The sequence below is a fragment of the Gymnodraco acuticeps genome, unplaced genomic scaffold (genome assembly GCF_902827175.1).
Source record: "Gymnodraco acuticeps unplaced genomic scaffold, fGymAcu1.1, whole genome shotgun sequence".
In the NCBI taxonomy this organism is placed as follows: Eukaryota; Metazoa; Chordata; class Actinopteri; order Perciformes; family Bathydraconidae; genus Gymnodraco; species Gymnodraco acuticeps.
Window position 1 is genome coordinate 145,515 of NW_022989872.1, and position 245,275 is coordinate 390,789.

General features: G+C 40.4%; 14 protein-coding genes across 24 annotated transcripts; 7 read left to right on the forward strand and 7 right to left on the reverse strand.

The window, feature by feature from the left end:
• Nucleotides 1-5,477: 5,477 nt before the first annotated feature.
• LOC117533511 (NADPH oxidase organizer 1-like) lies at nt 5,478-9,787 on the reverse strand. Its single transcript, XM_034197283.1, has 8 exons — nt 9,658-9,787; nt 9,468-9,548; nt 9,304-9,376; nt 8,750-8,930; nt 8,460-8,659; nt 8,242-8,349; nt 7,034-7,151; nt 5,478-6,760 (listed from the first exon to the last, which is right to left on the reverse strand). Exons 1-8 carry the CDS (start codon nt 9,730-9,732, stop codon nt 6,157-6,159), a joined length of 1,440 nt encoding a protein of 479 aa, XP_034053174.1. The 5' UTR covers nt 9,733-9,787; the 3' UTR covers nt 5,478-6,156.
• A 9,035-nt stretch (nt 9,788-18,822) lies between these two features.
• Nucleotides 18,823-23,010, reverse strand: LOC117533517 (NADPH oxidase organizer 1-like). Its single transcript, XM_034197296.1, has 8 exons — nt 22,881-23,010; nt 22,691-22,771; nt 22,527-22,599; nt 21,954-22,134; nt 21,670-21,863; nt 21,452-21,559; nt 20,243-20,360; nt 18,823-19,968 (listed from the first exon to the last, which is right to left on the reverse strand). The coding sequence occupies exons 1-8, from the start codon at nt 22,953-22,955 to the stop codon at nt 19,365-19,367; spliced, it is 1,434 nt and encodes a 477-aa protein (XP_034053187.1). The 5' UTR covers nt 22,956-23,010; the 3' UTR covers nt 18,823-19,364.
• An 8,347-nt stretch (nt 23,011-31,357) lies between these two features.
• On the forward strand, nt 31,358-35,132 carry LOC117533686 (NADPH oxidase organizer 1-like). The gene is made up of 9 exons (XM_034197586.1): nt 31,358-31,477; nt 31,587-31,667; nt 31,759-31,831; nt 32,224-32,404; nt 32,493-32,546; nt 32,635-32,789; nt 32,900-33,007; nt 34,096-34,213; nt 34,488-35,132. The coding sequence occupies exons 1-9, from the start codon at nt 31,403-31,405 to the stop codon at nt 35,083-35,085; spliced, it is 1,443 nt and encodes a 480-aa protein (XP_034053477.1). The 5' UTR covers nt 31,358-31,402; the 3' UTR covers nt 35,086-35,132.
• An 8,073-nt stretch (nt 35,133-43,205) lies between these two features.
• On the reverse strand, nt 43,206-63,840 carry tex2l (testis expressed 2, like). Of its 2 annotated transcripts, none has more exons than XM_034197487.1 (12): nt 63,558-63,840; nt 58,448-59,846; nt 56,012-56,212; nt 54,067-54,349; nt 52,889-53,163; nt 52,545-52,694; nt 51,998-52,097; nt 51,317-51,449; nt 50,656-50,793; nt 49,649-49,858; nt 45,272-45,392; nt 43,206-44,270 (listed from the first exon to the last, which is right to left on the reverse strand). In XM_034197487.1, exons 2-12 carry the CDS (start codon nt 59,813-59,815, stop codon nt 44,124-44,126), a joined length of 3,126 nt encoding a protein of 1,041 aa, XP_034053378.1. In that variant the 5' UTR covers nt 59,816-59,846; nt 63,558-63,840; the 3' UTR covers nt 43,206-44,123. The 2 variants fall into 2 exon arrangements, with proteins under 2 accessions (XP_034053378.1, XP_034053370.1); XM_034197479.1 differs by having other exon boundaries at nt 54,052-54,349.
• A 1,715-nt stretch (nt 63,841-65,555) lies between these two features.
• Nucleotides 65,556-68,621, reverse strand: LOC117533678 (60S ribosomal protein L35-like). Its single transcript, XM_034197577.1, has 4 exons — nt 68,482-68,621; nt 67,129-67,265; nt 66,611-66,692; nt 65,556-66,324 (listed from the first exon to the last, which is right to left on the reverse strand). The coding sequence occupies exons 1-4, from the start codon at nt 68,482-68,484 to the stop codon at nt 66,175-66,177; spliced, it is 372 nt and encodes a 123-aa protein (XP_034053468.1). The 5' UTR covers nt 68,485-68,621; the 3' UTR covers nt 65,556-66,174.
• Nucleotides 68,622-72,796: 4,175 nt separating this feature from the next.
• neurl2 (neuralized E3 ubiquitin protein ligase 2) lies at nt 72,797-74,648 on the forward strand. Its single transcript, XM_034197543.1, has 2 exons — nt 72,797-73,649; nt 74,390-74,648. The coding sequence occupies exons 1-2, from the start codon at nt 72,914-72,916 to the stop codon at nt 74,503-74,505; spliced, it is 852 nt and encodes a 283-aa protein (XP_034053434.1). The 5' UTR covers nt 72,797-72,913; the 3' UTR covers nt 74,506-74,648.
• A 3,559-nt stretch (nt 74,649-78,207) lies between these two features.
• Nucleotides 78,208-80,834, forward strand: msrb1b (methionine sulfoxide reductase B1b). Of its 2 annotated transcripts, none has more exons than XM_034197531.1 (4): nt 78,208-78,372; nt 79,095-79,237; nt 79,651-79,768; nt 80,250-80,834. In XM_034197531.1, exons 1-4 carry the CDS (start codon nt 78,279-78,281, stop codon nt 80,264-80,266), a joined length of 372 nt encoding a protein of 123 aa, XP_034053422.1. In that variant the 5' UTR covers nt 78,208-78,278; the 3' UTR covers nt 80,267-80,834. The 2 variants fall into 2 exon arrangements, with proteins under 2 accessions (XP_034053422.1, XP_034053414.1); XM_034197523.1 differs by lacking the exon at nt 80,250-80,834 and adding an exon at nt 79,854-80,161.
• A 21,978-nt stretch (nt 80,835-102,812) lies between these two features.
• On the forward strand, nt 102,813-125,888 carry LOC117533529 (heparan sulfate glucosamine 3-O-sulfotransferase 6-like). Its single transcript, XM_034197316.1, has 2 exons — nt 102,813-103,563; nt 124,444-125,888. The coding sequence occupies exons 1-2, from the start codon at nt 103,055-103,057 to the stop codon at nt 125,060-125,062; spliced, it is 1,128 nt and encodes a 375-aa protein (XP_034053207.1). The 5' UTR covers nt 102,813-103,054; the 3' UTR covers nt 125,063-125,888.
• Nucleotides 125,889-150,787: 24,899 nt separating this feature from the next.
• meiob (meiosis specific with OB-fold) lies at nt 150,788-169,782 on the forward strand. The gene is made up of 14 exons (XM_034197566.1): nt 150,788-150,817; nt 151,159-151,267; nt 151,473-151,530; nt 151,687-151,818; nt 152,121-152,193; nt 152,364-152,559; nt 155,527-155,627; nt 155,835-155,887; nt 156,075-156,170; nt 156,319-156,411; nt 158,246-158,390; nt 166,278-166,464; nt 169,079-169,165; nt 169,623-169,782. Exons 2-14 carry the CDS (start codon nt 151,211-151,213, stop codon nt 169,734-169,736), a joined length of 1,392 nt encoding a protein of 463 aa, XP_034053457.1. The 5' UTR covers nt 150,788-150,817; nt 151,159-151,210; the 3' UTR covers nt 169,737-169,782.
• A 715-nt stretch (nt 169,783-170,497) lies between these two features.
• Nucleotides 170,498-177,775, forward strand: mlst8 (MTOR associated protein, LST8 homolog (S. cerevisiae)). 2 transcript variants are annotated; one of them, XM_034197412.1, is made up of 9 exons: nt 170,498-170,607; nt 171,744-171,896; nt 172,501-172,552; nt 174,130-174,292; nt 174,378-174,453; nt 174,557-174,709; nt 176,138-176,262; nt 176,367-176,530; nt 177,108-177,775. In XM_034197412.1, the coding sequence occupies exons 2-9, from the start codon at nt 171,768-171,770 to the stop codon at nt 177,224-177,226; spliced, it is 981 nt and encodes a 326-aa protein (XP_034053303.1). In that variant the 5' UTR covers nt 170,498-170,607; nt 171,744-171,767; the 3' UTR covers nt 177,227-177,775. The 2 variants fall into 2 exon arrangements, with proteins under 2 accessions (XP_034053303.1, XP_034053298.1); XM_034197407.1 differs by having other exon boundaries at nt 170,547-170,607; nt 171,747-171,896.
• A 356-nt stretch (nt 177,776-178,131) lies between these two features.
• On the reverse strand, nt 178,132-185,340 carry bricd5 (BRICHOS domain containing 5). Of its 4 annotated transcripts, none has more exons than XM_034197441.1 (6): nt 185,184-185,340; nt 183,954-184,091; nt 183,575-183,724; nt 183,363-183,470; nt 180,077-180,227; nt 178,132-178,294 (listed from the first exon to the last, which is right to left on the reverse strand). In XM_034197441.1, exons 1-6 carry the CDS (start codon nt 185,289-185,291, stop codon nt 178,200-178,202), a joined length of 750 nt encoding a protein of 249 aa, XP_034053332.1. In that variant the 5' UTR covers nt 185,292-185,340; the 3' UTR covers nt 178,132-178,199. The 4 variants fall into 4 exon arrangements, with proteins under 4 accessions (XP_034053332.1, XP_034053322.1, XP_034053340.1 ...); XM_034197431.1 differs by having other exon boundaries at nt 180,077-180,230; XM_034197449.1 differs by lacking the exon at nt 185,184-185,340 and adding an exon at nt 184,851-184,991 and having other exon boundaries at nt 180,077-180,230.
• Nucleotides 185,341-185,372: 32 nt separating this feature from the next.
• Nucleotides 185,373-187,966, reverse strand: pgp (phosphoglycolate phosphatase). Its single transcript, XM_034197417.1, has 2 exons — nt 187,042-187,966; nt 185,373-186,242 (listed from the first exon to the last, which is right to left on the reverse strand). Exons 1-2 carry the CDS (start codon nt 187,640-187,642, stop codon nt 185,917-185,919), a joined length of 927 nt encoding a protein of 308 aa, XP_034053308.1. The 5' UTR covers nt 187,643-187,966; the 3' UTR covers nt 185,373-185,916.
• Nucleotides 187,967-188,252: 286 nt separating this feature from the next.
• Nucleotides 188,253-191,957, reverse strand: zdhhc4 (zinc finger DHHC-type palmitoyltransferase 4). The gene is made up of 7 exons (XM_034197396.1): nt 191,784-191,957; nt 191,404-191,538; nt 191,203-191,276; nt 190,666-190,844; nt 189,989-190,114; nt 189,645-189,889; nt 188,253-188,891 (listed from the first exon to the last, which is right to left on the reverse strand). Exons 2-7 carry the CDS (start codon nt 191,524-191,526, stop codon nt 188,592-188,594), a joined length of 1,047 nt encoding a protein of 348 aa, XP_034053287.1. The 5' UTR covers nt 191,527-191,538; nt 191,784-191,957; the 3' UTR covers nt 188,253-188,591.
• grid2ipb (glutamate receptor, ionotropic, delta 2 (Grid2) interacting protein, b) lies at nt 190,984-243,191 on the forward strand. Of its 5 annotated transcripts, XM_034197374.1 has the most exons (20): nt 190,984-191,590; nt 192,706-192,848; nt 195,668-195,921; nt 196,590-196,919; nt 197,808-197,962; nt 214,945-215,229; nt 219,545-219,630; nt 222,384-222,453; nt 224,791-224,943; nt 225,466-225,621; nt 226,960-227,111; nt 227,586-227,723; nt 228,624-228,709; nt 228,881-229,028; nt 231,752-232,050; nt 233,237-233,281; nt 234,134-234,898; nt 237,705-237,854; nt 238,220-238,307; nt 239,797-243,191. In XM_034197374.1, the coding sequence occupies exons 3-20, from the start codon at nt 195,676-195,678 to the stop codon at nt 239,964-239,966; spliced, it is 3,522 nt and encodes a 1,173-aa protein (XP_034053265.1). In that variant the 5' UTR covers nt 190,984-191,590; nt 192,706-192,848; nt 195,668-195,675; the 3' UTR covers nt 239,967-243,191. The 5 variants fall into 5 exon arrangements, with proteins under 5 accessions (XP_034053265.1, XP_034053242.1, XP_034053246.1 ...); XM_034197351.1 differs by lacking the exons at nt 190,984-191,590; nt 192,706-192,848 and adding an exon at nt 194,816-194,906; XM_034197355.1 differs by lacking the exons at nt 190,984-191,590; nt 192,706-192,848 and adding an exon at nt 194,816-194,906 and having other exon boundaries at nt 239,809-243,191.
• The last annotated feature ends 2,084 nt before the right edge of the window (nt 243,192-245,275 follow it).

Genomic DNA, 245,275 nt, shown 5'->3' on the forward strand with positions numbered 1-245,275 from the left:
TTGGCCAGGGGCGGCCCTGGAGCACATCAACCAACTTCTTGAGTCACAGATCATAAGAGAGAGTTGCAGCCCCTACGCATCCCCCATCGTGCTAGTAAAAAAGAAAGATGGCAGCCTGCGCATGTGCGTAGACTACAGGCAGCTGAACAGCAAAACCAGGAAATATGCTTTTCCTCTCCCTCGAATCGAAGAGTCCCTTGATGCGCTGACCGGTGCCCGCTGGTTTTCCACTATGGATTTAGCCAGTGGGTATAACCAGGTACCAGTTGCAGAAGCAGACCGGCCAAAAACGGCACCCCGTTTGGCCTCTTTGAGTGGAATCGGATGCCCTTTGGACTCTGCAATGCTCCTGGCACCTTCCAAAGATTGATGCAGCGGATCTTTGGGGACCAACAATGCCAATCTTTGCTTTTATACCTTGATGACATCGTGGTATTCTCTTCCACCGTGGATCAACATCTTGAGAGGTTGGAGGTCGTGCTGAGAAGGCTACAGCATGAGGGCTTAAAGCAGTGGTGGGGAACCTTTTTCCTCTCAAGGGCCATTTCAATTTTTCCAACATCCTCCGAGGGCCGTACAAATGATTGACCTCTACTTAAAAATACTAAAATCACAGCCCATTCATTCGGCCTTTCTTTCATGCTGTGCAAAGAAAAAGCAACCTCTTAATCCAGATATTTTACCATGACTCATGCATGCACGTGCACGGTTGTGGCATGACCACCCAAACAGAAATATATGGACACAAGATGTGTGCAAATGTATTTAGTTTCCTATCCATGTGATGTGAACATGATTTAAGTGGGGACCTAACCTCCAGTTCAGTTCAGGTTCAATCGTGTAAATATTTCCTGACTGGAGAACATTTCTGTGAAAGCTGGTCAATATCCTGGTCTCAGACACAGTATAATGACTTCACTAGCAAACATTAATTGAAAATAATTGTTTTAAAGCAGAAATCATTTGCATTTCCATTGTTTAAAATAATAGCGTTCCAAAATGCATATTATGGGGCGTTTCCAAAAACGGGCCCCGCACGGCTCAGCACGCTTAAAGCGTGCAGAGCCGTGCGGGGCCCGTTTTTGGTTGCGTTTCCACTTGGCCTAGTTTTGGCCCGGGGCTACTTTTTCACCTTTTTTCTGGCCCGACTAAATCGTGATTCTTGGGCCAGGAACAACCAGGCTGAGTCGGGCTGAGTATACCGTGAATGTACTTATTGTAAGTCGCTTTGGATAAAAGCGTCAGCTAAATGCAATGTAATATGCTAAACTAGAGAGAGAATCGCTGGCAAGGGGGCTACAACTACAACAAGATGAACATATTTGACCGTGATTTAATTGTAATACACGTTTCAAAATAATGCCGAAGTAACAACATACTGATACCGGTTAGTAAAAACCATGAATTAATGCTTTGACAAGTCTGCAGACAGACGGCAGGCGAAAAACCATTTTAAAATGCGTGTTTTCTAAATGTAGCTTGGCTAAGCTAACGTTATATGCTCCGACCGTCCACACTCACAACAACGGCCTATACAGACATAAATAAACCAGCGACTGTATTCGCCATGATACAGACAGTCTGTGGTTTGTACTTGTTTAACTTTTGTCTAGTTTCTGAACAGATATGAAGAGCTGTGAGCTCTGAGTGCTAAGAGCTAACGGCTGTGTTGTTTTTCTGGGGCTCTCATTGAAGATGACGTCACGGCTCCGCCTACACTGCGTTACTATAGTTACTGCCCCAGTTCCTAAACTGTAATGGAAGCGCAGCATTAAAATGAGCCGGGCCTAATAAGGCCTAACCAAACCGAGCGAGGCCTGCAGTGGAAACGCGCCATTAGATTCTATCTGCTCTCTAAAGTGTATTAAACTCTACATACTGTGTTTGATCTTGGTGACAGCCCTACACAGGGCCGCCCCTGGCCAATTTGGGGCCCCAAGCGACATTGTGAGATGAGGCCCCCCCCCCCCAACCGACAGGAGTGAAAAAAAAGTTTTGGAAACAAAGTAGGCTACTTTGCAAATATAATTCCTGTTTATTATTATTATCAACACAATTACTTTTGTATACAGTGAGGTAAATGGTAAATGTGCATGTATGTCGTTCAGTATGCGTTTACAGGTGAATACGTCTGCATTTCCTGCCAAATACTAGCCTCAAAAAGATTAAAATATAATGAATGCAAATAAACTACTTCTACTAATAATAATAATCATAATCAATTCAATAATATAAATACTATATTCTTTTATTATAATATAGTTGTAATACAAAACATGCTTATGACATGCTCAAAAACTGATATTTCTTAAATCTGTATTCAAATGTAGTTCCCTCTGTCAGCAATGTGTCAACAACTACACACACATTTCTATCAGTATTTCTCTGTGTTGTGGTTGACATGATGATGACTGTTAGGAGTTAAGGGGAGAGGCTGAGCATCACCATGAAATGTGCAAATTGACATAAAAATGAATAAAAGGGGAAAAAATGCTCCATGTTTTTTAGGCTGTAAACTTTAACTGTTACATAAGCCAACTAGACAGTTTATCACTCTTCCTCCTGTACATTAGCAGATAAAAGGCATCAAATACTTGAATGAATGGTAAATAAAGAATGCTGGAAATAACTGCATCTCCATTAGCCTATATGCTATGCAGAGACTGCCTTCTTCATGTCCTGAATTGCAGCTGATGTTTTAATATGGCAATTGGCAATTTGACTTATACAACATTCTCAAGTTGTACATTTGACTCATACAATAACCCACCTTCGAGTGATGCTCTAGTTTCTTCATGTTTTATTTTGTTCCCCTCTTGCTTGCGCCGGACTGAAACTGTCTTTTCACCGACATCTCTTCACCTGCACTAGTGGCCGTATCAAAGCCGTGATTGGTCAGATGTCGATTCATTGCAACGGTGTCGGGTTACAGACGTGCTCCCCTTGTCACCGCAATGACGGAGAACTGAGCGGAGAACTGCGCACAGCAGCTGAGGCCCTCTGGGCGGGGCCCCCTGCGCAAGGTGGGGCCCCATGCAGCCTGCGTGATTGGCCTGTAGGGAGGGGCGGCCCTGGCCCTACACATTTGCGTGACTATAAACTGTTATATTGTTTTAACAACAATGCAGTTTCGATCTTAGCAGCAAGTCATGTTTAAGCTTGGTTTTCTTTACCTAAACGTTAGTGCTGTAGCGACGCGTCGACGACTTCAAAATATCGTCGACGACATATTTCCGCGTCGACGCGTCGCTACACACACGTGGGTCACCCAAAGCAACAAGCAGTTCGCAATCGCACTTCAAACACAATGGAGACTGAAACGGCTACAACCTCCTCCTCACAGGATTGCGCACGAAGCCCCCAAACGAAAACATCTCGCCCTAGGTCTTCAAAAGCATGGGAATATTTTAAAGTTAGTCCAAAACGCAAAGATATTTATATATTTATATCTCACTGAGACTGCTGCATAGCCTAGCAGAAGCAGCAGCTAGCTGTGGTGGCTACCATTAGCAGCTAGCATTTGCTCTCCGATTTTTACATAAAATGGAATTATGGATTATAAATTCAATCATTTTTTTATACATAGACGTTAAAAACCTATGGATTAACCGATTCAGCCTCGTTTTTTCTCATTTTATTGCCATTGAACACGTCTTTTGATCAGATTACGGTGGTGAGACGATCTCCCGAGAAGCTCTGTGAAGGTACGTGTTGTGATGACTGTATTTGCTTCGCCTGTCGCGAGTCCGGATCACTCAGTGATGATACTATATACCTACATAATCTGTGGAGTCTCAGCTTTAATCGGATATATTGTATGTGCAGCTACGATAAGTAATAAGGGTACTTTTATCTTGAGTTCTGTGCCAATGTCCGTTAGCATTTTTCGCTCAGGGGTCATTTAGATGCTTCTTATGAGACTTGTGTTTTGTTTTGGTAAACATGGTTTGTATCGTCAGTTAGCTGAGATTATTTCCGTTAATCTGGTATAACACATTAATAGGTTCTTAAATATTAAGATCCCCTGAGACACAGTATCGTGAAAAAAAAAATTTTTACATTACGTTTTTTATGAATTGAACAACAGAAAAATAATCGTTAGATTAGTCGACTAATCGATCAAATAATCGCCCGATTAATCGTTTTCAAAATAATCGTTTCCCCCCAGCACACAAAACAACATGTCAATCATGTACGTTTAGTAAACGTACATGATTGACATGTTGTTTTGTGTCTCTGTATTAGTGAAGCTGTGATTCTATGTAACTGGACATATAATACCCTTTACAATGTATGCATAGCTCCTAAAAGAGACACTGTCAGTATTAAGAGAAGAACAGAAGTGCTGTGTATGATGGGAATTTACAGTGATTCAATATGCATGTATTTTTCCTGGCTACAAAATGTTCTCAGACAGAAGGGTGTCGCCCTGACCATTGTCAGGAAATTATCATATGGATGTAAGGGTTTGTAATTAACATTACATGTCACTTGTTAGACGATTTTATCCAAAGCGACTTACATACGCAATACTGTGGATAATCCCCACAGGAGCAATTTGGGGTGAAGTGTCTCAGGGACACAACGACATGCTGACTGCAGTGGGGTTTGAACCTGTGCCCCCCTGATCCGAACACCAACGCACAACACACTGCACCACAGGCCTCCTCCTATAACATGCGGCGCTTCCCCTTCTGTCTGCCCCCCCACCCAATTTAGGACTGTAATGTGGATTACCTTCCTTCCTGTGTCTCATCTCTATAAATGACATTGCTTTTCAGTGTAACAGGGTTAGATCCTGGTACTATCTGCTCGTGCAGGACCTCTGTCCTTTCCAGCTGGAAATATCATTGATTCTGTTAAATGCTATAACTCTTTATTAAATAACACGACTTTGGTTTAAGCTTGTGTGGAATTTCCATCACACTGTGTTTCATGGGAACTGCTCTTATTCCCCCACCCAATTCACCTGTGGTCTGCATCACAACTAGTCTTTCCAGTTGCTCTTCCGTTCATCATCATCATCATCAACACCATCATCATCATCATCACCATCATCATCACTCCAAATCTTTCTTGTGCACATTAAGCATCTTCTCATCTGCATTATTGTATAACACTCTTTACATGTCGCTGAGCCAGAAAGGCATGCACCTTAAACTGGTAAAACATTTAATTTACATACAATTTAGATAAATATAGAGATATTAGTATTTTTCTTTATATAAACCGTATTTCCTCACACATACTTTTACATTTTCCTATTTACTTATAATATCTCAGGGAGGTGTATACCTGCTTTAAAATGCCTTATTTCATTTTTGAAAGCTTTTATTAGGTGCTTTTTTTATGTGTTGAGAATAGTTATCTCCAATGTTTTGTATTTTTATTGTTGCTTGTGTTATCTGGAGTTTACTCAAACATTGGTGAAGCACCTTTAAAAAAAACATCAGATCAATAAAGCTATTTTTCGTTGTTTTAATGATAACTTATGGCTATTAATCCTGATGAATTAGGAGGAAAAAGCACACTCTTCTGTTTGTATTCATTAAACAAGGACATCTTGTAACTTTAGAGTATATTTGATTTAATTGACATGTTACATACAGTACAAGCACATCAGTATACATATAAATAACACTTTCCTGTCATGTTCTTAATTAACATCATGACAGGAAACTTAAAATTCAGTATAAGATAGTAAAATATAACAAAGTAAACATTATTAAATTAATTATGTAGGTTTTGCCGTGAATTAAACCGTAAATAGTGGTAAAAGTGCTTAATAGTTTAATGATTGACTTATCTTTTCTATCATGAATAGTTCCAAACTGTACACAAACTTAAAGAATGATACTTAAAACAGTTAAATGAAAATATTTAACTTACATTTCCTGGAAAAGTGGTTTCAAAGCTAAAGAAAATAATAAAAGTTCAATACATTTTCTTCACCTCCTTTAAAATGCTTCCCTGAAGCTACCCGAGTGATATTTCCAAACCTCACGTGAAATTTCTTGGCATCCTCTTATTCTATTACGCACGTTTTAAATCTTTGGTATGGCAAACAGGTTGAACAATATTGCACAACCGACTGACAGAATCTGTTATGGTTAAAATGTTACATGCACACTGAATAAATCTAAGGAATGTGACTCCCTAGCGGCTGTGGATGTTCTCCGGCAGACTGTGGAGCCGGGTCTTGTTGGTCAGAGCTGCCTTTCGGGTCATGGTGGAGCAGCGGGTCAGGATCTCCTCTGTTTTGGGTCGAGCAGGCACCTGGGGACCGACTGATGATGTCCTAGAAACATTGGAGCTTGCAGATTCAGACCTCTCGTCACTGGTATCGGAGCCACACCGGTCTAAGAGGCTGAGATCAATCTTGCTGTCGCTTTGCCGAGGCGATGCCAAAGGACTTCCTCTGTCTGCCAAGTTGGATTTGAAGACTGAGATGGTGGTATCGGTGCACGTGTTGCTCATGCTTCGTGCTCGGGCTTCTTCTGCATCCCTCTCCATCTGCGTCCGGGTCTCAGAGAGGACGTCCAGGGATCGGGCCTTGTGGAGATGCCCTCTGAACTGAATTGCAGAATCACTTCGCAGACCGGTGCTATCGCTGGATCGACGTGAATCCGGAGCCTCCCTGCTGGAGGCAGGGTTCAGGGTGGAGCTGTGCCGCTTCCTCTGCAGGCTGTAGAGGCCAGCCCGAGTGTTGTTATAGGGCTGAAGGTTCATGGAGGGGATGTAACCTGCCTTGCCATTGAATCTGGAGAGGATTGCAAAAGAAAGATAATTCATTACAACTTTTGCAAACTATAATAACATCCCGATCAAGTTGAGAGAACTTATTTAGCATTTATTTATCAAATTGCACAAAACCCAATTTCTAACTCTTTGTATAGACAATAATAGGTTTGTGATGTGTTTGCTTGAAAAGACAATAAAAGAGCATTCATAAGTGCTTCAACCAGCCTTTTTTAAATGTGCTCCGTGTTCCTATTCTCTATTGTTTGTAGTGCAGACAGATAAGATTCCATACCTGACGAGCCACCAGCCGTCGTCAGACTTCCTCAGCACCTCAACCGCGGAGCCGAGGGGCACAGACACCTCGTCGTGCTGCTTCGTTGTGTAACTCCTCACGGCACAGTACAGGTCACCTAGTGGTCACAAAGAACTTAACAAGATCAGAAATGTTGCAGTACAGTTAAAGACTAGAAGAGAATAGATGTATGTTAGCTTCCATTGGTCAAAGAGCACTCCCCAGTGGTGATTCTTTATTAAAACTTGGCATCATATTATAAAATATGTGCACCTGGCATGAATTTATTGGCACAGCAATGCCAGATTATATCAAAGCAATGTCAGGCTTGGATGGAATTTAAAGAAGCACTGTAGATACAATGTGTTCATTGTATCTATAAAATGCAAGGCGCTTTACAAAAATGAAAGATATTCAGACAAAGGCATTTAAAAACAGTCGTTAAAAAGAAAAGTTAATAAAATAAACATTAAAGGAAAAAAATACATGAATACAAAGTTACAGTGCAGTTTAAGATATGAATAGTTCACACAGAAGTTCCATTTTACTGATGCCTTTCTTTAAGGTTTCTCCGAACATGAGCTGTGTACGCTTGTATGGCACATACGTCCCGAGCAGCATACACAGAGAAAACCAGCCAGGACAAAGTCCCCAGACACTGATTCCCTGGGGTTACTAGCCCCAAATGTTCATTAACCAAAAACGAAACACAACCGCTCAGTTTCAATTAAAAGCAGCGACAAAAAGATAAAAGCATGGACAAGTTTTTCCAAATCCTGCTGTGACATTAGTCTTTTAATCCTAGATATGTTCTTTAGGTGATAGTAGACTGATTTGGTAACTGTTTTAAAGTGACTGTAAGATACATAAATGTAAAATAGCTTAAGTTACCCGAATTGTTAAACTTTGTAATGCTCAAATAAGTGATTAAACTGTCAAATTGGATGAAGAAATAATTAAACAAGAATAATGTACACTTTTTGTTCTTAGAATATGATTTCATGAAGTTTATTTTAAGCATTTTAGTGTTCTAATTTTATTGCAATTTGCATTTAGTTGCATTGTTGAGTACAACTATAACATGTACTGTATGTACATTTCAATGTTTTTCCATAAAGAATAAAGGAGTTATGTGTACTTGTTCAATGAGGTCATTTCTTGCTACATGCATTCCTGTACATTATAATTTGACTGAAAATAACACACACCTGCATTCTGGAATACAGAGTCTTCCTCATCCTCTCCGTCCAATAACTGCAGGTAGGGAGCAGGAAACCAAGCCAAACCCTTTGAGTCGTTCTCAACCAGCCACCAACCTGGAGAGGAAATACAACAACCTTTAAGCATCACAGAAATACAGAAAGAGTAGCTCAAGTTTGTTTTGCTGATTTCCAGTAGCCATCTACATGAAAGCTGAGGCACTGACCTGCAGGATCTTTGATCAGCACGTCCAGCTTCTCGCCCATAGCGACCTTAAACGGACGATTCTTGGTATCTTTTGTCTCGTAGGCGGCCACGCAGGAGTAAGTCTGGGTGACAAACGGGTGAGTGACGCTGCCTGTAGGCTGGTGAGAAACTTCTCCTCCTCCTCCATCAGGCAGATCATCAGACATCAGGATCATGATGCTGTGTGAGAGAGAAATCAGTCATTTAATAATCAAGAACTCATTTAAACTCTCTTGTAATTTGATCTGAAACTCTGGTGTGAGAACTGACCTGTTCTTGGTGAAGTCTGGCTGCAGGTCGTGATTTTTGGGCATGAAGAACTGAGTCACCTCTGGGGTCCGTGTCACACTTTGATCGCACTTCAGAAGTTTTTCGCAGTAGCTCTCCAGGAACTTCATGCGTTGGATGGAGCGCTTGGATCCTTCCTTCTGGCTGCTCTTCCTGGCCTGTCCTGCAGAGAGGAGAGGAACATTTTTCAAGATTACCAGACTGTAAAGAGAGCAGCGTCTAGTCCAAACTGTAAATGTGTTCATGAAGGAAACAGTCATAGGGAAGGAAAACGCCCAAAGATTATTACCAGACAGGCTGAGAAATAAGGTGAATTACTATATTTATATAGCATTTTTCTAAGAAAGTACAAAATGAAATATCCATCTAATTGCTTCAATCTAAGTTAAAACAGAAGACATTAGACAATACTTCAGCTAAATGTTTGCAGTGTTCTAGTTGGATTTTCCTCTAATTATCAGCTGCAAATGCACCATTTCTGTGTAAGGAGACCATTAAAATAGACCTTTTCTAACATACATTTGAACTATTCTTACCTCTAAATTTGGGGATCACTCTGAAATTTTTCTTGAAAATGTTCATGTTAGAGAATCTCTTCTTCAGCTGCCTCTGTTTGAAAGAAAAATAAACGTTTATTATTTCTACAAAATAAACACCAATCTAAGAACATGTGTGATTTATTTTGTTTTTGGGGACTTACATGGCATTTCCTGAACTCCTGGAAGGACCTGTAAATGATCACTTCAGTGTTGTCCGACCACAACACAGAAATCATGAACATCTGTGGAGAAATACAAATAATGAAGGATGAGGGATGACATTTTTTACACAAATACAGAAAATCACACAGTTAAATCTTCAGTTAAATCGCGCCTGTTGTGTTAACTCACCTTGAGTTTAGGAGTGTCCCTGTGCACGGCTCCAATAATGCGAGCACTGATTACAACGCGTTGATCCCCAGCCATTGTGTGAAGTGTGTGTCTCAGCTCTGTGGATGAATAGCAGCTTTATGGTCTGCAGGTGAGCTGTTGCTACTGGATCACAGAGTCTGCAGCAGTACATATACCCTCCAAATAATGGAGGCAGAGTCAGAGGAAGACACACCTGAGGCACCTGTGTTTTCCTCCCTGTCGTTAGTTTCCCTGGTGTGTCTAATTGTCTGATTGTGTTCACCTGTTTCCCTTGTGTGTCTCCTGTGATCATCAGCCCCAGCACCGCCCCTGATTGTTTTCACCTGTGTCTTGTTGTAGTGTGTTTAAATTCCCCAGTCTCCCAGTGTTCATTGTCAGTTCGTCTTGTCTCATGCCATCGTCAGGTCTATGCTCTCTTTGTGCTCTAGAAAAGTTTGTTCCTCACTACGTGAGCGATTTCCTTTTGTTCTCATTTTTTGTCATCTCATCCTGAGATTCGATAGTGAGCTTTTTTGTTCATCTTGCTTTGTTGGAAAAATAAAGTATCTTACCAATACTTTACCTCCGTCTCCCGGGTTGTACAATTGGGTCCTTTATCCTGAGTGTCTGAGTTCATAGCAAAAACTTCCAGGTGATGAAATTCATTGATAGCTCATGTGTAGATTAACATACGAGAATTTAAACAAAGGACTCACTTTGACTGGATTTCAATGAATGATTGATAATGTTGCCAAGACATACGTTTATATTGTGGTGAATGTGTTATAATACTGTAATTGTGCATAGACTATGAATACATAATGAAGTGTTCTGCCTCATAGTCAAAATGTATGATCAAATTATCCTTCTTTGTTAAATTATACATTGTTCTGCGCCCGGAATGTGCATGTGTTCACTTGGTTCAAAGGGATGTTCGTTAACATAAGTCATCATGTCGCACAAGCCACAGCAATCTATTGACTGATTGGCTGCTTGCTGCAAACATTCCCCAATTCTGGACCCACTTTGCTCCTCCAGGGTGAGTATAAGGTCAAAAGGGCTTTACACCCTAGGGAAGCAGAACAATCAAAAGTAAAACTGGAACATTCATTCAACAGACAGAAATAATGTTGTAGTGGTATCATTAACCCTTTATGGGATTGTTTTACAAAATACTTTTAACAATTTCATGTCATTTCCGACCAGAATAATGTCTATACATAGCATAATATCAGCTGATGTACAAGGAAACAAATTGATTTCTATATTATCTTGACACTAATATTTTGACCCCTATTTTACTAACCAGAAGGAGCCATTTCACCTGCTTTACTTGCCCATATGTACTCTTCATGATAGTGTCTCTGTAATAATATCTTGTTTATGTTAAAGGACTCTATTTTGCAATACCAAATGGATCAAAACCCACATGATTGTGTGACACAAATAGATTCCTATCATGAGCAAAAATCATACATTTTTAGGATGGCTTGTAGGTGGAATGAATATAAACCTACAAAAAACGTTAAGTCCGTGTGGATGGGCTCAAATAGGTAGATGAGTCTGAGCTGTAGACAGAAAACCAAGTGAATGTTTTACTTGCATAACTCACTGTTGTTAGCTGTCACAATAGGCTAGCCCACATGTGTCAAACTCAAGGCCAGAGGGCCAAATCAGGCTCTCAATCATTGCTAACCTTTTAGCAGAAATAGTTTTCTTTCACCTCACTTTCTACTTTCTTGTTTCACTTATTTCAAGTGTTTCATGCTAAACGAACCTCCCTTTAGAAAAGTCTAATCTGACCCCATAGTACCTTTTAGTATTCACCGAAAATATATATATTTTTAAATATACATAGTTAAGTTTACCTTGTCTTTCTAGGACTTTGTTGGTATCCTCCGTGAACCAGGGTCTTGAAACCAAACCTATTCCTCTTTTTTAAATGCACATTAGTTAAGTTTAAGTTGTCTTTTCTAGGACTTTTTTTGGTGTCCTGCGCGAACCAGGGTCGATAGAGATAATAATAATAATATATTTTATTTCTATAGCGCTTTTCTTGAACCCAAAGATTTACATTTGGGAGGGAGGGTAGACAAACAAAACAAAGACAATGCCAAAAAGAAACAAAACAAAACAGAAAAGCAGTCAGGAGGAAGTTGATTGAGAGGGGGGGGGGCTTATGGATACAGAGTTGAAGAGGTGGGTTTTGAGGCGGGACTGGAACAGGGTGAGGGACTCAGACTCACGGAGGTATTGGGGGAGGGAGTTCCAGAGCTTCGGGGCTGCCACAGAGAAGGCTCTGTCCCCGAAGCTCCGGAGTTTGGCCTTGGGGATGGAAAGCAAACCAGCTGAGGTGGATCTGAGGGACCGGGGTGGTTGGTAGAGGATGAGGAGGTCAGTGAGGTAGGGGGGGGGGGGGGGGGGCAGATGGTGGAGGGCTTTGAAAGTGAGGACCAGGAGTTTGTAGTGGATGCGGTGTGAAACGGGGAGCCAGTGGAGTTCTTTGAGGACCGGGGTGATGTGATGCCATGATTTGGTGTGGGTGAGGAGTCTGGCGGCTGCGTTCTGGACACGCTGGAGTCTATTGAGGGATGTAGTGCTGATGCCGTAGAGGAGTGAGTTGTAGTCAATGCGGGAGGAGATGAAGGCGTGAATGAGTCGCTCAGCTGCAGGGCGGGTGAGAGAGGGACGGAGTTTGGCAATATTGTGGAGGTGGAAAAATGAGGTTTTTACAACTTGACGGATGTGGGGCTCGAGGGAGAGGGTGAGGTCAAATATAACGCCAAGGTTGCGTGCCTAGGTGGAGGGGGAAACAGGGGTGCCATCAATGGTGACTGTCAGGTTGGGGGTTTTGCTGAGGGTGGATTTGGAGCCGATGAGGAGGAGTTCAGTTTTATTGCTGTTGAGTTTGAGGAAGTTGTGTTGCATCCAGGATTTTATTGCAGTCACACAGGATTCCATGTGGGTGAGGGGGGGGTTGTTGGGGGATTTGGTGCTGAGGTAAATCTGGGTGTCGTCGGCGTAACAGTGAAAGTCCAGGTTGTATTGGCGGAGAATCTGACCAAGGGGGAGGATGTAGATGATGAAGAGGAGGGGGCCGAGTACTGAACCTTGGGGAACACCTTGGGTGACTGAAGCTGTGGCAGAGGAGTGGTTGTTGAGGGAGATGAAGTGGGATCTGTCGGAGAGGTAGGACTGGAGCCACCTGAGTGCAGTACCTTCGATACCGATGATAGAGACAATAGAGATATTTCGAAGCCAACACCCTAAAAACTAATCTAACACTAACTACTTAGGAGTACCGACAACATTAGTCTAAACATTGGTTTTAAATAGGTTAGACTATAGACATGACTAGACATGTCTATACACACACATGTCTATACACATACACAAATTACAGTAAATTAGTATGGACGAAGCTGAGAGCAGCTGCAGCAGCACTCGCTCACCCCCAAAACACACCAGGAGCGTCTGCGCCGCGTTACGTTGCGGCTGCGCTACGCTGCGACCTCCTCCTGCGACAACACACACCAGACGCGTTTCAAAATGTTGCGGAAGCGGAGCGTCGTGTGTGCAGCCTCGCAGTTGTTGTTGATTTTGGAATATTTCCTGGACATTTGTACTTCTACAAGTAAGTAGGCTATACGTAGTTAAATGGTTTATGTTTGTGTCTGTTTAAATCGTGTTTATTGTTGTTATTTCCTATTTTGTTGTGTTGTAGACTACAGACACAGTTAATAATAATTGTAATATTCCAGTTATAAACGACATGAATCAAAGATGTGTTGCTGTATTTTAGTGGTAAAAAAATATGCATTCATCATCATCCATTATGAACACCTCGTCGTCCATGGTGCGTTTCGTAGTGGAGGTGTTGTGGGGTCTGCTAAATTAGTATATGTGGGGGATGGGCCTGGCCCGGATGCTCACCTTTCCACTTCCTGCGAGGGGGGGGCTGCCTGCCCGACTTTACCTTACGGCTGCGCCGCGGCAAAAGTAGGATTCATCCTAATTTTAGAGAAGCGCTGCGCCGAGCCGCTTCTGGGACGCGTCTGAGCCGTAACGCGGCGCGTGTGGTGTAATAGCACCCATTGACTAGAGTGGCCGCGATCCTTACGACCGCCGCGGCGCGGCCGTAACGCGACGCAGACGCTCCTGGTGTGTTTTGGGGGTTAGACGGAAAAAATCTAACGTTTGCCTGTAACCTTAGTTTCATACCTCAGCCTGGTTCCTAGCTCGTGTTGTGTTAGTACAGAGTTATGTCGGCACATGTTTATATGTTATATGTTTGCACAATGACTACTTTCACTTTTGGTACTTTAAGTATATTTAGATTATTATACTTAATAAAGACCATTCAAGCAGCACGTTTTTTCTCATATTTTTGAAAATATACTGTAGAGATGAAAGCTGCAGCTGCTACTAGTGTGGACTGAATGGGCGGCAGCAAAGCGTTATGGAAATGCCAGTATTCTGATTGCTGTCTGTGGTTCTATATGGGTTGTGGCAATCATTTTGACAAATAATAGCTCGTAGCAACGTATTGAAAAAATAACTATAAACTATAAATTAGTTCATTTTTGAAACCATGAACTTTAGTTCAAAATGTTGAATTATGAACTGAACTAGTTCATTTTAAAATGTGTGAACTGAACTAGTTCATGTAGAAAGTGAACTTTCCCAACACTGCGTGAATGTACTTATTGTAAGTCGCTTTGGATAAAAGCGTCAGCTAAATGCAATGTAATATGCTAAACTAGAGAGAGAATCGCTGGCAAGGGGGTTACAACTACAACAAGATGAACATATTTGACCGTGATTTAATTGTAATACACGTTTCAAAATGATGCCGAAGTAACAACATACTGATACCGGTTAGTAAAAACCATGAATTAATGCTTTGACAAGTCTGCAAAAAAGTCAATCAAAGAACTAGATTCCTATACCGGATCTCCTCTCTGGTAAACAAAAACACCCTGAAAACTCAGGAGCACTCATTCAAGGGTACTATGACTATGCTTGCACGTCATGGTACCATAGCACCTCCAAGGCGCTAAAAATAAAACTTCAAACATCGCAAAATAAACTGGTCAGACTACTGCTTGACCTTTCATCTAGAACCCACCTCACCTCTGCCCACTTTGACAACCTAGGATGGCTTAGAGTAGACGACAGAGTACAGCTACTTGCAATGGGCCTGGTCTACAAGATCCACTACACCTCTATGGTACCCATGTACATGTCAAAATTATTCCCAAAGGTCAAGGAATACCATGATCATAACACCAGAGGGAGCTCCACAAATCATGTGAAACCCAGATTTGGCACAAAAAAGGGGGAATACACGTTTCGCAATTATGCCACATCAAGGTGGAACGCTCTTCCCACAACTGTAAAGGAAAGTAAAACTATACTTACCTTCAAAACCTCTCTTAAAGAGCACCTTCGGGGGAGAGCATTGCAAAACTGGCCCCGGTAATGGTACAAATCTCAACCTGTCGTTCAATGGACAGCTTCCCCCCCCCCCCCCCCCATCTATGTATATACTCGCATTTTAGACTCTGTTACTAACTGTATATCTGTAGACTTGGTATGTCTTAAATGTCCGGTTAGGATGTATTAGAACGAAATCTAAAATGAAAATTGTAAATAAGCAATCTGTATGTAAAAAACCACCTGTATGTAAATTGTAAATAAGCCATCTGTATGTCAAATATGTCTTATATGTCTTAAATGACATGATGAATTGGAAATGGGGGACCCTGATGTAAACAAGACGAAAGTCTTTCTCTGGTCTGCATCCCCTTAACAATTGTATGTTTTGAGCTGTACTGTACTGTACCCAATATACAAGCTGTTAATAAACTATTCAATCAATCAATCAATCAATCAATCAATCAATCAATCAATCAATGCAGACAGACGGCAGGCGAAAAACCATTTTAAAATGCGTGTTTTCTAAATGTAGCTTGGCTAAGCTAACGTTATATATGCTCCGACCGTCCACACTCACAACAACGGCCTACAGACATAAATAAACCAGCGACTGTATTCGCCATGATACAGACAGTCTGTGGTTTGTACTTGTTTAACTTTTGTCTAGTTTCTGAACAGATATGAAGAGCTGTGAGCTCTGAGTGCTAAGAGCTAACGGCTGTGTTGTTTTTCTGGGGCTCTCATTGAAGATGACGTCACGGCTCCGCCTACACTGCGTTACTATAGTTACTACCCCAGTTCCTAAACTGTAATGGCAGCGCAGCATTAAAGTGAACCGGGCCCGGGCCTAATAAGGCCTAACCAAACCGAGCGAGGCCGAGTGAGGCCGAGCGAGGCCTGCAGTGGAAACGCGCCATTAGATTCTATCTGCTCTCTAAAGTGTATTAAACTCTACATACTGTGTTTGATCTTAGTGACAGCCCTACAAATTTGCGTGACTATAAACTGTTATATTGTTTTAACAACAATGCAGTTTTGATCTTAGCAGCAAGTCATGTTTAAGCTTGGTTTTCTTTACCTAAACGTACATGATTGACATGTTGTTTTGTGTCTCTGTTGTTTTGAAATTATCATATGGATGTAAGGGTTTGTAATTAACATTACATGTCACTTGTTAGACGCTTTTATCCAAAGCGACTTACATACGCAATACTGTGGATAATCCACAGGAGCAATTTGGGGTGAAGTGTCTCAGGGACACAACGACATGCTGACTGCAGGGGGGTTTGAACCTGTACCCCCCGATCCGAACACCAACGCACAACCCACTGCACCACAGGCCTCCTCCTATAACATGCGGCGCTTCCCCTTCTGTCTTCCCCCCCACCCAATTTAGGACTGTAATGTGGATTACCTTCCTTCCTGTGTCTCATCTCTGTAAATGACATTGCTTTTCAGTGTAACAGGATCAGATCCTGGTACTATCTGCTCGTGCAGGACCTCTGTCCTTTCCAGCTGGAAATATCATTGATTCTGTTAAATGCTATAACTCTTTATTAAATAACACGACTTTGGTTTACGTTTGTATATTTGTTCTTTTCTTACCAGAAGATGATTAAGTGTGGAATTTCCATCACACTGTGTTTCATGGGAACTGCTCTTACTCCCCCACCCAATTCACCTGTGGTCTGCATCACAACTAGTCTTTCCAGTTGCTCTTCCGTTCATCATCATCATCATCATCATCATCATCATCATCATCATCATCATCATCATCATCATCATCATCATCATCATCATCATCATCATCATCATCATCATCATCATCATCATCATCATCATCATCATCATCATCATCATCATCATCATATCATCATTCATTCATTCATCACTCCAAATCTTTCTTGTGCACATTAAGCATCTTTTCAGTAACGTCTCTCCTGATTACTTACATTTGGATGTTTGACTCTCTTCAGACCTGACGTTCAAGTACAAGTGGATGCAGGGCCGCCCCTCCCTACAGGCCAATCGTGCAGGCTGCAGGGGGCCCCGCCCAGAGGGCCTCAGCTGCTGTGCGCAGTTCTCCACTCAGCTCTCCGTGAGAGTGAGGTGTCAAGGGGAGCACGTCTGTAACCCGACACCGTTGCAATGAATCGACATCTGACCAATCACGGCTTTGATACGGCCACTAGTGCAGGTGAAGAGATGTCGGTGAAAAGACAGTTTCAGTCAGGCGCAAGCAAGAGGGAAAAAAACAAAACATCAAGAAACTAGAGCATCACTCGAAGGTGGGTTATTGTATGAGTCAAATGTACGACTTGCGAATGTTGTATAAGTTAAATTGCCAATTGCCATATTAAAACATCAGCTGCAATTCACGACATGAAGAAGGCAGTCTCTGCATAGCATATAGGCTAATGGAGATGCAGTTATTTCCAGCATTCTTTATTTACCATTCATTCAAGTATGTTATGCCTTTGATCTGCTGATGTACAGGAGGAAGAGTGATAAACTGTCTAGTTGGCTTACATAACAGTTAAAGTTTACAGCCTAAAAAACATGGAGCATTTTTTCCCCTTGTATTCAATTTTATGTCAATTTGCACATTTCATGGTGATGCTCAGCCTCTCCCCTTAACTCCTAACAGTCATCATCATGTCAACCACAACACAGAGAAATACTGATAGAAATGTGTGTGTAGTTGTTGATACATTGCTGACAGAGGGAACTACATTTGAATACAGATTTAAGAAAAATCAGTTTTTGAGCATGTCATAAGCATGTTTTGTCTCGACTATATTACAACTATATTATAATAAAATATAGTATTTATATTATTGAATTGATTATTATTATTAGTAGAAGTAGTTTATTTGCATTAATTATATTTTAATCTTTTTGAGGCTAGTATTTGGCAGGAAATGCAGACGTATTCACCTGTAAACGCATACTGAACGACGTACATGCACATTTACCTCACTGTATACAAAAGTAACTGTGTTGATAATAATAATAAACAGGAATTATATTTGCAAAGTAGCCTACTTTGTTTCCAAAACATTTTTTTTCACTCCTGTCGGTTGGGGGGGGGGTGCCTCATCTCACAAAGTCGCTTGGGGCCCCAAGTTGGCCAGGGACGGCCCTGAGTGGTAAGATCATTCCCTCTTCAAGGTTAATTGAGATGTTTAAATTCCCTATTTCCTTCTCATCTGCATTATCGTATAACACTCTTTACATGTCGCTGAGCCAGAAAGGCATGCACCTTAAACTGGTAAAACATTTAATTTACATACAATTTAGATAAATATAGAGATGTTAGTATTTTTCTTTATATAAACCGTATTTCCTCACATACTTTTACATTTTCCTATTTACTTATAATATCTCAGGGAGGTGTATACCTGCTTTTAAATGCTTCATTTCATTTTTGAAAGCTTTTATTAGGTGCTTTTTTTATGTGTTGAGAATAGTTATCTCCAATGTTTCGTATTTTTATTGTTGCTTGTGTTATCTGGAGTTGACTCAAACATTGGTGAAGCACCTTTAAAAAAAACATCAGATCAATAAAGCTAATTTTCGTTGTTTTAATGATAACTTATGGCTATTAATCCTGATGAATTAGGAGGAAAAAGCACACTCTTCTGTTTGTATTCATTAAACAAGGACATCTTGTAACTTTAGAGTACATTTGATTTAATTGACATGTTACAGTTACATACAGTACAAGCACATCAGTATACATATAAATAACACTTTCCTGTCATGTTCTTAATTAACATCATGACAGGAAACTTAAAATTCAGTATAAGATAGTAAAATATAACAAAGTAAACATTATTAAATTAATTATGTAGGTTTTGCCGTGAATTAAACCGTAAATAGTGGTAAAAGTGCTTAATAGTTTAATGATTGACTTATCTTTTCTATCATGAATAGTTCCAAACCGTACACAAACTTAAAGAATGATACTTAAAACAGTTGAATGTAAATATTTAACTTACATTTCCTGGAAAAGTGGTTTCAAAGCTAAAGAAAATAATAAAAGTTCAATACATTTTCTTCACCTCCTTTAAAATGCTTCCCTGAAGCTACCCGAGTGATATTTCCAAACCTCACGTGACATTTCTTGGCATCCTCTTATGCTATTACGTACGTTTTAAATCTTTGGTATGGCAAACAGGTTGAACAATATTGCACAACCGACTGACAGAATCTGTTATGGTTAAAATGTTACATGCACACTGAATAAATCTAAGGAATGTGACTCCCTAGCGGCTGTGGATGTTCTCCGGCAGACTGTGGAGCCGGGTCTTGTTGGTCAGAGCTGCCTTTCGGGTCATGGTGGAGCAGCGGGTCAGGATCTCCTCTGTTTTGGGTCGAGCAGGCACCTGGGGACCGACTGATGATGTCCTAGAAACATTGGAGCTTGCAGATTCAGACCTCTCGTCACTGGTATCGGAGCCACACCGGTCTAAGAGGCTGAGATCAATCTTGCTGTCGCTTTGCCGAGGCGATGCCAAAGGACTTCCTCTGTCTGCCAAGTTGGATTTGAAGACTGAGATGCTGGTATCGGTGCTTGTGTTGCTCATGCTTCGTGCTCGGGCTTCTTCTGCATCCCTCTCCATCTGCGTCCGGGTCTCAGAGAGGACGTCCAGGGATCGGGCCTTGTGGAGATGCCCTCTGAACTGAATTGCAGAATCACTTCGCAGACCGGTGCTATCGCTGGATCGACGTGAAGCCGGAGCCTCCCTGCTGGAGGCCAGTTTCAGGGTGGAGCTGTGCAGCTTCCTCTGCAGGCTGTAGAGGCCGGCCCGAGTGTTGTTATAGGGCTGAAGGTTCATGGAGGGGATGTAACCTGCCTTGCCATTGAATCTGGAGAGGATTGCAAAAGAAAGATAATTCATTACAACTTTTGCAAACTATAACAACATCCCGATCAAGTTGAGAGAACTTATTTAGCATTTATTTATCAAATTGCACAAAACCCAATTTCTAACTCTTTGTATAGACAATAATAGGTTTGTGATGTGTTTGCTTGAAAAGACAATAAAAGAGCATTCATAAGTGCTTCAACCAGCCTTTTTTTAAATGTGCTCCGTGTTCCTATTCTCTATTGTTTGCAGTGCAGACAGATAAGATTCCATACCTGACGAGCCACCAGCCGTCGTGAGACTTCCTCAGCACCTCCACCGCGGAGCCGAGGGGCACAGACACCTCGTCGTGCTGCTTCGTTGTGTAACTCCTCACGGCACAGTACAGGTCACCTAGTGGTCACAAAGAAGTTAACAAGATCAGAAATGTTGCAGTACAGTTAAAGACTAGAAGAGAATAGATGTATGTTAGCTTCCATTGGTCAAAGAGCACTCCCCAGTGGTGATTCTTTATTAAAACTTGGCATCATATTATAAAATATGTGCACCTGGCATGAATTTATTGGCACAGCAATGCCAGATTATATCAGAGCAATGTCAGGCTTGGATGGAATTTAAAGAAGCACTGTAGATACAATGTGTTCATTGTATCTATAAAATGCAAGGCAAAGCGCTTTACAAAAATGAAAGACATTCAGACAAAGGCATTTAAAAACAGTCGTTAAAAAATAAATAAAAGAAACATTAAAAGGAAAAAAATACATGAATACAAAGTTACAGTGCAGTTTAAGATATGAATAGTTCACACAGAAGTTCCATTTTACTGATGCCTTCCTTTAAGGTTTCTCCGAACATGAGCTGTGTACGCTTGTATGGCACATACGTCCCGAGCAGCATACACAGAGAAAACCAGCCAGGACAAAGTCCCCAGACACTGATTCCCTGGGGTTACTAGCCCCAAATGTTCATTAACCAAAAACGAAACACAACCGCTCAGTTTCAATTAAAAGCAGCGACAAAAAGATAAAAGCATGGACACGTTTTTCCAAATCCTGCTGTGACATTAGTCTTTTAATCCTAGATATGTTCTTTAGGTGATAGTAGACTGATTTGGTAACTGTTTTAAAGTGACTGTAAGATACATAAATGTAAAATAGCTTAAGTTACCCGAATTGTTAAACTTTGTAATGCTCAAATAAGTGATTAAACTGTCAAATTGGATGAAGAAATCATTAAACAAGAATAATGTACACTTTTTGTTCTTAGAATATGATTTCATGAAGTTTATTTTAAGCATTTTAGTGTTCTAATTTTATTTCAATTTGCATTTAGTTGCATTGTTGAGTACAACTATAACATGTACTGTATGTACATTTCAATGTTTTTCCATAAAGAATAAAGGAGTTATGTGTACTTGTCCAATGAGGTCATTTCTTGCTACATGCATTCCTGTACATTATAATTTGACTGAAAATAACACACACCTGCATTCTGGAATACAGAGTCTTCCTCATCCTCTCCGTCCAATAACTGCAGGTAGGGAGCAGGAAACCAAGCCAAACTCTTTGAGTCGTTCTCAACCAGCCACCAACCTGGAGAGGAAATACAACAACCTTTAAGCATCACAGAAATACAGAAAGAGTAGCTCAAGTTTGTTTTGCTGATTTCCAGTAGCCATCTACATGAAAGCTGAGGCACTGACCTGCAGGATCTTTGATCAGCACGTCCAGCTTCTCGCCCATAGCGACCTTAAACGGACGATTCTTGGTATCTTTTGTCTCGTAGGCGGCCACGCAGGAGTAAGTCTGGGTGACAAACGGGTGAGTGACGCTGCCTGTAGGCTGGTGAGAAACTTCTCCTCCAACATCAGGCAGATCAGACATCAGGATCAGGATGCTGTGTGAGAGAGAAATCAGTCATTTAATAATCAAGTCCTAATTTAAACTCTCTTGTAATTTGATCTGAAACTCTGGTGTGAGAACTGACCTGTTCTTGGTGAAGTCTGGCTGCAGGTCGTGATTTTTGGGCATGAAGAACTGAGTCACCTCTGGGGTCCGTGTCACACTTTGATCGCACTTCAGAAGTTTTTCGCAGTAGCTCTCCAGGAACTTCATGCGTTGGATGGAGCACTTGGATCCTTCCTTCTGGCTGCTCTTCCTGGCCTGTCCTGCAGAGAGGAGAGGAACATTTTTCAAGATTATTACCAGACTGTAAAGAGAGCAGCGTCTAGTCCAAACTGTAAATGTGTTCACCGATTCATGAAGGAAACAGTCATAGGGAAGGAAAACGCCCAAAGATTATTACCAGACAGGCTGAGAAATAAGGTGAATTACTATATTTATATAGCATTTTTCTTGGAAAGTACAAAATGTAATATCCATCTAATTGCTTCAAACTAAGTTAAAACTGAAAAACAGAAGACATTAGACAATACTTCAGCTAAATGTTTGCAGTGTTCTAGTTGGCTTTTCCTCTAATTATCGGCTGCAAATGCACCATTTCTGTGTAAGGAGACCATTAAAATAGACCTTTTCTAACATACATTTGAACTATTCTTACCTCTAAATTTGGGGATCACTCGGTTATTTTTCTTGAAAATGTTCATGTTAGAGAATCTCTTCTTCAGCTGCCTCTGTTTGAAAGAAAAATAAACGTTTATTATTTCTACAAAATAAACACCAATCTAAGAACATGTGTGATTTATTTTGTTTTTGGGGACTTACATGGCATTTCCTGAACTCCTGGAAGGACCTGTAAATGATCACTTCAGTGTTGTCCGACCACAACACAGAAATCATGAACATCTGTGGAGAAATACAAATAATGAAGGATGAGGGATGACATTTTTTACACAAATACAGAAAATCACACAGTTAAATCTTCAGTTAAATCGCGCCTGTTGTGTTAACTCACCTTGAGTTTAGGAGTGTCCCTGTGCACGGCTCCAATAATGCGAGCACTGATTACAACGCGTTGATCCCCAGCCATTGTGTGAAGTGTGTGTCTCAGCTCTGTGGATGAATAGCAGCTTTATGGTCTGCAGGTGAGCTGTTGCTACTGGATCGCAGAGTCTGCAGCAGTACATATACCCCCCAAATAATAGAGTCAGAGGAAGACACACCTGAGGCACCTGTGTTTTCCTCCCTGTCGTTAGTTTCCCTGGTGTGTCTAATTGTCTGATTGTGTTCACCTGTTTCCCTTGTGTGTCTCCTGTGATCATCAGCACCAGCCCCGCCCCTGATTGTTTTCACCTGTGTCTTGTTGTAGTGTGTTTAAATTCCCCAGTCTCCCAGTGTTCATTGTCAGTTCGTCTTGTCTCATGCCATCGTCAGGTCTATGCTCTATTTGTGCTCTAGAAAAGTTTTTGTTCCTCACTACGTGAGCGATTTCCTTTTGTTCTCATTTTTTGTCATCTCATCCTGAGATTCGATAGTGACCTTTTTTGTTCATCTTGCTTTGTTGGAAAAATAAAGTATCTTACCAATACTTTACCTCTGTCTCCCGGGTTGTGCAATTGGGTCCTATATCCTGAGTGTCTGAGTTCATAACAAAAACTCCCAGGTGATAAAATTCATTGATAGCTCATGTGTAGATTAACATACGAGATTTTAAACAAAGTGCTCACTTTGACTGGATTTCAATGAATGATTGATAATGTTGCCAAGACATACGTTTATATTGTGGTGAATGTGTTATAATACTGTAATTATGTATAGACTATGAATACATAATGAAGTGTTCTGCCTGAGTCGAAATGTATGATCAAATTAGCCTTCTTCTTTGTTAAATTATACATTGTTCTGCGCCCGGAAGGTGCATGTGTTCACTTGGTTCAAAGGGATGTTCGTTAACATAAGTCATCATGTCGCACAAGCCACAGCAATCTATTGACTGATTGGCTGCTTGCTGCAAACATTCTGCAATTCTGGACCCACTTTGCTCCTCCAGGGTGAGTATAAGGTCAAAAGGACTTTACACCCTAGGGAAGCAGAACAATCAAAAGTAAAACTGGAACATTCATTCAACAGACAGAAATAATGTTGTAGTGGTATCATTAACCCTTTATGGGATTGTTTTACAAAATACTTTTAACAATTTCATGTCATTTCCGACCAGAATAATGTCTATACATAGCATAATATCAGCTGATGCACAAGGAAACAAATTGATCTCTATATTATCTTGACACTAATATTTTGACCCCTATTTTACTAACCAGAAGGAGCCATTTTAACTGCTTTACTTGCCCAGATGTACTCTTCATGATCAGTGGTGTTTTTATATGTACAAAAGTGGTAGGACACAAAAAACATAGATGTCTATAAGCTTCTGCAGTGAGGTTCATGGCTGGTGAGGCACTGGCTCTGACTCTTCAGGTTTACAAATATTATATTTTGACCTAAATCAAAATATTATATTATTTTCAAAAGCTTTTTTTGTCTGATGCTTCAATTAATTGTAAACAGACAGTTCAACAAAAGGATACCCAAAAAATGTAATTTTATCATTTAAATATTGAATTGTTCTCTAAGTAAGATCCCATTTTCAATAAAATTGCAGTCTTACCTTGACTTGAAGATGAATTCCATTTGCCTATCCCTCTGGACAAAAATCTCTATCACTTTTTTGTAAAAGTCCTCCTTATGTTCTTGTAGTTTCAAAAGTCTATCATAAATCTAATCTAATCAATAGATTTATGATTCGAAAATTATAAAAGTAGGGTAGACATGTGGATATTATCCGGCTGAACAAAACGTGCATTTATCTAACACGTTTGTTTCCCACAGATCTTATTTGGAGCTATTTTCTAAAATCCTATGGAGAAATCTCATTGCTTTTTTGTCGAGGGAAGCCATGCACAGTTTATTTCCGGGTTTTAGGAGGCGTCACTGCAACTCTCTCGTCTCCTCTTCACACACCACACTTTTCGCGGCACACGTACTTACAGCCAATCAGCTCTGAATTATGTGAGATGACGTATGGTGGGGATGGCAGCACTATGCCCCTATGGTCATTATTTTTTTGCTACACACATTAAATAGGAAAATATTCTGAGCATGCGCAGTGTAGTTTTTACAGTCACCATTGACTTAGACAGGGAGAGGGAGGGGCAGGATCGGGTTTTGTCCCACATGGCTCTAAACAGCTCAATAGGCACACACTGTAGACACTAATTAGAAGAACACCGACTAAAACAGCAATGTACAGATGATTAAACATGATCTTAAAATATATTTAATATATTTTAACATTTATTTTTTGCATTTTTTTGTAATCATTATTTTTAATACTTTCTGCTGACACTAGGTGGGGCTGTGCCCCACCTGCCCCTAATGACCAGTCGCCACTGTTCATGATAGTGTCTCTGTAATAATATCTTGTTTATGTTAAAGGACTCTATTTTGCAATACCAAATGGATCAAAACCCACATGATTGTGTGATAGTATGAACAGAAATTTGACACTGACGTCCAACACAAATAGATTCCTTTCATGAGCAAAAATCATACATTTTTAGGTTGGCTTGTTTTTTATAAGCATCCAAACTTCGCATAAATATAAACCTACAAAAAACTTTAAGTCCGTGTGGATGGGCTCAAATAGGTAGATGAGTCTGAGCTGTAGACAGAAAACCAAGTGAATGTTTTACTTGCATAACTCACTGTTGTTAGCTGTCACAATAGGCTAGCCCACATGTGTCAAACTCAAGGCCCGAGGGCCAAATCAGGCTCTCAATCATTGCTAACCTTTTAGCAGAAATTGTTTTCTATCACCTCACATTCTACTTTCTTGTTTAACTTATTTTAAGTGTTTCATGCTAAACGAACCCCCCTTTAGGAAATTCTAATCTGACCCCATGGTACCTTTTTACGGTGGCCCTGAAGTGCAAGACACCACAGCATTTTAGAAAACAATACAGCATTTGACAAAACGCCGCAGCATTTCACAAAACACAACAGCATTTCACAAAACACAACAGCATTTCACAAAACGCCACAGCCTTTCACAAAACACAACAGCATTTCACAAAACGCCACAGCATTTCACAAAACGCCACAGCCTTTCACAAAACACAACAGCATTTCACAAAACACAACAGCATTTCACAAAACGCCACAGCATTTCACAAAACGCCACAGCATTTCACAAAACACAACAGCATTTCACAAAACACAACAGCATTTCACAAAACGCCACAGCATTTCACAAAACGCCACAGCATTTCACAAAACGCCACAGCATTTCACAAAACACAACAGCATTTCACAAAACACAACAGCATTTCAGAAAACACCACAGCATTTCACATTGGACGGAAAGGGTATTCCTTAGGGAGAACACTTCTTGTTTGTGATTGGACAGAGCCCACACTCAGAGCTCACAGCTCCTCATATCTGTTCAGAAACTGGACAAAAGTTAAACATATACAAAACACAGACTGTCTATGTCATTTCGAATACAGTCGCTGCTTTATTTATGTCTGTATGACGTTGTTGTGAGTGTGGACGGAGCAGCTACAGGTTAGTTTAGCCTGATCGATCCGATTCCGATAGGATTTACATGGAGATACGGCCCGCCCCCTCTCCAGCGTCTTGTTTGAATGACAGGAGTAAACACAAAATTAATGCTTTATTAATTCATGGTTTTTAAGGGGCTTATCTCCATGTGAATACAATGGTAGACCTCCCAATATTCGCATCGCTCTAATCGCTCGAGTTTCACCGCGGCTGTCAGCTGTGTTTGCTCCTGTCATTCAAACAAGAGGCGCTGGAGAGGGGGCGGGGCGTATCTCCATGTAAATACTATGGGAGATACCAACTACAACAAAATGAACATATTTGACCGTGATTTAATTGTAATACACGTTTCAAAGTGATGCCGAAGTAACTACATACTGATAACGGTTAGTAAAAACCATGAATTAACGCTTTGACAAGTCTGCAGATAAGACGGCAGGCGAAAAGCTTTTAAAATGCGTGTTTTCTGAATGGAATCGGACCCATCAGGCTAAACTAACCTGTTGCTGCTCCGTCCACACTCACAACAACGTCATACAGACATAAATAAAAGCAGTGACTGTATTTGCCATGACATAGACAGTCTGTGGTTTGTACATGTTTAACTTGTGTCCAGTTTCTGAACAGATATGAGGAGCTGTGAGCTCTGAGTGTGTGCTAACGGCTGATGTGTTGGGACATATTTCGCTGTCGGGTGTTGACCAATCACGAAGCGTCATTTCTTGACTGGCAGCAAAAACAACCAATCACAGCAGTGCTTCTCTGGCTGGCTCTGTCCAATCACAAACAAGAAGTGTTCTCCCTAAAGGAATACCCTTTCCGTCCAATGTGAAATGCTGTGGTGTTTTCTGAAATGCTGTGGTGTTTTGCACTTCAGGGCCACCGTACATTTAGTATTCACCAAAAATATTCCTCTTTTTTTTTTTTTTAAATGCACATAGTTAAGTTTACCATAGAGGCTTCTCAATACTCAAATTTCCCCTCCTCGACTCCTCGACTCCTCGGTCCTCCAGTAGTGACCCGGAAATGAATTTCAGCGCGCCATTTTGAAGGACATCTAATTTCTCTAAATGCACACCGAGGACCGAGGATCGAGCGTCGAGGAGGCTCTCTGGAGGAGCTCTAACCGAGGATACACTGATGGTTCCTCCACCGCTCCTCCACGGATGCATTTCCGGGAACGGTGGAGGCGTGACGCACGGCCGGACTTATCTCAGCCAATGACAGCTCTGCATGCATCCCCATGATATTATTTTAGAAACTGCTTTCATCGCGTCGTGATGTTTCCAGAGAGAACAGCTGTAAGGTCCGTGCAGAAAGCAGAGCAGTGTGTATAACAGAGGTGTGGACTCGAGTCACATGACTTGGACTCGAGTCAGACTCGAGTCACACATTTTATGACTTGAGACTCGACTTGACAACATCACAAAAGACTTGCGACTCGACTTGGACTTGAACACCAATGACTCGGGACTTGACTTGGACTTGAGCCTTCTGACTTGAGGTGACTTGCTACTTTAATTCAGAGGTCTCCAACACGCCGATCGGGAGCTGCCGTTAGAAGAGCAGACTCCCGTCGGGGAAAGCAGAATCTTCAGCCGCTCCTACTCTTGCTGAGAATCCTTGCAGGCAGGGGCGGGTCTTTATTTAGCTGGGCCACCATGCGGCCAATCATATGCGAGGACACACTAGGATCATACCATTATGTGAAAGAAGGGTGGGGGGCACAGCATGTGTAGTGGTACAGGCCAGCTGTACAGAGCGACAGGGAGACGGGGAGCCGGATTTAAATGCAAGCGCGTCGGAAAAAGTCAAGAAATGAGCGAAAACCGAAAAAAGAAGCAGCATCTGGCTGCTTTTCAATGATATTGGAGAAAGCAAAGCTGAGTGCAGGATTTGTAAAATGAAAATAACCTTCAGAGCAGGGTAAACACTCAGGATTTATTGTCAGAGGTGGGAGAAGTTCAGACAATTAAAAAAAAGTTACAATCAAGTCTTAAAAAGTCTTAAATTTGATAATCAGAATTTAAGGCCTTAAAAAGGTCTTAAATATGATTCAGAAGGTCTTAAAAATGATCGGATTTGAAAGGTACTTCTATGTTGCGATAGCGTCTAAATGTGTTTTGGGGAAAATGTCCGGGCTGCAAAGTAACCAGTACGGTAATAGCCTTTCAGTTCCCCCCAACAATTTGTATTGAATTAAATCAACATGGAACCAGTAATCACTAACTTTGTTTCCCCCGGCCCCTTATTGGAGAACACCCAGCTAGTAACCTAGCAACCAAGCTTCAGCTCATGTAGCCTATCTTCGAATCTACTTACAAATAAATATGGGGAAGTGTAAGTTCAACCGTATTTGGTTGGAAAACATCTAATTTAGTGCTTGGTTGAAACCAGTGGAGGGAACGTGTTTGAAGCCCGCTGCATCTTTTACAAAATAAATTAGTGTTTGTTTTGCTAATGTAGCGTTAGCTAGTGCAGCGTTAGCTAGTGGAGCGTTAGCTAGTGCAGCAGCAGCAGCTAGTGGAGCGTTAGCTAGTGCAGCAGCAGCTAATGTAGCGTTAGCTAGTGCAGCAGCAGCTAGTGCAGCGTTAGCTAGTGCAGCAGCAACTAGTGCAGCGTTAGCTAGTGCAGCGTTAGCTAGTGGAGTGTTAGCTAGTGCAGCAGCTCCCGCAACAACACCGGGGGACCTCCGGGCGAAGTTTGGGTCTACGTCAACCCTAAAAGCGGAGGTGCTGTAGACGCTAAATACCGTAGCTAAACACCAATCATACAACAGCAACGATGAAATAGTGTAGCCAAGGCAGCAGAGCTCAGTCTGAATATAGCTCTTGTCACTCTCTCTCAGAGACACACACACACGCACACACACACACACACACACACACACACACACTAGGGCTGCTCGATTATGGCAATAATCAAGATTATGTTGGTCAATAATTAATATCACGATTATTCATTGACTTTGAAAACATCAATTTATTGAACTTTAAAACAAATAATAATTTGAACAGTATCTTTTTAACTGTTGAATACCCTGAACGTATAATTCAACTGAAAAACCAATACAAAAATTTATTAAATAAATGATACATTACTAAAAAATTCATTAGATCAAATATGTTGTGGTGCACTGTCACAACCTAGCAAAGCAAAATAATCGTTTTTTACGATTATGTTGTTTTCGTAATTGTGGCAGGCCAAAATCGTAATTGCGATTAAAATATGATTAATTGCACAGCCCTAACACACACACACACACAGACGCACACACATACACACACTTTTTGTCTAACACGCTAACACAGTTCTGTACTGTTGCGCTGTTGTGTTCAGTCATTGTTCTTATGTTGAACATGAATACATTTACTTTGTAAGTGATTATGGGACGTATTTCTTCTTTATATACATTTTCCTTCATACTTTATTGCCGTGAAATAGGTCTTAAATTCTATTCAAAGTGGTCTTAAAAAGGTGTTAAAAAGTCTTACATTTGAGTTGCCGAAACCTGCAGGAACCCTGTACAATAAAAAGTCCTGCATTCAAAATGTTACAAGTAAAAGTACAAAAGTATTAGCATCAAAATATACTTAAAGTACCACCTGCAGAGGGATCTAGATTCAGGTGTTCTTTATAGAGACCGCCTCGCTGCACATTATCCCTTACATAAAGATAGATTGTGGGTCCCTTACAACATGTTGTACACAGTGGAAATAAACATTCTGGTTACCTCAACATCAGGGATCTTATACATTAAACTCCTTCTGAATCAAACCGTCACGGTAGCCTTACCTTACTGATCCCTCTTAAATTAGAAAAACACACGTTACTTTACCAGCAGAGAGAAAATGGATTATTAAATTATTAATGTGACTAATAAAGAGCAATTTGATTATTAAGTATTATTCTGTTGATCGATGTCATTACATTTGGTGAAAAACACATAATGACTTGTTTATGACTCGTTTTGTCAAAGTTTAGGACTTGGACTTGACTTGAACTTGCCCAACCTGACTTGAGACTTGACTCGGACTTGAGCGCAAAGACTTGAGACTTGACTCGGACTTGCAAAACAATGACTTGAGACTTGACTCGGACTTGAGCGCAAAGACTTGAGACTTGACTCGGACTTGCAAACCAATGACTTGGTCCCACCTCTGGTGTATAATATATAATATCACTCAGTATAACAGGCCTACTCTCTTTATTTGCTTTAGTTTAGTAGATATCTACAAACAAAGAGTCGATATTTTTCTAAGACCATTTAGTGCTTCACATAATAAAATACACAACGGCTTATGCTTTAGGAGCTGTAGGTGTGTGTGGTACAGTGTGTAGGTGTGTAGGTGTGTGTGTGTGTGGTACAGTGTGTAGGTGTGTGTGTTGTACAGTGCGTAAATGCGGCGGACAGACGGGTCTAAGTTGGTTTGGTGTCCTCTGCTTACTTTTAATAGGCTTACTTGTAAATACAACTTTTGGCCCGTAATTTCAATTCCCCATTTCAGCGACCAGAGAGAGGGGGGGATATATCCAGTCTCTGATTGTGTTACGTTATTATGAGAGTGCTCTCATACTTTAAATTGTATATATTTATATAAATATATTTGTGTGTGTGTGTGTCCGCATCTGTAGCCTGTTATTGTCTCATTATACCGCACTCTCAATGAATTCAAAGTAAATATGTGGGGGAACAATGTTCAGCTGATCTAACAGAGATACAGCGCTATGACAAAACACTCGACAGCTGATGCAGCTGTTGCCACGTAATAATGAACGGACGTCTCTTTAATATGACCGCTCAGAGGAGATGAGTTCTCATTTCTTTAAACGTCTGCTGCTTCCCCTCCTCTCTCCTCGGTTCCCCTCCTCGGTCCTCCGCTCGCATCTCCTGTGGGCGGGTCTTCACTTCACACAATGGCTGGGGATCAACGCGTTGTAATCAGTGCTCGCATTATTGGAGCCGTGCACAGGGACACTCCTAAACTCAAGGTGAGTTAACACAACAGGCGCGATTTAACTGAAGATTTAACTGTGTGATTTTCTGTATTTGTGTAAAAAATGTCATCCCTCATCCTTCATTATTTGTATTTCTCCACAGATGTTCATGATTTCTGTGTTGTGGTCGGACAACACTGAAGTGATCATTTACAGGTCCTTCCAGGAGTTCAGGAAATGCCATGTAAGTCCCCAAAAACAAAATAAATCACACATGTTCTTAGATTGGTGTTTATTTTGTAGAAATAATAAACGTTTATTTTTCTTTCAAACAGAGGCAGCTGAAGAAGAGATTCTCTATCATGAACATTTTCAAGAAAAATAACAGAGTGATCCCCAAATTTAGAGGTAAGAATAGTTCAAATGTATGTTAGAAAAGGTCTATTTTAATAGTCTCCTTACACAGAAATGGTGCATTTGCAGCCGATAATTAGAGGAAAAGCCAACTAGAACACTGCAAACATTTAGCTGAAGTATTGTCTAATGTCTTCTGTTTTTCAGTTTTAACTTAGATTGAAGCAATTAGATGGATATTACATTTTGTACTTTCTTAGAAAAATGCTATATAAATATAGTAATTCACCTTATTTCTCAGCCTGTCTGGTAATAATCTTTGGGCGTTTTCCTTCCCTATGACTGTTTCCTTCATGAATCGGTGAACACATTTACAGTTTGGACTAGACGCTGCTCTCTTTACAGTCTGGTAATAATCTTGAAAAATGTTCCTCTCCTCTCTGCAGGACAGGCCAGGAAGAGCAGCCAGAAGAAAGGATCCAAGCGCTCCATCCAACGCATGAAGTTCCTGGAGAGCTACTGCGAGAAAGTTCTGAAGTGCGATCAAAGTGTGACACGGACCCCAGAGGTGACTCAGTTCTTCATGCCCAAAGATCACGACCTGCAGCCAGACTTCACCAAGAACAGGTCAGTTCTCACACCAGAGTTTCAGATCAAATTACAAGAGTTTAAATGAGTTATTTATTATTAAATGACTGATTTCTCTCTCACACAGCATCATGATCCTGATGTCTGATGATCTGCCTGATGGAGGAGGAGGAGGAGGAGGAGGAGGAGGAGGAGGAGGAGGAGGAGGAGGAGGAGGAGGAGGAGGAGGAGGAGGAGGAGGAGGAGGAGGAGGAGGAGGAGGAGGAGGAGGAGGAGGAGGAGGAGGAGGAGGAGGAGGAGGAGGAGGCATTTGTCACCCAGACTTACTCCTGCGTGGCCGCCTACGAGACAAAAGATACCAAGAATCGTCCGTTTAAGGTCGCTATGGGCGAGAAGCTGGACGTGCTGATCAAAGATCCTGCAGGTCAGTGCCTCAGCTTTCATGTAGATGGCTACTGGAAATCAGCAAAACAAACTTGAGCTACTCTTTCTGTATTTCTGTGATGCTTAAAGGTTGTTGTATTTCCTCTCCAGGTTGGTGGCTGGTTGAGAACGACTCAAAGAGTTTGGCTTGGTTTCCTGCTCCCTACCTGCAGTTATTGGACGGAGAGGATGAGGAAGACTCTGTATTCCAGAATGCAGGTGTGTGTTATTTTCAGTCAAATTATAATGTACAGGAATGCATGTAGCAAGAAATGACCTCATTGGACAAGTACACATAACTCTTTTATTCTTTATGGAAAAACATTGAAATGTACATACAGTACATGTTATAGTTGTACTCAATAATGCAACTAAATGCAAATTGCAATAAAATTAGAACACTAAAATGCTTAAAATAAACTTCATGAAATCATATTCTAAGAACAAAAAGTGTACATTATTCTTGTTTAATGATTTCTTCATCCAATTTGACAGTTTAATCACTTATTTGAGCATTACAAAGTTTAACAATTCGGGTAACTTAAGCTATTTTACATTTATGTATCTTACAGTCACATTAAAACAGTTACCAAATCAGTCTACTATCACCTAAAGAACATATCTAGGATTAAAAGACTAATGTCACAGCAGGATTTGGAAAAACGTGTCCATGCTTTTATCTTTTTGTCGCTGCTTTTAATTGAAACTGAGCGGTTGTTTCGTTTTTGGTTAATGAACATTTGGGGCTAGTAACCCCAGGGAATCAGTGTCTGGGGACTTTGTCCTGGCTGGTTTTCTCTGTGTATGCTGCTCGGGACGTATGTGCCATACAAGCATACACAGCTCATGTTCGGAGAAACCTTAAAGAAAGGCATCAGTAAAATGGAACTTCTGTGTGAACTATTCATATCTTAAACTGCACTGTAACTTTTTATTCATGTATTTTTTTCCTTTAATGTTTCTTTTATTATCTTTTCTTTTTAACGACTGTTTTTAAATGCCTTTGTCTGAATGTCTTTCATTTTTGTAAAGCGCCTTGCATTTTATAGATACAATGAACACATTGTATCTACAGTGCTTCTTAAAATTCCATCCAAGCCTGACATTGCTTTGACATAATCTGGCATTGCTGTGCCAATAAATTCATGCCAGGTGCACATATTTTATAATATGATGCCAAGGTTTAATAAAGAATCACCACTGGGGAGTGCTCTTTGACCAATGGAAGCTAACATACATCTATTCTCTTCTAGTCTTTAACTGTACTGCAACATTTCTGATCTTGTTAACTTCTTTGTGACCACTAGGTGACCTGTACTGTGCCGTGAGGAGTTACACAACGAAGCAGCACGACGAGGTGTCTGTGCCCATCGGCTCCGCGGTGGAGGTGCTGAGGAAGTCTCACGACGGCTGGTGGCTCGTAAGGTATGGAATCTTATCTGTCTGCACTGCAAACAATAGAGAATAGGAACACGGAGCACATTTTAAAAAAGGCTGGTTGAAGCACTTATGAATGCTCTTTTATTGTCTTTTCAAGCAAACACATCACAAACCTATTATTGTCTATACAAAGAGTTAGAAATTGGGTTTTGTGCAATTTGATAAATAAATGCTAAATAAGTTCTCTCAACTTGATCGGGATGTTATTATAGTTTGCAAAAGTTGTAATCAATTGTCTTTCTTTTGCAATCCTCTCCAGATTCAATGGCAAGGCAGGTTACATCCCCTCCATGAACCTTCAGCCCTATAACAACACTCGGGCTGGCCTCTACAGCCTGCAGAGGAAGCTGCACAGCTCCACCCTGAACCTGGCCTCCAGCAGGGAGGCTCCGGCTTCACGTCGATCCAGCGATAACACCGGTCTGCGAAGTGATTCTGCAATTCAGTTCAGAGGGCATCTCCACAAGGCCCGATCCCTGGACGTCCTCTCTGAGACCCGGACGCAGATGGAGAGGGATGCAGAAGGAGCACGAAGCATGAGCAACACGTGCACCGATACCAGCGTCTCAGTCTTCAAATCCAACTTGGCAGACAGAGGAAGTCCTTTGGCATCGCCTCAGCAAAGCGACAGCAACATTGATCTCAGCCTCTTAGACCGGTGTGGCTCCTATACCAGCGACGAGAGGTCTGAATATGCAAGCTCCAATGTTTCTAGGAGATCATCAGTCGTTCCCCAGGTGCCTGCTCGACCCAAAACAGAGGAGATCCTGACCCGCTGCTCCACCATGACCCGAAAGGCAGCTCTGGCCAACAAGACCCGGCGCCACAGTCTGCCAGAGACCATTCACCGCTGCTAGGGAGTCACATTCCTTAGATTTATTCAGTGTGCATGTAACATGTTCACCATAACAGATTCTGTCAGTCGGTTGTGCAATATTGTTCAACCTGTTTGCCATACCAAAGATTTAAAACGTGCGTAATAGAATAAGAGGATGCCAAGAAATGTCACGTGAGGTTTGGAAATATCACTCGGGTAGCTTCAGGGAAGCATTTTAAAGGAGGTGAAGAAAATGTATTGAACTTTTATTTTTATTTATTTTTAGCTTTGAAACCACTTTTCCAGGAAATGTAAGTTAAATATTTACATTCAACTGTTTTAAGTATCATTCTTTAAGTTTGTGTACGGTTTGGAACTATTCATGATAGAAAAGATAAGTCAATCATTAAACTATTAAGCACTTTTATCACTATTTACGGTTTAATTCACGGCAACACCTACATAATTAATTTAATAATGTTTACTTTGTTATATTTTACTATCTTATACTGAATTTTAAGTTTCCTGTCATGATGTTAATTAAGAACATGACAGGAAAGTGTTATTTATATGTATACTGATGTGCTTGTACTGTATGTAACTGTAACATGTCAATTAAATCAAATATACTCTAAAGTTACAAGATGTCCTTGTTTAATGAATACAAACAGAAGAGTGTGCTTTTTCCTCCTAATTCATCAGGATTAATAGCCATAAGTTATCATTAAAAAACGAAAATTAGCTTTATTGATCTGATGTTTTTTTTAAAGGTGCTTCACCAATGTTTGAGTCAACTCCAGATAACACAAGCAACAATAAAAATACGAAACATTGGAGATAACTATTCTCAACACATAAAAAAAGCACCTAATAAAAGCTTTAAAAAATAAGGCATTTAAAAGCAGGTATACACCTCCCTGAGATATTATAAGTAAAATATAAAAGTATGTGAGGAAATACGGTTTGTATAAAAAAAATACTAATATCTCTATATTTATCTAAATTGTATGTAAATTAAATGTTTTACCAGTTTAAGGGGCATGCCTTTCTGGCTCAGCGACATGTAAAGAGTGTTATACAATAATGCAGATGAGAAAGAAATAGGGAATTTAAACATCTCACTTAACCTTGAAGAGGGAATGATCTTACTTTTTAAATATTCACAAATTGCAGAGAGCATGCTTTACAATCGCGTCCACTTGTATGCTGAATGTCAGGTCTGAAGAGAGTCAGAAATCCAAATGTAACTAATCAGGAGAGACGTTATTCAAAAGATGCTTACACGATTGAACTTCACTGAACTGGAGACAGTCTGCTAGAGAGAGATCAGAGGTCAATAATCACTTCACTCACGTTCCTCCTGAGAAACTCGCTTATGGGGCATGCAAAACCAGTGTGGTGTAATTATCAAAGAGGCTTCTTGCTGCTAGGCAACTGTTTATGTTCTGGAGCCTGATCTTTCAAAAAAGATGCACATCAATCAGTGCCGTGCTTTCATTATGTTGTTACATCAATGTTAATTATCATCAGACACATTTTGGAGTGGCAGAGTGACCTTGTGGCAATAGATGACACACAATAAGATCTCTTTCATTCAGCCGTGATAAGAGACAGTGAAAGTGAAACTTGGTGTAACTCACATGCTTGTTCAGCATGTCTGCAGGGGTTCACTGTGTTGCTGATTTATTTCCATGTACATGCTGCACAAAACCAAATAGGCCTACCAAAAGTTAAACATGAGAAAATGCGAGTGTTTTCATATGCTAAGCAACAGATAGCACAAATATAAATGTCCCTTTGCCACCAAGTATTTTTGCTTTAATGTGAGTTTTCTTTTAATAGTAATAATAATCCATTAACCTTCATGTGTGCGCCCCATCATCAGGATAACATTCGAGTTCATCAAATATCAATCAATCAATCAATGTTTATTTATACAGCCCAATATCACAAATATTACATTTGTCTCAGTGGACTTCACAGTTTGTACAGAATGTCAGTATGACAATACGACACCCTCTGTCCTTAGACCCTCACATCGTACAAGGAAACACTTCCGAAGAAAACCCACAGTTTAAAGGGAAAAATGGGAGAAACCTCAGGGAGAGCAACAGAGGAGGGATCCCTCTCCCAGGACGGACAGACGTGCAATAGATGCCGTGTGTAAATTGAAAAGATAATACATTTGCAACATAGGTAGTCCAAATGTTTGGAAATGCATGTGTGTATAATAGGAAGATGAATCCTCGAGGATATCCATCCAGGACCTATGATCCAGGACCACAGCCACGATTCAAGATCCAGGGCTCGCGATGCAGGACACAGGACCGCAGGATCATCCATGACTCCGGATCCCGGCGTATATAGACACCAAAAAGAAAGACATTTGGGGAAGCTGGGTTAATCGGAAATACTTTTCTTTATGACTAAATACGAGCAAAACTTTTATTTTATTAAGCACTCATTTGGTTATTCTGGCAGGCAGAACTAAAGAACACCGTACAAGTTTTATCTGACTCAGCTTGTTAACATTGTGAGCATATTTGTATAATGCATAATGCATGTTAGCATACGACTATATACATTGTGATTGTTAGCATATTAGTATACTAATGTCAGCATTGTGAGAACATTAGGATAATGATGTTAGCATTCTGAGCATGTTAGCATATTACTGTTAACATTGTGAGCATATTAGTATATTTAGATCTGCTTGCATGTTAAGTTATGCATCAGTGGAGAAATAAATATGTCAATCATTATTTGGATGTCTTCTCTTTGTTGATATTACAGTAACACGTGACTAAACGCATATAGCATCAAATCCTTTCGTGTCTCAGGATTTAGTCATTGTCACGGAAGCTTGTTAGCGAGTTTGCATGCATTCCTCAGATGCAAAATCTTAAAATACACAGCGATATCTGGGACATTTTTGAAATTTCGAAAGTCAAACAATGAATATCAGTAAGGTGAGCCGGATGTACAGAGTGTGCAAGGATGGAAGATTATGACACAGTAGATCAGGGGTCGGCAACAGGCGGTCCGGATCCGGACCCAGACGCCGACCTATACGGACCCGGACCTATAATCAATACATTAATAGGGTATTTCAATGTTGACGGGCGATTCTATTTTAACCGCTGCCGACAGGGGGCGAAAGAGACGAGTGAGCGATACAGGGAGAGAAACACAGAAGAAGAGATGAGAGCGCGGCAGAGAGAAGCGGAGAGGAAAGTGAGTGAAGGGAATAATTAGCGATACAGGGAGAGAAGCAGAGAGGAGAGTGAACAGGCGTGTTAGTGGCAGACAGCAGGGTCCAAATAATTACACATGGCGCTCTCCAAGAAGAGGAAAGTGGACAGTGAGAACAGAGCTTTTAACCCCGAGTGGACGGACTCATTCATGAACCAGTGTGTCTCATTTGTTCAGAGACCGTGGCGCTCATTAAAAGTGCCAAAACGCCACTATGAGACAAAACACTAAGTGTTTGACCAAACATTCCCTCTCAAGTCAGAACTAAGGTCACAAAAAATAAGCAGTCTCAGAGCCCAATATGGATCAAAATTAAAACTAAATATCGTTCCAGGCTAACCAACGAGCACCTGCATGTGTGTATGAGAATGGCCCTTACACCATTTCAGCCCAGATCTAAACTCCTGGCAGGACAAGCTCGAGCTCAATTCTCGCACTGAATAAAACAAAGTGAGTGAGGGACTGCAATATAAGAGGGAGAGAAAGAGAAACTTTAAAACTGTTCAATTGTCATGATGTGTAAAGACTGATATTGTTCTATAATCGTCTGGAACTGTTAAGTCATGATGTGAAACGGTTAACAAAGAAAAAGGAAACTCAAGCTGCTGCTGCACTTTATTTTATTTATCTAAAATGAAGCACTTTTAAGATGCACATATTTTCAGCCCGAGAGGAACATTACACATATCCACAGTATTTTATTATCTGTATAGTTCAATGCTAATTGACAATACATATTGTTGTTTATGAATTGTACTTTCTTTATTTGATTGGCAGTCAGTTGTTGATTACATGCAGCTGTTAATAAAGCTACAGCTACTTCAATGTATATCACACTAATTCATAAAGCAACTTAGACATTTTGATGTTCCGGACCTTTGCATGGGGAGATTTTCTCTAACTGGACCTCGTTGAATTTTAGTTGAACCCTTGGTTGTGATGAATCATTCAACTCAATGTATGTAAACGGCAATGGGTTACATTTGACACAAACTATTTTTTGGACATTCCTTGCTTGCGTGACTGAACACAATACATACAAAATATATATATATTTTGTCGTGGTATGTCAAATCTGATAGAACCTGCTATGCTTCGCTACGTCTTAAAAATATTTAACAAATTGTACTTTTCTAATATTTTGTATTGTCTGTTTTTGTAGAGATATTGTAAGAAAGCGGTACAGAGATAAGTCCATTATTGAAAACTGATACAAAATATCTAATACTCCAAATTGTTCCATCCAATCCACGCATTACCAAAGATTTTGTTTTTAACTGAAAATCTGAATAGAACGTCCTATAAATATTGTACATAATCAGTGCAAAAGACAAATGTGTGGAGACAATAGGACAGACACACACTAACCTGTTGCCATTCAAAGTGTGTGTGTGTGTGCTTACATGTTATATTTACTGTGTGTCTGTACACTTGACAGCCTTCTATGGTCAATTGACTCATTGGAACATTTTGAAAGGCAAGTCTAGTCAAGTTCATTTGAATCTATGCAGTGCAGAATAACAACAAAAGTCAAGAGATAAGACCTGATAAAGAGCTGGACGGGATCCTAGTCTTTACTGTAAATGAGCCTGAAAAAAGGCAAACATTAGTGAAATTGCGAGATCATGTTAGATTTGTGTTTCAAATGTAGAGAAATGTGTGTTGTGTTTTGCAAATAGTTTAAGGCGGTGTAAAGTTTGAGTGTCAATAATTGTGCTTTATGTGTCATTTTTATATTTGAGGACAAGTGTAATATTTCACCGATAATATTTATTTGAGATGTAATCAAAGTTATTTATGCTACTAGATCCATTAATTATATTGTTTGCTCGCTCAATAAAATGGGCTGAGAATCAAATAAATATTACTTTTATCATCACTCATTTGGCACGCAGTAAAAGTAAATAAATCCTTCAGTACTGTAACTAAGTCCTCCGTTTGCTTTAGGCGGAACAGTCATCGTCCCAAAGAATGGATGTATTGTGTCACAGGTAGGCATAAGGAAGCCTGAGGTGAAAACCAAGTCATACACGTGCTGTTGACGGGAAAAGAGGCTCTGAGAGACTCTGGGAGATCCCCAAACCAGTTTTGTGTGTGTGTGTGTGTGTGTGTGTGTGTGTGTGTGTGTGTGTGGTGTGTGTGTGTGTGTGTGTGTGTGTGTGTGTGTGTGTGTGTGTGTGTGTGTGTGTGTGTGTGTGTGTGTGTGTGTGTGTGTGTGAGTGTGTGTGTGTGTGTGTGTGTGTGTGTGTGTGTGTGTGTGCGTGCGTGTGTGTGTGTGTGTGTGGGGGGGGGGGGGGTTGCAGTTCCCAGCAACCTTCAGGAAGAAGCATGAGATTGTTGTAATCTTGCAGGAATGTAGGCAGTTTATTATATCACACTGCCGTCACTATCAGAAGTGACCAGAATTATTCCCACTTTTTTAAAGAAGAATAACAAGACATTCTTTTATTATTTTACAAGGGGAAATTAAATATATTACATTTAAATATATGTATGTTTGGTGCAAAGAAACAATATCTGAGGTCCATAATCACAGGAAATAAAATATATACAGTCATTGCCTTATTTGGAAAGCAAAACAAGTACCTCAATAATGCATCAAGTACAATACTTGAGTAAATTAATTTAGATATAATCTGACATTGTTTTTATGGAAATAAAGTTATGTGAATGCTGGATTAAGATGTACTCTGCTGCCCTCTTATGTTTGCTTGATAAAAATCCCATGTATTATTATTATTACTATTAAACTACTTAAGATGTCCTTTATATGGGATTATAAGAATTAATAGAGCAGAAAAACAAAATTTTGAGATGTAGGAGTGAGTAATATCTTCCTAAACTGAAAATGACACACACACTCGGCCAGTGGCGTTTTTACATGTACAAAAGTGGTGGGGCACAAAAAACTTAGATGTCTATATATAAGCTTCTGCAGTGACGTGCAGTGAGGTTCATGGCTGGTGAGGCACTGACTCTTCAGGTTTACAAATATTATATTTTGACCTAAATCAAAATATAATATTATTTTCAAAAGCTTTTTTAGTCTGATCCTTCAATTAATTTTAAACAGACGGTTCAACAAAAGGATACCCAAAAAATGTAATTGTATCATTTCAATATTGAATTGTTCTCTCTTAGTAAGATCCCATTTTCAATAAAATGGTGGTCTTACCTTGACTTGAAGATAAAGTCCATTTGCCTATCCCTCTGGACAAAAATCTCTATTACTTTTTTGTAAAAATCCTCCTTATCTTCTTGTAGTTTCAAAAGTCTATCATAAATCTAATCAATAGATTTATGATTCGAAAATGATAAAAGTAGGGTATACATGTGTATACTATCCGGCTGAACAAAACGTGCATTTATCTAACAGGTACGTTTCCCACAGATCTTATTTGGAGCTATTTTCTAAAATCCTATGGAGAAATCTCATTGCTTTTTTGTCGAGGGAAGACATGCGCAGCTTACTTCCGGGTTTTAGGACGAGTGACTGCAACTCTCTCGTCTCCTCTTCACACACTACACTTTTCGCGGCACACATACTTACAGCCAATCAGCTCTGAATGATGTGAGATGACGTATGGTGGGGATGGCAGCACTATGCTCCTATGGTCATTATGTTTTTGCCACACATTAAATTGAAAAATACTCTGAGCATCCGCAGTGTAGATTTAAAAGTCACCATTGATTTAGACAGTGAGAGGGAGGGGCATGATCGGGTTTTGTCCCACATGGCTCAAAACGTCTCAATAGGCACACACTGCAGACACTAATTAGAAGAACACAGACTAAAACAGCAATGTACAGACGAATCAGATGATTAAAACTGATCTTAAAATATATTTTATATACATATATTTTTTTTTTTTGGTAATCATTATTTTTAATACTTTCTGCTGACACTAGATGGGGCTGTGCCCCATCTGCCCCTAATGACCAGTCACCACTGCACGCGGCTTGTTTTTGTGCCTGCAAATAACTCCACAGAGTCTTTAAGAGTGACATGTGCACAGTGCACACACACTCCCACACATTATCACACTTCTTCCTCATGTGATTTTGTTTTATGCATCCGGATTTTGCATTCGGTACATGTTCTTTTCTGACCATGTTCTATTGGGATTAGGGATGGGTATCGTTAGGATTTTATCGATACCGATACTGCTTATCGATACCGGTATTTTTCTATACTGTTATCGATACTTTTCAATAAGGTATGAGTGTGTTTGACAGTGTGTCTCTGGAAGGGGGGCGATAATTAGGGGCAGTTCATAAATCCATGTAAACATGACCATTATTCAGTTAAAACAAGACGCTGCGTGTGCACCTCCTAAACTGGAAGCCCCGTTCGACTAACCATTATAATCCATTTATTGTGTTTATTATTTATAATTGTAATGATGGATTATCAGTAATCATTTTAAAGTTACACAGAGACATTGGATTAACCGTTTAAAATGACGTAGAAAAGATCACTTTTGCCAGTTATGTGCTAAAGTAGCCGTTAGTCCCGTTAGCCCGTTTTGCTAAGTGTTGATTTAGACTCTTGGTGTTGGACTTCTGTTCCGTGTAGGTCAAATGGTTAATATTGTCTGTTAAATGAGTTTCTTCCCGTTAAGTGGGTATGCATCATTGATAGATTGTTAAATGTTAAGAAGCCTTGAGACGCTGTTTCTAGCAAGATGTTGCGTCTGCCCCCGCTATGGTCTGCCCCCGGGAGTCTCACAATAATAAGAGCGCTGTTAGGAGAGATGAGGAGCGGCATTCACAGTCGCCAATCAGAGTGGTAATCAAACCGGATACGTCACACGGGATGAGGGTTCCCAACCAACCAGAATTGTTTAAACTAAGAATAGCAGCACCGTTTGTCCAGCGGCTTAATGGTATACCAATACCGTCCAATCAGGTACCGGTACTGACTTAGTACCGGTTCTCGATACCCATCCCTAGTTGGGATCATTCCTTTCCTGCTTTACTTCTTCATCATTGATTTTTTTTTTCTTTATTTCATGAGCGTTTCTTACCATAATCATCTAATGAGGAAATGTCATGTGTTTCTTGTCTCATAAACATTTCTCATTAGCTGTGTCATGGAGGAGATACAAAATGGCAAATGTTTTACTTAGGTTTTATTTAATAAAGTCCATCATTTATATCCAAAATTACATTAAGCTGTAAACATCAAAGCAGCAAAAAAAAATACAGATATTTACATAATCTCATAGGGATCATTTCCATGTAAACGTTTGTAAAAGGTAACACTTGTAGTTCTTTGTTTGCACACTATGCACAGGAATCTGAACAAACAAACCCCAGATTCTCCATTAGCCACCCAAACACCTGCAGCGCTAAACATCAGACCTTAAAAAACTCAAAGTATAAATCGGTTTGAGAGCTTTTGAAACCTTTAGAGCAAAATGTTACTTGATGTTCTCATTTTCTCTGCTTCTCCCCTGTTCCCACTTATAATATAGGGATCCAATTTGCAGGGTAAAGACCGCAAGGGGGGTAATATTGAAGAAATACATTTAAAAGTCTGAAAATTAGGGTCATAAATGTATAAAGTAAAATATTGGTCATATTATCTGACTATCTCTCTTCTTCTTGTATATTTAACACTTGTCCAACTTTCTTCTGGCAAATGTATGACTTTAAAAGGAACATGACTTGTTCAAAGAATATCTGTCATGATTAAGTGACAGTCTCAGCAAATGTAACCATATTTTTACTAACTGCAGGTTTAATCTCTAAAATTCAGAGTTTTTTTCCTCTGAATATTACCCACAACGCTCCTTATATGTGATCATCAACACGAGGCACTAGTCAGACTGAGATCTCGGGGGGCATCCTCTCGATGGACTCTGTGGAGGAGCAGTGGGAGCGCTGGGACTGAGAGGCTCCAGGGCTGACCGTCCCAGAATGCATCAGGGGTATGTATATGTCGTCCATATTTGGCATCACAAACACTTTCTGGAGGAATAAAAATACATAGTTGTGAGACAAAGCATTAAAGGTCCCTATTATACAGTTTTTCATCAATATGTTATAGGTCTCAGATATATATAAAACATGTCTCTGAAGTGTTTGGCTCCCAACACCAAACAGATCATTGCAGCATTACCCATAATCCCCTCTGTGTCAGGGTTGGGGAAAAATAGGACCCAAATGCAGATTGAGGAGGGAAGCGGGTTTCAAAATGAAACAAAAGGCGAGCTTTATTTACAAAAGCTGAAAAAACAAGAATCCATAAACAGGTACTGTAGGTAGCATCCAAACAAAAGGTGACTGTGACCAACATGAAGGGAGACATGAACGACAAACAATGAACCAACACTGAACACAGGAAGAGACAAGACTAAATACAAGGAGGGGTAATCATGAGACGAGAAACAGCCGGGCAGGGAAGGAGAAACACAAGGGCAACATGTGAACACAATCAGACACACCAGGGAAACTAATGACAGGGAGGAAGACAAGACACAGGGAGTACAGAATTGCAAAATAAAACCATGACAAGACAGACCAAACAAAACCGTGACATAAAACTAAGATCGTGACACTCTGTTTCAGCCCTGTTTCAAAAGTGCTGATTCTCTGTCTGTTACTTTAGATGAAAAATAAGGAGCCCCTCCCCACTTCCCTCTCAGAGATATTTGGTTAAAAAGAACACAATGGTGCTCTAGGAGGAGATTCAGGTGATAAGGTGGGGGGGTTAACTTGGTTGCTGATTGGCTAATGGTTACACAAGCCAAAACATCGTTATGACATCATAAAGTGGCCAAAATCTGATCAGCTCATTTTCAGACAGGTTTTTATACAAACGGATCAGGACAAAAAGAGAGAGAATCTTTTTTCATGAAACTTTTAGAATCTCTTTCCACAGAGGGGACACATGTTGATGTAGAAGAGACATGAAGAAGTGGATATTGCATAGTAGGTGAGCTTTAATATGTACTGTAGAATTTTGTTACCTGGAACTCATCCTGCAGTTTCTTTTCAATCCACTCGGTCACATGACAGAAAGTCACCTCCCTCTCCCCGAGTTTGGGACGGACACGCAGGTCCAGTTTGGGGGGAACGCAGAAGCTGTACCTACAGAGGAAAAAATAACAGTATTGATAAAATAATTGATGTTTTTTAGCTCATTAGAATCAGATATTGGTTTTTAACATAGTAGGTTTCACATGGAATTTGCTTTGTTGGATAAAGGTGCATACATAAAGACAGTAGGAGAAAAGCATATGAAAAATAAAAGTAAATATAGAAAACGATAAATAAGGAAATACAATAAGTACATGACAAATGTCTATTAAGCAATATTAAGAGTAAATCTGAATCCAAAAGTGAAAGAGCTGTGCAGTTTCAAAGTGATAGTTGTGTGCAGAATTGTAATAGGTAGGTCAACAGAGTGGAGTATGAGGAAGGACACACAGATATAAAAAATATTTACTTTCATGTAACGCACACGTCAATATAACGCAGAGTGTTTCTTGGAGGATGAGAGTCATTCTGTTGCAGCGCTTAAAACAGGCTTAGTAGAATAAATAAATGTTCTTTTGGCAGGAGATGAGGTGTGAAAAGTGAGTCACACATCCAGCAGGCACGAAGGAAACGTGTTGCTGAACATTAACCGATTTGTTCTTGAATTAGCAGTTGTAGAGTGTTCATCACAAGCAGTACTTGGTACATTGGAGTACAATTGATGTAAGGAAAATAAGACATAGTAAAGTAGTGCCTAACACTTTCCAGTTGTCCTCAGCTCAAATGTTCCCAGTTTTTAAAAATGGTTTTGTCATAATAAGGGGTTATTAAATCGTATTGCCACAAAAGTAACATGGATGGATCGTACGAAACAAAAAGCATAGATCATGTGGTGGCATTATGTGCAGCCAGTTCTTAAATATAGTCAAAATAATTCTACATTTGTGCCTTTTTACCTGAAAAATTTGGTTAAGATGTGTGGAAATGAGGTCTATTGAACATAAAGGCCCAAAACATAAGGGTAAAATGTCTAGTTAGTTGGAATAAAGTTGGTTTAAAAGGTGTAGCTAAGATTTGGGTGATGATTTACCTCTATACTGCTTTATAAGGTGTCAAGCCAGGATAAAAGTTGCACTGTTGATTGTGTAGGAGCCAAAATGCTGTGCCTCAGGGACACGGGAAGGGGGGGTGCTGAGGGGGCTGCAGCACCCCCATCTGTTGGCGGAGAGTTGTAACTGCAACGCGAAAAAGTTCACTAAACAAATCAATAAAAAAGTTTTATTTTGAGTTAGCATTTTAGTGTAAGCAGTCTATTAAACATGGTTGTTTTTTAAATGGTTGATATATAGAAAACATCATTAATAAGTAGCAGACTACTATTACTGCTGGTCAATTCAACCTCCTCAACTGTGATTTTTTTGCGCCCAACGTTTTTTGTTATGATATTTTCTGTGACAAAAAATATCATAACAAATATCGTTGGGCGCAAAAAATCATTGTTGAGGAGGTTGAATTGACAAGTAATAGTCTGCTACTAGTATTGCTACTACTATGTCTCAAAAACAGATATTAGATTTCTTTAATGGCCCCAAAGCCAAACAACCAAAAAACCCTATCGACTCGGAGTCCCTGCAGGTGGACACAGACAACTGTCACTCCAGCAACCCGGAGGAGAGAACACCCGTCCAGCAGCTAACAACAACTCAGTTGCCCTCGTCAGTGCAGACAAGATCAGGGATGGGAGTTTTGTTAAAGGAGGGTTTAACAACTGTGAAAGGCAAGGGAACAATTTAGGGAGCATGAGAAGTCCCATCAACACACGGAGGCCGTCAACAAACTGGCAGCATTCAAACGAACACCAATGAATGCGCTTCTCTCACAAGCTGTTGCTAAGGAACAAATGACTGCACAGACTGTGACTTATTTCCACCACCCCTGAGCGCAAGACCACCTTCGGTGCCTATGCTGTGTGTGCGCGAAGAGAGAGAAGTTCAGAGTTACTCGTTATTAATATTTTCGGATGGTTGCTCTGTGTTCACTTAAATAAAATAAATAAATACGTTCATTTAGCACTTTTCTATATCGCACAGCCGAATTCACAAAAATGTGCAATTGTGTAAAATGTGTAAATGGTCACTGTTAGAAATGCCTATTCTGTTTTAATCTGTTTAATCTCTGTTAACTCTGCATCTGTTATTGTTATACAATCCGGTGCGCAGTGCGCGCTATAAAGTTCAAGTGCGTTGTTATTGCTACCCGGCTGCGTCTCAATCAACAATAAATCGTCTTCTGATTAGAAAATAACCTGCTGCATTTCGTGTGTGAAATCCCCCCGCACCCCCAGCTCTGACTGACTTCCCGCGTCCCTGGGTAGCCTGTGTTTATAGTTATATTATCTTCATTATTTATTAACACCACACACACTTGTAATGGGTTGTTTCCGGTAATTGTCACATGGGTGTGGTTAATGGTATTTAGGACAGAGATCAAATCCTGGCTGAGCAAACATTTCCTCAACCTCAACGAGAACAAGATCGAGGTCATCTTTTTTGGACCCCAACCTCCAGCCTCTCCGGTTGATATTCTGGGCTCCCTCAATAAAAATATCCTCCCCTCTGCCATGAACCTTGGAGTGACCTTCAATAGCGCTTTTAAATTTGATAAGCAGGTCAGCAGCGTAGTCAAAACCTGCTTTTTTTAAATATGACTATTGGCCAAGACCAAGTCGTTTTTATCTTTTAAAGACCTGGAAAGGGTTATTAACGCCTTTGTTACCACAAGGTTGGATTATTGCAATGCCCTATACGTGGGTATGGACCAGGCGTCAATTAGACACCAGCAGCTAGTGCAGAACGCAGCTGCATGTCTTCTCACTGGCCACAAAAAGCGTCACCACATCACCCCAATTCTGGCCTCATTGCACTGGCTTCCAGTTCGGTTCAGAATAGATTTTAAACTCCTTTTATTTGTTTTTAAAGCACTAAATGGGCTGGCTCCGGCCTATATAGCCGAACTCCTCCATCGCAACACCCCAGCCAGAGCATTAAGGTCTGCTGACCAGCTGCTGCTGGTAGTGCCCAAGACCAGGCTCAAAACCCGAGGGCACCGAGCCTTCGCAGCAGCTGGCGCTAGGCTCTGGAACACTCTGCCCCTCCTTGTGAGGTCGGCCCAGACCCTGTTTTTTTTTTTTAAATCAACACTAAAAACTCACTTCTTCTCTCTGGCCTTCTAGTCAGAGCGGAGCACGACTCATGACATTTCCCTGTGTTTGATTTTTATATTTGCTGTTGTAATTTATTGTCTTCTGTTTGCGATTGTAGTAATGCGTTATTTATTATTTGCATGCACAGCACTTTGGCTCGACCAAAAATCGTTTTTAAAATGTGCTATATAAATATAACCTGATTTGATTTAGGGCACCTGGTGTATGTGGAAGTTTGGTAGCGTAGCTCTGATATCTTTTGTTGACCGTATGATTCTGTTTGTTTATTGTTTTGATTTACAATATTAAATATCCTTCAAACGTCGAGTTCAGTACAGACTTTATTATTTATACGCGACACAACAATGAGCGAAGTTTAGCCTCAGAGCGGCCGTATTCAATGGGAATATAGTCGCCACAGATTGGAAGACAATACAAATGTAAAACCTTCAGAATATACTGTACAGAGAGCCGAAGTCCCTCCCTTTCCGGTGGAGCTCCATGGGACCTTATTTCGGAAAAGGTATATATTGAAGTCAATGGGGAGAGAAAGATTATCTTTCGATTCCGTTTGAATTGTGCCACGAATTACACATATGATGTTTGTCAATTTAAAAGATAATTTTGCAAGTCAAGAAATTAAAAATGTGTCGTAAAACTGTGAAGCAACACTTTTTTTTGTGTGAAACCGCTTAATGAACTACATCTCCCGTCTCGCACCACACACCAAGATGGCCGTTACGTTGGAACATTTCACTTCTTTCTTTCAGAATGAGGCGGAAAATATTAAAAGAGGTGAAAATCACTACAAGTCTGGGCACGTTGAGAGCTGTACATACACACAAGGGGAGTTAGTCGGTTCCGTGAGAGCCAGCATGCGGGACCGGGACTCTGGGATTTGTAGTCATTCTAGTTGCATATTTTTCATAGTCTTATATTTCAACAGTTTTACGACAAACTGTGACTTTTTTGACATGGAAATTATTTGTTAAGATTGACAAACATCATATGTGTAATTCGTGGCACAATTCAAATATGGTCGAAAGATAATCTTTTTCTCTCCATTGACTTCAATACATAATTTTTCCGAAATAAGGTCCCATGGGTCGGAAGTAGATGGGCGGGACTTCGCCACTCTATAATGCTCTAAAACCTCAGTTTTTACCATATCCTGTCCGTAGGGGGCGGTGGGATGTTGACGACCAGAGTGCCCGACAGCTCCTGAACCTCCACAGTGAGCAGCAGGGGCGTGTTGGACATCTCCTCAAACTTCTTCTTTATGAACTCGTTCTCCGTCGCCTTCTGGAAATACTTGGATTTAGCGATTTTGTCCACAAACCTCAAAATCTTCCTCCCAGTCTTTCCGCCCCCTGTCCTGTGAAGATAGGATTAAAAGAGAGGAGAGAAGAGGAGATTTAGTGTGAGTCAAAATATGAGGAGAAATGAGAGTCTGAAATGTAACTGTAATAGAAAGCAGCCATCTGGAGTGTGATGTCAGCGCAGTTTATTTTCTGCTTTAGAACAATTAGCATTCAAAACACAGAAGGGTAGAAGTAACACTTAGAGGTGTTGCCATCTGAAAGGGCTCCATTTTTAATAAGCTGTTTATGTAAAATGTCTTATAATTATGTATCACACAGAAATAGCAGTTCATGGTACATGTCAAATGTTCTTTTAATTAACGTAAACATATGTTTAGAGTCATATTAGCACTTATCATTGTAGTATACAACCTTCTGTACCGAGGAAACATATAAACAAACACATGGTGTCACGATCTGTCACACGAGTTTCCTGTTTTATTTAGAAAAGTCTTCAAAATGTCTGTTTTTACTTCCTGTCTCTGTGTTTTACCTCCCGTTTGATTCTGTTCACCTGGTGCCCTTCTGTTTTTCCTTCCCTCCCCAGCTGTGTCTTGTCCTTGTGATTAGTCTTGCATGTATTTAAGTTCTGGTTTTCTGTCAGTTGTTGTCAGATCCTTGTTTGTCTTTTGTGGAAGTGGACAGTTTTCTGTGTGTTGGAGAGTTTTCTTATTTTAGTTTTGACTGGCCTGCTGTTAACCTGGAATTAAAGGTATTTGTCCTGCATTTGGGTCCATCTTGCTCTGCTCTCAGCCATGACACATTGGCAGTATTTCTTTCATAATTCACTACTTTATATTTGAGCAGTTACCCATCAGTAGCTGGTGTGGATCCCTTGTCTCCCACCGGGCCCTGAGGCTCTGATAGGAGCAGCTCTTCCTCATCAGAGGACCCAGCGCTGGAGGACTCCTCGTCGCTGTCCGCCAACACGCTGAAGATTGGCCTGCAGCTGGGAGGATGCACGGGAAGACAGAAAAGTTAGTAACGGGTGGATGGAGGACAAAATTGTGGTATACATTGAAGCATCAACTTCTTTTTTACATTAAAAAGTGACATTGACACAATGGAAGCCAAGAGCCAACATTCTTTTCATAAAAATTGATTTACAATAATTAGGAAACACACAGAAAACACTACAAATCTGTTTCTAAAGTATTTAGAAAAGCATATAAAAGAGGAAAGTTCGAACAGCCATCATGTGGTTGGGCTTGTTTAACAAATGTTGTGGGGACATTACACTGTTTACATACTCACCTTATGAGGACTCTCCCCAACCTAAATTATAAAATGTATGGTAAAGACTTAGTTTTATATAAAGGTAAGTTGAGGTTTAAGTTAGATTTCATTTGGCGAAGGCAGGTAGAAGTACAGGGTACGTCCCCAGAAAATTGAATGTAAGTCAATATATTGTCCTCTAATGTAATGAAAACAAGAATGTATGTTTCTGTGTTTGTAGTGTTTATAATGCTGACCATGGGCTACGAGTTTCTGTCGTACAATCTGCATCATGACCGCCCTCTTTCCCCAGCTTGGACAGGTTGAACTTGGTCTGCAGGGTCATCTGCAAGGCGCCGGTGTAAACCAGCTGCAGTTCCACCCACAGGCCTGCGGGGGCAACAGTGAGAAGAGTTCATCACCAGACCACCAAAATCAAGGCAAAACACACACACACACACAGCTGGATCTGGACACACACACAGCTGGGCAGATTAAACGGCTTGTACAGTGATTATCGGGCACTGAAATTAAATTTACAACAAATTACAACAGATCTAAAATCCCCTTTGGGAGCGGATAATTTGTTGGAGGGCGATTGTGTAACAGTGAATTGGAGCAGAGAGACACAAATCAAGAGGTCGCACAGTCACATGCTGACACACTTTCCACTCATCATTGGGAATGTTGACTGCCAGTATCCCTGATTTGACACACACAAACATAAACAAACACGCATGCATCCACAAGCCAATATGCTCTAAATGCTGAAGGTCATGGCGTAATGGCTCTCCTGCTCCGTGAGATTACAACAGGATAAGAGCGTCTGATCTGATGCTCTGCTCAGCTGTAATCACACGAGCAACAGGTCACATCCTCACTCATCTCCTGCATTTGTGTGTTTGCATATTAAGTATTTGTATGCTGTTTGCACTCACCTCTGTGGTTGACTTCTGGTCTGGAGGTAGCGGTGATTTGCGGCACAGAGCTGCCCATATCCAGCTCAGTCAGAGTCAACTCATTCATAAAGTAAGGCAGCTGTAAAGGATGAAAAATATCATAATATTAAAATTCACCATATTATTAACTCGGGGTATAGTGTAACAATTTAACCTATACTTTTAGAATAAAGTGTGGTATTGATAATGTTCTCTACTTTATCTAATTGTATATAGTAAAACAAGAAATGAGTTATATTTTACAAGTATTTATATCTCTCTTTAATTTTCATTTTCATTATTTATCTTTTTATAAAAAATATTTTTGCATGCCATTTTTCTTTTGTTTTCTATTGTTATTATTGTTTGCCATTTTAGAAAAGTGAATTATCAGTCAGGCTATCTCTTTCATCTAAAGAGGTATTTAACTATGTGTACTTATTTACCTGTCCAAACATAGGTAATTGAAATTTTAAAACTTAAATACTGATCCTAGTGTGCCCTTAAATGTAATTGCCACATTAGCTTTAAATAAAACTGCTCTCACTCTGATTTTGCTCAGCTTCTTCTGGATCTTGCAGGAAACCACATCGGCCCAGTGCTTCTCTCGCAGGAAGTCCCAGAAGAGTCGACCAATTAGAGCGTTGGCCCACGCAGTCTGGCTCGTCCCAGGATGCTCTGCTAAATCGCAGGTACACTGCAAGAAAAGACACCTGAGTGAGAGCTTAGCAAAGACAAGAAAAGCATTTGCATACTAGTCATTTCTATTTTTCTGTGTCACTTTACTCTCTGCAGATGTAATATAACATGTTCACTGTCCAGCTCAAGAATGTCCCCACAGCTTCACTCCATTTGCTTCACTTAATTGTATCTGCTAGTATGACTGCTTACATTCCCTTTGATGGTGGTGGGGCTCGGTTCTGCACTGCTGCTGGCTCCAGGACTGGAAAGGGGGGTGAGCTCCTCCTTGGCCAGGAGACGGGACATGTATCCCTGGTAGTCTAGCAGGGAAAGGCCCCTGGTGCTGCTGGAGGTCTGACTGACAGGGAGGCTGGGTGCTGGAGGGATGAAGGTGGCGTCTTCATCACTGCTGCCTATTCTGCTTGGGCCTCTGTTGCTCGGGACGTTAGCTTGGGCAGAAACGCTGTGTGCCAACGCTGGGTCACCTGGGAGAGTACAGTCAAAGTCAAAAGTCAACTTTATTGTCAATTGTTCAGTTTGTGTGTACAGACAGAGAGATTGAAATACCGTTTCCCACAATCTCGAATATAAATGTATATACAAATATATAAATCAACAGACACATGTATACATATGGACACATTAAGACATAAATAAAAGCACAACAATCAATATATACAAAATAACAGTCACTTCAATATCTTTTGGCAGCATTTAGAAGTAATTACCTTTTGGTTATCATTCACAAAGAACATATAATTGTATCGGTACGACACAAGTCAAGTGAGGCGTTCCAGTTTCCCTTTTTCACTAAATAATTCAAAGCTACATTTCACATCAGTCTTAACGTTTTTCTTTCATAGGCTTTTAATTTGACAGTTTAAGATTTTATCAAAACAATATTTCCGATGTAATGAAAAATGTGTGCTTTGGAAATTATACAAAATGTTCCGACCCAGGCTAGCTGTCTCCCCGTATTTCCAGTATTAATGCTAAGCTAATGTAAACTAATCCTGCTTCTACTCAAAACCAGAAAAATGACAGACATTAGATTTGTATAGATCATCTCATCTGACGCTTTGCACAATAATATTTCCCAGAATTTAAAACTATTCTTTGAAATCACTAAATTATATATATTCCCCTTTAGTCATTTTTCATCAAAATACAATAAAACTAAAGTTGTTGTTCTTGATACCTTTGCCCAGTCATGTCAACAACAACAACTCACAGATATGTATGTTCCCTCAAAAGGGATTTGGTTTAAAATGCAAAGAATTGGAGCATGTAATCCATAATCCACACATATAAAGCATTTGTATAGATGCCTTATCTGGAAGCCCTCTCTTATCTAATGCATTATTTTCTCATACCCAATCTGGACTCACATCTGCCTGGCTCTCTCTCCTTTTCCCTCTCTGGATCCGTGGACGCTAGCAGGAAGTGACGAAACCACTCTTCTTTCTCTCTTCCTGTGCGTCCGAAGAGGTAAAGGGTCCTGGGAATGGATCTTTGTTGAGGACTTCCAGGTTCCGGTCCCTCTTCCCGACTCTCCTCCCACTTTCCTCCCTCGTCCTCCTGAGAGTTCGCTCCGGCGGCCAGTTGGATGCAGATGGGATACTTTGGGTTCCACATCCTCTTCCGAGCCAGAACAGGTGGCAGCAGGAATACCTTTGAGGATCAGTGGCAGAGATTTGTTGTGTCAAAGCAAAGACATACTGTATGTAGGAGACAACAAGCTTTTGAGCCTGAGTTTAATATTTGTTTATATTTGTATTAGTTGAGCACTACCTGCAATTGTCACATGGTTGTTTTGGTATTTAGGTCACCTGTTGCATGCTGGGGGTGGGATGATGGAGGGTGAGCTTACCTTAGTTTTCGTGTGTTTCATTTAGTTTATTTAACATCCTTAACCTTTCAACTTCAGTATGGACTATCTTGTTGTAAACACGTCACAGTCTAAAGCCAAGTTTAACGTCTTGGCGACTCAATTTAATCGGAAGTTGAGCCACCACAGCATCTGTTAAACGGGCAATGCACTCCGATATCCCATGTTGTTGTCATTAATACATTCTAGTTAATCAACGAATCAGAAGTACATTTGACTGTTTCTTGCCTAACCTTATGACCTCTGCAAAAGAGTCTGTTTGTTGGTCTTTCAGCAGGTTTACGGAGAAACTACTGGCCTGATTTTCGTGAAACTTGGTTGGAGGGTGAAGCATCGGCCAAAGACGAACCCATTACATTTAGGAGGGGGATGCAAATCGCAGGGGCAGATACATGCATTCTTTTTTACTTATTTTCTCTCAGGCCTTACAAGCTATTTCAGACAGTTAAAATAGACATTACTCCAACATCCCAGCATTAATTAGTCAAAATCTTATGCATGCATTAATTGGGTGAATGTTACATAAAGTTAGACTGACTTTACTTTAGTCCTGACCTACATAACAGAACATCCTCATAATACCAAACAATACAAGGTTTTCACTGCACTTTTTATATCTCATTTGGGGGGGGAAACCAACGTCGGATACAAAACCAATGTTCCTATAACGCAGTAACTTTGTCACTTTACCTACCTTTTACATTGTTTTCTTTATTTTATAGGTCTTAATCTTTTTATTTCTGTTGTACCTATATGTTCACTTTGTTTCATGGGATTTTATATTGTTGCATCGACTCAGTTGTCTTGTGTCTTATCTGTCAGAGAGAAACCATTATTTATTTTATTTTTATTATCATACATTTGACCTCCTTGTGTCAGGGCTGAGTGAGGCAAGCAGGACCCAAATGCAGATGAACAGAAAAAATACCTTTATTTCAAGGCTACTGAAACAAACTTGGACAAACCAGTACTCTCACCCCGTGAACAACGTCCAAATACGACAAGGAACTCACAAAGACTAACAGAAAACACAGAACCTAAGGACCCAGGACTAATCAAACAAACAAGAGACAGGTGAGGAGGGAGGAGAAAACACAGGGGCACCAGGTGAACACAATCGGTAATCAGGGAGGGAAAACAGACAGAAACCAACAGGCAGGAACGGGGGGTGAACACTTTACAAAATAAAACAGGAAACCAAAGACAGAAAAAGACAAGACAAAACACAACATGGACAGATCGTGACACCTTGTGTCTATTAACCTGATCAAATGTTATATTTTGCTGCATGTACCTTTTAAAGTTCTTAAACAATCTGAGGGCAATTTCTTGTTGTTTGTTTTTAACTTGTGATGTGTCATTTTGTAAAGCACTTTAAGCTGCATGAGTTGTATGAAAAGTGCTATATAAATAACGCTGTATTGTTATTATTATTATTATCATACTTTGCTTTTTGCGAGCTGGAAGGAGCGTGACTTGACGAAGGCGGCCTCCTGGACCCTCTCATCGTATGCGGCCCTGCGGCTGATGTTGTTTCGCGGAGAGTCCAGACGGAGAGAGGAGCCCTCCAGGGAGGAAAACACCGAATGAGTCAGAGCTGGATGGAAGGTTTCTGGGTCGTAATCATGTATTTCATTCATCCAGCCCTACAAAGGCAGGAAATAGGTGTTATAATCAACACCATGCAGAGGTTTCAAGTGAGTCATAAACAAACACTTTGGAATTGAACCAATCTTGAAGAAGCCATGTTGTGATGATTGTAGTCAGCCTAAAAATGAAGTATACAGCAAATCTGACTGTAAACCTATATTTTTTATGTCCAAATATTCAAATATCATCCCTGGGGATTTCAACATTGCTATTTTTAAAGTAAACAAATTAGAAGAGAGGCATTAGAGGATTATTCATCCATAGAGCTAGAGAGAATTTGTGATGAAAATATGTTTTTGTTTCAGCCTTCCAGGCAATATGTCTTCTCTTGCTTTTATGCAGCAATCGTGCAGACAAGACTCTTTATATTTTTGTGCAAATAAACATTAGGATTTGTTGGTAATGAGCGGAAGAAATGCTGGTAGGTGTATTTTGGATCTTCAGACTCTGTTTTCAGTCTTCAGGCAAAGCTAACTGTCTCCTGGTTTAAGCTAAATAATATGAGTAGCGTACAAACCTAGGGTACAAATATGAGCTTTCATCAAACAAATTGACTTCAATTCCAATCCTTTACACAAAACTCCATACATTTTATAGACATAAAAGCATAGTTAGTTGGGCTTAACAATTGTTCATTAATATGACGCTTCAAGATAAAACCTTTTTCAGTCTGAAATACGGTGTATAGGATCGCTGCATGTGTGGTGAATTCTACCATCTCTTTATGAGCTTCCTTTTAATGCTCTAATTAACTAATAAACCATGTATTGTTTATAGCTAGTTCCTTTATAAATAGCCTCTACCCTTGTCTCAAATTGTGCCAATCAAACACGGTGACAGTTCTCAGTCTGTCGCCTGATTAGCAGACACCTCACAAACCTTAGGGCTCGGACTTTCACATGCCAACAACAGCCGTCAGACTCAACAAGCTGCTAATGACCAAACAAGGGAAATATCTCATCACGGAGACATTTAACTTCCCATTTCCAACCATCACCACGACTCTTCACCCCCAATCTACCTCACGCCCTGACAAATTACAGCTTCCTCTCGCCTGGATCGCACACTAATTGCCTCTGGATCTGACAGTGTCTGGTTGTTAACTGTCCCCTTCAGTGTCAAGCTCAGCCAGGGGGAGAACAGCAATTACCACTGCAGCTCAGCCGGTTTTTAAAGTAAAGGTTTTAATTGCATTATGGGCATCTTTTCTGGTTGCCTGCCACTTTCAACAGCTTTACTCTGTGTTTGTAGAAGGTGTTGAAGTGTGACGCCATCTTAACACTTTCCTTTTGAACAAATTGGTAGGAAATAAAACAAGTTATTTAGTAAGTGTATTTGAAGTAAACAAGCTATTTAAATCCCTTCACTTTCAAAAAAGACTCTTTCACACATAGTTCTCAGTAAATTATTAGAATTACTGGTAGTGATTTTCACTATTAACACATACACTGCATGTAGGAACATTTCCATCTTGTGCCTTTTCACATATGCCATTGCAATGCTGGATAGGAGGGCGAAAAGACAGTCCAGTAATGGCCGTAATGCAACACCTACGGAGGCCAGTCACTGTAAAACTCAACAAACGAAGGCAAGATGTACCTGAATTAATATTTTCAGAAACATTACCGGTGAGGATATATTTTTGTCTGATGCCAAAGTTGATGTAATGTCAATAATATTCAACAAATTTGAAAAGAAATGGGAAAACATTGCTGTGAACAAGTCATAGATTCAAATATATAAATTCAGCGCCGTCTCATGATTCGTTCAGTTGCTCAATGTGAAAGCGTCTTCCGTCAGATAGACTTAACCCTGAAGTGCTTGTGTTTTGAAATAAAATGGCAGCTCAGATTTCCCTTAATATCAATCTCTGCTGCCATTCACTCATGAATCCATGTAGGAAATATTCCCAAACAGAAAATGGACTGCTTGGATATGGAAACAGACGTTCCTAGTCTTTGTAAACTAAGCTAACTGGCTGTAGCTTCATACTAAAACGACAGACATGAGTGATATCAATCTCCTTGGCAAGAAAGTAAAATAATAATCATTCCCGAAATGCCTACTATTTTTTTAAGAGACAAGGGCCAGGTGGGAGAAAGATGAGAAATGCAATGAATGCTGATTGTCTGTTATCTATAGAAGACATGCTGAGGAATGTGTCAGTTTTAGATTGAGACTCAGGTGCCTGAGAATAAAAAATGTAACACTCATCAATGCCTCAGATTTACCTTCAGAGTGTCAGGTTCAGAGCTGATGGTGGCACCTGTCAGGATCTCCTCTCCCAGCAGAGTCTGTGTTGGTCTGTACGAAGGATCCGAGCAGCGGGACCTGGGGGTACCCATCCTAATGAGCAACAGTCCCAGCAAGAAGCCCAAAGCTAATCCCAGAGCCAGGCCAGAGACGTACGGACTGAGAGGCAGGATGAAGTATCCATAGGAGAGCAATGCAACGCTGAACAAAGTCATGCGTGGAAGAGGATGGGGCTGAGAAAGAGAAGAAGTCCTAACCATGGGTGGTTCATCGGTAGGTGATCTCCTCGCCTGCCTATGAGACTCCACGGCTAACACTTGCATCACGTCTCCATCTGTACATATTTCCAGCTCCTCATCCCTTTGATGTTGTCTGTTGTGATGCAAAGGACAGGAAATATGGTGGATTCTCCCAGGAGATTTAACAGAAGGCCAGTCAAACACTGGCAATACGTCAGCGTCTGTTCTCTTAGTGTTCCTCACAGGAGATTCGGAGAGATTTGTGTCAGTGCTACCTTCACGCCCTAAACTTCTGGAGCTGACCTGCTGAGCCCCCTGGCTTTTAGTCTGGTGTTTGGGACTCATTGCGCTATCTTCTCTCATGATCTTACTGAACATGCTGCTCAGAGGCTCGTGCACGGCCTCCGAGAGTTTCCTCTTGGTGTCCTCCAACTCCATTTTGAAGAAACCCACTCGCCCCTCTCCACTTGGGGAGTGGGCGCATGGAGACGGCGGCGCAGTGCGAGAGTCGCCATTGCTTCGGGTTTTTGGTTTTTGGGTGAGCTGCTTCCACAGATGGAGGTTCAAGCGGGAGTCTGATTTTGACTGCGACACCGCCGGCTCTGAGCGGGAGATCTCGGTGGATATCGACTTCACGAGGCTGAGAAAGGGTTTAGGTCTGAGAGTGGCACCTTCTTTGATATCCAGCTCCGTCGAGAGAGACTTTGAGAGGGGTCTATGGCTGGGAGAGGAAACGGTTGGGGAAAGGAAGCTGGAACCGGTGGTGGAGAGGTTTCCCAGAGAGCCAGGAGAAGAGGGGGAAAGTGGAACGTGGAAAGCTTGGGAATGCAACTTTCTGTCATCCTCGACAGAAAGCTGCCTTACTTTGGATAGAGATATGGAGGGGTAGTCGTCTTCGTGGTCGAGGGAGAAGATGAGCTCACTGTCGTCCAGACTGTCCCATTCTCCCTCTGTCCCGGTAAGCTGGATCACAATCCCTCGAGGAAGATGCCTCTTGGTCCCTGGGGATTGTCCACGACTGGGGTTTGAGGACGATTTAGTTAGTCCGCCTCTTCCTCTTCCTTCATCCTCACTTCTTCTGTCCCCATTAGTTTTATTCTCAGCCATCTCTTGACTTTACATCGCACCGCCAAGGCACCTTCAGTGAAATAGAACAAACAAAAAAACGCAGTCAGCTACATTATTAAACCTCAAAGGCAGAACAAATAAAAGCAGAAAGGGATGGGGGGAGACATGGGGAGAGAGGAAGAGCTTCTTTTCTAGGCTTGTGCATCATTATCACAGAAACTGCTTGCCAGTGCCAACTCCGCATTAATGGGTGAATGTTGTGTAGTTTAGCTCTGAAGAGCTACATTAATCTGATTACTAGTCTGGGAATCAGATCCAAGTAAGCATATCTCCCATAGCTGTTGCTCCACATATTGAATGGGCTTTAGAGGCAAGCAAAAATAGACAAGGCAGTCTGTCTCCCCCAAATGTTGCGCAAACTAGGGCAGCTCAGGCTCGGATTTAGAGTCTTTCGGGGCTGATTGGATGTAGAATTCATTCAATTTATGTGCTTTCTGTGCAAATGAACATGAAATGAAAAAGCATAGTTTGAGTAAAGGCCCAGCCTTCCGGTGTGAAACAAAGAGATTTCATTCAGGCTTTGTCAAAATGCTAACTCCACATGGAAATGTAATGTTTTCATGATAAAAAAAGGCATTACCAGACTCTCTCTGAAGCACGCCAACTCCCAAAAGTAGCAACTACAATGTCTTCAAGTCTCCCTCACTACAAAGCTGTCAGCCGAGTCACAAGCCTCTGGTTTAATCTCAAGCTGTTTGAAGAGTTACTTATGTAAGCCTGAAATGTTTCCTATGACTAAATAAAGAACCTTGAACCCTTGAACCTTGAAATGAAAAGGGAGGGGTGTTAAAATATGCCTTCTCATCCCCCATGTGTGCTTGTTGTGTGTCTGCAGTAGCAGCACATTATCCAGCCACCAACAACTGACTTGTCAGAAATTATGCTAGCAAAACCAGCAGAACAAAGAGGTAATGTATGCTATTATATATCATTTTGTTGGAGAAATTAGAAGCTCTGCATCACTGGACACAGGCTGGGAAACGGCACAAAGGCCCACTGGGGACCCTTTTTTTATTTGCTGTCTCTCTGGGTCAAGTGCCTTGCTCTTTGTGCAAGTTAAACCCTACCTCTGACTGGTTGCATTTATGTAACTGTATTACAGCGCTGTGTGGCACTATTTCAACCAATCCACAGCAGCTGTTGGATTTCTGACTAATCTGCTCCCACCAAAGATGGACGGTGGGGGAGATAAACCTCACGGACACTCATTCAGCCAGGAGGCATTAGACCTTCCGAGCAATTGGACCTGCAATTTGTTGAACACATGTGCATGAACTCACACCCACCTCTAGGCTAAACCACTGTTAAGCTAACATTGTTTTGTCCAGGCTAATTGTTGAATACTAAGAGGACTGGACAATGTCGCCCTTTTGTCAAGCTACTTTTGAAGATGCTCTTTTGTATATGGATGTATTTTTTTATTTTCTAAATGTTCATATATCAATTCAATACAACTACAAGTCACCTGTTATGAATAACCTAATTGTATATGAACGTAATCTTCTCTCATAGTGAAAGGGCCAAATCAACAAGTTACATTTTTTATTTTGGCATTAGGCTACGTGTTTAAATATCCATGAAAAGTGCTTTAAAATAAAATAAGTGGGTTTCTCTGTGAGGTTCTACTAAATGCTAACGTCAGTATGCAAGCATGCTCAGAAGTACAATGTAAACAGTCTGGTGTTCGTCTAATATACTGTTCACGTTAGCATGTTTGTGAGCTAGCTTGCTAACGTATGCTAATTAGCACTTGGCACCAAGTAAAACTGAGGCTGATGATATTGTCATTAGTTTTTGCTAATATTCAAGAGTAAGAGGACAATGTTTTTCAATGGGATCACTATTGCAACTCATCAGTGGAAGAACTCATCTCTTTTTATCAAAATTATAGAGCTTGGATCTCAGGAAATATATGTTTAAGTAATAATAATAATATGTTTTTGTTCTCGTGAATGTAGGAACATTCTCCCTCACCCAGCTGCATGTTATTTCATTTCTTTGTTTACCCACAATGTGCTTCACACACCTTCAAATGTGTTGTAAGAATTCAGCTGTGACAACCCCAGAGGCCACAGACAGCTGAGTGAAGCCAAAAGGTATGAACAGAATGAAGAGTGGGGGAATGTGCTTCTGGAAATATTCTACATGCACTTGTCTGTAACCTTTTTGAGCTTTAACTTGTGGGAGGTCATTTCAGGCGTGTGATGTTTGATGATAAACTCTAATGTAAGAGCTGTGAACTTCTCCATTAGGGTGCGTGTAAAAGACAAAGTGATCATGTGACTGTAGCACGACACACATCACACATCTGCTCTGAGTGAGTGTGTTCGATCAATCCTTCACATTGACAGCACCAGCCTGTGTGTGTGTGTGTGTGTGTGTGTGTGTGTGTGGTGTGTGTGTGTGTGTGTGTGTGTGTGTGTGTGTGTGTGTGTGTGTGTGTGTGTGTGTGTGTGTGTGTGTGTGTGTGTGTGTGTGTGTGTGTGTGTGTGTGTGTGTGTGTGTGTGTGTGTGTGTGTGTGTGTGTGTGCCACCCTCTGATCAGACACGAAGAGTAACAATCTCAGATTAACTTTAATGCAGGGTTTAACTGTGAAATCTGACAAATCACACAGCCGGATTATGGGCTAAACCCACCCTTCATTTGGCGGGGTGTGTTTCCAGGCAAGCTCATCTCCATGGCCCAGTGTTGATTGTAGTTATTAGTAACATCAAAATCCCTCAGAGCCCCTTGCTATCAGTGCTCGTATTCACACACTTAAAGTCAGATGCAGATGTTTCTTTTGAGGGTAGAGGAGGACACTGCATGCATTGATAATAGATTTGCACAAATGGGAACACTTGTGGGAGGTTTTGAACTGAAATGAAACACAAATCAGTTATTATATATCGTAGTCACTGGTCGGTCTTTCTTTCCCCCATAAAAGGTACTTTTAGAAAACCAAATATGCCGAACAAATGTATGATTTGTTATTGAAGGGTAATGATGAGCATAGTAGTTTTTGATCAGATTGTAGATATTGTTTTCACCTATAGTTTTTCATCCAAGTGAAAGTGCAACACATGGCTTGGCATTTTTTTTTCTGACATACTCAACCTATTGTGAAAGGAAATATAAGCCATGCCTGTTTTACTCTTTTATTATTTGTTCTGGGTAATTTGTAATGAATCTACAGTATCATGTATGGTCTCAACCTAGATTGAAATCAAAGAACACTAGATTGAGCTGCTAAAACAGAATATAGTATATATATATCATAAGTATTTTCATGACTTTCAGTTAAGATCTCTATGATTTACATTTAAACTCTGGGTTTAAATCAGTTAAACAGATACAGAACAGAATAATTAGATTCATTTGGTAAATAATCGACTGATTTGTGAAATAATAGTTAGGTGCAGCCCATGTGACACCATGTGAAAGCATTAGCAACTGAAAACAAATGTAAACTGTCACAGAAAAGGCAGTAGAACTTACTAACAGAGACATAATATAAATGCACACAAAACGGCACATGAATCCCAATTTATGCAGTGGATATTAACATATATTAAACTCAAATTCTGTATTATCCCATGCACATCACAACAAGTGCACATGCAAGACAATTGTGGCATGCAGACATGGCATCAGAAGTGAAAGTGACTGAAAAAATGTGTGATGATGTCTTGCAAAAAGAAAGAATAAAGCAACATAAATGGAGATAAGGATTATACTTACAGGAAAAATAATTCGGTGCATGGAGAAATAATGCCTTCTGCTGGTTCCCTCTCCATTTGTGTGCGCGAGGTTCCGCGGACTGAGTATGTGCTGCCTCTCTCTCTCTCTCTCTCTGTCTCTCTCTCCCTCTCTCTGTCTCCCTCTCTCTCTCTCTCTCTCTCTCTCTCTCTCTCTCTCTCTCTCTCTCTCTCTCTCTCTCTCACACACACACACCTCCCCTTCACCGACTGCCTCCATCCAGATGTGTCATGCGCTGCCGAGAATCACAGCTCACCAAACTGATACGCATGGCCGCGCTGCATGGTAATCCAGATTAAGAGTCCTGCAGCCCCAACAGTATCTCTCTCACTCACACACACACCACACACACACACACACACACACACACACACACACACACACACACACACACACACACACACAACTGCAGTAAATGCTGTCTAATTGTACACAGCAGCTAAAGTTCAGCCTGAAGGTTGAATAGTGTTATTTGTTCTAATCTAGTAAACACACGTGGGATGAATGTGTCCAATTGCAACAATATGGAAGTAGTTTCATGACAATAAAGGAGATAATAGAATAATCAATTGAACTCTTTTTACTCTCTTCTTCCTCCCTCCATGTTGGCCTACATAAAACACACTGAAAGCCCTAGAAATGACAACATGAAGAACGGCAGGGTAATAACCTCCATCCATCCAAATCCATCCCTGACCGCAGGGGGGCTCCTGAACTGACCGACTGTACCACCCATTAACACACATTATAATACACTATAATCAGAACGTTCCATTCCTCTGACACTCGAGCACTGTGGAATGCACACTTTCTTCCATAGTCTAAACGGATCATAGATGCATTTTGGAAAATGTTTTCGAATAATATTTTAAACTGACTGGCACTTAAAATCATTCAGCTTACAAGCCATTTAGTTCTAAGGCAATTGTAAATGTTACACAAAACACCTGTAGAAACATAACAGACAATTTGCATGGCCAATAAGGCTGCTCATTAAAATATACACGCACATGCACGCGTCAGTGAAATAGAACTTGACGAGCCTATAAGGTCTGCAGACTTTTACTCAATTCAATAGCTTTATTAGCATGACCATATCTACATACAGTATTGCCAAAGCTATGTATAGTTGTAACATCTATACAAAAATACATTCATTACTCTCACTTTGTACCTGGATTTGACACGTGTTAACCCTCTTAAAAAAATTAAATCCTATTAGCTGGAAAACTGAACTATAGAAAAATCTGAAAACACTGACACTGTTGGAGGATTGGATCAAACAGCACAGATGAGATAAAGCTAGAGCACGTGTCAAACTCAAGGCCAGGGAGCCAAATCAGGCCCTTGGTGGATTTAATTTCAGCACAGGTTAATTTTTAATTCCTATTAGATGCCCGGCAACAGGGCATGTTTGATATGTGCAATAAGTTCATTTCAATACATTTTGCAATAAACATTGAACCAGTCCGGAACTCGACTAGTACCGATTTTTTAATTTTGGCCCAATGTGTATTTGAGTTTGACACCCCTGAACTAGAGGGATGGCATTCATCAAGGCTTACCATCATGCAGGTAGGACCACTAAATAATCAATTGCTCATTACATGACCTCTAAAGGTGGGGTATGTAATTTATTTCATAAACGCTTTGTTACACATACTATAGATACTGTATGAGAAACCAATGCGATTTTGGAGAATTGCATAAATATAAATCTATTTTAGTAGACCTCAACAATGGAATTATGATCAGTAGAAACGGCCATGACATGGGACCTTTAATAATGCAGGATTAAGGCTCCGAAATTAAGCACATGTTCAAATCCTCATTAGCACTGCTCTCCAAGATTATAAATTAATTAGATATCACGCAACACCACAATTTACGGAGTCAATTAAAAAATAAAATGTTTTATACCAACATGGTTTACATTTCTTCCACCCCCTCAATATTCCATTAATGAGCAGGCAAACAGGATTTCAGACTCTTTACAAATTTATTATGTGGAAAATATCACATTGACATGAATAGTTCACTCAGTACTACATGCTGGCAGCACAGCCTCGAGTCTTGCTGGGCACTTTGCAAGCCTGCATTTGATTTGATTTCTCTGTGCAGAGCCTCAGTCAGGTGGGATGGGCTAATGGTGGTCAGTGGACGACCATTCTCACATCTTCGACTTGGTTTAAGTCCAGGTCCTGGCTGGGCAACTCAGGATGTTTAGAATGTTAAAGGGGGCGTATTTGGCTCAATATCAGGTTCATATGTGTGTCTGAGATCCATAGCACTCTTAACCAGGTTTCCAGGAGCTCTGCACTTTATGTGCACCATTCAGTTTCCCCCCCCCCCCCCTTAAAATAAGTCTCTGCCCCAGGCTTTAACCTCCAGCATGGTACAGGTGATGAATAGTCAGGTTTCCTCCAGGCATCTCTCTTAAAACTGAGGCTTTACAGTTCATCCATCTCATCAGACCAGGAATCATGCGTCGGCTCCAAGTGGGCTGCTATGGCTCTCCACAGAGGTGGTGGCACACAGGATCTCTAAGGCTCAGCCAGCTTGTTATTGGTCATTGTTATTGGACAAAGTCAAAACCCATCTAAGCTTTGACTGCAAATTTGCGGATGGAGTAGAGGAGCTCTTTCCTCTGCTGTTTCTTGGTCCGCAGACCCTCCTCATGCTTGTTGAGCCGACGGCGCAGAGCTCTGGTCTTCTTGGGTCTCAGATCCAGGGGCTTGTACTTCTTACCCTGAAAGAAAGGACATTAACTTTCAGTGGAGCTGAAAACATATTTGGTCCAAATGCAAAGACACAATAGTGAAGGACAGGAAAGTAAAATGTCGAAAAGTTTGACACTTTAAAGTAATGTCTTCATAAGAATTATTTAGGAACACTCGGGTCATCTCAAGTCTCAGTCTTTTGGTAAGCAGTTGAGAATGCATCAGTAGAACATCAGCTCAACATGTATCATCTTTGACTTGAGATCCACACAATGAAGGGGGGGTTACTGCCAACAGGAAGCTTCTTGCTCTTACCCTGTAGAACTTCCTCAGGTTCTCCTTCTGCGTCTGGTTTATTACAGTCAGGACTCTGGCGACGGCCTTGCGGACAACACGGCTGCAGAGAAGACAAAGTGGATTAGCACAGCAGATTTCAGATTACTGTTAGCAAAACATAAAACATGTTGGATCCCCATGAGAGAACACGTTCTAAGAGGATTGCACATGTATAACTCCATTCAATCAATCAAAGGACTTCACTTTTTAAAATGCTGCCAATTCAGATAATACAAACAAAACAATGGTTTGTTAAATGTGACTAATGTCAAAGCAGTACGCTGGGTAGATTCTTCTTACCCTGAAAGAATAAAAGTTACCTCCGTCATCTCAAGTCTCAGTCTTTTGGTAAGCAGTTGTGAATGCATCAGCAGATCATCAGCTCAACATATATCATCTTTGACTAGAGATCCACGCAGGACTTTTTTTTGAAATTCTACCATTTATAAAGTATCTTCATTCACTGCCTGCCTAAACCATTTCATAACGTTACTTACATCTTGGAGATCTTGGACGCGGCTCCTCCGGTAACCTTCGCCACACGGAGCTGGGAGAGCTCGTTCTTCAGGTCGTCCAGCTGCTTGAGCAGCTCTTCCTTCTTCTTGCCCCGCAGATCTCTTGCCTTGATCTTAGCCTGGAAAATGACATTTATATGAGACAGTGGCACATCGGACTCGCACCACCTCAGGAGGGAAATGTCTCCACTAGTTTGGTTAACAGCAGTGTACCGTTTGTTACCTAATCTGTTAATCACATTTTATTTTCCACCCTTTTAAGGCGAGACGCAGGCAAAAACATGGTTTTTCAAGTACTGGTCAATTTTGATTCCATAACATGTTTTCTTTCAGGCTTTTGGAAGGAAAACGTACAAAATACACATTTAAGTGTTTATTTTACTATAATTTGTTTATTTGCGTCTGTAGATTTCTCCTAAATTCACCAAAAGTTAGCATTCTAACTGTGACCGCTGTGTGCACCATGTCAACAGAGGTATCGCTGGAAAGCTGTGTCTCTCCTGCACAATCTCATCGGATCCAAATATGGTCATTTCCTTTGTATCAGCAACCAATCGTGGCAGCACTTTGGCTCGACCAAAAATCGTTTATAAATGTGCTATATAAATAAAACTTGATTTGATTTAAAATATGTGCATATTTAATAAGATAATTTGCATATTTAAACATGCTATTTCAGAAAACTTGTAATACAAAAAACAATTGCTTTATTGTAAGTAATTAACTGGAGAAATTTCTAGCTGATACCTTCAAGTTAAAAAAAAAGTACCCTATTCACCTGGGGTGTCTCGCCTTAAGCTGAAAACAATATCTCAAACGACTCGTTAACAGGAATAACTGCAGTGAATGAACAATGAAAATGTATTCCAAAATTAACATGGTTCTCGGTTTGTTCTGATGGGTGAACATAATCTAGGGTTACTCTTTCAATTTCTATGGCGGCCATTTCAGACCGGGAACTACATAGGCGTTACAAAGTTGGCAATTCATTGAAAGTGGGGATCAGCAATGTTATGTTCAAATGCATACCGTGGAGGATATGTAAAACACAATATTTAGTCAACACGACAGAAGGGCTAAATAGGTTACCAGCATTAACGAATGAGCAAATCCTATTCAGCAATGCTTCCACGTGTTAACTGCTAGTAGCTTAGCATGTTGGTAGCATAAAGTCTATGGTTGGTAGTAGCAAGGCTTCACAAAATAACATTAGGTTTCAGCAGGGTGCTAATCAACACACGCAAGAACGGCTACCCGAGAAGCGTGTGTGTACGTGTAGCATTCATGTTATAAATTAAAAAAGTGGATGTGAATGAACGAGTGAAGGCTGCTCACCATGTTCTCCTCGCGGTACTGTACTAGAAAGACCAGACACTGCGCGTGCTCAGAATATGTAGTACTTCTTCTTCGTGGATTTTAAGTCTCACTTTGATTCTACACAAACAGCGCCACTGGCGGCAGGGCGGGGTAAAGCTTTATACCTGAGCTAACCTTGCAGCGAAATGAAAAGGGAAAAACCACAGTGGTCTTTGAGAACCAAATACTGTCTTCTTCAAGAACTCAGCACATGAAAAGTTGTCTATGTTATTTAAAACCTTTACAATAATTGAACAACTAACAACTATGAACAAATGCAGTAAAGCACTGTGGTCTCACAACAAGGTTCTGAGTGAAAACCTGCCAGCGGGCTTTTGTGTGTCGAGTTTGAATGTTCCTGGTGTCAGCTGTGCACCTGTCCTGTTCCCCCCACAAGGCGTGGTTTTATGATTTAAAATGTGTTATTAACAAATGGGGGAAAGAAACCTTTGCAGTGGCAGCAGTGAAATCACGAACAGCTAAATACATAACATCTTTAGTGACTGTTGGGTTTAAGGGTTTAAAACAGAATCAGATTAAAAAGTGCATTAGTCTTCTCCTTTGTTTCTCAAGCAGAGAGAGTATATTACCCAGCAGAGTTTGGGTGACTACATAAGACTGCTACACGTCACAGAATGAAATTGGATTGCTGCAGTCAAAGATGCACTTCTGTGTCCAAATAAACAGAAATATTCAGCAGATACAACTTCATACACCAGGAGAACAACACTTAAAGTATTGTTACTGATAATCCTACAGCACTTCAATCTAATTCTGCTTCATATTGCATGCAACATTATAAAAACAAATGCTGTTACCTTAACACATGTAGGGCTAATTTAGAGATTCAAGGTCAGCAGCAAACATGCAGATTCCCTGGGCTCTCCACAGATATGAAAATAAAGCTCATCATGTTGGAACTGATATCAGCCTGAGGAAGCATTATGTTGGGCAGAGTGACACACTGAGGCAGAAAACGCTCCAACCCATTGAACGTGATAGGCTAAGGGCATAGGCGGAGTTTGACATTTGCGCTTGGGGGGGCAAACATTTTTTATTGACGTCAGTACACAGTCCCAACTATTGCGTGGGGTGCTACGGATACAGTAGCAATAAAGCCAGCGTTCACCGCACTGAGTATGACTTTTCCACATACGAACACAACTCGTCCCGTCATGCACGCCTTATGCCCGTCGTACACACACACTCATATGGAAGGGGCGGTCTCTCCCCCCAACAACAGTGCATTACATCTGTAAAACTTATAACTGTGCACATCTTGTACTTATTTGATAACTACTATATCCCTTGGTTACTTGAACACGCTACAATATTATGAACCAGTGTCCTACTTAGTGCAGAAGTAGACGCCTTAAACGTTTTAAAAATGGCCGCATAGCCATTACTGCTAATTATTGTAATACAATAGCTGAATCACTTGTATGCAAAAAAAAGCGAGAGAACTTGTGTCCTTAACCTCATACGTCACACACACACGTCACAACATGCGACTGCTCAAAAATGAAATTATTTCAAACAAAACCTGATATTATTCAGATTTGTATTGTAACAATCATTATATTACATCTATTAAAATATTGACATACGAAATATTTGTATTGGAACAGCTTTAGACGTAGTAATGCTGTAACATATTTCAGCCATGAACAGAGCCGGCCAGCTAACCAATCAGTTCGGGAGGCTGTGGCTCAGTGGATAGTGTGCTGGACTTGGAATCAGGGGGTAGCAAGTTCAAGTCCCACTGCAGTCAGCATGTCGTTGTGTCCCTGGGCAAGACACTTCACCCCAAATTATTCCTGTGGGGATTGTCCACAGTATTGAATTGTAAGTTGAGTTGGATAAAAGCGTTTTACAAATGACATGTAATGTAATGACTGGGCTCTGGTTTCAGACAGAGGGTGAAAAGAGGTGCTGCAGCACAGGCAGTATGAGAAAAATAAAGCACAATGTAAGCAGCAAAACCACTGAATGCACAAAGTGAGTAGGAAGTATTTTATTTACAATTTTTCATTTGTAAGGGAAAGGATGGTTTTTTTTTGTATCACTGTTGTCTCACCAAATCTTGATCTCTGTGACATCCTGCAACAAAACCATGCATTCATTATCTTCACAAAGCAAATGATTTCATCTTCACATTTTTATATTACTAATGAGGGCTATAACAAGCATGGGGTAGCTTCCCATTAGCATACTGTATAGTTAATATGACGTGATAAAAGTAATTAACACATTTAGACTGAAAGAATATGAACTACAGTAACAATGAGTGTCAATGTGCAGAAGCCTTTACTCCCACTCATATATAATGAGTATAAAAATATCTGCTCAGGGTTATCTTTTAAAATCATAATTCCTCCTCATACTCTTGAGCTATAACTCCATTATCATAATACATCTCCACTGCACTCTCTATCCTGGGATATTACTTTACTTGCAGCTTTACATAAGAAAGAAATCCAGACTGTATTTGCGTGGCACGACTATATGTAGTGCTCCCTGGCATATGGTATTATGAAAACTACGCAGTTACCTCAGGGCATGGGGATGGTGGAAATTAATGAACGTCGGGACCCGGGGGGATTTTTATATATTTTTTTAGATTGGCTTTTTACTAGTGACATCCTGTTTAATTGGTATTTTAATTTGTATTATTTATTTATTTTTATATTGTTTTAATTATTCATTTATTTTATAGGTTTTTATTTATATTAGTTATTTTATAGTTTTATAGCGTCCTCCTCTTTTAAATTGGTAATTTAATCTTTATGATTATTATAATTTATTCATATTTTATTGTTATTCTTTTAATAGTTTTTATTTTATTTTATAGGTCTTTTTATTTTATTGTATTTATTCATTTTGTCTTAAGTATTCCTTTATTTTACCCAGAGGGATCATTATTTATTTTATGGCATTTTCTTTTTATTACCTTATACCTCCTCCTTTCCCTTTGAATTGTAACATATGTTGTTGTTACTTTGAGCTGCACCTGGGGGGTATACTACGAAGCAGGATTTTCGCTTAGCCTGCTAAATTCAGGGAAAACTCCGGCTTTCCGGTCCTACGAAGCTGGTTCTCTTTTTAGCAGGCTAGATCTCCATGGTAACTTATGCTTAGCGGCTAACCTGGTCGGGACCAGGTTAGGTTGCAGGCTAAGAGCTCAACTCAGTGAAAGCACCGCCTGCTGACCAATCAGAGCTCAGTGTGCGGAGTTTAAAACGATCAAGTCATATTACAGGAGAAAGGAAATACCGAAAAGCTGCCGTCGCAGGAAAGACGGCCGGCAAAAATCACCGACTGTGTGAACGTGAACATTAATAGAATATCACCTCCCATCTTCAGAGCAATCTGACTATTATAACATTAGCGTTAAGAAAGCTTACTTAAATATCTGCCACAACATAAGTAACCGGATCAGAGTAACATTAAGTACAGTGCATATCACTTCATAATGTATCATATATTTTCTTATCTGAGTCAGCTGAGCCGTATCTGGCCGTGCAACACTCACAGTGTCACATACTGTATGCAGAAGTATTATTTTAAGCAACACATTAAGTTGACGAAACACTCGAGACAAATGTAATTAAAGTCAAGTCGTGTTTTAGACGGGGCAGTGATATCATAAACCTGTTAATGTACGCATTCAAACACTTTTTCTTTTGCCAGCTGTATTCACTTTGCAGGTGCAGCTATGTGGCTTTTATCCTGGATAAAGTGTTTAAGTCATGGATGTTTAAAGTTTAACTTCTTCATTTTTGACTAGTATTAAAGTTCACTTTTCATTCAGGAAGTATGACGCTGCGCTGTCAGTACGCTTCTCCATGTTTGTGATTGGTCGAATGCTCCAAATACCACCCCTCTCATGTGAACACCTAACTAGATAGGACACGGCTGGCTTAAGCGATCCACTTGATAACCCGCGTCGTAGTACAGTTTAGCGAGAGCGCGTATGTTTTGGATTAGGCCAACCGGCTAACTCAAACATATCCAGGTTAGGTTGAACCAGCTTCGTAGTATAGGCCCCTGATGTATGAAAAGTGCTATACAAATTATTATTATTATTATGATATAATCCCACTCACCTCAGTCTTTGTGCATGTCTGGTGTGAGTGACTGGGCATGTGCATGTTGGCCACCCCCCTTCAACACACACATACCTTGCCATCTGTTGACATGCAGCTGTTCAAAAATAGCCCTCTAGAAGCTACCCTGAGTGGCCCACAGATAAGCACAGATTGTATCGTGTGTGTGTGCGTGTGTGTGTGCACATTGTTGTGTTTCTATGAAGACCATGTGTTGGCCGGCATTAGTCCGAAACCTCTGCAAGACTTTTTGATTGGAAAGTCTCCATTTGTTGTGTTTTTTTTAGAAGCTATTCAACAAAACAATGGAGGCCATTCCCGACCAGTTCATGGAGTTCCACCCGATCCACGGTCTGAACGTGAGTCTGGACCTCTCGGGAACACGGGCTACTCGCGTGGAGAGCTTTGCAAATGGAGTGTGTTTCAGCAAACACCCTCTAAAGCCCGGGGAGATTTTCCTCATAGAGATCGAGGAAAAGGAGGTGGGCTGGTGTGGCAACCTACGAGTCGGCTTGACTTCTAGAGACCCTGGACACTTAGACGTGGTGCCTGAATACTCCATCCCAGACCTGACTGATTCGGGGGACAGCTGGGTGTTCGCCATCACTCGAAACCACAACAAAGTGGTAGAAGATCCTGGAGATGGAGGTCAAAGGCTCGGTCGTGGAGAGCCTGGAGAAGAAGCAGCTGAAGGATATCACAACCTGAAACCACAGACCTTCTTCACGGACTCTCACTTGTACATTGACAATGTTCGGATCCCCAGAGACAAGCTGGTGGGACGGAGCAGGCCTGGACGCTACAGTCACATTTTAGACGACTTGTATAGGACGAACGCTCTTCCCCCCACAGCCAGACGCAGCCGGATAGGAGTGCTATACACGCAGAGAGGACCAGGCCTGGCTGATATGCACGTTGTGATCAATGGGGAGGACATGGGAGCTTCTGCTAAGGGGATCCCCTCCATCCAGCCGCTCCACGCTGTTGTGGACGTGTTCGCTGCTACCAAGTGTGTCCGAATCGTCCAGGTGGAGTATGGATGTGAGTGTCACAGTGGAACCATGGTTTACATGGTAATGTGTCTCAGAGACAGAAAAAGGGCTCAGGGATGTTTTTTGTACTTATTGTGGTCGGTTTGAGTCTCTTTGAAGCTGCGTTGCATCTCAAATGTCAATGTGATTGTCTTTCGTCTCTTTGTAGATGCCCTGCATGTATTTTAAGTCTTTTTGCATCATTGTTAGTCTCTCTGGTCTTCTTTAAGTCGCTTTGTGTCTCATCCTGGACACTGTGTGACTCTTTGCAGTCTTTTTGTGTCTCTTTAGTTTCTTTACATCTCTTTGTAGTTGTGTTGTGTCTCATTGTGATCACTGTGTGTCATTTTGTAGTTCATTTGCATTTCTTTGTGGCCTTTTTGTGTTTATTTGACGTTACTTTGGGTCCATTTGAAGTTGCACTGCATCTATTCGGAGTCGTTTGGAGTCTCTTTCTCATTGCTTTGTGTGTATATGGTCATTTTAAATCTCTTTGTCGTAATTTTTTCCCTTTCTCTTCTTGCTTTGTGTCTTAATTGTTTGGTAACTGTCAGTTTGTAGGAGTTTTGCACAATTTTGTTGGTCGTTTTTGTGTTGGTTTTGCGTCTCGTTGTGGTTGTTTTATTTGACTCTCGCCTAGGGACCCATTTCAGTAATGAATCCATGCTTAAATTCTTCATTCTTCTTTACTTTTATTCTGCTAATCCACTGTCTTTTCGTGTTTTTTTGTTTCTCTCTCGGTTGCTCCAGTCTCATCGTTGCAGACGTTGTGCAGAAAGGCCATCCAGAAGCACATCGTCCACCGGATGGCCATCGACTGGCTGGAGCTGCCAGAGGCCATGAAGCACTACTGCAAGTATGAATGAAGGAGACTCACCTGAAATGGACAAAAATATCACCTCAGAAATCTTTCACACTTTCTACCTAGAAAATTATTAATACCTGCCAGACAGTGATTTTGCTCGGTTTCATGAACTGTTAACTAATAAACTCACAGTTTTTGCTAGGCTGTCTGTCTGAGTCGGCTACTTTCTTTGTTACAGATCAAACGGTTCATATTCTGAAAAAGCATTTTGTTTAAAGTTACATGATAAGGAGAAAAAGTGATGTTGATTTGAATATAATCAACCCTAAAATGTATTGTCTACTCGGATTGAGATTTAAGAATAGTTAATAGTTCAAAATGTGGCCTCGCTATAGTCCAAGGTGTTTTTTCTTCTTCTTTGTGATCTATCTATGTCTACTGTTGTTTTGGTTACAAAATGGTGTGTCAAAAAGCAAGTACACATTTTTAGAGATTAGATTATGGTTGATGTCGAAAAGTTATAAAGATTTTCTACAAATGTGAAAACAAATATTAACTTTTATACATATGGTCTGGACCATGGACTAATTTCAGTAATCCATCCATCATTTAGTAATTCTTCAACATTTCTTTATATTTTCCACACTCTTTTTGATTTGTTTTGTTAAACTTCTCTGTTGCTTCAGTGACTGAGGTAATTCAGCCATAGTAAATCTGTTTCAGGGTACACTCACCATAATACAGTCTATGACACTCACCTGTCAGCAGGGCCGTATCCAGGATTTCCTAAATACCGAGGTCCAAATATGTTAGGGGGGTTCGGGGGATACCCCCCGAGATTTGGGGGATTTTCATGATCTAGTTAGGTGCTTTTTAAGTCCTGTGGAGGGTCACACATTGGATAATATATTGATTTCTAACCATGTCAGTGGGCTGCAGCATAAATTATTTTTGAAAGTGTAAGACATAAGAATCAGTTGATTGTTACTATTAATGATCTGGACATGCAGAAGAGGCTAAAATGATCACAACACATTGTCAACATTCATTTTCCATGTCTCTCTCCTTTCCATAACCTGCCCCCTCTCTTCCATCTTCTTTAGTCTCTCTGTCTTCTTCCTGTTCATTACTCTCTCTGTCCTCTACTCTTTCTCTTTGTTCAATCTCTCCCTCGTTGTTCACTTGTTGCTCCTCCTCACTTGTCGCTCCTGCCAGTGAATCAAAAGCAATTCAGCCATTTAGTTCATTTCACTAATTGTTTGCATTCTTTTTTTTAAAAATCTGTTTTGTTTGATACTCAAAAGAGAACAAAGATGTAAGCAGATTGTGTTTTATACAATTGTATGTTATTATGACATCATAACTGCAATATATGTATGTTGTTTTACAATTATGCCTATTGTCTATATTGTAAATGAAGACTATTGTTACAGATGTATAGATAGATAGATGTATAGATGGGGTTATTAAGCCTACATTCTTTTGTGTGACTGTACCTGCAGTTCCTCCCTGACCTCCACTCTCTCTCTCTCTCTCTCTCTCTCTCTCTCTCTCTCTCTCTCTCTCTCTCTCTCTCTCTCTCTCTCTCTCTCGCTCTCTCTCTCTCTCTCTCTCTCTCTCTCTCTCTCTCTCTCTCTCTCTCTCTCTCTCTCTCTCTCTCTCTCACCAAAGCTGAGCTTCGACTGACGTAGTATTTTCATTATATCTGAGTCAGTGTAAAAAGAAAACAATACAATGTTACATCTCCAATGTTTTTATTCAAATTGAAATGAAAGAAAAGCATTACAATGTTTGTTAAAAGGTAATCCTTCTTCTGACATTGGATGAATGTAATTAACTTTAGCTCTCTAGCTAGTTTATTCACGCTATTTAAACCAAAGTATAGCCTAAAGCTGCAATATAAGTTAGTGTGCATGTTGTCGGACGTCCACTGACTAACGTAGAGCGTTCACACAGGATCTGCTGGTCATATGATGTCCCGATCAGGGCTGCACATAACTGGTGCGCAGGTGCGCATGCGCACCTCCGCCAAAAAAAGAGTACCGGGTCATTTGAAACAAAGCGCATTTGCGTACCAACATTGAGAGAGAGAGAGAGAGAGAGGGAGAGAGAGAAGGGAAAAGAGAAAAGAGAAAATAGAGGATAGATGAGAGAGAGAGAAGAGAGAGAGAGAGAAAGATATTTGCGAGTTGCATATGAACCATGATATGAACTCAGGGCCGGCCCGTAGCGCTGGCTAGATGTTCGCCTAGGGCGCCAGACCTGGGGAGGCGCTGCGCTGGCAGCTCTGGGAGGGAAAAATACATTTTGACCGTTGGGGCTCATACTAATTTTCGGCCTTGATGTAACAATATTCATAATTAAGTAAATGTAACACCCTTTTCACCCCGGTTACACGTTTCATTTGCCATGTACGATGGGCGCTGTAAGTGATGAAAATGGGGGATGTTGGCTTATCTGGCGCCCGCAGCTCACAGCCAAAATGCGAGTGAGAGAGGGAGGGTGGTACCAGCGCTGTTGTTATTAGAATCTGGTGCCGTGCTAGCTGCTCTAACGGATATAAGAAGAAGATGTTTCTACAATGATGTGGAGGGAGAGTCCTCTCCAGTCAGACTGAGAGGCTGATACTACAGCTCAGTGAGGTAAGGACTCTGAGTGTTTAGATAGTTCACTTTAGTCTAAGTTCAAACGGTTTGGTCACAATTTATGTAAACACATATTTCCAAGGCACTCCTTTATAATTATTGGGATAAACAGGTTTGAAATCATTCCAATGTATACTATAGGACAGTAACCACAAATATCCTTTAAAACTGGAGATAAAAAAAAATGCATAAATAAATAAATGTTAAGGTAAAATAAGATATGAATGAACAACACAAATAAAATAAGTTACATTAATTTGTTATTGGCTATGGTAGGTTATTGGTTATGTTCACATACTTATTTGATTACATCCACTTGTCTAAGATGACAACAGAGACTTTCGACCCAAACCCAGCTATTGACTTGTGGATGCAAGCAGCTAATCACAGACTCAACCAGAGAGAAAGAAGTAGGCCTACATCATCAGCTACCATGTCTGACAGAGAGGAAGACAGAGAGGAGAACAGTCAGGAGGGTAGTGATGACAGCTTGTAGGATTACTGGTCGTGATAATGTTGTCTTGTGTTCACCTCTGCATGTGTGTTCTGTGTTCACCTCAGTGTGTGTGTTTAGTGCCGTGTGTCTGGCAAATAAAGTCCAGACCCCCTCAAAAGTTACAGTTTATTTCACTTTAAGGATGAGCACCAAGCAACATCTCCAGGTGCTCCTTTGAGAACCAGGGCAAAAAAGTTATGTTGAACAGAAACACAAGCAGCCCGCTGGACTCAGATCTCGAGATAGTCCGAGCTGCGGTGGTTTGTTGATATACATGTCGTCTTCTTCTGTTTGCTTTAACCGAGGCTACGTAGTTATGCAGCGCCCCCATCGTCAGTAAATGGAAGTACTACAAAGAACCCCTTTTAGTGCAATTATTTCACATGTTTAGTTATATACACAGCTCGAAAAAAATTACCGAGGTCCGGACCTCGGTGACCTCAATGGTGGATACGGCCATGCCTGTCAGTGTGCTTAGAGCTCATCCATGGCTTAGAGCCGGTGAAATGCCTACATGCCTTCAACGCAACACCGCCCCCTGGTGGTGGAGGAGGGAACTGTATGGGGCGGAGCTCTCGTTAAATCTGCAGCCGGGATCTGTCTTCTTCACACGTGAGGAAGAAACACGGGAGAGCTTCCGGTCGTCTGTCACTGAGGCTGGAAGAAATACTAAACTGAGATTTATTTCGCTTTATGCTGATCCGTGCACACACACTCACACACTCACACAGCATGTCTTTCTGCAATTTTTTCGGAGGTGAGGTCTACAAGGATCATTTCAAACTAGGTGAGCAGGCTGTAACAGTGATGTGATGTAACCTCCTTCAGTCTGGATTATACAGGATAACACTTACATTTAAAGCTCATGTTTAGACTATTTTTGGTTTCAAATTAACTCATTTTGATGGAAAAATATAATTGGATTATTGTGTAATGTCAGAGTGTTGAGTGGATTGGAAGTGTGTCAACAATTGGGGATATTTATTCATTATTATTTGAAATATGTATCTGCAGTTTCTACTATGACTGCTACTACTACTACTACAACAACTACTACTACTACTACTACTACTACTACTAATAGTTATAATAACACAGCAGCTGCTATTCATTATTATGGTTTAAACAAAGCATTAATATAACTTGCAAGTAAGTTTTCAAATAAATAGTGATATATATATATTTTAAAGTGCTCTCAAGTCCTCACTCCTTATTTTCCACTTTCAGAGATATGTTTAAGCATCTTTAGTTTTGATCACAAACCTCCATATGAACGTTTGTTTACTTAATGTTTATTTTCTGTATACGCAAGGAAACATGTCATAATTATAACTACAATTTTTAAGCCATGGCTATAAATTAAAAGCCTGATATAATAAAATGAATGGTCTTATGCTTTAACACAAATTCTTCATATGCTACACATGCCCCCGGTCAGGCACACAGATTACATGAAGTGTCTCAGGTAGAAAATGAAACAATATCTTGAATAAGAATCTGTTCCTGCAGGGATGTATGTGTGCTCCCAGTGTAACCACCCGCTGTTCTCCAGTCGATCAAAGTTCGCCCACTCGTCTCCGTGGCCGGCGTTCACCGACACCATCCGAGAGGACAGCGTCACCAAGATGATGGAGAGCCTCACTGCCTTCAAGGTCAGATTCTCCTCCACCCGTTCTGTTTTACTGCACCATGCACACAGATCAAATATATAGACATTTATTTATTAGGATAAACCCCTTGAGATGCACCATTTCGTTTTCATGGGGGTCCCGACAAAAGCAACGTTTTACAGACACACATGGACAAAATAACAGAAAGCAAAGCATGACAAACAAGCAGGACAAACCACGTACAGTCTGTTAAGTGAAATTCATGAAGTAATACATACAATCGTTACAATCATTACAATTTGATAGACAGTAGTGTCTAATAGATCAGTGCCATCAATAACAAAAGCAGACCAGCTGATGGTGAGATGATAATGCATGCTTAAACATACCCAATGAAATACCCCAAACATGTAATCCAGTTGTCTAAATGTCAACATGTGTGTTTTATCTCATAGGTTCTGTGTGGCAAGTGTGGCAACGGGCTGGGCCATGAGTTTGTAAATGACGGCCCGGAGGAAGGAGTTTCACGATTTTGAATATTCAGTACCTCGCTCAAGTTTGTCCCGAACAAAAGTAAGATGATCACAGATATGAGTGAGGCTGTATTTTTAGCCTAGAGTTAAAAATAATGAAAACCCTTCATTCTTTCTGTTCCAAGCACGAGTGATGATGAGTGATTTATCTGCATTCATTGAGCTTTGCAACAAGAGAGACCTAAAAGCAAACAGCCAGTATGTACGTGACTAATTATGACTGAGAATGTGTGGAAAAAATGTTTTTGTGTGATTTGGTTAAACTGACATTTTCTCACGAGCACAGCTTGTCCCTGAACATTTGAATAATGTGGCTTTCTTATAAAATACTTTCAAACTTGCATTGCTTCTTTCTTACTGGCACAGTGCTGTGTCTCTCTTAGCATCACCTGGATATCAACAATACGCCTTAATATAATAATGTAGATATTTACTTGGGTTTTTAGCTGTTGTGTAATTGTGAATCAACATATTTCTGACTTCCAGTGACTAAGTTAATTTCTCTTTTATCTCTGTTCCAGGTAAGGACAAGCAGTAAAGAGCGAGGTGTGGGTGTCTCTCCAGCTGCTGCTCCAGGATCAGTCAGTGTGTGACGTGGACGGGATAAAACCCGAGAGGGACGTCCTGTCCACTGAAGGATCTTTGACCAACCTGTGACCTCTGAAAATACTCCTTAACAACTCAAATGTTACCTCATATTTAAATACATTTAACTCCATGATTTTATCAGTAGATAATTTTTAGCAAGAATATACTTTTCTGTTGCAGAATCTGCTTTATATTGCTGGTACTATTGACTCTATTTCACCTTTAATGTAGCCAGACTATCTATGCACTGAACAAGTCCACATTTCTAGTCAGTTTGGGGTATCTGTTTTTTAGCAAAGAAACTGTGAACTGTCTGCAACATTATGTACTTTTTTTATTTTATGCACTTTAAGACTTGAACAGATTTTTTGTTTGTGCATTTTACTTTTAAAATCTCACCTTAAAGTCAATATTTATTGGATTTAATTAGCTCTACATTTTGATTTGTCTTCAACTGTTACAGGATGTGACAATAATTCACATATGAAGAAACAAACAATAAATTATAGTTTGATAGATTTTTGTCTTGTCCTTTTTCATGTTATTATAATGAAAATGAAGACATAATAATATCCTTGAACATTGTTAGGAATAGTAACCACATACAGGGGTTTCTGAAATGAGTTATTTTCCAAAACTGACCTCTAGATGGAGCTAACATCCTGCTAAATCACATCAACTCCTCTGCAGATGTGAAAGTCTGATGCAAAACATACTGTCTGCATCTGTTCTGACTCTCTGTACATGTGGAAGCTTGCTTGATATGAACACAAGTTGTACGTGTTTGTTTCCATGCATTAATTATGAATGCTGCTTGTGGCTCTCCAGCTGGAGGCCATCCTCTCTGGGTAAAGACTGTGAGGTTAAGAGGAGATCCTGGTGAGGGACAGAGCTATCATTACAGGGGAAGCACTCACACGCACAACACAGGGTGCATCCCAAACCACTTCAAATGAACATACGTTTCCCTCTTTTGCATCTTTTCCAGGAAGGAAACCATGCAAGACCAGAATGAAACAAGGAAATATTAAAAAAAGATATGTGATGCACCTTTACGTACCAGTAAGGAAACCATGCAAGGAGACAAGATACAAGGAAATATCTATTAAGACACTTTTGATGTACATTTACACATCCATGCAAGGAAAGAGGTAACAAGGAAATATAAAGAATTGGACTTGTCATCAGTTAGGAAACCATGCAAGGAGACAAGATACAAGGAAATATAAAGAATTGGACTTGTCATCAGTTAGGAAACCATGCAAGGAGACAAGATACAAGGAAATATAAAGAATTGGACTTGTCATCAGTTAGGAAACCATGCAAGGAGAAATTAAACAAGGGAATCTAAAAAAAGACTTGCACCCTTACACACAAGTAAGAAATCATGCAGGTGGAGGAAACAAGGAATTATCAAATAAGAGACTTGGGCCACACCTTTTACACACCTGTAAGGAACAAGGAGAGAGGGAAAAAGGAAATATTAAGGAGTCTTGTAATGCACCTATCCACACAAATAAGGAAACCATTCGAGCAGACAGTGAACAAGGAATTATCAAAAAGAGACTTGTGATTCACCTTTACACACCAGTAAGGAAACAACACTCCAGTAATTAAACCATGCAAGGATAAATGAAACAAGGAAATACCACATAAGAGACTTAAAGGTAGGGTAGGTAAGAATGGAGAAACCAGCTCGAGTGTGCTAGAATTTGAAAGTACGAAAAAAAAATCTGCCCCTTCCTTCAGACTTCCTCACAGAGCCCCTCCTCCAACACACACGAACGCGCACATGACCAATGAGGTCACGAGATAAGTGTGTGCACGAGATGTAAGGCTGACAGGCAGGTAGGCCATCCAGTTACTTTAGCCGGCTCAGATGATTGGTCGTGCTTTTTACAGCCACGGCTTCCACAGATGACATGTTTTAAATGTATTTGTTGTCAAAGCATTTAATGTATTCATTGCTATCGGGATGTTAAGAGCATTCCATGGTATATAACAAAAAGTGTTTCTGAAGTGAATTACCTACCCCACCTTTACACACACAATCGCAGAAAACAGTGTGTGCAAATCAACACACTACTCCTTTTTCAGGTCACACACATTTCTCTCATCAATTTCCCCCATATTATGACATGCGTTCACTTACTACACCCTAACACACGCCAAAACACACACACTGTGAGACAAACAAGTCCTCTATTTCATTAGCATGGCCACAGAGTTCGCAGCGTATTTTCTCTCCAAACATTGACTTCTTGTAGCGTGCAATTACGAGGGGTCATCATAACATTCGTAAAAGTGATTGCACTCTAAGCATCAACAATTTAAATATTCTGGAGAGCCACTACACATCCATCTAAAGGCACTTGAGCACGATGCCAGAGGTATTCAAATAAAGCCCTGGAGCCTGACCTTGCATTGAGGTTGTTACGGCTGAGTACATTTCCTCTTGTGTTGTCTTGGCAGGGAAACGCTCCGCAGTTTATTCTTTTAACACAGTGTAGTCCGATTTGTGGATGTCTTATTTTACACGGTGCTGTGACGGAGCGTCCACACAGCAGCGTGCGTTGACGCTTGGAGGTGGGCGTATCTGAAGCTCGGGGATTTTTTGCGAGCAACACGACCAACAACCAATCACATGAATCTCCCGCCCCCGACATACAAAGCAATAGCAATGTTAAAACGAAGTAAACTGGATATAAAATCCCCAAACAGGCGAAAACCTACCAGTTTCACCCACTGTCTCTGCCTCCTCCCTCCATGCCTCGCTCCTCCGGTTTGTATCCCGGTAGATGAACAGAGACTGATCATACAGCACCGGGTGATTCACTACCGCTACAATGAATTTTCCCTCAATTTTTTTGAATATGAGGAAATGACCTGCGTAGTCTCTCCCAGCATACACGCGGTTTGATTGGCTAGCGATTGTACTGGCAGATTTGAATAAACGGGATTTCATTGGATGACGCCTCCGTCGAGGCGTCAAAAGTTGAACATTGCTCAACTTTTGACGCCAGCTACGCTCCACGTCGCTTCCCAAAATGCAGTTCGGCTAAAAGTGACGTCACCCCATTCAAAGTGAATGGGCAGAAGCGTTGGAAGCTTCAACGCACGCTGCTGTGTGAGCGGTTGCATTTTAAACATAGGTGGTCCCGCTGGTAATCAAACCCACAGCCTTGGTTTCTGCTCTGCCCGTCAAAACTCTACAGGAGGAGGATGTGTGATAAGCAAAAAGCAAAAACAAGGAGATGAGATTGCGATGTCAGATACATGAGGGGAAGTCTAATTAAAGCATAGAAACAACAACAATCTTTGAATCATCTTGAGCTGTTGTTAAATCAGTCTGCGAGATTTGTTGCTACCCTACTGTGACTAACTTTTTTTGATGGATTTACAGTACTTTAAAGCTCCCCTATTACATTGTTTTTCATCAATATACTTTTTTTATTTATTTTTTTATTTAACAGTGCACATTAATGAACATTTCTGTAAACGTGCCAGAGTTAGCCAAGAGGCTATTTTTCATCTGTAGTCCCTGGACAGATTTTAAAAGTCAACCTAAAACACATTTAATTTTAAACAAGTAAATACAATACATTTAAAACATGCAACAGTCATTACTGGGATACTTAAATAAAACAATTTAGAATACAGAACATTAAAACAAAACAAATAAAACAAAAGAACATGTTAAAACACAGGCGGTGGATTGGAAGGAGCAGAAGATTGGGTCAGTGTTGGCAGAGCTGATTCCTCACTAACCAGGTTTTGAGTTGGGATTTAAATAAAGTGAATGTGGTCTGGTCTCTGATTGGAGGTGGGATTGAGTTCCATTGCTGAGCAGCTTTAACAGAAAATGAAGACTGACTGAAAGAACTTTTTCTGAGTGGAATAATGCAATCTCCTCTCGCTGCACCTCTTGTTATAGGTGTCAGATATATACAAAACATGTCTCTGAAGTGTTTGGCTCCAAACACCAAACAGATCATTGCAGCATTACCCATAATCCCCTCTGTTTCCAAAGTGCTGATTCTCTGTCTGTTACTTTAGATGAAAACAAGGAGCCCCTCCCCACGCCCCTCTGAGAGAGATTTGGTTACAAAGAACACAATGGTGCTCTAGAGGAGATTCAGGTGATAAGGGGGGGGGGGGGGGGGGGGGGGGGGAGGGGGGTACCTTGGTTGCTGATTGGTTAATGGTTACACAAGACAAAACATCGTTATGACATCACAAAGTGGCCAAAATCTGATCAGCTCATTTTCAGACAGGTTTTTATAGAAATGGATCAAAAAGAGAGAGAATCTTTGTTCCTGAAACTTTCAGAGTCTCTTTCCACAGAGGGGACACATGTTGATGTAGAAGAGACATGAAGAAGAGGGGACACATGTTGATGTAGAAGAGACATGAAGAAGAGGGGACATGTTGATGTAGAGGAGACATGAAGAAGAGGGGACACATGTTGATGTAGAAGAGACATGAAGAAGAGGGGACACATGTTGATGTAGAAGAGACATGAAGAAGAGGGGACACACGTTGATGTAGAAGAGACATGAAGAAGAGGGGACACATTGTTGATGTAGAAGAGACATGAAGAAGAGGGGACACATGTTGATGTAGAAGAGACATGAAGAAGAGGGGACACATGTTGATGTAGAAGAGACATGAAGAAGAGGGGACATGTTGATGTAGAGGAGACATGAAGAAGAGAGGACACATGTTGATGTAGAAGAGACATGAAGAAGAGGGGACACATGTTGATGTAGAAGAGACATGAAGAAGAGGGGACATGTTGATGTAGAGGAGACATGAAGAAGAGGGGACACATGTTGATGTAGAAGAGACATGAAGAAGAGGGGACATGTTGATGTAGAGGAGACATGAAGAAGAGGGGACACATGTTGATGTAGAAGAGACATGAAGAAGAGGGGACACACGTTGATGTAGAAGAGACATGAAGAAGAGGGGACACATGTTGATGTAGAAGAGACATGAAGAAGAGGGGACACATTGTTGATGTAGAAGAGACATGAAGAAGAGGGGACACATGTTGATGTAGAAGAGACATGAAGAAGAGGGGACACATGTTGATGTAGAAGAGACATGAAGAAGAGGGGACACATGTTGATGTAGAAGAGACATGAAGAAGAGGGGACACATGTTGATGTAGAAGAGACATGAAGAAGAGGGGACACATGTTGATGTAGAAGAGACATGAAGAAGAGGGGACACATGTTGATGTAGAAGAGACATGAAGAAGAGGGGACACATGTTGATGTAGAAGAGACATGAAGAAGAGGGGACACATGTTGATGTAGAAGAGACATGAAGAAGAGGGGACACATGCTGATGTAGAAGAGACATGAAGAAGAGGGGACACATGTTGATGTAGAAGAGACATGAAGAAGAGGGGACACATGTTGATGTAGAAGAGACATGAAGAAGAGGGGACACATGTTGATGTAGAAGAGACATGAAGAAGAGGGGACACATGCTGATGTAGAAGAGACATGAAGAAGAGGGGACACATGTTGATGTAGAAGAGACATGAAGAAGAGGGGACACATGTTGATGTAGAAGAGACATGAAGAAGTGGATTTTGCATAATAGGTGACCTTTAACCTGTCTGCCTCTGAACCCAATCACTCATTGGCCTGGATGAAGGCCTCAGAAAGATGTAGCAGCTCTCTCTTCTTCTCGTTCTGCAGCGTGTGTTGTTTAGTCTCTTTGTGAGACGTATGACGAGTGTGTTTTTAAAGTTATAACAGGGCTTGGTTGAATACTCGATTCTGATTGGTCAATTCGGCTCTTAATTCTCGCTAACAGACTGCTGCTAAGGAGAAGAGACCGTTGCTCAGGAGGACCAAGGGACTTCTTTCCACCTGCAGAAAGAAGTCTGGTCAATTTTGTGACAACCCTGTGGTTGTCCACCAGGTGGTGCTGCTGTAACCTGTGTGTTTCTTGTAATCAGCAGTGATGGGACTCACCTGTGGCACATGATTCCAGTAGATAAGAGGGCTGCAGAACAGGCTCTCGCTCTCTCACTGCCCTGCTCGGTGCAGCAGGACACCGCTCCTCTGTTCTGTTTTATTGTAGTTGTAACCACTGTGTTGGATAAAATAAATGATTGTTTTGGGCAAATCCGGTGTGGAACTGTTGTCCTTATGTTACAAGCAGAGCCAGCTTGTAACAATTTAAAGTCAGACGTCAACAAAACACGTTAGTTTTCTCCATCAGACAACACAATGGATCAGTGTTGCCGTCATTTTAATTTACGTGGAAGAAGAACGACTATTTTGGAGAGGAGTTTTTGAAAATGTAACAATGTAATTGGTGCTAGATTACTTCAGCTTTGTCAGCCATCTTTCCCCTTTCTCCTTTTCTTGAACGGCTTTAGTTGTGTATACTTACTAGTAGGCCTACACTAAGCCTTTCTGAGCATGTTTTTTCCTCCAGTGTCTCCCCCTTTACGTCACTATGATTAAAACCTTGTTGTGATTTTAATTTACAGCTGAGACTGAATATCCCTCCTTATGCTTTTATTTGTCTTACTTTAAAACGTTCTTCTCGATAGACACCGACCTCACTATATTTAAAAATGACATAATGTTATAATACGCCATTATACATAATCTGTTCTTATTCCAGGTTGACGTGATGCAGGTAAATGATGCTAACCTTCCCATCAGTGCTTTACAATCCTCTTTCTCTGGAATTCAAAGGAGTGTCTTGGCAACAACAAAGCTCCGTGTGTCTGAACCACAAATACGTTGGTGGTACCGAACTGGTTTGAACAGAGATGCGGCTCATAACGAGCTTGCTCCGGGCATTTTGTGCTCAACAACAAAACATCAGCAACAATTTATCATCCCATCACTGACGCTACCCGCTGTGTGACTCATGTATAATCAGACCCATGCAGCGGGTAAGGTTTGTTCTGCTTTTTGTTTTACTCTCTAGTTATTGTCTCAGTTTGTCCTTACATGTACATTGCTCAATATACAAACACATTTCTTTACAGACAGTAGTAAGTCAAACAAACCAAAGACACATGCCCTATCCTGTGCTTTGAAAGCTAAACATGTTTGCCTTTTTTTATGTGAATAAAAAAGTATAAATAATAAAATAAATAATAACACTACAACTAACAATACAATTTAATTTTAAATAATAATTCAATAATGTACATAATACATTAATTTAAAAACAATTTATACTAATAATAATACAAATAATTATAATAGCAATTACAACAATTATTTCAAATATTTATACATTTACACCCATATAGCCTAAAAAAATAAATAATGATAGTTATAAAAACATATAAAATACATAGATATATATATTTATACTATATAAAGACAATTTTGAACACTTACATATTTAGATTTCGATAGAAGTCTATTGCAAGAAAGTGATGTGTAAAGCACTTTTTGTTTTCCATTGAAGACATGGAAGAATCTGTAAAAGCAAAGTCCTTTCTAAATGGAGTAAAAGTTTAACACACCTTTTTCCACCACTGATCTGGAGGTTAATGGTGAATCTCAGACGGTTTTCTGTCGGGTCACACGGGCACTGCATTTACCCGGCTGCCCTCAGACGTTTTAAACAAGGGTTAATGTTTGATTCAATGGGGTAAATGTTTGTTAAGGCATGAAAGACCTACCTATACACCATGTTATAAAATAAAAGTTATTCCAGGACAGCTGCATGAGTCGTTTCCATTGCACTGTTGTATTCAAGGACCACAGAATTGTTCAGGTGAAACATCCAGGTAAAAATCCCCTACCACCAAATGATTGAAAAGGTAAATGAAACCAAATTAGTGTAATTTATGAAGAGACATTTTTCTCTACAAAACAAACACTCTTTCAGACTTCATCAACATGACTTTAGGGTGGACCATTTTCCCCCTAAGTGGATAAAGCTCAGGGGTATTTCAGAGTAAACGACTTTTCACATTGACGGTCTTTAATTTCTCCGGGTTTCAGCTCACGAGCTCCAGATCAGATAAGATGATTATTCAGAAACTGTCTCATCAGTCATCGCTGCCCCCGAGCCCACAAAACAGGTGGATGACATCATGCTTAATAAGGCATATTAGAGCAGGATGTCGTGCCAAAACACACCCAAACACACACACACACACACACACACACACACACACACACACACACACACACACACACACACACACACACACACACACACACACACACACACACACACACACACACACACACACACACACACACACACACAAACGTTTTACTGTATATGGGACAGTGATTCCTTGGATCTAGATTAAGATTTAACCATTAAACCTTAATGTAAATGCCTTCACTCATAGGGGCAACTGCTACACCAGCATCAGGGCATGTTAATGGTATCCTGCCCGACAGGAAGACACTCTTATCTCCTTTGTAACGAATATTATAAAGAATCTGGTGAACCTATACTGAAGGGTAAGTGTTTTTGTGAAAGGCCACCCTCTCCCTTACACACAGCACCTGTTAAAGTGGTCACATAGTACAGGAAAACTGTCTTATGCTGGTAGATATTACATTACATTTCATTGAGCTGATGCTTTTATTACAAAAAGTGCAATCAACACTGGGGATACAAATCAGATTAGATCACATCAAAATGTTTTATTGAGATTTTCAAAGTATGTCCCACAACCAGTTATGTCCTACCTGCCCAGGCCTCAACTTGCTTTCACTTAAAAGGTGTGTGATGTCATTTTACACAAAAGCAATTATATTCCACTTAACTGCTGTTGGCAGCCAGCTACTGTTTACTGTAAGAAGCAGGGTGTGTTTATGATGTCAGTCATTTTCAGTATGATTGAGGAACAGTGGTGATTATATAATTTAATAGAAGCATGTCAGACTTCTCTTTCTCTCACCGTGTCCATATCGACTTATAGGTAATGATTCACTGTAGAGGTTTGTGTAGAATTTGAAAAAAAGCCCCTGCTTAAAGAGGATATATTAGGCTAATTTTCAGGTTCATATTTGTATTTTGTGCCTCTACTCTGACTGTAAATCGATCTGTTTAATCTTTAGAGATGCGCTGTTAAAGCAAACAGATATTGTTCTAAACTGTATTAAAGTAAACAGGTATTATCTTGAACTGTATTGAAGTGAACATGTATTATTTGGGACTGTTTTAAAGTAATCCTATATATATAAACCTTCTTACTTACACTCCATGACCCAGAGACCCTGACACACACACACACACACATACACACACACACATACACTTCCTCCCATCAGCACACACACACACATATACTTCCTGACCCAGATACCAGCACACACACACACATACACTTCCTCCCACCAGCACACACACAGGTTCTTTTTGGGGCCAATATAATCTCAAGCACCAATATATCTGTGTACAATGTTTGATACCAATATATCTGTGTACAATGTTTGATTGTTTGGGAAAGAACAGTTTGTGTGAAACCTTCCTTGGGAAATTAAAGGAGTGGAGTCCGGTGGAAGATAAGAAGTGACTCTCCGCCCCAAATATGTCCATATATACTGTTGTTTATTCATGCAAAAATGCTCCCTGTTTCTGACTGGCTGGTCCCGATATCTGTATCGCACGGCAGTAGAGCGGGGAGCCCGGAGTGCTCTGTTACAGGGCACTCTGTATTTCGTATTGTGTTTTTTACCATTAAAATCAGATTATTGTTATAACTTTTATGCCGGTGTTTTGAACTCCTTCTTTTATTAATCTGACCAGGCTCATCTAAACGGACGGCGCGGAGCAGAGGTGGGCTTTAAGCCACCACTATTGTGTTTGCTTCTACACTGTGTTAAAGGTTTATCAAATGTTTAACACAACCTCTTAAAGGGGCCCTATCATGCTCATTTTCAGGTGTCTTAATGATATGTTATGTCTCTACTGTGACATTATTACATGCTTTAAAGGTCCCATGTCATGCTTTTCTGGTTATTACCTGTCCTCTTGTGTGTTATGAAGGTTTTTATGCATGTAAACAGTCTGCAGAGTCAAAACCCTCAAAGTACACCCTGTAGCGAGTAAAACTCTAACACAGAAAATACCTCCCCAAAACGCCTCGTTGGAGATACGTCACTGTCCATTGATTCTTCCGGGTACCGCATGATGTCATGCGTTACCCGGAACCAAATGGACCAATCCGTGGAGCCGTTACGTTATGTCCGCGGAGCCGTTACGTTAAGCCCCCGCTGATTGGTCCAAATTGACCAATCCATGGACTTCCTAACACACACACACACACACACACACACACACACACACACTCAGTGCAGGCAGCTCTGCTGATTTCTCCTCCCTGCTGCAGGCTGATAACAGACAGTTGGGATCGCGGCGAAATTCTCTCTGCAGACCCATTCTCTCTGCAGACCCGTTCTCACAGCGTTTATCAACCTTTTTCTTACTAAATATCAAGCCACACTTATTGTTTTTACTTCGGCTGTGACTTTGTGTGTGCTCAGGGTGAGTTTGGCTGTGTTTCGATGTGTATCGCTAAACAAGGAAACCACACCTCCACGGAGCTCAGCGCGATTCACAACGTCCCGACCAATCAGAGCACACTGTGCTCACAGGGAGGGTGGGGGCTGGAGCTATTGGAGCTACAACGAGCCGTTAAAGGCAGAGAGTGAAGTTCAGTGAATACACGTAGTTTACAGAGATGCTGTTTGAGAAACCAATGTGAGTTTGGAAAATTGCACAATATAAATCTATTCTAGTAGACCTCAACAATGGAATTATGATCAGAAATGGCCATGACCTTTAATGTTCAAATATATGTGGGAGAGAAACTCCCTCCGCAGGGAACTTTGGGATTGTAGCCTCTGCCGACATGCACACAAACCTATATAACACACTACAGGAAAGGGGAAACACCAAAAAGCATATTTGGGCCCTCAATACTTCTCACGTGTGACTTTTATTAACAATGTTCAGGCAGTGCTAAACTCAGATTTAGAAGAGCAACTATTTTAACAAAGGCTTTAAATACCTGTTAAAGTCTATTCTGTCATACAACAGCTCACCCGTCCATCACAGAGTCACTCAGCATGTGGGCTACATTATGCCCCCTCCTCTGCACACGGAGCGAGTCTCCTCCATCCATCTTGATGTCCCTCAGCTCCCAGCGGACCCCACACACACATCTCCATGCATCATACTCTGAGATGCAGAGCATTGAGCCGCCTCTCAATAAGTCAGAGGTATCGACACCTTTCAGCTTCACATGGGATTCCAGTTAGAAAGCATGCGGGACTTTACTGACTTATTGCATGTCTTCCTAAATGTCTCACAATGGCCCTGATTGCAGTGCTATGGTATTCCTTTTTTATAGGTTTTCTAACTTCACTTCATGTGTTGTTGGTATGTACAAACTGTAATTGAAACAATGTAATTTCAATGTGTAATTTCTGGTATTGGGCTTTTGGTTTGACACCTTTATTAGATGGTTAAAAGTGTATGCTGGAGGGAGTTTCCTGGCCAAACAGGAACTGGAGGTGTTGTGGTTTATGGTTGACAACATCAGAGCCTCCAACGTTTGGGTTTTTACATCTTTGTAGGCTTCGAGCACAAAAATGACTCTCCTCCACTTTGATTGTAGTAATGATAAAGGCTTTAAAGTGGGCATATGTGCATTATATGTGCTGAAATCGTGCATCAACTGTGCTTAAATGTATTTCAATTCTGCTCATGTGCTTCCTGTGTTTATGTGCTCTTGTATTTTTCCTTTTAATGCCATCAACCTCTCAATCTTGCACATTGACTTGATGGACTCAAGTGCTCATGTTAATTAATGTGCATTGTCCCTTCTTAAATAATATATACAGTACAAATACAGATTCCTGGCAAATAAAACCACATTTCTATTTGCACAGCTACAGTGAAAACAACATGTTTCCACTTGAACTGACCCTTAAACTGGCCTCAAATGAACAACAAAAGATTTATGAGGCGATTCAAAGTTTACACTAAGTGCTTTCTGGCATGTCTGACAGCAGCAGGTTTCAAACTACGTCTGCCCAATCATCTCCGTCTGCTCTGGCCTTCTGCTCGCCTTCTTCTCTGCATCTCCCTGACAGCAGGCGGACTGTTAGTAAACATGGAGTCTGAGCGCTGTCGGACTGCGTTATCTTCAGTCTTCAGAGCAGATAACAGCCACACGGTGACCCGCTGCAAAGCTACGCATGCTCTGAATCTATTTAATCAGGAGTGTGTGTGTGTGTGTGTGTGTGTGTGTGTGTGTGTGTGTGTGTGTGTGTGTGTGTGTGTGTGTGTGTGTGTGTGTGTGGTAACGGGGGTCATGTTTGTTTAGGCTGCCTGTCTCTTTCAGTGGCTCAGACTCATAGAGGTATAATTCTGTGGCGAGACTTGCTGAAGATCTTTTCTAGTTTTCACATTTTTCTTTCCTGAGGCTTCTCCTGCTCCACAGTCCATTTATTCCCGCAGTTTAAATCATCAGATAATCAAATGGAGAATGAAGTTATAACTTTTCTAAATCCTTGGCATGCACACCAGTGGTGGAAGAACTATCTAAACCCTTTACTTGAGTAAAAGCACCAATGTGTTGAAGTTGAAATACTTTGTAACAAGTAAAAGCCTTAAAGTCTTACTAAAGTGAAAGTACAGAAGTATAATCAGCACACTATACTTAATGTATCAAAAGTACTCTTTCTGCATGATGACATTATCATATTGTCAAGCATGTTACTGTTGTAAACAAACAACGGATCAATCAAGTTTACGACTATCTTTGAAAACGTTTTGTTGTACTAAATTGATTTTTTTTCATTTTTAATAGCCTCAAACGATTAAAAACGATAGTTTAATCTATGCATTATCTTAAAGGTCCCATGACATGGCCATTTCTACTGATCATAATTCCATTGTTGAGGTCTACTAGAATAGATTTATATTATTCAATGTTCTAAAAATCACATTGGTTTTCTCATACAGCATCTCTGTATAGTATGTATTCACTCTCTGTCCTACACGCCTTGTTGGAGCTCCTGCCCCCCCCTCCCTATGAGCCCACCTGTGCTCTGATTGGTCAGCTTGCCCACTCTGTTCTGATGAGTCCACCACCGTTACAGCGGAACATCAGTGTTTATGTGTCACAATGGCGTTTGCTAGCAACCAGAACATGACACCAGTTGAGAATGCTGCGTGGGTTCTGGGTGCCGTGTTGGCGGGACGTTGCGGAGCTCGCTGCTCCGCCCTTTGAGGCTCGAGGAGCGGACAGTGTGAGCTGGATTACTGGTTTCGTTTCTGGGTTGCTGCGAGGGGTCTGCGAGACAGCGACACACTCAGCCTGAGCACCAGGGGCGGACTGGGAGGAAAAAGTGGCCCAGGGATTAATTGACAGACAGGCCTACTTAAAGCGCGGCATGTATCGGCCGGCGACGAAGATATGTTGCTTAACAACAAACCCTATGCATTTAATGTTATTTTGGACCATTATTCATATAGTAGTCACATTACCTGAGCCCTTGAGTTGCCTAGAGCAAAATAGTTACAGCATATATTTATTCATTTTAATGTTAACAGATCATTGATGCAATAACATTTGGACCCAATTTGCCTGACTTGATGCATGGAATAAAACATGGGCGTAGGAAGCATCCTGGGTGAGATAATTTAACAGGGGGTGTGGGCAGGTGGTGGACCTCTCCTCCTCTAGGGGGGTCCGGGGGCATGCTCCCCCGGGAAGATTTTAAAAAAAATGTTCAAGTTAAATGCATCAATCTGGTGCACTTTGAGAGCAAAATTAGGGACTAAATCTATGGATACATCTCTCAACACCCATATGAAACAGAACTGTAAACAGATTTACTTTTTCTTTCAACATTTATTTGAACAGCAAGTGGAGGCAAAAGTGACTGCACCCAAAACAATACACCTGCGAGCTCGCTACAATACTGTATACTGTATACACAAACTATACAAAAACGCCTTTACGCTTTGGAGCTTGTTTATCCATCTGTAAGCAACTGCCAGCTAGGTCTCTCAGTCACTCACTCCTGATCGTTCACTGCGCAGTGACAGCTGCTACGGGCCTGATGTGTGAAAGTGAAACTATCTGATAGAACATAGGTAGCCTATCAAAACGGCCCAGCCCAGCCCAGTGGGCCTCCAGGGAGTGGCCGGAACACTTACAAATGTGGGTCTATAGGATTTTGCCCCACGCACAGCACTGGCCCACCGGGAAAACTCCCGGTATTCCCAATGGCCAGTCCGCCCCTGCTGAGCACACACACACACATACTCAGCCGTTACGTCGCTATACTCAGGAAGAAAAAAATGGAAAAATAAAAATCTCCAACGAGGCGTTCTGGGGCAGCATAGATAGGTATTTTCTGTGTTAGAGTTTTACTCGCTACAGGGTGTACTTTGAGGGTTTGTGACTCTGCAGACCGTTTACATGCAGACAAAGCTATAACACACAAGGGGACGGGTGATAACCAGAAAAGCATGACATGGGACCTTTAACATTTTATCGCATGTATTATACTCATTTTCAGGTTTCATTATTGTGTTTTAAGTTCAGTACTTGAGTAAATGTCCTTTCCACTACTGATCCACACATACTCCTTGCTGGCATTAGTAATTCTTTAATTTCTTCCTTGGCTTCTGCAAGTAGGCTACCTATCACACAGTGTACCAGCGCGGTGTGTCTATATTTACAGCCGCGTCCTGATATTATCGTCCACCGTGGAGCTTCATAGCAGAGAAGAAGTGAGCAGAATGATTATAGGCCAGCTTTTGTTGCATGAATGACATCATGACCGTAGATCATGGTTTTGGAAATCCCTCTGTGCACGGCGCAGTAAATCGCACGGTAGCTGTAGCGTGCAGGCCAAGATTCCTGGCTTAACGTTGGAGTTTGATGCAAAGGGAAAATGGAAGGTCAACGAGGGAACGCCTGCATGCAAAACCTGTGCTAATCATCACATTTTCCAGGGTGGCCTTATTACCCTGAGTTACACCTGCGGTCCGATAGCTTATCAGAGAGGCTGATTGCTCACTGCTGGCTCACAGATCAGCTGCTGTCGTTAAAACAGCCTGACGTCACCTGTGCTCTATTACTGTGTTTAGATCTCTTTTATCACCTGTTTTGTGGACCTCCACATGAAGATTTTCAGTTAAAGGAACAGAGCATGGTTGTTTTCTTTAGTCCTCATGTACAAATATTCAAAGCTGACTGACATCAATTAACAGGCTGGATCTCGTCTGTCTAATCTGTAAAGAAAACTCTACAATTGTATGGGTTCATGGGGGGATTTCTTTTTTGGTTTGACTTGGAATAGAGTAACGCAAGGTGCTCCCCTACCCCTGTTCTTAATCTTTCCATCTTACTCTTGACGATATATAAGCGTATTTCAGGTTTTTTCAAGTGAGATTGAGTGAAAGACACTTTTAAAATGTAACGTCTGCTACTTGAGATAGGTATCGATTCCCGTTAAAGAGACCTTGCAACTCCCGTTTGGTAACGTGTGGGTTTTTATTTATTCACGGAAATACAAACTCTGGGTCTATGCAACCTTTTCAAACCTCCTCAAAAAGACACATTTTTGACAAATCATCTTGTAAAAGGAAGTGTTTAAGATGGTTGTTTGAAAATAAATAACCCTATAGTAGCAAAATGCATGCATACAATATGGTTTCAAACTGTTGTAGAAACTCATTCCTCCTCTCTCTAAATGTAACATTTTGTTTCGGCTACTTTATCCTCTCGATCTTGTAGCGACAGAGATGTCAGATGTGCAGAGATAAGCAGATTTTGTTCTCCATGTTGTTTTGACTGCATCTCTACACAGCATGACACACCTGAGGCCTTATCTGCTCCTGTGCTGTTACTCTGCAAGGTGGTACTGTATGTGACTAATAAACATGGAAATATGTGATTGGTCAGCTTGCTGTAAACACATATCAACAAACATTTATACAATTCTCGGAATAACTTGATTACACAGAGATTACGTTTATAGTTGTTTTAGTGCAAAACCAGGTTGTTTCCATTGAGTATGAACCATCTGTATTCATTTGTTTGCTTCCAGTTTTTCTCTCAACCAAGACATACTTGCTTCACAGTTCAAACAACTATAAAATAACCAAAAAAGGCAGAAATAAACACAAGTAGAAGGCTGCTGTGGTTTCTTGTAAACTGCCATTGTGAAATAACTGAGTGTTTATTAGAGGCGGTGGCCAATGTTTAACCGCAAATGACCTGCAGTAACATTTGCAGTGTGATAAGATTCATTCTGTAATGACTCAGCTTTAAGTAGTAAACAGTTTTTTATTATAACCCTCGACCTTCCCACTTGTCACACAATGAAGAGAGGATCCTGTGCAGGCATGCCTGGAACTATACGTGCCTTCTTCGTTCCTCAATTGAAAACATTTTTTGAGCTCGTAAGCCACACCCATGTGTAATGTACAGTGCTGCCTTGCCCTGTACTTACCAGCTGGCCACAGAGCTGCCCTGCAGTTACAGCTGAGGATATGGCTGCCACCGGCTTTCACGCAACACACAGATGCTCGGACTGGACTGTACTCATTGGTTTGCCTCTGTGCTGTCTTTTTAATGTTGTTATATATTTGTATTGAAGACACATAGATAAAACATTTGGTACATTGATAGTCAAAGTCAAAGACAACTTTAATGTCAATCTTTCAGTTTGTGTGTACAGACGGAGAAATTACGTTTCTAACAATCCCGAATACAAAAATACAATTATACAATATACAGATATGTATAAAAATATGTATAAATTAGGAACCACAGTTACAAATGTTCAACAGTTCAAAGCTACTAGTGTTCAGCTTAGTCTCTACTATTGTACATCAATGGACAAGCCATACATAGTTGATCTTCACTTGAAGGCGTACTATATTTGAACCACAATTATAACCAAAACAGACCATGTAGCCAACATGTAAGAGAGTGTTGTACAGACTAACAGGACAAAACAAAACAAAATATACATAATAATAAAACCGTACAAAGACGAAAACGAAATATATAATAAAGAGGGAAAGGAGGGAGGGGGGGAATGTCCATTAATCAGTAGATAAAAATGAGAGAGATTTGAAGAAGGTTAAGAAGGGATGCCACTAGTGTAAACTCTGTGCTGTGTTTGCGTGTCAAGTCTTCCACAAGGCTTTGTTTTCTAGTTGAGATCTCGAGGTGTGGTGCAAACTTTCCTGCATGTTGTCAGTGTTCAATTACAGTTCCTGCTTATCAGAAAGTTTGTCCAGTAATTTCTGCAACATGTTTTCCCCCGCTTGTTTTGTTGTTGGAGGAACATTTATGTCCAGACCAGCTTACGTCCCAGCATCACACTGTAGCAACACAGTGATCAATATCAGATGTTTAAGGAGAGCTAAACCAAACTGGAAAACGAGCAGTGTTGTTAAATTCACAAATAGTAAACAGAAAGCAAAACAAGACAAGACACAAGAGGAAAAGGCATTTCAAAATTAAACAGGAAACCAAAACTAAGATCATGACAATTGTGATGTGTTCAAGCTCTATGTTGTCCCTGTGACTATAATTAGTAACAGCTGGCCTGCTAATGGGTTATGATACACATTCTGGTTATCTTTAAGAAAGGACTGTAGTTCAGCCTAAAGTTAGTACCTGAGGTTGAAGTGTTGGGTCACTGACAACGCTGCCCTATTTGACACCTTGGGAGTGAAAACTGTTTTTTTTTAATATATCTGTTTCTATAATCTGTAATCCGGATTAAAACCTGAGAAGTGTAACATATGTTTCTAAATGTTGGATTTGGGCTGAAAACCCCCTGCTTGTAACTCATCCTTTAATCCGTGCAGGCCTTTAGTGACATGCTGTCTGGTGGGGTTTGGTGACAGGTTAGTGTGTGTGTGTGTGTGTGTGTGTGTGTGTGTGTGTGTGTGTGTGTGTGTGTGTGTGTGTGTGTGACACATTCCATCCAGGTGAGTTAACAGGCTGTTTGAAGAGCAGGTCTCATGTATTGTATCCTCAGTGATCCAGGGAAACACCGGGACAATGCTGTGTTTTATCCTGCGGGACAAAGACTGCACCGCCCTTCTGGACAACTTGAGAAGTCTGGTGTATTCACTCTGACCTAAAACAGTGAGGGGATTATTGTGAGAAAGAGAGTAACAGGAACCCTTTAAGAGACACAAAGTAGGGAAGCCTGTGAAAATACTTCTTTAAACATTGGTTTAAAATAAAGTAGATTCCTCAACCTTTAAGTGAAAACTACACAAATGAGATTTAAATTGAAAACGTCTTTCATCCAAGGACTGCTATAATGTCATTAAGGGAAAATGTCAACGTCTGTCATCTTATTTATATTTTTACATGTCTCAAAAGTCAGTTTGTGGACCTTTTCTTTTGCTTAGAATAGAAATCCTTTTTTGATCCGAAATTGTTTACATGTTTTAACATAGGAGTAACTTGAGAGAAATATAATAAAATACAAAATAGACAAATATGGTGAATAGATACAATATCAATAGTATATATAATATCAATAATATATACATAATCGGATAGAATACACTGTAATAGACCAACTTACTACAACACATATATATTATATACATAGGACACCTAACATAACCCAAGTGAGATATTTTGACTCTACTTGAATATAGTAAGGTACATTTGTTTCTGACTCCTGAGTTGAATTTGTGTTGTTTTCAAACTCCTAGGAACAAAAGTCTAAATGCAGGGTGTTCAGTTTTGAGAACACTGTGTCTTTGAAGGGGACTTTACGAAGGATTACAGAGCACAACAGTCACGCTGAGCTTTGTACAGCTGCTGCGATCCCACAGCCTCAGACCTTACACACAGGTGGGAAGGAATTCAACACCGAGGATGTCACTTACAGACACAGGTGTGTGTGTGTGTGTGTGTGTGTGTGTGTGTGGTGTGTGTGTGTGTGTGTGTGTGTGTGTGTGTGTGTGTGTGTGTGTGTGAGGGTGTGTGTGTGAATGCCTTACTTCAGGTGTTTCCCAGCAAAGTGTCAGAGAAAGAGAAGTTCCCATACATGAGTCTGTCATTTAGGAAGAACTGTACATGATGGCTGTTATTGGTTTAAATGTATAATATACATTATTATTATATTTCATATCTTTATTTCTCAACAATATAGTATAAAAGGAACCCAGAAATGGTTTTTTTTCTTACTTTGCACAAGTTATTATGACTTAAATATCATGTTATGTGACCCTTTGTCAAATTGAAGTTTGAGTGTTCAATAAGGAATTCATTTATTGTTTTGTCCGACCATGGAAAGTATAGCCAAACAAATAGCAAGAAAATAAAACATAAGCAGTTACAGTATTTGTCTTAAAAAACATAATATGATGCTGAATGGTCAAAACTAAGGCTTAATATCAGTTTTTGATGTCTGTTTTAGGCCTACTGAATCAAAACATATATGTAAATTAAATATATAATTCTCTGAACGCCTTTTAAATTCCAGAAAACCATGCTGGACCAATAACTGCACTCTGTCTTGGAAATCTCTGAACCACAAACTGTGTTTATGTTTCTGTAGCCTCTAAATAAGATAACTAAAGACACTGCTAAAGCAAGATAGCATTGCACGCTAGCTGCTAGCATAGCCACTTCTACCCTTAGCTTAAGCTACTACTTACCTATGGATGTTTACCTTTTTTTATCCATAACTGTAAACATATATACATTTTAAGGGAATTATATCTAAGTTAAATTAGTAATTGCCAACAATTAAATGACCCAGAAGCTAAATACAATCACGATGAACAAAAATGTTCCAGCTAATGCTAAACTCTGGCTAAAGCTAATGGTTTAAATGAGAAACATCCCAGCTTTTGACTTAAGTGGAATTCATGTAATTTGGTGTAACATATATAACTGTCACCTTTTGAAATGTAATATATAATTGATAAATGTTTAAGTTATTAAAGTACATACAAAAACAAGTTAAAATGGAGAATATGGTGACAGTTTCTAGGTATTGATATTTCCACTTGCATCCTCGAAATAAAAAAATGCAGACAAACACATAAGAGCCACCTTGGTGTGAAACTGCCTTCAAAAAACTAAATCTTTTGAACCGTGCACTTAAAGCAAAGAGAACACAGCTCTGCATGTCACACATTAAACAAAAACAAAGCAAGCCACACATTATTGATCACTTAGACTACGGAGTGGCACGTCTCCGATTGTTTTTCAACATCACAGCGGATCAATACGGAGGAGTGCTTGGAGAGTACAGAAGGATAAATGATGCCTTCTCTGTTTAGAGACTCGGGGAAATTGACATACTAGGTTGGAGGAGGCCTGTGTCGATAGATATTGTCTTCCCCTTCAGATTGATCATCAGTATGGATGTGCTGCCATGTAGGGGGAAAGTGCCAATAAAAGTGTGATTTATACTTTGTCACATTTATTGTCAAAAAACTATTTTGGGAAAATGGGGTTTGGCATCCAGAAGCATCCATTTCAGAAGAGTCTGACACTGAAGGCTCATTATGGGATAACACCAACATGGCGCTATGAATCATATCTGAAATTCAGTACATCAAGCACAATGGCAGGTTATAGGTTATATTTGAGCTGATACTGTATGGTTGTATCAATGATTTAACCAAATAAACCACCATATGATCCAAACTTTTTGATAGCTAAGCCTCCGCGGGATACAAACAAAATCTAGGTTTCACCAGCTAGTCCGTCCATAGTAAGCCTACTCGATATTAATTAATTAAAATATGTTATTTAAAGGTGACCCACGCACAAAACACATATTTAGCATATCTCCGACTAGTTTTGGTTATCTTCTCAACTAAAGCTCTGTTGATTTAACGGTCTATTTCTTTGATTGTTTTTCTGCTGCAGAGAGGCTTCATATATGATTATATTTACATATCAAAATGGGTAACCAATCAATTTGATGCCTACAATTTTAATAATCTGCCAATTAGGAACAACCCCTAATAACTCTTTTTTTTTCAAACTCAATGAAACCCTAAAGCTTGTAAAGACCCCAAAAAGGGCACAATGTTCAAACAATGGGATTAAAATATGACATCTATCTTATTTGATGTTTCATTTGAGCTTTCCTGTAGGTCTACTGTGTTACTATACCATTAAGGCACTTGAGGGGGTATTTTATCTGACATATTGGGATGTTATGGCTCATTATTAAATAAAAAAAGCACAGACTGTTGCACATTCATAAAACAAGGTTGCATTTAGGGTTTTCATTTGCACCTCTGGTACAGTAGTGTCACGAGGAGGGAGGTATCCGGACATTTTATCTGCCTGCGTCATTGCATTTCTGAAAATACAATATCTGTCCTTTGGCTTTGTTGGCAAAAACTCAGGAACAAATGGGTAGATTTCAAGGATATATATTTACACGTGTTAAATCAGCTAATGTCTCATACGACAGCTAAATATATTTATTAACTAAAATATTGTGAATCTTTTGTTTTGGTTTTACTGTTTAGGTGGTCTGGATTACTGCATGTTTATAAATTAACTGCACATTCACTGGAGCTGATGACACCTGTCTGTCCCTGTTGGGCAGCAGTGTAAAGGTTAAATGTGTGTGTTAAAGCTGTCTCCGTGGGGGTGTGTGGTCAGGAGGGCTCACAGACAGCAGGTGGAGCTCAGAGAGGCAGCGGATGAGGTGATTTAAACGGGAAATTAGAGGAAATTGCATCCTCAGTCCGCAATCAAAAACTCATATCCCCTCTTTATTTCGTTTTGTTCCAGATATTTTCCAGTGTATTCAAGTAATGGCTTTATTCAGTGGTGAAATGTAACTTAAGTACATTTACTACTAGTACTTAAGTAAATGTACTTAACTAAACTTTAGTACGAATTTGAGGCACTTATTTCTGCTCCACTATATTTAAAAGGGAAGTAATGTAATTTAACTCCAGGACAAGTATTTAACTGCTTTAGTTCATTATTACAAAATGCATCCATACATTAAACTAGTGGGAGAACTCTTTAAATGACAAAAAAGTAAAATTATTTAAATATTTTACAAAACGTCCATCAGAACTTTGAACAGTAAAATGCTACTTGATGTAACAATGTTATTTAGAAATGTCACATATATAAATATAGTTATATACACAAATAAAGGCACATTTTCTTCACAATGTGACTTTTATACTTTAAGTACATTGTGCTGATAATATGTTTGTACTTTTACCTATAAGATTTTGAATGCAGGACTTTTACTTGCAATTAAGTATTTTGACACTCAAGTAAAATGTATCAATATTTCTTCCACCTCTGGTCAAATGTCCCTAAAATAATTATAACGTGATTTTTACGAGTTTCTATCAGTCTGAAGACAGTGCTAATTGAGCTGAGGATGGAAGGGGCGTGTGCTTTATAAACAGGGCGTGGATTTTACGCACTAACAGGAGGGGGTGTTGAGTGTTTTCCTGTCAGGCAGCTGCCAAGGAGCGCACAGGAGGCACAAATACACCCAGAGACACTTTCAGCTTTTGCTCAAGTTGTTGAAAAAGAAACTCCGATGACGAACAGACGATGAGAGAGGAAGTCAAGGTACGAGAGATAGGCGGAGGAATAGGGCTTTTTTACGCGCTCGTGGCAAGTTTGACAGTGGCACCAACGCGGTGATTTCTTTAAATTAAAAAGCGTCCTCAGTTTGAGTGACTATTTAAAGTATGACGTCCTTTGATGAGGCATGTTTCCTGCGTTGTGTCCTCATGCCCAGGATTGCGACTCATGGGATGTAGTAAATGGAGAGCCGCGCTCAACCTCGGACACCTGAGGGTGCAGTCCAAGCTGTCCGTCTTCTTTACCATGATCATCCTCTTCACTTACCTTTTTTACTGCCTCAATGGATACTGTGACTCCTTACCCAGGCCTGTATATGACCAACAAAGTAATCATCAGAATAAAATCACTTTAAACGATGGAGCGTCCCAGCAGGAGAAAATTACGCACAACGCGTCTCAGGTTTTCCGCGAGCAGATGTCGGACTTCAGCGATGGTTCCTCTGATAATATCTCTATAGCTAATACCTTTGGGAGCAAAAAGTTCCCCCAGGCCATCATCATAGGAGTGAAGAAAGGTGGCACCCGGGCTCTGCTGGAGTTTCTGCGGATTCATCCGGACGTGAGAGCCGTGGGATCCGAGCCGCACTTCTTCGACCGCTTCTATGATAAGGGACTGGACTGGTACAGGTGAGCAGGTTTTTTAACTTAATGATACAGAGTTAAATGTTATGGTGAAATAAAGACGTTATTTGGTGTTTTCAAACGGGGAAATGACCGGAATAGAAAGGGACTGTAAGGGTCAAAGTTCAGGGCAGAAGTCATTAAAGCCTGATTAGAGTTGGAGCTGTTTACTATCACTTTCACATGAAGGAAAACGTCTGGTTATTTAAGTCAGAGAATTGATTTGTATTTCGTTAGAACACGTGTGAAAACGTAGAGCTCATTTATCTATGTATTGAGCAGCTTCCTTGAAGGGTTTAAAGAATAAAAAGAGGTGTTGATTTAATATAAAAGAATAAAACATGTATATTATTCCTGTGATAGGCTACATTGCATTATACCTAACGTGTAAATAAGCTCTAGTTGAATCAAGTTATACAACCACAGGTGCCAAAAAAAGTCCCTGTTTTTCTCCAGATTCTTCCAATGTATAATACTGTACATTTGCTCTATATCTCTCTCTACATAGTTACACATTAAGTGTTTTCAGTACACTTAACACTCATATGATTTTGTCGACAGATCTGTACAAATTAGTTTCTCTGTAGAGAATCTTGTAAAAGCACTTGTGTTTACTATAAATGGAAACATTGTAATTAAGTAGTTGAATATTAAAAAAGCCTAAAAACTGACATATCGACTAAAGAAATCTTAGTTTGCTGGGATGTGTGATCCGGCTGATGTTCACTAAGCTCAATTTGATTGTGTGTCTTTGGAATCTGTCTGAGCCTTAAGCTTTAAAGTCAGTTATAAACAATATTTTAATAAGTGATACATTATAAGGACTTTGAAAGTTGTACAATTATGGACTTTTTACTGCCGGTTTTTTCATGCTTTTGTCACTAATCACTAAACAATATTAAATAAATGCTTTACGTGGCATTTGAGTATACTGTCATCAGATTATCATCATGTATTTTGTCTTATGGGGGTTTTCCTGCTGCATGCAAGCTCAATCTGGGACTTTACAGTCAAGTCTAATTTCTATTTTGACTTTACAAATCACTTTATACATTTTGAGGCAAAAAAACCCAGAATTAAACATTAAGAAATAACATTTTGAGCTGGTTTTTTTTGTAGTTTTGTTCTCGAATCGTCAAAAAATTGTGTTAAAATTGCCATTACCATTTCCCAGAATCCACGATAAAGTCTCCAAATCTATTTTCTTTATCTGAACAGCTGAATCACCTCAAACATACACAGTTTACTGGCATTCACATGAGCTGCCGTCTGTTAATCGTGTACTTTCTCTTATCAACACATTAGTGACTGAGCATGATGTAATATCAACAGAGCAGTTTCAAAAACACTCCACTTATTAGTCGATGTGCGGCTTGTTTTTTTGTGCATGCAAACACATATTTTCATGCGTGCTGTGATCAATCCCTCTCCTCTCTTCATTAATGTCCCTCAGCACCAATAAGAGGCTCTGCTGATAGCTTCCAAGGATGGCAGCGTATTCAGTCCCCTGCCAATAAATTGCTGTTTATTGAGCTGACACGCTGCCTCCCTAAGTGTCCCTGCTGGTCCCCTGAGGGCCGGAGGAGGGTGGGGTTGTTGTGGATGGAGGCAGTAAGGATGACCCCCTCAGTCAGGTGTTAGCTCGAGGATGAGCTGAAGATTGACAGCAATATCTGTCTCGTCAATATTTTAATTTTTCCCATATCGTCCTCGGGATTGCAGAGGGACACTGTAATCGTTGTAATTTTCTCACACATGATATCAATCTTGGGATATCAGCATGCATCCATCGTTGTTTACATGCATAAACAGACAAATAAAAGCGGTTTAAAATATGTTTTCTAGTCGTAGTCTTAAGCTTGTTCCTTGAAAGCTCAAACAAATTCAAAGACTTGTTTTAATGTTATGGGTAAAATGATTCCAATTGATGTTAAGCCAAAATAGGCTTTCTTTTTTTCTATTGTCAAAAATAACCTATATTTTTATTCCATAAACAGATGGATAAAAAGGCTGTAAAATATTTGTATATGGGAAGAAGTGTTTTTTAGGAACCTTTATATTGTGTGTGCCTGATAGCCCAGAGATGAGAGAAAGAGAGACAGAGACGGAGGGACAAGGAGAAACCATTACACAGGAAGACTGATGTGTGGAGTAAATGACGGTTTGATAAAGAGACAAGTAGAAGGGAGTGGAGGAACATGGAGGTGTGGCGGAGAAATGTGGCGTGAGAGAAGACGGAGAGATGCAGGAGAGATCAATACAGCCGTGTAATGATCGGTGCTCTGGCTCAGGTGGAACAGCACTAAGTGACACCAGACATCAAAGTGTGTGTGTGTGTGTGTGTGTGTGTGTGTGTGTGTGTGTGTGGTGTGTGTGTGTGTGTGTGTGTGTGTGTTGTGTGTGTGTGTGTGTGTGTGTGTGTGTGTGTGTGTGTGTGTGTGTGGGTTTGCAATACTCAGTAGCTGTTTCAGAGGAATAGGTCAGGGTTTTCCTGCTGCATGCAAGCTATTTCAACATGTCTGATATATAGGATGATACAGTTATGAGTCACAAATTCATTTTGACTTTACACACGACTAAAACTGAAGCCCCTGCAATAGTTTCAACACAGATATGCACATTGTGCAAGTTAAACAACTGTTTGCAATCTGTATTCAGAGAAAATGCAAGTACAGGACGAAGCATTCATGAAACAATTTGAATTTTAGCTGTTTCTGTCCACACAATTGTGGAAAAATGCCCATTATCATTTCCCAGAATCCAAGATGACGTCTCCAAATGTCTTTTCTTTATCCCAACATTACCCCATAACCCCAAATGATCCAGTTAATATCAAGCAATCAGTAAATCCTTACATTTGAGACATCAAAACTGGAGTATGTTTGGCATTTTGCTGGTAGAATAAGGAAAATGATTCATAGATTTTCAAAGTAATACATTTTCTGTGGAGCAACTAATCAAATATTTTACAGGTGGTTTCAACTGTTATAGGTTAACTGTCTGGCTATTAGTATTACATTATTTGTACTTACATTTTAATCTGACAGGTCATTTACAGAAAATTAACTCTTTCACCAAACGCTCTTCAGTAAAATAATTCCAGTCATAACCTCTGAATCTTGTCAGCACCAGTAAGTCAATTTAGTTATACTAGCGGAAAATCATGATGGCTTGCTTTTCCACTCTACATCGGAAATAACACTGCAGAATTTTTTTATAGTACTTTTGGTGTTTAACTACATAGGAACTGTTTCTTTAAATAGAAAAAACATATGATATTTGGTGAGAAAAGTGCAGGTAAAACGTAATGTTTGATGGGATTCATTTTCATCTGAATGAAGCAATTTATCTAAGTGTTGACAAAGCTGAACATAACACTAGAAAGGGTTAAAAGTGCGGGAAACAGCGACCTTTCTTCGCTTCTTTCACTGCTTCTGTTGATGGTAAACTGACTTTATACTTCTAACTCTTTTTGTGTGTGACTCAGACATGACGTGATCACCTTTCTTTTTTCCCTTCCTCTCCTCTTATCTTAATGAAATGTGTTTCTGCTCCGTCCTGATCGACTGACAGCTCGTTTCAACACCGTGTGAATTGGACCGGTGTAATGACAGGTCAGGCATTAACATGGACAGCTCAGGGACATGCGGAGTGGCTGAGAGGGATTAGGCCCCCAGTCGCAGTTAAACAAGGCTTTATGAAGCATTAGTCAACACCCCCGCCCCGCCACCCCTCACCTCGTAACACTGGAGCATGATGAACGCTTCAGTGTTCCTACACCTCCATCTTTACTGCTGTAGGAGAAGGTTATTGTGCCCAGGGGCTGTGTAGTTTCTCTGGCCTACAGACAAGCAATAAGACTTACTGGGATTTTTTATTTTTATACGAGACAGATGTAAATGTTCAAAGCAACTAATCTATCGTCCAGGAGGCACTTCTTCTGCACATGCACTTCACCAGGAAACATTGGGCGACGCTCAACTTATTTGAACAAAAAGAAATTGTGATGTAATATGAAATGTAACACAGACTGACCATTTTAGCAAGAGCTGTAAAACGACATATGTTAACGTTCAGGTGCCAAAGACCTCGAGCTGTGAAGGTATTGTGACCCTCGTATGAAGTCAAGTTGGATCAACGGCTCGACAAAACGTCTTCATATGCAGCATCGTTATTTTTTACCGTTTCTTTCGGACTGTCAACTTTTTTAATTCCTTTTAACCATGACAAGGACCGTTCCCTGTCCTTAGCCACATGTGTATTACTGTAGCCATGACTCCGAAGGTCCCGTAACCTTATCAAAGGAGCAATTATAACCCACAATATTTCCCTGAGGCTGAATTATACTTGGTTTGAACAACATGTTTTCCTGCGTCCTTCTCGACCGTTGGTTGCGTTGGTCTATATTAACGTGACGTAATGGCAGATTAAAAATAAAGTATTTCGGTATTTTTCAACAGTAACTGGAAATATTATATTGTCAGAAAAGCACCTATGTGTTGTTCTACAGGGCAGTAATACACTACATTAGCTTGCTTGCTAAAACTAGTTAGCAACGAAGGAGGAAGTTAGCAACGAAGCTAAAAAAGCTAGCTACATTTTTTGTATAAATGCTTGAAATAGAAAGCTACAAGTAATGGATACGTTTTTCATTTCTTGCCTTTCTTTTGTCTCCCATACGTCAGTTCCATCATCACATATATTTCTGAAAATATTATATTTTTAATGTTACAATCTTTGATGTATCAATTAAGCATTGACCCAATATGACTTATGAAGGATCAGTAAACTCATACTGTCCTTTCTTCTTCCTCTTTCTGCTTTCTATTCCCTGTATTTCTTCCAGATATCATATGTAGGCTAGTTATATAAATATTATGTGAAATTGCATGTTAAGTACCCCGTGATCCACACATATCAATTTGAAACAGAACCGTCATATGTGAAGCCAACAAAATCATCTGAAACCGGGCTGCAAAGTATCACTTAAACTTTCATTCTCTGACAGAGCTCTTCATTTTAAAATCAGTGTCTCTGAGCTCAGAGAGAGAGCGAGCCTTGGCCCCTGTCTTTAGATCGTAACCAAGTAAAACACATGGACATCCTTAAAGGAAGCATTTGGCAAATTGTTTTCGAAAAAATGCTTACATGTGGAAAAGCCTTGGCTCTGACCTCCACTGGAAACGATTCGGTGGTTTCGTGGTGGAGAATGAGGGTTTAGACAGCCATGGTGTGTGTGAGGTCGGATTCATTCACACTGCTCTACCTGAAAATCCATCCTGTTATCCTCGGCATCTCTCCACCTTTTTTCTTGACACTATAAATATCCAGCAGATATAAATGTCATTTCCCGATATCGATCACCTACAATAGGTCCCCTTCTATTGATCTATCTCTCTCTGGCCGGCTTTATCACGCTATTGCGGCAGAAATGAATTAACTTCTGAATATTCAATCTTGTTGACAAGGAGCTGTTACTGCTGACATTTATACCCCACAGTCTCGAGTGTTGCTGCGGTGGATTTATCGGCTTGTTCGGGTCAGTCAAACTGTGAAATGTAAAGCCAGTAGACGTGTCCTCGCTGCCGTTAGAGAGGCTCTCCGAAGAGTCGATGTGTTTTCTCTCTGTCTCTAAATCTCTGTCTTTATCGACTCATTTATTAGTCTCATAGTCTCCTCTCTATGTTCTATATTCCAGGCTGCCCTCAAATAGTCGTCTCGTTCGACTATCCGGCTAAAAGAAGTCTTAGTGGAGCAATTTTTCATTAGTCTATTAGTTGCAGGAAAAACAATAATTAAACCGGAAAACCCCTCAAACTTCACAGAAATAACCTTAATGACCAGGCACAGCTCCCCAATGGTTAGGAAATCAAAAGCCTGGGATTATATTGAGCGTGTAAAGGATGGACCCTAAGAAGGTGACATGTAAACTGCAGATAATAATGTCCTTCCATATCCACGCCATCGGAGCACATCTTCTCGAAACCCGACTCATTGCAAAACACAAAGCTTACTTATCCCCATCGTTAGTTTATTTTTCATAATCGGTGGTAGTTCCTCGATTATCGCTCCTCCGTTATCACTCCTCGATCCTCCGGCACAAATAAGGGGCACTGGGACGGTACTCAAGATGGCGCAGACAAATCAATTTCTGGTGAGACCGAGGAGCGAGGAAATGAAAAATAAGAGAAGTGAAACGCACCCAGTGAGTCAGGCAGCAGCTTAGCCTTATATAAATATACATATTCAAGTTTTCATTCCATGATGAGTTTAATTCGCATAGGAATTTTTGCCAATGAAAATATTTTCAAGTGTTTCCGTTTGCTGTGTTATATGTATTTATTTTGTGCTGTTATTGACGACTGGACCGCTTCGTCCGTGCACTGTGACTCACGCCCCCCTCATGATTACTCATATTTGTCTTCCCTCAGCCCTAAAACAAAAACCATTTTGTGAAAAACTAAATAATAACCATAATATTAATAATCATAATATAGTATAAACGTGCAACGCCTAGTCGACTAATCTCCTGCATTGATGTCTACTGGTCGACTAGAAACATCTCAAATCGAGCAGACCTACCAGTTCCATATGCAGGTTTTATTTCCTGTCAGACCTTTCGACCAATCACAAGAGGATTCTCCAGTGAAATTCCTCTCTGCTTGCATTCTTGGAAGCTGCATGTTGCAAAGAGTGCAGACTGACAAAGGGTTTTGTGGAAAGATAGGAAATGTATAGATCTTGTTGGAAGAAAGAAGCCTTTGTGCATGAGACAGGGTTGAATGCTTTGCGAGTATTTGAGGAATATATGCATAAAAATGAGCAACACTATCCGGGACGTCTGTCAGAGCTAATAAACATAACATGACACTCGCTGCTATTTACATGTAAAGGGATCTTTGGCAGAATTAATATGTAAATGCACCTGGAAAGAGTATAAGGATATAATCAAACATGACTTGATAAATTGGTGTTGGACGGGTATGGATTTTTTACTCGTTTAAAAAAACGGCCTGATCCAACTCAGTCATCAATATTTTGACAGCTCGTCATTGGTCGACCTTTCGACTCCCAGCATGCCTTGTCTCGTCCAATCAGAAATAATGGATCAGAGGCACGATGAGAGGATAGACGGGGAAAATGTGAACCTCGCTTCTCTTCAATCACAGTTATAGAGCGATGTAACGGACAGCTTGTGTCATTTATCACACTGACTGATCTTTCATTTCAATTGTCTGGCTTTTATTTCCAGACTAAGTGTGCGTTTAAAGTAAAACCCTCTATGGCTGGCAATATATCGATATGATAATGATATGAGGCCAGATATTGTGTCTGATTTTGGATATCTTAAAGGTCCCATGTCATGCTTTTCTGGTTATTACCCATCCCCTTGTGTGCTAGGAAGGTTTTTCTGCATGTAAACGGTCTGCAGAGTCACAAACCCTCAAAGTACACCCTGTAGCGAGTAAAACTCTAACACAGAAAATACCTGTCTATGCTGCCCCAGAACGCCTCGTTGGAGATTTCTCTTTTTCCATTTGTTTCTTCCGGGAACCAAGTGACGCCATGCGGTTCCCGGAACCAAAATGGACCAATCCGCGGAGCTCCTCACACACCAGGAGGGGTGGGGACCTTTAGCGTACATTTTCAACTAACAGGGAGTCCCATTGACTTGCGTAGAGCTCCCTGAACGCTGGTAATAGACGAGTTGGGATGGCGGAGAAATGCTCTCCGCAGACCCATTATCACAGCGTTCTAAACCTTTTTCTTTCTCAATATCAAGCCACACTTATGGTTTTTACTTCGGCTGTGAGTGTTTGTGTGTGCTCAGGATGAGTTTCGCGCTGTCCCGCTGTATCGCCAACCCGGAAACCACACCAGTAAGCCAGATCATTAAGCAGCGAGCCTCGCAACGTCCCAACCAATCAGAGCACACTGGGCTCACAGGGAGGGGGGGGGCAGGAGCTCCAACAAGCCGTTTAGGACAGAGAGTGAATACACATACTATACAGAGATGCTGTATGAGAAACCAATGTGAGTTTGGAACATTGCACAATGTAAATGTATTTTAGTAGACTTCAACAATGGAATTATGATCAGTAGAAATGACCATGACGTGGGAGCTTTAATATCGTAGGTGTCGTTTTCTGGTTTTAAAGGCAGTTATTCTCTAATATAAATAATTATTTCTGAATGTACTGGACTGTTCTAGCTGATCTATTATTTGCTTTTACCCACTTAGTCATTATATTCACATCACTTTTTATGATTTATAAACAATGTCATTATGTTAATATTTTGTTAAAGCACCAATAGTTAATCCTATAACATCCTTTCAATATCAGTATTGGGTTTTTAGTCATGTTTTATGTCGTAATATTAGATTTGTATTACCTAACCCTACCACAAACTCGTCAAAGTCTTGATGTCTTTCCTTGTTTATTGGACAACAACAACATAATTATCTAACCCTACCTTCTCTTGTCTACGTCAATTGCTTTTATTTCTTATTTTGAGTGTCTTTGCTTTGCGTCATCAGCCTTTCGTTTTAGGTTACCGTGCGTAAAGGAAATGAGAAAAGGATGAGAAAGACATTCAAAGTAATTGCTTAGTCACAAAATAAGGGGAAATTAAGGAGGAAAATGGAAGAATAACATTGCTGGCAACAGTAACATTGTGTGATGTATAGTCAATTACCAAATATTTGCAATACTAATCTGATTACATAACATAGCGATCTGATTAAACGACACAATAGTAAGCTTCTTAATGGATACGTTCACATGTTTCCCCTTTTAAAACCAAACTCATATTTACATGAAGAGAGCTTTTTTGGTCACTAATTGTACACATGTCATTCAATCAATGGTCAGCAGTTAAGGAATTCCTTCTTAATGCAATTCCCTGAATATAAGAAGGCCCTTATTTTTGTTTGAACAGAGTTGAGCGATAGTGACACAAGGAAGGATTTTACAAGATACTAACTCGATTTGTCCAATTCAAATTCCTGTAGCTCCATTTTAGCTTGCAATTAATCACTTGCATTGAAATCAAACACGCAACATATCAATTAATGCGTAAGCAGATGTTATTGATGTGCATCTTCTGTGGAAAGCCTACAATTTTCCATATATATAGACATTTTTATTGATTGGGATAAACCTCTTGAGATGCACCATCTCGTTTTCAAGGGGGTCCCGACAATAGCAACAACTTACAGACATATATAAAGTAAAAGTAAAATTCAAGCAATGCATACAATCATTACAATTTGAGACAGTCAAACAAATCAGTTTCATCAATATCAGTTTCATTAATAACAAGTACAGACCAGTTGAAAGTGAGATGATAATGCATGTTAATACATACCCAATGATGCAAGAGATCTAATGGCAGCAGGTAAAGTATTCCAGTCAGTTGGGGCTTTGAACATGAACGCTCTTCTGCCAATACATTTTTTTGCAGAGGGGACAGAGAAATAAATCTGAACAGAATGTCTAACTTGATGATTTGGTGAGTAAGGTACAAAATACTGCTTTAAATAAGGAGGATAGTTAAGATACATGCATTTAAATATCAGCTGAAGCCAATGCGTGTGTCTTCTTACATTTAAAGAAGACCATTTAAGTTGGTTATACATTGTGCAGTGATGTGTACGAAAAGGACAACCAAGAACAAATCTGCATAGTCTATTGTAGGCTATGTTGAGTGGAGCAAGATCTGATTTATGTGCATTTTGGTAGACAACATCACAATAGTCCATAATCGGAAGAATAAGTTGAGAAGCAATTCTCTTTCGGACACTGAACGTTAAACAATTGCGAGAGCGGTGTAAAACACCGATTCCGTAATTGACTTTTTGTATTACATGCTTTATATGTAGTTTAAATGAAAGTTCAGAGTCTAGCCATACACCAAGATATTTAAAGCTATCAACTTTATGCAGAGAAGTGCCATCCTTACATGTTATTACTACATTAGGTTTGGATTTGAGCTTCTGCCTGGTACCAAAGACCATGGTATAAGATGTTGTTTTGTTAAGCAGTAGTTTATTCTGTGATAGCCAGTCCTGTAAGATATTAAAATCCGATTGAAGAGAGATCTGAATTTGTGAAAAATCTGATTTGGATGTATATATGACAGTGTCATCAGCATAAAGGTGAGTACAACAATTAATGAGACAAGAAGATAAATCATTTATGTAAATAGAGAACAGAAGTGGGCCCAGAGTTGATCCTTGGGGTACACCCTTTTGTTGGATCAACAGGTCAGACTGTTTTCCATTAACAACCACACATTGCTTTCTACTGTGAAGGTAAACCATAACACTGTATTATTAGAAAGGCCAATGCCGTGAAGTTTATCCAAGAGCAGATATCGATCAACGAAATCAAAGGCTTTTGTCAAGTCAATAAAAATGGCACCTGTGAGTTCACCATCATCTGCAGCAGAGTACAAGTCATTCGTAAATTTAAGTAGGGCAGTTGTTGTGGAGTGATTAGGCCTGAACCCAGATTGAACCGGAGATAAAATATTATAAGTATTGAGATAATGTGACAGTTGATTATAAATTATTTTCTCCAAAACTTTGGAAATAGAGCAGATTATAGAGATTGGTCTATAATTATTTGTATCAAGTAAATCACCACCTTTATGCAGTGGAATGATGCGTGCACATTTCCAAATAGTCGGCAACTCACAGGTGGACAAAGACAGGTTGAACAAATCAGCAAGTGGGTACATGAGAATATATATAATATATGGACTACTAAAGGCGCATCAAGATACTTCACCCCGTGCTTTCTTATGATGGTAACTTTACATTTAGTGAAATAAAGCTCCTTTGTCTCTCAAGAGCGTCTGTCTCAGAAACCAGAAATCCTTTGTTTGTCCCACAGCGGGCAAGTATATCTTGAAACAGCAAGTGGACAGTACAGATAAAAGGCAAACATGAGAACAGTAGACAAGCACTCTTTAATTAGAATTAAAAAAAACAACAAGTCCATAGTAAACATAAATAAATAACTTCGCGCATTCTTAAAAGTAAGTAAACATATAAGGATATCAAAACAGCAGTCAGTAATATAAGTTTCAGCTCTACAATACAAGGCATTACAAATGATGATTTCAGGGAAAGTTATGGATTTCAAAACATTGTAATTCGACTGTCTTCTGGTACTGTTTCACGTTACAGTAAAGGCAAGGCAAGGCAAGTTTATTTATATAGCACCTTTCAACACAAGGCAATTCAAAGTGCTTTACAAAAAACGAAAGACATTAAGAAAATGGCATTTAAAATCAGTCATTAAAAAGAAAAGATAATAAAATAAACATTAAAAGAAAAAATACATGGATAAAAGTTACAGTGCAGTTTAACATGTGAATAGTTCAATTAAAAGCAGCGGCAAAAAGAAAAGTCTTTAGTCTGGATTTAAAAGTAAAATAAGAATCTTAATGCAATATCAATCTGCTTTTCCTTTTACATCAACAACTAGATCCCTTCTACTAGATTAGAAAATAATTGACCACAATTTAAGAACTAAATCAGCTAAAAAGTAACAACCTGCACCGTAGATACATATGATGTTCACCTTATGTACCTATTTTGGACTTGCATTTGCACACAGACATATATATATATTTAAATGTTCATAATTTTTCATATTTGTATTAATCAGCTTCACCCAATTATATTGTTGATATTCTGAATACCTTTACGAATCTTATATTCATTTTTGTCCTTGTGTTTACCCTTATATGCTAGCCTGCATATCAATCTTATTCCTGATGTTCCTTAAACACTAGAATTGTATTTTTTTTGTTGCCCATATTTTAATATCCTCTCATAAAGAGAGACACACACTGACACATTACGTTCACACATGCTGCTTGGTTTGATGGGCATGAAACCCTGTTAACCATCACTGCTCTGTCTGGAGAGGCAGGTAATTATTGACCGTGTGTGTTTATGTATGTGTGTGTGTTTATGTGTGTGTGTGGCAGCAGTGAACCCCTCACTGGTGTCTATCTCTGTTTAATGTCTGACTGCCTGGGTGGTGTGGGGTCGTGAGAACCTGCAGCCACCCAGAGAAACACACCTTTCTTTGTGTGCTATAAAACCTTCCTAGAAAAAACCGTCTGTTGGTCTTACCCGACCTGAACTGCTTAATTGTCGCTGATGTCTGCGCTGGCTTTCGGGAGGAAATGAGATTAATTAGGCCTGAAACCCAGGCACAGAGAGCAGGGAGCTGAGTTTGAGGACAAGCTCAAAATCAAACAAGACCCTGGTTTTGGGAGGAAATCTGGAAAGCAACACGAGTTCATGCTGCTTCCAAACTGTGTCCTGTGTGTTTGATGTGTGTGAAAGTCCTCTCTGATGAGCCTGATAGATGCCACTGATGGCAGAGCGCTGACTGGAGCGACTCCAGTTGTAAAAGCTGAGCAGCTGCCAGAAGTGATTTCCTTTTTTTCTGCTGAAGACGCTGCGAACAATGAGCGGAGAAACCACAAGGAGTGTCAGAATTAAACTGCTCGGAAGTGGGTTTTTAGCATCGGACAGTAATCGAGTGTTTTCATTGGTCAGGAGTTGGTTTGTTGCCAGACGTGCTAAAGTCCATTTAGGATCAAGCTGTTTAATAGTGAAAATGTGGTAGTTTTTTGACACCTTTAAATATATATTTAAAGATACGCTCATTATAATAGCTAATACAATATATTTTCATTATTTTATTATATTTTCTGACGACTTTTTGCTGCGTTTAGTGTAGTATTACAAATAAATGCCCATTATAAGTTCACTGAACCTTTCCATAAAATTGAAAATCAAAGATAGTTTAGCGTATTATTATAGAAAATAAAGCAAATTCGAAAAATATGTTCCTTTATTCATTAAAATACTCAAGAAATTAGATAATAATCGAAGTAGTTCCAACTTATTTTCTGTCTTGATTGCTTCAGCTTTAATGTGCTAACTTTAAGGTCAGTTTCAACGTTTTTATTTCTGATTAACTTTAACTGTATAGACATCCATATTGATTCATCAGCCTAATTATGTGACTGTGGCGAGGACATCATTCATGACTTCACCGGTTCAGGATCTACTGGATCTGTCCATCCTGTGTTCAGGGGATCAGAGGAAGGCAGGGAGGAGATAAAGCCACACAAGTAGGCCACTGCAGACTCGACAGGAACACAACTGCAGATTTTCCCAGTTGATAAGTCAGGAGGGGTGGGAGCAATCAGCACACACACACACACACACACACACACACACACACACACACACACACACACACACACACACACACACACACACACACACACACACACACACACACACACACACACACACACAGCTCATATGGACACATACAGTAGACTCGAACATAAACATTCAAACACTCAATCAGAAAGATAAAATCACTGCATCCCGTCTTTTTTGCACTTTAGGCTACTTCTTAAAGATGATTTGTCACTTGACCATCATTTTTATTTGGTTAAGTAATAAGCTTATTGGTTTAGAGTTAGATGAGAGGATTTATATCACTGTTATGTCTGTATGGTGAATATAATAATAATACATTTGATTTATATAGCGCTTTTCCTGGTGCTCAAAGCGCTTGATATCAATATGAAGCTACAGCCAGCAGATAGTTAGCTTAGCATCTAGTGACAAAGGGAAAGAAGTCTATTTGAATATTCGTCCATATACACAAATTATCCAGAGAAAGAGTATAAGGCTCGCGTGTAAAACCATACGCTGCTGTTTACTTTGGTTTTTGTACAAATTAAACAAACAAGATGCTAATCTGCTGCGGGCTCCAGCTACGTAGGTTTGTACTGTATCGATCTTTTCATCCAAGTCAAAAATCTCACCAAGAAAAGCTAATTAGCACATTTCCAAACCATCATTAAGACAGGGATTTTGTTGCAAAGTGGCGCTTCAAACACTGTAGAATTAGAAGCTTTGCTGAAAGTCACACAGAAAAAACAAACAAACACACACACACACACACACACACACACACACACACACACACACACACACACACACACACACACACACACACACACACACACACACACACACACACACACACACACACACACACACACTCACAGATCTTCCTCTGTCATTAGGGCCGGTTCCTCAGAGGAAACTCTGACTGACCACTTCTCACTCACCGCTCTCAGGCCCTGTGATGTCTCTATTAACCGTTACACCTCCATTTTCCCCTCAGATAGACACATTCTTCAGCTCTTTCCTACCGACCTACCCGTGTGATGAAAACCCTCCTCACCACCACGGTGCGTCAGCCAGACAGTAACCTTGGGAGTGTGTAACGGCCCGCCACACACACGCTGAGGGAAGATTCAGTAACATCAGGTGTGGGCAAAATGGGTTTATGTAGTACAAACATGACGTAAGGGGCTGAAAGATGACGTGATGTAGAACAGGGTATCTGCGGCTTCTGAAAAAAAAGCTCCTATAAAAGCATTGAAATCCAAATAATTCTGCCACTTATCTGGGTCCAAGTTACGTGATTTGATAAATACCTCAACATAAATACATAAACCTGGGAATTACATGTCACAAATTAATTCACTTAATACATTAATGTAGGCATTATTGTCGTGTTGTGTTGAAAAAACTAATAGCGCTTATTTTCTTTGTAGAACAAATTCAGTTTGATTTTTACATTTCTGTTATTCTTTAAACATGAAAAGGGGTATTACATTGCAATTTAAAATATCTCTAAAAGGTGTTGCGAAGACCTGAATTTAATGTTGTTAGCACTGCATGACATGACTATTTATTACTAAAACTATATACGTATGGACCGTTTCTACCTGAATTTTCCATCAAGGAGAAGCCTGTAAATCTGCATTTCAACAACTATGCAATGAAAACCAGATGAAATGACTTATTAATTACTCTAGCCTTAAAATCTCCTTTTGGCTTGAAACAATAAGGAAAACGTCCAAGATGAAGTTTTCTCTATTTTTACTTAGCAATGAATTGGCTTTCATTTAGTAAAAAGTCACATTTTGGCCAGAAACAGCATCCAACTAATGTAATGGCCCACCTCCAACAGACACAAAGAGAAGCACTACTTTACTTCCCCTTTTATTGAGTTGCTTACATCCCCGCTGACTTCTAATCAGCCCACAGGAGCTGCTCGGCCCTGTATTTGCCGTCAGTAATGACAAACCTCTCCCTCTACGCTGCAGATCTTTGAACACACACACAGTATCCGTCTTCATACGTCCCTCTGTAGTGGTTCAGGATGTGTTTCAAAATTCCTTCACACGTGTCAAATGTATTCATAACAATCTCACCCTGAAGGATACAGTAGAGGCCAAGTGGAGGCTTTGAAGTTGTCAGAAGCAGTCGGGGAAAAGTGGAATAAATAGAGGAAGGGAATGGAGGAAAAGAGGGGGGTAACATCGCATGTAGAGGGAGAAATCTGCACATGATGACATGTTGCATTACACGATCCCTGGTGGTCTCGCCCCACTGAATCACAACCATCTGCCGCTGACCTTCAGGGTGGAAGAGTCCATTTCCACGCTGCGCGGGCTGGCACGCATTAAGAGGGTCCGGGGGTCTGGCCGGCGGCCCAGCAGAGACCGTTTGGATCGTAGCTTCACGAAGCTCTGAACCCCAGAACCAGAGGGAAACTTCCTAACCCAGAAACACTTCCCTCATCTGCCACACACACACACACACACACACACACACACACACCACACACACACACACACACACACACACACACACACACACACACACACACACACACACACACACACACACACACACACACACACACACACACACACACACACACACACACACACACACACACACACACACACACACACATACACACACTGAGGGCTATATTGCTCCCAGATGTGGAAGGCATGTTCAGATGGTTGGTTGGTTAGTGTGTGTGTGTGTGTGTGTGTGTGTGTGTGTGTGTGTGTGTGTGTGTGTGTGTGTGTGTGTGTGTGTGTGTGTGTGTGTGTGGCCTAGCATTACTATACTTGTGGGGACCTACATCTGTTTACACAGTCACGTGTGGGGACTGGCTTCCCTTATGGGGACAAATTGAGGTCCCCATGAGAGGAATCATTAATTTTAGGGTGAAGACTTGGTTAGGTTTAGGATTAGGGTTAGGGTAGGGTTAGGGTTAGGCATGTGTTGGTTATGGTTAAGGTTCGGATAAGTCTCCAGGAAATGCATGTAAGTCAATGTAATGTCCCCTGAAATGATGTATACATGGTATGTGTGTGTGTGTGTGTGTGTGTGTGTGTGTGTGTGTTTCAGTAGAAAGTGCAGAAAAAGACATGCGTGTTGTACAAACGGGAATAAAAAGAGCTTGTGCTTCCAAATAAAAATGCGATAATAGCCACCGTGTTTTCAGTACCTGCAGGTGCCTTTTTAAAACCTTTTTTACAAATAAACACTCACTCACATTTTAGAAGCGCTTTAGTAGTAAGGGAACCCTTTCATTCCCTACAAAGTCACAGAGAAATAACTAAATTAACAGTGAAGTCAGTAAAAAAAGGGATTTTCAGGCTGTACAACATTTAGATTTAGGTTGAATGCATATGTTTTATGCACTTTTAGATGATTTTACCAACAAAATATCTGGCATTTACAACATAACACGTGAAAAATACCTATATTGAACTCAGATGAAACAGGAAAACAGTGAATATGCAGATTCTACAAACCTAGAGCTACATTTGTTTGCATTTGTTTCCAGACAGGAGAATTTAAAGGAGCTCCCCAAGCTTCATAGGCGATTGATCACACTGACACCTGGAGTCAGAGGCATAGGAACTCCCATCATTGTCAAAAACTATGTATTTCATTAAAGGAAAAGAGGAAATCCTGGCATAGTTCAGGGTCTCTAAATATACACACACCAACTCACACTTCTGGGTCATAAGTGATGATTGAGAGGGATTATTTTCTACCCGTGTATACATTGTTTTTAAATAAATATTCGACTCATCGTGCCTTTAAGCTGTTTTGTTCTCGCTCATGATTGGATTTAGTGCCTGCATCGTTTCAGTGCACCAAGAAGTCAGTTCATTTAAGTTCATATATTTCAATTACAGATATTGTTAGGCAAAGCAACTAAATATACCTTTAGCTGAGGCTATATAGCTTTGACTTGATATAGCTGTCTCCGGGTGGCAGAGTTTACCGAGCCAGTGTGGTTTGGCTTTGCTTGTTATACTGCAAATACTGCTTAGTGTTTTCATGGAAAAGTTACATTTCTTTGGCATAATAACTTTTTATGTAGTAAATATGTCAACAGATCTTGGTAGTGACCAAATATGTAGTTATCTCAGCTTGGCCTGCATGCCAATAATAGAAAATGTTATTTAAACAACCCATCTGTAACTTTTTATGTTGTAAAATCTGTCAATAGATTCTGGTATTACCTCAAGTTTGACCAAATATGTAGTTATCTCCACATGGCTTGCTGGGCTGAAATAGAAAATGGTATTCAAACAATCAATCTACAACATAAACTAGGCTCGCCTTTCTCCAAGCAGCTTTTTACGGAGGTCAGTATACACAGCTCACTCCTCATATCTTAGCCATAAACAGTAGCCTATTAGCCTGCAGTGCTTTAAACAGGCCCTAATAAACCTCAGGCCACCTACAAAGAGCACAGCTTAAACGTGAGCGTCTGGACACTTTTAAAAGCCGACTGCATTCCTGCTCCAGATGGTAACGCTAAAGGTGTGATAAAAACAAACAGGTTGCTAGTTTTCTGTAAAGACTCTTTGGAAACCATACAGAGGCTGATATCAGATAAGAAGAACAAACGCTATGTTTTAACCTCACGAGAGAAATGAGATAAGAAGTTTCTCAGATGTGAATCCAGGTTAATGAGAGGATTACGTCGCTGCTCATTTCCTTCTCTCCATCTGTGCTCTAAAATTGTGTTTTTCTCCACCACTGTGTGGCCTCCTCCCGGGCTTTTCTGTTGTATTCAAGCTGTGCTGTGATTACAGGCTAGTGGTTCAAAATGTAAACATGAAGTCAAAGGAAGCCCCACTCCACCACCAAGGGAACGCCGTGGCTTCCATTAGACTGATTGGATGAAATCAAAAACATCCATTTAGTGCCATAGACACGCTCACAAAAAAACACCAAACATTGCAAACACACGGGCACCTCGGTTGCTTTCAGATGTTGTTGTGGGCATGGGATGCACTGCCTGCAACCACAGAAAAAGAAATGTTAAAAATATTGTTGTTCTGTAGTTTTCTTTTCTTTGCATTCATGTGGATAAGATGCACATGATACAGTAGGAGGCAATTATTCGGACACATCAACAGTAACCGTCAAATAAGAGGGGTTTTTTATTCAGCCACTGTTTTCCACCTCGCATGTTATACTGGGAGAAATTCATCTTAAAATAAGCCTCCCCTGACAGTTATATTGAAGGAGTGCTTGCAGCCAGAAATATTTTGATTAAAGGATGCAATGCTCCCTTTTTCTGTATAAACACTTAATTGATCAGGCATGTTCCCTCGGGGGTTGTTTGCGAGTCAGTCTGCGACATTAAGGAAGCACAGGCAGGTAAAATAGCAGTAGATGGATCGAGCCAACATCTAATTCCTGCAAAAATAACCTCCCAGATTAATGACACGTCTGGATAACAGCATCCAAATGGCCCTCAGAGCCAGAGCTGCTTAACTGCTCTTGGCTCCAAATGAGAAATCTAGCTTTTTACATTCATAAAAGCTTCCTTGCCACTCACGTCATGTGGTGACCAGAAATAAGCCTGCGCCCACAGCTTCAGAAACTTGGCTTCAGAGCACTAGGTTGTAACTCAAAGGTTTTGACCTAAAACGCTCATTGTAGTACATCCCAATGTTGAGACTACCCATAGAAACAGCTTTGTTTTTCCAAACTATTTGGTGTTATTGTTTAGGCCCAGCCCTGTTACACATCTCAAGGGTTTCTTATGAATACCATAAGTTGTGTATTTGGTGTTACCCTCAGAGCTTCATGCCAGGGACACGCTGGACTTGGAGCTGACTGTGTGTGTTGGATCAAAGTGAAAGAGAGGAATGGAGTCGGCTCCATCACCACAAAACAGAGCTCAGAGCCCCATAAGCCCTTCACTTACAGACCAACCACGGAGACTACGACCCAACCGTCACCACATGCCTGCTAGAGAAAGAGGGGGAAGCATGGAAATTAGCTGAGGGATCTCTCACAGTTGCAATACTGGTCTTCCTCAATGCTTAGATTTCTATAACAAACCAAGCCTCAGATCTGAATATTTTTTAACCCAACAAAAGGGTCTTTCTTTTGAGTTGAAATGGAGGATATTACGTTCCATTTGAGTGTTACAGTAGCATTTGATTTAAATAAAGGACACAAGACAAATAGGTTTTTCCTTTTTCCTTCCATTTGCCTTGTTTTATATACAATCTGCTCAGGCACTTTATAACGACTCTCAGTAAAAAAAGCAGTCAGGGTTTGTTGTATTTTTTCAGGCACTTATATGTCCTCTCAGCCTCTGAGTCATCTAAGTAGGGGTAAAGATCAAAAGGAAGAGGGCAGTGCAGTCTATTAAGAGCCGGAGTGTGCTTAGAATACCTCAACCACTGATGATAATAACAAACAAAGGGCCAAAAGCAATAACCAGGATTGGATGCAAACACACGGTTACCAATAGACAATACTTCACTGACCTCTTTGGATAATTTTGGACTAAAATGCATTAATGACACTTGGGAGCATACAGTAGTTTGCTGCAACAAAATAAGACATGGCAAAAAACAAGTGCATCAACAACATCACAAGTCTACTACTGCTGTTTTTCATACTAACATTAATACAAAAAAAGAAAGTTGACAATAAAAAACACATTCACAATCAATGTTTATTTATTATCCGTGGCAGTAACGTATTACAGTTATGTCATAACTTTTTTTCCGTAATATGTAATGTAAGGAATAGCAATTGGAAATTCAAGAACTACACTACTGTCACTTATCCCAATAACACTCTGTAAGCTTGGCGCTGGAGATGCAGTTTACCAAAGGAGTATAAATGTCCCTCCCAGTAACTCCAATTTATTTTCAAGTAGTGGGCTTGCTAAAGATCGCCAATGTTACATTCATTTATTTCCTATTTATGTTTAGAGTCAGGGCTAACTCCATAGCTTAAGCTACAGTCATTGTGGCTCTCGTTAAGCTAACTGTTCGGTAAATATATCCAAATAAGGCGTCCGCTTGTTAAACCATAATGTCTCATTTGTTTTGTCTGCACACCAATTAAAAACTGAATTTATTGATTGGTATTGAACATTTGGAGAGTTTTAAAGCTACCTCAGGTTTAAAATAATGTAGCTAACTTTAATTACTTTTCTCTGTACCCGTGGTATGGCTATTTTTTCAGTCCTGTGGGACAGTCTCCCAGCTTTAAAGACCGAGAGCTGGGGGGAGCCTGTTTAAGAGGAAGTAGTGGATGAGAGGAAATTACTTTCCTGAGGTTAATATAGCCTTGTGGTTTTCCTAGTAGCCGTTCACAGACTCACTCGTAGTCACCGCTGACATGGTCTCTCCATCAATGCCAGCAGCTAATGTCAAATTTATCTTCCTCTAATCTCAGATTTATCCCACTATTTACAAAGCAAAATCAAAAAGCCTTCAAGGCAAGTGAGGCATCATCAAAGGAATGCTTTGGGAATAATGAGAACATCTGGGAAATGTGTACAAAATTAAATAATATATAGATGTATTTTTGTACTATAGAACAAGCTGGCTTTTTTTTCATGTGTACACTCATGTAGTATTTAAACAGTTTTATTAATGTAAGTCTTTTTTTCTGTCATGCAGGAATCTGATGCCTCGCACTCTGGAGGGCCAGATCACCATGGAGAAGACCCCCAGTTACTTCATCACCAAAGAAGCCCCTCGCCGTGTTTTCTCCATGAGCCGCCACACAAAGCTCATCGTGGTGGTTCGTGACCCCGTGACCCGGGCTGTCTCTGATTACACCCAGACTCTGACCAAATCTCCCGGGCTCCCGTCCTTTCAGAACCTGGCTTTTCGCAACACCACCACAGGCCTCATCGACACAACTTGGAGTGCCGTGCGCATCGGCATCTACGCAAAGCACCTCGAGAACTGGCTGCGCTTCTTCCCGCTCTCACGTCTCCTATTTGTTAGCGGAGAACGCCTCGTGACGGACCCAGCGGGCGAAATGGGCCGGGTCCAGGACTTCCTGGGGCTCAAACGGGTGGTGACGGACAAGCACTTCTACTTCAACCAGACCAAAGGTTTCCCGTGCTTAAAGAAGCCAGAGGGGAGCAGCAGGCCTCGCTGTTTGGGGAAGTCGAAGGGTCGGCCTCATCCCCAAATCCCCTCTGAGGTCCTGCATAGGCTCAGAGACTTCTACAGACCCTTCAATCTCAAGTTTTACCAAATGACCGGCCACAATTTTGGCTGGGACTGAACGCCTACTCACCAAAGCTCTTAAAAACTGTTAGTAGCGTTCTTGTTCAGCCAACTACCCAAAAACCAGACAGGGATATCTTAAAGACTGTGTGTTACCAAAGCTTTTACTGTGCAAAATATGGCATTTCTTTATTTTTTAAGCTATGAAGACTTTTTCATCACGATTTACAACAGCAATGCTAACAAGGGTTGTGAGGGCCTCAATCCCTTGGGCTACTTCAGCAAAGCTTTTGGGAAGCGGTGGTTGCTGATTCGAAATGACAACCACAAGCCAGATGGAAGTCGTATTTGCACTTGGCACCCCTAGAAGCAGGAGTGTGATAAGCTCTTATTGCTCTCCAAAATATTGAAAATATCTCCGGAAATGTGCCAACAACAGATGTGCCTAAAATATATAAATGGCAAAAGAGTAACGAGCCTTAACAGCTTGGCAAAGCTACGATGAAATGTTGGAGCTTCCAGAGAAGCATGGGAGCTCTGCTAAAAAAACTACAATCCTTGACAGCAAGGAAAGAAACAAATGGTTTTGATTTAAGCACAATCAAAATAAATAAGTCTTCAGAATTATTGAATCACATCAGCATTGTTCAGTTCACCTCTGTCACATTTACACGGTGGTTGCCGTTTTAGGAAGTTATGTTTTTTCTTTAGTTCTTTCAATGAAAACTTTTTTTCTGGACCGTCTTTGATTTCAAATGAAAGCTTAAGTATGGTGGGAACAGTACCAGCATTTTAAAATGCAATCCGTTATGTGCCGTAAATTTGCTGATATTTATGTTGCCATTTCAATGCTTGTATAAAATGTTCTCTACAGACAAAACCAGCATCTGTGATTGTTTTCGACTTCATTTAACCAACACTCACCTCCACAAACAGTACTTGTAACTGTATATTTCTAAAAGATTAATTTATAAGAAGACAAAATATTGTTCTGATGTTTTTCTCTGAGACCTTTGTATTTGAAATTCTGACTAAAACTTTTCTTATTCTAAAACATGTGTTTTGGGGCTCATTTTTCTGAGAAGCACTCTGTCCATCCTCTTTGTATTTGATCCAAACAAACTAATGTTTCTGCTGCCGGGAATCTAAAATACATCTGCTGAGTAGATGATTCTTTACCAGACACAGGCAGAGGAAAATGCAAATAATCACTGTGTTGTGCAACCCAGTCTCACGGCATTTCGTGTTCACCAACACGATTTTTAATCTATTGATTCGTGTTCACCAACACGATTTTTAATCTATTGATTCGTGTTCACCAACACGATTTTTAATCTATTGATTCGTGTTCACCAACACGATTTTTAATCTATTGATTCGTGTTCACCAACACGATTTCCCCCTTTTTTGTCGTGTTGCACAGCACGATTTTAAAAGCAATGTATTTCTACTGGTAATTTGTTTCGTGCCTGCAGCACGTCTTTTTCTCCAGTCGGGTCGTGGAAGACCGGAAGCTGTGTGGTTCATAAAAACATGTTCTTACTCAATATCAAGCCACAATTATTGCTTTTATTTTAAATCGTATAATTTCGGACTTTTGTTGCCATCTGTGAGGAAAATAAATGGGGCTCAGAGCCTCAGAATACTGAAATCTGTATTTTTTAAATCTTTTTTTCCTTCTAATTTGTTATTCTTTTCTAAATAACACACTGTTATTTACTCACCAATAACACACAATTATCCTTGCTTTTATTTATTTGTTTAATTCCATAATCTCGGGCTTTTTTGGCGTCCGTCAGGAACTGAATTTCAAAATAAAAATAACCGGAAACAGACGTAGGGATTTCGAGCGATTACCTAAGATCCTCAGCTATGGTTTAAGCTCGCTGATTGGATGTTTTAGCCGCAATGCATGCTGGGATTTGGTGTTTATATGATATTAAATACACCGTAGTTGTGTATATGATATGTCAATAAACCTTTGAAAATCTTGAAATCTTGAAAGGGATGTGCAAAATAGCCATAATATACAGTCTTTAATTAACTATTAGTAGAGAATAACGAGTAATGAATATACCTTATTACTCGTTTCCATTCATGTCAATTGCAGATAAATGTTTAGTCTTCTCAAGCACCAACTATCAAATATCTCTCCTGATTGTCAAGTGCCAACAATCAGGTTTTTTTTTTCAAAGGTTGATTTTTATATTCTATATTTCTATCACAAACCTTCTACTTTCCTCCTATGAAAGTATGTACTCTTCATATTTTTTTAATCAAATATAACACATCAAAACAATAATTCAATAACGTGCTTTAACCACTAGGCGGTGCACACAAGGTACACACAGCCATAATAACTTTGTATTATTAGTGTAGGACACTTAGCAACCAATTAGCTTTGCTTAGCATAAAGACTGAAAAGTGGGGAAACAGTTTACCTGGCACTGTTCAAAGGTGATCAAATACGCCAACGAGTACTGATTTGAGAAATACATGTTTGCACTTTTTTTGCTAAGAGATAGATAAGAGTAGCCATTGTCACGTCTGTATGCTAAATATAAAGCTACAGCTAGCAGCAATTTCGCTTAGGAATGGAAACAGGGTGAGCAAGCTAGTTTGACTTTATGACTTTTATACAAAAGACATCAAATATGCCTATCAGCACCTCGATAACTCATGATTATTTAATTCACTTGGGTTACATTCATCAGAGCTAATAGCTTCCCCCCTGTTGTCAGTCAACCCTAAGCTAAGCTAACAGGCTGCTAGCTATAGCATCAACGAGTGGTCAGTCAGTCTTTAAAAAACACCTTCAAGTTGCAAAGGTTGGTGTTTGTAGTGACTGATCAGGGGGTTATGAGGGGTCATATGGCTGCAGGGGCTACATTTGAAGTTAACGCAGGACAGTGGCTTTTCTGGTGTGTAAGCAATCAATTCACTGGGGTGATTGGAGACCTTTTGGGAATGGACAATCTTTGACCTCTTTCGCTCCCCCTTGACCTGTGAGCCTGCCCGCCATAAACTGCTGACCGCTACCAACACGCTGGTTAATGGAGTCACCCTGCATGAGCTATGAGCATGCCCTCACACACATGCACACACACAGATAAACACACACACGGGTATACAACAACTCCCCCCCGATCCATTAATATTGCATTCTCAACCTCTGGGACCTCCACTGAAGGGAGGTGGTCCGGATCAATAACTGCCTGTTTAGTTTATAGGCTGCAGGGATATGTGCTTATACCTACATGTCCCACTGTCACTTTGATTTAACTCAGAGGTCGAGCATGGGCCGCTATCACACATTTGGAAAATATTATTTAACACCTGATATATCCTGCATACATCTGTAATCGATGCAGGACCTTTACACAAGGGAGCACACATGCTGGACCAGTAAATGACTTTAATCTTTCCATGTTCATCCATCTACTTTCTTATTCATGCAGATGTTGAAATTGATATTTCATTTAAGGACAACAATGGAATCAATTTTAGGTTGAGTTGAGTTGATTATAATTACTACCCAACTCGTCCATTCCCATTTGAACTACAAACTTTATAGCATGCTTATTGCAGTTTTTTATCATGTTTTATTTGATTTATCTCTTGTGTTTTTGCAGTCAAAGCTGTTTTGTTGCATAGGACCAACATTTGAATTGAATAATTGCCAGGTGTCTATGAATATCGCTCCAAATTAATGTTGCTTTATATCTGTAGATGTTGTTTGTTGTTTTTCCAAAGAGCAAAATAACTGAAAACCGGATAAGAAAACCTACAATATCAAATAGTTTCATGTAAAAAAAGCCACTTAAACTGCCAACGACATTTTCAGAATATAGTTTAGACAATGATCCGGTATCTCCATTCATATTTACTAAAATGTGTAGCATTAAACAGGTGGGTGGTGTTGATTTTCCACCCAGCATACTCTCCAGTTATAAAATACCTTCGAGTCACACAGCCCCATTCATGTGTGAGGAGTGCGTAAAGGGAACCAGCCAGCTATGTCGTTGAGTTTCCCACTGGTGAAAAGTTTCCTTTATGTCTCTCTCTGCACCAAAGAGCCCTGGGACTTGAGATAACGGCAAATCTCTCATTCATCAGCTGACTGAAGTTATTCAGGCCTGAAGGTATTGATATGCAAACAGGCTGGTTCAGCTGCAGGTTTGCAGAACAGGCCTTTATCCAGAAAGTCTCCATTCCTGATACATTTCTGTACTGCTCACACAATGACCTCCCTGTCAATGGTGCATGTGAGCATCTGGCTTCACTGCATAGAACCCAAACCCGCACGGATTAAACCAAACCCGGATATTGGGATGGATGGGCGAATATCACCCCTTCAGATCTTTACACCCATAATGAAAGTGACTAGTGACCCCTGTGGAGGAGGTCAAGTGTCCTCAGTCGGGTGGGCGAGGAATGGCTGCTTGAGGATTGCCCGACCATTTGCCAGCCTGCTTTAAGGGCACTGCATGGGTGCAATCAGGCATGGAACAGCTAGAGGACAGGGGGAAGTGAAAAACACTTGCCCATCAGAAAAACAGCCAACAGCACTGCCTTGTACGGACAGGATAAGTCTTGTTGAATTTGGTCAAATCTGACCATCAGTTCTGAAAAACCAATCCCAATACTCAAACTAAACATTGTGCAGAAACCATCGTTGTCCCTACCAAATGTCATGGATAAATGATAAGATGTACGTAAGTTTGTGTACCAAAGTGAAGGACTGTCTTTCTCACTCACAAACACATTTATGATATGTTGCATTAAGGCAATAATGAATCTTAAACAGAAACCCCTTTTCCTTGGTCCAGCCAATATACAATTCAGAGCATTTTAGGCAAAAAGTTGCTTGCCAAAAATACCAGGTTTTCCTTTACTTAAAGTGCAAGATGTGACGACATCCCTCTGTGTGTCATAGGTTGGAAAGTGTTGATGGAGATTGCAACATCTGCTGATTGACATCTTGCTAAAAATCTTTTTTTCCAATACACCTTGTTACCTCATTAATCTGAATACAATGGTTCTGCTCAAAACTGGTCAGAATATGGCCTGGTTTGCTACTAGTTAGTACAGAACAATTTCAAGGACCAGATCAAATTGGGTATGTAAACATACATTTAAATAAATAATTACTAGTGTAATTAGCCACATCCTGCCACTGTTGTACTCTAAAAATCAAAGTGAACTAGCACTTAAATTCAGGCGTGTTTTATTCCCACAGCAGAGCACTTAATGTCCTTAAAATCCACACAAGGCCTACTACTGTCCATACTCCACTTTCTCTCTCCTGAAGTGACTCGGGCAACTGGTCTTTGCTCCAGGACTCTGTCTCTTCTCTCTGGAGGTCAGGATCAGCCGTGTGGCCCAGAGGTCAGAGTTCAAAGTGCCTTCATCCACCAGGGTCATCTATGGTCATTTGACCCTCATATGCACAGGGTTATTCTCAGACCAATAAGGGGAAAGTGATTGCGATCTCTTAACGTCGCCATGTAATGGACTCATTTACTGTGAATGATAGAGCTATATTGGTCATTATTGGGGAAATTGCTCAGGGAGGAACCCTTTGTTTGACATTATTATGAATGATCCCCTTACGTTGTGCCAAATTGCAGCTGAGTTTGACTACGGTGGGATTTCAATCAGCTTGGAAATAACACAACTCAATGTAACATATCTTGAAAAGAAGCACATATTTTACGAAACAACTGCTTACCAGAGGGAATTCTTTGTGGGTGGGGTGTGCCTGGTGGTCATTTGATAGAGGAGTCATCTGTTGCCCTTTGACCTCAAAGTCTGGAAGTGTGAGAGGGGGAAAGTCTGCCGTCAGCCACACATACCTGATTCTGACACCTTAACTCTAAAAACCTTAACGCAAAGATCCTTTATTAACTCGTACCTCACATTGTTGTTTGACACTTTTCTAAATGTTGGCAAAATCTTCATAGCTAAGCGCTAAATATCCAGTTCCAATTTTTAGACTCGATGCCAAAAACCAAAGGATGTTTCTCAGGAAAAACCATCGGACACTGGATGTTCTGGGCTGACCACAGGCTGAAACAATTCTGAGATAATTATTAAGTCTCTGTCTCAGGAGGGACTCTTGGCTAAGAAGCTAACATCAAAATATGCAGAAGGATCCAGGAATTGATAGGCAGTTGGCGGCGTATTAGTGTTACGGATAGATTACTTACAGTAAATGGGCCTGGACCAGAACCTATGCATGAAGTGAGAACAGCTCCAGTTCAAACGTCTGTCAAAGGACCTCAAATGACTGCAATGACTACAAACCATTGATAAAGAAGATCCCAAACGACCACAAAGGGACTTCATACAATGCAAAATGATGAGAACGGTATGCAAATCCATCGCAAAGACACCCAAAATGACCAAGAAGACACACATAATACTTTGAATGAATGCGAAAAGACCACAGAGACCCAAAACAACCAGAGAGAAACTAAAAGCAACTTCATAACAACCATAAAAGGGCGCAAAATATGTCAGAAAAATACCAGAGATGCCAAACGACCAAAAAGAGACACAAAACTCCAACAAAGAAATGCAAAACAACCACAAAGAGACGCAGAATGACCACACAGAGAGACAGCAATGAACTTCACAAAGGTGCAAAAGAACCACAGAGAGATGCAACATGACTACAGAGATGCACAAAGCAAGTTTGAGTGATTTTCATTCTGGATGCAGTATTTTGGAGGCGTGTAGACCTTATGTATCTACAGATTCCCATTGTCTCCTAAGCTGTGCTTGCATGTAGGCTGTTTGGAGACACGAACAACAGCTCTTCGATTATTACTCTTCGAAGAACCAAGGATATAAATGTAATTCTTAACATATTCCCTCTCTCTTTTTAAAATGTGCTCTACATTAAAAAAAAAATTAAACACACCCTTATGTGGATTGAACTGGCAGAAAATGTATTGAACTGAAGGTTCTTCAGAGAAAAGAGGACTTTTGAACCCCATTCCCTGCTAACAAGAACTCGGTCAACTCAAAAAGCGAACTGGAATCAAAGTCTTTAACATAAAAAAGGTGTCCTTAAAACTCTCAGTCTGCCAGTTGTCTGCGTATCATAACTGCCTGAATGGATGCCAAATCAAACAGCCTGTGATTGGTTTAATATGAGGCCTTCTCCACTTTGACAAGCAACCTTCAAATTAGGAGAAAACACTCGGTTCCTGGCTGCAAGAGACGCATTCCTGCAGTGGAGAGCATTTGCACCCGTGTCCCCTCTCTAATTAGCAGATCAAGGGAGGAACAAAGACATGCAACATACATTAATTACAAAATCACGGAGAGTACATCTCAAAGGTCTGTGTAACATGCTCCTTTATGCTATTTTTCCACTTTAACGGCCTCCTGTTGACAGTTTGGTTAATGAATGGGCCCTCTCATTGATTCCACCATATGTTCAGCAGAGCCAGTTCAATGAGGTTTCGTGTTGCTTCGGATCCAAGATGTTTGGTGGTTCAGTCATTTAAACGTCTTGGGAAGCGAAGGAGACAGAGAAGGAGGAGAAAGAGCCAGATGAAGAGATCTCAGGGAACAGGTTTTTATTTTGAAAGAGAAGCTGGGGTTTTAAAATATAGGTAGAAAAGCACAGCTGACAACTTGTCCTCAGGGAGGGTCATTAACACCTAATGAAGCTGACCCACAGTGAGTATCTATGGATGACCTTTGACCCTTAAAGTGCATGCAACAGTCAAATTCTAAGGGGAGGGATATTGGTCCTACTGGGAATATGCAGTTATTCTTGATAATGATCTATTGCTATTAATTATTAATGGTCTGTTCTGGAGTTATTGTGTCCATAAAAGGACTTTAAAGGAATTCAAGCAACACAACTTTCTCACATTTTAGCTGTCGTGAATGTGAACAAAAATATTCTTATTGTTAGCCTTTTCACTAGAAGCCAGAATTAAAATGGAGCATGGAAAAACATAATTAGTTTTTTTCCATAACCCTACATATTCAGCTTTACATGGACAGTACAAATAGGACAAAACTGTGAAAATGAATGACATTTTAAATATGCTAGAGCTTTAATTAAGTCAATCCACCGAAATATATTAATTGATTGTAATGCTAGAGTTTATATAGAAATATTTAGTTTCATTTAGTTTTATTTGAATCAAATTTTTTAAATTTAAAAAAAAAATGTTTAGTTAATCAAGAAACATGTATTTGTATTTAATTGTTGGCTTATGTAATTACATTTGAAACATGCCATTAACATTTTTAACCTTTATTTAACACACACACACACACACACACACACACACACACACACACACACACACACACACACACATTTAGTACTCATCTCAGTTGTGTGTCTTTACTGTAGTTAGAAGTTCGTGGGCTCTGCTTTTGGATTTTCTGTTACCAGAGGTTTTTTCTTTTCTTTCTTTGCAAATTGACAGCATCATCTGAAGAGAATTTTACAGGAATGAATCCCCAAAATGAGTCAGCATTTTCCCATTTATGCTTCCTTTGTTTCGAGCCAACTGTCTTTCTTTATGTGTTTTTGGTTAGAGGCCTTAAAATAAGGCCTTTGGTTAACACAAGCTTGAGATATTTTTTCGCGTTTTTTTAAGACATAAAATACTTCAATGGAAATCTTCTGAATCTTTTACATGTCTTAAATACAGCGTTTGCCAACAATTGCCTTAATCAGACTACAAAAGATCAAAATGCCAAACATAAGCCGCTTTTAGCTTAGCCGTTGTCACTTGAAGTAATGTGACCGGGATTAAGTTTAGTTTTGTATAGACTAACTTTACTTCATAATTTCTGGCGATTATATTTGAAATTGCAGCTTCAAAAATTATAAAAGTAGTGTTTATGTGGAGATAATCCTGAACAAAACATGTAAGTGTGTTTTCCACAGATCTTATTTTGCACTGTATTGTATCAGGCATACCAGACACACACACACACACACACACACACACACACACACACACACACACACCACACACACACACACACACACACACACACACACACACACACACACACACACACACACACACACACACACACACACACACACACACACACACACACAGACCTCTATTTCCCATTTCCCAACCCTACTTCCCTTCACCTCCTGTCCTTTGTGTTCCCCTCTGCACCAAAAGGTAAATTAGACGCCGCTCCACGTAACAGATGTCTGGGGAGTCAGGTCTCCGCTCTGAAGGCTCTCTCCGGTCAGATGGAGTTTCCTCTCGTTCCCGCTGAGGATACGGAGAATGTCCTCAAGGACCCGATCGTCTTTCAGCAGCTCGAAGAACGCTTCTGAGAGGAAAAGTTGAAATTCTTGCTCGAAGGAAAGTATGTTGCTAAAAGCTTTTTCCTTTTTTAACAAAAGTAATCAATTATTTGTACATTTTTCTCATTATGAAGCAGTCATTTAACAACATTTAAGCCCTATTTTATGATATTTATTCATAATTAAATACATTAATAATAATAGTAATAATTTTTATCAAAGGTTTTAACCTATATTAGAAATTATTAAAAGCTCATACCTTGCAACAGGGGAGTAAGAAAACTATAATTATTTGTACTTGCATTTTTTTATTTATTCAGTCATTTATATTTATATTTTACTCTTTGGGTGTGCGTTGAAGCTTCAACGCTTCTGCCCATTCACTTTGAATGGGGTGACGTCACACTTTGCCGAACTGCATTCTGGGAGCGTCGCGTTGCTCGCTTCAAAAGTTGAGCAATGTTCAACTTTTGAAGCTTCGACGGAAGCGTCAGCCAATCAAATCATATGCCAGTACAAGCTCTAGCCAATCAAACCGCGTGCTTGTGTGTTCAGGGCGGGAGATTGATGTGATTGGTTGTTGGTCGAGCTTCAGACACGCCCGCCGGCAAGCTTCAACGCACGCCGCCGTGTGGACGCTGCGTAATAGTCAATTATTTCTATTAAAATTGTATTTTTTGTTTTAGATGATTGATTTAGTATCCAATAATAGTAATGTCATTGTAAAGGCAATTACAGTTGCAAGAAAAAGTATGTGAACCCTTTGGATTCTCCACACATAGCGTTGTGTGTTCCTTCCAAACAACTCAACTTTGGTTTCATCTGTCCACAGAATATGTTGCCAGTAGTGCTGTGGAACATCCAGGTGCTCTTTTGCAAACTTCAAACGTGCAGCAATGTTTTTTCTGGACAGCAGTGGCTTCCTCCGTGGTGTCCTCCCATGAACTCCATTCTTGTTCAGTGTTACGTATCGTAGATTCGTCAACAGAGATGTTAGCATGTGCCAGAGATTTCTTTAAGTCTCTAGCTGACACTCTAGGATTCTTCTTCACCTCATTGAGCATTCTGCGCTGTGCTCTTGCAATCATCTTTACAGGACGGCCACTCCTAGGGAGAGTAGCAACAGCGCTGAACTTTCTCCATTTATAGACAACTTGTCTTGGACTGATGAACATCAAGGCTTTCAGAGATACTTTTGTAACCCTTTCCAGCTTTATGCAAGTCAACAATTCTTAATCGTAGGTCTTCTGAGAGCTCTTTTGTGCGAGGCATGGTTCACATCTGGCAATGCTTCTTAAGAATAGCAAATTCAAAACTGGTGTGTATTTTTTATAGGGCAGCTTTAACCAACACCTCCAATCTCGTCTGGCTGACTCCTGACTCCAATTAGCTCTTGAAGAAGTCTTTAGCCTAGGGGTTCACATTCGGTTTCCACCCTGCACTGTGAATGTTTACATGGTGTGTTCAATAAAAACATGAAAACATATAATTGTTTGTGTGGTATTAGTTTAAGCAGACTGTGTTTGTCTATTGTTGTGACTTAGATGAAGATCAGAACACATTTTATGACCAACTTGTGCAGAAATCCAGGTAATTCCAAAGGGTTCATTTTCTTGCAACTGTATATTGAGCCCAAAAGTGACAGATTGCAGAATAAGGCAAGACATCACTAAATCATATTTTTTGTTAATAATGTAAAATGTAATTACATTTCGTTGTTCACTTACACTCTTTACATTTCCACATTATATCAATGTTTCCAGTGCATGCAAGACCACAATGAAAATAACTTACAAAACCATAGCCTGTTCTATCGTAGCGTAGGCGAACTTGTGCTGACTCACTTTGTTCACAGAGAATGTCAGTAGCTCTCTGAGCAAATATTATCCGTCGGTATGAGAAAAGATCATCAAGCTTTATTATCTCCAGCGATTACCCGAGCACATTGAGGGCAGTGTCCTCTTCCTGTGTACTGCTGGGAGCCGGGCTGCAGTTAATTCCAACTTTGGAGCCAGAGATGGGAACAATATCGCATCTCATGCCCTCGGGGGCCTGACAGGGGACCAGATCACCTCCCCGAGTCTCATTATTTAATATCAGAGCGCTTTACTCAGAGGCTGCAAGGAGGTCAGAGATTTATTGTCAGCGTTCAATAAGAGGCTTGTCACACACACGAGAAAAAACACGAACGCAGACACACACCAGCATACGATTTACAGACTAGTGTCTCTGTAGAGGAGAGGAAGATATAGAGATAGAAAGAGACATCAGTCACAGCACAGTTAAGTAAAGGGTGAATAAGAAAGAATGGATAAGGGCCATTTGACGGGAATGGAGAAAGAGGGAATGTCCAGGTCAGGCCTTCATCACCAGAGAGAGAAATGAGACGAGAAGACCCAAGAAAAATAGAAATCGTTGGCCACACACACTTTCCGTCTTTCTTTTCCTTTCCCTTCACAATAACAAAACACACAAGACAAGAAGACCACCAATAACTACACACAGATGTGGTTATCATTCACAATACAAATGTAAAATATGAATGCACTGAAAATAAAGTCATAATTTCTCTTCAATAAACGTATTTATCATCTTGTTTTCTTGCCATTATGGTTGTAGGCTAAAGTTTTTGTTATTTTTGCCACTCTGTCAGACTGACATCCTTTGGTTTGAGGGGTAAAACAAACCAGAAGTTAACATAGATAAAAATTACATAGCCATTATTTGTGCCATTAATCCAAATGACCTTACGTAACACTTAGCAGATGATGAGAGGTTGGAAAGACCATCATAAATTATTCTATATATACTTTAATTATATGAAATGACTGCTATGATGTTACTGATGGTCAACTCAGGCATCTTATTCGTCAGACGGACCAAAACACCAAGCATTACAGCTGCACATGTTCCATAATAAAGGTGAATTTTTATACTAAAAGATATGTTATAAATCTAATGTCTGGACTAGAAAAATACTGAAATTGGCAACACAAAGACAGAATGAAATATCAGACTCAAATCTTTTAATACGAACCTGATATTGGCAATTCACTATAATTCTTCACAAATAATGATGGAGGATATGAATTTATGCTCCTTGTTTTGTCTCGTGAAAGCAGTCAGGAAGTCCTTACTCTGCCAGGATGGGATCTAAAATAGGAATTTTAATCGATGGAGTTTAGCTTCATTGGTCAAACATAATGTTCTTGTATTTCCAAACTACAGTATGACCAAGGTCACTCCCTCGCTATGTAATGCACCATTAGTACTTTTAACAATTTAATTTGGGTTTTGGAATACTTATTTTCATATACTTATTTTCATATACTGCCCGGAAACTATCAAAAATGTAGTAGTTTTCAAGCCATGCTAGCATCATAGCTCTTGGGATGCTAATGTCAGACAGTTGGTAAATATGTGAGCGATTGCTAGCAAATTTCATACATACATTCAAGGCCCTCATACGATTCCTAACGACTTTGATGGCTTTTGGGATCTCCTTACTTTCACTTAGCTCTACTTTGTGTAAACATTCACAAATGCTATCATGCTAACACTCTTAATTTAGATGGTAAACTGAAATTGCTATGGTTAGCAAGCTGATTAGCATTTAGCTCAAAGCACTGCTTTGCCTAAGTAGCATAACAAAGCCACTTGCATCTCTGTGAAGTATTGCCCTATAGTTTACTTATGAATTCATCTTATATCAATATCATGCAAGACTGAACATGTCAGGGATGATGCAAAATAGCTGCGCTTATGTGCCTTGTTTTGGGTATTGTAATGGTCAGTCAAATAAAATAATTGTTGGAATTGAATGTCACCTTCAATATAAAACCATCCATTTTAGTGTGATGAATTCATACCAGTCAAAACCTAATCCATACTTTGCTTTGCAGGCCTGGCCACCATAGCATGCTCCATATGCCATACTGGTGTCCATCTGTACCGAAGACTTACCAGAGATGAATGTGAAGCCTGGACACACCATACTCCCCCCACTCTGAGCCCTCCCATGATGCAAAGTCAATCCCACCCCCCGATCTGAGAGGCTGACACGTACACACAGGTAATAGAGCACATCGTAACCAGCACACGAACAGCCGCTGCAGGCCTGATCAATAGGCAGCTAAAGGAACAGGTAATATGATATTGATGGAGCCACAATTACAAGGATGTAACCGTCCATGCATGCATGTGTATTTGAGTTAATATATATTTTTACTACACAAATGTATCTCTGGCCGACATGACATGCCATTGCATTCAGAGCAGCTACTCTCCAGTCTGAAATTCAGGAGGAGTCATGGTCTAAAGGAAATCAATTACACAGGGACTATGTTGTTAATATCAGCACTGCATTGGCACTTACTCCTGAATGACATTTACACATATATCTATTTTTATTGATATAAACAAGCAGGGAAATGTCCCAAATGATCTTTTAAAGATGAATTAGCTTTCAAGCCCATCAATATTCAGTTTTATTCGACCATCTTCACGACGACTCCTGTATATTATCTGTCCTTTCATTATCAAAACACTTTCAAAACGTTTTTCCAAATCCTTCAATATGGCTGCTTGGAAAGCGGCCCAACGCCTCAAACTATGGGTAAAAGGCTTGTGATACATCCCCCTAATCCTTTTTCCATCATGAACTCTATCGCTTCTAATGGGTTTTCCTTAAATCCCGCCATAATTACGGCCATGTCAAATGTTAAAACGTACGGCCACTGTACAAGCTGCCGTATTTGGCGACATGATATTGAGACAGTGTGCAGAATCTAGACAGAGCAGCATTAAGCGCTTTCAATAAAAATCCTTTAACATGTAATTATTCCTACATAAAGTATACGGTAGGTATGTAGTCCCAAAGCCAGAGTGAAATACCAGAAGCCTAACTCTGGTGGTCCGGGGTATAACGTCACTGACAGTGAAGGGGAAAACGACTTAGAGGTCAAAGTAAATGTCCCAAAAAGAGATCGGGAGAGCAAATCAGGCGAGCTGGGGTCTTCTAATCCAAATATAACAGACGTCTGTGTAGGTTCAATGTAACAGACCCCTGTCATAAAGACAGAAAGAGATGGTGCGCTGGCATGGAGGTCTGTATCATGTGACCAAACACAGTAAAGGAAGGAAGAGACGGTAGCAAAATAGTTGAATTAAAGTTCCAGTATAGCCCAGACAGTCCCCGGCTAAAAATAGACCTGCTAGAAAATTCAGCCAGAGTTTGGTATAGTTTTTATTTAAACTTAATTTCAATCTTGTCTTTTTTGTCTAGAATATGTCATGTTAATAAAGTCACGGACTGTTCATGTTTAATGATGTCAGTCCCGTCTCATCATTGTCTTAACACTTAGTTTTGTCATTTTATGTCAACAGAATTACCACTAGAGTCCATTTAAGTGTCCAAACGCAGTAAAAGGATGAAGGGGACGGTTGTAAAATGGTTGGATTAAGCTCCAAAATAGCCCAGACACTCACCGGTCAAATATAATTCTGCTTCCTCCACAGACTCAATCTCAGGCAGGCGCTGAAACGGTGACATACAGGTCAAAATTCTGAGGAAACACAACATAACAGACAGTGCAAAGTCCTGATGGAGCCATTAGGATTCCCTGCATTGCTGTAGGTCTGAACTAACTGTCATCTCCTGCGCTGGCAGCTGATTTAAGGACGGACATGTCACTGCATACTGAGTCCAGGGTTAGGGTCTTATCTGCCCACCCAGGAAGAGCCGGCACCCACTTTCACTTCCAACTGCTCGACTGGTGTCTTCATCTGCTCTGACTTTCTCTTAATCAAGCTAGATTGACTTTTATATTTACAAAAAGAGGCAATTAAAGTGGTGATAAAGTTGCGGCTGACCCCCATAAAGGGTGAAATGCCAGTGTGAAGCTCCCTATTAGAGGCAAATTAAATAAGATACAATGATAACTTTGCCTTCACCAAATAATTAGATGAATGAAAATCGAACACAGTTTTAACAACCTAAACTGTTTTTAGACCATGAGGTGTTTTTTTGTCTACCTCACTTTTGAGATGCAAAAATTACATTTGCAGAACTTATTTTCAGATGTCCTAGAATATAATTGTTTTGATTTATAAATAAGAAGCGGCATGCACGAAAGGATTTACAACCTGCACTGTTTTAAATGATAGCAACAGTCCGACAGAAAAACACTAAAGACGACGGAGCATGACACATCTGTGTGTGTAGGTGGACTGCTAAGAACATTTGTGAGTGCTTGTCCTTTTCCTCCTATTCATAATATAATATATTTCTCCTTACGTGTGTATTTATGCCTCATGCATGTGTGTACGTTTTTGATTTAGTGATGCAAAACTACCTAGTATATACTTTTAAACAATAACAAGGATTATAGAAGACTCTAAATATTTTTTAAAATATGTTTTTGCTTCTTTCCATCCTCATCTTGTGACCTTTTTCATTTTGTTCCCCCTCTATGGGGTCCCAATCCCTACAATTGAAACCACTGCTCTAAAGAACTCCTGGAGACTTTTAGACATAATAAAAGCAACAAGTAGAGACCATTATTTTTCTTCTTTCTGACTATTATATTCAGTCACCAACTTCATCAATCACTCTTTCAGTGAAAATTAAATTCTCATGTCTCCGGTTTTTCATTCCTGCAGCTCTACATCTTCCTCTGATTCTCAGCGGGTTCTTCACTGATAAATCCCCAGAGACTCCCTGCGTTCCCATTTGTTCACTTATTTCGCTGAGCATGACATACTCTTACTTCCATTTTAATCAAGACTCGGCTTAACGTCCTTTGTGAAACTGCTGTTGACGTTTCATTACCCCTGGCAGAGTCTGTGCTGCCCAAAGGCCTTGTCTCTCTATATATCTCTCTGTGTGTTCCTCCTCTCCACCACAACATCGAACCCTAGAGCCTGACTGGTTATTGCTGGGAAGCTTGGCTCTTCCCAGTGACATCCCCCCCCCCCCTCCCCCCTCCCCCCTCCCTCCCAGTCTCTGCTAGTCTGGACTGGCTGCTGCTAAAGCGCTGCAGTACATGATGGCTGGGACGAGGCCATAATTCGTTCCATTCCTTTTTATTAAACCCATAGCCACACTGTTATTAGTGCTCGGTGAAGAGAGCTGTAACAGCATGATGTCTTCCATATGTAATGTTAGTAGGCTACCATCCCAAAGAGAGAGACAGATGAGACATAGGCCTTTCCCTCTAATGGCAGAGTTGGTTTGAAGAAGGCCTCCAAACATCCAACAGGGTACAGAGCGACATGGCTCCCTCTTACAGGCAGGCGTCCATTGACTCGCTGCAGCAATGCAAGACTCATTGTCTTTGCATAATCTGCAGTGGCATTGCAGAATTATTCCTTTAATGCATTTGTCATGCACCCATTTTACAATCACGTTCAATTTGCAAAGAGCAGCATTGTTTCTCAGATAACTCACTTTTATCGAATTTGTTATGGTATTTGAAATAGAGAAACGTTTTGTTTTACTTCTGCGGTGGAAAAATGTACAAGGAGAAGTTTGTCTAACTTAGCTTGAAGTCCAAATAAAAATAAATACCATATTTTTCTGTTTCTCTTTTGCAAGGAGACTGCTCTACTTTGAATAGGTGCTAAATGCTAACCTGTTCATTATGCTCTATGATGGACAAGACAACAAAGCCACAGCAAGGACATGGTTAGCATAGCTTAGCGCATAATGCTAATGCGAGGATAATAAAATGGCGGCTTCACCAAACTTTTTGGGAGTTTTACGGGGCGTGGTTTGCAATCCTTCCAGCCAATCAGAAATATAGCTCTTTTCTCACAAGAGAGCCGTACGAAAGTCCCTGCTCTCTAGCAGCTCTCTGCTCTCTAGCAGGGACTTTCGTGGGGGTAAAAAGGTTCTCATGAACTAATTTTAGTACCGGCTCTTTTTGGTGTGAACCATAGACTGTATGGTGTGAACGCGATAAAAGAGGCTAACGTCCACACTAGCTTCCACGCTAGCTGCTATATGTTTTGCATTGAGGTGATACTTGAGGCTTGATGTGCTGCGGTGATATGCAAATTCCTTTTTGCATAATTTGCACACAACCGTGCTCTTATCGACGCTTCCATCCGTCCGTTTTTTAAAACAACATTTCCCACTGTTGTTCACTGTGGTTTGTTGTTGTCTGAAGTCATGAACGTTAGTTGGTGCTCCAGTATAATCGGTACGCCTGAAACTCATCCAGTGAGAAACGTTCCGCGGTGCAAAAATAAGTGCGATTAAAATGCGTTAATTTTTTTAACGCGTTAATTTTTGTGTAATTAATTAATCTTAATTAACGCGTTAAAGTCCCGGCCCTAGTAAAAACGTCAAGTTGTGGTGCCACGAGGAGTTTGGTGCTAACTGTTATAGCTAACTGGCTACTGGTTGTAGCTTCATATCTAAGAGACATATATGGGTATTGATTGTAGCACATAAAGCACAGACTGATCTCTTGTTAATGTGCATAATAACCTTGATATCTTAGGAAGTCTAACATCCATAGATCTGGATGTCTTTGTTAGATTAGATCTCAGTGCTGCGTTTGACACTGTTGACCACAACATATTACTAGACCGACTGGAACACTGGGTGGGACTTTCGGAAACAGTTCTAAATTGGTTTGAATCCTACTTAAAGGACAGAAAAAACTTTATTTCTATAGGTAAATACAATTCTGAGTTGACAAATATGACATGTGGGGTACCTCAAGGCTCCATCTTGGGGCCTCTTCTCTTTAAAATCTACATGCTACCACTGGCTCAGATAATGAAAAACAACAAAATAAGTTACCATAGCTATGCGGATGACACACAAATGTACGTAACAATTTCACCGGGGGACTAAGCTCCAATTCAAACACTAAGTAAGTGCATTGAACAAATCAATGACTGGATGTGTCAGAACTTTCTCCAATTAAACAAAGATCAAACTGAGGTAATGGTTTTTGGAGCCAAGGCAGAACGTATAAAAGTTAGCGCTGAGCTTCAGTGTGCAATGTTCAAAACAACAGATAAAGCCAGAAATCTAGGTGTAGTCATGGACTCTGACCTGAGTTTCAACAGTCACATTAAAACTGTTACTAAATCAGCCTACTATCATCTAAAGAATATATCTAGGATTAAAAGACTAATGTCACAGCAGGATTTGGAAAAACTTGTCCATGCTTTTATCTTCAGTAGACTCGACTACTGTAATGGTGTCTTTACTGGTCTCACTAAAAAATCTATTAGGAAGCTGCAGCTGATTCAGAACGCCGCTGCTCGAGTCCTCACTAACACTAAGAAAGTGGATCACATCACTCCTGTTCGGAAGTCTTTACACTGGCTTCCTGTGTGTCAAAGAATAGATTTCAAAATACTGCTGCTGGTTTATAAAGCACTGAATGGTTTAGGCCCAAAATACATTTCTGATCTCCTGCTAAATTATGAACCATCCAGATCTCTCAGGTCTTCAGGGACTGGTCAGCTTTCTGTCCCCAGAGTCAGAACTAAACATGGTAAAGCAGCGTTCAGTTATTATGCTCCAAATATCTGGAACAAACTCCCAGAAACCTGCAGGTCCGCTGCAATTCTGACTACTTTTAAATCCAGACTAAAGACTTTTCTTTTTGCCGCTGCTTTTAATTGAACTATTCACATCTTAAACTGCACTGTAACTTTTATCCATGTATTTTTTCTTTTAATGTTTATTTTATTATCTTTTCTTTTTAATGACTGATTTTAAATGCCATTTTCTTAATGTCTTTCGTTTTTTGTAAAGCACTTTGAATTGCCTTGTGTTGAAAGGTGCTATATAAATAAACTTGCCTTGCCTTGCCTTTACTGTAACGTGAAACAGTACCAGAAGACAGTCGAATTACAATGTTTTGAAATCCATAACTTTCCCTGAAATCATCATTTTTAATGCCTTGTATTGTAGAGCTGAAACTTATATTACTTATAAACTTGCCTTGCCTTGCCTTGCCTTTGTTATTCATCCCTATGAAACCGATCATGACTAGAAGTATAAAGGAAAGATGGAAGTGAAAAACAGAGAACATTAAAACACAGAACCACATCATGATCGTAAACTATGGATAAGGCCTAAAAAACGGATCAATCATATTCAGTTTTATATTATAAGATCCTTGAACTTCTCACTGAACATTTCTATGTATGGAAGTAGCTTATATGAAGAAATCAATTGAGTGTTTTATCCACTTTTGGAAAGAAAAGGAGCCTATGAATGATTCATGCCTTAATCTGGATTTCTTTTAAAAGTCCAAGTTTTACGATAAATCCAATAATACGACATAATGAGTTTTATATGCCAAACAGTAAGCACTCGACTAGTTGATGTCACTGTTATTCAAACATTGTTTATTTCACTCTGTAATGAAACTCTCCCGTGACAATATCACATTATAAATAATAGAAAAGCCACTTGTGTGCATATGTGGAGGCCATACAGATGATGCAGATCATCAGTGCCACATGCCGTCAAATCTGAACCTAAACAAAGCAACCCTGAAGTAATTTAACAATTAACTCATAAACACCATTATATCGTGAAACTGTGTCCTGCTTTGTAGCACATTTAGGGCGATGCTCCAGAGTATAATGATTCATTGTTCAGTGGAACAAATGCTGCAAAGAAATGAACGCTTCTGTTTCATATATCACTCGGTAATAATTGAAGAAATATGTTTCTCGCCTCAATTTGAGGGAAAAAAATGACTTCAAAGATGGATTTATTTGTATTTTGAAGAAAAAGAGAGTTTCTATCTGAGCTTTTCAGGGGAACTACCTAAACTGTGAATGTGTGAAGACCTTTGTGAGGCTTTGATGTAGGAGAAATGATGAATGGTTGAAAACAAACGTCTCTGGGTAACTTCACATTGACAGCTGCTGTTTATCAGGCTGGATTTTGAGTGGATAATACATTTTAATTGTGTGGTTTCCTGTGACTAAATACTGGAAACTACATATGCACATATGTAAAAACACATAGCGTGGATCAGAAAATGCATTGCACGCTCATTTTCCCACAAACAATCTTATATGCTGTTGTCAAAAAACATCCCATAACATACATCATGTTCCTACGACGGAGTATTAGGGCCACACACTTAAAAACAGAGAGATTTCGAGAATAAAGTCGTAATAATACGAGAATAAAGTCATAGTTACGAGAATAAAGTCATAATTACGAGATTAAAGTCGTAGTTTCACAAGTGATTTGAGAAGGAGACAACAACAGCGTCCTGTAATACAATGAGGAATGTGGAGGATCTTGTGAAGCAGTAGGCCTACTTTAGTTTAGGTTTCTCAAATAACGAAATACTTGATCTTTTTGGCACATCAGCATCAGATTATCATTTAGAACTTTGAAAAGGTTGTGCAAGAAACTGTCTATTATTTAGAAGAAAGAACCAAACGGACTTGGATGAGATTGTCTCCTTTCTGCAGGCGGAAATGGCTGGTTCTGGCCGACAACACGGCTATCGTTGGTTACATCTACGAGCTGTTCAAAGGGGATTTGTTGTTTCACAAGAAACGATGAGACTTGTAATCAAGGCTTAGGATCCAGAAGGAGTCGAACGATAGCCTTGTAGTGGAATCGGAATGAGCTCCCCATTGAAATCAGGACAGTAAAAAGCTTACACATCTTCCGGCGCAGACTGAAAACTCATTTCTTTCGACTCCACTTCGAGCGATAGAATTACTAACAAAGAATTGCTAACAAAGCACATATATTAATAAAGCACTGGCTTATCTAAAGCCAGTTGAGTAGCACTTGAAATGTTTTGGCTCTATGAAACCTGATGTACTTATATGATTCTGTTTCTTCAAGTTTGTATCTTGTTGGTCGAATGCACTTATTGTAAGTCGCTTTGGATAAAAGCGTCAGCTAAATGCAATGTAATGTAATGTAGTCGGCCAGAACCACCCATTTCCTCCTGCAGAAAGGAGACAATCTCCTCCATGTCCGCTTCTCAAGTCGCAGACTTTATGAAACTACGACTTTATGAAACTACGACTTTAATCTCGTAATTATTACTTTATTCTCGTAACATTACGACTTTATTCTCGTAATATTAAGACTTTATTCTCGTAATTATGACTTTATTCTCGTAATGTTACGACTTTATTCTCGTAACTGACTTTATTCTCGTATTATTACAACTTTATTCTCGAAATCTCTCTGTTTTTTGTGTGGCCCTAATACTCCGTCGTATGTTCCATATTCAGATCAGAACATAATAACATTGGAAGCTGATTGGTTTGCGTGTACATGTAGAAAGTAAAATATATTAAAAACAACATAGATTTGAAAAAAAAAAGATCCACAGTCAATCAATTTTGTCCAGAGTAAATATTTTGACAGCTATTAAATAATTTGCCCATTACACTTACATCAAATAGCAATAATACTGTCTTTCTGGAGCTTTTTCAACACATCTACAATTGATTGATTCCCAGCTGAGCAGCTCCTCCATCCAGCTCCCCTTTCATTCTTACCAATACAAAGACACCACACATTTGGATTAAGTCCAAAACTGTACAAGCCAGACAACAGGAAGATAAAAATCATGCCTCAGTAGGGCGTGTAAGTGGTGGTACCTGTTTTGTGTAGACAATGAAATAAAAGCACTTAAACCACAAACTGCACTAAAACACAATTCCTTTTTACATTCAGTAACAGCGTGGGAATGTTCACTGTGAAACAAACTGAAAAGAGTTGTTTCATTTTAGTCATGTTTTGCAACAGAAACGTCACTTTCCCCTCGTTTAATTTTATGTCATGTAATGTAATGTTTCCTGCCTCTCTTACAGAGAATCATGGCAACAACTTGGACTCAGTATTCCTCCCATTACCTCAATATGGTGGCATACAGTAATAATGGGAGCTGACATCATGCATGCCACTGATTTCTGTCCTGGTGCAGCTTTTCAACAGCACGTTATTAACATCATTTAAGGTTTCCCTCCACAGTCATGCACCCACCCTCCTCTTTCTGGACACGGAGATGAGAAAACCGACGGCATTGTTCGACCGGAGCCCAGCTGGATTCAATGGCTGTGTGCAGACTCCGCGGTGCGACAGCTTTACAGTGCAGTTAGTCACACAGGTGGCAGGGAAATTACAGTGTACATACTTGGACGTCTTCCACTTCTGGAAGCCAAAAAACACTGCCAAACTGCTGCCAACCACTGTTAAAGCTATACTTGGATGTAGACCGTGCCAAGATATTGCTCACCGTTCAGAATGATTTGTTTTAATGGTTGGGTTTCAATCAAATAATGATGATTGGTACCATTTAAAAAAAAACGTGTTTCATTATCAACAATAGCTCTTTTGTCTATGTGTGTGTGCAAACTGAATCCCTTTGGTTCACCAAGCGAAATACTACGACTAAATACCCACTTCCTGTTTGAGTTTATTTGAGACATCACATGTGGATATACTGTAAACACCAGTTCCGGATCAGAAATGATCATTTTAGATCAAAACATGAGTCTCTCTGGCGTAGTTTTTTTAGACAAAGAAGGAACAGACAGAAAGTAAATTTGGCGGAAATATCTAGCTGTCAGCCCTCTGTTGCCATGCATCTGAGCAGTCGCCAACATTTCTGCTTCCTCTTCTCCTCTCTTGTTTTACACAGGGAAGTGCAGCTGAACCACAGATATCCTGTCTGGTGCCCTCATGGAGGTCCGGTGGACCTTCGCTAAATATGAACAGCAGTGGAGGAAGTATTCATCTTTTTTACTAGTAAGACCACAATGTAAAAATACTCCTGTATGAGTCAAATTGATGCATTAAAAAGTAAAATAATATAGGTACCATGAGCATAGTTCTCTTAAAGTCTTAGAAGGATGATACAGGATGGCTTCGGTCAGTATTTTATGAACTTTTTTATATTATTAGATTATAGGGAAGGGTTTTACTACTGATACATGCATATGAAAACAGCTTTAAATGTTGAGGTGGGGCTAATTGAACTGTTCCGGTATGACATGGTATAGTTTAATATACTGTATATCAGTGCATTGTGTGCTAAATTACTATTATGGAAAAATCATAATTAGCATATAGCACATGTAAAAAGAGAGCTTAAAGGGGCCCTATTATGCCATTTTTTTAAGGTTTCATTATTGTATGTTGTATTTTGTGCCTCTACTGTGACATATGTTTACCAAAACCACACACTGCGAGAAAGGGAGAACCCCAAAAAGCATAACAGGGTTTCTTCAAGCAATTGCAATGGTCACATTCTTAATGAACATTTTTACGAATGTTGCGTTTCAATGTCTGGCATGAGCCCCTATAGTCCAGATGAAGTTTGTGTTATTATTCCCAATGTGTATTGTGCTGAATTGCAGTTTTCTTAAGAAGCAGCAAATGTATAACAAGACATTAATTGATGTATCAGTGGCAACATAATGAATTCCCAAAGAAGAACAGCCCAGTAAACGGCTTAGTTTAGTCAAGATGGACAAGTTGCATATTGCTTAACACAGTCAGCTTAACAAGGTGTGTTATTGTACACTTTAATTACCTGGTATTTGAGCGTTACACCTGCAAAAAGTCAGTTCTGATTGCAGTCATTATACTAGCCTCATTTACGGTTGAGACTGAAAAAACAGCACTGTGTTTATAATACATGTGTTAATGAACATGGTAGATCTACACACTGTATGCACTGGTATGCATAAGGGCAGAACACACACACACACACACACACACACACACACACACACACACACACACACACACACACGCTCAAATGATAGATTAATAGCCGGGCAGTGGTCAGACAGCTGCAGGCCCTCCAGGGAGCCGACCTGCACCATAAAAAAGGCCATCCAATCACAACAGATTCCTGCAGTGCCTATGTTTGAAGCCGCGCAGTTACTTCCTGTATAGGCCCTGAATAAAGTCACACCATCAGAAGCGACAAGCAATGCTGATGTCTGCTTATCATAAAGAAATTCAAACGATTTATTCAAATCATTTGGAAAAACCCAACCAAATATCGGAAGAAAAGGCATGATTGATGACAGATAAACCGAGGCCATGAATTCATTATGGATGAATCACTGAAGCAAAAGTAACTTGATTTATCTGATGATGCTTTACAGTGCTGCTGTGATTAATGGACTCACAAACTGTAATGAGAAAAACCTAATGAAATTAGAATTTGAAATTTGGTATCATTTGAATAGCCATGCACCGGTGCAAATAGCAAATCGATGCCTCTGCCTAGCTACCATACTTAATCAGTTCACATTATACAACATTATTCAAAGTCTGTCAATACATCGATGAAACGTAACACACCAGACTGTCTGTTGGGGATTAATCTGTTCTGTTATTGTGCTGAAAAAGCCTTTATAGCTGCTACTGCACTTTTTCCTCTCAGCGATTAAAAACACATTGACCGAATAATTATATCACCAGACATATTACTGCCTGAAAAACAACATTAGTCACAGGGATGAGATATCCAAACCACAGGGATTAGTCACCAGGGAAGAGGAACAAGGCTAAGCGAAGCTAATTAAGGGTTTACTGTTACACCTTTTGATTCCTGCTTCGGTGTGTGAGACAGTATCACATGTCAAACACAGCTTTGTGTCATCAAAACAAACAGGAAACTGTCAAATTCAGCTCAGCAAATCCGTCTGAGAATAAATCCCATGCTGTGGATGGTGACAGGGATGGATTATAAAGGTGCATGATATCTTAGTCTTAGGTGCAATGAAACCTATCAAAGAAGAGACTTTTAAAGAGATGACTCACATATGTGATGTGTGTCTCTGTGATGTGAATGTGTGTAAGTGACAGCTTCCAATCAATTGGTCTATCAGTGATGGCAGTTGTATTGTTCAATCTCATTTCCTGCATGTTTGCGCAGCTGTTCATAATGTTTACTGTACTGAATGTGTGTTGAAATTGTGGATTTGATCCTAGGCAACATCACCTAACGTCTAACAAAACATTGGAAGAATGCAGGTCTCTTGTCATCACAAAAGAGATTGCATAAACTTTATACAGTAGTAGGTGGTTAATCAGTAAATAATAGTAATTAATGGTAATAAAGTGGAGATGGAAATGACTTCATCTTTTGTTATGAAGTGTTAATTTCAGACTTTTTGCAACATTTACTAGCTCCTAATAAAAGATTGATGATGATTTTTGGTTAAGAGGAGATCAAATATACTTGTATTAATCCCAATTTGGGAGAAAACTAATTGTCACAGCAGCACATAAACAATTGCAGATTAATTGAAGATACAATTAGATACAAAATAAACATAAACAGCCAATATGTACAAACAGTGAAAAAAACAACTGAACAGTACATTTTTCCTAGATGAACACAACGTGAAATTACGATTTTTTTACCGACTGCATTTGAACGCAGCATCAGCAGATTCCGTCGCGTGCCGTGCAACAGTTTTGCCGCGATACACAAATAACCGTCTGGGAAAACAAAGCAGGTAAAGTCAAAGAGAAAAGACGAATTAAAAAAGAAAAAAGGTCTTTGGTATAACTGAAACTAAGCTAAACATATTCTAAATATTAAATTCAGACATAGTTAAAACCCTCAGGTAATTTAGAGGTGTGATAAGAGTGAACAAGTCACTATGTTAATGCTAACTTTACTAGCCTTGCTAGCTAACTACTTAACCAAACGTAGCAAGTAACTGCTGTCTGTTTGTTTTAATAGTCAGAATAAAGCCATGTTAGAAATTGAGAAATGCTTTAATAACTTTGTTCTAGTTTGAATTAAACCACAACTTTCACCTTGTATTGTTTTATTTGTTTTACCTCATTACAGTGACTGTAAATGTATTAAAAACTGGACTGGATTTAAGTGATGATTTGATAAAATGGCTGCTCAGACGTTCATTGCCATCTCTGAGCTGCATCCCAACCTCTCTCATCCGGTGAGTTTAGATATAGGCCTACAGCTATTTCATATCTATGTTTTTCTACAATATTCCTTTAAACAAAACCAGTGTGTAAACGCCATGAACATTTTTCTTAAATTATGAATATTTGTGGCCTGTTTTTCTGAATTAGTTTTGTTAACTGACCACTGATTAAAATATCCAATATTGTAATTTTCATTGTCTTTTAAATATTTTTCAGAAAGTGGCAGGCATCGTCATTGGGAAATCTGATGTCAAAAGCTTCCCTGACAGAAAAAGTTAGCATTTTTTGTCATATTAGTTTACATAAAGTTGTTAATTTCAATGTCACACTCTCCTAACATCACTGCACCTCATTGTGTTGTACACCAGCCCCCTCTTCTGGAAGCTTTTTTTCTCCATTTCTCCACTAACTGAACCTATCCGAATTTCAGATATCGGTGTGGACAGATTCACGTTTGGCTTCACTATCAAGGACTCGCCTGACTTCTTCGTTAATGTCACGGCATGGGGGAACGACTTGTACGTCAACGGGCTCTCCAACAGCTTCAGCACTGGAGACTGTGGTGAGGAAGTCACTGTCAAAGACCCAAAGCTTGAAGAGTTCCTAAAAATGACAGGATTTTGACAAATAGAAATGTATTTTATGGGATGCAACACAAGTGCTTATATCTTGTTTTTCTTTTATTTAGTCGTGCCAGCTTTTGATATGTCTTTACTTGTAGAATACAAATCAAGCTACACAAAAACGTCTTGATATAATACAAAATGTAGCAATAAGACACTTTTAAAAATGCCTAAAAACTTTAAATCTAATACAAAAACATAAAACTAATGTGAATTACTTTTTTCTCATCATTTTTTCCAGTCATTGTTGAAAATCCTTTAGTTTCCAGCAAAGACCCGGAGAAAGGGGACAAATTCTGTCCCACAACACCTAGGTAATTATCACTTTTCAATACAGATTTCATAGAGGATTCCTTCATGGTCACTCTGGAGCTTTTAACAGCCGGAGGGTAATAATGTTAATATACAACCCAGTGTAATGCTGTGTAAAACATGATGTAACTGTGTGATGATGGTGTTCAAAGGCCTGTGTCTGCTCTGTTAGCTTCTACAGGCTGATGGTGACAGAGGTTCACTCCCAGGTGTCTCTGTGTGCCGATACGGGCGCCATCGAGCGGCTGCTGCCTCTGATCCACCTCCCAGTGAAAGACCCCGGGGATTTCTACTCTCTGGGAGACATCGTGGCCAACGGGCAGAGGCTGGAGGGCACGGTGATAAATATACTGGCTGCAGTGAGATCGGTAAGGCGCCTTAACATCACAGGCGTTCAGTATTGAATAGCATTGAAGAAGCGATATAATAATATACTTTTTAATACATTCAAGCTTCGCTATATTAGTTATTTGCTTTTTTTGATGATCCTACATTTCTGTCAAGCTGCTGCTTCTACTTTTACTTTTGTATGTTGTTTCCTACATTTCCCAGAAGTCTTTTCTATGTGTCTGAATATGCAATTGAATAAGTGTTGCATGTTGAATCTGTGATGTTTAAAACAGGTGATGACATTTTTGAGATATCGTTGATTTAGGGAAGGTGTTTTTTCCTACAGAGAACGAGAGAAATTGAAAAACTGTATTTTCACACATTGATTGCATTAGAATGTAGGGATGGGTATCGTTAAAGTTTTAGCGGTACTACTACTTTTATCGATACCGCTTATCAATCCGGTCCTTTAACGGTATTATTATCAGTTCTTTTAAAAAAAAAAAAAAGGTAAATTAACCAAACAAAATAAATTAAATAAATAATATTTCACATCAAAAGAAACAACAATGTTTTAACAAATCGTATTAAATAATGTGATGACAGAACTGTGAACAGAATAGCTGAAACTTTAACAAAATAAATAACTCAGTTACCTCTAATCATTAACCCATGTTTCTATAATGTAGTTAACTCCGTGTGTTGCTGCTAGCATACATAACACCTGACGTGGAAACGTTACTCGTGGACGGGGCTACAGAGCTACTAGAAAGACAGTCGCATTCCTCCGTCTGGATGTGGAGCACTTTTGCTAAATGTTTAGACAAATTGCTCGTGTTACCGCCCTTACATGCTAAACTCTTATTGCACTTTAGGCAACGAGCATTGAGACGGGTAAAGTTTAACCACACCTTGGAGCGCTTTCTCTCCGCCATCTCCTCCGTGTGTGTGTGTGTGTGTGTGTGTGTGTGTGTGTGTGTGTGTGTGTGTGTGTGTGTGTGTGTGTGTGTGTGTGTGTGTTGCATGCATGTAGCATAGCGTGTGTGTAAACCGCCCCGCCCCCTCGCACGCAGGCGGGGGAGAGAGATCTCTCGTCTGGATTGGAAAGATCAAAAATACATCATAGACGCATTTTTTTGTCTTTTTGCATGTTAGAAACGGAGTTGGCGACACTAAGACTGCGATATAATGTTTATGTAGCAATAATACACATGACATATATTTTTTACATGTCTCCTGTACCGATAAAAAGACCGATAATGTCGGAGCTTAACGGTACCACGGTCTTTAATAGGGGTGTAACGGTTCACAAACATTTCGGTTCGTACGTACCTCGGTTTTTAGGTCACGGTTCGGTTCGGTACGTTTTCGATACAGCAGAAACAATTGTCATAAAATATATATATATATTTTTATTATTATTAAACTGTGAATAATGTATTCAATCAAATAAATACACAATATAATAAAATAAACATTAAGATGCAGCATTTCGATGAACTGAAATAATCTGTATTTGAACTGAACTGTACTAGTTCCTAAGCAGCCAGTTTGACATTAGGACTTGCTTGTCATTGTATTTTCATGTTGTTTAAAGAAAGATGAACTTGTCCACATCGCTTGCAGAAAGGGCAGATCTGCTGGCACTAACAATGTCTCCTGCTGTGGAGAACACCCTCTCTAGGGACAGAGGTAGCAGATACAGCCAGGTAGCGCTTTGCTGACATGGCAACATAAGGATATTTGGCGTTTGTAATAGCTTTGGCTCGGTCTGAACTCTCTGCGAGTGGTGGAGGCTTACATGCTAGTGGGAGTTGGGTTTGCACTTCAGTCTTTTGGTACCGGTGATATTCACGTTCGGGTGATGCCTTTTCAAATGAGTGTGCAAGTTTGATGTATTGCCAGCCGCGTAACCAATTTTAGTTGAACAATGCCGACAAACAGCTTTGGTTCGGTCCACCTGCCTTTGTCCGTCATCCTTGAAACCAAAATGTTCCCAAACCGGAGACTTCAATGATGCTGGAGGATTTTCGAGCTCAACTTTATCTGCGTTCGCCATTTCGACAGTTCCTCAAATTACTGACTAAATTTGAACGCATCCCTGTGACCAGCTCTCATAGTATGCCTCTCGTCCAATGAAATGACTTGGTCGCTCTATGACGCGTTGAACCCGAATCATTTCGGTACGGGTACGTATACCGTTACACCCCTAGTCTTTAATAATTCAGCCTCGGGGCCTGTTTAATACCGGGGCTCGGTACCCATCCCTAATCAGATGTTGGTTTTTCTGCGGTATTTCTCTCCACTCTAAGTGCAGCGCGGGTGGAAACAAGCTGTACAAGTTTCCTGAGCTTAAACAGAATAATGATAAGGGTTTTTGAAAAAGTGTTCTGAAGTCAAACTGGGAAAAGTATGGTTACCTCTTCCTTAGATCGGCGAGTCCAGGAACCTTTTATCCAATGAGCCTGAATGCTAAGCAAATATATATATGGTTTCAGGTAGGGCTGCTCAATTAATCGTATTTTAATGCTTGATAGCGCGAAGGTCCGTTTACGCCGGTTGTTAAACAACATCGTTATGGGAAAATGCAAGTCTGCGTCCAAATGGTTGGAAGAAAAGGAGGAAGGACAATCAATACTGTATATAGTCAATGTGAGGTGAAGTGTGTCGCCAAGGTAACCGGTTAAAACTCGAAGTGGCGATGAGGTCTTAAAATGTTTGGAAAGGGTCTTAAAAAAGGTCTTAAAAGGTTTTACATCTGACTTCAGGATTCCTGCACATACCCTGGGTTTTCTAATGTAACTAAATATACATCTTTTAAATTGCCTAATTGACTACATTGTGTCTGTTTTGTCTGTGTGGTTACTTTGTGGTGTTCTCATTGATTCACCATAATTCGAAGAAGTTCAGAGAGAGGCCAAACCCTTCTCTTAATATCACTGCGCCTGTTCACAGAAAGGAAATGCTGTGAAATTAACTTCTGATGATCCTGTTTACATGTTCAGATTGGAGAGATGAAGCAGTTCATCACTTCAGACCAACGCAAAGGGCAGAGGCTGGAAGTGAAACTCTTTGATGACTCCGTGTCTTCCTTCCCTCTCGTCTGGTGCGTCGTTTATCTGTTTGGAAAAGTGAATAGCTTGTGTTGCATTCGTTCCATGTTCCATCTCCTTGGCCCCCTCGCATCACCGCTGAGTATCTTTAGGTTAACCGCACAGTTACTTTGATGAGATGCAGCTTTAGATTAACCTGCTGAACTCCATGTGCGTTTGATTTCCACCGAGTAACTCCCTGACCTCTGTTTTACCCACAGCTGGGACAGAGAAGCCATTCAGCTCGTGCAAACTTTGATACCCAAGGAGACGGGTAGGTTAGCAGCTGCTGCTCACTTCCAGCCACAAAATGAATCTGTATTTAACTGTTGTTCCCGTCTGTCACGTCTCATTAGCATACTGTAGTGGAGAGAAACATGGAGGCAGATATCTGAGATGTTACTCTGTGTTTATGTTTAAAATAGCTTTCTGTTGTTTTAACTGTTATTCTCCATTCACAGTGCTCTTCATAGCCGATGCAAAGATTGGTTTTGACAGCTTTCGCAGCGGCATGACAGCAACGGTTAACGCAAAAACTATTATCACTCTGAACCCTGGTGAGGCTTAAAGTTTACAGCAACAGTTTATAAAAACATAACATCTGATATATAACTTTTAAATGTGGAATTAATCAGAAAGAAGATTTTCAACCGTTTCCATTGCGATCCTGCTGTGTACTGTAAGTCAATCATAATTTGCTCTCAGACACCAGAGAGGCCAGTCTGCTGTTCAGCTACGCCAAAGAAGTGGCAGAGTCTGGAGCTCTGGATCAGGACGAGAAGCCAGAAGACGTGCCTGGTGGGTTACTGTGAAGAACTCCCCTCATTCTCATACTGTTACTGTAGTATTAGAATGAGCAGAAGTCTGGCTGTATGTTGGTGTAAAGCCTTCTTTGTGTTTTAAATCCCTTATCTTATCATTTACTTTCTGTCTTTTACATTTCCTTTCAAGTCACAGTGTTAATTGGCAATGCACTTCTAACTGTTATCCTACTCCCTGATACATGCAACATTTTCTTATTTCAGTCAGACAACTCACGTGTTTCTTAATATGTTTATTATAAGCAGCATATAGTTTGGCGTCTAGGCTCGGGCCTCATCACTCCACAGATTTACAAAGAACATTGAGTGATGATTAGATAACTATCCCCGAGCCTACAGGTGGAAACTGGGGTGGAAGCTGGGGTGGAAGCTGGGATGGAGCTGGGGTGGAAGCTGGGGTGGAAGCTGGAGTGGAGCTGGGGTGGAAGCTGGGATGGAGCTGGGGTGGAAGCTGGGGTGGAAGCTGGGGTGGAAACTGGGGTGGAGCTGGGGTGGAAACTGGGGTGGAGCTGGGGTGGAGCTGGGGTGGAAACTGGGATGGAGCTGGGGTGGAAGCTGGGATGGAGCTGGGGTGGAAGCTGGGATGGAGCTGGGGTGGAGCTGGGATGGAGCTGGGGTGGAAACTGGGATGGAGCTGGGGTGGAGCTGGGGTGGAAGCTGGGATGGAGCTGGGGTGGAGCTGGGGTGGAAACTGGGGTGGAAGCTGGGATGGAGCTGGGGTGGAAGCTGGGGTGGAAGCTGGGATGGAGCTGGGGTGGAACTGGGGGTGGGAGCTGGGATGGAGCTGGGGTGGGAGCTGGGATGGAGCTGGGGTGGAAACTGGGGTGGGAGCTGGGGTGGAAGCTGGGATGGAGCTGGGGTGGAAGCTGGGATGGAGCTGGGGTGGAAACTGGGGTGGAAGCTGGGGTGGAGCTGGGATGGAGCTGGGGTGGAAGCTGGGGTGGAAACTGGGGTGGAAACTGGGGTAGAAGCTGGGATGGAGCTGGGGTGGAAGCTGGGATGGAGCTGGGATGGAGCTGGGATGGAGCTGGGGTGGAAACTGGGGTGGGAGCTGGGGTGGGAGCTGGAGTGGAAGCTGGGGGTGGGAGCTGGAGTGGAAGCTGGGGTGGTGGGGGGCAGGCGAGCAGCAGCAACATGAAACATGAAACACAGCAGCAGGAACATGAACGTAGCAATAGCAAGTGAACGCAGCAGTGGCAGCATTAGCGAGGCAGAGGCAGGAAGACCTGGCAGCTTAAATAGAGCGGCATGTTTAGGAGAATGTGTGTGGTTGGTTGTAAGAGGGACGAGGTGCTTCACGTGTTAATGTATCATTGGTGCTCGAGTTGACTGCCTGAACTAGCTCGCAGGCTTCGCCCCATTTGCGCTAAATGGCTAAAATCAAAATGTTCCTTGTGATATTCTGACAGCAAAATGTAAGGAAACAAAATTCACAATGAATTGATCCTACTTACAAGTACTGCCTGTATAGCCTGCCTTAGACCTAGATCATTGTCCAAATATATATTAAAAAAATAAGCACTCCCACATAATAATCATCTTTGTGCTGTAAAAAATACACCAAATATCGGGCTGAAAGTAGTCCCTGTCAAACTGCATCTACAATGCCCATCAGTCTCTCTTTAGGGAAATACTAACACTTTAGAGTCAATTTAAAAAGATTAATCTTCAGAGAAGTTTTTTTTTTAAGCTTGTTCTGAAAGCACTTCAACTTGAGTATGAACGCACTATTTGTATGGAATGAGTTATCTATAAGAATAAGATATACTGTCTGTCAGCAACCTATTAACAAAAGACCTCTGTGTGTGCAGTGGAGTCCATCACTGACGTGTACACCGTGAGCCAGCTGAAGCAGAAGGCCCAGGAGATTTCTGAAATGTTCTTCGGGATCACATACAGCTTCATCTCCAAACTCGACCTGAACTCTTCTGTTTCTAAACTCATCAAGACTCGCTGGTAAATCCATAAAGTGCATTTGTTATTAAACAGCTGCTGTATTAACTGTTTCCCCTCAATTCTTTCATCATCTGCAGAGGTGGGAAGTAGTGGAGTACAAATACTTCGTTACTGTACTTAAGTACATGTTTCTGGTATCAGTACTTTACTACACTACTTGTTTTTCTGACGACTTTTACTTTTACTTCTTACATGTTGAACACAAATACCTGTACTTTCTACTTCTTACATGTTGAACACAAATACCTGTACTTTCTACTTCTTACATGTTGAACACAAATACCTGTACTTTCTACTTCTTACATGTTGAACTCAAATACCTGTACTTTCTACTTCTTACATGTTGAACTCAAATACCTGTACTTTCTACTTCTTACATGTTAAACTCAAATACCTGTACTTTCTACTTCTCTCATGTTGAACTCAAATACCTGTACTTTCTACTTCTTATATGTTGAACTCAAATACCTGTACTTTCTACTTCTTACATGTTGAACTCAAATACCTGTACTTTCTACTTCTTACATGTTGAACTGAAGTACCTGTACTTTCTACTTCTTACATGTTGAACTCAAATACCTGTACTTTCTACTTCTTACATGTTGAACTCAAATACCTGTACTTTCTACTTCTTACATGTTGAACTCAAATACCTGTACTTTCTACTTCTTACATGTTGAACCCAAATACCTGTACTTTCTACTTCTTACATGTTGAACTCAAATACCTGTACTTTCTACTTCTTACATGTTGAACTCAAATACCTGTACTTTCTACTTCTTACATGTTGAACTGAAGTACCTGTACTTTCTACTTCTTACATGTTGAACTCAAATACCTGTACTTTCTACTTCTTACATGTTGAACTCAAATACCTGTACTTTCTACTTCTTACATGTTGAACCCAAATACCTGTACTTTCTACTTCTTACATGTTGAACTCAAATACCTGTACTTTCTACTTCTTACATGTTGAACTCAAATACCTGTACTTTCTACTTCTTACATGTTGAACACAAATACCTGTACTTTCTACTTCTTACATGTTGAACTCAAATACCTGTACTTTCTACTTCTTACATGTTGAACACAAATACCTGTACTTTCTACTTCTTACATGTTGAACTCAAATACCTGTACTTTCTACTTCTTACATGTTGAACACAAATACCTGTACTTTCTACTTCTCACATGTTGAACTCAAATACCTGTACTTTCTACTTCTTACATGTTGAACCCAAATACCTGTACTTTCTACTTCTTACATGTTGAACTCAAATACCTGTACTTTCTACTTCTTACATGTTGAACTCAAATACCTGTACTTTCTACTTCTTACATGTTGAACACAAATACCTGTACTTTCTACTTCTCACATGTTGAACTCAAATACCTGTACTTTCTACTTCTTACATGTTGAACCCAAATACCTGTACTTTCTACTTCTTACATGTTGAACCCAAATACCTGTACTTTCTACTTCTTACATGTTGAACCCAAATACCTGTACTTTCTACTCTTACATGTTGAACTCAAATACCTGTACTTTCTACTTCTTACATGTTGAACACAAATACCTGTACTTTCTACTTCTCACATGTTGAACTCAAATACCTGTACTTTCTACTTCTTACATGTTGAACCCAAATACCTGTACTTTCTACTTCTTACATGTTGAACCCAAATACCTGTACTTTCTACTTCTTACATGTTGAACCCAAATACCTGTACTTTCTACTTCTTACATGTTGAACACAAATACCTGTACTTTCTACTTCTTACATGTTGAACTCAAATACCTGTACTTTCTACTTCTCACATGTTGAACCCCAAATACCTGTACTTTCTACTTCTCACATATTGAACTCAAATACCTGTACTTTCTACTTCTCACATATTGAACTCAAATACCTGTACTTTCTACTTCTTACATGTTGAACACAAATACCTGTACTTTCTACTTCTTACATGTTGAACACAAATACCTGTACTTTCTACTTCTTACATGTTGAACACAAATACCTGTGCTTTCTACTTCTTACATGTTGAACTCAAATACCTGTACTTTCTACTTCTTACATGTTGAACTCAAATACCTGTACTTTCTACTTCTTACATGTTGAACTCAAATACCTGTACTTTCTACTTCTTACATGTTGAACTCAAATACCTGTACTTTCTACTTCTTACATGTTGAACTCAAATACCTGTACTTTCTACTTCTTACATGTTGAACACAAATACCTGTACTTTCTACTTCTTACATGTTGAACTCAAATACCTGTACTTTCTACTTCTTACATGTTGAACTCAAATACCTGTACTTTCTACTTCTTACATGTTGAACACAAATACCTGTACTTTCTACTTCTTACATGTTGAACACAAATACCTGTACTTTCTATTTCTTACATGTTGAACACAAATACCTGTACTTTCTACTTCTTACATGTTGAACTCAAATACCTGTACTTTCTACTTCTTACATGTTGAACACAAATACCTGTACTTTCTATTTCTTACATGTTGAACACAAATACCTGTACTTTCTATTTCTTACATGTTGAACCCAAATACCTGTACTTTCTACTTCTTACATGTTGAACTCAAATACCTGTACTTTCTACTTCTTACATGTTGAACCCAAATACCTGTACTTTCTACTTCTTACATGTTGAACTCAAATACCTGTACTTTCTACTTCTTACATGTTGAACTCAAATACCTGTACTTTCTACTTCTTACATGTTGAACACAAATACCTGTACTTTCTACTTCTTACATGTTGAACTCAAATACCTGTACTTTCTACTTCTTACATGTTGAACTCAAATACCTGTACTTTCTACTTCTTACATGTTGAACACAAATACCTGTACTTTCTACTTCTCACATGTTGAACTCAAATACCTGTACTTTCTACTTCTTACATGTTGAACCCAAATACCTGTACTTTCTACTTCTTACATGTTGAACTCAAATACCTGTACTTTCTACTTCTTACATGTTGAACCCAAATACCTGTACTTTCTACTTCTTACATGTTGAACCCAAATACCTGTACTTTCTACTTCTTACATGTTGAACACAAATACCTGTACTTTCTACTTCTTACATGTTGAACTCAAATACCTGTACTTTCTACTTCTCACATGTTGAACCCAAATACCTGTACTTTCTACTTCTTACATGTTGAACACAAATACCTGTACTTTCTACTTCTTACATGTTGAACACAAATACCTGTACTTTCTACTTCTTACATGTTGAACACAAATACCTGTGCTTTCTACTTCTTACATGTTGAACTCAAATACCTGTACTTTCTACTTCTTACATGTTGAACTCAAATACCTGTACTTTCTACTTCTTACATGTTGAACTCAAATACCTGTACTTTCTACTTCTTACATGTTGAACTCAAATACCTGTACTTTCTACTTCTTACATGTTGAACTCAAATACCTGTACTTTCTACTTCTTACATGTTGAACACAAATACCTGTACTTTCTACTTCTTACATGTTGAACTCAAATACCTGTACTTTCTACTTCTTACATGTTGAACTCAAATACCTGTACTTTCTACTTCTTACATGTTGAACACAAATACCTGTACTTTCTACTTCTTACATGTTGAACACAAATACCTGTACTTTCTATTTCTTACATGTTGAACACAAATACCTGTACTTTCTACTTCTTACATGTTGAACTCAAATACCTGTACTTTCTACTTCTTACATGTTGAACACAAATACCTGTACTTTCTATTTCTTACATGTTGAACACAAATACCTGTACTTTCTATTTCTTACATGTTGAACCCAAATACCTGTACTTTCTACTTCTTACATGTTGAACCCAAATACCTGTACTTTCTACTTCTCACATGTTGAACTCAAATACCTGTACTTTCTACTTCTTACATGTTGAACCCAAATACCTGTACTTTCTACTTCTTACATGTTGAACTCAAATACCTGTACTTTCTACTTCTTACATGTTGAACCCAAATACCTGTACTTTCTACTTCTTACATGTTGAACACAAATACCTGTACTTTCTACTTCTTACATGTTGAACTCAAATACCTGTACTTTCTACTTCTCACATGTTGAACCCAAATACCTGTACTTTCTACTTCTTACATGTTGAACACAAATACCTGTACTTTCTACTTCTTACATGTTGAACACAAATACCTGTACTTTCTACTTCTTACATGTTGAACACAAATACCTGTACTTTCTACTTCTTACATGTTGAACACAAATACCTGTACTTTCTACTTCTTACATGTTGAACTCAAATACCTGTACTTTCTACTTCTTACATGTTGAACTCAAATACCTGTACTTTCTACTTCTTACATGTTGAACTCAAATACCTGTACTTTCTACTTCTTACATGTTGAACTCAAATACCTGTACTTTCTACTTCTCTCATGTTGAACTCAAATACCTGTACTTTCTACTTCTTACATGTTGAACACAAATACCTGTACTTTCTACTTCTTACATGTTGAACTCAAATACCTGTACTTTCTACTTCTTACATGTTGAACTCAAATACCTGTACTTTCTACTTCTTACATGTTGAACACAAATACCTGTACTTTCTACTTCTTACATGTTGAACTCAAATACCTGTACTTTCTACTTCTTACATGTTGAACTCAAATACCTGTACTTTCTACTTCTTACATGTTGAACACAAATACCTGTAATTTCTACTTCTTACATGTTGAACTCAAATACCTGTACTTTCTACTTCTTACATGTTGAACCCAAATACCTGTACTTTCTACTTCTTACATGTTGAACCCAAATACCTGTACTTTCTACTTCTTACATGTTGAACTCAAATACCTGTAATTTCTACTTCTTACATGTTGAACTCAAATACCTGTACTTTCTACTTCTTACATGTTGAACACAAATACCTGTACTTTCTACTTCTTACATGTTGAACCCAAATACCTGTACTTTCTACTTCTTACATGTTGAACTCAAATACCTGTACTTTCTACTTCTTACATGTTGAACCCAAATACCTGTACTTTCTACTTCTCACATGTTGAACACAAATACCTGTACTTTCTACTTCTTACATATTGAACACAAATACCTGAACTTTCTACTTCTTACATGTTGAACTCAAATACCTGTACTTTCTACTTCTTACATGTTGAACTCAAATACCTGTACTTTCTACTTCTCTCATGTTGAACTCAAATACCTGTACTTTCTACTTCTTACATGTTGAACCCAAATACCTGTACTTTCTACTTCTTACATGTTGAACACAAATACCTGTACTTTCTACTTCTTACATGTTGAACTCAAATACCTGTACTTTCTACTTCTTACATGTTGAACTCAAATACCTGTACTTTCTACTTCTCTCATGTTGAACTCAAATACCTGTACTTTCTACTTCTTACATGTTGAACTCAAATACCTGTACTTTCTACTTCTTACATGTTGAACTCAAATACCTGTACTTTCTACTTCTCACATGTTGAACTCAAATACCTGTACTTTCTACTTCTCACATGTTGAACCCAAATACCTGTACTTTCTACTTCTTACATGTTGAACTCAAATACCTGTACTTTCTACTTCTTACATGTTGAACTCAAATACCTGTACTTTCTACTTCTCACATGTTGAACTCAAATACCTGTACTTTCTACTTCTTACATGTTGAACTCAAATACCTGTACTTTCTACTTCTCACATGTTGAACACAAATACCTGTACTTTCTACTTCTTACATGTTGAACTCAAATACCTGTACTTTCTACTTCTTACATGTTGAACACAAATACCTGTACTTTCTACTTCTTACATGTTGAACTCAAATACCTGTACTTTCTACTTCTCACATGTTGAACACAAATACCTGTACTTTCTACTTCTTACATGTTGAACTCAAATACCTGTACTTTCTACTTCTTACATGTTGAACACAAATACCTGTACTTTCTACTTCTTACATGTTGAACTCAAATACCTGTACTTTCTACTTCTCACATGTTGAACACAAATACCTGTACTTTCTACTTCTCACATGTTGAACTCAAATACCTGTACTTTCTACTTCTTACATGTTGAACTCAAATACCTGTACTTTCTACTTCTCACATGTTGAACACAATACCTGTACTTTCTACTTCTTACATGTTGAACTCAAATACCTGTACTTTCTACTTCTCACATGTTGAACACAAATACCTGTACTTTCTACTTCTCACATGTTGAACTCAAATACCTGTACTTTCTACTTCTTACATGTTGAACACAAATACCTGTACTTTCTACTTCTTACATGTTGAACTCAAATACCTGTACTTTCTACTTCTCACATGTTGAACACAAATACCTGTACTTTCTACTTCTCACATGTTGAACTCAAATACCTGTACTTTCTACTTCTTACATGTTGAACTCAAGTACCTGTACTTTCTACTTCTCTCATGTTGAACACAAATACCTGTACTTTCTACTTCTTACATGTTGAACTCAATTACCTGTACTTTCTACTTCTCACATGTTGAACTCAAATACCTGTACTTTCTACTTCTTACATGTTGAACTCAAATACCTGTACTTTCTACTTCTTACATGTTGAACTCAAATACCTGTACTTTCTACTTCTTACATGTTGAACTCAATTACCTGTACTTTCTACTTCTCACATGTTGAACTCAAATACCTGTACTTTCTACTTCTCACATGTTGAACTCAAATACCTGTACTTTCTACTTCTTACATGTTGAACTCAAATACCTGTACTTTCTACTTCTTACATGTTGAACTCAAATACCTGTACTTTCTACTTCTTACATGTTGAACTCAAATACCTGTACTTTCTACTTCTCACATGTTGAACTCAAATACCTGTACTTTCTACTTCTTACATGTTGAACTCAAATACCTGTACTTTCTACTTCTTACATGTTGAACCCAAATACCTGTACTTTCTACTTCTTACATGTTGAACTCAAATACCTGTACTTTCTACTTCTTACATGTTGAACTCAAATACCTGTACTTTCTACTTCTCACATGTTGAACTCAAATACCTGTACTTTCTACTTCTTACATGTTGAACTCAAATACCTGTACTTTCTACTTCTTACATGTTGAACTCAAATACCTGTACTTTCTACTTCTTACATGTTGAACTCAAATACCTGTACTTTCTACTTCTTACATGTTGAACTCAAATACCTGTACTTTCTACTTCTTACATGTTGAACTCAAATACCTGTACTTTCTACTCCTTACATGTTGAACTCAAATACCTGTACTTTCTACTTCTTACATGTTGAACACAAATACCTGTACTTTCTACTTCTTACATGTTGAACTCAAATACCTGTACTTTCTACTTCTTACATGTTGAACTCAAATACCTGTACTTTCTACTTCTCTCATTTTCCAAACAGCTGGTTCCTTTAGTTTGAATGTGTGTTTGATGCGTGATCATTATTCTTTAGAGTCATTGCGTGCCTAATGCCTATTGATTTGAACACGATCCGTGTATCCATCATTTCCTGGTCTTCTCTAAAGAAGAGGGACCAATGGAAACGTTGTCATGTTGCCGTTGTTCAGCATGGAAACATTCATTAGCTAACAATGACATTATTGTTCTATTAATATAAAGGGAGGTCAGGTACTCTTTAAAGCAGCTGCTAGTTATGGGTACTTTTTACTGAAGTACATTTCAAAGCCCTCTTTACTTTGACTTGAGTAAAGAAGTTTAGTCAGTACTTCTACTTTCACCAGAGTATTTTTAAACGTGAGTATCTGTACTTCTACTTGATTAAAGGATGTGTGTACTTTTGCCCTCTCTGCTCATCTGTTTCCTAACCCTCAGCACCAGGTGTAAGTTCATGGTGACGGAGGAGGAGGTGAGCTGCAGCAACCTGATGTGTCCGGGCAGGGATCAGATGTTCTCCAGCTCCACGGGCTTCGACATGCTGATGGACTTCACGGACCACACCGGCACGCTGCAGGCCTGCTCTCTGAGGAGCCCGCTGGCAGAGAAGGCTCTCGGCTGCACGGTCAGTAACGCCTCACAGGATCATCAATCATCCTCAACTCTATATGCGCTTTCATCCGGGAGATAAAGAACGTGAGAGCAGTGGGATGAAAAGGGGCCACAACATGTAGAAGGTCTCAAATCCAAGACATTCAACATGAGAATATGAAAAACAAAACGTATTGAAATCAAATCAATAATAACACTGAGAACGTAAATAACACAGGTATAACAAAAATAGAATATGGGTATATATGGATATAAGGTCATCCTACATATTCGCCTCATTTTAAAGAAGCCATATTATATTATTTTGGGGTGTCACACAGACCAGTTCCTTCTTTTATGCGGCCTTAATAATACTTCCTTCATTAATCCCAGTTTCCTCGTATTACCTTTTCTTAAAGGTGTGCCTCTGTAATCGTAGCATATATGTAATACTGGTGAATTTCGAGTATAACACGAGCAACTCTACCTTGCTTGAATACAACTACAACATGCAGTATTTTCTTCCACTGGACAGTATAGAGAGCCACAGTGACGCGTCCTAAAACCCGGAAGTAAGCTGCGCATGGGTTCCCTGGTTCCCTGGTTCCCTGGTTCCCTGGTTCCCTGGTTCCCTGGTTCCCTGGTTCCCTGGTTCCCTGGTTCCCTGGTTCCCTGGTTCCCTGGTTCCCTGGTTCCCTGGTTCCCTGGTTCCCTGGTTCCCTGGTTCCCTGGTTCCCTGGTTCCCTGGTTCCCTGGTTCCCTGGTTATGGCTAGAAAGGATCCGTCTTCTGTAAATATGACGTCTCGTTTATTTATTTATTTATTTATTCATTTATTTAACAGTGCACATTAATGAACATTTCTGTAAACGTGCCAGAGTTAGCCAAGAGGCTATTTTTCATCTGTAGTCCCTGGACAGATTTTAAAAGTCAACCTAAAACACATTTCATTTTAAACAAGTAAATACAATACATTTAAAACATGCAACAGTCATTACTGGGATACTTAAATAAAACTATTTAAAATACAGAACATTAAAACAAATAAAACAAAAGAACATGTTAAAACACAGGCGGTGGATTGGAAGGAGCAGAAGATTGGGTCAGTGTTGGCAGAGCTGATTCCTCACTAACCAGGTTTTGAAAATAATATTGTTGTAACTCTCGTTGTAATCGGAGCGGCTCGGAAACACATCTACAGCAGTAACGTGCAACATCCACATGAATGCAGCAGCAATATTAATAGAGAAACATCAGACATAGTGAAACACTGAAAGGGAACATTTGATTGCACCAGGAGCTATCTTGGGACTTTTACTGTGACAACGTTGACTTGCCTGTGAATAAAAAATAAACCATAGTGTCGGTGATCTACAGTGTTGTCATTCTTCTTTGAACAGCAAGACCGCTAACTCCCTATTTCAACAATCACTCCCTGTCATTGACATCATTAATAGATAGTTCAGCTTCTCACCATCATCTGCTGTGGCCCACTGATGTTAGTTAACGATCGTGACTGAAAGGCTGCCTGCCAAAGTAAACATTCAGCCACGTGACTTGCAAACTCTCGCGAGTTTTACACAAGACGGATCCTTTCTAGCGATAACCGGGTTCCCTCGACAAAAAAGCAATGTTCATCTCTCCGTAGGATTTTGGAAAATAGCTGGAAATAAGGTTTGTTGGTTGAGACACATTTAAAAGACGGATCACGTTTTGTTCAGTCGGATAATCTCCACATGTCTACCCTACTTTTATCATTTCGAATCATAAATCGAAGGAACGCATACGCAACTTACTTCCGGGTTTTAGGACGCGTCACTGTGGCTCTCTATTTAAGTTTAAATTCTGTTTCATCTTAATTATATTTAACATGTATATGGTTGACTTCTTTCTGCCTTTTTTGCCACTTGAACATTTCTCTTGCACGGTTTTATTTCTATATCTTCTTGCCTTATTTTTTACGGTCAGTAACTCTTCACAGGATCATCAATTATCCTCAACTCTAGATAAGATAAGATAAGATAGTACTTTATTGATCCCAATCTGCGACATTTTCGTGTTGCAGCAGCATAAAAGACATTATACAATACAAATAAAAAAGACAAGAAAGTAGAAAATATACATGTTGAATTTACAAATTAACAATAACAAAAACTAAATATAAAGCAAGTTATTATATATACATAAGGGATGGAATATTAAATATGAAACTGAATATATAAATGTACTGTGGTATATGTGGTATCAACTGTGTGGAGGTGGAGTTAAAGAACATGAGAGCAATGGGGTAAATACTGGTGCATGTCATTGTCGAGTATAACACAAAGAACTCTACCCTGGTTGAATACAACTACAATATATATTATGTATATTTTAAGTATATTTTATGTTACAGTACAATGTTGGAGGAGCTTGGGCCTTAAGATTTGAATTGCCAAACTAACCTTTAGCTACTGTGAGTATGACAATAAAGCCTTTGAGTCCTGTGTTACGTTTGTGTTTACATCTACATGTACGCTGGAAAGTAGAATTTGCTGCTGTGTAAATATAATAAATCCATGTCATATGTTATACTTTTCTCTTATGAACTGGTATCTTAAGCAGCTATGCTTCAAGTGGGATAAACCACTTTTTAATTTCTTCCATCAGACGGAGGAGTTTACCAATCTGACTGATGACGAGCGGACGACAATGAAGTGGAAATTACTTTTGGAGAGATGCAAGATATACGTGAAGGTACTGTAGCTCTTTGATTAAATAATGTGTGTTACTGTTAAATAATGTTAAATGTTCTTTTAGTCTTTATTATTCACCTACCTTTATATTGTTTTATTTATTTATAGGTCTTAATCTTTTTATTTGTATTTCCTATATGCTCACTTTGTTTTATGGGGTTTTATATTTTATATAGTTGCAGCGACTCTTGTGTCTTATCTGTCAGAGAAACCATTATTAATTTTATTTTAATTATCATACATTTGACCTCCTTGTGTCTATTAACCTGATTACATCATATATATATTTTGTACCTTTTAAAGTTCTTAACAAATAATCTGAGGGGAATTTGTTGTTGTTTACTTTTAACTTGTGGTGTGTCATTTTGTAAAGCACCTTGAGCTGCATGTGTTGTATGAAAAGTGCTCTATAAATAAAGCTTTATTATATATTTAAATATTGTAATGAAACGTTTCAGATCCTCCCCTCCATTAAAATGAAGAGTGGGATGAGGGCGGTGGTTCTGGACTGTTCTGTGGCCGACCCAGGAGAGGTGAAGCAGCACATGTCCGCCCTGCTGCAGCAGCCATGACCAGAACACATAGTTACAGTACTGTTTTGATTGAAATGTAATAGATGGTCATTTATATACATGTGGAATTTGTGTTTTGAGAACATAACATTCTTTGCATAATATATTTATTTATTTAACTTATTTATTTAAATATTTATTAAATAATATACTGTTTGCATGACTGCTTGAAACTGTTGAATGAACTAACTTATATGTTATACATTAAAATAAAGTTACATGTCAATATCTCATGTATCAATCAGCCTTTATTGTTCCATGTAAAGATGGTTTGATCAGCAGCCGCACTCATAAATAACACAATAATATAATTGTAATCACTTACCCATGTTTGTTGTGAACTAGTCAAAGTTAATTTTATTGTCAATCTTTCAGTTTGTGTGTACAGACAGATCGAAATACATCACAATCCCGAATACAAAAACAAATATATATAAAAATATGTATGTATGTAACTAAGTATTACTTCAACCATCTATCTATCTGAATTCCTATTAAAATCCTGATTATAGTACACACTTTTACATGCTGTGTTATTTGTGTTAAGTACATTTAATCAACTGGATATTTTAGTATTGGTACTGGAATTGATTTCACCAAAAGGACAATCTTAATATGTAATTTACAAAGGCCTTCACACACTATTCTAAGTGGTTGGATGAGTGTTAAATAATTGATCATTTAAAAGCCACAGGTATTCATTACTCGACTGTGGTCCATTTATCCTGCTATGATACAACACGTCACAAGATGGCGGCAAAGCGACGGTTATCAAAGCGGAACGTTTGAATCATCAGTGTGTGTTCCTACCGGACAGATTAAGGGCCGGGGACGTTCCTATTTTTCACGTCAACACCAACAACAACTGAAGGTAATACAAAATTGTACATTTTATTCTGTATGGTAGTATAAATTATCACAAATGATATCACACAGTGAAATAAGTCACAATGTTTTAGCTGTTGAAATATAGCTGTCACCTAACTGCCTTCATTGCGATGACCCTTAACAACTAGCGATGCTAACGTTAGCATGCATGTCACAAGTTAAATGTATTATTCCCACAGTATTGTAATTAATTAAACTAACTTTTTGTTTAAAGTTGACATTAAATTGACAGAAAGCTGCAGCAGCTGACTGTGTCTTATATTTCCACAGTTTTATTTATGCCTCTGTTTGCATTTCACATATTAATTTATATGACAGTAAAGTATTGTATTACTTGTTTTTATGTCTTAAGTATATTGCACGTTGCACAATTGGAGGAGTCTGGGTCTGAAGGTGTTAATTGCCAAACTACCATTTACCATGTAAACAGTTTTATTCCTGTACAGTATTACATTTTACATTCTGTTTGGAGCTCATCTTATTCTATTAATACATGTTTGTAGTTTACTTCTTCTGCAACATTCTCTTGCACTATTTTATTTCCATTTGGTTTCTTTTTGCACAATTGTATGTCTTTTATATATATGTATAATTCATTGTTGGAGGAGCCTGGGACTTTCATTGCCATAACTACTGTTAGAAAACTCTCCCTGGTCCCCGGCTTGAGCTTCAATCTCAGGATCCATGTATCTGTGATCCTCTCCAGAATGGAAGTAGTCATCACATACAGAGCATCAACTAGTTCCTGAGCAGTGTCCTTCACATGCTGATATCCAAGAGAGGGAGTTACACCGTCACAAGATGGAGGAGTAGAAAGCAGTATTCAATGTTTACTTCAGATTAGCTCCACGTCAGAAATGAGCATGCTTGATGTCTCTCTCCATAGAGGCTGAATCAGCATGTTAATCACATAGCTATCATCTGCCTCAAACAGTCCTGATGCTCTTCTAGGTAATCACACATCCTGTCATGTTCACAGCTACAGTTGGGATACCTTTATTATCATGTCACTCTCAGATTGGAAGAGGACATTCAGTATTTTCCCAACAACTACACTGTAGCTGCTGTGCATATGACAATATAACCTTTGAACCCTTGAATCGTACCTCCCTCTGTGAGCAGTGACAGCCAGCAGCAACAGAGATGAATGTGAACGCGGGCACGGTGGGCAGCGACCCGGTCATTCTGGCCACGGCTGGATACGACCACACCGTCCGCTTCTGGCAGGCGCACAGCGGCATCTGCACCAGGACGGTCCAGCACCAGGACTCTGTATCCTTACCGTGACTGAGAGCAACAGTGTGCTTTTACTGTGACATGAGGGTGATTGTGTACAGAATGCATATTACACAAACACATGTGGGTCATTCCAGAACAAGTTTTATTATCTCGAATCGTATAGATTTACTCCAAATATTTGTAATTGTAATGTTTGTGTATTCTTGCATTTATCACTGGATTGGGTTGTAAGGCAAGGCAAGTTTATTTATATAGCACCTTTCAACACAAGGCAATTCAAAGTGCTTTTGTACTAAACACCCAATAATTATATAGTGGATAATGGAGGAATGTAACATCATAATTTGTATATATAGAGTATACTTAATACATTACTGTAATAAAATCTATATTGACAAATCGATGCTGTCAATAAAGCATTCGTCTATTGTCTTTTGCATTTCCAGAATGTGACTGTACTCACTATAGTAACTCTCTGATTCTATTACATAAAGCGTCTTTGGGTCCAGAAAAGCGCTATATAAAATTAATATATTATTATTATTATAAAGACAGACTTGCTCAAGTTGGCTAACCAAATCAAGAGCTGTAAAAATATTACAGAAATAAAAAAACTTTTCTTAACGATTGCTCCCAGCAAGTAAATTCTCTTGAGGTGACGCCTGACAGGAGTATGATTGCAGCAGCAGGTTGGTCAACATTATTCCCAAACTTTCTTCTGCATCATATATTTAAGTGAATATCTCCTTTAAAGGTCCCATGTCATGCTTTTCTGGTTAGTACTCGTCCCCTTGTGTGTTATGAAGGTTGTTCTGCATGTAAACGGTGTGCAGAGTCAAAACCCTCAAAGTACACCCTGTAGCGAGTAAAACTCTAACACCTAATACCTCCCCAAAACGCCTCGTTGGAGATACGTCACTGTCCATTTGATTCTTCCGAGTACGCATGATGTCAACCGTACCCGGAATGAAATGGACCAATCCGTGGAGCCGTTACGTTAAGCCCCCGCTGATTGGTCCAAATTGACCAATCCACGGATCTCACACACACACACTCAGTGCAAGCAGCTCTGCTGATTTCTCCTCCCTGCTGCAGGCTGATAACAGACAGTTGGGATCGCGGCGAAATTCTCTCCGCAGACCCATTCTCTCTACAGACCCATTCTCTCTGCAGACCCATTCTCTCTACAGACCCATTCTCTCTGCAGACCCATTCTCTCTACAGACCCATTCTCTCTGCAGACCCATTCTCTCTACAGACCCATTCTCTCTACAGACCCATTCTCTCTACAGACCCATTCTCTCTGCAGACCCATTCTCTCTACAGACCCATTCTCTCCGCAGACCCATTCTCTCTACAGACCCATTCTCTCTACAGACCCATTCTCTCTACAGACCCATTCTCTCCGCAGACCCATTCTCTCTACAGACCCGTTCTCTCCGCAGACCCGTTCTCTCCGCAGACCCATTCTCTCTACAGACCCATTCTCTCTACAGACCCATTCTCTCCGCAGACCCATTCTCTCCGCAGACCCATTCTCTCCGCAGACCCATTCTCTCTGCAGACCCGTTCTCTCTGCAGACCCGTTCTCTCTGCAGACCCATTCTCTCCGCAGACCCATTCTCTCTGCAGACCCATTCTCTCTACAGATCCATTCTCTCTACAGACCCATTCTCTCTGCAGACCCGTTCTCTCTGCAGACCCATTCTCTCTGCAGACCCATTCTCTCTGCAGACCCATTCTCTCTGCAGACCCATTCTCTCTGCAGACCCATTCTCTCTGCAGACCCATTCTCTCTGCAGACCCATTCTCTCTGCAGACCCATTCTCTCTGCAGACCCATTCTCACAGTGTTTATCAACCTTTTTCTTACTCAATATCAAGCCACACTTATTGTTTTTACTTCGGCTGTGACTTTGTGTGTGCTCAGGGTGAGTTTGGCTGTGTTTCGATGTGTATCGCTAAACAAGGAAACCACACCTCCACGGAGCTTAGCGCGATTCACAACGTCCTGACCAATCAGAGCACACTGTGCTCACAGGGAGGGTGGGGGCTGGAGCTATTGGAGCTACAACGAGCCGTTAAAGGCAGAGAGTGAAATTCAGTGAATACACGTAGTTTACAGAGATGCTGTGAGAAACCAATGTGAGTTTGGAAAATTGCACAATATAAATCTATTCTAGTAGACCTCAACACTGGAATTATGATCAGTGGAAATGGCCATGACATGGGACCTTTAATAAGTAAATTCCACTCTGTGTTAATAGGTTATCAGCACATCCGCATGTACGACCTGAACTCCAACAACCCTAACCCTGTGATAAACTACGACGGCGTAAGCAAGAACATCACGTCTGTGGGTTTCCATGAGGACGGACGCTGGATGTACACGGGAGGAGAGGACTGCATGGCTCGCATATGGGACCTTAGGTACTATAGAGGAAGCTCATTGTGCACAAGGAAATTCACTCTGTGTTAAAAAAAACCTTACTTTAATCCCTTATGCTCCCTCCAGGTCAAGAAATCTGCAGTGTCAGAGGATATTCCAGGTCAACGCCCCAATCAACTGTGTGTGCCTGCATCCCAACCAGGTGAGACTTAAATTACAGTCATTTGTTTATATATTATTGTAAGACAGTTAAAAGTTTATGCTGAAAAGACTTGCATTAAACCATGAGTTGTTACATTTTTCAGGCAGAGCTGATTGTTGGCGATCAGAGTGGAGTGATTCATATCTGGGATCTGAAGACGGACCACAACGAGCAGCTGATTCCTGAGCCAGAGGTCTCCATTAACTCCGTTCACATCGACCCGGATGCCAGTTACATGGCAGCGGTCAACAGCTCGGTCAGTACTCAAACAGTCTGCAAATGGCGCTGGGTTACGTCCCCAGCTCGTTTAGGGTAAAAGGGAAGCAACACGAAACCAGATGTTCTTGGTAAGAGGTTGATTTTAATAATAAACTCTAATAAAAATGATATAAACAAAAGTATAGGCTCTTTGAACAAGGAGCTATCTATTTATGATATAAGTAAACAACAGGAGGCCACAGATTATCTCCAGCACAGAACAATATGGGCACTTAAGGCGAAAATAGTGAGGCGTCTAGCACAAATGCAACGCCGTCACAAGTCACAGAATACACACAAACATTTGGAGAGTAGAGTAGCGAGGCGTCCTGGCACAAATCCAGCGCCACGAATGACAGCAGCGTCTCAGCTTAAGTAGCGTCATCAAGCGTCGACCAGACCTCTTCCGGTGGGAGGAACTAAACAACGTCACGCCAATGCGGTAACCATAGTACCTAAAGGCAGTCATAAACACACACACATATATATATATACACACACAGAATGCTCACAGGTCGGTTAATGCAGAAGGCAAGGCGACAGCCGTCACACGCTGTGTTTTGATACATTGGCATGTTAACATGATAGGCCACCTACAGTCCATCGCCCCTAGTTCTGAAAAGCAGACGGGAGTACCGGCACAGAAGCCATTGAAAGAAAAAAAAGTCAATATCAGTATGAAATGTTTGCTATATTTGCTACATGTTTTCAGCACCTTACCTTGCTGTCAGTCACACATTTTCAAGCCTTTATATCCACCTATGCTGTCTTCAAAGAAAATAGAAAATATTCAAAATATAGCACTTAATTCTATTATTCTCATTTGTTTCGGTGGCTAAATCATGTTTTGCAAGGTTCTTACGGTCATTAAAAACCTGGATAAGTCATGGAAATTCAAAATGCAAATTCCAGGCCCTGGAAAAGTTTTGGAAAACAATATTTTTCCCAAAGTTTTGGAAAAGTCATGGAAATGTAACTAAAGTTGCATCAAATATAATTTATATTTTTATTTAATCGCCGAAATAGTAATACTGTAACGATAATACATACTGTATCGTAATGAAACGTAAAATGGCATTTAACTGTCGAGGTATTTTGCTGGTGAGAGTTTTACAATCACGCCATCTAGTCTACAGTGGCTTTAGTCTGTAGGAGCTAGTAAGCCTACTATTGGATTTGTTTTAGATAGGCAGTAGAAACAACATGTTTCATATGCAGACCTTATTTTCCAGCTTACCATGTTAAAATAAAAATGTTTCAGTGGTACCGCTGAGAAAGAGTAATTTTTTTGGTCATGGAAAATGAGGTAAAGGTCCTGGAGAAGTCATTGAAAATCATTGGTGAAAAAGTGTATGAACCCTGCTTTTGCCCCCTTGAAGTCCCTCGAGGTTACTGCATATTAAAGGCCTCTTCTTTTCTCTAACAGGGAAACTGTTATGTGTGGAACCTGGCTGGAGGGGCAGGAGACGAGGTGACGCAGCTCATCCCCAAAACCAAGATCCCGGCACACAAACGCTACGCCCTGCGCTGCAAGTTCAGCCCTGATTCCACGTGAGTGCCCTCCCCCTTACTTTACACACTGAACATCTTTCTCTGACTGTCCCTGCTGATCAAACACACACGTGTGTGTGTTTTATTTTGTTAATCCCCTCCAGTCTGTTAGCCACCTGCTCAGCGGACCAGACCTGTAAGATCTGGAGGACGTCTAACTTCTCTCTGATGACGGAGCTGAGCATCAAGAGCAACAACCCCGGGGAGACGTCCCGAGGCTGGATGTGGGACTGCGCCTTCTCCGGAGACTCCCAGTATATCGTCACTGGTCAGTACTTTTTTATATATATTAATCATGAAAAAGCCAACAAATCTTGACCAAAAAACTTGACTAATGCCACTTTTGAAAGAACCTTAGCCTTGTGAAAATCAGATCAGGACACTCCCGTAGTCCTAGAGCCATTTGGGCACTTTGATGACATCCCACCCGTCTCCTCATTTCTATTCTCCCCTTGTCTTGCCACATTTGATCCAACACATCTTTAAACACTGTATATATATATATATATATATTACCTTCAATAGTGTTTTTATTTGTCAGTCAGTTTATAGATTTGTTATCTTCACGGTCATCTGTATAATGCTCTCTCTAATGCTGCTTTATTTCTATTTCTATTTTGAGATGTTTAATTTGTTATTACGTGCAAAGCCTTGTTTTGTTTTATGCCGCTGCAAAAACCAAAAAATCACAGATTGGGATTAATAAAGTACATTTGATCCTTATCTTATTAAAGCACAGAGGAAGTGACTTTTACAGCCTTTTGAGAAAAAAGTCATAATATAAAAATGTGTATTTACAATTTCTACGAATGGAGTTTCCATCTTGTTCCTGTTTGCATCCACAGCCTCTTCAGATAACCTGGCTCGTCTGTGGTCCGTAGAGACCGGGGAGATCAAGAGGGAGTACAGCGGACACCAGAAGGCCGTGACTTGTCTGGCCTTTAATGACAGCGTGCTGGGCTGATGAAGAGGATGAAGAAGAGGAGGAGGAGGAGCCAGCACAATAGGGAAGAATAACAGAAAAAGCAATGGACTCAATTGGGAATAATTACCAAATGTTCCCAGAGATGATCACCTTGAGAAAGTGGAGGCTTGTGTTTGAACATTACGATGAATCTCAGTTGTGTTCCGAGTTCTCCACACTGCTCTTTCTTTAAGAAGTCCATTCATAGAGTCCAAATCCATCAAGCGCACCATTTTGCAGGAGGTCAAAGCGTGCGTACGCGGGCACTGCTGTACCGTGTAGAAAATGGTAAGTCTGATTAAAATACACTGTTTGCATTAATCAGCGGCACTCCGTGTTTTTAACCTCATTACTCTGAGTTGTTATAATGGTGCACCATATTTATGTTATAAAAAGGACCAAGTTTTACAGCAACTTGGAATAGATGTATTCCTCACATGTGAATTCCTCTTAACTCAAAGACAACTTGTACCACCATTCTCAATGTGGATTAGGGAGATATCAAATGTACAGGAAATGATTCTGCAGTAAAGACGTTGTTCAAAGTTGTTCAAAGTCTTATTTCTTTAGTCAAATTAAGACAGAATTGGCCGCAAATACACAACAGTCTTTTATTGAACAGGTGAAAACACTCTGGAACGGTTACGCATAATTATACTGCAGCAGTGGATTACAGGAAATACAATTGGAGGCAAAAAAAGGGGAACCTTTCTTCTGTAATCTCCAAAGTGTCCCAGCAGAGACGGTATTACTCATGAAGAGAGTGATGACGGAGCTTTGGCGATAACCTGTCTCCATCTTCTCTCTGTCGGAAAGGCTCTGAAGGGTTGGGCTGCGTCACTGGGTTTCTAGCTAGGCTGGGTTTCTAGCGTCTGTATGGCACAGAGGAAACAGTCAAAGCTAGCTTTTGTTCTGTATTTATTATTTTTTTCTTGTAGAAGGAGCTAAAAAGACAACTTTGTTTCCCTGGTCTTCACTCTGGCAGGTAGTAGAAGCACACAGACACGCAGATGTTGCTGGGGAAGCAGATGTCGATGCAGAAGTAGACCAGCCTCTGATTCCCCGGGCCTAAAACCAGACAGAGACATTGGTGACTAAAGAAGATACAGGTCGTCATTAAGGAGGCAACGTAGCATTACTGTTGAATAGTAGAACATGTAGAGCAGGGGGGTCAAACTCAAACACACAGTGGGCCAAAATAAAAAAATGGGTACTCGTCGAGGGCCGGACTGGTTCAATGTTTATTGCAGAACTTATTGAAATGAATTTATTGCACATATTAAACCTGGAACTAACAAAGCTTAAATGATTGCCTATAAAAACAACATTAAATAATCAGTTGCATTAATTTCTTATGGCTCTATCTGCAGTCATTTCTTATGATTACATTTTCCCACAGGCCAACAACAGCTTCAACAAAACTATTCCCCTCAAAGAGAAAACCAAACATGCCCTGTTGTCCTGAGAGAGAAAGTGCAGAAGGAAACATCCATTAAACTCAGTGTGCTGCTCTGTGATGCTAGCTCAGATACTTGGCATCTCATCTTGGGTGCAAGGTCATCAATGTTTGGGCTCAGGCTCTGAGCGGAGGAGACCCTCAGGATGGAGTGAAGGTGTGCGTGCAATATACCGGCGGGCCAGATCTAATAGGAATTAGAAATTATCCTGCGGGCCGAAATTAAATCCACCAAGGGCCTGATTTGGCCCCCGGGCCTTAAGTTTGACACGTGATGTAAACGATCAGAAAGCCAGCCCTAAACATTCCTAAATGAAGATTATTATCCCATAAACTGCAAAAATTACCCAAATTGTAATGCAGAAAACACTGACTAATGATCTGTCACAACTTAAAGGCATGAATAATGAACTTAATATATATATAAAAAGGGGTTTTTCTTCTGGGTAAAGCACAATATTCTAATAATAGTATTCTCCGTTTTTTAGCCATAACAAATTAAACAATATCTACATCAGATAATTATACCAATAATAATAATACAATACAAATAGATTAAAAGCTTTTTTTATACAAATGTAGAGACAAAATATTGTTTAAAAGCAGCCTGAATAATAGTTGTACTTCTGTTAGTAGAACATATGTTGGTTGAGTGAAGATTGTTCAGCCTATCACTGACTGCCTCAGTGGAAAGGTCACAGATTAGGTTTCAGGAGGTCTCTATGGAGCTGGCGCTTTTTAAAAGCTCCCTTCATGCTGCTTCTGTGGTTCTGACTAACATCCAGAACCTCTGCTGATATGACCGTTCCTTCTTTAGTGATGTTTAACTCATGTTCCTTTCCTATAGTGTGTTATAACGGTTTTTGTGCATGTTAATGGTCTGCAAAGGCTAAAATCCCCCCCCTCCCCCCGACTCATTTGTTTACTCCTGTAAAGTGACATCACTATGTAACACTCACGCTTCTATTGGCTAATGCTCCAACACGTTGTACGTGATAGGCTAAGGGGTGGGACATCTCTAAGCGGTTGACCAATCACAACAGAGCAGGCCAGCGAACCAATCAGAGCAGACTGGGCTCTGGTTTCAGACAGAGGGTGAAAAGAGGTGCTGCAGCACAGGCAGTATGAGACATTAAATAAAGAGCTTTTTGAACATTAAACATGGAGACATGTAGAGACACTACATACTGATATGAACCTGAATATGAGCATAAGAGGGCCCCTTTGCAGACAGTGTCAATGTTCATGCCACCAAAGGCCACCCAGTGCTATAGTGTGGCTCCCAGATACTTTATAACCAGGCTGGTGATTCAATAGTGTTTCAAATGTTTTATTTAACCATTTGAGTTTTATGTCAAAGCGATCGTCTCTAGATAACGTGTTGCCGTCCTCACCGTCGACCCTCCTGGTCCAGTGGACGGAGCTGTGCTGACACAGAGTCTGCAGAGGCTCCTCCAGCGTGGACACGTCCACCGGACTGCCTGCCAACACCCCCAGGAACTCCCTCTGCCTCTGGGTCTCATTCCTGGACAGCTGGATCTGACCCTGCTGAGGACGAATCACAACATCTCAACAGAAGACCCAGGAGTTTCTGTCTGGAGCTGCAGGGTCATTTAATAAGGGGGAGAAATCATATTCAACTCACAGTGACAAAGTCAGAATGAATAAATAAGCGAAGAAGAAAAAACAAGATTGAAACTGGAGTTGCTATTACCCTGATATCTGCGCTGATGAGGTCAACACACACATTTGCACTCTTATTAGTCACAAAGGCAGTGTGTAATTGCAACACTTTGATAAGCTCTGATAGTGAACCACTTAAAGCGCTCTTATGCTCGAGTGGGTCACGTAACCACCGCTGCTTGTGCTGCAGAATAGAGACAGAGCGTTTACTCTCATCCATAAGGGGCCCCCTCCCATCATAGATTGAATGACAGCAGTGAGGAGCTGTATAGATACGTGACACCATGAGAGGGGATCCGAAAAGACGCTCGGAGACTCAACTAAAGGTGGAAATGATGCTATTGTGCAAAAAGAGGATGAACTTGGTCATCTTGGATTACCTGCAAGGTCAAATCGTTTTTGACTTGTGGAAAGAAAACCTCAAACACATTTCAAGGTGTTGATCTTTAACTATACTGTCTATTTGCTATTGTAGATTTCTGCTAAACAAATGTAAAAATAAGCATAATTTTCATAACATTTCATGAAACTTGTAACACAAAGAATAATTGTGTGAATGTAAGAAATAATTTTTCTCAATTCGTTTTTTTTTTCTCCAGAAATCTCCACTTCAGTAACACTTGCTACAACTAACATTCACTTTCATTTATATCCATACAAACTGAATGTAAACGACTGCTTTGTATGTCTATTATCTTGATTAGGGGAGAAGGGGGTAAGTTGAGCCAGTGGGTAAGTTGAACCACACCCTGTAACCAGGCAACGCCTTATAGTTGTAATCAAGTGACCAGAAAGTATGCAAGCTCCTCCCATTTCTCATTGCCTGTGAAAGAGAGATACTCATTGTGGTCTGATAAGTAAACATTTTTACAAAAAAACGTTTTTTGCTTGTCAAAGTACATTTTGTCAGCTATATCGGCTGTCATGTCAAAAAAAAAGTATCCAGGTTTAAACACATATATTGTATATGTTGATGTGTTGGCAGCGTATTAAACCATGTGAATCATTAAGCTAAAGATGACTCTGAATTTTAATGCTAGGCTATTTTTTCTAAAATGGTGGCTATGGGGTAAAGTGAACCATGGGCCTTGGGGTAAGTTGAGCCAGTTTTTCAATGGAGAAATGAATGAAAGCAGGCCAAGTTGATAATAAGAGCTCATTGTAGGCTACATTTAAAGTTGAATTCACCCGGTGTTTGATTGGTAAGATGTATGAAATTGTATCACCATTTGTATGATTACTTTTCCTTTTAACATGTTAAAAAAATCAATCAATTCAATCGAAATTTATATAAAACATTTTTGAAAAACTAAGCTTGTATTTGGTTTGTTATTTATAGTTTATAGTTACCTTTAAGATTTGTTGTAGGTAAGCCCAGGTTTGAACAGTGGTTCAATTGACCCCCTGACCTGGATCAACTTACCCTACACTGGGGCAAGTTGAGCCACAAGACTTTTTTTTTTAGAAGTGATATTTTCACTGCCCTTGATCAAATATTAATTATTATCATTGCCATTGATAGGAGACATTATAGGTGTGTGTTTTCATTTTTACTATGTGTCATTTCTCCTTGCTTAGAGGACAGCATAACTAAAAAATGGCTCAATTTACCCCACTCTCCCCTATGTAACATTTAAATCCTTAAAATTTGTCAACAATCGATTTGTTCTAAAGCTGTTGTTGTATTTTCTGATGTATGTGTTGTTTTGAATAAGTATCTAACATTCCCGTTGTTAAAACCTTTCACTTTAATGTTTAAACAAAATCAAGTATGCAAATGAGCACATACTTAATAAGAAATGGCCTCATATGCAGCCTATATTTACGCTTTTGTAAATATATTTTAAGTGCTCTTTTGGTAAAGCTTCATGGTGCAGGGTGTCCGCTGGGTTTTAAAAAGTATTAAAAGTTGATCAATTTAAGGAAAATTAAGGCTATTAAAAAGTATTAAAGGGCATTTTCCAAGGTAATACATTTTGTAGCTTGTTTTCAATAAGTATATAAATGGTCCAAAGAGGTTGTGTTCTACAGTCTGCCTGAATGTAATCATTGCGTAGGTGTGTAGTGTGATTCTGTGTAGTTTATTGATGGCATCCCGTTGGGTTTGACGTCATCTGAACAGGACATCGCACGCTCACTGCTTGATAGCGCGAAGGCCCGTTTACGCCGGTTGTTAAACAACATCGTTATGGGGAAATGCAAGTCTGCGTCCAAATGGTTGGAAGATAAGGAGGAAGGACAATCAATACTGTATATAGTCAATGTGAGGTAAAGTGTGTCGCCAAGGTAACCGGTTAAAACTCCAAGTGACGATGAGGTCTTAAAATGTATGGAAAAGGTCTTAAAAGGGATTACATTTGACTTCAGGATTCCTTCATACCCTTTGGTGGCATCTATAAGTTAAAAATATTTCCCTACTTTCCTGCATCGCTCCCTTAAATTCAGAGCCAAATACCTGTTAGAGAACCAGGTATTTGCCACAGAGCAGACGCACTCAGGCCGGTCCCTCACTAACCATGCATCACTCTGTATTTGAATCCAACAGAAGAGTCTAAAAAGCCCTCACACAGAGCTGCCATTGTGCCCTCTCCACGGCTCAGGCTATCTGCTGGAGCCGCCTGTAAGAAGATCCCGAGCAGCCTGCAGGGATCAGATGTGCCTGCAGGGATCAGATGTGCCGAGGAATTCAGCCGTGGAGGTGAGAGAGGGAGACTATACGGCTGTTCATAAGCTTCAAGCTTCAGAGCGGCACGGAGCTATGAAACCCAGCAGGTCCTGGCTCAGATAAAACTGTGAGTCACTGACAGAAAGGCCAGTTCACACATTAGTGAGCCGGCGACTTCACAGACGGCAGGGCTAAAAGGGCAACACTTCCTTTTCTTCGTGTGCCCAGGTGCATTTTTCATCCCAAGTTGTGTGGTTTCATGTGTCCTGAAGGCACTGAAGGACAAACCCTATTGATTCAAATCAGCGTTCAGCTCTCACATATAGAAATACCTTGTGTGTAGACTCCTGGAGGAGGGAGTGCACGTTGTTATAGTCAGATTCCTCCATCTTTCGCAGGAAGCAGCTCTCCTGGTCCATGGGTTTGTAACATATCAAACCCTGAAACACAATGGCAAGACATCTTCCCATTAGTCAGAAAACTCAGGCGCACTTTCTATCAAAACTACCATTCAAACCAACACAATCTCATGCACATCACCTACATGTTTGATATCAAAGAGCACAGTGGACGTCTGATTTGCAGGTGAGGTGATGGAAAAGGTCACCAGGTCATTTTGCAAGTCAACGACGGCCGATTGGTTGATCAGAAGTCCGGTCTGATCTGGAGCTGTGATCCGGACCAACTGTAAAGACTTACACACACACACACACACACACACACACACACACACACACACACACACACACACACACACACACACACACACACACACACACACACACACACACACACCACACACACACACACACACACACACACACACACACACACACACACACACACACACACACACACACACACACATGAAAGACAATAAGGTCTAGAAATGATGCTGGAGGGTGTATTGATCGTCATGTTACCTCTGCAGGAGGCTGCGACAGCCCCAGGTGCCCCGTCAGAGCGAGGGCGATGATGACCAGGAGCAGGGACGCTGAGAAGCTTACCCAGAAGGCCTTGTGTGGGAAGTGGGACTGAGGGGACGCAGCAGAGCCCCCATCCTGAAGACAGGTTTACACACACAAGGAGAAGCTATTTACACAGTGCTTCAAATCTCATTATTGGATGTAAACAAACGGCGGCAGGGTGGGAACACTGCTGTTGTTGAGATGTGTACTTAAGGGACAGTTCACTCAAATCTCTTACCTAAAATGTTATTCGTCAAACTAAATGGTTTTGTTGCTTAGTTGGAAATACAGGCTGTACATGTCTGCCTTCTCTCCAGTATAATAGCTCTTGATGGCACTTGGCTTTCGATGCTTAAGGCGTTAGAAGAAATCTTTCTAAAAATTCATGAGGATTCTCAAGAAGATCCTAAAACCATATTGGACTTATTTCGATTTTCACTGTACAACACAAAGAGTCAGCACGACACTCTTAGAAGAGTAGAAGAGTAGAAAATAATTGCATGTTACTGCTTAAAGAAAGGTATTCTTCGAGTTAACGTGGTCATGATTTCTGGAATATTTCTTTTGAGTTTTTCTGTACAACAGTGTCATTATATTTGAGAGAAAGCAGACATCACACTTACCTTACTCTCACAAAATAGTCTAGATATATAAATGTATATATCGCACAACAGGTAGGAGAACAAAATGAACCGTCTGTAAAGCTATATCTGTAAGTCTCATCCTGTCATGTATCTTTTACCTGTGGCAAAATGAGCTAAATGTGCAGGTACGCAAAATCCAAACATGTCTCGCCATCACCATCTTTCCAGTCGGCGGTGGTTGCTTTTCAAATGAAAGTACATTCCTTACCGTGCACTCTGCATCTTCCAAACGGTTTTCCGAATGTTTCCAACACCTCAACATCCTGAGTCCCTTGACGACTCCTCACTGGGTCAGCTCCCTTCTCTTAGCTACCGGCATGCAGCTGTGGTCATGACTGAGACTCAGTACACCTGGGCAGCTTCTTTGTCCCTGCAGACCTCCCCCTTCTCCCTCCCCCTCCAGTCACACTCCACACAAAACTCTGAACCTGCCAAACTCACATTTGGAGTCTTGTCTTCCTGCTATTTCCTCCCTTTTTATATCTAATATGACTTAATATGCCTCTGTAACATGACCCCCCTCACTCAAACACACACTTACAGGAGAGGAGTTGGCCGCCCTCCCCGGCTCAGACAATGGACAAAGGGGTGAGGCAGGTGCAGGTTGAAATCCTCTCTCATCAGGTGAGAGGCGATATCGCTGCTGCATCCAGACGACGACAGGCCAAGGTGACTTTAAGCACGGGAGGTTTTCTGTGTTCACTTTGAGGTAAAAAGCCACAGACGTTTATTTAGTCAATATCATTGCAGCTTTATTACGGATTTGAGCAGCTATTCAGGGACAAGTTAGAGAGCACAAGAAGTCAAAAGGAAGACCGGGTTCACTTTCAAACATGAATGAAACACTGTGACTTACTCCCATTAATGTATCTGCAGTGCTTCTGCTGAGGTGTGAAAATAAAGGTTATAATACACAGAAAGTTCAAGTCAGACACGTAGACTCAGTGCTTGTTATTTATAGACAGCTGTAAACCTGAACAAAACATGTTACAACACATTCTATTATGTGCTCATCCTCCTCGAGTTTGACTTGTAGTTGCTAAAGAGGAGCTTTCCTCAGAGACAGTCTTTAAAGTACACTCTCTCTTCCCCTTTTAACACTGAATCCTTGTTCTTATGTTATAAACAATCATTAATACCATGTTAAATTAGCAGGCATTTCCAAAATAGATAAATTATGTATATCTTTATAAACTTTGTACTAGATTTTAATCATATATATCTTAAGGAAAAAGATTCCCTTTTGGTGAGTAATGGAGTCTTTCAGTCCAGCTTCATCCCTGCAGAGCGGGCAGCAGGTCAGCGATGCTCTCCACGTAATAATCCGGCACCATCCCTTGCCTCTCCGCACAGCCGCTCTTCTGATGGGCCTCGGCGTCCTCCACCGTGCTGACCCCCGTGAGGGTGAGGAGGGTTTTCAGGCCGCAGTTGGAGCCCAGCATGATGTCCGTGTCGAGGCGGTCGCCCACCATCAGGCAGCGGCCGGGGTCCACTCCGAACTGGGAGGCCACGCAGTCGAACATGTACCGGTTGGGTTTGCCCACCGTCTGGGCCTGGCGCTGGGCGGCGGTCTCCACGGCCTGCAGGAGGCAGCCGGTACCTGAGAGGAAGAGGAGTAGTGAGGACACTTTAACTCAATCTAGCAAGTTAGATGAAAAGGGGCCCTACTATGCAGGGATGTTCCCCTATATGGGTTGTGTGCATGTACAAGCCAGTTGAGTAGCACTTGAAATGTTTTTGCTCTATGAAGCCTGATGTACTTATATGATTCTGTTTTCTTCAAGTTTGTATTTTGTTGGTCGAACGCACTTATTGTAAGTCGCTTTGGATAAAAGCGTCAGCTAAATGCAATGTAATGTAATGTCAGAGTTTCTCTCCCACACACTCTAAATTATAATGATCCCTCATAGCATTTTGGATGGGTGGAGCTTAGAAATCCAGACAGGTGAGTTTAGACATGTTTTTCCAGGAAGTAGACCTAATACTTAATATCTGACAGTTAAAGTCTGACTTTGTATAGAGCCTGTTATGCACAATTTAGTGCATGCTTTGTTGTTGTTGTTATAGCCTCAGGTCTGGCCTAAAATGTAAGCTTTATATTTCCCCAACAGTTTAAGTGATGTGTGCAGAAGATCCACTGACTATTGTTAATGTGTGCTGCAGTGATTTAACCTGCTTTAACCCCCTGTAATATGTGTGTGTGTATCCAGTACCTAGTGCTAGTACTTTTTTTCATGACCTGCTGACACACAATTGAGGCCTTATATTTCACCATAAGTTTCTGTGCAGAAGATCCACACGCTGCAGTGATTTAACCTGCTTTACCCCACTGTAATATATATATATATATATATATATATATATATGTGTGTGTGTGTGTGTGTGTGTGCAGTCCCTACCTGGCACGGCCTTGCCTCCCTCCAGGGGCAGCCTGGTGTCCCTGTTGGTCCCCACAAACAGACACCCAGGCTGCTGGATCAGGTACTGCAGGGCTCTGTTCAGCTTCGTGTAGCTGAAGTGCTCATCGAACCCGACCACCACCGCCTTCACCTCGGGGTTCAGGTCCACGTTGGCCCAGTCCATCTGCTTCCCGGATATATGGTCCTCTCCCACCCCGGTCTGCTGGATCCCCACCGCCTGCAGCTCGTCTCTCATCGCGTTACTTCCGATCAGATACACCTTTTTACCCTCCAGTTTGCACTCATTCTTCAGGTACATAGCTGAACAGTACGCCGTCCCGAACACCTCCTCTTCGGTCGCATTAAACCCCATTAAGGTCATTTTCTCCACGTACATCTTCCTGGTCTTGGTGCTGTTGTTGGTGACGAAGAACACCTTCTTGCCGCTTTCCTTAAGCAGGTTTATGACCTGAGAGGCTCCCGGGATGGCCTGGTCCCCCCGCCAGATGACCCCGTCGCAGTCAAACAGGATGCTGTCCACCGAGTCCAGCACCGGCTTCACCAGAGCTCCGGTTAACCGGGTACATTTGGACCCAGACATTAGGGTAAACAAGAGACGTGATTTCAGGTTCAAATTTGAATAACTGTCTGCCCGTTAAATAGCCCTTACGTGTTGTCAGGCTAAACAAATACAATAACTGTTTAACCGTTATATAGCCGTTACAACACTTCGTGTTCCCTACCGCGCAACGTCACGGGTTGTCGCTAATGTCAGCACTACTGTTTGTAGTTACGTCCAGTTTTGTGTTAATGTAGTTTTGTTGTTTAAATAAGTTTGTTGAGATACGTCGCTGACAAAATCCTGACCTTCCACTTCGGTGTAAAAGTGTTGAAGCAATTCTGAGGTTACTTCCGCACCGGCTTAAAGGGAAAGCAACAACACAGTTCACTTCCGGTTAAGCTCATTTACTGTTTACAACCTTTATATATACAGTCTATGTTTACAACATGCATATGTTTTTCTTTAAAATAAACAAGAACAAATCTTTAATATAATAACTGCGTATTCAAAACTACAAAAGTGCTTCAACAAAAAAGCCAAGCACACTGTCCCTTCCTAGCATCAAACTACAGTTCCCATTGGTCTGTAGGCAAAGTGTTTAAATCCCACTTGGATGCAAAATATATAAAGTTCACAATAATACACAACATTAAAAGTCAGATTCGTAATGCCTTTAAAAAATATTGAACAATTACAATGGCAGGACATATGCTCCAGCTTTTGAAGCATTCACACTTTAGTCAAAGGCAGAACAAGAATGAAAAAAGATGTTCTAAATTGGCAGTCAAAATATCTAATGACTTTTGTGTTTGCTGTAAATGTTGCCAGAGCTTATTAATACAATACATTGTGTGGGAGGTAGACACCAGAGCTCGTAAAGAAATTGCTACCGTAAACTTTATTCTTTCAGTCAGCAGTAGTTCTCAGGCACAGTGACCCCAGGGGGTGTAAAAAAATGCAGCATAACAACACAGACTAGTAATTTATTTTAGTTGTCTTTTTTGTGAACAGGACGTGGAGGGAAGAAGATCTCTCCCAGGTTTCGGAGTATTCCTCTGCTGTAGTAGTTTCTTTTAGAGTGGTCTGGTGTCGGGCTGCAGAGATGGTCAGCGGTTGCAGTCGGGTGGCAGTGCTGACACACGTAACCTCGACTTTTGTACCACTCGTTGGAGGTCTGGTTCACGAGAGCCAGGTAGGAATGGAAAAGAGCATAACCCGCGAGGAGGAAGAAGACAAAGACCAGAAATCCCAACATGAAGACGATTCGGGGGAAGGTCAGGAACAGATGCTGCAGAAAGAGAGATGTGTATTTTGTAAAATGTGACTTTTTTTGATTATAATTTCTTTTTAAAAAAACTGTAATACTTGTTTATGTATGCTTTAGGTAACATTACGCTGTCTTTGGCTCTTTTCTGCTGTAACAATGTACATTTCGCCTCTGTGGGACTAATAAAGGTATTCGGATTCTGACAGGTGTGGGGGAAACTTCTGAAGCAATGGAACAGCAGGACTCAGAGAGACACGAGGAGAGCTGGAGCTTTGATGGCAAACACTGACGGTTTATTTGGAGCTTCGGCCGGAGAATTCACAAGACATGTCACGGGCCACGAGTTGACCACACGGTTGAGATGCCACAATCAATTCTGAAGAGCCCTCCTGTAGCTCCAGGTTTTAACTAGTTCAGAGCGTAATAATCAACGTTCTTCAATAGATAGACTAAACAGCTGAGGACACTGAATCACAGTTGTTGTCTCTAATGGCTCGGGGTCATCTACACCCCGGGAAGGATGTGTTCCAGGTGTCCCACAACAATAACTATCTCTGACCGAGAGTTGCCCGGTCACAAACTGGCAACATCAACAACTTGCTAGGGCAGCCCCTCCTTATGGGAGATAGCGGCTGCTCGAGGTTGGTCAGCTGTGTCAGAGGGCGAAAGGTAAACATGTAGGGCGAAATTATTTCCTGACAAAAGGTATTACGTGTCTTGAGGTTAAAGGAAGGTAGCCGCGACATGCACTATGTCAGCAGTATGGAGTCTCACCTGCACAACAAACAGAGGCCCTGCTGACTGCTGCTGGCCTTCCTCGTCTATATAACTGGCCCTCAGGAGCCCTGACCTCAGGACGGCGTGAAGCAGCATGTCTCCTGTTAGAACGGCCACATCGCCCGCCGCGGCGCACACGCTGAAGAGGTAAAGCAGGAAGTAGCGTGTGTTCTGAGCACCGATGCAGTTGTTCACCCAGACGCAGTGGTGGTCAAAGCGTTGAACACACCTGTTGCAGACCCCTGAAACACAGACAGTGAGTATGATTCTGTATTCTAAGCTTTGCAAATATAATGCATTACAATGTTAACGATGCTGCCTGTTCATATTTCTGTTCTCACTGCAGTGTTTGGAGCGAGCCGGTTTGACGAGGTTGCAGGTTTCACAGGAGACGCCCGGCTGAAACAGCCTCCTGTCATACGGATAGATGTGCAGCTGGCCGGCGATTTTCTTCTTCGTCACTGTGCCTGCAAGGTTGAGAGGAGAGAAAAATATAACTGCCAAATAAAAGGCAAAAAATCTCTCCAAAACGAACAAATTGATATCTCTGCACATTATTGCAAAACGGCTGAAAGTATCTACTTTGAATTAACTGGAGTCATCAAATAATAATTACCCATTAATACTTAATGTCCTGCACACCCTCAATCCACATGGCTGTATAACCAGTAGTAATATTGCTTTTTTTTTTAGACTAAATGATCGTTGTAGATGCAAACAACACAACATTTCTCATATGAAAAGACAGATGCTTTAGGTTGGTGCCAAGAACAAAACAGACACCAGAGTGGAAAGGGCACATTAGCCGGATCCGTTATTCCCAAGACTTGGACTCACATGAGGCCTGTTTTAGTGCACAATGATTGATGCTATGTAGACCACAAACTTATTGCTTATACGAGTTCTTAATATATCACACCTCAACACACCAGGGTTAACCTCCCTCGTCTGTCTCATATAATATTTCCTAATATTGCAGCAAATAACAAATTACTTTGAAAGCTAGTATAATAATAACCTGGATCTCTCCTGATGCAGAGGTAGAAGCAGAGACTCTTGATAACCAGCAGGATATAAGGCACGGACAGGCTGATCAGACTGGTGTCCATATCCCTGCAGAAGCCAAACACCTCGTAGGTGAACTCTGCTAACACAGCGGCCTCTATCAGGATGTGCAGATAGATGAACATGTTGTTCCTGCAAATAGAAGAACAGATATGCAGGAGTATAACTGGAACTAAATATACACTTGTCTATGATATTACAGAGGTATATAAGATTAAATAAAAAGCCTTTATTCATTCCACATTGGGGGCATGTACTATTCTACACAGAGCAGCTCAAGAGTCAAAGGATGAAAGGAAAATGAAAAGCTATATACATAATAAACACCTTTTGATTTATTCAGAGATGATCCATGCTGGATAAACATTGAGAAAATAAAATGTATCTATACTTTTCATAGACGCATTGTGTGTAGTATTGTACAGGGAAATACAAAAAGTGATATAAAGTTAAATACTAAATATATCTACGAAGGAATTGAACTACAAACCTTTGATGAAACAGCCTGTGTAAGGTCCTTTGTGAAAACTTCTGGAGCCATCTTGGTGTAATCGGTGCAAACACCTGTGCAGAGAATATTTGTCAGCTTTAATTGCAGTGAATATCATGTTTCAATATTGTTATAAATTAGTCAAACAGTGCCACACAGTGTCAGTTTATGGGAATACAGTCAACCTGCATCTTCTCTTACCTTTCCTACAAAGTTGAAGAGGATACTAAATGGAGTTTGCTGCTGGCCTGAGTATTTGCAAACTAACACTATACATGTCAGCACCACCGTGACGTAGACAGCGAACAGGGTGAGGAAATCCATCTCACCTGGGGGCTTCAGAGAGACGATACAACAGGCGTTACTGGTGCAAAGTCAACACGAACAGGTAGCACACTCACCAAAAAGTTGTGTTACTATTAAGTGTTTCTGCTTGTGTAAACACGACTTTAAACAAAATGATGTACCACTCCTAAAAACACCCACATGGACAAGTTGACGTTAGCATGCTAACCTAAATCATTACCGAACGTTAGCATAGATATTCCCACTTTCTTCACCTCTTAAAGTCCTTTACTCACCTTCTCCCTTCACCTTTTAGTCTTGGTCACACATAGCTGTCTGTAAGTGTTTTATCTCGCGATAACATAGCTTATTTTGTTAGCGCTATGGACACTAGCATCCCCTTTGGTGCTCTGTAAACAATGCTACTTCCTTAGCATCGATGTAGCTAAATCCCAAGCTAACGTTTGAGGGGCTGGCTGGGTTTACCTGCTGCAGGAGGAGGGGGATGTAACTCCATTTCGATATAAATGTAAAGTTTGTCTAAATATTAAAGGGCAGTGGTGGAATTTAACTACACTTACTCAAGTAAAAAATGAAGGTACTTGTACTTGAGTGATTATTTAAAAACGTTAAATCTTAAATGTGCCATTCTGCATAATGAGTAGTACTTTTGGTACTATGCTACTTTTTTACTTCTACTTAAGTACAATTTTAAATGCAATACTTTTACTTGTAACAGTATTTTTAGTCTTTGGTATTGCTACTTGTAGGCTACTTAAGTGAATAATAAGAAGAGTACTTCTTTCACCTGTGTTAAGGGTTTTCTTAATTCATATTCCTATGCTTACTTTAACCTCCTATTACTTTTTAAAGCTCACAAGTAATTTCTATAATTAATAGACAGTCATATTTTCATCTTATATGCCTTTTCCCTGAAGACTCTTATTTTTCGACACTTTAAAACTATAGCTATTACTTATTCACTATCTTAGCCACAAATGACAATGATTAGGAGAAGCATTGACTTTAATGCATGGATTTGCTACAAAGTTCAAACATGAAAAACAGGCTAAAGGTTATTTAATGCACACACTTCCTTCAGTTTTGACTTGAAATTCAACCCTTATGAATACCTTTATAACATTTTGGCTATAGTGCATGCTTGAATTCCCGACTATTAGTTACTTAGGCTTGTTTTTCTCTGTCATTGCCTTCCAGAGCTCCACACAATGCAACACGGCATCACAGGACACCTGTTGGGTCTGGTTGCTGACATGGCCCGACACTCATATTACAGCTCTCGGTGCCGGAGAGGAAAGCTTTACTCTGGAGCTCTACATCTATGGATGCTGTTTAAAAAGGTACAGGATGTGTTGGTGTGCCGTAGTGAGGTGTGGACAATATTATATGTTTCTTATGTTGATGTGTTTTTGGTCACAATGCATTTTTTCTAAATGCTTTCCACCTTAATTATGACGAATGAAGATGTATTTTATTTAAAGTCCCTTGTTTATAATATTTAAAAACATGACTAAAGGATAATCGATACATATTGTCATAAATTCATTTAGCAAGTACACACTTTAAAAGAAAAATGATCGTTTGACCTGCGAATTGGTGCAAGAAAAATCTATCTTGAATAAATAAAGTAATCCACACAATGAAAACTATAAAAGAAACATATTTTGGGCTCAAAATGACACTCATTAATTCCTTAAAAGCATCACGTTGGCTAAAACGTTGCTAACATTCTCATGTAAACAAACGCGCGTGCAAACCCATCAGGCTATATCAATGTCATGTTCATGTTTCAAACAATAATTGGACAATGTATATATGTTGAAAACCCTTCCCGATTTCTCTGAAGAATAATTTATTACAGGGGGTTTATCAGGGTTGATTGCCTGTGATATGTCAGGTTCTGTCTTGTCACACATGAGTAAACGTCTTCGCTGTAATGTAAGAGGAGTTTGATTGTAGCGAGCAGCATCTGTGTTGAATTATTCAGTTGAAGCCGGACTGTCTGTTCTTTATTGCACACTTTGCAACTAATGACAGTTTGAACTTCAATAACTTAGTCACTACTTTCTCTTCAGCTGTAATGACTTCTCATATAAATGTATTACTGACTGCAACATGTTACCTGCTCTTATTGACACACCCTCTACAAATAATATGTCATACAATTAGTGTATCTGAGATGTCCAATCAATCATAAATACAATAAAATACATAATAATATGTTTTTTCAAATATCCTGCACTATATACAGTAGTTTCTCATATTGAAGGGTGAAGCTAACAAATTACATTGACATCCTCTTATTGTAATTGACAAGCTTTTGTGTATTTTCACTATATGATTATTTTTTCTATTACATGTTGATTTTACAGCCACACGATTTTTTGAATTGTCTACAGCCTTTACCCGTTCTCTTTATTATTGGGTACTGTTATTGGTATTGGATTTTAGCCCTTGCAGACCATTAACATGCACAACAACCTATATAACACACTACAGGAAAGGCAAAACCCCAACAAGCATATTAGGGCCCCTTTAAAAAGATAGTTCTGATTGAAAGACTTTATCTGCACACTGTGTGAACTTTCCGTCACTTGTCATAAATGTCATATTCACAATGTGTGCTTCCACTTTAGTCAGTGTCTGCATTCTATATTTGAGGGGAGCATGTGTTCCTTCAGTATTAATGACAGGGGGGTGGAGGAGCACTGAAGATTCAGTTCATAATCCAACTAATCCCACAGGCTGAAGTCTTAAATTGCCCCTCCTCCTTCTCAATGGACGGCACATTTTCGTTGTGCTCACACACTGACGGACGCATTCCCAGGCATGCAGACGCTCCAATTAGTCCTCATCAGGCTGGGCTGCGTCGACTCAGAGTGATTCTGGGCCACGAGCGGTCCCTCGGAGAGCCACCTAGCCGAGAGAGCAGGAGGAGGAAAAAGACATGTTGGTGTATTTATAGAAAAATGAGGCCTCGCACAATACCCTGTTTGGGAGAGAGAATTATGAAGGAACCGAGGTGCCTGGGTGCACGTGTCCCAGTTTTCTGATTAACACTGTGCAGGCGGGCCGGCCCGAGGATGAATCAGGGAACAGGACTAACTCGTTGACACACTCGCACAGAGATTGCACTCGCAGCCCGTGCACACTCACCTTTTGCTTATGAGGACACTGCTGTGGTTTTCAGGGTGGAAGAATGGGGTATTGTTTTGAGTTTGTCACCCTTTCCGTTTGACTTGTCCTTGGGTTTTTTCTAAAGATATAACATTTGAGGAGACAGATTGGCTGCCAGCAGGCCGCCCGCTGTTTGACATTCAAGATGAAGAAGTTTTTGCAAAACAAAAAAGGCAGATACTCTATCCGACGGGGCTCTCGGTATCCATCTAAAGATTTCTGTAAGTCTTTTATCAGCTTTGTGTGATGATGGCTGTGGAGCAAAATTAGCTTCCAGCTGAGCCAAAGGGGTTTATATTGAATCATATTTAACAAAATCTGTAATCTGTAATTCTGTATTTGTCATATTAGATATGTTTTTGAGAACTGTCTATGTCTCATTTTGATATTTCAGAATGCCTAAAATATAAGCCAATTTGATGTTATTGATTCCACTTTTTACCTTTTGCCAGCTCTGAAATCCATGCTGTCAGTTGTGTGCTCTATTATATAATTGTCATTCAACAGGATTGACTTGCAGGGAGTTAAAAAAAAAAATGGAATTGCTGCAGGAACTTTTGTCTCTAAAGCTAATTAAGGTCACAATCCCTGCAATGACTTAATTTGATTGGCTGCTTTGGAGTTTGTGAACCAGGTCAGGGACCGCTGAGTGTGTCATGGTTCAGGGTAGAGGGTTACAGAGCCCGCACTCATGAGTACATCTTGAGATGCGAAAGACAGCAGGAGGGAGAAGAGACCGGGGACAAAAACGTAGTCACTTTGAATGCAAGCAAAGGATTATTTGATCAAAAAATGTCATTTGACTTGAATATTTTGGCCAAAGTGGGTAAGTGCTTGTGTTTGAATGTCTATGCGTGGGTTTTCTTCATTTCGTAGCTTTTGTCCGCAGTATAGCCAGTGCAAGACCCTTGGAAAGTCCTTGGATCATGAGTGGGGACTATTTTCCTTCTCCTATCTTACATATTTTCTCCCCCCCTTTAAGTCCTCAGCATGCCGTCGTCCAACCAGGGCTGGCCTGAGGAGTTTGGCTTCCTGCTGGGCGGCAATGGCCCCAGCTACATCCTGTCGGTGGAGGAGGGCAGCAGCGCTCACCTGGCCGGGTTGCAGGCGGGGGACCAGGTCCTGGAGATCGAGGGCCACAATGTGTCAACGCTGGGCCCCCAAGCTGTCGTGGCCATCGCCCAGACTCAGAAGAACATCCCTCCCAGCATCGGAGTGGTGTCCCGCATACAGCAGGTCTGACAGCTCCTGAATCTATCACAGCAATAATGCATAAGTAGGTTAATGCCTGTGGAGATTCCGCAATATGTGACGGCATCTAGATTGATCCAAAGTCTTTAGGGGTATGTTCCTAAAGGTGTTCTTCACCCGCAATATGATTAATTGTATGTCCGTCACTCGCTCTGTGTGACCTTGAATCCTTGAACCCCGCATGCCTCTATGGTGAACAAAACATTTGGAAAAGGTTTGACGAATTTAAGTACATTGTGGCCATATTTGACAACAGCAATACTATATAAAACATCCCTTTTCACACTGTCACCGAAATCGTGCAGGTTAATCCAATTATTATTTGTCTTATCGAATGCTCTGTATTTCCAAACGAAGTGCATATTTTCTAAAATCTTAACATTTAATACACTTCTGCACTAACAATCTCAGCTGCACGTTTCTTGTGAGAGTTTATAAATGCATGTGATATGATTTTGCTGCTTTTTAAATAAGGCCCCCCATTTACTTCAATACATCGAGACTTGTTCTTTTTTGGATTCATTATTTATCATAGTGGCATGTGGGACAAGCTAACGTTTTGTTCAAGATAACGGGGCAAATAATTATTCAATAAGGGTCTTTTGTTCCTTTAATTTCAATACATTTACACTTTTTTTCCCCCTGCGTCACAGATGGACATCATACCGGGTCCGGACGGTCGTTTTGGGTTCACCATCGTAGGAGACTGCCCCCTGCTGGTGGAGGACTGCTCGCCCTGCTCTCCGGCGGGCCGTGCAGGTCTGAAGGCGGGGGATTACGTCATGGAGGTGAACGGGATCCCCGTCCGGCAGCACGAGACGGCCGCGGCGCTGATCAAAGCCTCGCAGGGCCGGACGCTCCGCCTGGGGATTCTGTGTCTCGGCCCGTGGCAGAAACACAGCATCAGCATAGAGGACAGTCAGGTGGGAGGAGAGGGAGCGAGGCTGGACCGCAAACACAAAGCTCTGGAGTTCAACAGGAGGGTACGTTCAAACTCACAGTCACGGCTAACAGTGCAGGTTTTGAACTTTTGAAAGAACATCCATCTGTCTGCAACTTATATATATCAATATTCCAATTACTTGTATATAGACTATTCTGCACTATTTCTATTTTATTGTATTTACTTGCACTATTATCTGTTCTATTGTGTTGCACTGTTGGAGGAGCCTGTGACATAAGCATTTCATTGTCATCACTACACTGTAGCTATGTACATATGACAATAAAAGCCTTGAACCTTGAACAGTGCAGGTTAACTTATGTTTCTGTTCAAGTTGGGTTTGACTTTGTTCTTAATGTAATCAATTGGTTGAATGATACAACTATTGGAAATGATCCATTAGGGCTTACCTAGATTGAAGAGTACGTAGTCTTCTAACACTTATTCAATATTTTTCTACTGATGGATTAATCAACTATCTCAAAACCAGAATTATAAAATATCACTGCTATAAACCTTTTGTTACCCAGATTAATTGCATATTTAGTCATGAGACCTGAAAAATTCAGTTTTGAGACCAAGTGTTTCATTTCCACCATGTGTTTGCAAAAGTTACAGCAACACCTCAGATGTTTTCCTTAAATATGCTAAATACTATTACATTCAAAAAATGTATGTGTGTAATTTCATTCAATTCACTGGTGTAATCCTTTTACAAAATGTACACTGTGAGGAAATAAAAACAAACGGAGGAAGATGAAACTCTTAGAAGGAAGTAACAAATATTTAACTCAAACTAAAGAGCCCTTCTTAAGGCAATGTGTCTTTTTAATTGCAGATGAAGTGCTGTCACAGTACCAATCAGGCTTTGAGTTAAACTATGAGCTGACAGCCTCCCCCTCTAACGTCACTGTCCGTTCTGCGTCAGGTGGAACAGATTCTAGGTGATGAACCCGAAGTGAAAGAGAAGCTCTTCACGGCTCTGAAGCAGTACGCAGCGGAGAAGAGAGTGGAGTGGTTGGCCTCGGTGCTGCCAGACATCCTGAACACTGAAGAGCACCGACAGCTCATCTCCAACATCCGGTAAGGACAAAGCGTTTGAACTTCTATTACAATGGGTCACCAAACACAGGACAGAATAAACTGCTGGTAGAAAGTAGAGAGGTGACTTTAAAGAAGGCTGCTATCTGGATTCTAGCCAAGCGTCTTGAGTCTAGGCTTTGAGACGAGGGGAAAAGTGGCCTACTGGTAAACATAAAAAGAGATGCATCATTTGTGACCAGTGGCGACTGGCACAGCCCCACCTAGTGTCAGCAGAAAGTAATTAAAATAGTAATTTAAAAAATATAAAAAAATATATGTTAAAATCATGTTTAATCATCTGATTCGTCTGTACATTGCTGTTTTAGTCTGTGTTCTTCTAATTAGTGTCTACAGTGTGTGCCTATTGAGCCGTTTTGAGCGACGTGGGTCAAGCCCCGATCATGCCCCTCCCTCTCACTGTCTAAGTGAATGGGTGACTGTAAAAACTACACTGCTCAGTCTTTTTCTATTCAATGTGTTCGGCAACAAAATAATCACCATAGGGGCAAAGTGCTGACATACCTACCAAACGTCATCTCATAATTCAGAGAGCTGATTGGCTGTAAGTACGTGTGCCGCGAAAATAGTAGTTGTTTGTGAAGAGGTGACGAGAGAGAGCAGCGTATAGCGATTACAATCAGTAAAACGGAAAGAAAATGAATGAAGTTGACCATCTGCTTCAGCTTTGGTAAATTATTGTATGTCATATCTTTTGTTGATATTCTGTGTTATGCCTATAAGCTATTGCTCTGCTGGATCGATGGATATTGTGACCTCTGTGATGAGTGTCTGTGTTTTCCTTATAACCCCTCCCCCCCTCTCTCTATCGGAACCATAGCCTACAGCTATTTGTTTACGTGTTTAAAAAAGCACCAGAAGCTTATATATATACACACACACATCTAAGTTGTTTTGTTCATATAAAAACGCCACTGTTTGTGACTAAGACATCTGTTGTCTGAAAATGGCTTCTTCCATGTTATCACCACTGTCTTGGTCCCATGGTACAAATCATTTTGTGCTAATTTGTATTGGAGGGATTAATCATTTTTAATTTCTCTCATTTTCATTGTAAATGAGATGAAAGGCCCTTTGAAAATGAATATGCTCTAGTTGTAAGCTGGGATGTCTCAGCAGCTCCACAATACTTCCTTGAAGATGGTATTTAAAGCATACTGTATTAAACATTTAACACATTTTGTGTTTCCTGGGATTATTACACCAGTCCACATTGACATTTCGATACAAATCGATTAATTGTGCAGCCCTCACTCCCCATCTACTGTATCCCACACACACATCCCAAATGTGTCATATTTCAAGTAGTGAAAAGTTAAATAATCTGCAGGTTTTTTTTGTCATAATGACGGGTAAACAGGCTTTTCCCGGTGCTCGTCCTGCAGGATGGATTAGTCTCGACCGCTGCCAGCCGTTTCAGAGCTGCGCTTTAGGTTTAGGTGTGCCCCATCTGCCACTCCACAGTAAATCCACAGTGACCCCCTCCAAGTCGCTTAATCCGTGTTAGTGAAACTCGGACTTAACTGCCCGAGCTATGAGTTTTTGTGCCGTAAAGGAGTATTGGCAACGTGAGGCGAAACTCACAGCATGGAGGTGTGTGGAGGTGTGTGTGATGACGAGCCACAGACAGCTTTAGTCGAGTACTCGCTTCATGGAAACATAATGTAATACCGGTGGCTCTGTATCCACTGTCCCTGGAGAAACACACGACAGGTTTTGTGAGTTTCTGTGAAGTGGAAACGTGAAAAAGCACTCGGGGAGCCAGAGGATTTGTTTGCGCCAAAATCACCAGACGTTCTCTCAATCCCCAGACAGTTTGTCCACAGATTCCTCCACAAGTAGAGCCAATCAAAACCTTTTATTGTCTTACTACGCTGGCTCTCATCCACTACTACACCACTTTGTTCTATTTTTAGTGGCACTAATATACAGTATAAAGCCTTTCCAGCAGTATGAGGTCAGTGAGTGCTGTGGTTACCTGAAATGACAAATGAGGCGACAGGATTTCTGTGCGCTAAATTGGTCATGAATAATTCAAACACTGACAACTTTTTTTATATTTAAGGACACTCCTATTTGCTCGAGCATCAATAACAACATTATTATTATCTCTTTGTGTTTTTTTACGATTCCCCCACCCATCCCCGAACTCTTCTACCTCCCCTCCCTCTCTCTGTGTTTCTTCCGGATGGATTTTATTCTCATTATTCTGCTCACTCTCTGCGTGGCGGCCGTTTCCCCTGACACTTGGTAAAGTCCCAACTTTGATCCCCCTCAGAGAGCCAGCACTGAAGCAGTCTCATAGTGAAGCTGCTCACTATTTGACGGTGTAACTGAGTTTCTTTCTTTGAGCAATGGGTGACAGCTAACACGATGAATTGCCTGGGGTGAGTATTTACTCTTTCAATTGGACTCTTAGGTTTTAAGAAATGCATTTGTTTATTTTTTAGAGAATTTGTGCATTTTTTTTATTGGCTTCTTTGGGTCTACTGGTTTGGCCATCAGTGTAATTATGTATGTGAAGTGAAATCTGATGGCTGCTGCTGGTGTTTCTGCCTCCGAAATCCTCTATTCCCTCGTTGTTTTCCTGGCTTTCTTCAAGGCAATTTCGAGCCTTAAATCAGGAGTTTGTTCAGGCTGCTTGATATGATTGTGACCAACATTAAAATGGACACTGCCGGTTGTAACACAGTAAGTGATACAATGGCATGTGAGTGTATTTGCCTCTTTCGTGAGCAAAGTCATTAGCTTGAGTGATGCTCTGCTTTTAGGATTTAATCTCTCGCCACATGTGTGCGTGCGTGAGTGTGTGTGTGTGTGTGCATGCGTGTGTCTGTGTGTGCCTATGTGAGTGTATGTGTGTGCCTGTGTGTGTGTGTGTGTGTGTATATGTGAGTGTGTCTGTGTGTGCCTGTGTGTGTGTGTGTGCGCCTGTGTGTGTGTGTGCCTGTGAGTGTGCCTGTGTGTGTGTGTGTGTGTGTATATGTGAGTGTGTCTGTGTGTGCCTGTGTGTGTGTGTGTGCGCCTGTGTGTGTGTGTGCCTGTGAGTGTGCCTGTGTGTGCCTATGTGTGTGCCTGTGAGTGTGCCTGTGTGTGTGCCTGTGTGCTTGTGTGTGTCTGTGTGTGCCTATGTGAGTGTATGTGTGTGCCTGTGTGTGTGTATATGTGAGTGTGTCTGTGTGTGCCTGTGTGTGTGTGTGTGTGTGTGTGTGTGTGTGCGCCTGTGTGTGTGTGTGCCTGTGAGTGTGCCTGTGTGTGCCTATGTGTGTGCCTGAGTGTGCCTGTGTGTGTGCCTGTGTGTGTGTGTGCCTGTGAGTGTGCCTGTGTGTGCCTGTGTGTGTCTGTGTGTGTGTCTGTGTGTTTGCTTGCTTATGAGCTAAATGTTGCTCCCCTTTTAAACTGAGTACTGGTTGTGTGTGTCTTCTCATTAACTCAAGACCCACCGTTTTATTTGGATTTTATCTGAATTGTATTTATTCACATTTGATTCCATTTGATTAGAATGTTTTGTATTATTTCCTTCCTGTTTTATTCAGTGCTGCGTTGGGATTATGTGTTTGGTTTGTGAAGCCCTTTGAGTTACCTTTGTCTGTGAATACGTTTGATGTGATTTGACATCGCTGACACTATGGTCATTGGGATATGTTTCAAAGCAAGTGCACTTATTTAATCATGCAAACATCGACTTACCTCTTCATTACTTCATTGACATTCATGCATTATAAAAGAAAGGAGTGATTAGAGGGTGATCATGGTGCGTCTAAATGATCCACATATCTGCTTCTCTCAGCTCCTTTGTCTTGACCCCACAGTGCATGTTGTGCACAACGCTTTCCGTTCCAATGGTGCTGATAATGATGGTGTTTAATCTTAACTGCAGGAGTCAGTGGAGCTCGTTCTGCAACTACTGCTGAGATGCTACACTTAAAAACACAATCATGGCCCACAAGAGCCTCCCAAACTGCTTTTAATATGAGCACAAGCCGTACTAAAGCCAGTACATTCATAATTTAGACTGGAATAAGTTGGTTTTTTATTGTTGCTGGTGGATTTATTATCTGTGCTTTATGTGAGCTGCTTGTTCGTGATGAAGGAAGAATAAAAAACAGATAGCTTTTCATCTACATGGCTCTAAGGATGCTTATGCCGGATGGTATATCTTTACTAATACTTCATGTATAACATACAATCATGTTCACATAGACAGTATATATTACCATGTAGTCAAGATTCTAGGGGATGATTTCTAGTGACTCTGGTTGATCCTTAAAAAGAAGTGGATGTAGTCACTGTGACGTCACCCATTGGTTTTCTAGACTACCGTTTTGAATCCTCAAGTTTGGCATTATGGCCGTCGCCATCTTGGTTTTATCTTATCCAGAAGTGACCATATTTAGACGAGAGGGTTGAGCTGGGGAAGAGCAATGCAGTGCGGGGCTAGCTTGATGAGCAAGGTGCCTTATTTTAAATACTTTATTGAAGGTATTTGCATTCCAGTTATCCGTCTCTTCACTTAAAAAAATTATAAAATAAAAGACTTAAACAAGAATTAAAAAAACTAAAAATTAATTAACTCTAATTCACATAAATAAATCTTGACGCTAATATTTACCAGCAAAAACATGCTTGGAGCTTTTTTGATACAAAAAAATGCTGACGAATGTTGTTGTAGCGACTTGTCAATCACAAGGCAGCAAAGTATACTCAATGCTTAATCATCTAAGTAAATGACACCAAAGCAAATTCCTCGTGTGTGTAAACATATTGGTAATCAAACCGATTCTGATTGTGATACATTGTGCCCTTAATCGACAAAATGGACATCAGGCTGTTTTAAAGAAGACCCATAATTGGCGATTTAATCCATAAACCTGTCAGGAACATGTTTACAGAGTTAATAAATGAAGTGAGAAGATGGGTGATTTTCTTATAGACTTCTATTCAATCTAGCTCCTTTTTGTCACCAGTATATAGTAGACGGGGAAAATAGACGAACTAACATCTCTGTTAACCGCCTTTGCTTTCTCACTGTCTCCGTCCCCACCAACTCATAAAGCTGGCAATGTCCTTGATCTCATATTCTCAAGGAACTGCGCTACTTCTAACCTCTCTGTAAACCCGCTCCACACATCCGATCACTTCTTCATTTCATTCTCTCTACCCCTTTCCAAACATAACAAACTGATCTCTTCTCATCCTGCACTTGTCCGCCGTAACCTTCGTTCCCTCTCCCCCTCTACCTTTGCCTCATCGGTGCTCTCAGCCCTCCCTTCCTCTGACTCGTTCCAACTCCTACCTCCAAACTCTGCTGAAGAATCTCTCCTCTCTACTCTCTTATCCTCTCTGGACTCTCTCTGTCCTCTCACATCTCGGCAGGCTCGTCAGTCCCCTCCTGCTCCCTGGCTAAATGACGCACTGCGTGCTAATAGAACCGTCCTTCGGGCAGCAGAGCGGAAACGGTGGAAATCCAAACACCATGACGACCTCCTAACCTATCAGGCTCTCCTCTCCTCTTTCTCTGCTTCGATCTCTCAGGAAAAAATCACTTTCTTTCAAGATAAGATCCAATCTTCCTATTCCAATCCTAAAAAACTATTTTCCATCTTCTCCTCCCTCCTGGACCCTCCAAAAGCTCCTCCCCCCTCCTCCCTTCTGTCAAGCGACTTTGTTAACCACTTTGAAAAAAAGGTTGATGATATTCGCTCTTCTTTTTCTGACTCACCTCTACTCACCGCTGGGTCACCAGACCTTCCTTCCACCAACACACTAACCTCCTTTTCCCCTCTCTCTCCAAGTGAGGTTCTTACCCTCATTACCTCTGCCCGCCCTACCACCTACCACCACAAGAGTAAACCCTCTCCTAAAGAAACCCACTCTCAACCCGTCAGATGTTATAAACTACAGGCCTGTCTCTCTCCTCCCGTTCCTGTCTAAAACACTTGAACGCGCTATCTTTAGACAACTCTCCTGCTATCTCCATCAGAACAACCTTCTGGATCCGCACCAGTCTGGTTTCAAGGCAGGTCACTCCACAGAAACTGCCCTCCTTGCTGTCACTGAGGAACTGCACACTGCTAAAGCAGCCTCCCTCTCCTCTGTCATCATCCTTTTGGACCTGTCTGCTGCATTCGACACGGTGAATAATCAGATCCTCCTTCGCACTCTCCTTCGCACTTGGAGTTTCAGGCTCTGCACTTTCCCTCTTCACCTCATACCTCAAAGACCGCACCTACAGGGTTACTTGGAGAGGGTCCGAGTCCGACCCTTGTCAATTAACTACAGGGGTCCCTCAGGGCTCTGTTCTTGGTCCCCTCCTCTTCTCCTTGTACACAAACTCGCTCGTATCAGTCATTAGCCCGCATGGTTGTTCATACCACTGCTACGCTGACGACACCCAATTAATTCTGTCCTTTCCCCGCTCAGAGACCCAGGTCGTCGCACGCATCTCTGCTTGTTTAGCTGACATCTCTCAGTGGATGTCTGATCATCACCTCAAGCTCAACCTTGACAAGACTGAGCTGCTCTTCCTTCCGGGAAAAGATTGTCCCACTCTTGACCTAACAATCAACATCGGCAACTCAGTTGTTTCCCCGACTCAGACTGCAAGGAATCTGGGTGTGATCCTAGATAACAACCTGTCCTTCACTGCAAACATTGCTGCTACAACCCGCTGCTGCAGATACACGCTTTACAACATCAGGAAGATACGTCCCCAGCTGACCCAGAAAGCGACTCAGGTTCTGGTCCAGGCTCTCATCATCTCACGCCTAGACTACTGTAACTCCCTCCTGGCTGGTCGACCTGCATGTGCCATCCGACCTCTGCAGCTCATCCAGAATGCAGCGGCTCGCCTGGTCTTCAACCTTCCTAAATTCTCCCACACCACGCCGCTCCTCCGCTGCCTTCACTGGCTTCCGATAACTGCTAGAATCCACTTCAAGACAATGGTACTTGCGTACCATGCTGCGAATGGATCTGGCCCTTCCTACATCCAGGACATGTTTAAACCGTACACCCCAGCACGTGCACTCCGCTCTGCATCAACCAAACGGCTCGCTGCACCCTCGCTGCGAAGGGGACCCAAGTTCCCATCAGCAAAAACACGTGGGTTTGCTATCCTGGCTCCTAAATGGTGGAATGAGCTCCCCATTGACATCAGGACAGCAGATAGCTTACACACCTTCCGGCGCAGACTGAAAACTCATCTCTTTCGACTCCACTTCGAGCGATAGAACTATTAACAAAGCACTTATATACTAATAAAGGGCTGGCTTATCTAAAGCCTGTTGAGTAGCACTTGAAATGTTTTTGCTCTATGAAGCCTGATGTACTTATATGATTCTGTTTTCTTCAAGTTTGTATTTTGTTGGTCGAACGCACTTATTGTAAGTCGCTTTGGATAAAAGCTCAGCTAAATGCAATGTAATGTAATGTAATGTATATCTTCCCCCTGCTGGCCATTTGAAAGAATGCAGGCTCTTTTGCACAGGTTCCACTTTTCAGATTGCAATGCAATGTAAGACACACATTCATGTCCTCCTCAGGTTTAATTATAATAACTGTTTTGTTTTAAATAGCAAATGTTAGGATGCTTACTCAAGTTTCATTATTGATTTCTTTGTTCATCACATTTAAAACCACATTAGTGTGTTTATTCAGTGGCTCAGACATGACCTTTTTTTAACAGCACCGTTTTTAATCTACTTACTTTTGACATGTTCCTGGACACAGACCCAGTGAGGCTCATACAGTAAAGGATTTGAAATCACATAAATATATTTTAATCTCACTGGCTTTATCCTTCCTATGTGTGACCAACCACTGTGCCTTTCTTGGCAGGATACCATATCACACTCTATGTGTCTAGACATGTCATCAATTTCCCCCTCACTCGCCTGTAGTCTGGACAATTGAAATGAAATGAGGTCTCCTCTTTATAGTTTCCTGCTCGTCATTCTTCCCTTTGAGATATCTGTCCCTGCTTGCTTCCTCCTCCACAATCCTCCCTCAGATAATTATAGATCCCTCTTCTGGATAAATGAGGTCAAATCAGAGCACTCATTTAGTTTCGGAGAGTTGACGCAGAAAACTTTTTGTGATGATGTGGCTGTTTTACCCTATGGCTGTGCATTTCGAGGTGAATGAATATCTGGATTTTATAATATAAAAAAATGCTGATAGCAGTAGGTAAACCCTCACAGACAGGTGCTGTGTGAGAGACAGAGACATGTTAGTGCTGTGATATGAATAGATGGCAAAAAGCATGGAGGCTAAGATAGAAAACAGAGCGAGGCTGTGTGGGATGCAACACCTACATCACTACAGAACATTTATTTATATCTCAGGAGACTTCTCATTGTAGCCGGTAGTCTGTGCTCAGGCTGCAGTGAGACACAGTAAAGCCTCAACAACTGATCAAAACCTGCAGAGACAGCGACAGCAGGCTAAAAATACGTGCCCTTTATTTTCAACTGAGCAGATTTGTTCCCAAAATGTGATAGCCGCCATTCCCCTGAAGTGGCAGCTACTTTCAAGGTTCAAGGTTCTTTATTGTCAAACTAACATAGCTACAGAGTAATTATGTCGTTGAAAATCCTATGTCACAGGCTTCTCCAACAATGCAACACAATAATACAGATAAGCAGACAATATTAACCAATATTAAAATATACTATATTAAAAGTAATACAAAAAGAAAAATGTTTTTTTTTAAAGTGAGAAAAAAAAGTGGAATAGTGCAATACGAGTCTATATACAAGTTATTAGAATTATATATTAGATAATAGATACATAATTACTAAGTAGCAGATGATTGTTTCAGCAGTTCAGTTGTTTAACAGTCTTATTGCCTGCGGGATGAAGCTGTCCCTGAATCTGGTGGTTTTAGTCCGGATGCTGCGCGGTAACGCCTGCCAGACGGCAGCAGACTGAACAGTTTGTGGCTGGGGTGATGGGGGTCTTTTGTAATCCTGAGGGGTTTCTTCCTGACCCGCTGGGAGTAAAGGTCCTCCATGGATGGCAGCTCCGTCCTGGTGATGTTCTCTGCAGTTTTCACCACCCTCTGTAAAGCCTTACGATTGAGGGCGGTGCAGCTGCCGTACCAGGCCGTGATGCAGCCAGTCAGGATCCTCTCTATGGTGCTCCTGTAGAAGTTGCAGAGTATCCTGGAGTCCATGTTGAACCTCCTCAGCCTGTGGAGGAAGAAGAGCCGCTGTCGAGCTTTCTTGGTGATGGTGGTGGTGTGAAGAGTCCATGTCAGGTCCTCAGTGATGTGGACAGCGAGGAACCTGAAGCTGCTGACTCTCTCCACCGTAGTCCCATTGATGGCGATGGGGGCGTGTCCCTCTCTCTGCTGCTTCCTGTAATCCACAATCAGCTCCTTTGTTTTGCTGACGTTGAGATGGAGGTTGTTATCCTGGCACCAAGATGTCAGGTTTTCGACCTCCTCTCTGTACGCCGTCTCGTCGCCGTCGGTGATCTGGCCGATGACGGTCGTGTCGTCAGCAAACTTCACGATGGTGTTGGAGCTGTGTGTGGCCACGCAGTCGTGAGTGAACAGGGAGTAGAGGAGAGGGCTGAGCACGCAGCCTTGAGGGGCTCCGGTGTTGAGGATCAGGGTGGAGGATGTGATGTTTCCCACCCGCACTGCCTGGACTCTGCCCCTCAGGAAGTTCAGGATCCAGTCACCGAGGGCGCTGTTGAGCCTGAGGTCTCTGAGCTTGATGACCAGCTTGAAGGGCACAATGGTATTGAAGGCTGAACTGTAATCAATGAACAGCATTCTCACATATGTGTTCCTCTGGTCCAGGTGTGAGAGGGCAGTGTGGATGGTGTGGGCTATGGCGTCGTCTGCGGACCTGTTTGCTCTATAGGCAAACTGCAGGGGGTCCAGAGAGTCAACACGAGTGTTAGCGTTACATCTAGAAAGATGGTGTGTTTTTCAAGCGATGGCTTATAACGTGGCCACTATGTGTCTATTCTGTACTTTGATGTAATTTGGTATTTTTAAAATGATTCTAATCTCAAATAAAATGCTTCTTTGCTGCTCCACTTGGGAAAAGACCTAGGGAGAAAATATGTTGTGCTTTTTTTCTCACAAGAGGGAGGCTATACTGTATGTGTTAAACAGCTGATGATAAATTAAAGGGGCCCTATTGTTCTTTTTGGGAGGGTTTACTCTATGTTGACCAATCACAACAGAGCCGGCCTCCTATCCAATCAGAACAAATTGGGCTCTAGTTCCAGACAAAAAAAGGACAGAAAATCATGTTTTTGCTGACCTCTCGTGGTTCTACTTTTTGTTTTGCTGCAGTGAGGTATATGTGTACTACAGCATGCCATCATTTCACAGTGAGGTGTAGCTACAGCAAGCCATTTCCACTGCTGGGTGTAAGACTTAACATTTTTACATTACATTATATTACATTTAGCGATTTACAATAAGTGCATTCGACCAGGAAGATACACACTTGAAGAAAACAGAATCATATAAGTACATCAGGTTTCATAGAGCCAAAACATTTCAAGTGCTACTCAACTGGCTTTAGATAAGCCAGTCCTTTATTAGTATATAAGTGCTTTGTTAGCAATTGTATTGCTCGAAGTGGAGTCGAAAGAGATGAGTTTTCAGTTTGCGCCGGAAGGTGTGTAAGCTATCTGCTGTCCTGATGTCAATGGGGAGCTCGTGTTTTTGCTGATGGGAACTTGGGTCCCCCTCGCAGTGCGGGTGCAGCGAGCTGTTTGGCAATCAGAGAGGGAAAACGCTGCCTGTACACTTGGTGTTAAGTAACTCTTTAATGGGTCATTTCATTGATTTAAAAATTCAATTCTACAAAGTTATGGGGCTCATGAGAGGCAGATTTGAAATAAAAAAGAGATTTCACTTGAAGAGTAGTACTTCTCATGACATTTAAACTGATCTAAATGTGTAGAACTGGAAAAGAACTCCCTTTATACGTATTTAATTGGCTCATTTAATCCTTTTGCACTTGACTTCACAAAAACACATATTTCAAGCAGCAGGAGAGGGAAATGTGTCAGAAGCAATAGGCTGCTGCATTGCTGCTCTTTTGTTGTGTGTTAGGTGCTGAAGGGAGAGCTCATGTAAAGAGAGGAGAAACAAAACCATTACCACAGTTTGTGATGCTACCACTAGGGGGCCCAGTGTCTCAATTATAGTCAATAGATGTATAATGCAGCATTCTGTAAGGGGCTGTGCTCCCTGTGAGGATGGATTGCATTCAGAATGAAAATAGAAGACTTCCTTGAGCTCAGCTGTAATGTACTGCACTGTACTTCTGATTTCATGTCAAACCTTTATTTAACCAGATTGGTCCCTTGAGAACATAGATCTCTTTTTCAAGGGAGACCTGATGTATTGCCAGCATATCTTAAATGCTTTAAAGGTCACCTATTATGCAAAATCCGCTTGTTTATGTATTCTCTACATCAACATGTGTCCCCTCTTCTTCATGTCTCTTCTACATCAACATGTGTACCATTAGCCAATCAGCAACCAAGGTAACCCCCCCCCACCTTATCACCTGAATCTCCTCCTAGAGCACCATTGTGTTCTTTGTAACCAAATCTCTCTCAGAGGGGCGTGGGGAGGGGCTCCTTATTTTCATCTAAAGTAACAGACAGAGAATCAGCACTTTGGAAACAGGGCTGAAACAGAGGGGATAATGGGATGCTGCAATGATCTGTTTGGTGTTTCAGCCAATCAGAGACATGTTCTGTATATATCTGAGACCTATAATATATTGATGAAAAACAGTGTAATAATTTTAATTCGGAAAAAAACGTTGAACATGTGCCAATATTTCTATGTAGAATACAATCAGACCTAGATCTCACTAACTAGGAGGAGCAAAAGGAAGTGACATGACAACATCATGCCTTTTGATCTACAATGTTTAAAATAATATTTGTTCTGCCGCCAAAAGATAGCATGCTAATATACAAAAAGCAACCCTCATATTGTAAGGATCAGAATTTCTTCTGTTACATCTTTATACAGTTTTCTTAACATCAGCATGAAAATGACAGCATGTTCCGGCTCTAATGAACTCCTTACTACGCCTATCTTAAAATACCTCTATGTGTTCAGCTATAAAGAGAGAAGATAAGGTGTGCTGTTTATTCAATGATCTCTTCACACCAGCGTTGTTAACAGAAGCCGTGACCTTTAATATCCGCATGCAAGTGGGACTTCATTACCCCCCACTAGGCATTAGCAATAACAGCACAGGTCTTAAGGTCCTCTATATGTACCTGAACAGCTTTTCATAACTCCAGATAATGAAATGAACCGTGGTGGGGCATCACAATCACTCTGCGGCTGTTCCCTCTCTCTATCCGTGTCTCTGTGCAATAAGTGTGTCCTAATTGCTTTATTTAGCTGTCGAAGTTGTTTTTACGCCTCTTAATTCGCTTCTTCAGGACGTGCCGTAGCTGCTGTCTCTCTCTTGACTTCAGTGGCGTGTTTGTTTCTAATTACTCAACTGGTGATGTTTTTCCCATGTCGGAGTATGTGCGAATCCAAACACTCAGCTGGATGTTAATGCCGCTGTGATTCAGCAAACATGGAATCAAATGATTAACTTCTGACTCGCTCCATGTGTCAGCTGGGGTTTGGTTCTCTTTCATTCACATTAACAAGTGCAGTCTAAAATGTTCACACTTCATTTAGATTCAGGCTCTTGTTTTATTCCAAAATGAGATGATTTGAGTCAGTTTTACACTAAAGTTTACTGGGACTAAAGCAATCGTTTGACATTTTTCAGAATACTCTTATTTATTCTTCCTGCCAAAAGTTAAACGCTAAGATTGATACCATCTTTACTCCGTCTGAAATGGATATTAATCTTCTTATCTAACTATTGGAAATAAAGCAAAAAGGATTATTTGCCAAAAAGTCAAACTGTTGATTTAATAAAGAACTGTCAGTGGCTCAGTTTAGCTGTTGGACCAAGATGTTTGCCTTTGCAGACCATTTTCACGCAGAGACCCAGCTGAAACCTTGATGTGGTGTTTTCTGTTTGTCTATCGATCTCCTCCACCCCCTGAGTTTTTAACACAATGGATGGTGTCACACCTACACAAGCACCCTAATTAAGCCACGCTCATTTAACCCTTTCACAGCACAAACGCCCACTTGATTAGCTGTCAGGCTTACAGTAATCAAATGCCGACATTATAAGATCCCATTTACACGCAAACGCATACGAAGCGCAAACGAACCGAATACGATATCAAAAAAGTATTCCGTTCACACGAGACCGCTCGAAAGCGCTGGAGACGCTGTAGTACATATGCCGGGCCTGTAAGTGGCGCCACAAAATACACTAAAAGCAGCAAAGAAGACCCCGAGCCTGGTTGCCCTTCTGTTTATTCTCCGCGGTGGATTTAGCAACATGTAGTTCATGTAGTTCTCCATGTCCACTTGTTGCTGATGGTTGTGGTAGAGGAGCTGTAGATTTTGCTCTAACATCTGTAGCATGGTCAGTAGCAGTAGCTACTGACCATGCTACAGCAGTGAGAAGCAGAAGTGGGGAGAGGAGGGGCTATGGCTTCATCGTTATCAGGAAAATTACCATATAGGACGTACACACGGAGCCGTTTGGCCCCCCAGAGCGTTCTCGCCGCAGATCTATCTACCTTGGAACCTGTTATCATTTTAGGGGTCCGTTTCCGCGGTTCCGTTACGGCCTCGTGTAAACGAACGAGCTATACGAAAGAGAAAAGTAGCGGATACAACCCGTTTCGTTCCCATGTAAACAGCACCTAAGACACAACAATGTATTCGACCAATGGCCTGCATATTGTGCATCTATTGCTTTATCTTCATACAGTTTATGAGCAATTCATATGTGGTATTAGCAAATATTAACTTGATAATTCTGCGGGATGGGAACTTGAATTAAGGTTGAAAACCACTGCTGTATAAATGGAATGCCAAAAAGCCACCAAAACTGTGTAAAGAAATGTTATTATTAGTGCAATTATGATACCTTACTTTGGTAGCAATAACAAGAATTACCTATTTTTATGATACCTTACTTTGAAAAGAGCAATTCATAGTATTTTACTCAAGTCGGAAATAAAAGAATGTGAGAAATTGTGATTTAATTGTAAACTATCTTTTGAAAGAATATGTTAACAACACGACAAGTCTGACTTAAATTAATCTGAAACGCTGTGTTTCCAATACATTCTGTTCACAAAAAACGAGAAGTAGAACAGTAAACATGGATTTTGTGGCACAATAAACTAGCAAAAAGTAAAACCGGGGGGGGGGGGGGGGGGGGAGAGCATACTGTACTGTACATGCTGTTTCATACTGAGGGCTGGCTGCGTAACAATCAACAAACAAACAATGGGAACAAAACAAAATGAGTCGTCACCCACACACAAGGACAAGAGAAAACATTTCATTCAGTGATCAGAACTGCTGCAAAGAGACAAGGCAGCCGTCCACACAGGCATTCACTCAGACGTTGTATAATTATACCTATGAGGATATCCACGCTCTCTCACATTTATCTTAAATTGCTCTAATGCCTTACCATAAACACTTTTTCTATGTGGGCACAAATAGTGATGTAACTGCATTTCTGAGTCTTTTGTTCTTTAGTCCCTGAACCCTAATTGACACGATTGCAATGGAGACAAATGAATGATATGATTCTTGAGTAAAGCTAACAGAGTAAATAACTATCTGCAATTCATCACAGACTGATGGTAGACTTGTAAGATAAGGCACTTTAATGAAGAAAATGAAAATTCACTTATTTGTTTGCTTGCCCAGAGTTAGATGAGAGTCTCTTCTGTAACTGTGCAGCCATTCAAAACTTATTTTTTACAAATTATGGGCTTTAATGTTCAAAAGGCTCTTTATTTTTCTCCTACTGCCTGTGCTGCAGAACCTCTTTTCACCTCTGTCTGAAACCAGAGCTCAGTCTGCTCTGATTGGTTAGCTGGCCGGCTCTGTTGCGATTGGTCAACCGCTTAGAAATGTCCCGCCCCTTAGCCCCTTATCACGTTCAATGTGTTGGAGCATTAGCCAATAGGAGTGCTAGTGTTACATATATTCTCGAAACTCCCTCTGGAGGGTTTAGGATTTCAACCTTTGCAGATCATTTACATGCACTAAAACTTATATAACACTACAGGAAAGGGAAACCCCAGAAAGCATTATAGAGAGGCGAAGTCACGCCCATCTACTTCCACCCCATGGGACCTTATTTCTGAAAAATTATGTATTGAAGTCAATGGGGAGAGAAAGATTATCTTTCGATCCCGTTTGAATTGTGCCACGAATTACACATATGATGTTTGTCAATCTTAAAAAAAAATGTCCATGTCAAAAAAGTCACAGTTTGTCTTAAAACTGTTGAAATATAAGACTATGAAAAATACGCAACTAGAAAGACTACAAATCCCAGAGTAAGTGAATTTAGTTAGCTGACATTAACGTTACACATTACACTCGTGTTACTCACCGAAACCTTGTAAAGCCGGTCCCGCATGCTGGAACCGACTAACTCCCCTTGTGTGTATGTACAGCTCTCAACTTGGCCAGACTTGTAGTGATTTTCACCTCTTTTAATACTTTTCGCTTCATTCTGAAAGAAAGAGGTGAAATGTGCTAACGTGACGGCCATCTTGGTGTTGGTGACGTGTGCAAGACCACAGTTGTAGTTCATTGAGCGTTTCACACAAAAAAATGTGTTACTTCACAGTTTTACGGCACATTTTTATTTGTTTGACTTGCAAAATTATCTTTTAAATTGACAAACATCATATGTGTAATTCGTTGCACAATTCAAACGGGATCAAAAGATAATCTTTCTCTCTCCATTGACTTCAATACATACTTTTTCCGAAATAAGGTCCCATGGAGGTCCCCCGGAAGGGGAGGGACTTCGCCGCTTTAAATAATTCCAGTTGCATCATGGGAATTGTAGGATCCAGCATTGTTGGGACTACAAGTCAGACATATCTGCTTTTTCTGTACCAATTTTGACTGTTTGTTTTTAAAGTTTGTCTTACTTAACGTTATGAAGTACTTTACTCAATCTCTGGACTACCTCTTTAAGAAAATATAAGGAAACGGAGCTTCCAGTGTTTGTTCTCCTCGTTGTTAGTATGTTGTGAAAATGTCAACAGCTGAGCTTTTTCCATTAAGAACTGAAGCTGTTGGAAATATACCAGACTCTCAATTTAAATCAGAATAATTATTCAAACTGAAACATATCCACCCACTGATTTGATTAGGCATTCTTTCCTAGTCCTCTTAAAGCTTAAAGAAATTTGGATTTGTTGCACATTGAGTGTTTCATTGTCAGAATGGTAAGGTGTGAGTTCAGTACGATGATGACAGCTTTCTGCTCGGTGCTCACACTGACAGAGTGACACAGAGGTGAAGCGTGGACGGAAGTGTGGGAGAGAGTGAGAGAAAGATAGAGAGGGAGATAGAGAGAGAGAGAAATCCCATGCTCGCCCACTCCCACACCTTTTCCCTCTCGCTGTATTCTGGCTCTGGTGCTGCACGCTGCTGCAGTGAGACTCCGGCAGGCAGCGAGGGACAGCAACATTTCCTCACTGTCTCAGAGAAAGATCTTTTATCTCCGGCTTCCTCTTCAGCTTCTCTTCTTTTCTCGTCTCTGGGGACTCAAGTCCAGAGGGAGAAACCCGTCAGCTGTCCGTCTTCAAGCCTGTTGAATTGAATTAGAGTGGACTTCAAAGATAATCACTTTTTAGAATCTGCTCAAGCTGGATTTTCTGACTTAAAAACTCTTATTTCACCGGGAAAATCTGAGGTCTTGTGTTTTCCGAAATGGATTGAGGCGGATCTGTGATGTAGATCCATACTCTTACCTTTTTTTTTTTAAACTCTTGAGGACAAAAAACTAACAGTCGCCCTCTTTATCCCCCCCCTCACATGCCACCATGTTTGCCAGAATCTTCATTCCCAAGAAACACCGGCAGCGTTTCGACGAGTCCGTGTCCCAGAACGTGATCAACCGGCTCTGTCGCAGCAAGAGCATCAGCGAGCCGCAAGGAAGGATCCGGAGGAGTCGGAGCGAGGATCATTCGGACCGGCACCACGGGTCCAAACGGGCCAGCTCGGTGCCAAGAGATGGGGAACCAGGGGGGAAAGGGGAGACGGAGAGGGAGAGGGACCGGGGGGTAAGGAAGTCCAGCTCGGGGATACCGCCACATCCCCCCCTCGGACCCAATCAGAGGTGAGCACACATGTTCTTTTTGTTAGATTCAAGATTCAAGGCATTTATTGTCATTCGTACGTAGCGACAGTGTAGTTATGTCGATGGAGATCTTAGGTCACAGGCTCCTCCAACAGTGCAACACAATAAAACAGATACAATAGTGCAAGTGAATAGAAATAAAATAGAATAGAAATAGTGCAATACAATTAATTGAAATATGATATATTAGATACATAAGTTGTAAGTTGCAAACAGGTGAATGTTATGGATGTTCTAGTTCAGGTGTTCAACAGTCTTATGGCCGTTAGGATCTGATTAGTGTTGACATCAGGTAATCCACAGGTTCATTTCCACAGGGAATGGGATCATATCAAAAATGAATGTCATGCTTATCCTGATCGTGATATCCCAATCTTAATCCAAATGAACCCTTAAACAAACTTGGATCACTTTAATTTTCATGGAAAACAATCTTTTTCACACATAGGAGAATTGTTTTTTAGTAAACATCCTTTTTTAGAGGAAGACAAACTATCTTCAATGAGGTCATCGTGAATCGAAAGGTCCCCGTGCATAACTAAAGGATGAAAAACAGCAACCGTCTCATTTTCGTTATGTCAAAAATGCACTTTATTATGCAGACACTCTTAAGCATTATGTCTTAAAAATATAACTAGAACAGACAACAGTGTGTCTCTGTTCCATCCTTCCTGTTTTCCTGTCATCTTCAGATTCTTTCATCTTTTACCTCACGTTTTCCTCGGCGTCTACTCGCTAGCTGACCTTAGGAAACCCCAAATCCGTGTGTAAAAGAAGACGTTTTCAAACCCTACGACACATGTTACAAAGACCTCAAGCGCAGTTTTTATTAAGCCAAATAACCAGATCTTTTAAAAACTGAAACTACCTCCCCTCCTGAAATCCCTTCATCTATTCAACGTGTTAATCCTGCACTGTTGTAGAGCTCCTGACCGTTCACCCTCTCATGTTATCCTCCATCCACTTACACACTGATTACACGACTGTCCACTTAATAACACCACAGTGGACTTAGTGTAGGATTACAGTCCGGGTGGCAGTGCACGCCCACACCATCTAAACCCTGAGATCTGTCTCTCCGTCCACTCACTCAGGATATATGAATATGTCAAGTGTGATAATACCGACAGGTCTCACTACAATAGCAGGCAGACTGATTGTGTGAAATGAGACAGGAGCTGACGTCATGTGGTGTAAAAGGCACCGTCACAAAAGCATGCTAAACTCAAATAACACCCCTCTCTAGAGTATTGTGCAACACTGCGGTCTCTCCCAGTGTAAGAAACTAGACTTAAATGGAGAAAGAAAATAGATTGAGAAAGAGACAGAGTTGAAGATTAATAGATATTCAAAAAATAAGGTAAAATATAGCGATAGAGAAGAAATAGAAGGAGACACAACAGAGATAGATTGATGGATAACATTCAGGTCAGTCTTTGTAGGAGAAATTTGATATACAGATCGAGAAGAGATTTTAAAAGAAGACAAATTGGGATTGATTGATGGAGAGAGGAATAGATCCGGATAGATAGACACTTAGAGACAAAGCTATATATACATGGCTATCCTTACATGTTTGACACTACAGTAAATGGTTTCTAAAGGCTAAAATCTCCTTTGTTTACTTATGTAACATAGTGACATCACTTTGTAACACTCATTACTATTGGCTAACGCTCCAACACATTGTACGTGATAGGCTAAGGTGCGGGACATCTCTAAGCGGTTGACCAATCACAACAGAGGCGGCCAGCTAACCAATCAGAGCAGACAGGGCTCTGGTTTCAGACAGAGGGTGAAAAGAGGTGCTGCAGCACAGGCAGTGTGAGAAAAATAAGGAGCTTTTTGAACATTAAAGCATGGAGACATGTAGAGACACTACACACTGATATACACCTGAACATCAGCAGGAGAGGACTCTTTAAAGTAGAGACACTACATACTGATATACACCTGAACATTAGCAGGAGAGGACTCTTTAAAGTAGAGACACTACATACTGATATACACCTGAACATCAGCAGGAGAGGACTCTTTAAAGTAGAGACACTACATACTGATATACACCTGAACATCAGCAGGAGAGGACTCTTTAAAGTAGAGTCACTAAATACTGATATACACCTGAACATCAGCAGGAGAGGACTCTTTAAAGTAGAGTCACTACATACTGATATACACCTGAACATCAGCAGGAGAGGACTCTTTAAAGTAGAGTCACTACATACTGATATACACCTGAACATCAGCAGGAGAGGACTCTTTAAAGTAGAGTACACTACATACTGATATACACCTGAACATCAGCAGGAGAGGACTCTTTAAAGTAGAGTACACTACATACTGATATACACCTGAACATCAGCAGGAGAGGACTCTTTAAAGTAGAGACACTACATACTGATATACACCTGAACATCAGCAGGAGAGGACTCTTTAAAGTAGAGACACTACATACTGATATACACCTGAACATCAGCAGGAGAGGACTCTTTAAAGTAGAGACACTACATACTGATATACACCTGAACATCAGCAGGAGAGGACTCTTTAAAGTAGAGACACTACTGATATACACCTGAACATCAGCAGGAGAGGACTCTTTAAAGTAGAGACACTACATACTGATATACACCTGAACATCAGCAGGAGAGGACTCTTTAAAGTAGAGACACTACATACTGATATACACCTGAACATCAGCAGGAGAGGACTCTTTAAAGTAGAGACACTACATACTGATATACACCTGGAAATGATCACAATGGAGCCTCTTTAATCTGAGCTGTCCATGGCTCATGGTGCTGATTAGGCTACTGTTTCCTTTCTCTCCTCATACAACTACAATGACTACTTATCTCATTTAAATCTGACTTTTGATGTCTTAATAATAGACATAAATTAACCAGAGAAAACTGTATTTGTTATCTCGAGTAAACAAAAATATTTAACTTGTGATCTCAAGATAACAGCTTTTTAAAAAAAAATGGATTCCCTGCTGCTGTAGTCATTTGTCATATTGCACACTCAGTGGTTTCGTTATAAAGTGACTGATTGTGTAATTTGGGTTGTTATAAATAAAATCCTTTGCAAAATGTCTGGGTGGAATCATGTCAACTTGTAGAAACAGCTGGTGTCGAAAGAAGGGAATCAGGAGAGGCATTGAGCAGCCTGAAAGTCTCTCTGTTAAGTGTTCACTGCTGACACACACACACACACACACACACACACACGCACACCCATCTGCATTTAGCTGGTCTTGCATAACAGCCAGTAGTCTATCAAAGGACGGCTCTGTCTGTTTACCCCCCCGCGTTTTTGTTGTTGTTGTCTTCCCCCTGTTTACATATCGAAGCAGTGTACCCTTTAGCGGTTTCCAAGGCAACGCGCTGGTGGATAGAAACCATAAGTGTCTCATCTTAACGGGAGGTTTCTGCTTGTACTCCTCCACTGGGGAGGGGCGTAGCAAAGCACCACCATCAGCAAAATGTCAACGCTTTAATAACAAGAATGTCCTTTCCTAAATTCTTATTTGTTTCTAGACCAGACTCCCACCTACAGAAAGAGACAAATGAAAACACAATCAGTCTTGTAAACAGCAGAGAGTGAACCCTCCCAAACACACGAAGGATGTTAAGCATCTGAAAAGTTAAAGGACTTCACGATTCATGCTGGAAACTATTGTTATAATTAATTGTTTAATCTCAAGCTCTCAAAAGTGAGGCGTTCCCACCTGTCTGTTCTATCATTCTGAATTAAATATATTTGGTAATTTGGGATTTTTGCTGACATTTTAATCACTCAATCAAACTTGATTTATATAGCACCTTTTGGGCCAATGAAATGCACTTGCTTTAAAAGTGATTGATACAAATAGGATGTTAAAAGAAGTCAAATGTTGATAATAACGTAGAATAAAACAAGTCTTAAATCAAGAATACTTTTCATGACGCTGTTTGGAATCCTTGTTTAATCCTTTATTATAATAATAATAATCCTTGATTCAATTTGATCTCCCGCAGAGAAGGTACAAAAAACAGAAGAAATAGGAAAAGCTCTTAGCATAAAATAAAATAAATTGTGGGAAACAAACAACATTATCTCGAAAAGTAAATACAAAAATATGTCATGATTCTCTCTGTTAAGCTTTTATGTAATAATGTATCTCCTGTTTCTTGTATAAATGTATTTATTTATTTTATTTAATAAGAGGAACTTCCATAAAACCCAATTTCGCCCCTAAAAATGTAAGATAAATTTAAAAAAAAATCTGATTGTGAATCTGTTTCCTCAGGATCGTTCGTGTTTATCGGGGGAAGAAGAACTTCGGCTTCACGCTGCGAGGCCACGCCCCCGTCTGCCTCGACTCCGTGATCTCAGGTACACACTCCTGATGGAGTCCTCCTCTGTGTGTGTGAGAGTGTGTGTGTGGTGCTTGACCCAGTGTGTGTGTGTATATATAAACGTGACTCACCAACAACAAAAGGATGATAGGAAAACACTCAGCACAGGCTGTTCTGTGCAGGAACAAACACTTTAAGCATCATGTTTATTTTCATGTTCAATACAAATTGTTGTAAATTGAGTCACGATGCAATATTACAAACGAGGTATAAAATAAACCGGGGTGGTTTTTAATTAGAAATGACATAATTTGATCTCATGTTCATACTTATCATGCACTTTAGTCACATCCGTCACACTTTTATACATCATTTGATTACTGATACTTTTTCTTCACAGCATCTCAGAAAAGGGTCCTTGTTTTCAGCCCGATTACCTCTTTCTATCTTTAATGGACGCTAATATGGACCCTTATAATTAGCTGCTCTTAAATAACTGTTTGCTCAAGGATCTCTTATGTTTGCAGAGATTCAAAATGCCTAAATAAACACATTTTAAAGAGTCCTCTCCTGCTGATGTCCAGGTGTATATCAGTATGTAGTGTCTCTACTTTAAAGAGTCCTCTCCTGCTGATGTTCAGGTGTATATCAGTATGTAGTGTCTCTACTTTAAAGAGTCCTCTCCTGCTGATGTCCAGGTATATATCAGTATGTATTGTCTCTACTTTAAAGAGTTCTCTCCTGCTGATGTTCAGGTGTATATCAGTATGTAGCGTCTCTACTTTAAAGAGTCCTCTCCTGCTGATGTTCAGGTGTATATCAGTATGTAGCGTCTCTACTTTAAAGAGTCCTCTCCTGCTGATGTTCAGGTGTACATCAGTATGTATTGTCTCTACTTTAAAGAGTTCTCTCCTGCTGATGTTCAGGTGTATATCAGTATGTAGTGTCTCTACTTTAAAGAGTCCTCTCCTGCTGATGTTCAGGTGTATATCAGTATGTAGTGTCTCTACATGTCTCCATGCTTTAATGTTCAACAAAAACCTTTATTTTTCTCATACTGCCTGTGCTGCAGCACCTCTTTTCACCCTCTGTCTGAAACCAGAGCCCAGTCTGCTCTGATTGGTTAGCTAGCCGGCTCTGTTGTGATTGGTCAACCGCTTAGAGATGTCTAATATATACATGGTCATCAATTGGTATACAATTTGTTGGACCGCTAGCCAATAGAAGCACAAGTGTTACAGAGTGATGTCACCAGAAACTCCTTCCTGATGGAACTTTGGGATTAATCACAGGGCCCCTTTAAGGGATGCGGTAGGGACAATTAAGTGACATTCAAGTTTTTATGGTAGATAGATATTATAGATACACCTAGAAGAGATTTGCACTTTGTTGTTCAATTTTCTAGTTTATTATTTGATCAATAATTTGTGTTGGTGTATCTCCTCTGTGGTAAAACACCATTTTTACCAGAGATATTATTCACAGAAAATAAAACTCTATATATTAGTTGGCGAAAGAGCTTCTAGTGAGCATATTAATTACTTCCATTTTCTTTCATTTCCAGCAGTAAAATGTTTTTTAATTGACTGTTATTGCTCTCCCAAACAAAAGCACCAGACATGAGAGGCTGTGAACTTACTGGTGAGGGGGTTTGCCAGGTTCCTCAGTGGTGATGGGGGAGGTGTGTGTGTGTGTGAGAGTGTGTGATGACGGCACTGTTCCCGCCCACCCTTATCTCCTACCATCATGTGCTGAAGCGGCAGCGCTGACTCAGTGGGCCTTATGGAGGACGATATGGAGAAGGAGGGGGTGCAGAGCCTCTCATCTAAACACAGATCCTAACTCTAACAGAATCAGACATGTTTTTTTTATCCCAGGGGTAAAATAGATTTGATCACAGGTGCTCCATTTTAGAGTGAAATAGAAAAATCAATAAAAAATAATAAAAAACAAAGTGAAATATTTGTAAATTCGTAGAAAAATTCTATAAAAGAAACAAATATATTAAATATATAACAATATAGAAATTTCAACTTGTAAAAATATAATTATAATAATAATATAGTGGGTGGAAATTAGATTTTCTAACGGTTGCTCTATTTGAGAATACAATAAATAAATATATATATTAAAATCAACATAGAGGACTAAAAGTAAAAATTAGAAAATTGAATTTGAACTTTTAAAAATGTTTAAATATATTAGTATCTATAAAAACATGAATATTACAACATATACAGTCGTGTTTAATATCTATAATTATATTAATCTTCAATCGCAGACTCAAACTCATCTGTTTTGACTGCACCTTGGCCAACAATGTTACATAAATAATGATTTATGTAATGATTTATGTAACACCTAAAGTGTTTTGCTATTGAAAGCTAACGCAGGATATCTTCTATAGGTTGAGATAAAAGCATCAGCTTAACTTGCTGGATTGTACAGAGTTATACAGTAATTCAAAGTGAAGTGAGTTTTGCGTAATTAAACAGCTTGTTATTTCCAGGTTTGAGGTAAAGAAAACAAACATGATTCATTGTGAGTGAAATCCAGCAGTGAGTTGACGAGGAGGACGGTGCAGTCGGAGCGGGTTGTTTTGACAGCACTGCTTCCTTACGTAATGACAATTAAGCATGAAGATCATCTCATTATGTTGGATGTCAGACTGACAGAATCACATTAGTCACCATCTTCCATCTGTTCAGCGCACCTTGTTAGCCAGGAACCTTTTTTTTTAAAAACCCTGATTGATGTTTGATTTTCTGCCATCTTTCCTGTCTCTTGTAGACAGTCCTGCGGAGGAATGTGGACTGAAAACAGGCGACCGCATCCTCTTCCTGAACGGACTGGACATGAGGTTTGTCTTCAATGAAAAACAATATTATTATTATAATCTTTTTTTCATGCTACGATTCTTTTTCTTTCTTTTGTTATACTTATTATTATTTTGTATTTAAGCAGTAGTTTTAGTTGTACTTTGTCTGTCCCTACTCTCCAATGTATTTTACTTATTGTAGAAACAAGTACAATGAAATAAACTGATACCGTAGTATTTTTATAAATAAAATATAATATGAAATCATTGCAAGACACACACGTTTTGTTTACCCAACAATTCTAGCTAAAAACAAATCCGTCTCAAACTACAGAAAATACCTGGAACAATCTCTACTTTCGACTTTATGTCGCTGTATATTTTACTGTCTTGAAGACCTGTGATTATTATCATTATTTATGAGTGCTTTTGTCTTCAAACCTACAGTGCTATCAGCAAATATAACATGTTATTAATACATTAGAGGCACGAGCGTTATAGAAAGTGCTAGTATTAACATGCAATTAAATCATGAACATAGTTGTCAAATACTGTGGGAAAAATCAAACAGCTGATAAATATTCAACATTTTGGAAAATGTGCTTTTCTGCCAGGACTTATGTGAGAAATGTCCAATATGTCAGACTATTCTGAAAGTCACTGGGTGCGTCTCACTTCGGTTATTTTTCATTTCCTCGCTCCTCGGTCTCAGTATCACCGGAAGTTGATTTGTCTGCGCCATCTTGAGTACCGTCCCAGTGGCCTTATCTTTGCCGGAGGATCGAGGAGTGATAACGGAGGAGCGATAATCGAGGAACTACCAGACCATCCTCCGGTGAAATCCTCAGACACTCGCCCCGCCCCCTTACTGTGTATCGCTCACTGATTGGACGATGCAGCGCATGCACTGATCTGGCTGCTGTCAGACGATCAGCTGTGCGGCGTCATCACAAACGGACGTCGCTTCACGTGACGCTCCGGAGGAAACGACGTCCCGTTGCTCTTAAAACTCATTTCCCTGCTTCTCGTGGTTTCCTTGCGTCTCTCCATGCTTCCCTGGTGGGAGGGACTAGTCGCAGGGAAATGATGCAAGTGAGGGACGCAAGGAATCCATTTAACCGAAGTGAAACGCACCCACTGTCTTCACCTTTAACCACAGCCTTTATTTAAAAAACGTTTTGTAGGAGTGGTCATCGTTCTTGTGTGGACTTTAAAACTTGTTGACCTCCTGCCTTTAGATTTGTTAGTGTATGTGGGATCGCAGAGAAGAAATCCAGGGTGTATCAGAGTGAATTGTACTTTTATGAACTCAGAAAACACAGTTTATGAAGCTATTCATGAGCCAGTGCTGTGTGAAGTCTCAGTGTGGCTCGTTGCACCACCCCGATAGCCGCCATGTGGGAGCAGAATCTGTTCCCATGGCTGCCTGATGTACGGGTTTGATTGACGCTGTATAATTTTGCTGCTTTGCCTGATAACACGGTGCTGCAGCAGTAGGAGGTGATCGGCAAAACTGTGGGAGTTGTTCACCAGAGGGAGGAATAAAATAAAGAACAAGACGGGTCGGAGCTATCAGTGTCGTGTTTATGAAGAGAGCAGATGGTGAACGGTTTCTATGAACAGAGATTTCTTTGCTCCTTATCTCAGGTGTTTTACATCCCGGTAAATCCCATTTCTTAATCATGTTATCTCAAGATCATGAGCTAATCACCTCATTATTGACATTATGAAAGCACATTTTCTCAAGATAACAAAAAATGTAATAACTTGTGTTTACATTAAACCATAATTTGACTTAAGAATAATAAGTGTAAGCCTTACAGTGACTTTCAGAGAAGCCATGTTGTTGCTGGGCTTGCTTACATTAACATTATTTTATTGTATTTAATTCTGAAATTGAACAACTGTGGGTTGCAGGATGATAAACAACGTAACAGGAAAAAGAACAATATTAAAAATGTATATTATTTGATCATTTTATTTCTTCACGTTTCTCAAAATTGTTAAGCACCTCCTTGATATATCAATTCCTTGGTTTCATGAGTTTTATAGATTTAATTTCTTCAATAAGCCAAAAGTCCATCGACCTGTCTGCACACACACACTGAAAGATTGATTTGATTTGATATACTTTTTATTAATCCCCGTGGGGAAATTGTTTCTCTGCATTTGACCCATGCTAGTGTTAGGAGCTGCCATTTTGAACAGCGCCCGGGGAGCAGTGTAGGGAACGGTGCCTTGCTCAGGGACACCTCGGTAGCACTTGGTCTTGCCAGGACTTGAACTGGTGACCTTCCAGTTGCCAAGCCAATTCCCTATCGACTTCGCCACCACCGCCCCTCCATTTGTTTACTTCTGTCCCTTTCTCTCTCTTTGCAGGAACTGCTCCCATGAGAAGGTGGTGTCCATGCTTCAGGGCAGCGGGGCGATGCCCACTCTGGTGGTGGAGGACGGGCCGTCTGAGTTCTCCTCAGAACAAAACGACCCAGAGGAATCCCCGAGCCGAGCCCTCACCACCATGCCTCGCTCCAGGTCAATACACTCCAACAACACACCTGACATTTGGATTTGACATTACCCAGCAGCCCCTAGTCTGCAGGGACACACACTAACCTTAGTCTCTATTATTCTTTGGAAGCCAAACACTAACAGGAAAACAAGAAGAAGACAAGTCAATACAGGCCAGTCATCAATATTTAGACAGGCAATAAGAGAAGGTTATGTAAGGTGTTGTGTTGATTTGATCTTGGTGTGTGTGTTTGTTTGTTTGTGTGTCAGTGTGTGATCTAAACACACAGTCTGGAGGGGAGTGTGTAGGGTGGATGGATAGAAAATAGAACAAAAGTGTGGGGGGTTGGCAAAAGAAAAGTCAAAAATAAATAAGATATAACATAAAGTATGCAGAAATCATAAACATACATCAAATTGAAACACATAAATCCGCTACCAAACCTCAGACCCCTCTGTTAAACGACTGGGTGTTGCAGAACGAAGGAGAAACAATCATTTGGTGAATATAAATGTAGGAATTAAAGTATAATTAAATCCTTGCAGGTCTCCAGCCCTCAGCTCTCTGCAGTGGGTCGCAGAGATCCTCCCCCCGAGCATCAAAGTCCACGGGCGGACCTTCAGCCAGCAGCTGGAGCACCTGCTCACCATCCAGGAGAGATACACCGTCTGCAAGTCCCTGGAGACCTTCTTCCAGCACAGGTCAGTATAGGGGAGGAGGGGAGGAGGGGGTCTATAACTGGGAGTAGTGGGGCAGAGGATGTACTGTTTAAAGGGGCCCTATTATGCTCATTTTCAGATTTATATCAGTATATAGTGTCTCTACTTTAAAGAGTCCTCTCCTGCTGATGTTCAGGTTCATATCAGTATGTAGTGTCTCTACTGTGACATGTCTCCATGCTTTAATGTTCAAAAAGCTCTTTATTTCTCTCATACTGCCTGTGCTGCAGCACCTCTTTTCACCCTCTGTCTGAAACCAGAGCCCAGTCTGCTCTGATTGGTTAGCTGGCCGGCTCTGTTGTGATTGTTCAACCGCTTAGAGATGTCCCGCCCCTTATCCTATCACGCACAATGTGTTGGAGTGCTATCCAATAGAAGCACGAGTGTTATGTAATGTTGTCACTTTTTCAGAAGTTAACAATGGAGTCCAATGGGGGAGTTGCAGGCAGGGGGGGGAGAGAAACGCCCTTCTTTTGCAGACCATTTACATGCACTAAAACCTATGTAACACACTACAGGAAAGGGAAAAGCCCAAAAAGCATAATAGGGCCTCTTTAAGGAGTTAGAAACAAGAACATCTGCAATAATGCAATATTGAACAGATGGAAAAGAGCTCAGGGATGTTGTATAGAGAGAAGAAAGATGTTGTTTCAGAAATGTGATCGTCAGAAATCCTGAAGGAACAGCCCGAAGGAGCTTCACTTGGAAACATCAGTTTATTATGACGTAAGCTCCAAATAGAAGGAGGCTGCAGGAAAATAACTGAAAGTTTTCAGCATTTTTCAAACTCCATTAACCCGATAGCTGACATTGACAGAAATGTAGCTGTTGCCTGGGAAACTATTTTTTACCATATTGGATATATAACAGGCTGCAGAAAGCTCTTAATGCAGCAAAATAGAGAGGAATACAAAACCACGAAGCAGCGACGACAAAAAAAATGCACAAAGCTAAACAGAGGGTTGATGATTCCCATTAGGTTTAGATTTCATTTTCTCGAGGGTGAAGAGTTGAGAAAGACATGGATAGAGATTTGCATATCATGCAAACATGTGATTGTGTGCTTACAGTACTAACCCCTGACGGCATTACTGTCATCCCTGTTATCCTCCCACCTTTTCATATTCTCTTACACATTCTCAGCTTTATGTGTCGTTATGGATGCCAAATCCTTACATCATGTGGCAATGAATTACCCTGCAGTAAGCATGGGGTTTGGTTATATAACGATGTGTGTCAGAATCAGAATCAGGTTTATTACCAGCTAGGTTTACACATACGAGGAATTTGACTTGATGTCATGTGTCTGTGTGTTTGCAGGAATGTGGACACTCTGATTGTCGACGTGTTTCCAGTGTTGGACACTCCAGCCAAACAGCTGATCTGGCAATTCATCTACCAGCTCCTGACGTACGACGAGCAGGAGCGTTGCCAGGGGAAACTGTCACGCTTCCTGGGCTTCAAGAGCAGCGGTGAGGCACAAAAAACATCGTGGAAATAATGAAACAGTATCAGGACTCAGTCAATAAGATGCTTGTTGGATATGGGTGATGGTTCCTAACATGTGAAGTGGAAAAACATAATTAAAAATGTGTGATTTAATTGAAAATCAAGGTGTTTTTTATCAACAACTTGGTGTTAGATTAACTATAAGGTTGTTTTTTTTATAATTAACACAAAGGAGCAGGTGCATATCATTTGCAAAAAGGAAAAGCAATGCTGAATATCAGAACATCAGAATCAGATTACTTTATTCTCTCAGGGGAAATTGGGTTTCATGACAGATGCTACATTTTAAAATAGAATACAATTATAGAAAAAATGCTGATTTAAATAGAAAAATACCACAAAAAAAATAAATAATGTTGATTAAATTAAATTAAAAAAATATATATAATGAATAAATAAAAAAATTACAAAAACATAAAAATGTGTGTGTTTTGCAGCCGTTTTGGAGCCTGGCGTCAGCCCGGAGCAGCTCCACCGGCGGAGCAGCTCCATGAGGGTCTCGGGGTCGTCGTTCCGCAACCCGATCCGAGAGAGGAGCGCTGACGACTGCATCATCGGGACTCACCTGGGAATGGGTACGCTGCAAATCACAAGAAGAAGGATTCACTTTAACATAACATCTGTGTAATCCCCGCAGGTTTGGTTTCAATAGCTTTTCATTCTGGATCAAAAACTTCTCCCCCAAATGGGAAATGAAGAAATGTTTACCTGAACTGAGACAACATTATTATATGTTTCTCTTAAGAGGAAACCAATATCATCTAATTGTTGATATAACCGTGAAGCTCCCCAGTTGATCATTTATATTAGGACAATTATTTTTTAATTGCTACAGAATATTATCGCGATATTGACTTTATCGGTGATGATTCGTCAGCGTTGTGGTTACAACTTGTTGCCACTCCACCCTGGTGACCCAAAAAAGTCAGTTTTTAAAGGTTTAACAACAATTCAAACGGTAAAATTAATATATAATATAATAATAGTTATTTGGTTTTGTAATAAAAACTCATCTTCACTATAGATTCAGTATAATTTAAGCGTATTTTTTGTGGAATTACTCGACAGACTAAGAACATCTGAGACAGTAAAGCAGCTTCCTTCAGCAGGAACTGAACTGCTCATATTCCCTCAGGCAAGGCATCGGAAACGCAGTCACTAATAAGGCAGTGTTTGCACCTGTCGGCTCCCAGGTGTGAACGTCTCTAACTGTTGTTGGAAAGATAGTGTGCTCAGTAAATCCTCTGTGGATGTATGGAGGCATACATTCATAGAATAACTCCTCATATCTCAGCTTTCTAGAATGTTCAAGCTCTCTGAAGGACACGTAGTGAATATCTCCAGCAGATTTCATTCATGCTTTTCAATCGCCATTGTTCCTCCACCACCTTGTTTACCTCTGCTTCATCCTCTCTCCTCTCTGGGAGGGTGGATGGAAGTCCATGTGTCACTCTTCATGCCTTATTGTGCTTTAGGAATACATGTGGATGAATCCGGGAGCCCGGAGGAGAGGCAGTCAGGAGACGGGACCTCCTTCCCCGAGTCCCCTGACCTCAACCATGTAGGTATACCTGCTAGCTTTCATGTTATCTGTGCTTTCTGGCCTCACATCATTTGAAGGTCTGCTCGTTTTACGCACATTTCGTGCTGTGAGTGCAAAATCCAGCAGACCTTCAAAGGGGATGTGCGCAGCGATGTGTGTGCTAACAGCTGATCATGCCTCCACCCGTAGATGACAGGTGTTTACACGGAGCTGGAGAACGTTTACGCAGGAAAGAGTGTGTCGGCGCTGCAGGGCTCCTCAGGAGAGCCCGAGGGCCCGGGACAGACCGAGGCCTACGGGCGCCCGCTCTCCCCCCTCACACTCCCCCCTCTCAAAGGTACTCTGGGGCACCCGAGACACAATAGCACACACACACACACACACACACACACACACACACACACACACACACACACACACACACACACACACACACACACACACACACACACACACACACACACATACACACACATACACACACACACACACACACACACACACACACACACACACACACACACACACACACACACACACACACACACACACACACACACTACCATTGTCTTGGAGGGGTGCTGCGCCCCGCCAACGGAGCACCGCGCCCCCCCTGAAATTCAAGGTGTTTAAAAAAAATTATAATCTTTATTTTTTATTCTTTTTTTTATTCTTTTTTTTATTTATTTGGAACCAAATTGCAAATAATCTATATCTACTGTCACTTTTCACATTGAACATGTGCTCTTTTATTAAATAAACTAAACGCTTTCATTTTAAGTTGTGAGTTTAGTGTTTTTGACCCCCCCCCCCGCTCAGGCAGCACCCCCCCAAAGCAGTAAACCTAGGGGAAACACTGCACACACACACACACACACACACACACACACACACACACACACACACACACACACACACACACACACACACACACACACACACACACACACACACACACACACACACACACAGACACACACATCAATCACCCTAATTTACACACAAGCTTTCAGACAGATGCTTTCACCAGTGGTTCTTAAACAATGTGCCGTTTAGTCAAAGTCAACTTTATTGTCAATCTTTCAGTTTGTGTGTACAGACAGAGAGATCGGAATACCGTTTCCCACAATCCCGAAAACAAATACAAATATATATAGGCAACTCATTCTAGGCAATTGCAGAATGAGTTGTTGATATTTGAACACTGGGTATCTCTGAGCCTCAATGGCCATGTTCAAATCCTGTGAAATGTGCCGTAAAAACAAGCTGCTGAATGGGGGATACAGTACATGTTAATTTGATGGACAGTAGCCAAAACAAGAGTCAAACATGGCATAAGATCCACTGAACTACTAAAAATGGCACACATATGGTTAATAAACTCAAAAACCAAATACTTTCCTCTTCCCTGTAGTGCTCTTTATCAATCTGAATGGTTGGTGTGAGTTATGTTGGAGATGTCGGCCATAAAGATGTCTTAGCTACAAAATAATTGAAAAAATTCCACAGCAATTTCTCCTCTCAGAAATCCTGACCCAGTCACTGATTCAACGAGGTCTGTAGATCGTCTTTCTCTTAAGAAAGATTGCTGTTTACTATGAGTTTTTCAAATATATTTTCTCCAAAGCTCTGCAACTCCCATGAAAAAACATCTTGTTTGATAAATAGCACCAAAGGTAATAAGAGAAATATGTAATTTTGGATTTATTGTTGAACTGTCCGTTTAAAAATGAACCCTCTCATCCCCAGCCTTGTGTTTATGGATGATTTAACATTAACAACATCATTGTGGATGTTTAACTGAGTTGGTTTTGCCCAATGTGATGCGAACATGGCATGAGAGAAAACCACTGAATGTGATCTCCACCTATATGTCAGGGTTCTTACGGTCATTAAAAACCTGGAAAAGTCATGGAAATTCTAAATGCAAATTCCAGGCCCTGGAAAAGTTTTGGAAAACAATATTTTTCCCAGAGTTTTGGAAAAGTCATGGAAATGTAACTAAAGTTGCAACAAATATAATTTATATTTTATCTAATCGCCGAAATAGTAATACTATAATGATAATACATACTGTATCGTATAGTAATGAAACGTAAAATGGCATTTAACTGTTGCGGTATTTTGCTGGTGAGAGATTTTAGTTGCTTTAGCGTGTAGAAGCTAGTAAGCCTACTATTTGATTTGTTTTAGATAGGCACGACATGTTTCATATGAAGACCTTATTTTCCTGTTCCATGTTAAAATAAACCATTTTCCGTGGTACCGCTGAGAAAGAGTAATTTGTTTGGTCATGGAAAATGAGGTAAAGGTCATGGAGAAGTCGTTGAAAATCATTGGTGAAAAAAAGTATGAACCCTGATATGTGCAAACCAGCCTGCAGTTAATCCATGTGTTTCCATGGTTCCCTATCAAGGGTCCCCAAGGCGACAACATGGCCTAAAATATAACACGTACATTTTCTTGAGGTAATGAAGAAGCACAATATATCACTTAATTATACTCTTGTTGAAACGCTTGAGCGTCAAAAGCACAAGTGACTTGATGCCATCTTTGATTCCCGTCTACCAGGAAATATCAGAGAGGCCAACTCAGTGGACATTTTTAAACTCCATGGACACTTATTTTTAGATTAGCTTTTTCTTAGCAACCCTCCACTTTAAATGTTCTTTTATGTTCTTCAATAGCAATATTTATTTTTACGTTGGTCATTTTATTTCTTAATCGTTTAACCTTTATTAGAATTATGGCATTTGTATTACTATTATCTTTTTATTTGTATTTCTGTTGAACCTACATGTTCACTTAGTTTGATGGGGTTTTATATTTTACATTGTTGCAACGATTCAGTTGTCTTGTATCTTATCTGTCGGAGAGAAACCATTATTTATCTTACTTTATTTTATTTTAATTATCATACATTTGACCTCCTTGTGTCTATTAACCTGATAAAATGTTACCTTTTAAAGTTCTTAACAAATAATCACTTTGCACTTTGAGCTGCATGTGTTGTATGAAAAGTGCTATATAAATAACGCTTTATTATTATTATTACTACAGGTAACCGTAAATCCGGCCTCTCCCTGTCCTGGAAGGAGCCTCTCCCCACTCCGGTGTACGAGATCCACCACCAGAGCAGCGTGGACTCCAACCCCTACGTGTGTCTGGAGAGCCCCCCCGCCTCCCCTCACTCGGACGGAGGGCCGAACACGCTGACCCGCCGCAAGAAACTGTTCACGTTCTCACGTCCGCCTCGCAGCCGGGACACCGACAAGTTCCTGGACGCTCTGAGCGAGCAGCTGGGACACCGAGTCACTCTAGTGGACGACTTCGTACACGGGGAGAACGACTACGAAGAGGTGAGGAAGAACGATATACTGCATTATCAGCTGTTGTTATAAATACGCATAGACGACATGCTTTGATTTTATATTAAAGGGATGGTACAGGTTGGTTTAAGTGCGGTTATTTAAAGTACATAGCTGAAATGCATTCATTTGATGGATGACACTGTGTAGTGGAGGTAGGAGGTGTTAAATACATGAATAATAGTTTACAGCATAAAATGTACCCTTTGACTCATTAGTAGTCGTTCCCTATTATAGAGTACATTGTTACTTGTTATAGAAATTATCCAAGGGATAATTTGGGGTTGTACGAGGTACTTATCCAAAGTCAGAATATGACTTACTGTAGACAAAGGATCGACACGCCACATTTTAGAGAAACAGACAAGTACTTGCACATAAGCAAATATGTATTGCTTTGAACAGGGCAGGAGGCAAATGTATTGTAAACACCTCAAAGAAAATCTATACTACTTTAAGTGTAAGGTAAATTAAGAATGCGTTCATATTTGACTTTGCACCAGACAGCTTTCTACACCAGACTATCGACACAACTATTCATTTAAGCACCTACAGTATAATACCCAATTTGCTGGTCTACTGCTGACTTGATGTGTTTGTTTGTTTTGTTTTTGTTTCAGGTTGGTAAATCCAAACTAACCAAAGCTTAAATAAAATAGGAAATACTGTAATATATGAATTTTTCATTCTTATTGTATGGTATAAAGTTCACATCTCATCAATCCTAACTTCTTGAAACCTTGCATGAATTATGGGTGCAATTAGTAACTCGTATAGATCAGGAGGCTGGGAATATTGTGGATATTAATATCTCTATTTTTGTATACAACTTGCAAATGAAACCTTAGTATCATGGAGATTGTGAACAGAATGACTAACAGTCTCTATCTCATGCCAGTACTACTATATTCTCCTTTCGTGGCCAGGAATTGTGACATTTCTTTGGGTGTGATTTTCCTCCTGTTATGTGCTAAAGCAATGCTGCTACATGTAATACTTCAGCAATGATAATATATTACATATAGCAGCATTTACCGGAAATGTTACTGTTGTGCATTTGCTTGTATAGCTTCTGAAATTAGCATATCTATGCATTTGAATGACGTTGTAGTGCTGCATGTTGACATTAGAGCCACTCTAATGTACGCTACAATGAACACTTGTGTCACATGAACAGATATATGAAGGAGGTTGTCATGGTTTCAGAAGAAGAGGGGTGTCTGTAAGTAAATACTCAGTTTATACAGTAGAGTCTAATTTTATCTAAGGTTATAATAAGATGCTGGCTGACGTTAAATCATCAAATAAACATTAAGGCTTTTGTCTCTTTCAGGGACGTGTTTGCTACTTTTCGTACATAACTCAGTGGGATGCAGAATAGACGATAAAGAAAAAAGGGTTGCACATATTTTATGCTTTTTACTGTAAACACTTTTATTTAGTTCTATGAATAGATCGGTCTGATATTTAAGAGCATGTGATACAAATATTTAATTTAATTGTGTATGGCTTTGCTGCAGAATACTTGAGAAGCAAAACATTGGTTGATCTATTTTATAAGTCCGATCTCAATTACTTGTTTTTTGTTGTTGAATAATATCATTTTAAATTCCCCCTATTTAGTTGTATTGTATGTGGACCAGAGAAAAGGGTTTTGACAGGTTATTGTAGGATGGATAATTAAAACAAGTTGGTGCTAAATTACTAATTTTGGCAACTTTTATTTTGGAATCACAAAAAATATATATGTTGATCAAAACATGAACGATGTAGTCCTATAGCAAACTATTTAAAAATGAGTGTAACAAAAACACTTTCACGACTGTCAAAACCTTTTTTTTGTGGTTATTATATCATAAACACAGAGATAACAACTTGTATCCGAAAAAAAATAATTCTCAGTTGCCTCTCAGGGCTTCCGTACTTTCTGTCCCATAAGTAGGTAGAGGGAAAAACTGATAAGCAAAAGTATAACTAAAAAGAAAAATCATAATGCATAGTTTTTAGTCTTTTATTTGTGTTGGAGGAGATGGACATTACGATCATCAGTGTGACGGTGCTCCTCTCCCCCCAGATGAGTTTCCAGGAGGACCAGGAGGTGGGCTTCATGCCCCGGCAGCTCAGCAGCGGCAGCAGTGAGGACCACAGCAGCTCCTCCCCCTCCTCCCCCTCCTACTCCTCCGGGTCAGAACCCATCCCTCCTCCTCCCACCCAGAGCCCCCCGCCTCCTCCACCTTTCCAGGGTCTCATCCCGCCCCCTGTGCAATTCACCGACCCCCTTCCTCCAGTCCGATTCTCCCCCGAACACGTCCCCCGCAGCCGGATGCCCTTCCAGCCTCACCACCCCATCATCCCTCCCCCTCCTCCCCCTCTCAGGACCCTCCTCTCCAGCCGCTCCCCTATCCACCACCGAGAGGAAGGGGAGACATCTCACCAGCGCTTCCAGAACACCACGTCCACGTCCACGCGCCTCTCCCACGCTCACACCACCCTGCGCCCCTCTCAGCATTCCCGCCCCTGCTACCTTCCCCGGCAGCACAGCCAACCCCAGCCCCTCCTCCAGCCCTCCCCCCTTCCCTCCCCCCTTCCCTCCCCCCAGCCCTCCCCCCAGCCGCTGAGACCCAGCCAGCTCGTCCTGCAGAGGCACCATCAGCTCCACCACCAGCACAGCTACCAGGGCCCGCTGCCCCCCTCCCTCCACGACCACAGCTCCTCCTCTCAGAACCAAGGCCCCCCCTCCGGATCCTCGCTGCTCTCCAAACCTCCAGCCTCCCACTCCACCCTCCCCACTCACAGCAAAACCTATGAAACCCCTCAGGAGGAGCAGCAGTCGCAGCAGGTGACATCTGCATTCACATATTCTGCTCCTTCTCAGGTGTATATCAGTATGTAGTGTCTCTACTTTAAAGAGTCCTCTCCTGCTGATGTTCAGGTGTATATCAGTATGTAGTGTCTCTACTTTAAAGAGTCCTCTCCTGCTGATGTTCAGGTGTATATCAGTATGTAGTGTCTCTACTTTAAAGAGTCCTCTCCTGCTGATGTTCAGGTGTATATCAGTGTGTAGTGTCTCTACTTTAAAGAGTCCTCTCCTGCTGATGTTCAGGTGTATATCAGTATGTAGTGTGTCTACTTTAAAGAGTCCTCTCCTGCTGATGTTCAGGTGTATATCAGTGTGTAGTGTCTCTACTTTAAAGAGTCCTCTCCTGCTGATGTTCAGGTGTATATCGGTATGTAGTGTCTCTACTTTAAAGAGTCCTCTCCTGCTGATGTTCAGGTGTATATCAGTATGTAGTGTCTCTACTTTAAAGAGTCCTCTCCTGCTGATGTTCAGGTGTATATCAGTATGTAGTGTCTCTACTTTAAAGAGTCCTCTCCTGCTGATGTTCAGGTGTATATCAGTATGTAGTGTCTCTACTTTAAAGAGTCCTCTCCTGCTGATGTTCAGGTGTATATCAGTATGTAGTGTCTCTACTTTAAAGAGTCCTCTCCTGCTGATGTTCAGGTGTATATCAGTATGTAGTGTCTCTACTTTAAAGAGTCCTCTCCTGCTGATGTTCAGGTGTATATCAGTATGTAGTGTCTCTACTTTAAAGAGTCCTCTCCTGCTGATGTTCAGGTGTATATCAGTATGTAGTGTCTCTACTTTAAAGAGTCCTCTCCTGCTGATGTTCAGGTGTATATCAGTATGTAGTGTCTCTACTTTAAAGAGTCCTCTCCTGCTGATGTTCAGGTGTATATCAGTATTTAGTGTCTCTACATGTCTCCATGCTTTAATGTTCAAAAAGCTCTTTATTTTCCTCATACTGCCTGTGCTGCAGCACCCCTTTTCACCCTCTGTCTGAAACTTGTTGTGATTGGTCAACCGCTTAGAGATGTCCCGCCCCTTAGCCTATCACGTACAATGTGTTGAAGCTCTGGCCAATAGAAGTGCAAGTGTTGAAAGAGAACCCCAAAAAGAATAATAGGGCCTCTTTAAAACCACATAAAGAGTTGTATACATGTGTATGCAGCAGTGAGCACCTAGCAACAGAAACGTCACAAAAGCATTGACGTCATGCAAGCAATTACTGTAAAGTGTTCTTGCTATTCTCAGCATCACATTATATGTGCAAATGGAAGAAAGTGACAGAACAACTACTAAACTGCTATTAGGAAGCTCACCTGCTCTTTACTTCTTGTCAAGTGTTTCAAGACTACTTCATTAAATCTTTCAAACAAACAAGATTCAACTAAAGCAAACATCGGTATTTGTATAGAAATGTATTGCTGTGGTCACCTACTGTATGAAGACACACTTTAAAACGTCAGTATCAGTTTAAGTGTACGTTATATTTAGAATATTCTCACAGCTCTACCTTGCTTTCAGCCTTTCAGTCAACCTTCTCGATCAGGCGAGCACAATTCGTAACAGTTGTAACGCCTTTAATACCTGTGTACTGTTCAACATGTGTCCCCTCTTCTTCATGTCTCTTCTACATCAACATGTGTCCCCTCTTCTTCATGTCTCTTCTACATCAACATGTGTCCCCTCTTCTTCATGTCTCTTCCACATCAACATGTGTCCCCTCTTCTTCATGTCTCTTCTTCATCAACATGTGTCCCCTCTTCTTCATGTCTCTTTTACATCAACATGTGTCCCCTCTTCTTCATGTCTCTTCTACATCAACATGTGTCCCCTCTTCTTCATGTCTCTTCTACATCAACATGTGTCCCCTCTTCTTCATGTCTCTTCTACATCAACATGTGTCCCCTCTTCTTCATGTCTCTTCTACATCAACATGTGTCCTCTCTTCTTCATGTCTCTTCTATCAACATGTGTCCCCTCTTCTTCATGTCTCTTCTACATCAACATGTGTCCCCTCTTCTTCATGTCTCTTCTGCATCAACATGTGTCCCCTCTTCTTCATGTCTCTTCTACATCAACATGTGTCCCCTCTTCTTCATGTCTCTTCTACATCAACATGTGTCCCCTCTTCTTCATGTCTCTTCTACATCAACATGTGTCCTCTCTTCTTCATGTCTCTTCTACATCAACATGTGTCCCCTCTTCTTCATGTCTCTTCTACATCAACATGTGTCCCCTCTGTGGAAAGAGACTCTGAAAGTTTCAGGAACAAAGATTCTCTCTCTTTTCGTCCTGATCCATTTCTATAAAAACCTGTCTGAAAATGAGCTGATCAGATTTTGACCACTTTATGATGTCATAACGATGTGTTGTCTTGTGTAACCATTAGCCAATCACCAACCAAGGTAACCCCCCCCCCCCTTATCACCTGAATCTCCTCTAGAGCACCATTGTGTTCTTTTTAACCAAATCTCTCTCAGAGGGGCGTGGGGAGGGGCTCCTTATTTCCATCTAAAGTAACAGACAGAGAATCAGCACTTTGGAAACAGGGCTGAAACAGAGGGGATTATGGGTAATGCTGCCATGATCTGTTTGGAGCCAAACACTTCAGAGACAGGTTCTGTATATATCTGAGACCTGTAATATATTGATGAAAAACAGTGTAATAGGGGACCTTTAAAGCATCACTTGTGCTGTAGTACTTTCTGCACTTCCTGCTATTCATGTAGTTGATCTGCTGTTAGCATTTGTGCTATACAAGACCATATACTGATAAATACAAATTATTATAATCTCCTAGGCACCACCGCCCCCTCCTCCTCCTCTTCCTCCCCCCTGTGAGCCGCCTCCTCTTCCCAAACCGGGCCACGCCTCGGACACAAACCACATGAGTGTGAAGCGTCTGCGCTGGGAGCAGGTGGAGAACTCTGAGGGGACCATATGGGGTCAGGTGAGTCCCCTTCATCAGTCTGAGAAGAGACGTGATTCAATTACAAAATCATGTCTGAAGAAATCTTACTTTACAGTGAATACAGTAAACAACAACTTGTGAATCTTCCCACCTTGGCTGAGAAGTTTCTCACTCCTACATTTCTCTTTCCATATTTGGAAAGTCCTACTCATGCAGTCTGTTGTTTCTCTGATGAGTCACAGCAGCATGTAGGACGCATTTTGTTTTTGTAAATAGAATACATGGTGGACCTTTTATCAGACGTTTTGCTCCTGCTTTATAACCCTATCAGATATCTTTGAATAAAAAATCAAGCCTTGACTTTGTGACTGGAGATTAAAGAGTGTGTGTTTGTGTGTGTTTAGCTCGGAGAGGACTCGGACTATGACAAGCTCACTGACATGGTGAAGTATTTGGATCTTGATCTGCACTTTGGGACTCAACGCCAATCCAGTAAGTATTTGTGTGCTTGTTGTCATTCATTCTCCTACTGCAGCATTATTGTACAGAAGCCATGAGAGGCAAGTGACAAAAAAACAAGGTGATCTAATTCGTTTTCTCTCCTGTGTTTGTGATTTTAAACCTTTTATTTTTTCTGGCCAGGATAACACTTCTAACTTAGATATAAATACATGCATTGTCTATCACATTATATTTTATTTCTCTGTGTACTCCTAGTATATCAGTAAGGATATTTTGTGATAGAAAGTGTTATCATATCGTTTATCGTATGTCTTTGCTTTGGCTATCACAAACACTTAAAGGTCCCATGTCATGCTTTTCCGGTTATTACCCGTCCCCTTGTGTGTTGTGTAGCTCTGCAAAGTCACAAACCCTCAAAGTACACCCTGTAGCGAGTAAAACTCTAACACAGAAATTGCACAAATTGAAGTGTGCTCAGGCTGAGTTCCGCGGTGTGTCGCTGTCTCGCAGACCCCTCGCAGCAACCAGGAAACGACACCAGTAATCCAGCTCACACTGTCCGCTCCTCGAGCCTCAAAGGGCGGAGCAGCGAGCCCCGCAACGTCCCGCCAACACGGCACCCAGACCCCACGCAGCATTCTCATCTGTTTGTCATTACTGGTGTCATTTCCTGGTTGCTAACAAACGCCATTGTGACACATAATCACTGATGTTCCGCTGTAACGGTGGTGGACTCATCAGAACACAGTGGGCGAGCTGACCAATCAGAGCACAGTGGGCTCATGGGGGGGGGGCAGGAGCTCCAACAAGGATCACCAGTCTTTTCTATTTGCCTCTCAGGGCTTCTTCTATATTTACATCATGCTTCATGTCATACATTATTAATATACCATCATTATAATCATCAGGGTTCTTAAATTACATTTAAAGTAATGTATTTATCTGTTGACATCTCCCGTTTTGTTTGTACCTTCACAGTTGTGATGCTCTTCATAACCTGTTTTGGAGCCGCTCCTTTCACCTGTTCTTCAAATCCATTCTCCATAAGGCACCATAACCCCCCCTCCTCCTCTCATACTTCGAAAGGGTTTAGTAATAACACAGCTCTGCTACAGAAAACACGCAATTTACTGTTATTTATTATACTTTCCCGTAGCGGTACAGAAATGGCAGAGCTGTGTTATAAACCCATCACCCTGCCACCTGTGTGTTTGACTGTGTGTGTGACTGTGTGTGTGTGTGTGTGTGTGTGTGTGTGTGTGTGTGTGTGTGTGTGTGTGTGTGTGTGTGTGTGTGTGTGTGTGTGTGTGTGTGTGTGTGTGTGTGTGTGTGTGGTGTGTGTGTGTGTGTGTGTGTGTGTGTTGTGTGTGTGTGTGTGTGTGTGTGTGTGTGTGTGTGTGTGTGTGTGTGTGTGTGTGTGTGTGTGTGTGTGTGTGTGTGTGTGTGTGTGTGTGTGTGTGTGTGTTGACCCCCCCGGTGCTTGGAGAACGGATCCTTACACTGTTGTTAATATTATCAGTGTCTCCTCCAGAGCCAGCCTTCCTGCCGGAGAACTTTAAAAAGAAAGACGTGGTGGAGATTCTGTCTCATAAGAAAGCCTACAACGCCTGTAAGTACCACAAAAACATGGCCGCCGCAGGTCACTCCTGCAGGCTCAGGCGTCAGGTCTCTGACACAACGGGGAAATAGACAGATTTAACCAGGGATAGTCGTTTGAAGTGTGAGGTTCTTGTCCACAAAAGGAATCAGAAATTATGTATTTATTTGGGGGAAAAGTGAGTTTTGTGACGGTTGTTGCATTTGAGAATTAAATAAAATAAATATATTTATATGAACATAAGAAGTAAGAATGTGCAATAAAAAGTTATAGAAAAATGAAATATAAAGACGTGGTGGAATATATATGAATGTAAAATTAATAAAACTGTAATAATAATAAAATCTTATTATCTATACATATATTTTTTATTGATTTAATCTTAATAATAATTTTGTAATAAAAATAATATTATAACAATACAAATAATAGTTATAATAAAAAAGTATATTAATGCTGTAATAATAATAACAACAATAGTCATAATAATAATCATAAAAATAATAATAATAATACTGCAATAATAATATCTTATTATTTTATTTGCACATTCTTACTTCTTATGATTTAATTTTTTTTTGTTATTATATATATTTTATTATTTTTAATTTACCTGCTGACCAGTTTTCCTCCATCGACCTGATGCACCTCTTCAAAACATCTTTTAATCCTGACACTGGTCCCAAGGTTAAATCATCTATTTCTTTAGTCCTCGCTGGTTCTCATAAACCAGGTCATTTATTTTCACACCACCATCTCAAAGAAACACAGTTTACAAAACACTGAACACAAACTCAGACCCTGAACTCTCTGTGTGTCACTTCTGCTCACGGTCTCTCTATACAAAGAGACTCAAGGCCAATCCAAACCCAATAATGGCTTCCCTTTCTCAACGGGGGTTTACACACACTATGCAATCATCAGACAGGATTTGTCACACACAGCTTTTGTACTGAAGGCTGTACAGAAACGTAGGCATGATGTGGATGAAGTCTATGACCTGATGTAAAGGACGTAACTGATGCAAAGAACAGACATATTTTGTTAATTATTTCACGTGTTTAACTATAATTTCACTCAATGCACTGTGCTGAAAAAAGAAGGTTGTTTACCAATTTGTTTTCTTGACTGAAGCGTTTTTTATTGCATTATTTTGTAGACCCCTGTTCTTCAAATGTAACTTAAATAATTCATCTTTAAAATAATCCTCATCAAGCTATTTTGGCTCGATTGATTTGTTGATCCCAATTGAAATGATCTTGAAAAGGCGCTCTTATTTTGAAATTTGCCGACTACTGATCATTAGTGATGTGACGTTCGAGAACGATCCGATTCTTTTGAACAGCTCTTTGGTACGAACGAAGGGAACCAAGTCGTACTTGGTGAGAGCCGTTCTTTTTATCGTTAGTTCACTGCCTGCCATAAATCCACTCGCCTTTACGGGAACTCGCTTTCCTGAGTGCAAATGTTCCATAGATGATGGCATGCTGCTTGAGTAGTAGTTTGGCTGGCTGAGAGATGTAGCAAGTTATACATTTTCTGTGAGTAAAAGTAGATTTCTGGCAATACAGTCAATCATTATCCTGGTGATTATTTCGCAGATAAACCTATTAACCCCGCCCCCTTAAAAAAAACGGCTCTTTTGAACGGCTCTCGGAAAGGAACGGAGCCATAAGATCCGGCTCCCTTCAAAGAGCCGTAATTCCCATCACTACTGATCATGACATTCCAGTTACATGAGGTAGGTGTGTTGGGAAGCCTCCCAGCATGCATTGGGGCAAAAGATGACTTATGGTCTGTTTTCCTGTACTGTTACTGGGGTTATTTCGGTGATGCAGTGCTGCACAATGTTCCACTTTCCTCACCGTTACCTGTTGAATATTACGTGAGAATGTGGTCACACTATGAGGGATGTTGGTGCATGACTAACCTTCCCAATGAGCATGATTTTGGTTATATTTATAAAGATATTATGAATATTAAACCTTACTGAAATCTCTTAAGAATCAGCTTCACTACACACACAGTTGGAGTACAAATTCCCATTTTAATGTCAAATTAAATGCCATGTATTCTGTCTCCGCTGGCCTTTTTGACAGTCTTTCAATACTTGTTTTAATGTATTTCTGCTCAGTTTCTTACTTTGTTTTGTATTGTTTATGATATTACTGTATAATTAAACATGTATAATTAAAGGTAAGAAGCCCTGAGAGGCAAGTCAAAATAAATGCTTATTTTAGCATTAATAAGAACATTGTGTTATACTTTCTTAACCTGCCAAAACAAGTTCATTATTAACACAATATATTAAACAAATATAATAAATACAAGAAGGCATTTTTTTCCCACCTGCCTCTCAGGGCTTCCGTAGAACTCTTATTGTGAAAAACAATTGTGATATTACAGCAACAGATCATAATTATTTCTCAATAACCTGCATGTTCTCATCTAAAATCCTAATAAAAGGCGCTTTCACACCAAGTACTTTTCCCAGGAATAATTCCTGAACTATCTAGTAGATCGCGTTCACACCGGAATAAGTCCCTGATGGAGGATTACGCAAATGAAGTCGCTGACGTCACTTCTTCTTCTTCTGCTTTGGGTTTACTGGCAGGACGCAAACAACTTCACGGCGTATACTGCCACCCGAAGTCCCGGAGCCCCCCGGAGTAAATCGCCAGAAGCGCCGACACCTCCTCATCTCCACCGCTCCCACGTTTTATTTTGTGTTGCCATAAGTTAGTCTCTCTCCGTTGGTGCGCTGGGCTAATGCTAATGCTAATAATGCTAATGCGAGCAAATAAAATGGCGGCTTTTTACGGGGCGTGATTTGCAGTTCGCCCAGCCAATCAGAAATTGGAACCTTTTCTTCTCCCCATGAAAGTACCACCTCTATAGCAGGGACTGAAAAGGGGTGAAAAGGTTCGCAAAAAGTTCTAGTTCCAGATCTTTTTGGTGTGAACGCAAAATCCCAAGAACTATCGGTACTATTCCTGGGAAAAGTACTCCGGTGTGAAAGCGCCTAATATCAACTCTCTTTCATTATACATCTAAGAAAGAGTGCCATGTGCATCTGAAAATGTATAAATGTACAGTCTGCAGTACATTATCATGCTTCAGCTGTTTGTTTTTTTAAATATCTCTTGTTTGTGAAACTTATTGACCTGCTGTATCGTGTAGTTTCTTGTTCTACTGTAAAATGTCTTTCTTGCTGCTATCTTTTTAATTCCACATTGATAACTGTGATACCCTGACTTCTTCTCTTTCTTCTTCTTCTATTTGTTATTAGAGAATAAATTAATTTCTCTTGATAAAAACGTGTCTTCACTTGGTGATCCAAAGCAAGAGCCTTATGAAATACTTGTATCAGGCTCCATAACATCATGCACCAACATCCCTTTGTGTATCAACAGGTACTATTTAAGGGTTAAACTGTGGTAGAGGTGTTGAAACACTGTGGAGCACAATGTGGAATAAAATAACATTCAGTAACAACACGGGAATAGATCAAATAACCCTGATTGTCATATCTATGGCCCCAATGCATTCTGGGAGGCTCCCCATCACACCTACTTCAAGTGACTGCAATCACATGACCAGCACTCACAAATTCTTCTCATGGATTCATCAGGGTTTATTAAGAAATATATATATTTCAAAATAAGAGCCAAAAGATACATTCTAAGTATGAGTGCACTGTTTTAAAACCAGATAACAATTCACAATTAACAAAACAATTGTGCTTAAATAACCAAATGATTATAGAATTAACAGGGTTATTTAAAACGGATTACAGCATGTTACCCTAAATAAACCTTTTTCTTTTTTTAAAGGTGGTAAGATTATACATTATACACAATATTAACAGAATGTATTAATAAGTAACATGACATTAAAAAAATAGCTGAACTATACATGAATGTATCGGTATGAAAACTGGAGTCATGTCTCATAATCTGAGGATATAACCAACGTAGACACTGTTTTGATGACAGAGCAACACATTTAAAGATCCCCTATTATACAGTTTTTCATCAATATATCATAGGTGTCAGATATATACAAAACATGTCTCTGAAGTGTTTGGCTCCAAACACCAAACAGATCATTGCAGCATTACCCATAATCCCCTCTGTTTCAGCCCTGTTTCCAAAGTGCTGATTCTCTGTCTGTTACTTTAGATGAAAATAAGGAGCCCCTCCCCACGCCCCTCTGAGAGAGATTTGGTTACAAAGAACACAATGGTGCTCTAGAGGAGATTCAGGTGATAAGGGGGGGGGGGGGGGGGGGGGGGGTTACCTTGGTTGCTCATTGGCTAATGGTTACACAAGCCAAAACATCGTTATGACATCACAAAGTGGCCAAAATCTGATCAACTCATTTTCAGACAGGTTTTTATAGAAATGGACCAGGACAAAAAGAGAGAGAATCTTTGTTCCTGAAACTTTCAGAATCTCTTTACACAGAGGGGACACATGTTGATGTAGAAGAGGGGACACATGTTGATGAAGAAGAGACATGAAGAAGAGGGGACACATGTTGATGTAGAAGAGACATGAAGAAGAGGGGACACATTGTTGATGTAGAAGATACATGAAGAAGAGGGGGCACATGTTGATGTAGAAGAGACATGATGAAGAGGGGACACATGTTGATGTAGAAGAGACATGAAGAAGAGGGGACACATTGTTGATGTAGAAGATACATGAAGAAGAGGGGGCACATGTTGATGTAGAAGAGACATGAAGAAGAGGGGACACATGTTGATGTAGAAGAGACATGAAGAAGAGGGGACACATGTTGATGTAGAAGAGACATGAAGAAGAGGGGACACATGTTGATGTAGAAGAGACATGAAGAAGAGGGTACACATGTTGATGTAGAAGAGACATGAAGAAGAGGGGACACATGTTGATGTAGAAGAGACATGAAGAAGAGGGGACACATGCTGATGTAGAAGAGACATGAAGAAGAGGGGACACATGTTGATGTAGAGGAGACATGAAGAAGAGGATTTTGCATAATAGGTGACCTTATACCATTATATGTAAGACCCTTTATATATACAGTTTATGGTAAGACCCATGTTTTATCAAATGTGAAAAATTATGAAAAAAATATGTTTGTAAGTAAGAAACATTAAAATGAAGTAAGTAACTTTAAAATACTGATATAATTACATTTTAGGATTTTTCCCTACCTTATTTATTACTTTGAATTCAGTGATTACAAATAACATGTTTTAAAAAGGAAAATATATAATATATATAATATAATATATATTGTTAAAGTCAAATACAAATGAAATACATTTAAAATAATGAAATGTGACCCCGTTATATATTCATTAATACAATGAATAATGGATTCACTTTCCAAAGTAACAAGGTTGTTCCTGCTG

Excerpts from the sequence above, each read along its gene's own strand:
- LOC117533511 (XM_034197283.1), bottom strand. The coding sequence starts at position 9,732 with ATGGCTGGGGATCAACGCGTTGTAATCAGTGCTCGCATTATTGGAGCC. Across the intron at positions 9,549-9,657 it reads GGGACACTCCTAAACTCAAG|ATGTTCATGATTTCTGTGTT; the intron begins GTGAGTTAACAC and ends ATTTCTCCACAG. Across the intron at positions 8,350-8,459 it reads GCTGATCAAAGATCCTGCAG|GTTGGTGGCTGGTTGAGAAC; the intron begins GTCAGTGCCTCA and ends TTTCCTCTCCAG.
- LOC117533517 (XM_034197296.1), bottom strand. The coding sequence starts at position 22,955 with ATGGCTGGGGATCAACGCGTTGTAATCAGTGCTCGCATTATTGGAGCC. Across the intron at positions 22,600-22,690 it reads AGGAGTTCAGGAAATGCCAT|AGGCAGCTGAAGAAGAGATT; the intron begins GTAAGTCCCCAA and ends TCTTTCAAACAG. Across the intron at positions 21,560-21,669 it reads GCTGATCAAAGATCCTGCAG|GTTGGTGGCTGGTTGAGAAC; the intron begins GTCAGTGCCTCA and ends TTTCCTCTCCAG.
- LOC117533686 (XM_034197586.1), top strand. The coding sequence starts at position 31,403 with ATGGCTGGGGATCAACGCGTTGTAATCAGTGCTCGCATTATTGGAGCC. Across the intron at positions 32,547-32,634 it reads GGAGGAGGAGGAGGAGGAGG|GGAGGAGGAGGAGGAGGAGG; the intron begins AGGAGGAGGAGG and ends GGAGGAGGAGGA. Across the intron at positions 32,790-32,899 it reads GCTGATCAAAGATCCTGCAG|GTTGGTGGCTGGTTGAGAAC; the intron begins GTCAGTGCCTCA and ends TTTCCTCTCCAG.
- tex2l (XM_034197479.1), bottom strand. The coding sequence starts at position 59,815 with ATGGCTGAGAATAAAACTAATGGGGACAGAAGAAGTGAGGATGAAGGA. Across the intron at positions 54,350-56,011 it reads TCCAGCTCGCAAAAAGCAAA|GTATTCCTGCTGCCACCTGT; the intron begins GTATGATAATAA and ends TGATCCTCAAAG. Across the intron at positions 44,271-45,271 it reads AACTGCAGGATGAGTTCCAG|AAAGTGTTTGTGATGCCAAA; the intron begins GTAACAAAATTC and ends TTATTCCTCCAG.
- LOC117533678 (XM_034197577.1), bottom strand. Across the intron at positions 66,693-67,128 it reads GCGTCCAAGATCTCCAAGAT|CCGTGTTGTCCGCAAGGCCG; the intron begins GTAAGTAACGTT and ends TCTTCTCTGCAG. Across the intron at positions 66,325-66,610 it reads ACCTGAGGAAGTTCTACAGG|GGTAAGAAGTACAAGCCCCT; the intron begins GTAAGAGCAAGA and ends CCTTTCTTTCAG.
- neurl2 (XM_034197543.1), top strand. The coding sequence starts at position 72,914 with ATGGAGGCCATTCCCGACCAGTTCATGGAGTTCCACCCGATCCACGGT. Across the intron at positions 73,650-74,389 it reads CGTCCAGGTGGAGTATGGAT|TCTCATCGTTGCAGACGTTG; the intron begins GTGAGTGTCACA and ends CGGTTGCTCCAG.
- LOC117533529 (XM_034197316.1), top strand. The coding sequence starts at position 103,055 with ATGAGGCATGTTTCCTGCGTTGTGTCCTCATGCCCAGGATTGCGACTC. Across the intron at positions 103,564-124,443 it reads AAGGGACTGGACTGGTACAG|GAATCTGATGCCTCGCACTC; the intron begins GTGAGCAGGTTT and ends TCTGTCATGCAG.
- meiob (XM_034197566.1), top strand. The coding sequence starts at position 151,211 with ATGGCTGCTCAGACGTTCATTGCCATCTCTGAGCTGCATCCCAACCTC. Across the intron at positions 151,531-151,686 it reads AAGCTTCCCTGACAGAAAAA|ATATCGGTGTGGACAGATTC; the intron begins GTTAGCATTTTT and ends TCCGAATTTCAG. Across the intron at positions 156,412-158,245 it reads GAAGCCAGAAGACGTGCCTG|TGGAGTCCATCACTGACGTG; the intron begins GTGGGTTACTGT and ends CTGTGTGTGCAG.
- mlst8 (XM_034197412.1), top strand. The coding sequence starts at position 171,768 with ATGAATGTGAACGCGGGCACGGTGGGCAGCGACCCGGTCATTCTGGCC. Across the intron at positions 172,553-174,129 it reads GAGTATGATTGCAGCAGCAG|GTTATCAGCACATCCGCATG; the intron begins GTTGGTCAACAT and ends CTGTGTTAATAG. Across the intron at positions 176,531-177,107 it reads CTCCCAGTATATCGTCACTG|CCTCTTCAGATAACCTGGCT; the intron begins GTCAGTACTTTT and ends TTGCATCCACAG.
- bricd5 (XM_034197431.1), bottom strand. The coding sequence starts at position 185,291 with ATGCAGCAGCGATATCGCCTCTCACCTGATGAGAGAGGATTTCAACCT. Across the intron at positions 184,092-185,183 it reads GGGCGGCCAACTCCTCTCCT|GATGGGGGCTCTGCTGCGTC; the intron begins GTAAGTGTGTGT and ends ACCTGTCTTCAG. Across the intron at positions 183,725-183,953 it reads TGTCGCAGCCTCCTGCAGAG|TCTTTACAGTTGGTCCGGAT; the intron begins GTAACATGACGA and ends TGTGTGTGTAAG.
- pgp (XM_034197417.1), bottom strand. The coding sequence starts at position 187,642 with ATGTCTGGGTCCAAATGTACCCGGTTAACCGGAGCTCTGGTGAAGCCG. Across the intron at positions 186,243-187,041 it reads GGGAGGCAAGGCCGTGCCAG|GTACCGGCTGCCTCCTGCAG; the intron begins GTAGGGACTGCA and ends TCTTCCTCTCAG.
- zdhhc4 (XM_034197396.1), bottom strand. The coding sequence starts at position 191,526 with ATGGATTTCCTCACCCTGTTCGCTGTCTACGTCACGGTGGTGCTGACA. Across the intron at positions 191,277-191,403 it reads TCTTCAACTTTGTAGGAAAG|GTGTTTGCACCGATTACACC; the intron begins GTAAGAGAAGAT and ends TTCTCTGCACAG. Across the intron at positions 190,845-191,202 it reads CACAGGCTGTTTCATCAAAG|GAACAACATGTTCATCTATC; the intron begins GTTTGTAGTTCA and ends TTCTATTTGCAG.
- grid2ipb (XM_034197351.1), top strand. The coding sequence starts at position 194,831 with ATGAAGAAGTTTTTGCAAAACAAAAAAGGCAGATACTCTATCCGACGG. Across the intron at positions 219,631-222,383 it reads CCTCGACTCCGTGATCTCAG|ACAGTCCTGCGGAGGAATGT; the intron begins GTACACACTCCT and ends TGTCTCTTGTAG. Across the intron at positions 229,029-231,751 it reads CACACTCCCCCCTCTCAAAG|GTAACCGTAAATCCGGCCTC; the intron begins GTACTCTGGGGC and ends TTATTACTACAG.